General features: G+C 42.6%; 1 protein-coding gene and 1 long non-coding RNA gene across 2 annotated transcripts; both read right to left on the minus strand.

Moving 5' to 3' along the window:
• Positions 1-119,797: 119,797 nt before the first annotated feature.
• LOC138442201 (uncharacterized) lies at positions 119,798-218,272 on the minus strand. Its single transcript, XR_011257567.1, has 4 exons — positions 218,143-218,272; positions 202,820-202,976; positions 124,994-125,399; positions 119,798-122,942 (listed from the first exon to the last, which is right to left on the minus strand). It is a non-coding gene; the product is annotated as an uncharacterized lncRNA (long non-coding RNA).
• A 17,663-nt stretch (positions 218,273-235,935) lies between these two features.
• HS3ST1 (heparan sulfate-glucosamine 3-sulfotransferase 1) lies at positions 235,936-272,494 on the minus strand. The gene is made up of 2 exons (XM_069593265.1): positions 271,471-272,494; positions 235,936-237,722 (listed from the first exon to the last, which is right to left on the minus strand). Exon 2 carries the CDS (start codon positions 237,609-237,611, stop codon positions 236,673-236,675), a length of 939 nt encoding a protein of 312 aa, XP_069449366.1. The 5' UTR covers positions 237,612-237,722; positions 271,471-272,494; the 3' UTR covers positions 235,936-236,672.
• Positions 272,495-288,358: the final 15,864 nt, after the last annotated feature.

Genomic DNA, 288,358 nt, shown 5'->3' on the forward strand with positions numbered 1-288,358 from the left:
CTATGCAGAGTACATCATGAGAAATGCTGGACTGGAAGAAACACAAGCTGGAATCAAGATTGCCAGGTGAAATCTCAATAACCTCACATATGCAGATGACAACACCCTTATGGCAGAAAGTGAAGAGGAACTAAAAAGCCTCTTGATGAAAGTGAAAGAGAAGAGTGAAAAAGTTGGCTTAAAGCTCAACATTCCGAAAAGGAAGATCATGGCATCCAGTCCCATCACTTCATGGGAAATAGATGGGAAAACAGTGGAAACAGTGTCAAATTTATTTTTGGGGGCTCCAAAATCACTGCAGATGGTGACTGCAGCCATGAAATTAAAAGACTCTTACTCCTTGGAAGAAAAGTTATGAACAACCTAGATAGCATATTCAAAAGCAGAGACGTTACTTTGCTGACTAAAGTCCGTCTAGTCAAGGCTATGGTTTTTCCAGTAGTCATGTATGGATGTGAGAGTTGGACTGTGAAGAAGGCTGAGCACTGAAGAAATGATGCTTTTGAACTGTGGTATTGGAGAAGACTCTTGAGAGTCCCTTGGACTGCAAGGAGATCCAACCAGTCCATCCTGAAGGAGATCAGCCCTGGGTTTTTTGGAAGGACTGATGTTGAAGCTGAAACTCCAGTACTTTGGCCACCTCATGGGAAGAGTTGACTCATTGGAAAAGACTTTGAGGCTGGGAGGGATTGGGGGCAGGAGGAGAAGGGGATGACAGAGGATGAGATGGCTGGATGGCATCACTGACTCGATAGACGTGAATCTGAGTGAACTCTGGGAGTGGGTGATGGACAGGGAGGCCTGGCATACTGCGATTCTTGGGGTTGCAAAGAATCAGACACGACTGAGTAACTGAACTGAACTGAAGGTATGAAGCAAGGCAAAGACTAATAGAGTTTTCCCAAGAGGACACAATAGTAATGGCAAATACCCTCTTCCGACAATACAAGAGAAGACTCTACATATGGACATCACCAGATGGTCAACACTGAAATCAGATTGATTATATTCTTTCCAGTCAAAGATGGAGAAGTTCTATACAGCCAACAAAAACAAGATTGGGAGCTGACTGTGGCTCAGATCATGAACTCCTTATTGCCAAATTCAGACTTAAATTGAAAAAAGTAGGGAAAACTACTAGACCATTCAGGTATGACCGAAATCAATTTCCTCATGATTATACAGTGGAAGTGAGAAATAGATTTAAGGGACTAGATCTGATAGACAGAGTGCCTGTGAACTATGGACGGAGGTTCATGATAGTGTACAGGAGACAGGGATCAAGACCATTCCCATGGAAAAGAAATACAAAAAAGCAAAATGGCTGTCTTGGGAGGCTGTACAAATAGCTGTGAAAAGAGAAACGAAAAGCAAAGGAGAAAAGGAAAGATATATAACATCTGAATGCAAAGTTCCAGAGAATAGCAAGAAGAGATAAGAAAGCCTTCTTCAGCGATCAATGCAAATAAATACAGGAAAACAACAGAATGGGAAAGACTAGAGATCACTTCAGGAAAATTAGAGATACCAAGGGAACGTTTCATGCAAGGATGGGCTCAATAAAGGACGGAAATTGTATTGACTTAACAAAAGCACAAGATATTAAGAAGAGGTGGCAAGAATACACAGAAGAACTCTACAAAAAAGATTTTCACGACCAAGATAATCGTGATGGTGTGATCACTCACCTAGAGCCAGACATCTTGGAATGTGAAGTCAAGTGGGCCTTAGAAGCATCACTACGAACAAAGCTAGTAGATGTGATGGAATTCCAGTTAATCTGTTTCAAATCCTGAAAGATGACCCTGTGAAACTGCTGCACTCAATATGCCGGCAAATATGGGAAACTCAGCAGTGGCCACAGGACTGGAAAAGATCAATTTTCATTCCAATGCCAAAGAAACGCAATGCCAAAGAATGCTCAAACTACCGCACAATTGCACAATTGAACCAGGGTCTCCTGCCTTGCAGGTGGAAAGGGCAGTCAACAAATACTAATTTATTACTCACCACTATAGCTGGTCACATTAACATTATTTTTTTGAGGAGAGTCTTAGACTGGAGGGATTTAAGATGCTTGTTTTTCTGTTGTTTAGTTGTTCTGATTCTTTGCAACCCCATAAGCTGTAGCCCACCAGCCTTCTCTGTCTGTGGGATTTCTCAGTCAAAAATACCACAGTTGGCTGCCATTTCCTTCTCCAGGGAAACTTACTGACCCAGGGATCAAACCCACACCTCCTGCACTGGCAGGTTGACTCTGCTACTGGAGAGTTACCTTGGAAGAACTTACCGTGGAAGTTCTTTATGATCACACTGTTGTTAAAAAGCTGAACTGAGATTCAAGCAGAATAGACATAAATCTGGTGTACTTTTGAAAGGCAACTACCTACTCTCTGCAAGTATTGGGAGGCCAAAGGAAAGTGAAGTTGCTCAGTCGTGTCCCACTCTTTGTGACCCCATGGACTGTAGCCTACCAGGCTCCTCTGTCCATGGGATTTTCCAGGCAAGAGTACTGGAGTGGATTGCCATTTCCTTCTCCAGCGGATCTTCCTGACCCCAGATGGAACCCAGGTCTCTCACATTGTAGACAGACGCTTTACCGTCTGAGCCACCAGGGAAGTCCTTGGGAGTCCAAAGCATGTGGAAAAATCGATATGGAAGCCTCTTCGCAAATGTGTAATTGACTATATAAATATAAAACATGACAATTGTTTCAATATTGCTTACTATTTTCAAAAGAATTTCATTCTACCTAGTCAAATTGATGATCCGGCCAATTGTGCCAGGCCACCCTAAGTGGTAGGGATTTATCTCTAAATGTAAACCTGCAGACAGCATGGTTGGGATGGGGTTTGGGCGCGGCCATGGCACTTGCTGCTTCAGCAATTTCCACCTGAAGCATCACTCTGTCCTGGAAAGACAGCTCTGCTTTTAGACAGTGGTACAACCTTATGAAAATTACAGATATTCCATAAGAGTCAATTCCCTCATTCTTAAACCAAGAGCAATGGCATGCCTTTCAGAGGGTCATGGTGTGATTAGTAAGGAAGATAAGTGCTAAGCTGGGAGTCTGATTGCTTGAGGGTGCAGCTCAGTTCTCCCACTCATGAATAACAGTATTAAATAATTGTGCCAATAAAAATAGTATTAGAATGTCTATTCTGTACATTTGTGTCTCCATTCCTTCCCTGCAAATAGGTTCACCAATATAATTTTTCTAGATAGTCGGGGAGGGGAGAGGGGAACTACTGGAGAAAGCAACATAAATATATGTACACTGTTGGGTGTAAGATGGATAGCCGGTGAGAAGTTGATGTGTAACACAAGGAGCTCAGTCTGGTGCTCTGTGATGGCACAGAGGGATGGGACGTGGGGAGTGGAGCGAGCCTAAGGAGAGAGGGGATGTCTGTGTCATTATGGCTGATCTGCATTGTTGTATGACAGAAACCAATGCAACATAGTAAAAGCAAATAATAACATTTAAATAAAAAATAGGAAAAAAGAGGACATACAGAACATCAAGAACTTGTCAGCACAGCACAAATCTTGCTGTAACTGCTCAAGAACTGCCTGCTGTGGATGTTTCAAACTTTTCTCCTGTGTCAGTGACACCTAGCACAGCGATTGGCACTGCCTAGAGCAGTGGTGGTGTGCCAAGTTGGCATTTTGCAGCTCACAGGATGCTGTCATGAGCTTCCATTGATTTCACTTTTACAGCCATCCTATCAGATTGGAGCTGGGCATCTTATTCTACTGGGGCTGGTCCTGCTGCTGCTGCCAGATGTCAAGGGACCCCCAGGTCACACAGATGCCTGTTGCCACACTGAGGCTCCTGAGGGAGCATGACAAGGACAGCTCAGCAGCACGCTTGAGCTGAACCTGAGCCTTGCTTTGTCTGTGAGGCCTGCAGCTTTCTCATCCTGGGGTGCAGTGCAGACTCTGCAAGGATCCCTTTGTACCTTCTGCTTAAGGTTTTATATTCATTCAAAAATCATTCCCCTGGACACTGAGCTGCAGAGAGACTCACTAATTTCTTTGTTGTTGTTACTATGTTGCTACTGTTGCTTTCAATCTGGTCAAGTGAGATTTATAAATACTGCAAATCATAATGATCTTTAAGCTTCTAAAAAATCTTGCAGAAATCTTGCAGTATTTCCCAAACTTATTTAACTCATAATTTTCAGTTCTTATCTTGAAACACACCATAGACCTTAAAAGTGCGCAAAGTAATGTAAGGTTGTATATAATGTAGGTACATACAGAGATATCTATACGTGACTGGAAAATAAAAAATTGAGATAGTTGACCCTACCTTAAGATCTTTGATTATCTTGGTGGAGGAATTAATAGGAGTACGACAGGATAAAGATTAGTTTCAACTGCATATATATTCTTTTTTTTTAATGGTTGTTTTATGACATTGGATTGTGCCATCTCAAGCATGTCCTGTGTAAGAGTTTTCTCCAGTTTTCAAAATCATCCCTCAATTTTAACAAGTGCTCTGTCAAAATCCTCTTTTTGCTATGTCTGGTATGTCTGTGGGTGCTGATTTGAAGGGCTCGCAGGTTTGCACAGGGATCCCTCAATGAGAAAAATTGCCTTCATTTTACCATTACATTATCTCTTTGCAGGTTCTTCTGAGAAAGGTCCAGTAGAATCCATTCTTTTCAGGTGAAAGCCAAGGCCACATCCTCCCATGAATGATCCATTCAACAGCTTTCAGTAGTCCAATCACCATCCCCTCCTTCTATGTGATCCCTGCCAGGAGACAGGTAGGATGCTGAAAAAACAGGACCAGAGCTTCCATAACATGGAACAGCTTCAGGGCAGAAGATTCAGGATAAAGGGCTTGGATTTACTGTCTTCCAGACTCTTCTTTATTGGAAAGTCTTAGAGAATACTGGATTATTCTCCCTTATTCCATAGAACCCTCTTTCAGAAATGCTGCCATGGCAACAAAAGACAGGCTTCTGCTTCCAGCTAATGAAAAGCCAACTCAGCCTGGAGGAAAAGTGGAAAGTGTTGGTTTCTCAGTAGTGTCCGACTCTTTGCAACCCTGTGGATTGTAGCCCTCCCAGCTCCTCTGTCCAGAGGATTTTCCAGGCAAGAATACTGGAGTGGGTTGCCATTTCCTTCTCTAGAGGATCTTCCCAACCCAGGGATTGAACCCGGATCTCCTGCATTGCAGGCAGATTGTCTACCATCTGAGTCACCAAGGAAGCCTGGAGACACTCTGATATTAGGGAACTAAGGACCAAGCATAAATAGCAAAATAAAATTGATCTCTTTACTCCTTCCACCAGTATTACATCCCCACTATAGAAACCCATTTCAGTGTTTGGGGGCTTTCTGATTACTATTTGATGTATGCCAGTTAATGTATGTTAGTAATCTTAATCAATTTCTAAAAAAAAAAAAAAAATAAGCAAGAGGCAGATTAGGACTTAGGACTCAATGCAAAAAGATCAAAGTTCCAAATCTCCCAAACTGTGTCCTCAAACTTAAGGATGAGTGTGGAGACAGTGAAAAGAAGTGAGAGACAGTGACCCACATTACATGAGTATCCACTTGCTATCAAGATCTATATTAGATAGAGAGTTTGATTTTCCTCCTGAAGGGCTCCCCTGTAAGATGCTACAGATAAGACTTCTTCCAAAAAAGGCAGACTTTGGATTGTCTTCATCTGTTCATTAATTTATTTGTCAAAAACTATACTATGGTGTCATATTGATGAATGCTTTCTGAGATTAATCATTTGAAAACAGAGAAAGGAGTAGGATGGGGAGGTCTGCAGAGGTGAATCGAGATCAAGTTCCCAAACAAAAGACTGAAAATAAATCTGAAAGATGATACAACAATATAAATTACTCATAAATTAAAAGCAGGTACTATGAATGAAATATTTGCATCTCCTCGTCTCTTACATAGTAAAGCCTTAATCTTTAATGTAATGGCATTTGGAAGTCGGGACTTTGGGAGGTAATTAGGTCATGGAGGTAGAGCCCTCATGAAGGATTGTGTGTGTGTGTGTGTGAGTGTGTGTGAGAGAGTGTGTGTGTGTGTGTGTGCTCAGTCACTTACTTGTGTCTGACTCTTTGAGACCCCATGGACTATAGCCTGCCAGACTTATCTGTTCTATCCATGGAATTCTCCAGGCAAGAATACTGGAGCAAGTTGCCATTTTCTCCTCCAGGGGATCTTCTCAACCCAGGGATTGAACCCGTGTCTCCTGTGACTCCTGCTTTGGCAGGTGGATTCTTTACCACTGAGCCCCCTGAGAACTGCCATGAGGGATTAGAGCTCTAACAAGAAGAGATATGAGAGAGGTGATACTTCTCTCTGACATCTGAGGCTACAGAAAGAAAGTAGCTCCCTGGGAAATGGGAATAGTGTCAACAGACACTAGATTGGCCAGCACCTTGACCTTGAACTTCCCAGATTTAAGAACTGTGAGAATAAGTCTATTGTTTAAACCACCAGTCTGTGGCACTTTGCTTTTAAAATGGCCAAACTGATGAAGAGCAAGAATCACATATACATGTTTGTTGAATTCCTAGCCCTGTAAATGCAGGTTATGGGGTTAGGAAAAGTTTAACAAAAATGAATTTAATTCAAAACGAATTCATCATCAGAATATTTCCCAAGTTTAATTGTATTGATATCCTACAATCATTTTGCATTACTTCATCCAAACTAATTGTGTATCTCTTGCTCCATTTGTGGTTATCAAAAACACTGGGGCCTAAGCTGATACTATTAGTAGCTTTGAATCCATGAGGAAGGGGGTGAAATACTGCCTAAGGTCCTGCCATCCAAGTGGCATGGTCAGAATGAAGTCAAACACTCATCTTCTTTTCTTTACACCATGTTCTTCTTTAATCTAAGTAGGTTATGTGGAATCAAGCCTCAGTCACCAGCAGAACAGTGTACTCATATTAGGTGTGTGAAAATAAACACATAAATCGATTAAGTTGCTTAATTGAGACAGCATTTTGTCTCTTTGAAATGCTACCTTTCCTCCTCTATGGAGACATATCAATGGCAACCTGCTAACTTTCTCATCAGAGCATGACTCCGCTGTTTATTTTCATCCCAAAGTGGTACAAGAGTGATTTTTCTACATCTTTTTATATTTTTTTCCATGGTGGGAAAATCCTCCTGTGAAATGCCCTGGAAAATAGGATTTGGAACTTTGATTAGCAGCAGGTTGATTTTATTTTGTGGTGGTGTAAATTAATCTCTCTGTGTTCAGAAAGTCTTGTCCCCATAGGATCTTATCTTTTGTGTACTTCAAAGAGCAGCTCCTATGTCTGGGAAGCTGTGAAGATTCAGTCTTAACACTGAAAAAGTAATAGATTTGGTTACACGCAACCAAAGGCAGGTTTGGAGGTCAAATTGGCTTTTTTCATTGTTTCATTTAGAATCAAAGAGAGTCAAAGTACTAAGCACTTATTAGCATTTCACACGGTGCCCTGGGTATGTATCTTCAGTCATACCTATATCTCTTACGTCCCTGCTCTGATCCTCTTTTCATTTGGCTTACTTGTATTCATTCATTAAGTCATTGATTAATTTTCACTTCCTCAGGAAAAATATCTTTATTCTTCCATTTCCTTCTCACCACTCAACACTTAACCAGAATCAGATGCCAAACCCTCCCCTCACCTGCTGATGTTTTGAAGCTTCTATATATACATCCTTTGAGCAGCTATCATGACAACTGTTAGTTGTGCACTTCATGCTCTCCCAATAAATTATGCACTCTTACTCCTTGAGAATAAAAATGAAAGCATTGCAACCTGTATCATTGCCAACAGTTGACAAAACATTTGATATTTTGTAAACCCTCAATACACAGTTACTAAATAGATAGTGAATGAATGACGGAATAAGTGAAGGAATGATTGCCCTTAATATCCAGAAAATTCCAGTTCAGTTCAGTTCAGTCACTCAGTCATGTTTGACTCTGCAACCCCACGGACTGCAGCACACCAATCTTCCTTGTCCATCACCAATTTCTGGAGCCTGCTCAAACTCATGTCCATCTAATCAGTGATGCCATCTAACCATCTCATCCTCTGTCATCCTCTTCTCCTCCTGCCTTCAATCATGCCCAGCATCAAGGTCTTTCCCAATGAGTCAGTTCTTCACATTAGGTGGCTAGAGTATTGGAGTTGCAGCTTCAGCATCAGTCTTTCCAATGAATATTCAGGATTGGTTTCCTTTAGGATTGACTGGTTTGATCTCCTTGCAGTCCAATGGACTCTCAAGAGTCTTCTCCAGCACCACAGTTCAAAAGCATCAATTCTTCGGTACTTAGCTTTCTTTATCATCCAACTCTCACATCCACACAGGACTCCTGGAAAACCATAGCTTTAACTAGACGAACCTTTGTCAGCAAAGTAATGTCTCTGCTGTTTCTTTAATTTTATTTATATATTTTTTAAAATTTTTATTTATTTATTTATTTATTGCTTTACAATGTGTATTGGTTTTGCCATACATCGACATGAATCTGCCACAGGTGTATACGTGTTCCCCATCTTGAACCCCCCTCCCACTTCCCTCCCCATACCATCCCTCTGGGTCATCCCAGTGCACCAGCCCTGAGCATCCTGTATCATGTATCGAACCTGGACTGGCGATTCATTTCTCATATGATATTATCCATGTTTCAATACCATTCTCCCAAATCATCCAACCCTCGCCCTCTCCCACAGAGTCCAAAAGACTATTCTGCGTCTCTTTTGCTGTCTCGCATACAGGGTTATCATTACCATCTTTCTAGATTCCATATATATGCGTTAGTATACTGTATTGGTGTTTTTCTTGCTGGCTTACTTCACTCTGTATAATAATAATGCTGTCTAGGTTGGTCACAACTTTTCTTCCAAGGTCCAAGCATCTTTTAATTTCATGGTTTCAGAAAGCTCAACTCATAACAATGGCTATACACACAATAGCCAAAGGATAAAAGGAAAGACATGCCCATTTGAATGCAGAAGTCCAAAGAATACCAAAGAGAGATAAGAAAGCCTTCCTCAGTGATCAGTGCAAAGAAATAGAGGGAAAAAATAGAATGGGAACACCTAAAGATTTCTTCAAGAAAATAAGAGATAGCAAGGGAAATTTTCATGCAAAGATGGGCACAATAAAAAAGAGAAATCATATGGACCTAACAGAAGCATAAGATATTAAGAAGAGGTGATAAGAATACAGAGAATAATTATAAAAAAAGATCTTCAGGACCCCAATAATCACGATGTTGTGATCACCAACCTAGAGCCAGACATCCTGGAACATGACGTCAAGTGGGCCTTAGGAACCATCACTACAAACAAAGCTAGTGGAGGACACAGAATTCCAGTTGAGCTATTTCAAATCCTAAAAGATAATGCTGTGAAAGTGCTGCACTCAATAAGCCAGCAAATTTGGAAAACTCAGCAGTGACCACTGGAAAAGGTCAGTTTTCATTCCAATCCCAAAGAAAGGCAATGCCAAAGACTGTTCAAACTACTACGCAATTGCTCTCATCTCACACGCTAGCAAAGTAATGCTCAAAATTCTCCAAGCCAGGTTTCAGCAATACGTGAACCATGAACTTCCAGATGTTCAAGCTGGATTTAGAAAAGGGAGAGGAAACAGAGATCAAATTGTCAACATCCACTGGATCATCGAAAAGCAAGAGAGTTCCAGGGAAACATCTACTTCTGCTTTATTGACTATGTCAAAGCCTTTGACTGTGTGGATCACAACAAACTGTGGAAAATTCTTAAAGAGATGGAAATATCAGACCACCTGACCTGCCTCCTGAGAAATCTGTATGCAGGTCAGGAAGGAACAGTTAGAATAGGACATGAAGTAATAGACTGGTTCCAAATAGGGAAAGGGTTATATTGAGGCTGCATATTGTCACACTGCTTATTTAACTTATATTCAGAATACACCATGAGAAATGCTGGGCTGGATGAAGCATAAGCTGGAATCTAGATTGCCAGGAGAAATATCAATAACCTCAGACATGCAGATGACACCACCCTTATGGCAGAAATAGAAGAACTAAAGATCCTCTTGATGAAAGTGAAAGAGGAGAGTGAAAAAGTTGGCTTAAAGCTCTACATTCAGAAAACGAAGATTATGGCATCCGGTCCCATCATTACATGGCAAATAGATGAGGAAACAGTGTAAACAGTGACAGACTTAATTTTTCTGACTTTATTTTCCCAAATAACTGCAGATGGTGACTGCAGCCATGAAATTAAAAGACACTTGCTCCTTGGAAGAAAAGTTATGACCAACCCAGACAGCATATTAAAAAGCAGAGATATTGCTTTGCCACAAAGGTCTGTCTAGTCAAGGCTATGGTTTTTCCAGTGGTCATGTATGGATGTGAGAGTTGGACTATAAAGAAAGCTGAACACCAAAGAATTGATGCTTTTGAACTGTGGTGTTGGAGACTTTTGAGAGTCCCTTGACAGCAAGGAGATCCAACCAGTCCATCCTAAAGGAGATCAGTCCTGGGTATTCATTGGAAGAACTGATGCTGAAGCTGAAACTCCAATACTTTGGCCCCACCTGATGCAAAGAATTGACTCATTTGAAAAGACCCTGATGCTTGGAAAGATTGAAGGCATGAACAGAAAAGAATGAAACAGGTTGAGATGGTTGGATGGCATCACCAACTCGGAGGACATGAGTTTAGTAAGTTCTGGGAGTTGGTGATGGACATGGAATCTGACATGCTAGACTCCATGAGGTGGCAAAAAGTCAGACATAACTGATTGAACTGAACTGAATTGATACACACAATAAATTGCTAAGCTAAAATTATCAACAAAATCCAAGGTTTTATGACTTCAAATCTGATTCTACCTAAAAGTTGCAGATTAAAGTTGAAAAAATGTAATTTAATTGTTGATTCTTGTGTTATGACTGAAGCCTGCTACTGTAGCTTGGGAGATAACTATGTTTTTTACATAGTACAAGATTTGATAACTAAGGAAACTCTGGAAGAGGTGTCTCAGAAATAGCACTTCTATTGAAATTAAGAAGTGATCTGAAAATTCTAGCTCCCAAGAAGTCAAATAAAACAAAACAGCAAGACTCAAAGAACAGTGACCTAGTGCTAGAAATAACAGAAAAGAATTATGGATGGAAAGGACTTCCCTGGTGGCGCAGGCAGTAAAGAATCTGCCTACAATGCAGGAGACTCAGGTTCAGTCCCTGGATCTGAGAGATCCCCTGGAATTGGAAATGGCAACCCACTCCAGTATTCTTGCCTGGCAAATTCCATGAATAGAGGAGCCTGTTGGTCTACAGTCCATGGGGTTGCAAAGAGTTGGACACAATTGAGTGACTAATATTAATTACTACCTTTTTATGGATGGTAAAGTCCAAGGACTTCTGAAAATGGATCTAGTGATCTCAAAAGAGCATAGGTTTTTGAGAAGTGAGATGTGTTTGATTGGGTGTGCCACTTGACAGGAAGTGTATCTGACCCACAAGACCACAGGCTCCCCTCCAAAGTCCTATGGCCCACGTACCTTCCACATCTTGCCTCCATCTCTGCTGCTTCGCAATATTTTCTCGTTCTACCCCCAAGCAATTGGATGTTTAAATAAGGACAAGCTCTTTTACTACTGTCTTTTAACAGCTTATTACAAAGAATGAAATCATAATTTAAAAAGCAGAAATGAAATTAGCCTGTATGATAATGGCAAAATGTGTTGGTTTTATCACTGTCCTAATGCAGGCTTAAGAACATAAATGGCTGGTTTTTCAGTATTAAAAAAAAAAAAATCACAGTCCTAATTTGTCTTGTTTAGCAGAAACCTGAGTATAGTTGAAAAATATGGAATGGGATGTTTAGAACACTTAATGTTGAATGCCAGTTCTTCAATGAATTTGAGCATGTGCCTTAGTTTCTTTGATTCTTAGCGTATAAAGTATAGGATTCCAGTATCTGTTCCCCAGGGTAATGAACAGAATGGAATGAGGCTATGTGTGATGAAAATTTCCCAAAATGATTCCTCGTAGGAGGACCACGGAGCTGTTGTCAGTCTCTTTATCTCAACATCATAATTACTAGCTGTGTAACTTTGGGTAAGCTATATGATCAATCTGATTCTCATTGATTCTCACCTATGAAACAAACAAACAAAAACATTGGTACTGCTTTATAGCGTTTTGGTGAACAGGAAAGAATATATGCAAAATTCTTAGCATGTCTAACATTAAAAGTGTTCTTTTCTTTTTTAGATGAACTTTATTTTTTTTTCTTTATTTTACTTTACAATACTGTATTGCTTTTGCCATACATTGACAAGAATCCACCACGGGTGTATACAAGCTCCCAATCTTGAATCCCCCTCCCACCTCCCACCCCATATCATCTCTCTAGATCATCCCCATGCACCAGCCCCAAGCATCCTGTATCCTGTATCGAACATAGACTGGCACTTTGTTTCTTACTGTATTATTTCTTTTTCTTCTTTGACTGGTACTTTCTTTAACCATGCAAGGGGGGTTGAAAATGCCTGTTACAAAAGATAATTTTAAGAATTAGAATATTGATTATGCTCTAAAGCTTGACACATTTTCATGACATAGCACCTCGTTATGTCCATCTTATGCTCTCCATCTTATGCTTTTCTTAAAGAAGGAACAAACAGAAACACTCACATCCAATGACCTTACAGCTAATGTTTTATCCAGACTGCTTGACAGAGCATTGCTTGAAAGAGAACTGGGCACCGTGGACTTAAGCAATCTCAGTGAAAAACCATGCCTCTTATTCATGCTCACTGGGGCATTCTGCTACCTGCATTCAGAGGCAGACACATTCTCAGAAATAGACTAGAGAAGCTCTGAAAAGCTGACAACTTCTCCCAGCCTTCTCAGATCCTTCTTAAAAATCCTGACGACTGTACTGTAAATGGAATTGGAGATGAGTAATAAACGCAGGGGCAGAGGCTGCAGGCTCATTGGATCACAGAACAATAGACAGTTTTACTTTATGTCTTCTACTTACATCTAAATGTATTTATTTTTCTGAGGTGCAGCCATTAAGAGTTAGAGGAAAGGATATTAGCCTAGAGCCTGAATACCTGGATTCTAAGTCTGCCTTTACCAACTGTAATCATTTCATGGTGACAACCCACATGATATTCTCTATCCCCACTACTTTCCTTAATATGTAAAATAAGGGAAACGGCTATCCTCAAAGGTGAACGCTGGGCTTCCCAGGTGGTTCAGTGATAAAGAATCCACCTGCCAATGCAGGAGCCACAGGAGATTCAGGTTCGATCCCTGGGTTGGGAAGATCCCCTGGAGGAGGAAACGGCAACCGTTCCAGTATTTTTGCCTGGAGAATCCCACTGAGTAGCCTGGTGGGCTACAATCCATGGGGTCACAAAGGATCAGACATGACTGAGCAATGAAGCACGCACACAAAGGTAAATGCTGTATGTGCTATCATTTTGCAAATTCTACCAAGCCACACATTTTATTATAATTTTAAGACTTACGTGTTGCCTTTATTTCTGTGAGATACTGCAAGAAACATAATCGAATCCATGTTTCCAAGGGACAAATACCTTAAACTGGAGAAAATAAAGTCTATGTGATTTGAGGGATGAAGAGACACAATCTAACTCCATTTAATCCCATCTCAAAAAGCACAACTAGAATTTCTAGTCTCCAAACAAGAGAGGTGACTGTCTTCTTTTGTGTGGTCACATTACCTTGATAGGCAAAGGGTCTTTGATACATGAAACATCCACAAACCTGGTTTTCCAAAATGCTTTGCAGGGCCATCTTCTAGAACACTAAGCTTCAATTTGAAGGAGGAGTTCTTTGGACATGCTTGTGCTTTTACACAAGCCTATGATTGTTCATATGGCTCATTCTCTCAGGTCAGAATGACCTGCCCAGCCACACGCTGATTAGCTCTGACCATCCTACTCCAGCTTTTTCTCTAGAGCTGGAACTCAATTGTCCTGTATTAAATAAAGTAAGGGCTTTATTTAATAAATTTAATAAATGCATTTAATTATTTTTATTTAATTTTAAAAAGCCACCCTTGTGGCTCAGTGATAAAGAATCCACCTGCAATGGAGAAGATGCGGGTTCAGTCCCTGATTTGGGAAGATCCCGTGGGGAAGGAAATGGCAAACAACTCCATTATTCTTGCCTGGAAAATCCCATGGACAGAGGAGGCTGGCAGGCTACAGTCCATGGGGTCTTAGAGGAGTTGGACATGACTGAGCAACTAACCAACAACTAAAGGAAACTTTACACATTGTGATGGGTTTGTTCTCAAATTTTTTCTCTGCTAATAGGAGATCAATCTTATAGATCAGTGATGTATCTTTTAATCTTGATGTTTTACTGTCCTGTGAAGCCTCTGTTTCAGAGAAAGAAAACAAACAGACAGATAAACAATGAAGTAGATCAGTCAAGGAGTGTGGATGGTTCCAGAGGAAGCCAGTCAAAACAGAAAGCAATGCTATACCAATATACCTAAGGAGAAGCTGAGTGTCCTTTGCCTGGATGAGAATGTAAGTCCAACAGGTGGAAGAAGAGGGGATACATTTGTCCAGTCTGGCACAGAGGACAGACCTATGACCGATGAAGAGAAAGTTAACCAGCACGATTGACTCCTCTCGGGGTGGTGAGTTTCTCACTTGGCATCAAGATCAAACACGGGTTGGATGACCACAAGGTGGAGATTTTGCATATGGAGACAATTACTATTTGTGAATAGCAGGGGATAGCTTCTCCTTCAGAGAGATCTTTCGATTCCTAATATCCCATTTTTTCTGCAGTTGTATATTCTGTGAATCTGAGATAACTGATTTCAGAGCGGGGTGGTGCTCAGACAGAGGAAGAGCATACAATGGACAGAGAAAGAGTTTTCAGTATGCACTTCATAAAAAAAAAAAAAAAGGGCCTTATTGTTACCAGAGTTGGGCAGAGGGGGAAGTGGGCGGGAGAGAGATATATGGGAGATTAGGGTTAACATGTAACACTATTACATATAAGCATATAATTAATAAGAATCTACTGTATAACATGGGGAACTCTACTCAATTCTCTGTAATAATCTATATGGGAAAATAACTAAAATGGACCAGAATGAGTGTGTTTAATTCAGATGATCTTTATATCTACTACTGTGGGCAAGAATCCCTTAGAAGAAATTGAGTAACCCTCATAGTCAACAAAAAGAGTCCACAATACACTATTTGGATACAATCTCAAAACTGACAGAATGATCTTAGTTCATCCCCAAGGCAAATCTTCAACATCACAGTAATTCAAGACTATACCCCAACTGCTAACACCAAAGAAGCTGAAGTTGAAGCTGTAGGTCTATGGAGACTTACAAAATCTTTTAGAACTAACATAAAAAAAAAAAGATATCCTTTTCATCATGGGGGATTGGAATGCAAAAGTGGGAAGTCAAGAGATACCTGGAGTAATAGACAAGTTTGGCCTTGGAGTACAGAATGAAGCAGGGCAAAGGTTAGCACAGTTTTGCCCAGAGAACACATTGGTCATAACAAGCACCGTCTTCCAGTAACACAAGAGATGACTCTACACATGGACATCTCCAGATGGTCAATATCGTGATCAGTCATTATATTCTTTGCAGGTGAAGATGGAGACACTCTATACAGTCATAAAAAAAAAAAAAGACCTGGAGCTGACTGTGGCTCAGATCATCAGCTCCTTACTGCAATATTCAGGCTTAAATTGAATACAGTAGGAAAAACCACTAGACCATTCAGGTATGACCTAAATCAAATCCCTTATGATTATGTAGTGGAGGTGATAAATAGATGTAAAATATAGGATCTGGTAGACAGAATGCGTGAAGAACTATGGCCAGAGGTTCATAACATTGTACAGGTGGCGGTGATGAAAACTATCCCTAAGAAAAATAAATGCAAAAAGGCAAAGTGGTTGTCTGTGGAGGCCTTACAAACAGCTGAGAGTGAAGAGTGGATATCCACTTTACTGTACAGCAGGAACTAATGCAACATTGTATATCGATCATACTCCAATAAAAATGAAAAAAGTGAAAGAGCACTTTATGTGGGATGCTGTGATTCTGCTCTGTTTCTTGATTTGTTAATTACATTTATGACAAGGATCTACCATCAGGCTTTGTGTACTACTGAGATTAAAGGGGAGTTGATGGAACTCAAAGTTTTGCTCAGTTCTTTCCTCAAATGTCCCATCTCGAGAGAGTCCTCCCCAAGCATGTGTTCTAAAGTGGCACTTTCTTCACAACTTTCTGATCATTTACCTCATTTGAATTTTCTTCCTATCATACACTCCCAGTCTGAAGCCTTACCATATACCTATTTGTTTGTTTAATACCAGTCTCTCCAGTATAATGTTAGCTCCAGCAAAGCATATATTTTATTCCTTCTGTTCACTTCTAAATTTCCAGTGCCTAAATTTGTATCTTGCACATGAATGGCTTTATTTTCTTGGGCTCCAAAATCACTGTAGATGGTGACTGCAGCCATGAAATTAAAGACGCTTGCTCCTTGGAAGAAAAGTTATGACCCACCTAGACAGCATATTAAAAAGCAGGGATATTACTTTGCTGACAAAGGCCCATCTAGTCAAAGCTATGATTTTTCCAGTAGCCATGTATGGATGTGAGAGATAGACTATAAAGAAATTTGAGCTCCGAAGAATTGATGATTTTGATCTGTGGTGTTGGAAAAGACTATTGAGAGTCCCTTGGACTACAAGGAGATCAAACCAGTCAATCCTAAAAGAAATCAGTCCTGAATATTCATTGGGAGGACTGATGCTGAAGCTGAAACTCTAATATTTTGGCCACCTGGTGTGAACAACTGACTCATTTTAAAAGACCCTGATGCTGGGAAAGATTGAAAGCAGGAGAAGAAGGGGACGACAGAGAATGAGACGGTTGGATGGCATCACTGACTTGAAGGACGTTAGTTTGAGCAAAGTCCAGGAGCTGGATGGACAGGGAAGCCTGGTGTGCCGTAATCCATGGGATCTCAAAGAGTCAGACATGACTGAGTAAAATGAACTGAACTGAACTGAACATGGATGACATTCAGTAAATATTTGTTCAGTTCAGGTCAATTCAGTTGCTCAGTCGTGTCCGACTCTTTGCGACCCCATGAATCACAGCACGCCAGGCCTCCCTGTCTATCACCAACTCCCAGAGTTCACTCAGATTCGTGTCTATTGAGTCAATGATGCCATCCAGCCATCTCATCCTCTGTCGTCCCCTTCTCCTCCTGCCCCCAATCCCTCCCAGCCTCAAAGTCTTTTCCAATGAGTCAACTCTTCGCATAAGGCAGCCAAAGTACTGGAGTTTCAGCTCTAACATCATTCCTTCCAAAGAAATCCCAGGGTTGATCTCCTTCAGAACGGACTTGTTGGATTTCCTTACAGTCAAAGGGACTCTCAAGAGTCTTCTTCAACACCACAGTTCAGAAGCATCAATTCTTCGGTGCTCAGCTTTCTTCACAGTCCAACTCTCACATCCATACATGACTACTGGAAAAACCATAGCCTTGACTAGACAGACCTTAGTCGGCAAAGTAATGTCTCTGCTTTTGAATATGCTATCTAGGTTGGTCATAACTTTTCTTCCAAGGAGTAAGCGTCTTTTAATTTCATGGCTGCAGTCACCATCTGCAGTGATTTGGGAGCCCAAGAAGATAAAGTCTGACACTGTTTCCACTGTTTCCCCATCTATTTCCCATGAAGTGATGGGACCGGATGCCATGATCTTCGTTTTCTGAATATTGAGCTTTAAGCCAACTTTTTCACTCTCCTCTTTCAGGAGGCAATGGCACCCCACTCCAGTACTCTTGCCTGGAAAATCCCATGGATGGAGGAGCCTGGTAGGCTGCAGTCCATGGGTTCACTAAGAATCGGACATGACTGAGCGACTTCCCTTTCCCTTCCCTTTCACTTTCATCAAGAGGCTTTTTAGCTCCTCTTCACTTTCTGCCATAAGGGTAGTGTCATCTGCATATCTGAGGTTATTGAGATTTCTCCCGGCAATCTTGATTCCAGCTTGTGTTTCTTCCAGTCCAGCGTTTCTCATGATGTACTCTGCATAGAAGTTAAATAAGCAGGATGACAATATACAGCCTTGACATACTCCCTTTCCTATTTAGAACCAGTCTGTTGTTCCATGTTCAGTTCTAACTGTTGCTTCCTGACCTGCATACAGATTTCTCAAGAGGCAAGTCAGGTGGTCTGGTATTCCTATCTCTCTCAGAATTTTCCACAGTTTATTGTGATCCACACAGTCAAAGGCCTTGGTATAGTCAATAAAGAACAAGTAGATGTTTTTCTGGAACTCTCTTGCTTTTTCTATGGTCCAGCGGATGTTGGCAATTTGATCTCTGGTTCCTCTGCCTTTTCTAAAACTAGTTTGAACATCTGAAAGTTCACAGTTGATGTACGGTTGAAGCCTGGGTTGGAGAATTTTGAGCATTACTTTATTAGCGTGTGTGAGATGAGATGTTTGCATTCTCCCCAAAAAACATATTTATGTTGACTCTCTAATTTCCTGTATGACTGCATTTGGAGATAGGTCCTTCAAGGAAATAATAAGGTTAAATGCGGTCAAAAGAAACTTTGATCCCTTAGTATGTGTCTTCATAAGATGAGACACTAGGGAGCTCTCTTCTCTTAGACAGCAGGTAGGAGGAAGGCGAGGTAAGGACGAGTGAGAGGACGGCCATTAGCAAGCCAAGAAGAGAACCTTCACCAATGACTGACCCTGGCAGACCAATATCTGGAACTTCTAGTCCCTAAAACTGTGCAATAATACATTTCTGCTGTTTAAGCCACCCAGTGTGTGGCATTTTGTTATGGGACCTCAAACAGAATGATATATTATGAAATCACTGGTCCATCTAACAGTCTGAATCCATCTTCTATTCTTCTGATCCTATCTCTTAAAACACGCTGCTCACTCTGCCAAAGTGAGTGCCCTCTCAATACTCAAAAAGCCCAATACATTCCACCTTTTGCACTTTTGCTCACATATGAAGTAGATCCTACATGTACCTATTTTGCTGAATAAAAGTAAATTGAATCAAGGTGAAAAAAAAGAGTTGGACTATAAAGACAGTTGAGCACCAAAGGATTAATGCTTTTGAACTGTGGTGTTGGCAAAGACTCTTGAGAGTGCAAGGAGATCAAACCAGTCCATCCTAAAGGAAGTCAGTCTTGAATATTCATTGGAAGGACTGATGCTGAAGCTGAAGCTCCAATACTTTGGCCACCTGATGCGAAGAACTGACTCATTGGCAAAGACCCTGATGCTGGGAAAGACTGAAGGCAGGAGAAGGGGACGACAGAGGATGAGATGGTTGGATGGCATCACCGACTTGATGGACATGAGTTTGAGAAAGCTCCGGGAGCTTGGTGTACTGCATTCTATGTGGTCGCAAAGAGTCAGACACACCTAAGCAAATGAACTGAACTGAAATTAATGGAGATGAAACAAGGAGTAATTTTGACTGTATGATTTAGAAAAGATTTGACCAGGACAGTTTAGCAAATGGATTTTATTTGACCAGGACAGTTTAGCAAATGGATTTTAGTGGTCATCAAATGTGCCTATCAAGTTAAAGACATCACACAGGGCTACAATGTTGCATGATTACTAGTATGTTTGAGGGAAGTGTGTGTTGATGGGATGTGGCCTCACATGGTACAATGAAAGCCCATTGTATGGTGCCCAAAACTAAGCTGCATGTGAATCTCCTCTTCCCCTTACCAGATACTGATGATGAACATATCATTGATTCTCCTTATACCCTGGCTTTCTTATTTATTCAGTGAGAATAAAAACTTCTATTTGCTTTAGAGCTTATTTCATTTGATAAGCAAATGAGAAATGAATGAGATTATGAGTGGGACAGGTTTTGTAAACCAGAAACTCATGCATATAAGAGTTAGGTACTCTGCCAACCAGCACCGTGCCTGACACATGCTGGATATTTCATACTTGTCTCTGAATAAATGTTCTTTGAGATGTGTATTCTGTTTTGCTCCAATCCCTCCCACTGAGCCCTTCCTTGGCCAGCACTGTGTAGTGCTGGCAGCAGCAAAAGGACAAGTACTTGCTCAGTTCTGCTTCTGGTTTCATGCACTGAGTATGGAAAAAAGGAGTTTAGCAATTTTCAGGAAAACACTAAATGACGTCATGATTCATTGCTTTATTTTATCGCCTCTAATAGTGCATACTGGCTTCCTTGGTGGCTTAGCTGGTAAAGAATCTGCCTGCAATGCAGGAGACCCGGGTTTGATCCCTGGATTGGGAAGATCCCCTGGAGAAGGGAACCACTACCCACCCTAGTATTCTTGCCTGAAGAATTCCATGGACAGAGGATCCTGGCAAGCTACAGTCTGTCCATGAAAGTGAAAGCTGCTCAATTGTGTCCGACTCTTTGCAACCCCATGGACTATACAGTCTATGGAATTATCCATGCCAGAATACTAGAATGCATAGCCATTCCTTTCTCCAGGGGATCTTCCCAACCCAGGAATCGAACCGGGGTCTCCTGCATTGCAGGTGGATTCTTTACCAGCTGTGCTACCAGACAGTCCATGGGATCGCAAAGAGTTGGACACAACTTGGGGAATAACGCTAATATTGCTAATTATTTAAGATGAAAGTCTTTTTAGGCAATTCAGTCATTAACTGTGGATACCAGTAAGGGTGTTTCTGCTTTTTAAGAGATTTCCACTAGTATGTGCTGTGATGAAGTTCTGAATTTCTCCCACAGAGCATTTAAAAATTGTAATAAAAAAATCTATGCTTTTATTCTGTTCATTATTTGTATTGACTCGATCTTATAAGTCAGGTTTGTACATGTACCTTAATGTAAGCTCTATGAGGGCAAGTTATGAGTCTGACTTGTTCACTCACTATAAAATGATGAAAGGAACTCATTAAGTGTACACTAAATTCAAGTTTTTAGCAGGCTTCTATGCCATAACTGCAATGCGTTAATTACAGTTATATGATTTCTTCAGCAAAATGGGTCCAGTAGGACCAGACCTTGCTTAAACTTCATAAGCAGTCAATTGCTAAATGTTCTTGAAACTAATAACTGTCAGCAAAAGTGACTACATTATGCCACTTTACAGTTTTCCAATTTACTTCAGTTAATTCCCTTAGAAAGTCCAGAGCCATAAGCAGAATGATTATGTATTAGTTTACTCTAGCTACCATAACAAAATGACATAGATTATTCAGCTTAAACAAAAAACGTATTTTTTCACAATTATGGAGGCTGAAAGTCTGAGATCAGGGGACCAGCATGGGTGAGCTCTGGTGAGAACACTTTTCCTGGCTTACAGACAGCTTCCTTCTAGCTGTGTCTTCACATGGCCAATAGGAAGAGAACAAACTCTCTGATGCTATTCTTATAAGAGTGTTAATCCCATCATAAAGACCTCAACTTTCATGATCTCTAAATCTTAATTACTTCTTGAGGTTCAGTTTCCAAATACCATCATACTGGGACTTCAGAGGTTTGGGCTTCAACGTGTGAATTTTGGAAGGACACCAACATCCAGTCCATGACACCTCATTTACCCCGCTGAAGGTACTCAGAATGAGAGTCAGACTGCCTTGTCCACATGGAGTTGATCAAGTGCAGGCATCAGGGCAAAGCTAGAGCCCAGCTAAATTCTTCCAACACTGAATTCTACAATCTCGCCAAGCAGCAAGCTTTCCATAGTCCTTCCTTTGAAGATGCCTTTGTTGTTCTTCTCAGTCACTAAGTCATGTCCAACTCTTTGTAACCCCATGGACTGCAGCACACCAGGCTCCTCTGTCCTTCACTGTCTCCCAGAGTTTGCTCAAATTCGTGCCCATTGAGTCGGTAATGCTATCTAACCATCTCATCCTCTGCTGCCCACTTCCCCCTTTGCCTTCAATCTTTCCCAGCATCAGGGTCTTTTCCAATGAGTTGGCTCTTCACATCAGATGGCCAAACTATCAGAGCTTCAACTTCAGCATCAGAAGATTCTTTTATTTAACATCATTTTTCATCATTTTGTCACTTTTACTCAATGCTATTTTTCACCATTTCCTCCTGGATTTCCTCCAGTTAACTTAGATGAGTCATCCACAACTGAAGGTGAATTTCCTCCATGAGGGATGTTCCGCAATGTCTGGAGAAGTTTCGGTTTTCACAATTCTGGGTAAGTGCTACTGTTGTCTAGTGGGTAATGGTCAAGGCTGCTGCTCAACATCCTACAGTACCCAGGTCAGCCCCAAATGTCATAGTGCCAAGGCTGATAACCCCTGGACCAGATGCAGAAGGGCTCACTGCCCATCTTGGTTTTAGGAGCTGGGCTTTCCTCTCTGGAAGGTTGATGTTACAGGATTTCTGATCACCTCCCATGATCTGGATTCTTAGTTACTGTTCCTTCCTCAGGGAAATCGCAGATCCAAGTTGGGATTTCAAGTGTGTTATTGTACATGAAAAAGAAAAGGAAAGGGGAGCGGGGATAAGAAGAGAGTGAGAAAGAAAGTGGATTTGTGAGTCATGAGATTTAATGTAATTCTTGTTCCACCAGTTACTATGAGCTGTGTCACCACGGGACAATCATTGTATCTTCTTAAATCTCAATTTTCCCATTCATAAAATGAGACTAATTTCATATGCATCATAGGATGGAGCATTCACATAAAATAACATGGATATGAATATGGTGATAAGTTAAAATAATAATGACAGTAGTTATCAACAATAGCATTAATCAATGATAATGCATGAATAATTATATTTACAATATTTATAGTTTATAAGTTGTATATCTAAATTTATATAAATATATAGTTATAATAATATAATGTATTTTTTACTATTATGCATTTGAAAGCATTATTCTATAACTATAAAATAAAACTAACAGTTAATAACAGAAGTAATAGCTAATATTTACTGAGTACTTATTTATAGAAAATGCCCAATACATAGTGGATTTTGTGAATAGTACAGTCAGAAAGTGTCAAGACTCAGAAATAGTCAGGAAGTAAAATATGTGAAGAATCAAGACAGGGAGGTCAAGGGGAGTTGCTGAGGTACACAGGGCACCCAGACTATTATTATGTGGCACTGGCTACCTGGGCAGGGACTCGAGGAAAGTGACCTGCTTGGATAAAGGGAACATGGAGGACCGGAAACTTTCAAAAGGACTTGATTGAATGTCCTAGTGGATTAAACAGCTCCTCCCCAAAAGGCCCACAGCAGTGAGAAAGTACAATGCTCTGTACTGTATAAATGCGACATCAGTCACTCTCCACGAAGCCTTCTGCGTGACCAGCTCTTTACAGAACATCCAAGGTTATCCCCTACAGCTTGCTGTAGTCCCACCACTTCCCTTTCATCTTCAGAGGATGCTCTCTGAGTTGGGCTCTCAGGTCTCTGGTTAATTAACCATCTAAGGGATGACACTCCTAATAGGTAGCACATTTCCTTTTATCCACAAGGCCATTGTTTCCTCCCCACCAGGTACAGCTGACCTAGAAATAGACCATATTGTACTGCTGCTGGGACCATTTATTAAGCAACCTATTTTCTGCTCCAGGTCAGCCAACAATGGATGAGCTGGCACAGAAACAGGGGTGATACCTGTGTTGAGAAGGGAGTTAAGTCAGCAGTGAAGCCATAATGACAGAAAGGGGAGGCAGCTGTGTGAAACTGGTGGAATTCAAGGGCAGAGATGCTCACACGCTGAGCAGAGGATGGGTTGTAACACCGTTGTCCTGTTTTCTGAATCTGGAGGAGGCTGTCTGTCTTGATTCTCCTCCCACAGGCCAGCTTGCTCTCTGCTGCCCAGGTCATAGTTACCACTCAGTATTGATGGCTCTTGTAAAGGTGTAAACCTTGGTGGCACTGAAAGGCAAACTGTAAAGTCTTGGAATCCTCCTAGAACCGCCTCACTAATCCCCAACCTTCTTCTGATCCCTGTCCCACGGTGTTGACTCTGGGCTCCATCTTTCCATGATGACCCTACCCCTAAGGATGACCACCACCACCCCCCACTCCACCACCGACTTTCCATCTCCTCTTATCACTTCTGGCGTGGAAAATCTCTACCCCCATCTCTCACCCACTATTTACCACCCTTATTCTTCCCATATTAGTCTACCCTTGGGGACAGTTCCCTGCTGAGCAATATTTAAGACAGAAAATCAATAGGTAATCAATAAGTATACAGACTATGACTTTAATAATGACAAAGCTCTTAAGTGTTTTTCCTAGTGTGTAGAAGCCAATCACATTTTCTCATATGTGACCAAAAAATCTTAAAAGGTGCTTCTAGTCATTTAATAGATGCAAAATCCTACTATAGGTGCAAACCACTAAGCAATCGCCTGGCCCAAGTCCAAACACTTAAATGGACTAGAGAAGAGGTAGAGGAGGAACTGGTGTTTCATCAAGTACTTCATGCTGCCCTAGGAATGGTTCTTAGACTGTGTGATCTTAAACTATCTTAGATCAGGGGTGAGAGGACAAATGGTAAAGGGGGTACTGTGAAGCCAGTTATCATTATGGAAAACTGGAAATTGGATGTGTTTCAAGGAATCTAGAGCCAGTGTGGAAAAGGCACCTTGGAATTATCCAAACAAGGGTTGAGAAGCGGGAGGATTTTTGCCTGGATGCCTTTGTTCATGGGTTAAAAGCAGCTGCCTGGTGGGCATTCCTTCCTTGGTCCATCTGCTTGTCCTTTGGACAGCAAGATAAGCTCCGTGGTGCAAGAAAGCTCTTTGAAGGAAATGTAGGTCATAGACCCTGGGCTGGTGAGTTGCTGAGATAGTCAAGGTCAGGGAACACAGGCTGGCCACAGGCAGCAGCAGTTACAAATCCTTAATATACATTGTTGGGATGAAAGAATCAACTGTCAACTTTTGTTGAATCCCTGGTATAAAGCAGACCATTGTTAGGTGTTTCATGTACTGGCTCACGCACCTTAGTCTTCACAAAAATTCTTGGAAGGCATTGTCAGTAGCTCCAGTTTCATTTTCAGAGTCTGGGAGCCTTCAATGTTCTATGACACAGTCACACAGTGAGGTCAGGGCCAACCAGGAGTTGATTTGGAGAGACCCCAAAACCCTTGTCCTTTCTACGGCCCCTGGTACATCTGAAAGAATTCAAACACTGGTCTCTTTTCCACCCTTATAGTAATCATTTCTGAGCCCATGGGTTGAAAAGAGCCTGGGGAAATGTGTACCAAAAGGGGAGGTGCATGACCAAGTCTACATCTGGGAGGAGGCTTCAATTTCCAGACAGGATCATCTCTCTGCTAATGGCCCAGAAAGGGGAGACAATGGCCTTTTCATGAAATCTGTGAATGGCACAAAATTGGAAGATGCTGTAGAGACTCGTTGGACTTCCCAGGTGGTGCTGGTGGGAAAGAACCCACCTGCCAATGCAAGAAATGTAAGAGACTGAGGTCTGATTCATGGGTCCAAAGATCCCCTGGAGCAGCACATGGCAACCCACTCCAGTGTTCTTGCCTGGAGAATACCTATGGACGGAAGAGCCTGGTGGCCTACAGTCCATAGGGTCGTAAAGAGTCAGACATGACTAAAGTGACGTAATGTGCATAGAAATTTGTTAGGACTGAGATACCAGCCTGTGTGGACAACTTCGTGACAGAGAAAAACAGAGAAACAGCCCGTTTTAACTCACTAAAGGCTCAACAACAGAAAAAAGAGGTTTGGTTTTGTTTGAAAGGTGAGTTTGTCCAGGACAAGAAGCTGAAATACAACTGTTATTTCAGCTCTAGAGAAAATGAAGCACAGTGCCCAGAGAAGAAGAGGCTGAAAGAGTGAAGCAGAAATTCATCAGACAGGAACTCCAGAGCCACACAGTGTCAAAAAATGCCAGAGCTATTTCCAGCAGCCAGATAATTGTGGTGACATTTGATCAGCAAGGGTGGAAGAGAAAGATCCTTCCTTCCAGGAGACTGGAGATCCTACAGCCCCATGCAGGGACTTTTCCCACTCCTCAGACTCCAATGGACTATGTATGAGAGCTAGCAGAGGGCAAAGATCCTAGGAAGAAAGTGAGTACAGAGAGAGCACATTCAAAGTATGGGAAGAAATGTCATATATTTTTCATGGAACTTCCACATAGATCATGGGCATCCTTGAAAGAATGGCAATGTCAGAACTTCACCCTCTCTCACTTTTGTCGACCCAGGTAGAGAAAGGATAGAGAAAGACACAGGAGACAGGAGAGAGAGACTTCCATAATTCATAAATGTGCCCCAAACCATACAATATAGTGCAAACTCCCTCTCCAGCTTCTCCTAAGCTCTATTGTCTTCTAGGCTGTACTTCTTGTCTTCATAAAGTGAGAGAGTTGGGACAGTTTGTTACCCACCCCCCTCCTTTATTGAGATGTGAAACGCATTATCGACAGTAATAAAGTACTGCACAGAACATTTTCCCCCAGCCTTACTGAGAGTTCCATGGCAAATAAAAATTGTATACATTTAATGTCTACAACTTGATGCTTTGATATATGAATATACTGCAAAATAATTATCACAATTAAGGCTATTAGCATATCTATCACCTCACATAGCACTCTCCATCAACTTTTTGGAGAGAACACTTAACGCCTACCCCCTCAGCGAATGTTAAGTGTTCAATACAATATTATTAACTATATTCATTCTGTTGTACATCATTTGACCCTGTATTCATCTGGTGTAACTGAAATTTGGAACCCTTTGGCCAATATCTTCTGAACCCTCCATTACCACGTCCCTTGTAATCACTGTTCTATTCTCTACTTCTACGGGTTTGACCCTCTCCTGCTGCTGCTAAGTCACTTCAGTCGTGTCCGACTCTGTGCGACCCCATAGACGGCAGCCCACCAGGCTCCCCCGTCCCTGGGGTTCTCCAGGCAAGAACACTGGAGTGGGCTGCCATTTCCTTCTCCAATGCATGAAAGTGAAAAATGAAAGTGAGGTCGTTCAGTCGTGTCCAGCTCTTAGTGACCCCATGGACTGCAGCCTACCAGGCTCCTCCATCCATGGGATTTTCCAGGCAAGAGTACTGGAGTGGGGTGCCATTGCCTTCTCCGTTGACCCTCTACATTCTACATATAAGTGAGATCATGCAGTATTTTTTTTTCTGAGTCTGGCTTATTTCACTAGTATAAAAGGAACTTAAACAACACAATAGCCCCCACCGCAAACTCAAATAACTTGATTTTAAATCTACAAAGAATCTGAATAGACATTTCTTTAAAGAATACATACAAATAGCTAACCAGTATATGGAAAGGTGCTCACCATCACCGGTCATCAAAGACTGCAGATAAAAGCTACAATGAGATATCATCCCACACAATACTTTACTACATTTTTACCAAATGAAATCAAGGCTAATCCAAGTAAAAATGAAAATGGGAGCTAGAAATCCAAACTGCTCTGTCAAATTCTTACCCTGAACGTCAGACCTTCCAAGGAAGTCTTTGTTCTTCAGGAAAGAGCTGGAAACACTGTCTTCTAGTTGATCTCAAAATGTCCCATCAATTCTAAGATATCATAGTTTAGTCTTCCCCGCCATTAAATATTTAAGAGAGATATTTTTTCAATTGAATAACCAGTTATTATGGAAAATAATTTTTTTGAGGAGCTGGGATCCATGACACTCACTACCGGTTACTAATCATTAGTCTCTAGAGGAACTGGACTCTTAGTTCATGCTCATAATCACCCAGGGTTTAAAAATCTCTCTTATCACCCACTGCAGTGTTAACATCTGAATGAATTTTAAGTGCTGGAAAAATAAAAGCTAATTAAGAGGTGGAGTTACTAGATGAAGTCTGGTTTTCTTTCAATTGAATTGGAGAATCAGAACAATTGTTTAAAAAGAACCTGGATGGAAGAAGGAAAAAAGAAAGGATGGAGAAAAGGAAAGAAAGAGGGAAGGAAATGTGGAGGGAATGAGGAAGGGAGGAAAGAAAATTCTTTAAGCAAATCTAGACTCTTTTTCAGTAGAGCAACCTATTTGTTTTGAGCAACATTCAGAGTGTTAACACTGACATTTCTGCATCTGGGAATCCCTTCAATTTGGAGTGAAACATGGTGCTTTACCCTGATTTTAGGATTCAGTTCACTTTGCAAACTCCATACCATCCCCAGTCAGGCTGACACCAGAGTAGGCAAAAACTATTTTCAAGCACCATGCTAAGAAACTCCTGGGAATGTCATAGGGAAATGATTGCAGTTTGGCTTCTAACAGTTTAGAATCTCTCCTCAAGGGGTAGCTGGTGAAAGCACACCAGGCTTCCAGCTGAAGACTTGCCACGGTCACATGGTACAGGCTACAGGTAGGTGATGAGGGCCAAGATGCCTTTTTTCTTCTATTTCATTAGAATGTAAGCTGCTTTTATCTATTAATGACATGAGAGCTAGGCTGCCTACAAGATTTACATTTCAGCTAACACCAATTCATCCATTTATCTATTGCTATTCATCCAATAGCAAATTCTCATTCAATCTTCAGTTCAGTTTAGTTCAGTCACCCAGTCATGTCTGACTCTATGCCACCCCATGGACTGCAGCATGCCAGGCCTCCCTGTCCATCACCGACTCCCAGACTTTTCTCAAGCTCATGTCCATTGAGTCAGTGATGCCATCCAACCATCTCATCCTCTGTCATCCCCTTCTCCTTTAGCCTTCAATCTTTCCCAGCATCAGGGTCTTTTCAAATGAGTCAGTTCTTCGTATCAGGTGGCCAAAGTATTGGAGTTTCAGCTTCAGCATCAGTCCTTCTATGAACATTCAAGACTGATCTTTAGGATGGACTGATTGCATCTCCTTGTCCAAGGGAGTTTCAAGAGTCTTCTCCAACACCACAGTTCAAAAGCATCAATTCTTCAGCGCTCAGTCTTCACTCTTCAGACTTGACTAAAATGTTACTGGTTATTTCTAGGCTCCTCCTAATACATAATAAAAATATTTACTTCATTGAAAAAAAAAAGATGAAATTGGATTTTTATTAATTTAACACATAATCACATATATTGGTAATTTTATTCTTATAATCTTGTAATTTAATTCTTTTAATCTTCAAAAGTAGATTTTGTACACTTAATTGCTGGACATTCTACCAATAACTTTGTGTTTTAATTGAATTTTATATTTTGCCTACTTTTTTAGAGATTGATTTTTAATTGGAAGATCACTGCTTTACAATGGTGTGTTGGTTTCTGCCTTATAATAACATGAACCAGCCATGAGTATGCAGATATCCCCTCCCTCTGAGCGTCCATCCTCCCCTCCTCATCCCATCCTTCCAGGTCATCACAGAGCACCAGGCTGAACTCGCTGTGTATACAGTAGCTTCCTGCTAGCTGTCTGTTTTACACATAGGAGTGTTACATGTATCAGCGCCACTCTCTCAATTCATGCCACCCTCTCCTTCCCCTGCTGTGTCCATAAGTCCATTCTTTACATCCGTGCCTCTATTCCTGCCCTGCAAACGGGCTCATCAGCGCCATTTTTTCCTAGATTCCATATATGTATGTTACGTGATATTTGTTTTTATATTTCTGACTTACTTCACTCTGTATAACAGGCTCTAAGTTCATCTACCTCACTTCAGCTGACTCAAATCCATTCCTTTTTATAGCCAAGTAATATTCTATTGCACACAATGTTTTCATCCCTTCATCTGTCAATGGACATCTAGATTGTGTTCATGTCTGAGCTATCATAAATAGTGATGCAATAAGCATTGGGGTACATGTGTGTTTTTTTGAATTATTGGTATATACCCAGTAGTGGGATTGCTGGGTCACATGGTAGTTTCATTCCTAGTTTGCTAAGGAATCTCCATACTCATGTCCATCATGAGTTGGAGAACTCATGTTCTCCATAGTGGCTGTATTGGTTTACATCCCCACCAACAGTGCAAGAGAGTTTCCTTTTCTCCACACCCTCTCCAAAATTTATTGTTGCAGATTTTGGGATGATGGCCATTCTGATTGGTGTGAGGTGATACTTCATTGTAGTTTTGATCATCATAAATTAATTTTAAAAATTTTACTGAAATTTTAAGTTAATTTAAAAATTATAATTTTCCAAGAATGTTTTCTGGGACAACTCTTCATTGAATAAAATGTACACTATATAAGACAATAAAAATACTACATTTTTAGCAGAAATTACAGAAAAAGTAATAATGATCTGTTATAACAAACAATTGAAAAAATTAAGGAAAATCCTCAAACTGAACTTTACAATGAGAACACTTGAGTGAGGTCAGGGGCCACTGAGACCTGACCTGGCCTTTCCTTGTGGCTGTCTTTGCTGTTGGTGGTCACTGCACGCATCCAGCTACTTTTCTAATGATAAAGGACACCTGGATATCTAAATGGAGTCACCTATCAGGAGGGAAGGACTCATTAAGCAAAGTGCTTCCCGATGTCTCTAGACAATGTCTAAAATTCCATTATTAGAAAGCCACTACTTTGTCTACTTTGAACTACTGTCCTGACTTGTTTAGTACATCATGAGCTGAAACTCCAATACTTTGGCCACCTGATGGGAAGAGCTGATTCATCTGAAAAGACCCTGATGCTGGGAAAGATTGAGGGCAGGAGAAGGGGACGACAGAGAATGAGATGGTTGGATGGCATCACTGACTCGATGGACATGAGTTTGGGTGAACTCTGGGAGTTGGTGATGGGCAGGAAGGCCTGGCATGCTGCAATTCATGGGGTCTCAAAGAGTCGGACATGACTGAGCGACTGAACTGAACTGCACTGTGCTCTAGTATGCTGAGATTTCACTAGATATCAGTCATCTAGTAATTTACTAGGTTACATAATCTTTGTCTGTCCTGAGCTCAAATCAAGTCAAAAATGCACTCATAGGCAGAGAGAAATAAGCATGCTGTGGAATTGCCCCACATTTGGGGTATACCCCACACTTGGGGTACATGCAGAGAAGCAGTGTGTTCTCGTGATCCTCTTATGTTCCCTGTTCTCAGACACAATTTGCCTGAACTCTTGTGGATGTATGATACAATAAGAGGGACATTGACCACCTGGGTCAATGAGCAGTCAAGAGGATATCATGGGAAATGAATAAACTCTGGACAAGTCACTTTCATAATCACACTTTACAGCCAAAATATCAGCTCATCCCTGACACCTCCACTTTTTAAGAATGTTTTCTTTTTTTAATATAGATTTATTTATTTTAACTGGAGGCTAATTACTTTACAATATTGTATTGGTTTTGCCCCTCAACTCCATGTTTCCCAAAATCATATATAAGGTCCCAGTTCTGCTTTGTTCAGAGAGATTGTGCTTTTCAAGAATAAGTCTCTTGCTTAGCAAGCGGGACTATCATATGTTTCTGAATGAGAGGTGGGTGGTCCCCTTCTTTGTATTCCTAGAAAATACTCTAGAACTAATGAAACAGAAGCAATAGTCAATAAATAAATAAATAAACGAGCTGAAGAGCAATGAATCTGCAGCTTAGAAAATATATATAGTACCAGGAAGTAAATACTAGAAAGGGAAATGGCAACCCACTCCAGAATTCTTGCCTGGAAAGATCTGTGGACGAAAATCTTGGTGGGCTACAGTCCATAGGGTTGCAAGAGTCAGACATGACTGAGCTACTAAACCAACAAAAACAAAACAAACAAACATGAGAAAGTAAATATCGAAATATCCAATTCTGGAGAAAGTCTTGAACTTCAAGAGAAAACATCCAGAAAAAGAGGGAAAATAAATGTTACCAAAACAAACCAATGAAAACAAGAAATCCAAACCATTTTATGAAAGTGAAAGTGAAGTCTCTCAGTCGTGTCGGACTCTTTGCAACTCTATGGACTGTAGCCTATCAGGCTCCTCCCTCCATGGGATTCTCCAGGCAAGAGTACTGTTATCCTTCTCTATAAAAGAGATGTGAAAACATTGGGAAAATGTTTGAGTTCAAAGAATAGTGAATATTACCTGACTTTACTTCTTAGATGAAGTTTCATTTTTATGTGTGAAATTTAGAGAACATGGATGTTTAAAATAAATGAGAGCTTAGAAATTATTTCACACTTCTTAGGAAACACTACCTCCTCATGTGTGCATGCTATGTCACTTCAGTGGTGTCTGACTCTTTGCAATCCCATGGACTGTAGCCCGCCAGGTTCCTCTGTGCATGGAATTCTCCAAGCAAGAATACTGGAGTGGGTTACCATTCCCTTCTTCAGGGGATCTTCCTGACCCAGGGGTCAGACCCATGTCTCTTAAGTCTCCTGTATTGGCAGGCATGTTCTTTACCAAGTAGCACCACTAGAAAAGACGCTACTTACTCAGTTTCAGTTCATTCGTTCAGTCGTGTTAGACTCTTTGTGACCCCATGGACTGTAGCACGCCAGGCTTCCGTGTCCATCACCAACTCCCAGGGCTTGTTCAAGCTCATCTCCATCGAGTTGGTGATGCCATCCAACCATCTCATCCTCTGTCATCCCCTTTTCCTCCTACCTTCAGTCTTTCCCAGAATCAGGATCTTTTCAAATGAGTCAGTTTTTTTGCATCAGGTGGCCAAAGTATTAGAGTTTCATCTTCAGCATCAGTCCTTCCAAATTAATATTCAGGACTGATTTCCTTTACCATTGACTGGTTGGGTCTCCTTGCAGTCTAAGGGACTCTCAAGAGTCTTCTCCAACACCACAGTTCAAAAGCGTCAATTCTTTGGGTATCAGCTTTCTTTATAGTCCAACTCTCACATCCATACATGACTAGCAGAAAAACCATACTTTGACTAGATGGACATTTGTCAACAAAGTAATGTCTCTGCTTTTTAATACCCTATCTAGGTTGGCCATGGCTTTTCTTCCCAGGAGAAAGCATCTTTTAATTTCATGGTTGCAGTAATACCTAATAATGTTAGAGAAGAATAAAGACCTTAAGAATGCAAACAAAACTATATACTAGGGTGCAGAATAAATATCATAATCACTTAATTATAACTGCTGCAGCTGCTGCATTCACTGCCCCCAGGGGAACCAGTCACCAAAGTTACAGTGTGTAGCTAAATGGTACCTCAAGAAGTAAAGCAATGTTGTGCTTTTACCTATCATGGTGCTTACACGATCGTTATAGAGACAGTTATAGGCAAAGTGCAAGCACCATTGCTTCTACAAAGATGAAACATGCACAATAATGTGATAATGATCAGTGAAAGGATACGATGGCACAGTGGTAAAGAATCTGCCCGCCAGTGCCAGAGACACAAGCGATGCAGTTTCAATCTCTGGATTGGGAAGATGCCCTGGAGAAAGAAATGGCAACCCACTCCAGTATTCTTGCTTGGGAAATCCCATGGACACAGAAGCCTGGTGGGCTACAGTCCATGAGGTCACAAAGAGTTGGACATGACTGATCCACTGAGAGCACACCCACACAGTCTAAACTCCAAGACAAGATTTCACTCACAAATGCAACAGAAAGAAGGAAGAAAGGTAGGAAAACAAAACTGCCTCATTTTGCAAGTAGGGAATCAGTCATATTTCTTTGGGTAAATGGCTTCTTTTTTTTAATTAAAAATATATAACCATTTGAAAACACTAGAAATTAGAGGGAATTATACAAAATAAGAAATCTGAAAAATAATAAGTTAATCATCCAACAGTGATCAATATTATGATTGGGTCTTAAAATCGTTTAAGGCCTTTCCATTGCACTCTGGGTAAGATCTAAGTGTCTGAAGAGACCCTTGAAGATTCATTAAGATCAGGCATCAATCTGCCCCAACAGCTGCCTTTGTAAGCTCATTTTACACAGACTCTGGTAACCCGAGTAGCTTGAGTTTTCCCGCTGCACGCTACTTCTCTTTTCTGCCCTTCATCTGTGCTTTTCCTTTTCTCTGCTATTCTTTTCTCCCTCCTTCCTCCACCCCTTTCCTTCCTTCTGCCAGCCTTTCAGGTCCATCTCTGAAGTAACCTGCTCAAAGATTTCCTAGGATCCTCAGACTGGTTTGGTTGCCTCTTGTCTTGAAAATATGTCTGTTACTGCACTTAGAACATCTGGTGGTAATGGTCTCTTGATGATTTATTAGGTTCTTGAAGAAAAAAAAATCTGTTTTGTCTTTTCTGGTGACCTTGGTGATTATCACATTTCTGGATGGCAAGTAATTTGCTGCACAAGAAAACAAACTCTCAAGAGAAGCTCCTTGCCTCTGGCCAGCCAGCTAACCTGTCATAGTTAGCATTATTACCACCATTTTTCTAGGAAGCTTCATCTGAAACCTAGTGGAAAAACTGCACCTTTCACCTAATTTCAAATATCTATATGGCACTCAGTTTGGTCAGAGTGCACTTACTTTGTGCCAGAAACTGCCATGAGCAAATGGAATCTAAGTCAGGCTGCTGAGAATTCATTTTGTCCTTGATTCAAGTGGAAGGTAAAGTTTTTTTTCTTTTTTCTTCAAAACAAAAGTACAATTGTAGTGCTTTTAGTTTCTATATATTCCTGTGTCCCGTCTGTTATGAAAGTTTTCAAGTCCTTTATCTATCAATCCTTCAGGATTTTATGAATCTAGAATAAATAAATAGATGAAGTTTTCTCTGGAATTGTCATGTTTAAGATAACTAATCACATTCCCCTGATAGCTCAGTTGGTAAAGGAACCACCTGCAATGCAGGACACCATGGTTCGATTCCTGGGTTAGGAAGATCTGCTGGAGAAGGGATAGGCTATCCACTTCAGTATTCTTGGGCTTCTCTTGTGGCTCAGCTGGTAAGGAATCTGCCTGTAATGCAGGAGACCTGGGTTTGATCCCTGGGTTGGGAAGATTCCCTGGAGAAGGGAAAGCCTACCCACTCCAGTATTCTGGTCTACAGAATTCCATGAACTATACAGGCACATGCAGCCATGAAATAAAAAGATGCTTGCTCCTTGGAAGGAAAGCTATGATCAACCTTCAGTTCAGTTCAGTTCAGTTGCTCAGTCGTGTCCGACTGTTTGCGACCCCATGAACTGCAGCACGCCAAGCCTCCCTGTCCATTACCAAATCCCAGAGCCTACCCAAACTCATATCCATTGAGTCAGTGATGCCATCCAATCATCGCATCCTCTGTCAAACCCTTCTCCTGCCCTCAATCTTCCCCAGCATTAGGGTATTTTCAAATGAGTCAGTTCTTCGCATTAGATGGCCAAAGTATTGGAGTTTCAGCTTCAACATCAGTCATTTCAATGAACACCCAGGACCGATCTCCTTTAGGAGATCAGAGGACTGGCTAGATCTCCTTGAAGTCCAAGGGACTCTCAAGAGTCTTCTCCAACACCACAGTTCAAAAGCATCAATTCTTTGGTGCTCAGCTTTCCTTATGGTCCAACTCTCACATCCATACATGATCACTGGAAAAACCATAGCTTTGAGTAGACACAACTTTTTGGCAAAGTAATGTCTCTGCTTTTTAATATGCTGTCTAGATTGGTCATAACTTTCCTTCCAAGAAGAAAACATCTTTTAATTTCATGGCTGCGATCAACATAGAATATGATAAAGCAAATACACATATGACCACCTTTCAAGTCCTCTTTCCTTCATCCCCGTTTAAATAAACAATGACACTTATTCTTTTTCTTTTTTATCAAATTTTCTAAGAACTGATGAAAATGCATTGTTTTATGACTTATTTCATTGCATTGCAGGTTTCATGGACACTGTTGAGTAGGTCTCTGCTGTATTTGGTTTATCACTGTGCAAAATTCTATCTCGTGAATATAGTGTGTTTATTCATTCAACTGTTTGGGGACAGTTGAGTTGTTTCTGGCTTGTGCTACAGATAAAGAAGTCACTCTGAAGTTCTCATATATGTGCTCTGAGACACAAGTATCCTTGATTCTCTGTGATGTGTAATTGGAAGTGCAGTTGCAAGGTCAGAAATTGGACATAGCTTCAACTCCACTAGATAAGAAAAGCCAAGTGTTTTCTGAAGAGTTTGTCCCAATATATACACTTCTTTCAGTGAATGAAACTTTCTTCATGGTAACTTTTTTTAGTCATTTTAACAGGCATATAAAGATATTTCTTTCTGGTTTCAGTTTGCATTTTCTTCAGTAATAATGAGATTGAAAACTGTTTTACATTTTTTGAGCATTTAAATTTCTTCTTACTTTACTGCCCATTCACATTTTTAATCTATTTCTATTATGTTTTCTTTTATTTATTTTTCTTTAAATATTTATTGAATTTGTTACAATATTCTTTCTTATGTTTTCATTTTACTTTTTCTTTTTTTGGATTCAAGGCCTATAGGATCTTAGCTCCTTGACCAAGGATCGACCCCACATCCCCTGCATTGGAAGACAAAGTCTTAACCACTGGACCACCAGGGAAATCCCTCTCTCTTATTGACTTGTCAGAAATCTTTATTATGGCTTCCAGAATCAAGCTCTTTGGCAGTGTGTATGTTGCAATAATTTTCTCCTTTTTTGTGTCTTACTTCTTTTTTAACTCATTAGTGATATCATTTAATAATATAAATTCTTACTTTTAATGTAGTTTTATTCCAACTATTTTTTATTTTATATAATTTTAAATAAATTATTCTCTGCCCTGAATATATCCTCCAGTATTATCTTCTAAAATCATATTAGAAAAAAAAATGAATGTCTTTCAGCCTTGCAGGACATTTGGTACTGTCCAAAACATCTGTAAGACATATGACCTACACCAAAAAGTTGTTGAAATTATGGACATCCAAAATGTCCATAATCATATTTGTGTGCTAAATTTCTCAGTTGTGTCTGACTTTTTGTGACCCTTTGGATCGTAGCCCTCCTGTCCATGGGATTTTTCAGGCATGAATACCCTAGTGGGATGCCATTTCCTCCTCCAGGGGATCCTCCTGACCCAGGAATCAAACCCGCATCTCCCGTGTCTCCTGCATTACAGGCAGATTCTTTGCCTACTGAGCCCTCAGGCTTCATGGCTATAGTAATAGTGTCTGACTGTTTGCGACCCCATGGACTGTAGCCTGCCAGGCTCCTCCATCCATGGAATTCTCCAGGCAAGAATACTGGAGTGGATGGCCATTCCCTTCTCTAGGGGCTCGTCCCAACCCAGGGATTAAACCCGGGTCTCCTGCATTGCAGGCATACTCTTTACCACTGAGCCATCAAATGGTTTTGGGCAGGATCAGATATCAAGGGACGTTTGACATGGACAAAATGTCTCCACTGACAATTCGGACAGGTCCACGTATGACCAAATACCATGAAGCTTTTGGCATGAACCAAATGCCTTATGGATGCTCTGGAAATTTCAAATGGCTCTGCAAATATCAAAGGTCTTTTGGCATGGACCAAATGTCTTATGGATGTTTTGAACAGAACCAAATATCAAAGATACTTTGGACAGGACCAAATGTCTGTTAACCATCTTTCACATTTAGGTGTTAGGATGAACTGGAATATTGTTCAGAAAAGCTTCACTTCCCCGCCACTTGACCCCTTGGGTGTGTACCCCTGGTACCAACTTACTGTGACCAATAGAATGCAAAAGAGCTTTAGGGGTGGTTACATGGTGCTGCTCAATCTCAACTTTCTCCAGAAGAAGAGCATGCCCAGGACAGCAGCTGATGGAAGGAGAATACCAGACTCAGAGAGCACATCTGAAGCTCATCTGCATCCTAGGAACAAGCCCAGAGGCCTCAGATGGAAGCAGAGTAGACCCTACCAGCCTGCAGAATTGAAAGCAAGAAAAACATTAATGTTCTAAGGCGCTGAATTTTGTGGCTGCTTGTTTTCTACATCACTGTAGCGATATCCAGGTTATGCTGATCCGGGTCCAGCACAGGGTAGGTGCTGGTCTATCAGACGTCACCTGTTTGTAGCCTCTCAAGGTCACCAAAATTGCCAGTGGGATTCTGGTTGCCTTTCCCAAGGTAGCAACATGGTCCAGAACAAAGGAAGCTCACCTGTCTGGGTTCCAGATCTTTGCTTAACCTTGGCTTGATCATGTATTTCTCATTAACTTCCCAGCTCTTTGATGAGATTTACACTCTAATTTCAAGCATTTTTCCTTGTTATCACTGAGGGCATGGCTCCTGTTCCCATCTCTAGCCCATTGCTACAGAATGGACAGGTAAGGTAGACTGACTTATTAGCTTGTCCTGAAAGGTGAACACACCCCTCAAAAATGGTTGCCCATTGATTTGATGAGAGCAGAGTCCTCCCACCCCTCTTCTGAGCATGATGTTCTTTGACAAGGGGTAATGGTGTGAAAGTTCAGCATTGGCGTCTCTCTGTGTTATATTCTCTTCCATCTCTATAGCCTCTAATCAGGTTCAGGACACACCCTATTCTACCTGGGTATTTCTTATCATTTCCTAATGAGTTGTTCTGCCTCCATTGTTCCCTTCCCACACTTTTTACTCTGCTCATGCCAGAAAAATCTGTCTAGCTTGGAAATATGGGTATGACCCCATGCTTTTTACATCCACAACATCTTGGTATGATGTCTTCCAAAAATAGCTGGTAGAACTCACCAGCAAAGGCATCCATGTTTGCTTTTTTTTTTTTTTTTAGTGAGAAGATTTGAAATAAGAATGCAATTCTTTAATATATAACCCACTCCAGTGGTCTTGCCTGGAGAATCCCAGGGAAAGGGGAGCCTGGTGGGCTGCTGTCTATGGGGTCGCACAGAGTCGGACACAACTGAAGCGACTTAGCAGAAGCAGCAATTAATATTTTCTATTTCTTTCTCCACATTTTTGATGAATTGCTTTCCAGTGAATTTGTCCCATTTCTTTAAACATTCAAGTACACTGCCATATGACTTTTTTTATTGTCTTATTTTAATTGTAATATCCATGAATTATGTTTGATGTCTCTTTTTTATTCTTGATATTAGTCGTTTCTATTTTCTCTTTTTTCTTTGATGAGTTCTACTCAAGATTTAACAACTATTTATTCCTTTTCAAAGGCAAATTTGTAAAGAATGGCTTGATTTTATTAAATAAATAATATTTTAAGCTTGAATTTATAAATGGTTAGAGTATCAAATGGGCTTGCAAGTGGCACTAGTGGTAAAGAACCCACTTGCCAATGTAGGAGACGTAAAAGATGTGGGTTCATTCCCTGGATCGGGAAGATTCCCTGAAGAAGGAAATGGCAACCCATTCCAGTATCCTTGCCTGGAGAATCCCATGGATAAAGGAGCTTCACAGGCTACAATACATAGGTTCGCACAGAGTTGGACAAAACTGAAGCAACTTAGCATGCGTGGATGCATAGAGTATCACATGATTTGAAAATACAGAGGCGCTTGAGAAACTTCTAAAATCATTTATATGAATTGGAGTTGAAAGGCAAAGATATTGCTCTTATTCTTAATAAAATTATTTATGTTGCTTTATATTTATAAATTATACATATATATCAATTCAAAAAAAATTAAAATTCAATTAAGGATAGATCATAACAGTATCATCCTTATGGAATGCTGTGAGAATTAAATAAGATAAAACATGTACAGTGCTTAGCATAATATAGACATTTAATAAATGACAGCTATTTTAAATGTGATTTTTTTCTACAGGCATCATTAAAAAAGCATTAATGCAACTCTAAATATAACGAGAAAAATTTTGCTTTCCAAATACATTACACAGTGTTCATTTGTCTTTGCTCTCTTCAATTTTTGTTGCTACACACATTTAATTTTACATAGCAGGAATAATAATGAACACATATGTTTGTATTTTTAAACATCATATTAACTAAACCTTTTGTGTTTCAATAGATATTTTAATCAGTGCTTTACACCTCATTTGGCCAGTTTGATACAATGTACTTATAACTGTTTTATTGTTGGTGCTTATTTTTTATCTGGGTATTATATCTGGCTATTATAAATAATGCTAAAATAAACATATCTAACATAAACACAAACATTTCATAAACATCTCTAACATAAAATAAAGATCTCAACAGTCTTTTTGTTGGTACTTATTTTTTATCTGGGTATTATAAATAATGCTAAAATAAACGTCTCTAAATTTTATGATTCTTTTGGCTTTGGATAATTTTCTTCATTTAAATTCTCAAAACTGAGACTGCTACTTCAAGGCACATGACTGCATATATTTTCCTTAATAATGTACTTCCATATTTCTTTTCAAAACAGCTTGACAATTTGCATCATCGGCAATATCTGACTATACTGATTTCAGCAAAGCTTCGATAGCATTGGCTGTCATCAACACTTTAACTCTGCGCTAAATTTAGAAATTAGACAATAAATAATATGCTATTTTCATCCAGAAAATGGACCGATATTGCTCAATGAACAGTGTCATCGTCATTTCAGATCTGTCTTTCTCTTGGAATTTATTTTCTGAACAATAAACAGTTCAACAAGTCACTCCCCAGTTGAGCAGCATCTTGGATAAAGCTTGAGCTCCTTCTCCAGGTAACCAAGGCTTTTCAACACGTGATCTAACCAATCCCTTCCCTTCCGACTCATCTTCTATTTTTCTTTCCTGCATCTTGCCCCATATACGCATGATACTAATCATTCACAGAACAAAGCATGATATGTCATGCTCCCACCTGACTGTGCTTTTATTACACAATTTCTTTTTCTGAAATGTCATTTCCTATCTTGCTACTTTTGAAAGGCCTCTTCCTATCTCAAGTCTTCCCAGACCAGCATCTTCTAACCAGCACTTGCAGGATTCACTGTTCAGCCACCATGATACTTTTTAAACACCCTTTTTTATAGCCCTTTCTATATTGTGTTTTGATTACTCTGTCCCTGTGTATTTTGCTAGCTAGACTCAGAGCTCCTTGAAGGCAGGAAACCGTGTCTTATTAATCTTGTGATGTTATCTTTGTGACTCACAATAAGCACATATTAATTTATTGATTACAAATAAATAGTATCATTTCATTCATCTTGCTGATCCACTTTAAAAAAATGAACGTAAGTGCCTGTGTGTGTGTCTTTGCATGACCTTTATTTTTACATTGTATAAGAAAAGGAGCTGAAAAAAGAAGTTTCTAGGACAGGTTATTTCAGTTCAGTTCATTTTCATGGAGGATGACAAAAAGTCAATTTCAATCAGCATGTGTCAACGCTCTGTGGATCCAATTTTAGTCCAGAGTTTTACACCTTGCACGCAAATTATTAATTCTAGTTTCCTGACATGCTCTTCCCTTAGTTTATTCTCCCCTGCCTCCATCAGAACTTTCAAAATTGTTTGCTTCAGGTTCATTCATGAATCTGCTGTGTGAGATGCTCAATGTGTTCAGACCACTCTTTTTATCTTGGACTGATTATCCATGATTGAAAAGAGTGAAGTTGATTCCTTACATGGAAACCTCAGCCTGACTTCACTGTTTCTTCTGTTTCCAGTGTCTCAACAACCTCAGTCTATGTTATCCAGGGCATTTCTCTGCTTCTGGAGGTGGACAATGTTTCAGACCGCCTCAAGAGAAGCAACATGGGATAAGAAGAATTTTGACCAGAAGAAAAGAAAACTACTTGCGATATCAAACCCCATGGAATTCTCAGTTTAAATGCAATTAATGTGCTTGGAACCATCAGCCCCTCTTGGGTTCTAGGCAGAGCTCTGCCAAGAATGTACTGTACTGAGGGGGTTTATTGTACATTTTAGAAACGCTCAAGTCCCCCATAAATAAAAGAAGGGTGCTGAATTCAGGCTCCTAGGAGCCTTCCAGGTCTGAAATTCTCCTACTTTAAGATTAGCACCTTGATTAGGATTAATATACACACACTACTATATATAAAATAGGGCTTGCTGATGGCTCAGCAGGTAAAGAACCCACCTGCCAATGCAGGAGACATAAGAGATGTGGGTTCGATCCCTGGGTCAGGAAGATCCCCTGGAGGAGGGCATGGCACCCCACTCCAGTATTCTTACCTGGAGAATCCCATGGAGAGAGGAGCCTGGTGACTTACAGTCCAATGGGTCGCAAAGAGTCACACACAGCTGAGTGACTAAGAATACATGTGTGCATATATGAAACAAATAATTAATAAAGACCTACTGTAGAACACAGTACTACTACTCAGTACTCTGTAATGACCTCTATGGGAAAAGAATCTAAAAAAGATTTAGGTGAAAGTCATCCAGTCATATCTGACTCTTTGCAACCCCAGGGACTATACAGTCCATGGAATTCTCCAGGCCAGAATATTGGAGTAGATAGCGTTTCCCTCCTCCAAGGGATCTTCCCAACCCGAGAATCGAACAGATGTCCCCTGCATTGAAGGCAGATTCTTTACCAACTGAGCTATAGGGGAAGCCCAAAAAATGTATCTATGTTTGTGATATTAGCAATTATATACCTTATCCAGAAATGCTAGAAACTATACAGTCCATGGAATTCTCCAGGCCAGAATACTGGAGTGGTAAATTTTTCCCTTCTTCAGGGAATCCTCCCAACCCAGGGACTGAACCCAAGTCTTCCACATTGCAGACAGGTTCTTTACCAGCTGAGCTACAAGGGAAGCCCCAGAATACTGAAGTAGGTAGCCTATCCCTTCTCCAGGGGATCTTCCTGACCCAGGAATCGAACTGGGATCTCCTGCTTTGCAGGCAGATTCTTTACCAACTGAGCTATCAGAAAGACCCTCCTCCCACCGCCCCCCCCCCAAAAAAAAAGAGTGGATATACGTACATGTATAATTGATTCACTTTGCTGTGCAAAACTAACACACCGTTGTAAATCAACTATACTCCAATAAAAAAAATAAGATTTACATCTTAGATGTGTGATTATATAAAATGTTCACACAGTACGTGACAAAGGCAACTGGGTGGATGCAAGAAAACAGGAGATCCACTACCTCAGGGATCAGGGTTTGGATCATGCTCTGTTAACCTCAAGTTATAGAACCCAGAGGAGGGCACATGAACTTTCATGTAAAAGACAGATAATATTTCTAGTCCTGCCTGTCACATGGGATGTACTTGGGGTTAAAAGGAGGAGGGCTTACTGGGTAAGCCAGGCTGTGTTGCACACGCCTACAGAAATAACCTGGACTCTTGACCTAAAACTGTCAGCTCCTATCAATCTGAGCCTAGAGAGCAGGGCTGCACTTGTTTCTGGCTGTTTGTGCGGCATCTTGTGTGGCATCCAGGGCAGCTGGGCCCTTAATAAATACTTTGGTTGATGCTGCAGTGTCTGTGCTAACAACCCAAATGGGCAATGTACAAGCTTGGAGGCTTCCCTAGTGCTTGGCATCTATTTGGAAAATCCATCCCTCCCATTTCAGGACTTAGGATACTTTTATAGCAGTTCCTGGCAGGATGGTAATATTGAAAAAAAAATGAAATATGCAGCATCTCATTTCTCAAAAAACTACTTTAGCATTGCACCCTGCAATCCATACAATGCGTGGGATGGGCAGTCAGCTGTGACTTGATGTTGCTGTAAATCTGGAACTTACAAATGCTTTCTTTTTTTGTCCCTTTGTCAACCTGCATTAGAGTCAGATTAAGATTAACCCAGGCCAGATCACATTCTTGAATCATACAAATACATTATTTGTAAATAAATGCAAAAGGTCTTGCCTCTTACAGGTGGAATTCTGTCTTATTGAACAGGTCTTATTCTGAGGCCTAAGTTATCATCAGAACCTCTAACTGCATCTCACCCACAGACACCATCCCTGGGAACTTTGTGAAACATGAGGAAAGTGATCCAGGGCCATAAGAAGATAATCTGATACAGTACGTCTGAACCATATTTATTTTATTCAGAATCTGCACAATTGTGGGAAAATATTACACATATTTTAAAATCTGCTTGTGGGTCAAATTCTAATTCTGGTATTTACTTGCTGTATCACCTTAGGAAAGGGATAATATCAGAGAGATGTTTCCTGTAAAACACCCAATGTCTAGGATGCTCCCAATAATTATTGGTTTTCTTTTTTCTTTTGTGAACAGAATTAACCTTGAACATGAGACTGTTGAGTCTGTGAAGTATTACATGAGAATGCAAAATGGAAAATGAAGAATTTCTTAAGAGACTGAAAACAGCATATAAAGGCCCTACTAATAAAATGTGTGTGTGTGTGTGTGTGTGCAAGTATGCACAAATGTGTATATCAAAGACCAGAATGATAGGGAGAGAAAATAAATGAATTTCTAAAAAGATGGATTAATGTAATGAGGGTTGCAGATTAAATAAATGAGGAATAAGCAGAAATAGAAAAGAATAAGCAAAATATACATAAAAATGGTTTGTGAACATAAAGAGGTGATCACTCCACATGGATTCTTGGAGAACCGATTATTTCTAATGAAAATCTTTCCTATTTTTAGCAGAACTATTGATGAGATAGATCAGAAATGTACCTAAAGGGAAAGTACAAAGTTTGAATTCAACAAAGTATTTGGAAAATTTTATATAGTACCTTTTTAAGCAAAAAGGTAGGTACAAGTATGATCCCATTTTTCATTAGGTAAAGTTGAGGCACATAGTGAGTTAGTCACTTGCCCATAACAAGCTGTTGATAAGGGCCACGGGCAGTATTTGAACACAGGCCACTCAACCCCAAGGCCTGTGCAGCTCCCCACTGGAACCACTGTCTCTCAAATAACCTCCCATGGGGCTTCCCTGGTGGCTCAAAGATTAGAGCATCTGTCTCCAATGCAGGAGACCCAGGTTCAATCCCTTGGTCGGGAAGATCCCCTGGAGAAGGAAACGGTAACCCACTCCAGTATTCTTGCCTGGAGAATCCCGTGGACAGAGAAGCCTGGTAGGCTACAGTCCATGGGGTCGCAAAGAGTCGGACATGACTGATCGACTTCACTCACTTACACATTCACATGTCCTGTTTAATAGACCATATTATATCAAGGAAGGTGCTATAGGTTGAGTCGTGTCCCCATCCAAATTCAGATGTTGAAGACCTAACCCCCAGTACCTCAGAATGTGAACTTAGTTGTAGATGGAGTCTTTAAAAAGGCAATCAAGTTAAAATTGAATCATTAGGGTGAGCCCAAATATATATGACTGATCTCTTTATTAAAAACGGACTCGGAGACCAACACACATACAAGGAGAAAGCCATGTGAAGATGAAATGAGAGATCAAAGTTATGCTTTTATGGACCAAGGAATACCATATGTATCTAGAAAAGCACCAGAGAGTAGAAAAGAGACAAGGAACAGATTCTGTCAGAGCCTCAGAGTTGTCAATCCTGCCCAAACCTTGATCTCACACTTCTGGCCTCAAAAACTGCAAAAGAATAAATTTCTGTTATTTTAAGCCATCCAGTTTGCAGTTCTTTGTTTGGATAACCCTAGGAAATTAAGATAGACTAGCCCTTCAATTTCTTTCTTCATTCACCTTCCTGAATATGACTTCAATGAAGACAGGGACACGCCATTCCTCCTTGGAGATGCAATGAAGGTCAGTGAAACTGGTGAAAAAAAATTGTTCAAGCAAAGCCAACAATAGGATGAGACCTGGAAAAAATAATATGTATACATAGCGTCTTTCCAGGCATCTTCCCAGGGGATATGGTGGTAAAGAATCTGCCTGCCAACACAGGAAATGCAAAGAGACACAGTTTCAGTCCCTGGGTGGGGAAGATTTCCTGGAGAATGAAATGGCAATCCCCTCCAGTATTCTTGCCTGGAAAATTCCATGGACAGAGGAGCCTGGCAAGCCTCAGCCCATGGGCTTGTAGAAAGCTGGACATAACTGAACAACTGTACGCATACACATGCATACAATATATAGGCATTTCCCCTGTAAATGAGTGTAATGAGCTTCATTTACATGGATTAATCACAGAAATGATTCAAACACCTGATAGAAATTTAGCAATATATCTATTTTAACGAATTCTTCATAGCTGGCTAGAGGATTAGGTCGTTGGAAGTTTCTAAGAACTAGTTTTGTATTCCTGAAAGAGAATTGCACTAATCTCATAAGATATACAGTCTTCACCTATCAGTATCAGACCTTCAGTGAGAAAGCTTAAAAGTAATGCATTTGATGCCCAGATGTTAGAGCATGACATTGTTCTGTTGCAGATAGCTCAGACTTCTGCTCACTGTTCAGCAGTGTCTCGATGCAACTAGGTATGTAAAGGGGTGAGAGGTTGTTCAAGTTTGCTGTTACTACTACTGCTGCTAAGTCACTTCAGTCGTGTCCAAATCTGTGTGACCCCATGGACTGCAGCCTGCAAGGCTCCTCTGTCCATGGGATTCTCCAGGCAAGAATACTGGAGTGGGTAGCCATTGCTTTCTCCAGGGGATCTTCCCGACCCAGGGATCAAACTCAGGTCTCTTACGTCTACCTGCATTGGCAGGCAGGTTCTTTACCACTAGCACTACCTGGGAAGCCCTGTTCAAGCTTATGATCACAATGTGGCATATGATGGTCATAAAGCTTTTAAATGATTTTATTTGAACTAAAGGAAGCAGTGGGTTGAAATACATTTTTAAGACTTTTTCATGGCATAGGACTATCCCTCTGAAGATTTCTACTACAGAACATTTTTATATAAAGAGCTGAGAGTTGATAGGCATAAACAAGTTACCTTTGAAATAGAAAAAAAAAATGAACTTCCAAATCAATGAGTATCTCTCATGAGAACATATCTACTTTGGTTTTTCATGTCGCTTTTCATGTAATCCTGTAGCTATTGATGTGAATTTATGCCATGATTAGAAGGAGTTTATGCCACTCTTTTCAGGCACCTGGTCACTAGAAACTGGACTTTGAATAAACTCATGAATACATGAACTGGGAATATTTACATCTGGCATGACGCTCATCAGAAGCACCTGCCAACCTCATTCTGCTTATCTATAAATTATACATACATTGTACCTGTGTGGCATTGAATTTTCTGCAGTTTAGCACTCCTAGAAACACGTTTGACACTTGAATAAACTACCTTTGATCACCTCAGAATACACCTCTGGCAAAAAAGGAAAATAGGAAAAAGATGAAGAGATGCGTCTCTGATTATTCTAGGCAAAGGGAAGAAAGAGGTGCTATCTTTCTAATTATTAACAGAACAGGGCAGAAGGACTGATCACAAAGGAAGGGGCAAAGAATGTCATGAATGTGAGCTTTTCAGCCACTTAGGAAGGGAAAAAATTACACTGTGCCTTTGTTGGAAAACCAGGTTGTCTCTCAGTAAAAATGAAAACTAGGAAAGAAGACCAAGAGCATTAACAGGGAGTCAAAAATTGTATTCAGAGCATTGCAAAGCACTGCACAGTAACATGAACCATAGAAAATTGGTGAATTGTGATAAAAGTGGAAAAGGATTCTGTGCCAAAAATATGCGTTTAGATGCAGTGACTTCTGTAATGATAGCACATAGTAGCAGCCAGTTACTGCATTGACTGTTCTGTAGAAGAATGATGAAAACTCTGACATCAGATCCACAGTCTGGGATAGAGTGTATTTTTTAGAAGATGCTAAATGCAAAAACATTGAATTTAGACGTATATTCAAGCTGAAGTTCTGTTGCCAACTAACTGTGGGGCCACTGACACATCTTTTAATCTCTATAATCCTTGTTCCCTCATCTGTAATATGAGGGGAATAATTTCTCCTTTATGTCAGTGCATGAGATAACATGTTTTAACTTCTAGGTATAAAGTAGATGTTCAGTAACTATTCCTTTCTTTCTTTTTTATTAGAAATTCTGAGTTTAGCATCCTAACTATCAATATGGGTTTACCATCCGTTATTTGATTAAATCTATAGGGATGCACATTTTTATCAACAGTAAATGCGACTCAGCCTTTCACTGCATTGGAGCTAAATTCCAACACTTGGGCAAATTATGCTATGTGACTTTATGCAACTAACGTAACCTCTCCATGCCTCCATTTTCTCAACTATAGAATGAGTATAATGAGTTGTTACCTCATGGGAATATTAGGAGGATTAAATGCTTTAATATTTGTAAAGTTCTTCGAGTAGAGACTTGAAAAGAGTAAGCTTTATATAAGTATCTGTTCAATAAGTACATTTTGTGATTTAAATAAGAAGCATCCTTTTCTCATTGACAAAACATTCACCTAACTGCCCCCCTCCACCTCCCAACCAAATGTGACACTAACTCTTTTCCCTTCTGCCACTAAGAACTCACTTGGGTGACCCTTCAGGTCTTTGTCCCGCTAAACTATAATGTGGCTTATAAATCCACCCAGAATCCGTGTTCTAAATGAATGCGGCACACCAGGTTATCCAGTAAGAAAAAGGTCAAGAGGGAGGGGACATATGTACACCTATGGCTGATTCATGCTGATGTTTGACAGAATACAACAAAATTCTGTAAAGCAATTATCCTTCAATTAAAAAATAAATTTTTTAAAAGAGGAAAAGGTCAAATCTGCGTATTATAATTCAATGCACAACAGAACAGCCTTAGCAAGGTTGTGTGAGAAGTACCAAGGATCCTTCCAAGAAGGCGGCATGTATGGAAACGCCTGGGGTGTCCCAGCTCTTCCTCCCAGCAGCTGCTTCTAAACCTGCTCTCAGCTGAGAGCAAGTTTTCCAGGACAAAGCTCCTAGTCTCAGCGAGGGTGCAGATCCCATTAAATCCTTTATGTGGACAATAAACAAGAAGAAATTGCCCATTATTCCATCTCTACGAGGAGAACAAAGAATGCTTTATTAAGTTTACCTTGCTCTCCTCTCATTATGTTTCCCGTCTTAATGCTCACTCAGCTGAATAACGACCAGAGGTTATAGAACAGATAGTAAAGCTTATTAGCCTAATAGCCTGTGAAGAGCCTGCAGAAGAAAAAGGTCTGATGCTAAATGCTCTGCCGGAATTCCTGGGATTTTCATTTCATAATTAAGTCATTGAAGGTGGGAGGGGGATTCTACTCGGTTTTGATTGGTACACTATTTAGCCTTAAGCCAGGAACAGATATGAGAGAGGAAAAACCGACTCCAGTATGCCGCAGGATTTGATAAAAATAAAAAGTCAAGAACATATTCCTAAATATATCATTCCATATGAAATTCAGGCGTGTCTGTTGGAGGCAAAGGAAGGGTGTGGCTACAGACCTACCAGAAGGAAGGCATGAACGTTTCCAAGGAGGCTATTACATGACAGGCATGGGAGACCCTGAGACTGGGGAGGTAAAAATAATCTTTATAATTACGCATAATGTGATAATTGCTCTAACGAGGGAAGGATGTCTAAGGCATGAATTTTTAGTCCAAGGTTTCAAGCTGAAAATTCATCAGGAGCTCCATGCATGAGCTTCAAATGGTGGACATGTCTAAGCAGTTGGTATGAATAGTACTCTACAAACTCAGGTTTGCAAAAATTAGTCCATTCTTTTTTTTTTCCTAAAATCAAGTGAAATCGGATGCTAAGCACCACGCTGTCAGGCTGGCGGAAAATTTAATGGAAATCACTCTGGTCTGTTCCTCTTGGGGCAGCATGAAATGCCCAGCTAACTAAATCCTGGGTATCTCTCTGCCCTGGGTCTTTGGGTCACTATAGATGTGCTCATTGTCCAAAGCCTGAACTTCTCTTTTTTGCATTGGTTACACACTTTATTTTTTCTTAATTTTTATTTGAATATATTAATTTATAATATTGTTTTAGTTTCTTCTGTACAACCAAGTGAATCATTTATGCATACATACATATCTACTCTTTATTAGATTGTTTTCCCTTGTAGGTTGTTACAGAGTACTGAGTACAACTCCCTGCGCTGTATAGTGGGTCCTTATTAGTCATCTATTTTATAGATCCTTGTTTAGTCACTAAGTCATGTCTGATTCTTTTGTGACCCCATAGACTTTCATCTACCAGGCTTCTCTGTCAGTGGGATTTCCCAGGTAAGAATACTGGACTGAGTTGTCCTTTCCTTCTCCAGGGGATCTTCTTGACCCAAGGATCAAATCCCATATCTCCTGAAGCTCCTGCATTGGCAGGCAGAATCTTTACCACTGAGCCAACAGGGAAGCCCTATTTTAAATATAGCAGTGTGTATATGTCAATTCCAATTTCTTAATTTATCCCTCCCTCACTTTCCCCTCTGGTAACCATAAGACTGTTTTCTATATCTGTGACTCTATTTCTGTTTAAGGCTGTCATTCAAATTCACTGGAAGAATCAAAAGCTTTAAAGACAAGCAAAAGCTCAGAGAATCCAGCACCACCAAACCAGATTGACTACAAATGCTAAAGGAACTTCTCTAGGCAGAAAAAAGACCAGGTTAAAACAACTTTGTACACATGTAGACTGCTTTATCAAAACCTCATGGGAAGAGCAAGGCAAAAAACTACAATAGACACACACACACAATAAACTTATTTTCAAAGTTATGTCTTGCTGCTTCCGTGTCAAGCCAAGGACACTGCTCAGTGTCCAGTCTCCTTCATGAGAAAGGTCCCCAGTGCCCTCTGAAGTCCCCATGTCCTCCCAAGGACCTGTCCCTCATAGGACCATAAAATTATGTTCAGTTCCTGGCTTGTAAATCTCCCCAACCTGTGAATCAACTCTTTCTGCCTCCAGCTCTCTACATGAATTTCTCGTGTATGTCACTTGTGCACAGGTTCAAAAACTTCAGATTTTTATCTAAGTAGGCACTTATTGGGTCAATCATAATCACATCTTCAACTTTATTGGATATTACCACAATGCACTCAGAGACATACATAAATTCTCCACCCTTCAAGGAGTATGTTCTTCCCAACTCCCAACATACTTGACAGAAGGGGAAACTCAGAATTTTATAAATTTCTGCCAGTTTGGGTCATGAATATTACCAATATTTTATTTTATTTCAGGCCACACTGCATGGTTGGTGGCTCTTAGTTCCCTGAACAAGGATCCAGCCCTGGGCCCCAGCAGTTAGAGCACTGAGGCCTAAACACTGGACCACCACTGAATTTCCCCTTGGTGCGATTTTGATGTCCATTTCCCCATTAGCAGAAAAGCTAAACATTGTCGTTTTACGTGATGACCATTCATATGTGTTTTCTGTATGTCATCTATTTACATATAGTATACACTTTCCATTCGTTTTTTAAAATTACTTTTTATGGATTTGTAAGAGTGTTTCTTAAATTTAGGAAACGAATCATTTGATAGTTATGTTCAGTCCAGTTCAGTTGCCCAGTCGCGTCCGACTCTTTGCGACCCCATGAGTCGCAGCACGCCAGGCCTCCCTGTTCATCACCATCTTCCCGAGTTTACTCAGACTCACGTCCATCGAGTCCGTGATGCCATCCAGCCATCTCATCCTCTGTCATTCCCTTCTCCTCCTGCCCCCAATCCCTCCCAGCATCAGAGTCTTTTCCAATGAGTCAACTCTTCACATGAGGTGGCCAAAGTACTGGAGTTTCAGCTTTAGCATCACTCCTTCCAAAGAAATCCCAGGGCTGATCTCCTTCAGAATGGACTGGTTGGATCGCCTTGCAGTCCAAGGGACCCTCAGGAGTCTTCTCCAACACCACAGTTCAAAAGCATCAATTCTTCGTCACTCAGCCTTCTTCACAGTCCAACTCTCACATCCATACATGACCACAGGAAAAACCATAGCCTTGACTAGACGGACCTTAGTCAGCAAAGTAATGTCTCTGCTTTTGAATATACTATCTAGGTTGGTCATAACTTTTCTTCCAAGGAGTAAGCGTCTTTTAATTTGATGGCTGCATTGGAGCCCCCCAAAATAAGTCTGACACTGTTTCCACTGATATGGTCAATTTCTTCTCTCAGTCTTTTAATTAAACTGAAAATTTTAACTTTGAAGTAGGCAAATTATTGTTCACATTTTTTGTCATTTTTTTAAATAAATACTTTCTTGTCCCAAAGCCTTAAAGGCTTTCTCCTGTATTTTCTTTTAAACATATTAACAAGTCCCTTGGACTGCAAGGAGATCTAACCAGTCCATCCTAAAGGAAATCAACTCTGAATATTCATTGGAAGGACTGAGGCTGAAGCTGAAGCTGAAGCTCCAGTAATTTGGCCACCTGATGCAAAGAACAGACTCATTAGAAAAGACTCTCATGCTGGGAAACATTGAAGGCAAGAGGAGAAGGGGATGACAGAGGATAAGATGGTTGGATGGCATCACCAACTCAATGGACATGAATTTGAATATGCTCCGGGACTTGGTGATGGATAGGGAAGCCTGGGGTGCTACAGTTCATGGGATCGCAAAGAGTCAGACATGACTGAGCAACTGAATTGAACTGAACTGAAGGAGCTGAACCTTTAAAAATATGTCTGGTTTTGATTTTTATTTATGCTGTGAGATGAGGATTTAATGAACTTCCCTCGACCGGCCAGCACAATCTATTGACTATGCCATCTGCATTGCATATCACATTATCATTGGAGTATAGGACTGTTAAGATTCTCTATTTCTTTCTATTCATCTGTGTCAATTACCGTTTTGCCATAAATATTATAATTTTGCAAGTCATATCTTATAGGTCATTTCTTCTATTTTTTGCTTCAAACTTATTTTAAGTGATTAATTTATTATAAAATTTATATGGAAGAATAAAAGTACATGAGTAGTAAGGTTAATTTTGAAATAGCTGAGCAAAAACAGTGGCTTGTTCTACTAGATACTAATATATACGAAAAAGCAAAATAATTTAAACATATTAAAGTATGAGGCACATGAACAGATAAAGAGACCAATGACACAAACAGCAAAGAAGCAGACACACATACACACAAACAACGCACACACAGAAACCAATAACAGCAACAAATTTTAGATGTTTTGGTCCAATGTTCTCACATATAAATAATAGTAATAGTGTGATAATGCCCATCAAAAACAGTTGAGATTGCATTGAATTAATATTTAACAATTAACTTGAGAGAACTTATCCTGTTTGCAGTATTAAATCTTACACTGATGAGTATTTTGTATCTTTCCACTTAACCACACATTCTTTAATAATTCCTCAGAAATGTTTTGCAATCCTTTCTCCAAAAGTACTGTACATTTTTTGTTACACTTATTGCTAAGGATCTTATAATTTGTTTTTATAGTGAATAGATTCTTTTCATTACGGTCTGTAATTATTATGAAGTATATACATGCCATTGATTTTCATATGCTAATATTATTTACAGCAACTTACATGCAGCATCTTATTAGTTTGAATAGTCTGTAGCTTTGCTTACATTTCTTTGTATGTAATCCTGTCATTTCCACTTTTAATTGTTTATATATTTTCTTTTCTTTTTAGAGTTCCCGTGCTAAGTATAAGTGATAACTTCAAGCATTTTTGTTTCATTAATTTCAATACTTCTAAAGGTCAGGGATTTCCTTGCGGTCCAGTGGTTAAAGAATTGCCTTGCAATGCAGGGGTCTCGTGTTCAGTCCCTGGAAGGGGAAATAAGACCCCATATGCCTCATAGCAAGGCTTCTGCTCCAGAGCCCACGCACTTCATCTGGGCTTTGCAGGTGACTCAGTGTTAAGGAAACTGCCTGCCAATGCAGGAGACACAGCAGACAACGGTTCAAACCCTGAGTCAGAGAGATCCCCTGGGGAAGGAAATGGCAACCCCCTCCAGTTTTCTTGCCTGGAAAATCCAATTGGCATAGGAGTCTGGAGGGCTTCAGTCCTTGGGGTTGCATAGAGTCAGATGCAACTCAGCACACACGGGTCATCACTATGTGTTTTTGTTGATTTGTTGTTTTTCAGTCTGGAAGTCCTGTCCAGCTCTTTGTGACATCATGGACAGCAGCATGCCAGGCTTTCCTGTCCTTCACAATCTCCTGGCTGCTAATGCTAAGTCGCTTCAGTCGTATCCGACTCTGCGTGACCCCATAGACGGCAGCCCACCAGGCTCCTCCGTCCCTGGGATTCTCCAGGCAAGAACACTGAAGTGGGCTGCCATTTCCTTCTCCAATGCATGAAAGTGAAAAGTGAAAGTGAAGTTGCTCAGTCATGTCCGACTCTTAGCGACCCCATGGACCGCAGCCTACCAGGCTCCTCCACCCATGGGATTTTCCAGGCAAGAGTACTGGAGTGGGTTGCCTCAAATTCATGTCCATTGTGTTGGTGATGCTATCTAATCATCTCATCCTCTGCCTCCCTCTTCTCCTCCAGCCTTCAATCTTTCCCAGCATCAAGGTCTTTTCCAATGAGCCAGCTCTTCACAACAGGTGGCCAGAGTACTGGAGCTTCAGCTTCAGCTTCAGCATCAGTCCTTCCAATGAATATTCAGGATCGATTTCCTTTAAAACTGACTGGTTTGATCTCCCTGCCATCCAAAGGACTCACAAGAATCTAACACCACAATTTGAAACCATCAATTCTTTGGTGTTCAGACTTCTTTATGGTCCAACTCTCACATCCATATGTGCTAACTGGAAAAAGCATAGCCTTTGTTAGCAAAGTGATGTCTCTGCTTTTTAATATGTTGTCTAGGTTTTTCATAGTTTTCCTTCCAAGGAGCAAGCATATTTTAATTTCATGGCTGCAGTCACCATCTGCAGTGATGTTGGACCCCAAGAAAACAAAATCTGTCACTCTTTCCATTTCTTCCCCATTTATTTGTCATAAAATGATGGGACCAGATGGCATGATCTTTTTTTTTTAATGTTGAATTTTAAGCCAGATTTTTTCACTCTCCTCTTTTACCTTCCTCAAGAAGCTTTTTAGTTCCTCTTCATTTTCTTCCATTAGAGTGGTATCCTCTGCATATCTGAGGTTGCTGATAATTCTCCCAGCAATCTTGATTCTAATTTGTGAGAGTCTTCCAGTCTGGCATTTCACATAATGTACTCTGCATATAACTTAAATAAGCAGGGTGACAATATACAACCTTGATGTACTCCTCTCCCAGTTTTGAACCAATCAGTTATTCCATGACCAGGTCTGTTGCTTCTTGGCCTGCATACAGGTTTCTTAGGAGACAGGTAAGGTGGTCTGGTATTCCCATCCATTTAAGAATTTTCCGTAGTTTACTGTGATCCACACAGTCAAAAGCTTCTGCTTAGCCAATGAGTCAGAAGTAGATGCCTTTCTGGAATTCTCTTGCTTTCTCTATGATCCAGCGAATGTTGGCAATTTGCTCTTTAGTTCCTCTGCCTTTTCTAAACCCACCTTGTACATCTGGAAGCTCTCAGTTCACCGACTAGCTTGAAAGATTATGAAAATGACCTTGCTAGAATGTGAAATGAGCATGATTGTATGGTAGCTTGAACAATCTTTGGCATTACCCTTCTTTTTTTTTTTCCCTTCTTTTGGATTACAATGAAAACTGACCTGTCCCTGTCCTGTGGCCACTGCTGAGTTTTCCAAATTTGTTGACATATTGAGTTCAGCTTTTTAACAGCATCATCTTTTGGAATTTGAAATAGTTCAGCTGGACTTCCACCACCTCCACTACCTTTTCCAGTAGTCATGTATGTATGTAAGAGTTGATCCATAAAGTAGTCTGAGCACCGAAGAATTGATGTTTTTGAAGTGTGGTGCTTGAGAAGACTCTTGAGAGTCCCTTGGACGAGAGGATATCAAACCAGTCAATCCTAAAGGAAATCAGTCGTGAATATTCATTGGAAAGACTGATGCTGAAGCTGAAGCTCCAGGATGTTGGCCACCTGATATGAATAGTCAACTCATTGGAAAAGACCCTGATGTTGGAAACGATTGAAGGCAGGAGGAGAAGGGGATGACAGAGGATGAGATGGTTGGATGTCATCATCGACTCAATGGACACGAGTTTGAGCAAGCTCCAGGAGATGGTGAGGGACAGGAAAGCCTAGCATGCTCAGTCCAGGGGGTTGAAGTCAGGCACTACTTAGCAACTGAGCAACAACAATCACTAGCTTTGTTCACAGTAATGCTTCCTAAGGCTCACTTGACCCCATACTCCAGGATGTCTGGCTCTAGGTGAGTGAACCACACCATCGTGGCCTTTACTAAATATTTTTAGTAGATGTCAATTGAAATAATTTCCTTATATTCTTAAGATTTAAAAATTTTAGTTTTCATAAATGAGAATTGAAGTTTTTCAGATATTTCTCTGTGCCTATTTATGGTTTATCTCATAATCTATTGATGTGATACATTGCATGAACTGATGTTACAATGCTGAACCATCTTTGAATTTCTGAGACAAACTCTACTTAGTCAGATTATTTGTATTTGCTGGATTTAATGTGCCACAATTTTTCAAGATTTTCACATCTTATTTCATTGAGTAAATGAGCTGATAATTTTCTTTTTCGAAAATGCCCTTGTGTGATTCAGGAATCAAGATTGTCGCAGCCTCGTGGAGTGAGTTGGAAATTTCTTTTAAGGCTTGTCTGTAACACCTTGCTATCTTTTTATTTTTTTTATCTTTTATTTGATGAGGAAAATAGGCAGGGGATAATTTTGACTGTAGATTAAAATTATAAAATATTGAATGTATTACTCAGAGTTTTACTTCTTTAGTCTCTTGCAGGGTTTCTCAGTCTTGGTGCTATTGACATTTTGGGCTGGATTATTTTTTAACACTGAAGGCTGTCCTGTGCTTTGCAGGATGTTTAGCAGCATCCTTGGGGCTCTACCTACTGGATGATAGCGGCGCCACCCTATCCCTACCCCCAGTTATGACAACCAAAAATGTCTCCAAAAATTGAAAAGTCTTCGGGGGGTGGTGGGGGGAGTTGGGAATTGACCCTGATTAAGGACCATGAGAAGCGCTGGGCTGGAAGAAGCACAAGCTGGAATCAAGATTTCCAGGAGAAATATTAATAACCTCAGATATGCAGATGACATCACCCTTATGGCAGAAAGTGAAAAGGAACTAAAAAGCCTCTTGAGGAAAGTGAAAGAGGAGAGTGAAAAAGTTAGCTTAAAGCTCAACATTCAGAAAACGAAGATCATGGCATCTGGCCCCATCAGTTCAGTTCAGTTCAGTTGCTCAGCCACGTCTGACTCCTTGCGACCCCATGAATCGCAGCATGCCAGGCCTCCCTGTCCATCACCATCTCCCGGAGTCCACTCACACTCATGTCCATCAAGTCAGTGATACCATCCAGCCATCTCATCCTGGGTCGTCCCCTTCTCCTTTGGCCCCCGATCCCTCCTAGCATCAGAGTCTTTTCCAATGAGTCAACTCTTTGCATGGAGGCGGCCAAAGTACTGGAGTTTCAGCTCTAGTATCATTCCTTCCAAAGAAATTCCAGGGCTGATCTCCTTCAGAATGGACTGGTTGGATCTCCTTACAGTCCAAGGGACCCTCAAGAGTCTTCTCCAACACCACACTTCAAAAGCATCAATTCTTTGGCGCTCAGCCTTCTTCACAGTCCAACTCTCCCATCCATACATGACCACAGGAAAAACCATAGCCTTGACTAGATGGACCTTAGTCGGCAAAGTAATGTGTCTGCTTTTGAATATGCTATCTAGGTTGGTCATAACTTTTCTTCCAAGGAGTAAGCGTCTTTTAATTTGATGGCTGCAGTCACCATCTGCAGTGATTTTGGAGCCCCCCAAAATAAAGTCTGACACTGTTTCCACTTCATGGGAAATAGATGGGATTTGGGGCAGGAGGAGAAGGGGACGACAGAGGATGAGACAGTTGGATGACATCACTGACTCGATGGACATGAGTCTGAGTGAACTCTGGAAGATGGTGATGGACAGGGAGGCCTGGCGTGCTGAGATTCATGGGGTCGCAAAGAGTTGGACATGACTGAGCGACTGAACTGAGCTGAATTGAACTGAAGGACCTTGGGTATGACCAATGTAATTATAACACTTTCCTGACAGTGCTAATGTGAAAATTCAAAGAATGCTAACTGCTCAGATTATTGTTCTGGTTAAGAGAAAATTGTTGATAAATGTTGGTTCTTCCTATTCATTTTCTAAAATTAAGTCATCAAGCCTTGTCTTTCCAGATGAGAAGAATGTTTGTGTGTGCTCCCCCACCTCCCACTCAGAAGTAACTTCATGGAAAATTTATTAACACTTTTTTTTTTGGTCTGGCAGATGATAAAATGAGAACTCAGTTTGTGTTTTATCTGTCTTTCTTTATATTTTTAGGTATGGAATATATAAAGTTCTCAATTCAAAATGATCAGGGCTATAACCATGTAGCATTCGTGTGAATGCTAAGTCCCTTCAGTCTTGTCTGACTCTTTTTGACCCCATGGACTGTAGCCCACAGGGCTCCTCCTCTTTCCATGGGATTCCTCAGGCAAAAATACTAGAATGGGTTGCCATGCCCTTCTCCAGGGGGTCTTCCTAACCCAGGGATCAAACCCGTGTCTTCCATCTTCTGCATTGGTAGGCAGGGTAATTACCACTAGTATCACCTGGGAAGCCATGCAGAGTATAGTCAATTGACCCTGGAAAGGATTCTTCCAAAGAGAGAGGCTTGCCATGAAAGCTGACTTTTTACAGGTTTAAACTGTGCTGTATGATCCATAGAGCATGCCCTATTTTCTTGGAAGGTCAAAGGCTAAAATTAAATGTCATTTAAATCCTTGGCTGCTAAGGTAATGTCAGCTCCATCTTTGCCCATTTTCTCATTGTGATGAATTTTTGACTTTCATAGATCTCCATGAAAAACAGCCTCTTTCCAACATGAGGTGAGCTTAAAAAAACTGCGCCACGGCCAAGACCTCCTGGACTGAAAAGTTACTGTTCTTGAATGGACGTATAATAGAGGAGAAGCAATGTGGTTTTTCAATGTACTGCTCTGACACTACCCTGGAACTCTGAGCAAGGTTCTATTTTCTATTTTTATTTTTGAAAACTCTGCCTTAGAGGTTAAAGGAAAAGGATAAGGATCTGTTGGCCCAAGAGGTAGAATAAGATAACTGCAATAGTGTTTCCTAGAGCTAGTGTCTTTCACATCATCAAGTGATGACTAAGAGGTTTTGAAGATGAATGGCCTGAATATCATGAATGCCATCTGTTTGCTGCATCTTGACTGTATGATTTGGTCACCTTAACGTCTCTGTGTGTTCACTTCTGCTCTGTCCAGTGGAGTCCCTCTTAGTTACTCTCTTTCAGTGCTCTGTGAAGACCCAATAGCTATGCTGGATCAGTTACAGGGGTCCTTAAAACACTGTCTAACAAACCTCAATGCTCAATAAACTAGCTTCTATCATTATAGCTATTATTGCTCTTATTACTGTGATCAACCATGAGTCCTTTCTGCTTCCACCTCCACAGCCTTGCCAGTGGAGAAGGATATGAATGCCTAACAATTACAAATTGCTTATGCTCTTTGAAAGCATTCCGCACACTAAGGACACATTCTGGTTTCAAATTGGAGCAAATTTCTTTCCCAGGGGGCAATGGCCATTGTATAGCATCATTTGGGGAAAAAAAAAAAAAGACAAAACAAAAACAAAAGAACTAAGCTGACATTGCCAGCTTCAGAGATCCAGGAAAGCAGAAAAGGACTTTAGGGTCCCATTTCCATGAAACTCCATGGGTGAGCCAGGAATGGTTAGGCAGTTCCCATTCTGTCCTCTGTACTCTTCCCTACCAGGATTAGGGACAACTGCAGGAGTGGAGCCAATGGAGCTGTACAGGCTAGCTCCCTGGAAGATTGATGGGTTTCTATTCAGGGTCCCAAAGCTCAGGCTGTCTCCCTCCCAGATGGGCTAAGTAGCCCCTGCCAGCTTCCAGGGGTTAAAAATAATGCCAGTCTGCATATCACTCAGGAGGAACCTTAGAGAGCAGTTAATATGGAAACCAGAGATCTATAACCCCCCAGGAGGAATTCAGACTGGAAGCCTCAGCTAAGCCAAGGGAGAGCCAGCGCCAACTAAGCCCCGCTGGGAGTCCAGGAAAAAGGCTGCTTCATCCTCCTGCTTGTGATGCTGGGGCTGCAGAGCACACAGCTCTAAGTACACAGCATCATCCTAAATAGAACTTGCTGGAATGTCAAAGGCTTTGTCAGATTTCCATAGGTCGTTTTAGGGTAATGGCCTAGCAAAAATACATTCTTAGCTTGCTGAGGTGGTGGATGCTACATAAGTTGGAGAAGGCAATGACAAACCACTCCAGTACTCTTGCCTGGTAAATCCCATGGATGGAGGAGCCTGGTAGGCTGCAGTCCCTCATTTCTAAGTAAAAGTCATCATGAGGTGAAAATGGCTTTGTATGCACATAACAAGGAAACAAAAAGGGTCTTTTTTTTCCTCCTTACCTTCAACGAGAATGATGACTAAATTTATCACAATAGTAATCATTAAATGCAAATTACTTAGATACTTCCTGGATGGCTCAGTGGTAAAGAATCACACAGGAGGTGGTGGTTTGATCCCTGGCTCAGGAAGATTCTCTGGGATGTCAAATGGCAACCCACTCCAGCACTCTTGTCTGGAGAATTCCATGAACAGAGGAGCCTGGAGTGTTACAGACTATGGGGTTGCAAAGAGTCAAACACAACTGAGTAACTGAGCACGCATGCAGGGAAACAATGTGTGTGTGTGTGTGTGTGTGTGTGTGTGTGATGAAACAGTGGTGTAAATATTTGGTGGCAGTAACAGTCCAGGACGAAACATCAGGATGTCTCTCAAAATAGTGGTGCCTCCCATTCTCTACCACTAAGTTTTTCCTTACTCTGGTATCCCTCACTGTATGAATCGGAGAAGATATCCCTATAAGATCTCTTGAGACCCAAACCAGGGAATGGATCTGAGATGCTTAAAAGCACTTGTTAAGTCACCAAGTCATGTATGACTTTTTGTGACCCCATGGACTGCAGCCTGCCAAGCTCATCTCTTCTCTTCTATTTCCCAGAGTTTGCTCAAATTCATGTCCACTGAATCAGTGATACTATCTAACCATCTCATCTTCTGCCACCCTCTTCTCCATTTGCTTTCAATCTTTCCCAGCAACAGGGTCTTTTTGAGTGAGCTGATGCTTTGCACCATGTGGCTTAAGTAGTGAAGCTTCAGTTTCAGCATCAATCCTTCCAGTGAAAATTCAGGGTTGATTTTCTTTGGGATTGACCACTTTGATCTCCTTGTAGTCCAGTCAGTTCAGTTGCTCAGCCATGTCCAACTCTTTGCAAACACATGGACTACAGCACGCCAGACTTCTCTGTCTATCACCAATGCCTGGAGCTTACACTAACTCCTATCCATCTAGTTGGTGATGTCATCCAACCAACTCATCCTCTGTCAACCCCTTCTCCTTCTGCCTTCAATCTTTCCCAGCATCATGGTCTTTTCTAATGAGTCAGTTATTCACATCAACTGGCCAAAGTATTGGAGCTTCAGCTTCAGCATCAGTCCTTCCAATGAATATTCAGGACTTATTTCCTTTCCATTCAGCTCAGTTGCTCAATCATGTCTGACTCTTTGTGTCCCCATGGACTACAGCAAGCCAGGCTTCTGTGTCCATCACCAACTCCTGGAGATTATCAGACACATGTCCATTGAGTCGGTGGTGCTATCCAACCATCTCATTCTCTGTCATCCCTTTCTCCTCCAGAAGAGCATTTAATTTAGGATTTCCTTTAGGATTGACTGGGTTCATCTCCTTGCAGTCCGAGGGATTCTCGAGAGTCTTCTCCAACATCACAGTTCAAAAGTATCCATTCTTTGGCACTCAACTTTGTTTATAGTCCAACTCTCATGTCCATACATGACTACTGGAAAAACTATAGACTAGACGGACCTTTTTGGCAAAGTAGCGTCTCTGCTTTTTAATATGCTGTCTAGGCTGGTTACAGTTTTCCTTCCATGGAGCAAGTGTCTTAATTTCATGGTTGCAGTCACCATCTGCAGTGATTTTTTAAGCCCAAGAAAATAAAGTCTGTCACTGCTTCCATTGTTTCCCCACCTATTTGCCATGAAGTGATGGGACCATATGCCATGATCTTTGTTTTTTGAGTGTGGAGCTTTAAACCATCTTTTTCACTCTCTTCTTTCACCGATATCAAGAGGATCTTCAGTTCCTCTTCGCTTTCTGCCATAAAAATGGTGTCACCTGCATGTGTGAGGTTATTGATATTTCTCCCAGCAATCTTGATTCCAGCCTATTCTTCATCAGCCTAGTATTTCACATGATGTACTCTGCATGGATGTTAAATAAGCAGGGTGACATATACAGCCTTGTTGTACTCTTTCTCAATTTTGAATCAGACTGTTGTTCCATGTCCCATTTTAACTGTTGCTTTTTGACCTGCATACAGATTTCTCAGGAGGCATGTAAGGTGGTCTGTTATTCCAAACCTGTTATGAATTTTCCACAGTTTGTTGTAATCCACACAGTCAAATGCTTTAGTGTAGTCAATAAAGCAAAAGTATATGTTTTTCTGTAATTCTATTGCTTTTTCTATAATCCAAAGAATGTTGGCAATTTGATCTCTGGTTCCTCTGCCTTTTCTAAATTCAGCTTGAACATCTGGAAGTCCTCCATACATGCACTGTTGAAGCCTGGCTTGGAGAATTCTGAGCATTACTTTGCCAGAGTGTGAAATGAGTGCAATTGTGCAGTAGTTTGATATTACCTTTCTTTGGGATTGGAATAAAACTGACCTTTTCCATTCCTGTGGCCACTGCTGAGTTTTCCAAAAGTGCTGGCATATTGAGGGCAGCAATCATCTCACAACATTGTCTTTTAGGATCTGAAGTAGCTCAACTGGAATTCCGTCAGCTCCACTAGCTCTGTTCCTAGTGATGCTTCCTAATGAACTCTTGACTTTGCATTTCACGATTTCTGCATCTGGATGAGTGATCACACTATCATGATTATCTTTGTCATTAAGATCTTTTTTTATATATATAGTTCTTCTGTGTCTTCTTGCCACATCTTTTAGATATCTTCTGCTTCTGTTAGGTCCAGACCATTTCTGTCCTTTATTGAGCCCATCTTTGCATGAAATGTTGCTTGGCATCTCTAATTTTCTTGAAGAGATCTCTAGTCTTCCCCATTGTATTGCTTTCCTCTATTTCTTTGCATTGGTCACTGAGGAAGGTGTTCTTATCTCTCCTTGCTATTCTTTGGACCTCTGCATTCAAATGGGTATATCTTTCCTTTTCTCCTTTGCCTTTCACTTCTCTTCTTTTCATAGCTATTTCTAAGGTCTCCTTAGACAACCATTTTGCTTTTTTGGGTTTCTTTTTCTTGGGGATGGTCCTGATTACTGTCTCCTGTACAATGTCAAGAACCTCTGTCCATAGTTATTCAGACACTCTATCAGATCTAATCCCTTGAATATATTTCTCACTTCCACTGTATAAGGGATTTGATTTAGGTCATACCTACATGGTCTAGTGGTTTTCCCTACTTTCTTCCATTTAAGTCTGAATTTTGCAATAAGGAGTTCATGATCTGATCTAACATCAGTTCCTGGTCTTGTTTTTGCTGAGTGTAGGGCTTCTCCATCTTCAGCTGCAAAGAATATAATCAATCTGATTTCAGTATTGACCATCTGGTGATGTCCATATGTAGACTTGTCTATTATTTTGTTGGAAGAGGGTATTTGCTATGACTAGTGCATTCTCTTGGGAATACTCTGTTAGCCTTTGCTCTGCTTCATTTTGTACTTCAAAGTCAAACTTCCCTTTTACTCCAGGTATCTCTTGACTTCCTACTTTTGCATTCCAGTTCCCTATGATGAAAAGGACAATTTTTTTGTTACTTCTAGGTCTTGTAGGTCATCATAGAATTGTTCAACTTAAGCTTCTTTGGCATTCATGGTTGGGGCCTAGGCTTGCGTTACTGTGGTATTGAATGGTTTGCCTTGACATGAACAGAGATCATTCTGTCATTTTTGGGACTGCACCCAAGTACTTCATTTTAAACTCTTTTGTTGCCTATGAGGGCTACTCCATTTCTTCTAAGGGATTCTTGCCCTCATTAGTAGATATAATGCTTATCTGAATTAAATTCACCCATTCCGATCCATTTTAGTTCACTGATTCCTAATATGTTGATGTTCACTCTTGCCACCTCCTGATTGACCACTTCCAATTTACCCCGTAGTCCAAAGGACTCTCAAAAGTCTTCTCCAGCACCACCATTCGAAATTATGATATTAATTCTTTTAATATCATAAAGAAGGCTGAGTGCCAAAGAATAAATGCTTTTGAATGGTGGTGCTGGAGAAGACTTTTGAGAGTCCATATTAAAAGTATATTAGCCCCTTAAATGTGCCATTTTCTATGATTATCCTGGACAGCAATTTGCTTGATGCTTAATACTTACATTTGAAACCAATGAGGAAACAGATGACCTGCTTCCCAACTGTTTGGCATCCCACCCCATGAGATTTATATTATGGTCTTTAACATCACAAGTGATAGCACTAACACCATGAAATGGGCTTATTTCTTTACCATGCACAATGGATTCAACACATCCATAAGTTAATTTTGTTATTCCTGTAGAATTTTTATGCATTCTCAGAATTTTCAACATTTTATCCCTTGGCAAATTCACCCAGGTCCCCTCCTCTCTTTACACTTTGGCTTGATATCTGCACATTTATTTCTGTTTATTCAGGTGATGGATGCCAACTTTCAAAAGGCTTGGTAAAAAGGTTTTGCCAGAATTAAAATCTTTGCTCATCACAAGGAAATCTGAGGCAATGCCCAACCAAATTCCCCTAAATGCTAATACCTTTCCTAGCGTGATTGTATTAAACTTGAGCCTTCACATTTAGAATTTCACCAAACTCTGAAGTTTGTGCCTTGCCTTCTAACTTGCTCCATAGAGAACAGGTCAACTCTTCTTTCTGTATCCCCTTGGGTTTTGTCACTACTTCTGTTAGTGTGGATCTATTTATCCACTAAATTCCTGCTACTGAGACTATGTGTGCTTGTCACTTAGAATAGATCAGAGAATGGTTACTTAACTGTTTTCACTGAAGGGACAGACACTAGTTTATTTAACTTAATATCATTAGGACAATATCCGGCACACAAAGAAGATCTATGAATATTTGTTGAATGAATTAACGACTGAATACATGATTGCTAGCTCCATTTTTCTGATTATTCCTATGGTCAGTTGAGTCTGTGGAGATGCAGGTTCCAAGATGAAATTACATATACAAGGGATTTCTTGGGGAAATTGTGAATGATAAAGGTGAGACATCCTAGTAGATGGGGAGAGCGTCAGACCACAGTGATACTCATATACCTGTGCAAGGAAAGAGGGGAAAGATTGGGTAGGAAGAACCTCCAGACCCAAGACAGTGGTCCGAGAAAGTCTTCTAAACTGGTGGGTGTTCCTGAGTTGATGGTACCCTTGAGAATGTCCCATATCAGGAAAAAAGGGCCAGAAACATTGTCACTACCAGATTCAGGCACTGGGTGGGATCAGCCTGTGGCAAGGCGGTCTCAGCATTCATGGTGGCTGCAGCTGGTGGCCCAGCAGTCAAGATCACTCCCTGCAGATGATGCTCCTGGACACAGATCCGAGCAGAAGAGTCCCATGGCCACCAAAGGACATCCCTGTGCCACACAGATCCACTACTCCGTAGGGGTTCAGCACCTGTTTTCTCAGACACTTCCAGGTCTATTTGTCCTAGTTCTGGTCCTCTATGAAGCAAGCATCAAGCTCCAGGGGAGTCATTGGTGGAAAGACCTGCAAAGAGTAAAGCTGAGAAGGCAGAAGCGGGCAGGGAGAGCTTTCAGACCTGACATCTACAAAGAGAAAAGGAGACGGGAGGAGATGGTGTAGGCAGAATCTCAGACTGTAGCATCAGTCTAGGAAGCTTCACCCAGGCTAATGGGGACTCTTGCAGTTTTAATGTCCCCAGTGTCCAGTCATTGGCTGTGAGCCACCCTCGGGAAGCACACCCTCAGCACGTTCCTGGGGGTGGATCAGAGAGGCACATGCTGGAGCTGCCAATCAACTATTTCTCCCCTAAAGCAAATGACACGGGCAGCATATTTTCATGGATGCCTCATCTGTTCCTGAGATTGCCATTCTATCTTAAACACTACACTTACTTCTAAAGTGTGGTGGGAAGATTCTCACTCCAGGATTGCATAGGATATAACACAGATATGATCAGATACTAAGCTGTTGTTTTCCTTTTATGACAGCTCTGGTCCTACTGATGCACGTCTGCGTGATTATCGCCCTACACACTCCAGGGCAATGCCTGCCCCCAATAATCCTACCCTTCACAGAGCCTTTAATTATGTAAGCAGACTGCGTTTACTGCCTTCATGCATGGAAAGACGGAGTAATGGGAGAGGAGGAGGGAAAGCAAATACAAAGCTATTACATGTATCATATAGATGCTGAAGCCAAGTTTGACTTGGACTATTGGTACTGAAGTGGTGAGAGTTCATCTCAAGACTTGTTAAATAAGAGAGAATTTTTGTTCTCTTCTTAGTGTTCTTGCCTGGAGAATCCCAGGGACAGGAGAGCCTGGTGGGCCACCGTCTATAGGGTTGCACAAAGTCAGACACAACTGAAGCGACTAAGCAGCAGCAGCTATAGATAGATTATTATAAAATGACTGAGAAGATTCAGGGAAAGAAAAGTAACATGTTAAATACTTGCCACATGCTAGACATGAGTTTGGGTACTTCTGCAAGCATTTTTTTTTAAGATTTTATTTTATTTATTTACTTTTTGTCTGCACTTCATGGCATATGAGATCTCAGTGCCCCCACCAGGGATTGAACTCACTCCCCAGGGTTAGAAGTGTGGAGTCTTAGCCACTAGACTCCCAGGGAAGTCCTCTCTAGAAGTATTTTTATCTTTAAATCTCACAACAACCCTAAGAGGTAAGTGCTAGCATCATTTAAAAAGTAAGGAAATTTAAACTTAGAGATGAAGTGACCTGAATTCCCTTTGCATGCAAATCATAATATACAATGGGATAAACAGCTTAATTTTCCACTGGTGTTTATATATGTATATATGTATGTATATATATATATATATATATGATTTAAGCAATTATAAATATAGTTAGCTATAATCATAAAATGTAAGAGCTTGTAAACTTCAGAGATCACACTATAGATCAGGATTTGGGAAACTTATTCTGCAAAGGAGCAGATTGGAAATATTTTAGGCTTTGCAGAACAAACAGTTTCTGTCACAGCTACTCAGCCATGCAGTTATAGAACAAAACCAGCTATAGACCATATGTAAATGCACCAACATGGCTATGTTCCAATAAAACTGATTACAAAGCTAGGCAGTGTGCTAGATTTGGCCACTGGGCCATAATTTGCTGACCTGGGCTTTAGATAAAAAATATATATATATATATCATAGTTCAGTGAGTTGATGTTACTTGCCCATGGTCACATCAAACTGACAAGCAGAGCTGATACAAAAATAAAGGTCTTTTCTTTCCAGTGTATAACGAATCCACTGCACCAAGCTTCTCTTCTAGGATATTCACTAATTTCAAGATAGGAAACCATGATACCTACTAAAGAGGAGAAAGAAAAAAGTGACAGGCAGGCTATGGAGGGCCTGGGATGCTATAGCCTGCAGGCACTTGGGAGGTCCGTTAAGTTAAAGGAAAGTTGGATCCGGGATACTAGAGAACAGCTCTCAGAGAATACATTTAATGCAGTGGTCCTTACGGTGACCTTGAATAGTGGGAGATTTAAAAAGGGCTGATATGGGGGTGTTCATGCAAAATACAGACAGCACAGCAGAGGGCTTGAAATCTGCTGACTCTTTGGGGGCAGAGACATGGTGTATTTGGGGTGCTGAGAAGGTAGGAGCTCATGGTAGAATCGTGGCTGCATGTCTGCATGACTGATATCAGGATGGCTCTGTAAACAAAACAGGAAACTAAAAGTTACTGAGCTGGAGGAAAGATGCATTGCGTATATTGTACATCTGGTGTATCTTAGGCGATCGCAGAGATCTTCTTCCAAATGTTCAACAAACTGAAATGAATGCAGGGGGGAGTCACAGAAAAAAGTGAATACCCCCAAGTGCAGTGAGATTTGAGAGCATATATGGGATCTTAATAAGAGAAGGGGTAGTAGTCCAATGATTAAGTGAAACCACTCAGTTGTGTCTGACTCTTTGTGACAGCCTGGAATGTAGCCCACCAGGCTCCTCTCTCCATGGAATTCTCTAGACAAGAATACTGGAGTGGACAGCCATTTACTTCTCCAGGGGATTTTCTCGACCCAGGGATCGTACCTGGGTCTCCTGCATTGCAGTCAGATTCTCTACCGTCTGAGCCACAAGAGAAGACAATAGCAGGAGAGGAAATAATTTTTAGGGAAGACACATTGGCCCTCAGGAGAACAGATGAGAGGTGTGCTAGTGTGTGACAAACTCCGTCTGACTGCAGTGAGGCTGAAGCTACGGGAGAGGGTGATGTTAGAGATGCGGCTGGGGAATCAGGGAGGGGATGGGCCAGTGACCCAGAGACACACCGCAGACAAGCTGGGAGAGGGCAGGAGAAGCTAAAGAAGACGTCTAGCTTCCATCCAGAGTTAGGTGGGAATCCAGAGGGAGCGGCATAGAGGAGGCTGGAGGCAGGGCTGCTTGGCGCTCTGGGTGCCCCTGCATGGAGAGCTAGCTCCCACCACACCCCATCCCCCAGAAAATCCCCTTGGTCTTCATGGAAGCATCGCCTCCTCACCAGGAGACCCACCTTCTCCTGCTCCACCTCTTCTGTGCTTAGGAGAGTGGAAGGCACATGTCTCTGCACCTGAAGGTGTTTTAAGACAGGCCACCCCCGAATATGCCTCTTTGTGTGTTGATTATCTTCAACAGACACAGTTTGTAAAACAGCAAATTCAAGGAGAAGCTTTCTCTGAACTTCTCTTCCCTGCTTAAAGACAGATGCTCCAAAAGGAGCTAAATTGTCATAAATTCTCTCCTGGGAGGTTTCATCAGCCAGAGAAGATGGACTCATTCAGGAAATGAGACTAGAATTTGACACCGCAGCCAAACAAACTTGGTCACAGACTATCACACCTCCCATCTATTCTTATAAGGGCCCATACATCTTTCCTAATAATTATTTACTCTCCTTTAAGTGTACTAGAGGGCTTCCCTGGTGGTACTGGTGGTCAAGGACCTGTCTGCCAGTGCAGGAGACACAAGAGACATAGGTTTGATCCCTGGGTCGAGCCCTTGGAGAAGGAAATGGGAACCCACTCCAGTATTCTTGCCTGGGAAATCCCATGGATAGAGAAGCCTGGAGGGCTACAGTCCATGGGGCTGCAGTGTGTCTGACATGACTTAGTGACTAAACAACAAGCAAACTGCAACTCTTTCTCTTCTTAAGATTGTTTATAAGCTCTCAAATCTCACTGCATTTGGGGTATTCAGTTTTTTCCTGTGATGCCCCCACGCATGCATATTAAACATTAATAAACATGAGCGTCTCTTCTGGTAATCTGTCTGTAGTCAGTTTATTGCAGACTCCCAGTGACCAAGCCAAGCAGGGTGAAAGTATTGCCTCTCCTGCACAGCTGTCCAAGTCCTCAGATACCTTATAGCTGCACTCTAGCCTTCTCCTCCAGACCCACACCTGCATGGGAGAGAGGGTTCTGAGACATTCACAGGGATGAGGGTCTGTGATTTTCAACCATATTCCCTGAGGCTTGGGATAGGAACAAACTATCTCCTGTGAGTCTTCAGATGGATATCAGTTCAGACACTGCATTGCAGGACTATAATATAAATGCCTGTTTCTTTGTCAAGTCCAGAGAGAAAAGAAGGTTAACCCAGTGAAATTAGCATCAAGCTTCAAGCCAGGCTTCAACAGTGAACCGTAAACTTCCAGATGTTCAAGCTGGATTTAGAAAATGCAGAGAAAGCAGAGATTGAATTGTAAACATCCGTTGGATCATCGAAAGAACAAGAGAGTTCCAGAAAAACATCTACTTCTTTCTGCTTTATTGACTATGCCAAAGCCTTTGACTGTGTGGATCACAACAAACTGTGGAAAATTCTTAAATAGATGGGAATACCAGACCACATGATATGCCTCCTGAGAAATCTGTATGCAGGTCAAGAAGCAACAGTTAGAACTGGACATGGAACAATAGATGGGTTCCAAATCAGGAAAAGAATATGGCAAGGCTGTATATTGTTACCCTGCTTATTTAGCTTATATGCAGAGTACATCACGAGAAAGGCCACGCTGGATGAAGCACAAGCTGGAACCAAGATTTCTGGGAGAAATGTCAAAAACCTCAGCTATGCAGATGATACCACCCTTATGGCAGAAAGTGAAGAAGAACTAAGGAGCCTCTTGATGAAAGTGAAAGAGGAGAGTGAAAAGTTGGCTAAAAGGTCAACATTCAGAAAACTAAGATCATGGCATCCTGTCCCATCACTTCATGGCAAACAGATGGGGAAATTGTCACAACAGTGACAGATTTTATTTTGCGGGGGGGGGGGGCGTGCTCTAAAATCACAGCTGTGAAAGTGCTTCGCCCAATATGCCAGCAAATTTGGAAAAGTCAGCAGTGGCCACGGGACTGGAAAAGGTCAGTTTTTTATTCCAATCACAAAGAAAGGCAATGCCAAAGAATGCTCAAACTACCACACAATTGCACTCATCTCACACACTAGTAAAGTAATGCTCAAAATTCTCCAAGCCAGGCTTCAGCAATACATGAACCATGAACTTCCAGATGTTTAAGCTAGTTTTAGAAAAGGCAGAGGAACCAGAGATCAAATTGCCGACATCCGCTAGATCATTGAAAAAGGAAGACAGTTCCAGAAAAATATCTATTTCTGCTTTACTGACTATGCCAAAGCCTTTGACTGTGTGGATCACAATAAACTGTGGAAAATTCTGAAAGAGATGGGCATACCAGACAACCTGACCTGCCTGTTGAGAAACATATATGCAGGTCAGGAAGCAATAGTTAGAACTGGACATGGAACAACAGACTGGTTCCAAATAGGAAAAGGAGTATGTCAAGGCTGTATATTATCACCCTGCCTATTTAACTTACATGTAGAGCACATCATGAGAAACGCTGGGCTGTAAGAATCACAAGCTGGAATCAAGATTGCCGGGAGAAATATCAATAACCTCAGATATGCAAATGACACCACCCTTATGGCAGAAAGTGAAGAGGGACTAAAAAGCCTCTTGATGAAAGTGAAAGAGGAGAGTGAAAAGTTGGCTTAAAGCTCAACATTCAGAAAACAAAGATCATGGCATCTGGTCCAATCACTTCATGGGAAATAGATGGGGAAACAATGGAAACAGTGTCAGACTTCCATTTTTTTGGGCTCCAAAATCACTGCAGATGGTGATTGCAGCCATGGAATTAAAAGACGCTTACTCTTTGGAAGGAAAGTTATGACCAACCTAGACAGCATATTCAAAAGCAGAGACATTACTTTGCCAACAAAGGTCCGTCTAGTCAAGGGTATGATTTTTCCAGTGGTCATGTGTGAATATGAGAGTTGAACTGTTAAGAATGCTGTGTGCTGAAGAGCTGATGCTTTTGAACTGTGGTGTTGGAGAAGACTCTTGAGAGTCCCGTGGACTGCAAGGAGGTCCAACCAGTCCATCCTAAAGGAGATCATTCCTGGGTGTTCATTGGAAGGACTGATGCTGAAGCTGAAACACCAGTACTTTGCCCACCTCATGCAAAGAGTTGACTCATTGGAAAAGACTCTGATGCTGGGAGGGACTGGGGGCAGGAGGAGAAGGGGATGACAGAGGATGAGATAGCTGGATGACATCACCGACTCAATGCACATGAGTTTGAGTGAACTCCAGGAGTTGGTGATGGACAGGGAGGCCTGGTGTGCTGCGATTCATGGAGTCGCAAAGACTTGGACATGACTGAGCGACTCAACTGAACATCTAGTTCTCACAGTATCCCTTTGACTAGCATAGTACACATGTCCTGGGATATAAGAAATGGAGAATAAATCATTGTTAAATAAAGGAGCATACAAATGAATAGTAGTTATCAATGGCAAGATGAGTATTCTAACAGAGACATCAATTACAATCAAAGCAGAAAAGAGGCAATAATTCAGGGGAAAGTTAGGAAAGAACTACTGAAATCAGGTAAATTTTGAGCTTAGTCTTGAAGAACAGATATGTGTCAGTGGGATGAGAATCACATTGTAGTGTTTCTTTATAATTTTTTTTAACAGTGTTTACATCCTGGAACTAGAATGTGAGGAAAATAAAAGGTTCAGGAGTGGTGAACATTGATTCAGGATGGGCATTTGCAGGCATGTAATCTCTTTTAACCCTCATAAATTGCCTTGTCAAGAGAGTTTTATATTCATTTCATTTTTCACAATAGGGAAAATTAGGCTGACAGAAAATAAAGCTGCTTTCCAAGACTGTACCATTAACAAAGATCAGAGTTAACATCCAAATCTCGGTGGGTCTGACTCAAGAGGGACGATAGTTAAGTGATCGCACCAAAGGTTAGTGTTGGGACCTAAGCAGAGATGACAGGAGACAGAAGATCATCATCACCCTATAGAAGATCTCAAATGCTCTCTTCCTTGAGCATTTCTTCTGATACACTTGCAAAATGGAAGATTCTGTCCAGAATCATTGCAGTAAACAAGTCCAGCACTTTACAAAAGCTTTTTCAAGACCAGAGTTATTTGCATCAAGTGTCAGCAAGTTGGTTGGTCTTCAAGTCCCAGGAAACTACCAGAATTTCCATAGCAATGGTCAGCAGCTGGTTTGAGCAAAGTGCATGGTGCCTTGGCCACAATTTTCCCTTAACGATCGGTGGCTGGAGGCAGATTAGAGAATGGCATGCTGGTCCTCCAAACACAGCCAGCCCACTGCCTCTCTGATAAGCAGTGACCAGACTGCAAGACCTTAATCTGCTTTTTAAAATGTTTTGGCCTAAATAGGCACGACTGAGGGCATTTGCCTTCAAAAAATGGGAAAGGAATGGTTATGTTTACCTCCCCCTTGCAACCACAGTGACTGGAGAAACTATGATTTTCTTTCTTTTTTTTTTTTTTCTTTTTTTTTCATCTATGTAAATTCTCAAGTTTCATGACTAATGCAGGAAGTGATTGAAAAGCCAGTCTTATCTTGTGGGGAGTCTCTCACAGGTCCCTTTCTGGGGTTCTGAACCTCCATGCTTTGATCTTGGCATCCTGTCTCATCTGCTCACATCCTATACTTTCCCCATTCATTTCCGTTGGTAGGTTGATGCTAACAGGACACCTGTAAGAAGCAAGCATCCCACCACTCTCTTGCCCTGGCTCTCATTCCTGCTGCTGCCCCTGGACGTCCTTTGCACTTGGGAACAGAGTGAAATACCCCCGACTGTTGTACAACACTGGGTAAGGACTTGGGGGCTCAGGGCCCAGGGGTGTTAATGGGCCAAATCTGTCCTAAAATAGCCCCTTGAATCCCATGAAAGTAGTGAATCACATTCCTTTTTTTTTTTGATTGAAGTATAATTGACATAACATGATATTAGTTTCAGATGTTAATGAGTCTATATTTATATATGTTGCAAAATCATCACCACAATAATTCCAGATAATGTCCATCACCATACATAGTTATAAATTATTTTCCCCTTTATTTTTTTTAAATTTATTTTATATTGAACTATAGCTGATTTCCACAGTTTATTGTGATCCACACAGTCAAAGGATTTGGCATAGTCAATAAAGCAGAAATAGATGTTTTACTGGAACTCTCTTGCTTTTTCCATGATCCAATGGATGTTGGCAATTTGATCTCTGGTTCCTCTGCCTTTTCTAAAACCAGCTAGAACATCTGGAAGTTCACCGTTCACATATGGCTTGGAGAATTTTGAACATTACTTTACTAGCATGTGAGATGAGTGCAATTGTGCAGTAGTTTGAGCATTCTTTGGCATTGCTTTTTTTGGGGATTGGAATGAAAACTGACATTTTCCAGTCCTGTGGCCACTGCTGAGTTTTCCAAATTTGCTGGCGTATTGAGTGCAGCACTTTCACAGCACCATCTTTCAGGATTTGAAATAGCTCTACTGGAATTCCATCACCTCCACTAGCTTTGTTCATAGTGATGCTTTCTAAGGCCCACTTGACTTCACATTCCAAGATGTCTGGCTCTAGGTGAGTGATCACACCATCGTGATTATCTTGGTCACGAAGATCTTTTTTGTATAGTTCTTCTGTGTATTCTTGCCACCTCTTCTTAATAACTTCTGCTTCTTTATTGAGCCCATCTTTGCATGAAATTTTCCCTTGGTGTCTCTAATTTTCTTGAAGAGATCTCTAGTCTTTCCCATTCTGTTGTTTTCCTCTATTTCTTTGCATTGATTGCTGAGGAAGGCTTTCTTATCTCCTCTTGCTATTCTTTGGAACTCGGTATTCAGATGCTTGTATCTTTCCTTTACTGTGGAAAATTCTGAAAGAGATGGGAATACCAGACCACCTGACCTGCCTCTTGAGATACCTATATGCGAGTCAGGAAGCAACAGTTAGAACTGGACATGGAACAACAGATTGGCTTCAAATAGAAAAAGGAGTACGTCAAGGCTGTATATTGTCACTCTGCTTATTTAACTTATATGCAGAGTACATCATGACAAACACTGGGCTGGAAGAAGCACAGCTGGAATCAAGATTGCCAGGAGAATTATCAATAACCTCAGATATGCAGATGACACCACCGTTATGGCAGAAAGTGAAGAGGAACAAAAAAGCCTCTTGAAGAAAGTGAAAGAAGAGAGTGAAAAAGTTGGCTTAAAGCTCAACATTCAGAAAACGAAGATCATGGCATCCGGTCCCATCACTTCATGGCAAATAGATGGGGAAACAGTGGAAACGGTGGCTGACTTTAGTTTTGGGGGCTCCAAAATCACTGCAGATGGTGACTGCAGCCATGAAATTAAAAGATGCCTACTCCTTGGAAGAAACGTTATGACCAACCTAGACAGCATATTGAAAAGCAGAGACATTACTTTTCTGACTAAGGTCCGTCTAGTCAAGGCTATGGTTTTTCCTGTGGTCATGTATGGATGTGAGAGCTGGACTGTGAAGAAAGCTGAGCACTGAAGAAGTGATTCTTTTGTACTGTTGGAGAAGACTCTTGAGAGCCCCTTGGACTGCAAGGAGATCCGACCAGTCCATTCTGAAGGAGATCAGCCCTGGGATTTCTTTGGAGGGACTGATGCTAAAGCTGAAACTCCAGTACTTTGGCCACCTCATGTGAAGAGTTGACTCATTGGAAAAGACTCTGATGCTGGGAGGGATTGGGGGCAGGAGGAGAAGGGGACGACAGGGGATGAGATGGCTGGATGGCATCACTGACTTGATGGACACGTGTCTGAGTGAACTCCGGGAGTTGGTGATGAACAGGGAGGCCTGGCGTGCTGCGATTCATGGGGTTGCCAAGAGTCAGACACGACTGAGCAACTGAACTGAACTGAACTGATAGCTGATTAACAATATTGTGTTAGTTTCAAGTGTACAGCAAAGTTATTAAGTTATACATATATCTATTCTTTTCCAATTATTTTCCCATTAGGTTCTCACAGAATATTCAGCAGAGTTCCCTGTGCTATACAGTAGATACTTACTGGTTATCTATTTTAAATATAATAATGTGTACATGTCAATCCCAAATTCCCAATTTTTCTGATGAAGAAAAATTTCAAGATCTACTCTCCAAGCTCTTGTACGTCCATGTATATAGTTCAGTCGCTTAATCTTGTCCAACTCTTCATGACCCCATGGACTGCAACACACCACGCTTCCATGTCCATCACCAACTCCTGGAGTCTGCTTATCCATCGAGTTGGTGATACCATCCAACCATGTCATCCTCTGCTGTCCCCTTCTCCTCCTGCTTTCAGTCTTTTGCAGCATCAGAGTCTTTCATAAGAAGTCAGTTCTTCACATCAGGGAGCCAAAGTATTGCCGTTTCAGCTTCAGCACATATACAAGGCAGGACTATTAACTATAGTGACTCTGCTGTGCGTTCCCTAGGACTTCATTTTATAAGTGAAAATGTGTGCTTCTCCTCCTCGTGACCCTGCAGCCCACTCTGCACCTCATCCTCCTCTGATGCTATCACCAACCTACTCTCTATATCCATGAACTCAGTCTTCCTTCCTTCCTTCCTCTCTGATTCCACGTATAAGTGAGACCACATGGTATTCCACCACATTCCACCTGACTTGTTTCGTTTAGCATACTGTTTACAAGGTCCATCTCTGTTGTCACAAATGGCAGTTTCATTCTTTTTCACGCCTGAGGAACATCATGTATACACATCACATTCTATTCACCCATTGATGGACATTTAGGATGTTAGCTTGTTTTCTTAAATATTCACCTGCTTAATTTCATCTGAAATCTGACCTTGCCCCTCATTTTTTTCCTATCTAATTTCCATCCAGTCTAGCGTTGCACATTCCCAAAGGTGCCTTGCCACATATGATTGGTGTGCCTACAAATGCTAAACTCTTGGTTATGTTTATTGTCTCAACACTAGCGTCCTATGAAAGTCTTTGCTGGGTGGTGTCTCTGCATCTCTAGAGTGTAGCAGTCTCACACTTAGTCGGAATGAATGTCTCCTCCTCTCCCCACTGCACAGGAAAGATTGCCTGAGACTATGAAATAAATGCAGACATAGATGGAAAAATCATGTCTACTCCCAGCAGGGTTAAGAAGTGACCTGTTTTTTCCTTGAATTGATAGTCTTGGCAGCCTTAAACTCAACCTTAAATTGGCTTATCTTGATTTCTAGCAATCACAAAACTTACTACTGCAACACCTAGCCTCTGCATTTCTAAATGTTTTCCATTCTATTACACCAGTAAACACATCCCTAAGTCCTCATATTCATCCAAACTGGGTCAGTCACCTATTCCTTTTTCTACACTTTATAGGCTCATATTTTTCTACCTTGAGGACTCCAGAAATTTTAAGGAGTGAAAAGATGCAGTGAGAAAACGAAACAAAACAGAAAGAACTTTTGGCTATCAGTATCAGGTACACGGGGACTTGAGTCCCAGCTCTGTCATTTCCCAGGTCTGTGACCTTGGAAAAATCACTCCAATACATGGCGATGCTTTTTCTTTGTATGAAAATGATCATGCTAATCTCCATGAAATAATGTATGTGAAGTACTTAAACTCATATTCAGAACATGATGGGTGTTTGATATATTTCTTGGCCTCCATTCTGACTTTTAAAAGACTGGACAGAAATCCACCTATTGAAGGTATATTCATGCTTGCATGCATTCACTCCATATGCATTTCTGAGCGCCTATGATATTATAGGTGCCTTCCTGGTTAGGAACAGGGATATGGTGAAGCATCAATGGAGCCAGCCCCTGCCCTCCTAGAGACCAAAGATAATAATCAATCAAGCATCAACTGAATGGAAACCAAGTGCCCTATGTGTCAGCACAGCGGGAGAGGACAGACCTTCAGACTCCCTTCCCTCTGGAGTCTTTCCTTCCAGAGTCTCTTAATGAGGAGTGATGGATTCCAGGCCAAGTGAGTACCACTCACTGTGAGTCAAAGATGCTTCATCTAAAACCCTGCTGTGTGTTAGGATCAAGGAACTTGCCCAAGAGACTTTCCTGTCCATAGCCAGCCCCAACTCTGCTTCCTCAGAGGAGGGATGGACAAGAGCCAGGTCGTCAGTACCTTGACCATTGACTAATATAAATATTATCCTGTCTCTGCCATGAAATTAAAGGTCTCTACTTAATCAACTTCCTTCAAGATAATCACTCAGACTGAGGCCTGGTGTATGCACAAGTTCAAAGACAGAGATGTATGGTCAGCTTTAGTGAAGAGGCTGGCAAGGAATTTTATCTGCCAGGAAATAAGCTTCATGTGTTTCCAGAACAGTCCTGATTTCTTTGTACACAATCTCTGGGGGAACTCTGAGGTCATCTATTTCAGATGCTCATCCAAGAGACCCTTTTCAGACATCCATTCCATGCAAAGGGGAGCAAATGTGGATGGGACTAAGAAATCCTGTGAAATACACCCACCCACGCATTTGATGTCATTTTCTGAATTACTTTCCTGTCTTCTAATGGAATACCACCCTCCTCCAACCTTTGATTACTTTTCTCGCACATTTGGAGATCCTTAACTACCAGGCAATGTGTTCTGAACGAAACAGTAGTCCCTAGGCCCTGGAAATGGAAGCTGGTTTATAAATGCAAGTGAAGTGATAATTAAGGTTTGCATGCAGACGATGGAGACCTATGTAAGAAGAGAAAGTGAGCTAACAGTTGCCGCATCTCAGTGAAAAGAAGCATATGTTACAAAACAAGCATGGGCTTTGAGGTCAGATATACTGGAGCTGATTTTGCCTTCTGCGGTGTCAACTTGGTCAACTCTTTATATTGTCTAAACCTTGGGTGCTAGTTTAGAAGACAATGATGCAACTCTACCTGCGACTCCACCCACGAGCTTCGAGGAGATCCCACCAAAGTAAAGGAAGCATATAAACAGAGTAGCTGCTTCCAATGCGCTGTCTTTTTTCTCTTCCCACTATGGTTTTTCTTCCCTTTTTATAAAAGTATTTTATTTTAACATAGTTGATTTCCAATGTCGTGTTCATTTCTGCTTTGCAGCAATGTGATTCGTGTACCCATGGACATATACATTCATTGTCACCTCCTTTCCCATTATAGTTCATCACTCATGGACTTAGACAACAGACACATTTTGTTTCCTTGACTCTGAGGATGTGCGTATACAAGTTTTTCCATTCCCTCATAAAACCAGCTCTTTTGAAGAAAAGGGTGCTCCTTTAGGCACAAGCCACTTTATTTTGTGCATAAAAGTCCCCAGGATGCAGCCCCTGCAGAGCAAATCATACCTCTGAGTTTGAGAATGGCTTTATGTGACTAGTGGGGATAATGTGCCTTTTAGAAATCTGCTGGCTGCGAGGTGGGAAATGGCCAGTTTCATCGCTCCGGCTCCCAGGCTGCCGTCAGTGTGTCCCCCTTCCGATTCCTCAGCATCTGCAATTAGCAATGGGCAGCCTTTAAAAGCAGCTTGCCATGCTGAGCTTTTTGCCTGTCTCTCATGGGGGACCTAAAGGCACCTCGATTCTAATAAACCTGAAATTATTCCATTTTATCAAGTTGTAGGCTGACAGCCAGGATGAGAAATCATGAAAACCCAACCACCATGTTATCCGTTATCTTTGGGACCAGCTTGAAGCGTCTGACAGATGCCTCAGCCACAGCTTGCTAACACAAATATCCAGTTGACTTTAGTTTTAGCTTGTGTGTGTGTATATGTGTGTGAATTTCTTGTTTTATGTTACTATTCGGTTTACTCATTGTACCTGTCATTATGAAAATGTCTGTCTTTGATGGGTATGTTACACTCATTTTAGTATTTTATTATGTCCTCCCTAACTTAATTCCAGGTTGCTGGAGTCTAGTACCTGAAATTAAACTGTACATTTTGAATTTAAAGTAGACATTTGGGATATATTTGTATGGTTTCAACACATCCCTAATACTTCAACATCAGCAATGTTATAGTATGTGAACAAACCTTTATCTAGACCCAATATGATTATACATGATTATCCACATGAACAATGATCCATAAATATGTGTGTGTGTGTGTGTGTGTGTGTGTGTGTGTGTGTGTGGTGGTGGTGGTGGTGGTGTTTAGTTGCTAAGTCTAGTCTGACTTTTACCACCCCATGGATTGTGGCCCACCAGGCTTCTCTGCCCATGGGATTTCTCAGGCAAGAATGCTAGAGTAGGTTGTCATTTCCTTCTGCAGGGGATCTTCCTGACCCAGAGATCAAACCTGAGTCTCCTGAATTGGCAGGTGGATTCTTTACCATTGAGCCATCAGGAAAGCACATAGATATGCATATAAACAGGTTAATACTGTTTATTAAGTGTATTAAGGCCTCCGTTTAATAAACTCCATCTCTCTACAAGCTGTCTTCCCATCACTAGCATCTGAATGTCATCAAATGCCAAATTAGGAAGGAGAGCTTCAGAAATTGTTACTGCAATTCTTAAACAGTATCATCATTGGGAATAGCAGCTCTGGTTCTAGACTGCCTGCGTTGACCTTGACTGCCAACCCTAACTGGCCGTGGGACATAATGGGCCAGGTATTGAATCTTGTTTTGCTTCCATTTCATCATGTGTAATATGAAGAAAACTGTATCTACTTCAAAAGGTTGTTGTGAAGATTTAAGATACGTACTTCCAACATAATAGCATCTGGTTCAGAAGAGTCACTCCATACATGTTAACAGTCATGTCTTGTATTGCATACAAGAAAACTGAAACCCAGCAAGGGGATGCTCTTCCTTCATCACCATCAAGTTTCCAGTACAAGTCAGGGGATGAACCCAGTCTAAGAAATTAGGTTCCAAAGAGTCACTTTTTAGCCACGTTTTGCTAAGTCTGTGACACTTCACTCACAGACTGAAACATCCTTTGCCCTTATGAGCTCTATGAAAGAATCCTTTAACCAGAAATTAAATACATCCCTTCCTGAGTTAGAATGAGTAGGTGGTCTCTGACTGAAAAGAACAATTCCAATGGTGGACATAGATAAATTAATAGACTGTTTCTATAAGGTGTGATCAGTGTTATTAGAAAATACAGAAAGGGCTGCAGTGGGCCCTTCGGCTGCACGAGTTAGTGTGAGATGATAGAGTCATGGCAGAGGTAGCCCCTACGTAGTCATGAGACGTGTGTCAGAAAGGGGTCAGGAAAGGGTAGAGTGAGTCTCCTCACCACTCACGCATACATATACACATGCAACACATATTTATGAGCTTTACAATTATCCCTCCAGTCCAAACCACCTCCATCTTTTATCTGGATTATTGCAGTCTCTCTTCATGCAAATCTATGTATATACATAGCTGTGTATTGCAACACAGTCATGTTTGCTTATCGCCTGTAATTACGTTCATACAAGACAGAATAAGTAGTTGTGATGGAGACTGTGGTCATCTCATTGCTTCACACTCTTGCTCAATATACAGTTAGTTGCAGTGACAAAGTTATACCTCAACAGAGTTTTGAGTTCCATATATATAGTACTCTTTTATTCATTCGCCGTGCATATCCATCTTGTCAAAGCAAGAAAAGAAGAGAAAAGTAGACTTCAAATGCTGCACTTCTCATTGCATCGTGGAGTGCAAATTATTTTATTATCATATTAGATGTCAAAATACTGCATTTATTATTTAATGACATGATAGCTGTGCTAAATAATAATATGATCTTCATCATTATCTGGCCAAGCACGCACCATGTTCTTAATTCACAGAAAGACAACCATCAGAAAAAATTAGACCATTTGAAATTGAATATCTCATCGCAACAAAACTTCTTCACAAAATAAATGAAAATGAAGTTTTTAAAAAAGTAAAATTTTGAGTGCATATTTGCTGGCCAATAATAAAAATCTGTGATGTCCTGAATTTGCAGTAGTCCACTGGTTTTAAGTTTCACTATAATTGCTTCAGCTCTTGAACAAGATCTAAATCGATCCTTAACTATTATTATATAACACTGAATGGATTTGGAAATTAAATTTTGCAACAGTCTTGAAAATGTTGGGAAGTGAATTCAACTTGAACTTACTAGGTGGAACAGTGATTTGTAAAACTTAGACTGTGGTCAGTTCATTTCAGTGACAGCTAATGGTTGCATCACAAGTAATAATGGAATCACTTTGCTGTATACCTGAAACTAACATGACTGTAAATTATACTCCAATACAAAATAAAGATTTTTTTTAAAAAAAGATAGGTAATGTTGACCTGCTTTATAATTTCCAGTGCTGTCAGAAATTAAAACAAGATATCTGAAAGTTGCTCAGTCGTGTCTGACTTTTTGTCATCCCATGGATATACAGTCCATGGAATTCTGCAGGGCAGAATACTGGAGTGGGTAGCCTTTCCCTTCTCCAGGGGATCTTCCCAACCCAGGGATCGAACCCAGGTCTCCCACACTGCAGGTAGATTCTTTACCAACTGAGCCACCAGGGAAGCCCAAGAATACTGGAGTGGGTAGCCTATACCTTTCTCCAAGGGATCCCAATCCAGGGATAGAACCCAGGTCTTCCGCACTGCAGGTGGATTCTTTACCAGCTGAGCCACTAGGGAAGCCCAAGAATACTGGAGAAGGTAGACTGTCCCCTCTCCAGCAGATCTTCCTGACCCAGGAATCGAACCATGGCCTCTGTCATTGCAGATAGATTCTTTACCAGCTATTCCCACACAAATTTGCAGCAGAGATTTCCTGAGCTCTAGTTATAATTGTAGAAATATTTCACAGCATTCAGTGCAAATGTGAAGGAAACTTATGCATTTAAAATCCTAATTAAATGTGCAATTGAGAAGCATCTACCTAACCTTCAATTGAAACTGATTAATCTGTAATTTGGTGATACTTTAAAGGACAAGTATAGAAAAGAAGTTAATAAAATCTTATAAGTTAAAATGGTGAATATGCTCAATCATATACTGGTAGATTGATCCCACTATTTGGCAGTATCTAACTGTAAAAAAGAAAGTGCTTAAAATGTGAAATAGTTAAAATCTTATTACTTATTATCATTAACAGATGAATATTTAAAATTTATTAGATGACAGGGAACAGAAAACTCTGAATGCCAAACTAAGTAAAGTGTTACTTTAAGCTCCATTATTCTCATCATTAGACCTTTAATACCAAAAGCATGTACTCAATTATTACTGCATTTTGGAGTTCAACAAGATAAAATTTTGGTAATTTGTTTTTCCTTTTGTTATATGGGAATCTAACAATATTCTCAACTGGAAATTTTTGACACATAAACCATAAATGCCCACAAAGTCTAAAGTCTATTACTACCTAATATTGCTACATTTTTTATTTCTTGGTTGTGATAATAGCATTGACATCTACAAAATTAGCACTTTGTTCTTCTAAACTAAATGTTAAGATATTTGGGAATAAAGTATCACGATGCCTGCAATTTAATTTTGATTGACTCAGTAAAGAAAAACTAAGATGAGTATGGCAAAAATGTAAGTATAACAAAAATGTGAGTATGACTAGTTTGTGAATCCATATGAGTGGTATTCACAGGTTCCAATCTTTCAATCTCTGCAATTTTGAAATTTTCAAAATAAAATCTGGGAAGAAAAAGGCCTTCTCTATGATACCATCTAAAGTAACTCCCAGAGAGTGATTAAATGATTTTCCCAATTTATTTTCATGTTAGTTATTACACTAGCTTTTGAAAATTTCTTTTTTGAAGTACTTAACTTCTGTGCCTTTGAGATCACATACAGTTGACTACACCCAAGCCTTTGACTGTGTGGTTCACAACAAACTGTGGAAAATTCTTAAAAAGATGGGAATACCAGACCACCTGACCTGCCTCTTGAGAAACACGTATGCAGGTCAAGATGCAACAGTTAGAACTGGACATTGAACAATGGACTGATTCCAAATTGGGAAAGGAGTACATCAAGGCTGTATATTGTCACCCTGCTTATTTAACTTATGTCCAGCGTACATCATGTGAAATGCCAGGCTGGATGAATCTAGACTGCAGGGAGAAATATCAATAACCTCAGATATGCAAATGGTATCACCCTTATGGCAGAAAGCGAAGAGGAACTGAAGAACCTCTTAAAACTCAACAATCAAAAAACTAAGATCATGGCATCTGGTCCCATCACTTCAGGGCAAATAGATAGGGAAACAATGGAAACAGTGACAAACTTTATTTTCTTGGGCTCCAAAATGACTGCAGATGACCACAATCATGAAAGTAAAAGATGCTTGCTCCTTGGAAGAAAAGCTATGACCAACCTAGACAGTGTATTAAAAAGCAGAGAATTGACTCATTTGAAAAGACCCTGATGCTGGGAAAGATTGAAGACAGAAAGCGAAGGGAATGACAGAGGATGAGATCATTGGATGGCATCACCAACTCTATGGACATGAGTTGGAGCAAGCTCTGGGCGTCGGTGATAGACAGGGAGGCCTGGCATGCTGCAGTCCATGAGGTCGCAAAGAATCAGACACAACTGAGCAACTGAATTGAACTGAACTGATGGTTGATGAGAGTGAAGACTAGGCTTGTTTTTCCCTTTGTCTCATCCGCAGTAGCTAGAACAGCACTGGTGCACTAAAAAAATTTTTTCCTACTAATTTTTTATTGATGAAATTCAAATACATATAAACACTGAGTACATTATTTTGTAATACAGGTCTAATGATAAGAATTATTTTGAGAGGATAGATAACATTTCACTTAATTGGAGTTTGAAGGCAATTGCTAATGTTCACCTGTTATGCAGATTTGTAATGTGGTTTTACATATTTCATCTGCAAGAATGTCTTCATGCAGAGACATACTACATATACTGTTATCAGTCCGCAAGTGTACAATTTGAATTGAGCACATTCACCATTTGGAAGATGATAAAGAATCTGCCTGCGATGCAAGAGATGTGCATTGGACCTCTGGGTCAGGAAGATTCCCTGGAAAAAGAAATGGCAACCCATTCCAATATTCTTGCCTGGAGAATCCCCTGGACAGAGGAGTCTGGCAGCCTATAGTCCATGGGGTCACGCAGCGTCAAACAGGACTGAGATACTTTCACTTTAAACATGTTAGATGATCAACAGCTTTTGCTGAGTAAGTGAAATAAAAGAAAATGAGAAATGTAGAAAACAAATGAGTAAATGGATAGCAGAGCCTGGCTCTCAGAGCCTCAGAAGCTCTAAGACAGCCCAGTCACCTGTGCTATGCATGCCCCCAGCCACCTCACAGACTAGGCGTTTTGCACAAGGTCCTGAGTGTTGGGCTGTTTTGGCTCTGTTCCCACTCTGTAGTCTTGGTTCTTCTAAAAGGCTCTCATTCCCATTCCTGACCCCAGAATTGATTTATGGGTCTGAGCCACTTTGATATGATGCTTATACTTAAGATTTTTGATGTGTGAAGTTATAATTTATCCTATAATTGGCCTCCTGCCCTTCCTACAATACCTGATAACTTCTCAGTTCCAAGTCCTCAGAATCAGGCCCCTATCAGGGGTCAGTCTCACCCCCGTTCCCATCCCTGGAATGGTAAGAATGTCACCTTTCAGTCCCCTGGATCAGTCACAGGAATAATGATCATGTCTTTCAGTCTCCTTTATTGCTCCCTCAAATCCTTTGAGGTAGGTATTATCTCTATCTGGTACTCGAGAAAACTGAAATGCGTGAAGACAACATACCTCCATGGAAATCAGAGTAAGTTGGACAGAGGAGCCTGGTGGGCTACAGTCCATGGGGGTCGCAGAGTCGGACCCGACTGAGTGATTAACCCCCTAACCTCCACACACACAGTGATAGAGGAGGGCTTCCCAGTGGTAAAACAAACAAACAAACAAACAAACAACAACAACAACAACAACAACAACAACAAAACTCGCCTGACCATGCAGGAGACATGAGACTCAGGTTCGATCCTTGGGTCAGGAAGATTTCCTAGAGAAGGTCATGGCAACCTACACCAGTATTCTTGCCTGGAGAATCCCCGTGGACAGAGGAGGCTGGTGGGTTACAGTTCGTAGGGTCACAAAAAGTCAGACATGCCCGAAGCAACTCAGAACCAGCAGTGATGGAGGCAGGGTTAAAAACCAAGTCCTCTTAAGACAACGTTTCTGAGTCTGCTGTTTCATCTACTGCATTTTCCGTACTTGTTCCGTTTTGGCCTGTAGCGGAAGCAGTGGCAAGATTACCCACTCCTATACCGTGTCAATATTCTTAACAACAGTGCTTGGATCTCACTGGGATCAGTACCAGGTCTTGCTGGGAAGCTGTACTAAGTCACAGTTGATCCCTATCCCCCTCCACTAAGGGCTTGTTGAAGTAGTATGACTCAATAGCCCAAACCTTAAATATTTCACTTCTGTAAAATGCCATTATTGATTTGTGCCAGAGCAGTAATTAGTAAATTAATCTCTCAGCAGCCCAAAGGGCATACAGATGGACGAAGTCCACACAGCCAACCCATAAAGCCTTAAGCCCTACAAAGTAAAGCAACTCTGTAGCTATTCATTTTCCTGGGATCCTGTCTTTTTATTGTAAAAATTGTTTATGATGGCATGGTAATGCAGTGATTATAAGAACAGACTTGGGACCCCCCTACACACACTGTCTCCTCTCGAATCCAGTTCCTTTGTTCACCAGCTGAAAGATCTTGAGCCAATTCTGATTGCTCATCCACGAAGCAGGGCTGTTCGGAGAATGCAATGAGGCTTTCCATGACAATTGCTTAGAATATTGCCCGGCATGTAAATGTTTGCTGCGACTGTTACTTACTTCTCTGTAGGTTTATTATTCAGAGTCCTTCCCAGGATCTGAAGGACCTTGCGTGGTCTGGCTCCTGCTGAACCCCTTAGTGACCAGCAGCCACTCTGTCCTTGCCATCCATGGACCATGCCAGCGCCATCTCTCACAGCCTTTCTCTGCAAAGCATCTCTGTCACTTCACTTAGGTCTTGGCTCCAGTATCACTTCCACCACGCCCATCTTATGTCAGCCCAGCCCATCCACCCTGTGGAATCCAAATCTTCATCCCCACAGTCATTTTTATCTCCCTCCTCTGCTTCATATTTTTCCTCACAGCACTTATTTCCTGTCATTATGGTTTAATGGCTTTTCGTCTCTTCCCCAATCGAAGGCAGCTGAGGAAGGGACTCCACCTCAAGGACTGTGCCCAGCACGTAATAGTTGCTCAATAAAGAGTGGCACTAGCGGTAAAGAACCTGTCTGCCAATGCAGGAGACAGAAAAGATGCAGGTTTCAATTACTGGGTCAGGAAGATTCCCTAGAGGAGGGCATGGCAACCCACTTCAGCATTCTTGTTTGGAAAATCCCATGAACAGAGGCACCTGTGAGCTATAGTTCATAGGAGTTGCAAAGAGTCAGATTTGACCGAACAGACTTGGCACACATGAACACAGAGTAAATGGCTTTATGTTTCATTGATGTTTGATAAATGTATTCCAGTCATTGTGATGCAAGGGTACATCATGTGGGGCAGTGTTTCTGAGACTCTTCTAAGCCAGGCACCAGTTTGGTAAATTGGAACACCTTGGGGACCTCACGAGATTCTGTTTATGTCTGTTCTGAGACAGAATTCATGCAGAGGTACCTTCTGTCCCTCAGTCAACTCTAATGCAACACACACAAAATTTATCTTCAGCTAATCCTGCAGGATGTGCAGATTGGGTCCAGATTTGCTGTCTTCTATTCGTGTTGAATCATTTTCTTAGTTTGCAAACTACCATATCATGCTGTAATCATGAATATGTCTCTTCCTGCTTAGCATGTCCTTCCCTGAAAAGTCTAAAATACCCATTTCCTTCCTGACACATCCACCGCAGTAAGTTTCTACTAAACTTCCCAGGTGGCGCTAGTGGTAAAGCATCCACCTGCCACTGCAAGAGACACAGGTTTGATCCCTGAGTCTGGGAGATCCCCTGGAGGAGGAAATGGCAACCTGCTGCAGTATTCTTGCCTGGAAAATTACATGGATAAGAGGAACCTGGTGAGCTACAGTCCACGGGGTCACAAAGAGTGGGAGCCATGGGGTCGCTAACACACACACACACACACACACACAAAGTCTTAATTTCTCAAGTCTTAATTTTTCAAGCCAGTAATGAGGAGCATGGACCCACTGGCAGGATTATTGTGAGACTTCCCAACACTGTTCATACAGTTCTTGGCACAGAACAAACTTCAACAAATGGCTCCTGGCTGTCTCTTTTGCCAAATGATTAGTGTTGCCCTTGGACCTACATCTGTTACACTAACCTGGTTTGGAAATACAACACGTTTTCTCTTAAGGCAATGTTTTCACAGAAAAGCAAAGGGAGCTGTGACAAAAAGCTCCACTCTCCCATTTCCAAGGTTGCTTAGCCAGGTTTGCAGTCGTTATTGACTCCAGCGGATCTCAGGTCAATGTGTGCATTTTGCCACCTGCTGAGGCTTCATCTCTGCAGACTGTGAAACAAGACACCCTAATTTGCTTGATTTTGCATTGCATCCAGGTACTCCTTCAATATTGAGACTGCTCATAATTGAATGTTTTGCTACCCAGGCTTGAGTTATCAAATAGTAAAAAAGATGCAGGTCCTGGGTGAGATTGCAGCAAGTTATAGGAGGCATCTTCCTGCATTGATTGCTTTTATATTTAAGTGTATGCTAATTATTATTTCTGCAAGACAGTTTACCCAAAGAAATAGCAAAGTAACAGCAGAAAAGAAAGACACCATATGAGTATATGTGTCAGTCTCACGGGGAAATTTAGTAAATTAAAAGATGTAAAAACAAACTGTACATGAATACTTTCAAGGGACATAGTTGTCATGGCTGCCTAGAATTGAAAGCGTGGAAATGCAGAATTTATTTGATTGGAAATAAGTTCCTACCATGGCTTCCCAGCCCAGTGGGTAGAATGAAAGAAGGAAGTTCACACTGTGCTGGTGGGAGTAAGGCTGACGGTTATCTTCTTTGTCACCATTGTTGTCAACCACTTGCTTAAGATGAAGAACTGATCCTAACATTTCTGCTATTAGGATCCATTGATGCAGGCATCAAGCAGGTACTTAGGAAACAGCTCCATGATAACAGACCTGTGCTAGACCGCAGAGACAACCAGAGGAAACTCAGCTGATCTTCCTCCCCAATCCCAATCTGTCTTCCCATACTCTTATCTCAAAAGGAAAAGGCAAGAGAAATTCAAGAGCTTTGATTCCCTCGCTGGCAGGTCTGTCTTGTTTAGTAGGATGAATGTCTTTCTATCTATAAGTCTGTCTACATCATCTCCACCTGCACACCTGGCCACAAGGGTCTGTTCTTCCTTTCCTCCCAGGTACTTTCCCACTTCTGGGTCCTCAGTCCTGCTGATTGCTCTGCCTAGAATTTGTCTACCAACTTCTCTGTTTGCGTTAGCTGTTCAGTTTGGCTTTGCTCGAAAGCATCTGTTTGAAGTAAGGGGCTCCATAAGTCGATCCTGACATGAAGATTTTTTTGGAAGTGATTTATTAAGGAGAATATCCAGGCACAAAACTGTAGGGAGCAGGGGAAGCAGCTGTCTTCAAAGAAAATTGTTCTATATGTAGTTGAAGTTTTAGTGTATCCATAGAAGGAGGTGAGTTCAGGATCTTCCTATTCTGCCATCCTGATTCTTACCCCTTATAAATATTAATGTCAACTTAAAAATGCCTTCACAGATACCTCTAGAATATTTTTGACAGAATATCTGAGCATCAAGGCTTAGGTAAGTGAATACGTAAATTTAACCATCACATAAATTTACGTATATATGTAAAGTAAAGTTTTATCCACTTAGATTGAATTGTTAAACACCTCTAAGGAGTATGGAAACCATCTGACTAAATGTGGACATCTCATCACCACTACCAACCTGGGCACGCTGAGACCTGACCTGTGCCATGCACCCAAAAGGCACGAATTAATTGTGTTTGAGAAAATGCCTGGATAAATGAGATGAACACCTCCAAAAAAGTGACAAGCAGTCAGGTGGGAGAACACTTAGACACAAGAATTCAAACAAGCAGCTCAGCCCAGTGCTAAAACTAAGAACTCTCGGTCAAGATGAATCAGTGTCTAGTACTACCACTTACAAGGGCTTCCCTGATAGCTCAATTGGTAAAGAATCTGCCTGCAATGCAGGAGACCCCAGTTCAATTACTGGATTGGGAAGATCTGCGGGAGAATGGATATACTACCTGCCCCAGTATTCTTGAGCTTCTCTTGTGGTTCAGCTGGTAAAGAATCCACCTGCAATGAGGGAGACCTGGGTTTGATCCCTGGGTTGGGAAAATCCCCTGGAGAAGTGTTGTGGCCTAGAGAATTCCATGGACTGTATAGTCCATGGTGTTACAAAGAGACACAACTGAGTGACTTTTACTTTCCCCACTTACAAGCTGTGTAACCTGGAGTGAATCATCTAATCCTTCTGTACCTCAGTTTCCTCTTATGTAAAATGGGAATAATAAAAGCACCTTCTATATAGGGTTGCTGTGTGTAAACTTTTAGAACATGGTGTATTTTGGGCATTAGTAGACACTGTGTGACTGTTGCTTTCATTTTATTTACACTGTTAAAGAAGTTTAATAATCATCATCAATGTGATTTATAGAAGATATCATCTAATACCTATCTAGAGAAGATATCATCTAATTTGCCCCTTTACAGTGGGCAAATTGTCTGCACAAGTCTTAAGAAGGAGAGCTATGCCCATCAGTAGAAATTAGATATGATCCAGGCATCCCATCCCATCTGTAGAACGGTTTCATCCATATCCCCCCCAGTCTGGACCAAACCTTAAATGTCAAGTCCAGACTGTGCACAACAGGTCTGGGGATGGAGCCAAGAAAGCAGTTATAAAGGGTGCTAATTAAAGAACATCTCCCCAGGGCTGGTTGAATGCTAAGAATGGACTTTGGCACCCCAGTATTTCAGTCCAAATCTATTGAAACATAGCCCTTCCCTCCATTCCCCAACCCTCTTTGCATCCTCAGATCCAGCAAAAAAACAAATCTACACATTGGTCTGACTCAAATAGCATTTGCATATGTGGCCTGATGACGCAAAAGTGAGACATATTTAGTAGAAATCTGTATTTCAAACTTTCAATGTCAGTCTGGTTAATGATCTTCTCTTGTGATATTGGGCAGTGCAGCAGGTTGTCACAGCTCTAAGTTGGCCTTGTGATTGTGAAAGCAAACACTGATAAGCTTACTAACCATTCTGCTTTCCACTTTCAATAGAGTCAATAGATTACCTGAGATATTCAACACTGTGATAGATAGTTTTCCCAACTGTAAGCTAAGTGTTCTGACTTAGGCAGGTTAGGGTAAGCTAAGTAAGATGTGTTAAAAGCATTTTTAAACTTTTGTTGATTTCAACTTATTATGAGTTTATTGGGAGGTAACCTCACTGTGGCTTCCCCAGTGGCTCAGCAGTAAGGAATTCTCCTGCAATGCAGGAGACGCAGGAGATATGAGTTAGATCCCTGGGTCAGGAAGATCCCCTGGCAGATGGAATGACAATCCACTCCAGTATTCTTGCCAGGAAAATTCCATGGACAGAGCCTGGCAAACTACAGTTTGTGGGATTGCAGAGTCAGACCTGACCAAAGTAACTGAATATGCAACACACAAAATCCCACTGTAAGTTAAGGAAGATCTGTGGTCCTACAATTAACTCAGTCCTTCCAAGAACCTGTTGTCTCTGGGCTGTCATCTTCAAAAATGCTTCTCAGATTCCCTCTCCCCATAGGTGAGAAAGGAAAGCTAGAGGGGCCTAGAGCTGGGTGGGTCCCTTCTCCTGGAGATAAAAATCTCAGAATGCCAAGGATGTTGTGACTTGAGCTGATGTGTACTCTGCTGCTGCTGCTACTGCTAAGTCACTTCAGTTGTGTCCAACTCTGTGCGACCCCTTAGATGGCAGCCCACCAGGCTCCTCCGTCCATGGGATTTTCCAGGCAAGAGTACTGGAGGTGGGGTGCCATTGCCTTCAATGTCTAGCAATTACTCACTTAGTCTACCATGTTCTTACCGGGGGTTCCTGGTGACTCAGATGGTAAAGAATGTGCCTGCAACATGGGAGACCTGGGTTTGATCCCTGGGTTGAGAAGATCACCTGGAGGAGGACATGGCAAGTCGCTCCACATTCTTGCCTGGAGAATCCCCATAGATAGAGAAGGGCCACACAGTGGGCTATAGTCCATGGGGTTGCAAAGACTCAGACATGACTGAGTGACAAAGCACATGTTCCTACAAAGGTAAGTAGCAGCTTCTGCTCTGGAAAGCTGAGAGTCTGCATGTGCTTATCTCTCCAGCTTCTGATGTGGCAGCTTGTCCTTTTATCTTGATTATCTGCTGGATTTAAGCAGAGGCGTAAACTTTCACTTGTTGTTCAGGTGCTCAATCATCTCCAATTCTTTGTGACCCCATGAACTGCAGCACGTCAGACTTCTTTGTCCTTCACTACTCCTGAAGTTTGCTCAAACTCATTGAGTCAGTGATGCCATCCAACCATCTCATCCTCTGTCATCCCCTTCTCCTCCTGCCCTCAATCTTTCCCAGCATCAGGGTCTTTTCCAATGAGTCAGCTCTTCGCATCAGGTGGCCGAAGTATTGGAGTTTCAGCTTTAGTAAGTCCTTCCAATGAATATTCATGGTTGATTTCCTTTAAAATTGACTGGTTTGATCTCCTTGCTGTCCAAGGGACTCTCAAGAGTCTAGCTTTATTTATTTATTTTTTGTCATTGTTATAAGGAGAGGATTTAAAACTTACAAGTCATATCAAGCCAAAAGCTAGAAGACTTTCACTTTATTTCCATGATTATTCCCATGGTTATCATTATTGGCCTTCCCTACTGGACTGGAGGCTCCATGAAAGCAGAGACTTGGAGAAAGCTATATCCCCAAGGCTTGTAGAGTGCTTGGCACATCTTAGAAGCTTAATACGTGTTAAACATATGTATACCTGAGTCACTTCGCTGTACACCTGAAACTAACATAACATTGTAAATCAACTCTACTGCAACATGAAATAAGAAATTAAATAAAAAAGAAAATGAATTCTCACTCTTAAAAACTACTACACTTTTGTGTGTGTGTGTGTGTGTGTGTGTGTGTGTGTGTATACACATGTGTGCTAGAGTGGAAGAACAATGAACTTCAGGTCAGCCTGAGCTTGATTTCTAACTCTTTGGCTAGGTAATTTTCTTACATTATTTTTTAAAATAAAAATTGCATCTGGTTAAGATATTACTACTGTCAAGCTAACATATAGTCAAGCTAACTAACATATAACTAACATATATCTCATCTCATAGTTACTATTTGTGTGTAGGTGTGTAGATGGTGAGAGGACCTGAAATCTACGTGGCAAATTTCCAGGCTGGGTAACTTTGAGCTTATTGGTTAACTTCTCCCAGTCCCTCTCCTCATCTATAATTACAATTTTTAGCCTTTGCTTCTCTAAGTGACTGTGGAGATTCAAAGAGAAACCAAGAACATACCTAAAATGACTGACTAATAATAGGTTTCTAATACACGCTAATCCCCTCATGTTTTTCTTTGTTTCAAGCATCTCTAATGGTTCAATGGCAAAGAAACAGCTTGCCAAACAGGACACTGAAGAGACAAGGGTTTGATCCTTGGGTCAGGAAGATCCCTTGGAAGAGAAAATGGCAATTCACGCCAGTACTTTGGCCTGAAAACTCCCATGGACAGATGAGCCTGGAGGGCTACAGTCCATGATGTTGCAAAAAATCAGACATGACTGAGCACAGGGACATGGTTGCCGTATATTATGAATGGCATAGGTCTTCACATAGGCAGACATAGGTGTGAATTCATAGGTGTGAATCATATAGTGATTCACAATCTTTAAAGGTTATAGACCATTACAGCTATAAAATATTGGCTATATTCCCAATGTTATACATTATATCCTTATCGTGTATTTTATGCCTCATTGTTTGTACCTCTAAATCCCCTCCCCCTAGATTGCCACTCCCCTAGGTCCTCTCCTTGGTCTTTTCCCAGTTAATCCTCTTTACTGACAAACTGGCCTTATGTGGGTTTGTTCTGGAGATAATGAGCAGTGATTTACTTATGTCACAGCACATTTTCTCAGTTTGGGGAAGAAAAGGCCATCGTGGGATTTGCAAGGCTAAATAAAGGCATTGGAGGATTAGCAATTATCTTGCATTTCTTATTTCAATGAGGTACTGAGTCCAGGCCAGTTAGGTAAAGCAGTTTATGTTGCTCACTAACCTGGCAACATATGGTCTATGGCCAAGTTAATTTGGGTTGCAGATAATGAGCCTATTTAGCAGAGTTTTTGGTAACTTGAGCTTACCCTGGCCCTTTCATTATTTCACCCTCCTCGTTACTTGGAAAACAGTGGATAATTGGGAAACGGCGTCAACATTCTGTAATTTGCAGCTCATCCACCACGTGGGGCTGCTGAGGGGTGAGTTGACCATTGATGAGGCAGAAGGGGAACAATGGCCAGGCAACCAGGACCCTGATTAAATATCTCCTGAGGGCCCTGGAGAGCCTGTGAAACCATCTCCCAGCCCCAGAAGGAGTTCCTGGCACCAACAGGACCTGAGCTGAAAAATCAAAAGGTGCAGAATCTAATCCAATAACAGATCCAGCTTAGAAATCTCAACAGGTAATGAGACACTCACATCGACAAGGTGAGCAGATGGCCTCCTTCAGGGGACACAGCACAACTGTCATTGAAAACAGGCCCTCAGGCTGTGCGAAAAGGAGCCAGTTTCTCCAATCTCGGTGCCCTGGGAAGACACGATGGGCCACATTTGAGTGGAAGGGAGGGGAAATTTGAGAAGGAGAGACGGTGTAAAGTGGATAGCTGGGGAGATAACTGCCTTTGGTCTAGGATGTCTCAGAAGTGATGCCATTGTGTGTTCATTGCTGAAATAAAAAGCACTGTCACACCTGGCAAAAAATACAGGGATTTAAAGATTTGAAGAAAGAGCATCAAGATAATTTGTTTGTTTTCTTCCTACCATTTGAAGGATCCAAACTCTTTCTGGGTATTGACACATACAGGAGTCTCTGGATATTTTTTCCTATCCAATGACTACAAATGTAATTGACTCTATGTTTTGTCTTAACCTTCTCCGGAGCCGAGTTCTATCCCAACAGAATGCTGTGTGCATAATGTATGACGTTTTCAGGAAACAATCTTGAACAGACAAGTCATCTGACCTTGGATAAAACAGTGATGAAAGGCCCTACAACTCCCATTTGGTAGAATTCCAGCCTCTGGAGTACCCCAGACGTGGCATCTTTATCCCTCTGTAGGGCTCCTCACACTTCTCTCCTCAGTGAGGCAGACTAGCCATGCCTTCCTGATGAGTTAGATGCTCTGCATTAACTCTCCCAACCTCAGGAGGGGTGAACAGGTCTGGCCCACCTTAACCCTGTCATTGCGTTGTGTCCCTGAGCTGTGTCCAGCCCTTTGCGGCTCCATGGACCCTCTGTCCATAGAATTCTCCAGGCAAGAACAGTGGAGTGGGCAGCCATGCCCCCCTCCAGGGGATCTTCCTGACCCAGGGATCAAACCTGGGTCTCCTGCATTGCAGGCAGATTCTTTACCATCTGAGCCACCTGGGAAGCTTCATCCCAACAAATTTGTTGATAACTGCCAGAGTGTGGAAAGTTGGCCCCCACATCAGTATCCCTGTAGAGTGTTTTTCCTCCTAAGTAAATCCTACCATTGCCTCCAGCCTTTCCTTTCCCAGTTCTCCAGGGGGAGAGAGTAAGGGGTAGTGGACTAAAATGCCCAGCTGGTGAATTTGGGAAGAACTGGTGGCTATGTCTGGCCCTGACATCTGCTTTTCTCTTGGGAACCAGCTGCCTGTGGAAGTACTTGATCCATTCTGCTCCTTAAGCTGCAAGTCTTACCTGGCCCCAGGACTCACGCCCCTGTGCTTCAGGGACTGATGATGCTAAAACCGCCACCCTTTCCTGGAACTCAATCACAGGTGAGATTGACTCCTCCTTAGAATTACATACTTTAAGTTGGCTTCGACAGTTAAAAGAGGTGGTCGACTCATCTCCACTTTAAAAGTAGTATTTCTCAAACAGTTCAGAACTCAGACGAAAAAGGGATAGTATTGGAAATCTCTTCCAAAAGGTCCTCCCCAAAAATCAGTAAAGGAAATGAATATCCTCTGAAGGAAAACTCAAAGGAAAGATCTTAAGGTTCAGAGACTTAACTACCTACCTGAGGCTTGGTGCACACAGGTCATCCATATACTTGTCCTTACTGTGTTCCACTGAGGTAGGTTAGGGAAAGCCAGGAATTAACCTGTGCCCTAGAATGACTAGTCTCAATTTGCAAGGGTTAGAGAGACTATGTCTAGAACCAGGGGGCATTGTTGGGGACTCCCCTTCATACTTCTATGTCCAGTAGTAAAAAGCTAGTGGAAAACTGTAGGAATCAAAAAATAATAATAATAAATAAAAAAGAGCAGGATACTGAAGACTGAGACCCTTCAGGATTGAAGGTTTCAGTCACTCTACAAGATCAAAAAATGCTGCTTGGCTAAAGTCAAGGGAAACTCAGAATTTGTAGTGGGAAAAAAAAGTTAGTTATAAATACTAACTATGACTCTGTGACCAGTTACAGAAACAAGGGTTTTAGAAGTTAAGTCTATTTATTCTTTGCTGATGTGTGTACATGACACTGTGTATACAAGTTTAAGTGTGTATATACACACAAATGCATATAGATATTAACCTAATTTTTTCTTCTCTCTCCTCTTTTACCTTATTACTTTATATATATTTTATTGGAGGTTAGTTTTATTATTTTATTTGTTAACCAATTATTAGAGCCTAACACAACTGACTCTCCAGGTAACAAAATATTTAGGTGAGAACATGACTAAATCTGTGACATAAATAACATAGTCCAAAAGGAACAGCTGTGACCACTCCCTAGACATGGGAGGACTTCCTGTTTCCTCATTTAGGGTAGCAAGTGGGAAGGTCTTTGGTTGAAAAAGAATACCATCTGGTCAGCAGAATTGCAATGCTGTTTCTGTTGTCTTATACATTATTTGTTGTTCCTGTTCAGTCACTAACTCATGTCCGACTCTTTTTGACCCCCATAAATTGCAGCACACCAGGCTCCCTGTATGTCACTGTCTCCCAGAGTCTGCTCAAACTCATGTCCATGGAGTTAGTGATGCTATGTAATCATCTCATCCTCTGCGGCTCCCTTCTCCTTTTGCCTCCAATACACATGTGTATATACGTGTCTTTGGATGCTGGATTAACCAAAGGGCCTAATTGGGTCAATGATTAAGCTGATGTCTTTCAACTTCTAACTGGTCCCTCCTGGTATGTGACTTCATGGTCTGGACAGTGGGGCTGGGACTCTGCAGGCCACATTCCCGTTTTACTAATGGGAGGTGATAAACACGGGGAGATGAAAGGAGGGATGAACTCCTCCACGGGGTTTCCTGTTCCGGTCAGTGTCACCCTGGCACAAGTTCTTCACTTTGATAGCATTCGTTTGTTCCAACAGTCTGTTCTCATAGTGGCTTGCTCTTGTTTTCTCGTTTCTAGTTCTCTGACACTAGCAAAAGCCTCTCCCTTGCCTCCTCCCCACACTCCTCCACCTACACACACACAGAAACAAGCCTGGGTATTAGATTTGCAGACCCTCCCCTGAGCTCCAAAGATGCTGGCTGCAGACAGTGCCCCTTCCATGCATGTGTCTGATTCTTTGTGACCTAATGAACCACAGTCTGCCAGGCTCCTCTGTCTATGGGATTTTCCTGGCAAGAATACTGGAGTGGGTTGCCATTTCTTTCTCCAGGGGATCTTCCAGAATCAGGGGTCGAACTTGTGACTCCTGCATTGTAGACAGATTCTTTATCATTGAGCCACTGGAAAAGCTCCACCTCTTCCACAGGAACCAAGGCGCTTTCATTCTACAACAGCCCTCCTGGAAGCATAACATAACTTCAACATATCGCATTACATAATTTCAATCTCTTCGTTCTGTTCCTCCACCTTGATAATTCAGTGTTTTCCTTTTTGCATTTCACTTACTTTATAGCTAGCCAATAACTTTTTACATTAGCATTACTAATGTGAAAAAAGACAGTAAAGTATATCATTGTTTGAGAAGTAATTAAAGTTGCATTTAGAGTTAAATTCATGCCCTATTTCAGTATAAATTGATAAAATAATTTAAAACAATGATAACTGAATTCAGTTAAAGCTATGGTTTTTCCAGTAGTCATGTATGGATGTGAGAGTTGGACCACAAAGAAAGCTGAGCACCTAAGAATTGATGCTTTTGAACTCTTGTGTTGCAGAAAACTCTTAATAGTCCCTTGAACTGCAAGGAGATCAAGCCAGTCAATCCTAAACGAAATCAGTCCTGAATATTCATTGGAAGGACTGATGCTGGAGCTCCAATACTTTGGCCACTTGATGGGAAGAACTGACTCCTTAGAAAAGACCCGATGCCGGGAAGGATCAAAGGCAAGAAGAGAAGGAGACAACAGAGAATAAGAGGGTTGAATGGCATCATCGACTCGATGGGCATGAGTGTGAGTAAGCTCTGGGAGTGCTCTGGGAGTTGGTGATGGACAGGGAAGCCTGGCATGCTGCAGTCCATGGGAAAGCAAAGAGTCGGGCATGACTGAGCAACTGAGCGACCTGAACTGAACTGAATAAATTAATTATATCAATTAATAAATAATTGTAGATAAATCACTCAATGAAACTAAGAAATTTAGGAAAATAAGAAATAGAGTAAAACAACTGAAATATATATTTTGTTTTTATAGTAAATGTATAGAATTTGTATAATGACAATGAAACTCTACCTCTGTGAACCTCTTTCTCAAAATGAATAACACCAGTACAATCATGATAACAATACCAGATCAACTACAACTGGCAGGCATTCCACAAAATACCTGACCAGTGTGTTTCAAAACTGTGAAAGTCAACAAAAATAAGAAAAATCTGAGAAATTGTCACAGAGCAGAGGAGTCTAAGGAGACATGATAGCTAAATGTAATGTCATGTCCTTAAGAGGATCCTGGAACAGAAAAAGACATTAGGTTAAAAAGTAAGGAAACCTGAATAAAAGTTGGTGCATAGTGAATAATAATGACGTATCAGTTCTCTTCTCTTAATTGTATCAAAGGTGCTTTACTAGGTAAGATGTTGATAGCAGGGGACTTACGTGATGTGTAGGGTACATTGGAACACTTGGTGCTCTGTTTACGATTTCTCTGTATATTTCAAACAGTTGTGAAAAATCAAGTTTACTTGAAAATTATGATAAGGACTATCTCAGAACATCATTTTGTAGCTATTTGGTCACTAGCATCTATAAGCGAAGTGATTAAAATTTGAATATACATAAATTTTATTAGGAAAAATACACCAAACAGTGTCATTTAATCTGTTTTATTTTAAATTAGTTAAAATTTATCTCTAAGGGAAGTAATGTGCAATTAACAAATAGTTTAATCTTGCTCACTTTTGTAAGTATTGCATGCATGCTCAGTCATGTCCGACTGTTTTCCAGCCCTGTGGACTGTAGCCTGCCAGGCTCCTCCGACCACGGGGATTCTCCAGGCAAGAATACTGGAGTGGGTTGCCATGTACTCTTCCTGCATCGGCAGGCAAATTCTTTACCACTGAGCACCTCGAAGCCCTTTGTAAGTACATGTATGGCTTAACAGAACAGTTAAGTAATAGTACCTTGATTCTAAAAAAGAATAGCAATAATTTTATGTTAACTTTTGTCTGTTCAGTTCACTAGCGTGGTTTCTGCCTCCCACCTGAACCCTCATGAACACTTTTAAGACTTTATTATCCTAGCTTCATGATGAGGAAATGGAAGTCCACTAGCCCCAAAACACAGTGTCCTTACAAACATCAGGATTTGAACTTAGATCTGCATGACTCCAAATTATGCAGGAGGAGAAGGAGACAGCAAGGGATGAGATTGTTCAGTGGCATCACTGACTCGATGGAAATGAGTTTAAGCAAGCTCCTGGGAGTTGGTGATGGACAGGGAGGCCTGGCGTGCTGCAGTCCATGGGGTCTCAGAGTCAGACACAACTGAACAACTGAACTGAACTGAACTGTGTGACTCTAAGAACCAATCCTTTCATCAGCTTCCCCTTCCAGAACTTACTAATATACATGGCTGCCCTTCTCCACTGGAAGAAAAAATCCTTCAGAGCTCAGCACTGCTTTCCCCATAGTGCCCAGGAGTGTTAGGCATTCAAGGAACATGGGAAGGAAGGAAGGAAGAAGAGAGGGAGGGATAGAGGAAGAAAAGTGATTATAAACAGAAAATTATAATAGAAAATAAAAATTGTAACAGCATTCGAATGCACAGAATGCTGTAGACTTATCAGCTCAGAGAAGAAATGTCAGAGCTTATTCCTAACATGAACCTTCATAAATTCCGAAAAACAATCAACACCCCATCGATTCTTTCCCATTGTCTCTTTCTCATCATTTCTACAATAGTTGAAGCTTCTCCTTATCTTTTCTGAATTTCAAACTTTCTTAGTTTTCTCATAGTTTTGTCTTTACCGCACTCTCAGTAAGTTTTTTTCATACTTATCTGTCGATTCATTAATTTTCCAGCTGTATGAAATCAGCTTTTCAAGCCAAGGGTTGAGTGTTTTCTGTTGTTGTTTTGTCTTTGTTGTGTTTTGTTTTTCCTTAGTGACGGTATTTTTCATTTTGGTTTCTGTTTAGTTATTTTGTTACATGACCCTGGTGTTCTCCTAATTTTAGCCATAATGACCTAATGATATTTGCATTCTAGAGGCTACTCAATTATTCTACTTTTTGAATTTTGGGAAACTGAATTGTGCTGGGGGCTTTGGTGGGTTTTCACTTTGTCTGTTTGCTTCACTTGAATGAGGATTTCTTTGGGAGAAATTTTTTTTTTCTTGCTGTATCCCCAGTGCCTAGATCAATGCCTGGCACACAGCAGATCTTGAGAAATAGATATTGAATGACTAAATATTGGATTGTTTCATTGTGGGTTTTTCATTTTGGTCTGTGAGCTCATATTCAGCTGGGTTTTTTAAATGGATCTCTTGAGTGGTGCAGTTAAGGATGTGTTTTGTGTTTGCCTCATCCAAGCACCCAAGGATGTCACCAGCCCAGGACCACATTTTATTAATAGTTTAATTTACCAGCTTAAGGGGATAGTATGAGTGTAACCCTCAAAGCTGAATGAGAGCTGTAGTAATAACATTTCAGGAGATTTCTTTCTCATGCCCTAGTTTTCTGTCAGACAGACAAGCTTTGAAAATATCCTGTGTTGAGAAGAATAGAAATAGATATAGACATAGACGTGTGTGTGTGTGTGTGTGTGTGTGTGTGTGTGTACGCAGTCATGTTTGACTCTGCGACCCTATGGATTGTAGCCCGCCAGACTCCTCTGACAATGGGATTTTCCAGGCAAGAATACTGGAGTGAGTTGCTCTTTCTTCCTCTGGGGATCCTTGTGGTCCATGGATCAAACCCAAGTCTCCTGTGTCTCCTGCATTACAGGTGGATTCTTTACTGCTGAGTCAACAGGGAAGCCCAGTGATATATAGATACAGATAACATAGATATAGATAATTGTGGATAGAGCCAGTTGAGTGTCTGGGCTTTATGTGTGGGTCTGATCTCGACATCTCCACTTACTGAGACCACTGAGTACCTCTTCACCTCCATCAGGAGCTCTCATCTGCCACCTTGATTTTTAATTCCTCATCTACTTTCAGCCCCTGGTTTGCTTTCTTAAGTATGAAACTACATGTTCAAAGGCTGCTTCTTATAATGTACCCAGTATTTCTGAGTGACATATAATAAGAGAATGTAACTTTATCTAATGTGTTATACCGGCTCCTCTGTCCATGGGATTTTCCAGGCAAGAATACTGGAGTGGATTGCCATTTCCTTCTCCAGCGGATTTTTCCCAACCCGGGGATCAAGCCTGTGTCTCCCATATTGCAGCCAGATTCTTTACCATCTGAGCCACCAGGGAAACTTTATAACTTGTTTAACATAAAGCTAATCTCTTATAGTGCTTTAGACATATCAATTTGCTGAAATCTTTTCATTGAAAATTATTAAAAACTTTATCAGTGTTACATACAGTCGGTTTATAAAGAAAGAAAGAACGCCCCTGCTCTCATAATTCCCTCAACTGCTGCACTGCAAAGGTAATGAGTTCACCCGTTTGAACAGTTTCTTTTGGCATTTCTCTCCACTGTTCTAAGGATACACATTTCTGCTATAATGTTAAATGTGTTACTAAAAAAGCCTAACAGATTTGTGAGAAAATTAGGATTGGTAAACCATTCAGATTCTAAGGATGTCAAAATATAGAGCATCAGCTAAAACAATAGCAATCCTATATAGAAGAGTTGCCCCATTGAATTTCCAGTGGCCTTTGCGCCCAGGGTGGTATTCTTGGATCCCCAAAGTTTCATACCCTGCGGCTCATATTCTTTCCTCCAAAATGTCAATACTCAAGGGTATCTGCATCTAAAAGAGACCAGTTTCTTTAAGATTAAAGATCTTTCCCAAGGCATAGGCTTCATCATCAATCTTTTCCTTTCTTCACAAAGAGATGTCTTTGCAGCCTCTTCATCATAACCCTCTCAGTGTATCCATATACCTTAAGTTGATGGAAATTGTAATGCTTCTTAGAGCCACTAAAATCTCACAGTTTGTTCCAAAAGAAGACATCTCTGTAGGATTTTCTACGTTTATTTTTGCCAGTCTTTATAAGATGCTGATACGATCCTCTGAAAATTTGAGAGAAAACTTGCCTTTGATAGCTTCAAACTAGCTACCTAAGGGAATCACCCATGAACCAAAAAGATCTCCACATACATGGGCTTCCCTGGTGGGTCAGATGGTAAAGAACCTGCCTACAATCAGGAGATCTGAGTTCAATTCCTAGGTCGGGAAGATCCCCTTGAGAAGGGAATGGAAAATCACTCCAATATTCTTGTCTGGATTAAACACTGAACACTGTGTGGAAAAGAAAGATGCCTCTGTTTCTCTTTTGCTACTATTCCACTACTCAGCATTTCCCTTCGAACACAGCACCAAGCAATTCTCTAGCCCTCCAGATGTTATCTGGACTTTACCTGCAATTTAACTCACTTCTGAGGCCATCTACATGGAGTTAGCATCAGGACATCAGATCACACAGGCTGAGGGCTCAGTCCCTCGAGACTGCCTTGCCCCCAACTTCAGGGCCCACTTCAAAGGGTCTTTTATCACCTGTGCTTTTGAATGACTGGCTCAGACCATGAGAGTAAATTCTTTCACACTCACACATTCATCTCTCTTTCCTCCTCTTACAAGCCACCAAGTTCTAGAACACACATCATTCATACTTCTAATATCAATATTTTATTTATTTTACCTTCTATTTTTCTTATCTAATGATTATTAAGTATCTAAAATATGCCAGGTACCACACAGCCATATATGTTTGTGAAAAGTGAAAGTGAGAGTCACTCAGTCATGTCTGACTATTTGCAACCCCCTATACAGTCCATGGAATTCTCCAGGCCAGAACACGTGTGGGTAGCCTTTCCCTTCTCCAGAATTTTCCCCAACCCAGGGATCAAACCCAGGTCTCCTGCACTGCAGATGGATTCTCTACCAGCTGAGCCAAAAGGAAAGCCGAGAATAAGTGGCAGAAGGTAATGAAAGGGAAATTGCTCAGGCGTGTCTGACTCTTTGAGACCCCTACAGTCTCTGGACTGTAGCCTGCCAGGCTCCTCTGTCTATGGAATTCTTTAGGCCTGAATATTGGAGTGGGTATCCTATCCCTTCTCCAGGGGATCTTACTGACCCAGGAATCGAACTGGGGTCTCCTGCATTGCAGAAAGATTCTTTACCAGCTGAGTTCTATCATTTAATTTTAAAAACTATCCTACAAAAAAGAACAACAACAACAACAACAACAACAACAAAAACCTGAGAATTTCTCTAAGGCACATCAGAAAGGGAAAATTCATACAAGGGCTAGTAAGTAGTATTATAAAACCTTGATCTATCTGCTACCCTTTCCCCTTTATATGGAGTACTAAAATGAGACATTTTTTAAGGTTCTATTCACACATCTATAAGCTGAGAAGCAGGGGTTAGAATGAGATTAAAATAAGTCTTGATGTTTGTCTACCAGAAAAAAAAAATAGGTAGCATTTATTGATACTATTATGGTTTTCTACACGTTCCCTCCAACTTTCATAACGATGCTTCATGGAAGATACTGTCTTTCCTCTTTTACAGAAGACAGGGCAGAGTTTATTTCTGAGCTCTCCCTGGAGTTTCAAAGACACCTGAGTTATTACAAGAAGTACGAAATGAATGTTTAGAACACTATAGGATGCATAGACCACTACAGAGCAAAACAAAGGTAAGTCCTACATTTGGCTCAGAAGGGCAGAAGATTGATGCTGGTTGTGAAACCTTTCATAAGGACAGGAGACTAGGGATGGGAAAGAGATGCAAGACTTGTATACACAAGAATGTATGGTATAAGCCATCAAAACACAATTTCTTACCATCTACATATGACTATAATGAAAAGGACATCTGTTTTGGGTGTTAGTTCTAGAAGGTCTTATAGGTCTTCACAGAACCATTCAGCTTCAGCTTCTTCAGCATTACTGGTTGGGGCATAGGCTTGGATCACCATAATATCGAATGGTTTGCCTTGGAAATGAATAGAGATCATTCTGTTATTTTTGAGATTGCATCCAAGTACTGCATTTCAGACTCTTTTGGCTGAAATGGCTACTCCATTTCTTCTAAGGGATTCCTGCCCACCATAATAGATATAATGGTCATCTGAGTTAAATTCATCCATTCCAGTCCATTTTAGTTCACTAATTCCTAGAAAGTCGACTTTCACCCTTGCCATCTCCTGTTTGACCACTTCCAATTTGCCTTGATTCATGGACCTAACATTCCAGGTTCCTATGCAATATTGCTCTTTACAGCATTGGACATTGCTTCTATCACCAGTCACATCCACAACTGGGTATTTCTGCTTTGGCTCCATCCATTCATTCTTTCTGGAGTTATTTCTCCATTGATCTCCTGTAGCATATTGGGTACCTACTGACCTGGGGAGTTCCTCTCTCGGTATCTTATCTGGACATGGAACAACACACTGGTTCAAAATAGGAAAAGGAGTATGTCAAGCTGTATATTGTCACCCTGCTTATTTAACTTATATGCAGAGTACATCATGACAAACACTGGGCTAGATGGAGCGCAAACTGGAATCAAGATTGCTGGGAGAAATACCAATAACCTCAGATATGCAGATGACACCACCCTTATGGCAGAAAGTGAAGAGGAACTAAAAAGCCTCTTGATGAAAGAGAAAGAGGAGAGTGAAAAGTTGGCTTAAAGCTCAACATTCAGAAAACGAAGATCATGGCATCTGATCCCATCACTTCATGGGAAATAAATGGGGAAACAGTGGAAACAGTGTCAGACTTTATTTTGGGGGGCTCCAAAATCACTGCAGATGGTGATTGCAGCCATGAAATTAAAAGACGCTTACTCCTTGGAAGGAAAGTTATGACCAACCTAGATAGCATATTCAAAAGCAGAGATATTACTTTGCCAACAAAGGTCTATCTAGTCAAGGCTATGGTTTTTCCAGTGGTCATGTATGGATGTGAGAGTTGGACTGTGAAGAAAGCTGAGCATCCAAGAATTGATGCTTTTGAACTATGATATTGGAGAAGACTCTTGAGAGTCCCCTGGACTGCAAGGAGATCCAACCAGTCCATCCTAAAGGAAACCAGATTCATTGGAAGGACTGATGCTGAAGCTGAAACTCCAATACTTTGGCCACCTCATGGGAAGAGTTGACTCATTGGAAGAGACTCTGATGCTGGGAGGGCTTGGGGGCAGGAGGAGAAGGGGACGACAGAGGCTGGATGGCATCACCGACTCAATGCACATGACTCTGGGTGAACTCCGGGAGTTGGTGATGGACAGTGAGGCCTGGCGTGCTGCAATTCATGGGGTCCCAAAGAGTCAGACAAGACTGAGTAACTGAACTGAACTAAACATATAACTAATTAATGTATGCTCAGGGGAAAAGATTCTCAAAATTAGCATCATTTTAAAATTAGTTGAGCTGTGTCCTTCCACTACTATCTCTCCACATTTGGATTTCCTTTAAAAGAATCCAGTACATGCAATTTTTAATGTCCATTCTTTCCTAGAAGTCCCCTGCTGGTTCTGTATTCCTTTGTATCTTGTGATCCATTCTGAGATTAGTCTGGTAGTTAATGATACCATCTGAAAGTGCTGGTATGGGACATGAGATTTCTTTTCATAGCACCTCATCAGGAGTTGAGGACAAGTCTACAGGGAAGAAATTAATTATCTCTGCAGCCAATGCCACTAAAAAAAAAAAAAAAGAAAGAAAGAAAAGCCTTCAGGAAGAGTATTTAATTTCTTCTCTTGGTAAATTATGTGAACCCTTCACAGGTAGTGAATCAGCTGAGCTGGATGATAGAAATGAATGATAACTTCTTTTTTCCTTTCTTTTTTTTTAAAATTAATTTATATTGGAGTATAGTTGATTTATAATGCTGTGTTAGTTTCTGCCATACAGCAAAGTGAATCAGTTATACATATACACATATCCACTCTTTCTTGGATTCTATTCCCGTATACGTCATTATGGATTATTGAATGGAGTGCTCTGTGCTGTACAATAGTGCGTGCCTGCTCAGTCAATGAATCGTGTCCTACTCTTTGTGACCCCGTGGACCATAACCTGACAGGCTCCTCTGTCCATGCGATGCCCCGGGAAAATACTGGAGTGGTGTGTCCTTCCTTCCTCCAGGGGATCTTCCCAGCCCAGGGATCAAACTCGAGTCTCTTGCATTGGCAGGCAAATTCTTTAACACTGAGCCACCTGGGAAGCCCTGCTGTACACTAAGTTCTTATTGATCATCTATTTTATATAATAGTGTGTATCGGTGCAGGCACTATGGAAAACAGTGTGGAAGTTCCTTAAAAAACTAAAATTAGAGCTACCATATGATCGACAATCCCACTCCTGGGCATAGGCTAAGTGTGTGTTAGTCATTCAGTCGTATCTGACTCTTTGCGACCCTATGAGCTGTAGCCCACCACGCCCCTCTGTCCCTGTGATTCTCCAGGCAAGAACACTGGAGTGGGTTGCCCTGCCCTCCTCCAGGGGATCTTCCCAACCCAGGGATTGAACCCTCATCTCATGCACCTCCTGCATTGGCAGGTGGGTGCTTTACCACTAGCACCACCTAAGAAGCCCATGAGAGGCCAAGCATTCTGTGTATTATTCATAGTTTCCTATAGCTGCATGGCTGAATACTACAGACTGAGCTGCTTCAACAAGAATGTGTGCCCTCAGTCCTGCAAGCTGGACGTCTGAGAGCTGGTGTGGGCAGGTTGTTTCCTTCTGTGGCCTGTCTCCTCGGTTTATCAGTGGGTGGTTCCTCCCCCGTCCATATATAGTCTTTATTCTGTGTGTGTCTCTGTCCTAATCTACTCTTCTTATAGGCACACTAGTAAAATTGGATTAGGACTCACCCGTAAGACCTTGTTTTAATTTAATCACCTCTTTTCCAAACCTGTTTCCAAATATAGTTACATTTAAAGAAATTGGAGCTTAGGACTTCAGCATATGGACCTGGAGGAAGTCACAGTTCCATCTGGAACATTCTTGTGATACTGTGACCTTGAAGACTCATAGCACACTAGAATATATTAGACATTCTGATCAATCTGGTTGCAAATATATTATTTATCTTTGTCTCTAGCAAACTTATTTGACTATTTTTCATAACATTCATTAAAATTTAATGGGAAAGATGTTGCAAGGAATAAAATGTTTGAGAAATAACTGCCATCCTATTCAGACATGCTAGACTCAGATCACTAGGAGTCATGTTATATTCATTCTGATTTTCGATTGAGGAATTTAGTTTACAACAGTTTTATAGCAAGTAAAATCAAAAGCTAACATCTTTGAAAGGAAAAGTAAATATGTCTATATCATCAAATGAGAGCTTATGTAAGGGACCTAGAGATTATCATATTAAGTGAAGGAAGTCAGACAGAGAAAGATAAATATCATGTGATATCACATATTTGGAATCTAAAAAATGATACAAATGAACTTATTTACAAAACAGAAATAGACTAAGACAGAAAACAACCTTATGGTTACCAAAGGGAATATCAGGAGTGGTAAGGAGAAATAATTTATGAGTTTGGGATTAACATGTATATATTACTGTATATAAAATGGGCTTCCAGGTGGCTCAGTGGTAAAGAATTCACCTGCAATGGAGGAGATGCAGGAGACATGGGTTCAACCTCTGAGTCAGGAAGATCCGCTGGAACACGTAATGGCAATTCACTCCAGTATTCTTGCTTGGAAAGTCCCATGGGCAGAGGAGCCTGGAGGGCTACAATCATGGGGCTTGCAAAGAATTGGACATGATTGAGTGAACAAGCATGTACATATATAAAATAAATATACCCACTGTACAGAACAGGGAATTGTATTCAATATCTTGCAATACCCTATAATGGAAAAGAATCTGAAAAATATATGTGTATGTATACACACACACACACACACACACACACATATATATAACTGAATCACTGTTGTACACTCAAAACTAACACAGCATTGTAAATTAACTCTACTTCAATTAAAAAATATATATAGCTACACATTAAATGTGACTTTTTACCCTGGAATTTTCTTGAGCTTATCTCTTTCTCTTAAAATCACATCCCATCTGCCAGACAATTCTAAACATGGCCACTTTTTGCCACTGTCCTTGCTCTTATCCTGGTCTAAATCTTTCTAATTGGTGTGTCTGCTTCCACCCTTCTATCCCTTCCACTGGTTCTCAACAGAGAACCCAGGGTGTGCCTGCTAAAGGCAGCCAGATTCTATACCCCCACTAGTCACCCATCCAAGGATTTCCTGCTTGCCTGCAATAGGAGCCAAGTCCTTACTATGATCCTGATGGTCCTACATTCTCTGTCCACATTGACCTCTCTGCTCTGTTTCCTATACTGCATTGTGGTGGTTATTGCTCAGTAACTTAGTCTTGTCCAACTCTTCGTGATACCATGGGCTGCAGAATACCAGGCTTCCCTGTCCATCACCAACTCCCAGAGCTTACTCACACTCATGTCCATCGTGTCAGTAATGCCATCCAGTCATCTCATCCTCTGTTGCCCCTTTTTCCTCTTGCCCTCAATCTTTTTCAGCATCAGGGTCTTTTCCAAAGAGTCGGCTCTTCACATCAGATGACCAGTGTATTAAAGGTTTGGCTTCAGCCCTTGCTCCAATACCCCAAGTAGCAGACTTCTGCCTGTGCACTTGGACCTTAGGACTGAGCATGTGCTTCCTCTCTGGCAGGAACAGTGCTCTCCAGACACCTGAATGGCTGGGTTTCTCACTTCCTACAGGTACAGTAAGTCCCCAGCACGGGATCCCTCAAGTTGCGAACTTTCAAAGGTGCGAACCTGCAGCTTGTTTCAGCAAGGAACCAGAGCCTGTGCCTTCCACCTTAGGCGTGAGTGAAATTGACACCTGCCCTCCACCTCCTATTCCTGACGATCATTCAGCTCTATCATCTCCCATCTCCTCACCCTCCTTCTTTCTGGTTCACTCCATCCCATCCGCCATGTGCCAGCTGTTGTACTGTACTTCAGTGCTTTTCAAGGGATTGTACTGTAAGATTCAAAATCTTTCATTTGTTGCGTTTATTTGGTTTTTATGTATTATTGGTGTGAAATGTGTTATCAACAGTATTATATAGTCGATTGTGTTAGTTGGGCACCTAGGCTAACTGTGCTGAACTTATGAACAAATTGGACTTACGAATGTGCTGTCAGAAAGGAACTTGTTGGTACGTTGCTGCTGCTGCTGCTACTGCTGCTAAGTCGTTTCAATCGTGTCCGACTCTGTGCGACCCCATAGACGGCAGCCCACCAGGCTCCGCCATCCCTGGAATTCTCCAGGCAAGAACACTGGAGTGGGTTGCCGTTTCTTTCTCCAATGCATGAAAGTGAAAAGTGAAAGTGAAGTCGCTCAGTCATGTCCGACTCTTAGCGACACTATGGACTGCAGCCTACCAAGCTCTTCCGACCATGAGATTTTCCAGGCAAGAGTACTGGAGTACGGTGCCATCGCCTTACTATATTTAAATATCACCTCAATGATGCCTCTGGTGGCACAGCTGTAAAACTGCAGTTGTATCCCTTTTTCCTGAATTGCTTTTTTTCAGTGTAAGTTCACAAAGCCTTGCTTGTTTTCTCCATGGCTGTCTCCACATGACCTAGAACAGTCATCAGCATGCAGCTAGCACTCAAATATCTCTTGAGTGCACACATTAGTTTGGTTTGCATTACAAAGTTCCTTTCCATTCTGTTTGTTACACTGTTTATCACTCCATTGAGCTTCCCTGGTGGCTCAGAGGGCAAAGCATCTGCCTCCAACGCAGGAGACCTGGGTTCGCTCCCTGGGTCAGGAAGCTCCCCTGGAGAACGAAATGGCAACCCACTCTAGTATTGTTCCGTGGAGAATCCCATAGATGACGGAAGAGCCTGGTAGACTACAGTCCATGGGGTCGCAAAGAGTCAGACACTACTGACTGACTGCACTTTGACTTTCTTTCACTTTATCAGTCTGTTTTACTACCCACTCATTCATTCATTTGCAACAAATGAGCATTTATTATCACATCTATTATCACAAGTGAGTATCAGATACTCCAGTTCTACAGTGCTAAATAAAACAGACAAATCCTAAATGGAGTTTATTGCCAAATAAATGGAAATATATAGAGCATTCTTAGTTTCTCTTTGTAAATTGTTTCCTACACAACTAACACTTACTTTTTGTCTCAAATAAAATACAGCTAATATGGAGAGTGTATAACCTTCTTGCCCTGCAATTTTCTGGGTACATTACCTGCATTCTTCAATTTAATCATCTCAAAAACCTGTGAAAACTGTAATATTGTGATCTCAATTAACAGATGAAAAGTCTGAGGCAAGAAAACATAGAAGTCTCCCCATAGTTTGTCATAACTCATATGTGGTCAGTTCAGTTCAGTAGCTCAGTCATGCCCAACTCCTTGCGACCCCATGGACTGCAGTACACCAGGCTTCCCTGTCCATCACTAACTCCCAGAGCCTGTCCAAAGTCATGTCCAATGAGTGAGTGATGCCATTGCACCATCTCATCCTCTGTCATCCCCTTCTCCTGCCTTCAATCCGAGTGATAAGAAACAATGGTAAAAAGACAGCGGGGACCACGATACAGATCTTTGTAATCATGGACAAGGAGTGTGGGTTTTACTCTAAGTGTCAGTAATGCATTATAGCAGAGAAGTAGCAAAAGCCAGGGAACAATTAGAAAACCATTGGAATTATCCAGTAGAGACATAAATATGTCCTGGTCTAGAATGGAAGCTGTAGAGATGGGGACAAGATATAAGGGATGTGTTTGAAAAGTTAATCTATAGGATTTGCTGAGAGGATGCACGTTGGGGCTTAGGGAATCAGGAGAACTCAAGAGAAGCTCCTTGGCTTGAGGTTTGGGTTTACTGGGTAACTGGTGGTGTCTTTCCTATGATGAGGAAGATTGGAATAGTGAAGGTTTGGTGGGAGGGTAGAGAGAAACCTGGGATTCCCAAGTAGTGATAGTGGTAAAGAACCTGCCTGCCAATGCAGGAGACATAAGAGATATGGGTTTGATCCCTGGGTTGGGCAGATCCCCTGGAGGAGGGCATGATCTTGCCTGGAGAATCCCATGGACAGAGGAGCTTGGTGGGCCATAGTCTATAGAGTCAAAAAGAGTCAGACACGACTGAAGTAACTTAGCACTCACACATATAGAGAGAGACATCTAGAGTTCATTCTGGGGCTTCAGTTCAGTTCAGTCTCTCAGTCATGTCTGACTCTTTGGAACCCCATGGCTTGGCACACCAGTCTTCCCTGTCCATCACCAACTCCTGGAGCTTGCTCAACTTCACGTGCACCGAGTCGGTGATGCCATCCAATCGTCTCATCCTCTGTTGTCCCTTCTCCTCCTGCCTTCAATTTCCCATCATCAAGACATTATCTAAATAGTCAGTTTTTCGCATCAGGTAGCCAAAGCACTGGATCTTCAGCTTCAGCCTCAGTCCTTTCAATGAATATTCAGGACTGATTGTGAAATACCCACTAGCGAGCTGTGTTGAATAGAGCCGTCTGACCCTCCCAATGAGCCTCCTTTATTTCCATCAGACTCTGCCTCCTGACTGACAGTGGCTCAACAGGACACTCTGTCTTGTCCTCTGTCTTCCAGTTGTTTTCATCCAATAGAAAGCTCCAGAATCAGACAGCGGAAGGAGAGTGAAAGCAGGGTATGCATGGCCCAGCTCCTTGCCGACACATCCTGAAGGGGCAGGCTCTGTCCCTCTTCCAAAGGCCTCAGCTCCTGCCAGTGGTCCCATCCCCAACCACTCCCTCCATCACTGCATGGAGCCTCTCAGTTCGCCTCTTAATTTCTCAGGCCTGTATTGTACGTCTGGTCAAGTCCTTTGGTGGTTTTCCTGAACCCTGCCTATACTTTTGTCTTTTATTTTAAAAAATAATAATAAGCTTAAGTAACCCGAACTGTAATTTGCTTGGTAATCATACACCACCTCTTTGCTGCCAGGCACCTAAGTGAAGCGAATGAACTGGAAAGGCCAACAGACACTCAGAGGATGGGGAGTTAGAGCAAGAGGGGTGGCTTGGAATTCAAGGTTGGAGGGTCATGTGTCTATAAAGGTTGCTATAGGGGTTCGCTCAACCTGGAAAATTTGTCCTGAACTCTTACCAGCCCCTTGTAACAGAGCTCAATGCTTTTTATCTGGCCAGGCACACGGGCTTCCTCCCTCTCTTGTCTCTTCCTCAGTTCCTCTTACAAAGGCAGTGCCCAGCTATTAGCAGCATTCCCCTTCCAAACTGCCATTTCACGTCGAGTTTTCTCAAAGTCATTATCTCCATAATTTGCTCCCCAGGATGCTAGCTGACAAACAAGTAGCACTCAGCAAACTGGGATGGAGCCACGCTTTTGTCTGCTTTCTCCTTTAAAATGTATTTTTCTTCTTGAGGGCAATGGTTGTATTGACAAATATTGCGTTTGGGATGGAGAATGTGCATCAGAATCATCAGGGATTCTGTTAGGATTCTGTTACAGCTCCATGGGTGAGGTCAGTTACCCAGCAAAGCACAATGATGGATTTCGTTTCAACAGACCAAGTGTTCAGATTCAAGTGGGAGCTGGCAGGCAGGCAATTAACGTTTTACACAGAGGTATTGGGGGTATTAATAACACACTGAATAATAAAAGGCAACCAGAAATCACTGGTGTTCCTTCCATTGGAAAGAGAGTGGCTGAGAGCTGATTTCCAAAGGGGGAAAGCCGCTTCTGGGGGCTTTGGATTAATTACATGTGATCTATCTCCCTAATTACCACAGGAAGTGGTAGCTGCTATTATTTAATTGGAGCTGTTGTTACTTAATTTATTTTATATTCTGAAAAGCAATTAATGGAGTGAAAAGAGGTAGGCTTGAACTTTTAAAAGCTTTCTCTAGGTTTCCCAGTCCTATATAGTTTTCAAGGCATGATTTATACATTATCTCCTCCAGGATGGATGCCTGGATCCTTGTAGCAGAAGCAAACTGCTTCCTTGTCTCTGAGTTTCTGTAGAACTTTTCCTTAGAACCATGGTCTCATCCAGAATTTTCAAACTTTTGTATGTCCCTCTTCTCAGAATTGCAGGGTTGTTTGGATCCATAGTTTAAAATCAAAATAAAATAAAATCACCAGTGTCGAAATTTGCCTGGTTTCTACAATGTGGTGATGGTGGTAGTGGTGGTTTAGTCATTCAGTCGTGTCCGACTCTTTGCAAACCCATGGACTGTAGCCTGCCAGGCTCTTCCGTCCATGGGATTTCCCAGGTAAGAATACTGGAGTGGGTTGTCATTTCTTTCTCCAGGGGATCTTTCCAACTCAGGGATGGAATCAGCATCTCAAACCCAATTCCCCTGCATTCCAGGCATATTCTTTACACTGGAGAATCTAAATTTTGTATTCCAAAGATTTCTTCTGAATGCATCTTTCTTCTCTGACAGTTGCAGAAAACCCTTAGTGTAGTTGGTAGAATGTCCAGATTAACTCCTCTTTTTTAGTTCAGTCACTGAGTCATGTCCAACTCTCTGTGACCCCATGAACCATAGCACGCCAGGCCTCCCTGTCCATCACCAACTCTGAGACTTCTACCAGCTTCCAACCTTTCAAAAATTCTGGATTTGCTAAGTCGCAAATAAAAAAAAAAGTTGGCATAAAACTCAACATTCAGAAAATGAAGATCATGGCATCCGGTCCCATCACTTCATGGCAAATAGATGGGGAAACAGTGGAAACAGTGGCTGACTTTATTTTAGGGGGCTCCAAAATCACTGCAGATGGTGATTGCAGCCATGAAATTAAAAGAAGCTTACTCCTTGGAAGGAAAGTTATGACCAACCTAGATAGCATATTCAAAAGCAGAGACATTACTTTGTCAACAAAGGTCTGTCTAGTCAAAGCTATGGTTTTTCCAGTGGTCATGTATGGATGTGAGAATTGGACTATAAAGAAAGCTGAGTGCCAAAAAAATTGATACTTTTGAACTGCGGTGTTGGAGAATACAAACTGGTGAGACCCGTGACTCTTCATTTACATCAAGCTCACAGGTGATGCTGACACCACTGGTCTTCTGACCAGTCTTTGAATAACTAAGACTTAGAAAAGGTTCATGTAGGTTTGAACAATGTGACTCCAACATAAGGCAACAATGCCTCAACCCATCTTTTGTGCTTTTCTCCATAATCCCTTCCTCCATCTTCCAACAGAAGCACATAATTGTCATCTGGCCAATCTCTCATTCCTCACCTCACCCCATCAGTCCAGCGTTATGATGTCTATCCAAGTCTTCCCCACATCTCAGCTCTAGGCATGTGTTTGTGGTCCAGGAATGGTCTAGTGATTCAGGAGTAAGCTTCTAGCTCAGGTGTAGGCTTCTGATTCCAGGAGTGGTCTTATGTTCAGTGATGAGCTTGTGTAATTCAGGTATGAGCTTGTGGTCCATATGTGAATTTGTGATCTCAAATGCGGACTTGTGTTTCAAGCTTGGCCAGCGAGTAAGCTCTATCCACCTAGCCCTGGGCCATGTTGATTATATTAACAATGGGCCTATGACAGAAGCCAGGCAAATCAGAGACTTTCCCACGTTTGCTAGTATTTTTGAGAGACAGATAATCTCTTTTTGCTGGACTCACTGAGAAGGCAAACCTGGAGACTCAGAATCCATTATATTTTTTTAAAAAATAGCTGCCTGAAAGGGAAACTGATGTCTAGGAAGATTGATCTAGAGAGAAAGAATAATGTCTGCCTCTGAATGGATGTGCCAGCTGGATGTGAAGCTACGGCAACCACCTGGCCTTTTCTATTTCATGAGCCAATGAAATTCCTAGTTTTGCTTCTGTTATGTGCAACCAGAAAAGTCTTGGTTAGTCCAGTTCCTACTGGGGAGGAAATGGAAGCAGTGACAAATTTTCTTTTCTTGGGTTTCAAAATCACTGTGGACAGTGACTGCAGCCATGAAATCAAAAGATACTTGTCCTTTGGAAGGAAATCTATGACAAACCTAGACAGTGTATTAAAGAGCAGAGATATTCTTGTCTACATAGGTACATGTTGTCAAAGCAATGGTTTTTCCAGTAGTCATGTATAGATATGAGAGTTGGACCTTAAAGAAGGATGGCCACCAAGGAATTGATGTTTTTGAATTGTGGTGCTGGAGAAGACTCTTGAGAGTCCCTTGGATCATAGGGAGATCAAACCAGTTAATCCTAAAGGAAATCAACCCTGAGTATTCACTGGAAGGACTGATACTGAGGCTCCAATTTTTTGGCCACCTGATACAAAGAGCCAACTCATTAAAAAAGACCCTGATGCTGGGAAATACTGAAGACAAAAGGAGAAGGGAGAAGTAGAGGTTGAAATGGTTAAATAGCAACACAGGCTCAACGGACATGAATTTGAGAAAACTCCTGGAAGTAGTGAAGGACAGAGGAGCCTGGCATGCTTATGTTTAACACACACATGCAAACACATGGAAATTTTGGAGGTGATGGATCTATCTATCACCTTAATACACTGGTGATGTTCTCGCTGGTGAATGCATATGTCCAAATTAAATTGTGTTCTTTAAATATGTGTGATTTTTTTTGTATATAAAATGTACCTCAACAAAGTTGTTAAAAAGAATAATGGAATGCTTTCCCAATCAATGTCTGTTTTATTTTCCTTTCTAGTTCATTTTTCACCCAGCTGCCAGAGGACTATTATAAAATGTAAATTATGGAGAAGGAAATGGCAACCCGCTCCAGTATTCTTGCCTGGGAAATCCCATGGACAGAGGAGCCTGTCAGGATACAGCCTGTCAGGACCATGGGGTCACAGAAGAGTTGGAAATGATTTAACAACTGAACAACAGTAGCCATGGGTAAGCTTGGTGCAAATTAATCCACATAGAATACTCTCAAAGTTACAATATGGGAGACATATTACAAACCTTAAACATATATTGTCCTTATCAATAGCATATTTTAAAAATTATTCTCTGTAGTGTGGAGTTCTTATTTTTGCAAGTAAATATTTTGATAATTTATACGTACTCTTTAGGCAATCATTCTTAAGTTTAATAGGTAATTTTATCTTTTACTCAGTACAATTTTTATGGTTTTATTTTGAAGACTCTTTGATCCATGGGTTATAGAAGTATATTTCTGCTATGTTAAATGTGTTTAATTTTTACATAATTTTGTAATTTTTCTGTAAATAAGGGAACACTGAAAAATGACATTTACTAGTTGCTTATTGTGCTGGCCTTTCATGGCAAGTATTCAACATCCCCAATACATTATATTCTGCCTTTATTTCTTAAGGAAAAGCTGTTTATTGGCCTGAAGAGATTTATTCCATTTCCTTGCTAACAAAGAATTGGCATATATTTGTAAGTATACAAAATTCATCATATAGTCTCATGTGAATTATTATTTTCATCTTTGGTCTTTTGTAATTTATCATTCTTTTGCTTGGGGTTTGGACTATGGAATTTGCTTTAATAGAGACCTGTGAAATGGCAATAAAAGCTAGAGTTGGCAATGAATATATATATATGGAAATGGCAACCCACTCCAGTACTCTTGCCTAGAGAATTCCATGGACAGAGGAGCCTGGTGGGCTGCCGTCCATGTGTTGCACAGAGTCGGACATGACTGAAGCGACTTAGCATGCATGCATATATAATATACATATATATATTTATATATAAATTAGACTTTATGTATAAAGTTGTGGCTTCTGGATCTAAAACACTCAAGTGCTTTCCCCTTACACTGTTGTCAGACTCTAACCCTCCCACACCCCAGCCTCAGTGCCTGCCCTCCATTCCATATGCACTGAAGCATCGTTCGCATTACAGACCTTTGTGTTTGCTGTGCGAAGTGTTTTGCCCCTCCCTGGTGGTTCAGATGGTAATGAATCCTCCTGCAGTGCTAGGCACCTGGGTTCGATACCTGGGTTAGGATGATCCCTGCAGCAGAACTTTACCTCTGTTTCTCTCAGTCGGGTCTTCGTGCGGCTATTGTTTTCTTCAATATGTGGTCTGTGACCCCCTCTATATCACTCCACCATCCCCATTCTCTTTCACATCTGTCTCCTGTTCCCCGTGCCTTGCCTCCCCCCCACCCCCGATCATATTGTCGCTCTCAGAAATGACCTGTATATACACTCATTTATTTTAATTCTACCTATTTTCTCCCATGGTGCTTGGCATATAAGAAATACTCAGCAAATAATATCTATGAATGGATATGCTAGTTGTGTGGCCTTGCTAGAATTATTTAATTTCTCTGGATCTCAGCATCTGCCTTTATAAATTGAAAGCATTAGATGAGGAGTCCCCTAGATACATGCAATCTCTTACCTATGGCTTGAGTTTATGATTTGGGATTAGAATAGATGAAAACTAGGTTCAAGCATGTGACAAGGGATTGGTCTCTGAGATACTAAATATTTTATTGATGATATAAAACTAAGAAAAAGGAGTTTTAGATGATAATTCTAAGTCCATATTTACAAGCTGTCAGCGCATTTTGACTGGAGAAAGCAAAGGCCATTCTAAGCAGATGGTTGTCTAGAAGAACTCACAAAGACTGAGTGTTGTCTGGAACAGTAAGCATGAGTTGGGTCATGAAGGGTGAGCCAGACACAGATAAACACGCCCACACTGTTTATTTATTTTAAGACAATCTCATTCATCTCCAGACTCAGGGTGCTAGAGCGTAATGTCATGTGAGATTTTGGCAGCTGGCCAGATGAGATTTAGTGCCAACCTCTGCTTCACAGCAGCTTTGTGACCTGGAGTGATCAGATGGTCTCCTTGAACCTGCGTCCTCCTCGGCAAATTGGGATTAATAGTATCAATTATATAGGATTGGAAGAACTTCATTAAGTTATGTTATACGAGGCCTGTGAGTGTAAAGAAGAGTGACTCACTCCTAATAAGCCTTCAGGAAACATTAAAGAAAAAAACCAAACTAGCAACATATACAACCACACTTTTCAAGTTCATTAGGCTTCTGTAGAATATTAAAGTAAAGACAGTATGGAAGAATATAAGACTGAAAGTTTTAAGTTTACAATCCATCATTGACTCTGGGCTATTCACTTTCTATGAAACTGTATGAGTCATCTCACATTCCTTGACTGCTTCTCAATACCAGCTTAGATGCTGGTCACTGGATGACTCTTAGAAGCTCATAATTATGGGGGAAACTATATACCATCCTTTTATCTCCCCAAAATTAAAAATATAAGGAGAAGCGCAAAAAGAGAAGGATGGCTAATGTTTGAAACTATTGACAAGCTCTAAGACTTTCAGAAATATGCCATGTTTGGTAACAGTGTTATGCAAGTATCACTTTTCTCATAAACTATTGTAAAGATAGCCAAACATTTGTGCCTGTGAATTTCTCTCCAAAAATAGAAGACATTTTGTGGCAGGCTATATTCTAACCAAGAGCCATCCGTCTTTCAAACTTTTTATTCACTTTATTCCCACCACCAGTAATAAAAGAACCGTCTCTTTTCTAGATCATTTTTAGGAAGAAAATACAGTCACTTCATTAAAGTGATAAGCAGGACCGGGAATAGGATTAATCAAATGTATCTAGGATCTGCAAATATAAAGTCTGTATTTGAACGCTTGTCTGTATTTAAAAAAATATATACTACGTTTGTTCAGAATGGATATTTTTGAATTAATTTTTACTTTTAACCTTTCATCAAATATATTAAAATAACACATAAAGATATTCTTTCTCTTATTACTGAGTTGTGGCACTGCTTTCATTTTGTTCTAAAGATGAGTGTCTTACCCTCATCTTGGGGTGACAGGGAATAAAGAGACAAAGCTGGGCTCTTCAGGAATCGGAAGTGGTTAGTTGGACTCACGTGCTGATACAGCAAACGGCCAGCATCACCTGAAGAAACTTTGCACCAGACATATTGGATACGACGCCTCATTTAATCCCGACAGAGAGTCCTCAAGGAAACAATACTTACATCTCCGTTTGAGAGATGAGGCACATAAACAGGCCCTTGAAAATATGTGTTCAATGGATTATAGAAGAATACTAGTGCCTGGCTTTCCTTGTTTGTATCAGGGAATTTACTAAGACAGTTACATCTATGAGTTCATGACAACCTCAAGATCACAGCTGAAGAAATGGATGTATCTGTTTAGGGTCATATTATGAAGGAATGGAGAAACTAGGGTTTGAGCTCAGGTAGAATTGCCAGAAAAAATATAGAATATTCAGTTAAGATGCAAACTGCAAAGAAACAATGATTATTTTTAATATAAGTATACATACTTATTGGAGGAGGGCATGGTAACCCACTCCAATATTCTTGCCTGGAGAATCCCATGGACAGAGGAGCCTGGCAGGCTGCAGTCCATAAGGTCACAAAAAGTTGGATGTGACTGAAGCGACATAGCGTGCTCACATACATACTTATACTAAAACAATTTTTGTTTACGTGGAATTCAAATTTACTGAGCACTCTGCTTTTTTTTTCTTTTTTTTTAATATTCAGGTTTTCATTTTTTGGATCAGTTTTAGACTACCAGGAAAATTGAGGGAAGGCACAGAGCTTTCCTAGGTGGCTCTGTGGCAAAGAATCCTCCTACAATGTAGGATGAGCAGGAGACACGGATTCAGTCTCTCAGTTCAGAAGATCCCCTGAAGGAGGGCTTGGCAACCCACTCCAGTATTCTTGCCTGGAGAATCCCAAGGACAAGGGAGCTGAAGGACTACAGTCTGCGGGTCGCAAACAGTTGGACATGACTGAGCGACTGAGCATTACAGGCCAGAGCTTTCCATACACCACCTGCCACAAGTATGCAGCCCCCTCCCCTCATTATCAACATCCCCCACCGTGGAGGTACATTTGTTACAATTAATGAACCTACCCTGACATATCGCAATCCCCCAAAGTCCATAGTTTACCTTCCAGTTCATTTTTTATTCTACATTTTATGGGTTTGGACAAATGTATCAATATAATGCCATGTATCCACCATCACGGGACCCTCCAGAGTATTTCCAAGGCCCTAAAAGTCCTCTGTGCTCTGCATATTCATCTTTCCCCACGCAACCCCTCGCACCCTCCTATAGTTTTACTGTCTTCACAATTTTGCCTTTCCCAGAATGTCATATATTTGGAATTACACTGTTTGTAGTCTTTTCAGACCAGCTTATTTCACTTAGTAATATGCATTTAAGTTCCCTCTATGTCTTTCACGACTTGAGAGCTCATTTCTTTTTAGGACAAATAATAGTCCGTTGTCCGGATGGACCACAGTTATTTATCCATTCACCTGCTGAAGGACATCTTGGCTGCTTCTAAGTTTTGGCGGTGGTGAATTAAACTGCTATACACGTCCATGTGCAGGTTTTTGCGTGAATAGGTGCTTTCAGAACTTTTAGGTAAATACTAAGGCATGTGATTTACTGGCTCATGTGGTAGGGGCATGTTCAGTTTTGTAAGACATTGCGAAACTATCTTTCAAAGTAGCCGGACCAGACTGCATCCCCATCAGCAGTGAATGAAACATACTGTTGTTTCACATCCTCACCAGCATTAGATGTTGTCTAGTGGCCGGATTCTGGCCATCTAACAGGTGTACAATGGTACCACATTGTTGTTTAAATTTGCATTTTCCTGATGACCTATGATACGGGACATCTTTTCATATGCTTATTTGCCATTTGTATGTCTTCTTTGGAAAGATGTTTGTTCAAGTCTTTCTCCCATTTTTCTTTTTAAATCAGGTTGTTTCTTTTCTTATTGTTGAGTTTAAAATGTCCTTTGTGTATTTTTGAGTGCCTTGTATTTTTCTTTACTAAATCTGGCAACCTGAAACCCAGGATATTTGATGCCAATCATGCACATGCTTCTAAGAATCACGTTCTCCTGAGATTTAGAGTCCAATCCTGCAAGGTCATGTACAGTTTGTGGAAAATGTGTTTTTGGACTCATTTGCCAGGTTGCCTACCTCCTGCTACTAACTATTAAACAGTTGGCTACAGTGTCTGCTTCCTGGCTTCCACTATTTCCTCCATCCATTATGTGAGAGTGACAAAGTTGGCTTAAAATTCAACATTTAGAAAACTCATATCATGGCATTGAGTCCCATCACTTCATGGCATATAGATCGGAAAACAATGGAAACAGTGACAGACTTTATTATTTGGGGCTCCAAAATCACTGCAGATGGTGACCACAGCCATGAAATTAAAAGAAGCTTGCTCCTTGGAAGAAAAGATATGACCAACCTAGACAGCATATTAAAAAGCAGAGAGATCAGTTTGCCTGCAAAGGTCCATCTAATCAAAGCTATAGTTATTCCGATGGTCATGTATGGATGTAAGAGTTGGACTATAAAGAAAGCTGAGCACCAAAGAATTGATGCTTTTGAACTGTGGTGTTGGAGAAGACTCTTGAGAGTCCCTTGGACTGCAAGGAGATCCAACCAGTCCATCCTAAAGGAGATCAGCCCTGAATATTCATAGGACCGACTGATGCTGAAGCTGAAGTTCTAATAGTATGGCCACCTGATACGAAAAACTGACTCATTGGAAAAGACCCTGATGCTGGGAAAGATTGACGGCAGGAGGAGAAGGGGAAGGCAGAGAATGAGATAGTTGGATGGCATCACTGACTCAATGGACATGAGTTTGAGCAAGCTCTGGGAGTTGGTGATGGACAGGGAAGCCTGTCGTGCTGCAATCCATGAGGTTGCAAAGAGTTAGACAGGACTGAGCGACTGAACTGGACTGATTATGTGAGGAGGTAACATCCAAGCCTTCCATCTATGGTGCTGCGGCATCTGGTGTCTTGAGTGGATAGTTGTACCTAACCCCATCCCCTTCTACCTTCTCCAGGAAGCCTTTTCCAAGCTGATTGCACACTCCTCATCTCTGTTTCCCCAGACCTCCCTCTGCAGTTACAACTGCCTTCCTACACTGCTCTGTAATTGTCTCTGCGTTGTTCTAATTTCCCTGAGGGTGATGCTTTTTGCCTGTCTACTATGGTAGTCCAGTACCTGGCAGGTTGCGGTTACCAACAAATGTCTGTCAAATGAATCAACATGCAACCACGTGGATACATAATAAAGAAGGCCTCCAAGAAGAGAAAGAATGCCTGGGAAAGTCGATCAGCACTCAGGACCCCATGGTGTCTCCCCCCATCTGGTCCTCATAGCAAACTGGGGGAGGCAGCTTGCAGGCGCTGTGCCCCCCTGGCCTGTATCACCACCTCCACAGGGCCAGTCTCCCAAGATCCGCAAGGGTTCTGCTATGAAAACTGAAAGAGACACAGCAATAACAGTCACAAACAAAATAACACAATGTCTCCCCTCTGCTGGCCATGCCCTGGGACTCCTTCAGGGTCTGGTGTCTCAGGGAGAGCACAACTATTTCGTCTTGTCTCCCAGTCCCACAAACAGTGTCAGGCAGAAAAATGATGTAACTTCTCCTGGGATAGACCAGCCTCCGGTATGCTGTGTCATTTTATGGTTAAGTCCCATGCTCAGTGATCAAAGAGTCCAATTGACAGAGTCACGTCTAAAATAGTCCAGAAGCTCCTTCCTTTCCTAGTGGCAGTCAATACCTCCTGAATATTTTGATGTGGCAAGTCCGGTTCATTTGCCTTGAGAGAAAGAGATGTGGGGGGTGGGTGTTTAATAACTACATTTTCACTTTCATTACAATCAGGTGAAGCAGATGTGATTATTATAATCCCCATTTTATAGATGAGAAAGCTGAGGCACAGAGAGGTTAAGTAACTTGACTAAGGTCACCCAGGTACTGAGGGACAGAGCAGGGATCTGAATGTAACCGCTTCCCGGCTGGCTCAGACGGCAAAGCGTCTGTCTGCAATGCGGGAGACTCAGGTTTGATCCGTGGGTCAAGGAGATCCCTTGGAGAAGGAAATGGTAACCCACTCCAGTACTCTTGCCTGGAAAATTCCCTAGATGGAGGAGCCTGGTGGGCTATAGACCATGGGGTTGCAAAGAGTCGGACAGGATTGAGCGACTTCACTTCACTTCAGGCTGGTAGCCAGACCAAGCCTGCACTGTACTGGAAGTTTCCAGGACTTCTAGCAGCTGTCTCTAAAGTGATGCTTTCATTTCATATTTCCCACCACACCCTGGTGAGTTACTTATCTGAGCCCACTTTTTATTTGAGATGATAATATTGAGATTCAAGTTGAAAAAATTCTGCAAGGCAATGAAAGTAGTTTGTGGCAGAATCAGAGTTCAAGCCCAGAAATATATAATGGGTGACACCAAAGCCTATGATATTCTGTGTGTGTGTAAGAGTGTGTGTGAGTGTGTATGTGTGTGAGAGAGTGTATATGTGTGTGAGTCTGTGTGAGAGTGTCTGAGTGTGTATGTGTCTGAGTGTGAGAGTGTGTGGGTGTATGAGTGTGTGTGTGAGTGTGTGTGTGAGTGTATTGTGTGTGTATGTGTGTATGAGTGTGTATACCCAACTTTTATAAACAGATTAATCAATTCAATAAGCTTATGTCTCCGTTCTCCTGACTATGAACAGAGGTATTTATACTCAATGATTGTGAATAATTACTTCAAGTGTAATATTCTCTGATTCAATTATAAGCCTCTATTCACTGAACATCAGTTCTGTGAGACTGTGGGAGGAAATGGAAAGGGTTCCTAGGCACCAGAAAAGTAACTCGCAAAAACCTGTGCAAACAGTACTGTCAGGGCCCATGATTCAAGGGAGGTGTCACCTCAGGATTCAGGGACATGCCCAGGAGGGAAAGCAACAGTGGGTCCATTTCCTCCAGGACCTAGGAAGTGTCTGCTAGCTGCTAGGAGGAAGTTGGCAAGCAAAACTGCAGGACTTGCTTTCCCGTGCCTTTCTCCTGCTTCTTACATGGCCTACATTTCAGGGGGCCTGAAACTAACGCTTTCACTTTCTCTTTGCCCCAAAGAAACAGAGGGGCCACAACTTCTCATGGAATAAAACCTCTCTAAATCCCTTCCTGTAATTTCTGCCTCACTCATCAAATTCTAAAACCATCACTTGAAACATAAACAAGCAAATAGAATTCCTTTCCCATAAACAAGTGTCTGAAGACAGAGTCTGGAGGCTAGATCGGCCTCCCCTCTACACTGTGTTTATCCTTCTAGAAAGAGTGAGCTTCTGGTCAGTCAGCTCAACATTCAAATTCTCCATCGGTGAACAACTGTGTCACCTCTGGAAAGTTACATGAATTCCCAGAGTCCTAGATTTTTTTCTTGCATAAAATGAAGATAAAAATAGTTACCATCTAGTGGCAACCCACTCCAGTGTTCTTGCCTGGAGAATCCCAGGGATGGGGGAGCCTGGTGGGCTGCTGTCTATGGGGTCGCACAGAGTCGGACATGACTCAAGCGACTTAGCAGCAGCAGCAGCAGTGTTTTTGTGAGAATATAAATCTCCCTGCACAGTTCCTGGCATAAATAGATGCTCAGTAAATTATTAATTTTGCTTTTACTACTTCGGCTCTCACCTGTATGTTTTTGCATACGGCAGTCTCTCTTGCTGGCATTCCCACCCTTTTAACTGCCACCCCTTGCAAAGTTTCTTCCTTTTCAAGACCTGGATCAAAAGTCACCTACTTAAGCCTTCAAGGGCACCCTTGTTGTAAGGTTAAGCACGATCCTTAAATTGTAATAAGGAAAGAGCACGCACCTCTGTCCTGAGGGTGCTGTCATTGATCCACAGAGGGTCTGATCAGTGGCTTGCTTTGCCAAAGGCACATCATTTTGAAGTGATTTTCTGTGAGAGATCATGCTGTATCGATCTGGTTGGAGGCCAGAGGGCCTGAATGTTAAAAAGTAAGAGTTGGGATGTTGGGGCCAGGAAGGCAGGAGGTTTCCTTTTTTATTGTCCCTTGGAGGCTATAACAGGCTGGGAGGCTCCCGGCAACATCATAAAGTGGTGAAGTTTCAGCTTTGTCTGAAGCTGCAGAGGGGTCCCATGTTGGCTGGGCGAGGTGCCTGCTGGATTGTAGCTGGTGGGTCCTGTAATTTCTGATGTGAGGGCCACATCCACTCCAGATGGTCCAGCAGGGATCCGTGGTCAACCCTCCATGCCCCTGAGAAAACACATGGAATCAAAGGCGAGAACACTCACATCATTAACGTGCTTATTTACTCTGCCATTTAAAAACTAATTTTCTTTGTACAGGTGCTAGTCATAATCATGGTTAGAATGGGAGTGATGCACAAAACAAATATAGCTCCAGGCCAAATGGGGCTAGGAGGGTTGACTGGGAAACAGGAAGCAGTCTAACAAGAAATGTAATTACAGTCAGAATTCTGGCTTTGTGGATGGGAGGGGAGCTTGGGAGAGAATGGATACATGTATATGTATGGCTGAGACCCTTGGCTGTTCACCTGAAATGATCCCAATATTGCTAATCAGCTATACTCTAATACAAAATTAAAAAAAAAAAAAGAATTCAGGCTTTGGCCTAAAATTACCATGGACAATCCTTCCCTTTGTCAGGGATTTTCTGTGATGTTAGTGAGTTGTTGAACCTCTCTGCGCTTCCATTTTTTGAACTCTAAAATGGGGAGAGTTGCAAAAGCCATCCTGGCCATCTTCACAGGATTGAAAATAGCACATGCAAAACACCTGGCAGGTAGAAGGCATCCAATATAAGGCAAGTATTATCATCAATGCCTTTTGCAGGTCTTCTCTTACAAATTTCACATCCCTATTCCTATCAACTATCTCGTGGAAAAGAAACAGAGCGGCATTTGAATCTTCTGTATGTTCCACATACCCTAGTAAGGACTTTACCCAGATACTGTCTTCTAATGCACCTAAGATTTCAATGAGTTAAGTACTATTATTTCAGCTTCACAGATGAGAATGCTGAAGATCAGAGAATGTGTGCTTAATACCTAAGATCACACAGCTAGTAACCAGGATCTCCTGCATTGCAGGCAAATTCTTTATCGACTGAGCTATCAAGGATAGCCCATAAGGATTAATTAGTTAGATAATTAATTAGTTCCTGGATGTATTCCACTCCGAGAAGTAGGCTCGTTCTACTCTCCCATGGGAGACACCACACTTATGGCAGAAAATGAAGAACTGAAGAGCCTCTTGATGAAAGTGAAAGAGGAGAGTAAAAAAGTTGGCTTAAAATTCAACATTCAGAAAACTAAGATCATGGCATCCAGTCCCATCACTTCATGGCAAATAGATGGGGAAACAATGGAAACAGTGAGAGATTTTATTTTTTTTTTGGGGGGGGGGCTCCAAAAATATTGCAGATGGTGATTGCAGCCATGAAATTCAAAGACACTTGCTCCTTGGAAGAAAACAACTTAGACAGCATTTTAAAAAGCAGAGACATTATTTGCTGACAAAGATCCATCTAGTCAAAGCTATGGTTTTTCCAGTAGTTATGCATGGATGTGAGAGTTGGACTATAAAAAAAGCTCAGTGCCAAAGAATTGATGCTTTTGCACTGTGGTGTGAGAGAAATCTCTTGAGAATCCCTTGGACTGCAAGGAGATCCAACCAGTCAATCCTAATGGAAATCAGTCCTAAATATTTATTGAAAAGACTGATGCTGAAGTTGAAACTCCAATACTTTGGCCACCTCATGAGAAGAACTGACTCATTTGAAAAGACCCTGATGCTGGGAAAGATTGAAGGCAAGAGGAGAAGGGGATGACAGAGGATGAGATGGTTGGATGGCATCACTGACTCTATGGACATGAGTTTGAGTAAGCTCCCGGAGTTGGCGATGGACAGGGAAGCCTGGCGTGCTGCAGTTAATGAGGTTGCAAAGAGTCAGACACGACTGAATGACTGAACTGAACTGAACTGAACTGATGGGCTTCCCAGGTGACGAGCCCTGGGTAAAGAGTTCTGGGAAAGAGCTCTATTTTTTCCCAGGTAAAGAGCCTACCTGCCAATGCAGGAAACCATAATAAATGCAGGTTTGATCCCTGGGTTGGGAAGATTCCCAGAGGAGGCCATGGCAACCCACTCCAGTATTCTTGCCTAGAGAATCCCATGGACAGACAGACAGACGTGGTTGGCTACGTTCCATAGAGTTGGAGTTGAGTCAGACTTGACTGAAGCAACTTAGCACACAGGCACACATGCACTCTCTCATATTTGGGTAATATGGTGGTGTATTAGGTCACTAAGTCATGACTGACTCTCGTGACCCTATGGGCTGCAGCCCGCCAGGCTCCTGTGTCCATGGGATTTTCCAGGCAAGAATACTGGAATGGGTAGCTATTTCCTTCTCCAGGGGATCTTCCTGACCCAGAAATCAAACCCAGGTCTCTCACATTGCAGATGGATTATTTACCAACTAAATCATCAGGGAACCCTATATTTGGATAATATGGGAGGGTGTATTTGTATCTTTGAGAAAAAGCAGAAAACTATGGTTAAATGAATGTAAGATCAATCGAGTAATACCTATGTGATTTGGGGTCGGTATCTTAGCCTTCTAGGACAGCTACAACAAAAGCACACAGGCTGGGCAGCTTAAACAACAGAAATTTATGATCTCACACTTCTAGATCCTGGATGTCCAAGATCAAGGTGTGGAAAGCTTTGGCTTCCACGAGACTGTCCTGTCTCTCTAATTACAGTAACATGGTGGCCTAGATGGTAAAGATTCTGCCTGCAATGAAGGAGACTTGGGTTCAATTCCTGGGTTGGGCAGATCCCCTGGAGAAGGGCCTGACTACCCACTTCAGTATTCTTGCCTGGAGAATTCCATGGACAGAGGAGCCTGGCGGGCTACAGTCCATAAGGTGGCAAAGAGTTGGTGTGTCTGACTCAGCAACTAACTCTTCCACTTTTCTAGGGGTGAGGGCTTCAGCACATGAATTTGGGAGGGACAAAATTCAGCCCATAGCACCGAGTTATTGAACCCTCCTTTTCTCAGTTTACTTATCTGTAAAATGAAGAGAATATGTTGTTTATAAAGTACTTTGAATAGTGCCTGATACCTAGTAGATGTGATAGAAATGTTTTCTGAGTGAATAAAGTAGAAAGTGATGATAGTGAAAGTGTGAGGCACTCAGTCCTATCCGACTCTTTGCAACCCCATAGACTATAGCCCATCAGACTCCTCTCTTCATGGAATTCTTCAGGCAAGAATACTGGAGTGGGCTGTCATGCCCTCCTCCGGGGGATCTTCCTGACCCGGGGACCAAACCTGCATCTCCAGCACTGCAGGTGGACTCCTTACCGTCTAAGCTACCAGGAAAGCTAAAATGAGGACTACAGCCCGGAAGACAGCACCTGAGAGAGCTCTGAGAGACTGCTCCCAAGGGGTAGTGGGGGAAAGTCAGCATATAGGATTTTTAGTAAAGGGCAAAAAGGAAGAATGCTTCATTTCAGTCATGTCTGAGTCTTTGCGACCCTGTGGACTGTAGGTTTCCAGCAGGCTCCTCTGTCTATGGGTTTCTCTAGGCAACAATACTGGAGTGGGTTGCCATTTCCTTCTCTAGATCTTCCTGACCCAAGGATCGAATGCACATCTCTTATGTCTCCTGTGTAGGCAGGCGGGTCCTTTACTGCAAGCACCACCTAGGAATTCTGCCCCCATAAAGCAGAAATGTATGGAAATGAATTATCTGACCTGACCTAGCTGTTAACCAACAGAACTGCACTGGATTCCAAGTCTCTCTGAGCTTTGGGTCTTATAAACAGGTGCTCCAATAATATCTGCTGAGCAAATGAATGGATAAAAGGGACTCAGTTAAGAAGCAGGGGTCAGGTCTGGAGGAAAGAGCAGAGCTGGAAGGCAGATCAGAGATCATCTCTCATCTTAAAAGAGGAGACAGTGGATTGTCAGGGGGTTAAGTCACCAAAGTGTCCTAGTGAGGAAGATGCAGAACTGTGGCAGGATGTCAGGAGTCCTTTCTTTCAGGTCACTATTCTGCCTTGGACCAAGCAGCCTCCCAGGAGGCTGAGTTGCTTAAAATAGTTCTGCTTGGGTCCTAAATCACCACAAGTAACAAGAGTGCTCATGCTTGGGTAAGTTACTTCTGACAATAACCTGGGTAAGTTACTTCTCTTTTGAAAATGTTACATTTGTATCTTTAACCTGGGATGCTCTGATTATTTTTTTTAAAAACTTGCTTATACACAATGGAGTATTGCTCAGCCATTAAAAAGAACACATTTGAATCAGTTCTAATGAGGTGGATGAAACTGGAGCCGATTATACAGAGTGAAGTAAGCCAGAAAGAAAAATACCAGTACAGTATACTAACACATATATATGGAATTTAGAAAGATGTTAATGATAACCCTGTATGTGAAACAGCAAAAGGGACACAGATGTATAGAACGGACTTTTCGACTCTAAGGGAGAGGGAGAGGGGTGGATGATTTGGGAGAATGGCATTGAAACATACTATCATGTAAGAAACGAATTGCCAGTCTATGTTCAATACAGGATACAGGATGCTTGGGGCCGGTGCACAGGGATGATCCAGAGAGATGATATGGTGTGGGAGGTGGGAGGGGGGTTTAGGATTGGGAACTTATGTACACCCATGGCAGATTCATGTCAATGTATGGCAAAACCAATACAGTATTGTAAAGTAAAATAAAGTAAAAAAAAAAAAAAAAAAAAAAAACCTTGCTAAAATTCTGGTTCATAGAGACCGTATGTGCATGGCATAATTATAACAGGGTGAATCACAGCAGGTGGAGCATAGCACAAGTTTGTGCAAAAAAAGGATAAACCTAAAAGGGCAAAGAAATAGTGACAAAGTAAATACAGAAACTGTGGCTGAAAATAAGAGGTGTCTGTGAGTGATCGCTAGCTTTGGGACTCATTCTCACACCTGCTTTGTTACTCTTACTACAAATATCCTGGAATTTATTCATCTTGCTTGCATAAATCAGAGGGCTAATTAATCATGCACTGATAATATTATTTAGAGATATTTATTGTACGTTGTTCTTAAAGCAACAGGATCTTATCTCAAAGGAATGTAAAACTGACATGGAATCTTTGTATCTTTTCTGCTCAATTAGAAGTAATAATAGTATAAGTTTCTGTTAAGATATTTGCCAATTATATAAAAGTTTTATAATTCATACAAAGCAAATTATTTCATTCTTTTTCTGTTTATTGTTTAGTCTTTCAGAGAAGGCAATGGCACCCCACTCGAGTACTCTTGCCTGGAAAATCCCATGGATGGAGGAGCCTGGTAGGCTGCAGTCCATGGGGTCACTGAGAGTCGGACACGACTGAGCGACTTCACTTTCACTTTTCACTTTCATGCATTGGAGAAGGAAATGGCAACCTACTCCAGTGTTCTTGCCTGGAGAATCCCAGGGACAGGGGAGCCTGGTAGGCTTCCGTCTATGGGGTCACACAGAGTTGGACATGACTGAAGCGACTTAGCAGCAGCAGCAGCAGCAGCAGCAGTTTAGTCTTCGAACACAATATTTTTATTTGCTACTTAGTACTTCAAAGGAGTAGTATAACATAATTTACCAGATTTCCTTACGGTAAATTTTGAAAGTTTCTAGCTGTTGAAGGGTACATGTTAGGTGGCTTTGTTTCATTTTGAATTTCTTGTTTTTTTCCCTAAAAAACTAAGATTCTGGAAATCCAATATTATAAGTTGAGCAAACTATGATTTCATTGGCAGACATATTGTCCAAGTTCATTGTTAGGCAACTCACTCCAGTATTCTTGCCTGGACAATCCCATGGACAGAAGAGCCTGGCAAGCTACAGTCCACAGGGTCACACAGAGTCAGACAAAATTGAGGCAACTTAGCACATGCAGGTAAACTACCTGAAACAAGCAAAAAATGATTAATACATTTTCAGATGTTAGCATTTGAATCCAGCTATGACTATACCTTTAAATCATGAACAACTCAAATAATAAGTTTAAAAGTTGAGGAAAGAAGGAAGGGACATAAACTTAGGAGTCAGAGCAAGCCGAGCATGATCCAGGCTGGTCAGGCACTGGCTGTGGAAATTTAAACATCTGACTTCACTTTGTGGGTCTTGATTTGTTGAGCTGTTTCAAATCCTGAAAGACGATGCTGTGAAAGTGCTGCACTCAATATGCCAGCAAATTTGGAAAACTCAGCAGTAGCTACAGGACTGGAAAAGGTCAGTTTTCATTCCAATCCCAAAGAAAGGCAATGCCAAAGAATGCTTAAACTACCGCACAATTGCACTCATCTCACATGCTAGTAAAGTAATGCTCAAAATTCTCCAAGCCAGGCTTCAGCAATATGTGAACTGTGAACTCCCTGATGTTCAAGCTGATTTTAGAAAAGGAAGAGGAACCAGAGATCAAATTGCCAACATCCGCTGGATCATGGAAAAAGCAAGAGAGTTCCAGAAAAACATCTATTTCTGCTTTATTGACTATGCCAAAGCCTTTGACTGTGTGGATCACAATAAACTGTGGAAAATTCTGAAAGAGATGGGAATACCAGAACACCTGACCTGCCTCTTGAGAAATCTGTATGCAGGTCAGGAAGCAACAGTTAGAAGTGGACATGGAACAGACTGGTTCCAAATAGGAAAAGGAGTACGTCAAGGCTGTATATTGTCACCCTGCTTATTTAACTTCTATGCAGAGTACATCATGAGAAACGCTGGGCTGGAAGAAACACAAGCTGGAATCAAGATTGCCAGGAGAAATATCAATCACCTCAGATATGCAGATAACACCACCCTTATGGCAGAAAGTGAAGAGGAGCTAAAAAGTCTCTTGATGAAAGTGAAAGAGGAGAGTGAAAAAGTTGGCTTAAAGCTCAACATTCAGAAAACGAAGATCATGGCATCCAGTCACATCACTTCATGGCAAATAGATGGGGAAACAGTGGAAACAGTTTCAGACTTTATTTTGGGGGGCTCCAAAATCACTGCAGATGGTGATTGCAGCCATGAATTTAAAAGACGCTTGCTCCTTGAAAGGAAAGTTATGACCAAACTAGATAGTATATTCAAAAGCAGAGACATCACTTTGCCGACTAAGGTCCATCTAGTCAAGGCTATGGTTTTTCCTGTGGTCATGTATGGATGTGAGAGTTGGACTGTGAAGAAGGCTGAGCACCGAAGAATTGATGCTTTTGAAGTGTGCTGTTGGAGAAGACTCTTGAGAGTCATTTGGACTGCAAGGAGATCCAACCAGTCCATTCTGAAGGAGATCAACCCCGGGATTTCTTTGGAAGGAATGATGCTAAAGCTGAAACTCCAGTACTTTGGCCACCTCATGAGAGGAGTTGACTCATTGGAAAAGACTCTGATGCTGGGAGGGATTGGGGGCAGGAGGAGAAGGGGACGACCGAGGATGAGATGGCTGGATGGCATCACGGACTCAATTCACATGAGTCTGAGTGAACTCCGGGAGTTGGTGATGGACAGGGAGGCCTGGCGTGCTGCGATTCATGGGGTCGCAAAGAGTCGGACACGACTGAGAGACTGAACTGAACTGAACTGAACTGCAACTGAGGATAACATGACCTTCTCAATGTCATGGTCAGAGCAGTTAATTAAAAACAGCCCAGCAGGGACTTTCCTGGTGGTTAAGATTTGGTGCTTCCAATTCAAGGTGCAGAGGTTCAGTCCCTGGTAAGAGAACTAGAAGTCCATGTGCCTCATGGCAGAAAGTAAAGATCAAATTAGATCACTCATACTAAACAGAAAAAAGGAAAAAGTGTACCCATATTAAATTTTAAAAATAGCCCAGCAGCTGACACACAGTTCTTCCTTCCTCTTACTCCATAAATGCAGACTCTAAACCACCTTTCTCCAGGAATGTGCAGATAATTACAGCCCAAACAGGCACTTATTAACCTCCGTTTTCTACATAATTATCTCAAGTCTCCTCTCTAATTCGCATATATGAACACAATGTAAAATAGTTAATTATATTTCTTTCTTTTTTTTTACTAATTGCATTTTTAATTTGCTATCAGAAAAAATCTGTCTGAGCCAAGACAACAGAAGTGCTATTATGGAGCAATTAACACCTCCAGTGTGTTAGGACCCAGAAAGATAAAGTGCTCCATCCATGGGAGCCCAAAGTATCTTTAATGTGCTGGATGTGGCCTTGTCCCTGAGTCCTCAGGGTTCATGCCACTCTCTCAAGTTTGCCTGGTGACAGGGCGGCAGTCTGTCTTTCATCATAGCTCAGCTCACGTTTAAGTGCCTTAGTGTACAGTTTTCTGAATAGAAATTGTCACACTAATAAACTGGTACCTACTCAAAGCTGCTGGTCCTACCATCAAACTCACTCTTCGAATTTGTCCACTTTTTCATCCATAGCCTCCACTCACCTGTGCGCTCCTTGAAAGCAAAGACCAGTGCCCCATGCATTGTTCTTTCACAAGTGCCAGGCACAGTGCCCTGGATCAAGTGGGTATGATGCCTTTCGAATGGAGGCCACCAACAAAGGCTGGGTTTCAATAGAGTGGTGGCCTCAGAACTTTCATGTATATGAGCCTAGGGTGGAAAATCTGGGGGACATTTCTTGAAGCTACATTAAGCTTTGTGATTCTACAAATTGTGTTGTAACAGGTCAGAAACATCACAACACCTTCTAAGGATGCTTTTATTTACTTCCTGCAAGATGAGAAAAAATGGTGCTGTTTACATGAAATGACTGTGGCAACAGCAATGTTTGGAGGCAACTGCTAGGCAGGGGTGATCATGAAGTTAATAAAAGGACTCCATCTACCCACCTATGGCACTGCCACTTGGCATCTTTCAAAACGCAGTGTAACCCCAGACATCAGAGGAAATTCTCTTAACATAGAATCTGAAGCTGGGATGCTGCATGATCCCTAATTTAAAAAAAAATTAAGAAAGAAAGCTGAAGTGACTATCACATTCTAAATTAATTGTTTAATACCACTGTGTTTTATTTAGGGCTGCCATAAAATTCCCAGTAAGATTTATAAAGTCTAAATTAATTACCAAGTCTTCCCCTACAATTTCCTAATTAATTCTATATGAGACCCTGCTTTGATCAATTTACAGACTTCATTGTATTTAGTTAATTAAGAAATTGAAGGCATGGATTTTGTCATTAGTACAGGCAGCTCCAATTGACCCGGGGTGATGTTTGGGTGATGTTTGACGAGCTGCTGTGAACCTAGCAAAATGGGGTCCTGACCACTGCTCCATTAGAAAACCGTGGATGATCTGCGAGATGGAGCTGAACTTGGTTGAGAAAGGCAAGTGTTCAATGTTACTTTAAAGTAAGAGGCAGAAAATGGAAAAGTGTCGTACCTAAGCAAGAGGAGGGAACCACCACCGGTTGAATATTTTTAACTGTGTGTAGTCTGTAATCTATTATGGTGACGAGCAGGAGCTTTGCAATGAAAATGGTTTGTCTTTGATTTCTATTCCACCATTACACTAGTTGTGTGTGTGTGTGTGTGTGTGTGTTTGTGTGTGTGTGCGTGTGTGTGCTCTCACACTCAGTCACTTAGTCATATCCCAGTCTTTGTGATCCCATGCACGGTAACCCACCAGGCTCCTCTGTCCATGGGATTTTCCAGGCAAGAATACTTGCCATTTCCCTTTCTAGGGGATCTTCCTGACCCAAGGATTGAATCCACGTCTCTGTGTCTCCTGCTTTGGCAGGCAATTCTTTACCACTGTGCCACCTGAGAATCTATTACACTAGTCAAGTGACCTCACGTTACCCAAACTCTCCAAAGGAGTTTCTCAAATGGGAAATAAAAGAGGTGGTGGTTAAGACTCCAAGGCCCCAGTGCAGGGGACCCAGGTTTAATCCCTAGTCAGGGAACTAATATCCTGCATGTCACGTACCACAGCCTAAAAAAGGAAAAAAGGTATAATAAGGCTTCTGGGGTATAAATCACTTAACACAGTGCTTCATACACCATTAGGGATAAAAAGTGGCAATTATCATCATCATCACTTGGTACTTCCACTTATATTGAATTTTTAATCCTAAATTAATTCTTAGAAGATAGAGACAAACTTCCTATTGTATAGATAAAGAGTGGGCTTCCCCTAAGGCTCAGCAGGTAGACGTGGGTTCTATTCCTGTGTTGGGAAGACCCCCTGGAGAAATAAATGGTAACTAGTCTGATCTTAGTTTTCTGAATGTTGAGCTTTAAGCCAACTTTTTCACTCTCCTCTTTCACTTTCATCAAGAGGCTCATTAGTTCTTCACTTTCTGCCATAAGGGTGGTGTTATCTGCATATCTGAGGTTATTGATATTTCACCTGGCAATCTTGATTCCAGCTTGTGCTTCTTCCAGCCCAGCATTTCCCATGACGTACTCTTCATAGAAGTTAAATAAGCAGGGTGACAATATACAGGCTTGATGTACTCCTTTTCCTGTTTGGAACCAGTTTGTTGTTCCATGTCCAGTTCTAACTGTTGCTTCCTGACCTGCAAACAGGTTTCTCAAGAGTCAGGTCAGGGGGTCTGGTATTGCCATCTCTTTCAGAATTTTCTACAGTTTATTGTGATCCACATAGTCAAAGGCTTTGGCATAGTCAATAAAACAGAAAGAGATGATTTTCTGGAACTCTCTTGCTTTCTCCATGATCCAGCAGATATTGGCAATTTGATCTCTGGTTCCTCTGCCTTTTGTAAAACCAGCTTGAACATCTGGAAGTTCACAGTTCACACATTGCTGAGGCCTGGCTTGGAGAAGTTTAAGCATTACTTTGCTAGCTTGTGAGAGGAGTGCAACTGTGCGGTAGTTTCAGCATTCTTTGGCATTGCCTTTCTTTGTGATTGGAATGAAAACTGACCTTTTCCAGTCCTGTGGACACTGCTGAGTTTTCCAAATTTGCTGGCATATTGAGTGCAGCACTTTCACAGCATTGTCTTTCAGGATTTGAAATAGCTCCACTGGAATTCCATCACCTCCACTAGCTTTGTTCGAAGTGATGCTTCCTAAGGCCCATTTGACTTCACATTCCGGGATGTCTGGCTCTACGTGAGTGATCACACCTTGGTGATTATTTTAGTCGTGAAGATCTTTTTTGTACAGTTCTTCTGTGTATTCTTGCCACCTCTTCTTAATATCTTCTGCTTCTGTTAGGTCCATACCATTTCTGTCCTCTATTGAGCCCATCTTGGCATGAAATGTTCCCTTGGTATCTCTAATTTTCTTGAAGAGATCTCTAGGCTTTCCAACTCTTTTGTTTTCCTCTATTTCTTTGCATTGATCACCGAGGATGGCTTTCTTATCTCTCCTTGCTATTCTTTGGAACTCTGCATTCAAATGGGTATATCTTTGATTTTCCCCTTTGCTTTTTGCTTCCCTTCTTTTTACAGCTGTTTGTAAGGCCTCATCAGACAGCCATTTTGCTTTTTTGCATTTCTTTTTCTTGGGGATGGTCTTGATCCCTGTCTGCTGTACAGTGTCACAAACCTCCATCCATAGATCATCAGGCATTCTGTCTATCAGATCTAATCCCTTAAATCTATTTCTCACTTCCACTATATAGTCATAGGGGATTTGATTTAGGTCATACTTGAATATTCTAGTGGATTTCTCCACTTTCTTCAATTTTAGTCTGAATTTGGCAATAAGATGAAAGTGAATGGGGAGAGTGAAAAAGTTAGCTGAAAGCTCAACATTCAGAAAACTAAGATCATGGCATCCGGTCCCATCGCTTCATGGCAAACAGATGGGGAAACAGTGGAAAGAGTGGCTGACTTTATTTTTCTGGGCTCCAAAATCACTGCAGATGGTAATTGCAGCCATGAAATTAAAAGACACTTACTCCTTACATAAGGAAAGTTATGAGCAACCTACACAGCATATTAAAAGGCAGAAACATTACTTTGCCAACAAAGGTCCATCTAGTCAAAGCTATTGTTTTTCCAGTGGTCATGTATGGATGTGAGAGTTGTACTATAAAGAAAGCTGAGCACCGAAAAATTGATGCTTTCAACTGTGGTGTTGGAGAAGACTCTTGAGAGTCATTTGGACTGCAAGGAGATCCAAACAGTCCATCCTAAAGGAGATTGGTCCTGGGTGTTCATTGGAGAGACTGATGTTGAAGCTGAAACTCCAATATTTTGGCTACCTGATGCAGAGAGCTGACTCATTGGGAAAGACTCTGATGATGGGAAAGATTGAGGGCAGGGGGAGAAGGTGAGGACTGATGATGAGGTGGTTGGATGGCATCACCGACTCAATGGATATGGGTTTGGGTGGACTCAGGGAGTTGGTGGTGGACAGAGAGGCCTGGCGTGCTGCAGTTCATGGGGTCACAAAGATTCGGACACAACTGAGTGACTGAACTGAACTAACTAGTCTGACGGATTGACACGATCATTTCCCTGCCTGAAAAAAGCTTGACTTTGCTGGAGAAATAGGACCTTATGTTGTACTTGGGCTTCCTTGAGATTTCATTTGCTAAAGAATCGACCTGGAATGCTGGAGACCCTGGCTGGATTCCTGCATGAAGAAGATCCCCTGGAGAAGGGATAGGCTACCCTCTCCAGTATTCATGGGCTTCCTTGGTGGTTCCGCTGGTAAAGAATCTGCCTGCAATGTGGGAGATCTAGGTTGGATCCCTGGATTCGGAAGATCCCCTGGAGGAGGGTGTGACAACCCACTCCAGTATTCTTGCCTAGAGAATCCCATGGACAGAGGAGCTTGATGGGCTACAGTCCATGGGGTCGCAAAGAGACAGACACAACTGAGTAACTAAGCACAGCACATATAAAGAGACTATATCATGGAGCATTAAAAATCCTTCCTAGTATCACACAACTGAATAGAAGTGAACATGGAATTCAAGTCAGGGCTTCTCTCACAGAGCTCTGTTCTCGCAATTAGCTAATTTTCCCTCAAAGTGTATAAAAATGGGATGCTTTCAAACTCTATTTATGAAAGTTGATACCACTATCTTACACTTATAAAGTTTTCTATTTAAATAAATCTAGGAGAAGGCAATGGCACCCCACTCCAATACTCTTGCCTGGGAAATCCCATGGACAGAGGAGCCTCGTAGGTTATAGTCCATGGGGTCACTAAAAGTTGGACATGACTGAGCAACTTCACTTTCACTTTTCACTTTCATGCATTGGAGAAGGAAATGGCAACCCACTCCAGTGTTCTTGCCTGGAGAATCCCAGGTACAGAGGAGCCTGGTGGGCTTTCCATCTATGGGGTCGCGCAGAGTCGGAAACGACTGACACGACTTAGCAGTCATGTAAAAAAAGTAAGTTGATTTCAAAACATATGCGTTAAACAGATCCTTGTATGGGTAATGCATGTATTCATTATCTATTGCTGTGGAACAACTTATCCCCAAATGTAGCAGCTGCAGATAACACACATTTGTTACTGCACAGTTTCCCTGGGTCAGGAGTCTAGGTGTGGCTTAGTTAATGCTTCTGTTCAGAGTTTCTCCCAGGGATGGAATCAAGGTGGCCACTGGGAGGGACCGTCATCCCTTGGAGGCTCCGTGGGCAAGCTCCACTCTACCGCTTTCACATAACTGTTTGCAGACCTCAAGTTTTCACTGCTGACTGCCTGAGACTTTGGTTTCTCATTTGGTTTCTCCATAGCGCAGCTCACAAATGGCAGCCTGGTCTCTTCACTAGAGGTCAGTCATTGTCAGACTCAACCGACAAGGTTGAACTTTGTAGAATTCTGTGTCAATATCAAGTCTCCTCATTCCTTCTTCTTATGCATTTTTTGACCAAATACAAATATTTACAAACACCAAAGACCATTTTGATCTACAGTCTTCCCTTCCCTTTCCCTTTATTCTCAGGTTTTATTAAATTATTTTTGTTAACTCAAGTTTACATTGATTCAGCAATAACAGTCTGTACTATCTTATCATGGGTCCACTTAGGGCTTCCACTGGGTAAGTGTAAAAAGTTGACAAGAGTCCAAATTGCTATCTTTGGGGGCTGCAATGTACTCTAGCTCAAGGCTGAGAATATTCGCCTTAATACTAATAACTTTGGCATCCTGTTGGATTTTCTGCCTCAGCATTTGATGCTCTGATTCTTTTTTTGTTGTTGTTTGTTTTTTCTTCTTTCTTGTCTACACTTCTCCCTAATTCTCAGTCCCCTGGCCTGGAATCGCTTGTATAATTCAGGGTTCTGTCCTTGACACCTTTCTCTTCCCAGTCAAGCCCAAAGGTTTCTTTCTTGAATCTTCATTGAGAACATCATCAAAATAGACAATGCACTTCCTCTGGAGAGCATTTTCTTACAGCCTCCTCCAGAGTAAAGGGTCTGAGGCTTTGTGTTAGCTCTTTATCATTGACTTTCTCCTAGCAAGGCGTTTATCACATTCAGAAGTTATCTGCTGCTCTGCCTGTCTCATCTATTAAAATTTCAGCTATTTCAGGCTAGGTCCTGGTCTTATTTATCTTGGAATCAACAATGCTTAGCCTGGAGCCTAAAATCAAGCAAGCACTCAATAAACACAAGATGAATGGAGCTGAACCAGTCATTAACACAGAAACATCCAGTCCAGGCACTCTACTGTGCCCTTTAAATAGCTACAGCTTTTGTTTTCCCAGCTCATCTCTACCGGCTGAGACAACTTCTCAAGAAGCACTAGTACTTATATCCCAAGTGGACTCTGTTAAAACTATTGTTATTTTTGTCATTTAATCACTACATCATTTCAGACTCTTTTGAGAGCCCCCCTGGACTGTAGCCCACCAGACTTCTCTGTCCAAGAGATTTCCCAGGCCAGAATACTGGAGTGGGTTGGTATATCCTCCTCCAGGGGATCTTCCCAACCCAGGGGTCAAACTCATGTCTCCTGCATTGGCAGGTGGATTCTTTACTGCTGAGCCATTAGAGAAGCTGGAGCAAGCATGTAATTAGGTCTAAAAGCTGAATGGGAAAAAGAAGAATTCTACCTGAGGGATGGTCACTAGGGAAATTACAGCTCACTCCTTTTGGGAAGAGAGAAGAGAGGAAGAGGAATTTATAGCCTCTCAAAGACTCCTAAATGCAGTCCAAGAAACTCCATTAGCATAATTGGTGGAGGAGAACATATTGGTTAGTATGTATTTCCACCAAGAGGAGGAGATAATTAGCCCTGGACAGTGTTCTCCCAAATATACTCTATAGAACCTTAAGGCTAAAAGCAGGGGAGGGACATGTTTCTGTGGACAAATAAGTTTCTTTTCTGGTCTGCAAATCACATTTGCATGTAAAAGCCTTTGAGGAGTCTCACAGCTAAAGAAACCTAGAAAAGTGTGTTTAGGTGATCTTTTTTTTTTTTTAACTCACGGGACTAGAGGCTTTTGTTTTTCTTATATCAACTTTCAGCATCCAACGGAGCTAACTTTTGGTGGAAAAACATGATGGGAAATACTAGCCTCACTCTAGACTACTTAGTCTTGATATACATATCATGTTCAAGGTGGGTACTTCTGAGATGTTTGTGCAACCCACAGCCTCTTTTCTTCAAGCAGACTCAACCAGATGGGTAATTATAATCTCTGTGTTAGTCTTCACAGTCCTGCCTGCCCCTCTGATGAGGCTTGCTTGGAAAAGTGGAAAGACTCATTTCCTTCCTTGATCAAATCAGAACTCACAAGTTTTTGGTCCAGCTCAGATGGGACATTGAGCCAGGGCTCTAGTGATTATTTTCCTCCATACGTGCTCAGAAGCAGAGAAAAGTGATCCACAGAAAGAAGAATTCATCAGATCCTCAGAAAGAAGCAGTGATGACAGAGCTTGAGGCCCCAGAGAGGTGGAGGAACAGACTTTATTCCCCTAGCATTCCAACATTAATAAAGCCCCACTGAAATTCACACCCTAGGATGTTATTAATTAACCCTGCTTATGCCTACTTAATCTCCCTTTTAGTTTAAATTTGTAGAAAAAAATTTTTTTTCTGTCGACCAAAGAGCATTAACTGGTACATGGAGTCAGAAATAGAGACATTTACATTCAAGAGGTGTTTATTGAGCACTTTTTGTGTGAGGTGCTATGGGGATTCAGAAAGTATAATGCAAGTTCTGCCTTAGGAAGCTTCACTAATGAAAGATAAAGTCACATGTGCAGATTTCAGTGGAATCAGGCAATTGCTAGATAAAGGTGTGTTATAGAAATTTATTTTTTTAATACATAATGGGGATAGACAAAAAAAAATAGAAGATTCCAAATATAAGCAATTCTCGGAGGAGGAAATGGCAACCCACTCCATATTCTCACCTGGGAAATCCCATGGACAGAGGATCCCGGCCGGCTACAGTCCACGGGGTCACAAGAGTCAGACACAACTGAACAACTGTGCACACATACGGTAAGCAATTCTTAGAGTAAATCTGGAAGCTTCAGCTTTCCAGGTACAGAAGTACCACAAGGGTATTCCGGATAGAAGAGACTGAGTGTACCTAGGGGTCCATGTGAGAAGTGGTGATGAGTGTGCGAAGAAAAATTAAAGAGTTATGGTTGGAACTTGTAAAATAAGGATACTAGCTGTGGGAGATGAAGCCAGAGAAATAATCAGTGGGAATAAGAGATGGTACAACCATTCTACAGTAGAGCTGTTAGAATGTCATCAGGTCAAAGAAGCAGATTCCCAGGAGGAAAGTAACATGATCAAGTTGGCATGTTACAAAGATATGTTTTAGTGATTGTGCATAAGACAGACTTGATGTAGGCAGATGAGGAGGCAGAGACACTTGTTGGAATAGGATGTTACATAGTGGGAGCAGAAGGAAGGCATGGACATTAATCATAGAATGAACTGTGGTGTGGGAGAAGACTTTTGAGAATCACTTGGACAGCAAGGAGATCAAACAAGTCAATCCTAAAGGAAATCAGTCCTGAATATTCATTGGAAGTACTGATGCTGAAGTTGAAGCTCCAATACTTTGGCCACCTGTTGCAAAGAACTGACTCATTGGAAAACACCCTTTATGCTGGGAAAGATTGAAGGCAGGAGGAGAAGGGGACAAGAGAGGATAAGATGGTTGGATGGCATCACTGATTCGATGGACATGAGTTGGAGCAAGCTCTGGGAGTTGGTGATGGACAGGGAAGCCTGGTGTGCTGCAATCTGTGGGGTTGCAAAGATTTGGACATGACTGAGGGACTGAACTGAATCATCTAAAGTGAATTAATAATAAAATGTTAGTGAAGAAAAAAGACCTTTGAGATTTAATAGATACTCAGACATTCCTCCATACTACTCCAAAATTCTCAATTCTTCATAGTTCATATATTTCACAGCAACCCTACATCCCTAGCCTCCAAATATGGTCTGTGGTGTGGGTCAAATATGAGTCCAAGCATTATTAAAAAACAGTAGAGAGGTATGGGGTCTTCTTGTTGATTGACCCTGCCAGCAACGGTCCACAGAACTGGGAACAGATGATGGGATGTAGCTTGGGTTTCTGAAAGATGAAGATACCTCCTGGATGCATGGCCTCTCTAAGCCTGGCTTCCTACACCTTCAGAAAGAGAGTGCACTGGATTAGACCAGTTATTTCAAACATTGTGTACCTTCTTACCAAAAGAAAGTGTTCATGAAAGTCCTATATTTAAACATTTTGTCTGAGGCAGTGGGTAGAAAGCTTTAAACTCTTTTCTTGGTCCCTGCAGTGGGCTCTGAGATACCTGTACAGAATCTTAGAAGTTGTGGGAAACAGAATTGCAAAACCAGAGCATCACAGATATCCTTTTTAGCCTTTTATACGAACCTTGATGTCTCATTGGTGGCTTTCTCATGTCTGCCTGAGCTGGGCTCTCTTTTCCAGGGTATATAATACAACCCCTGGATCTTACAGCAAGGGCAGGGGGGCATTCACTCATTGAATACACATGTTTCCCCAGTAGGTTGGGAGAGGACATGAATATGTCACAACAGGATCCCTATAAAGGAATTCTATTCAAGGAAAGCCAGTGTCCTTGCCTGGAAATAGTATGTCACTGAAACAATTTGGACTGAACCCTCACCTTCCAGTTATCATTAGCTTGACCTTGGGACAAGTTAGTAACTTCTCAGCCTCAGTCAGTCTTTCTATATGCAGGACTCAATAACTTTCTTATGAAAGTTCAAACAGTGTGGGATTTATAAAAGTGGATTTTATTGTACAAATATCAGCAAATTTTACTTAAAATCCTGTCAGTTCTCATACATTCTATGAGAGAAACAGAGTACCAAAATGAAATTTTTATTAACAAAACAAGCAAAATCTACACCACATATTAAATTAACATCATGGCAAAATGATCAATGACTAGCCATATGGTGAGGCAATACTAACATGCCATAATTGTGTGAAAATTGCTGCAATCCTAGCTCTGGGTTGATAAAACTGATCCAATGGCTGTTTTCTCATTTTGTTGGGCATGCTTGCCTATTCTCACAGTAACACACCATCACATTTTCTCTGTTGCACTTGATAAGGGCAAATTGGCACTGTGAGATGGAGCAGAGCTTTGTTCAGTCCCACAGTTCAGCCTCCAATTGACTGGAAGAGTTGTACAAATTGTTTTCCCTTCGTTTAGAGACACTTATCAAGGCCAAACAATGAAGGTAATTCGGGCCACTTGCCAGGTAGACAAATCTCTCAAAAGAGACAGCACCAAGACCCCCTCAGCTTAATGAAATTGTAAGACTTCACCAGCCCTAGAAAAAGTGGAAAGAAAGAAAGAAGAAAAAGAACTTTCTAAAGCAGATTGCTTAATAAGAGTTGCCCAACAGAGCAATTTAGTGGAGTATCTCAAAGAGCTATTTAGTATGTGGCATTGAAAACTCCCAACATCATGGGAAGAGAGGCTCACTGCACAAATATTTGCTTTGATTTGTAGATGATTTTCATCTCTTTGATACATATACTCAGTGCTTCACAGACAATTCGTTAGAATTATGATTTTGTTAATCGTTAACCTCAAGATTGGCAATAACATTAAAAAAAAAAAAGAAAAGCAAAGTCTAAACCCAACCAGCAATCAGATAATACAAATTCCAACAGTAGGTGGGTTACGTTTTATCATGTCCCCCATTGGCAAAAGAGGCTTTCTACCTCTTGAGGAAAAAGAACTCCATTAATTTCACTACACTGCCGTCTATGGGGTCGCACAGAGTCGGACACGACTGAAGCAACTTAGCAGCAGCAGCAGCCGCAGACTTACACCTAATCTAAGTGTAGTGGACACTTACACCTAGACAGCATGTTAAAAAGCAGAGACGTTATTTTGCCAGCAAAGGTCCATCTAGTCAAAACCATAGGGTTTTTCCAATTGTCATATATGGATGTGAGAGTTGGACTATGAAGAAAGCTGACCACCAAAGAATCGATGCTTGTGAACTGTGGTGTTAGAGAAGACACTTTAGAGTCACTTGGACTGCAAGGAGATCAAACCAGTCCATCCCAAAGGAGATTAGTCCTGAATGTTCACTGGAAGAACTAATGCTGAAGCTGAAGCTCTAATAGTCTGGCCACTTGATGTGAAAAACTGACTCATTGGAAAAGACCCTGATGCTGGGAAAGATTGAAGGCAGGAGGAGAAGGGGATGACGGAGAATGAGATGGTTGGATGGCATCACGGACTCAATGCAGTTGAGTTTGAGCAAGCTCTGGGAGTCGACGATGGACAAGGAAGCCTGGCGTGCTGTGATCCATGGAGTTTCAGAGATTCAGACATGACTGAGGCACTGAACTGAACTGAGGCTTTTCACCCCTACATGCTTTTATCCCCTCTTTGCCTCTTAGAATCACAGACAGTTATAACCAAAAGGGACTTTATGTCCATATAACACAATCCTCATGTTTTGGAGCAGAGATAACTGAGGCACAGAGAACATAAGTCATTTCTTAAGGCCCAATAGCTAGGAAATAGAAGATATGGATGATTAAAAACCACCACAACATCAGCAGTGAGAGAGGGTTTTGATCTATTGTTTTCCTGCACTTTATCTGACCTTATTTCATTTCCCACATAAAATGATAAATTAGAAATTGTGCTGGAGAGAGAGTCAGTAGTATAGGAATAATCCCCACTCTCTCCAAGAAACTTGAGATGCAGCTTAATCTTTCTGCCTGAACTTCTACTGTCTCAAATGGAAAATGAAGGAATATATGTAGATGAATAAATGTCAATACAAACACACACACACACACACACACACACACACACACACACTCCTATAGTGAACCAGATATAGAGGTGTTATTTAGATCTAAGGGGTAAGTTTTTCTGGCTGCACTTTAAAGAAGGAACTGAGGAATAAGGACATTAGGTGATTTGTCTAAGCTTTTCCAGCCAAAAGAAGTAAACCAGAGAAGGGAAACCAAGTCTGGCAGAAGCCAGAGTCTGTTGAATAACTACAGAAGTCAACTGGATACTAGGTTATGTATTTAGGGGAAAGTTTTCTCCACTTGTTCTTTAAAAGTAGTAAAATGAAACCAAACCATGGTAAAACTTTTTCTAAAGAAAGCCTCTGTTAAATGACTCTCAGAGTTAACATAAGTGTTGAGAAACCGTTTTTCCTGGTCAGCCTCAGCTTGTATCCCCTCAGAAGTGGGATGTTACTGCAGACAAAGCTTAGCGGATGATGTCAGGGTTTCACCTGTAGTCCTTCAGATCCTTGTTTGTGTCCACCAGCTTGCGTTTGCTTCTGCTACCAACAGCAGCCATTGGAGGGCTGCCTTCAGACTGCTAGAGCCTTTACTGCCTAGTAAAACGCAAAGCACAAAGACCCAGAAGTATCTGAGAATGTAGATCATCCCCAGGACTTAGCTAATGATGAGTGTAGGAGCTGAAATGCTCCAGATCCCTTGCTGCTGAGTCAGGTACTCTGGCATAATCCCTTCACAGTGTCCAAGTCTCCCCATGGGATTGAGTCAAAGCCACCCTCCAAGGTGGGTGTACCTTACACATGATATAATCTACTTCCTTGGTCTCTCCTTTCTCATCTTACTTCCCATGTCTCTACTCACTTTCTTGTACATCATCATCTCAGAGACCGCTTCCGGAAAATCAACTTGAAACTTAAGAGCAGTCCATCTATTGTTTGACACCATGATTATCTTTCCTTACACTTAGTAAACTGCTTTTCTTTATCTTCAATAAAACTTAGACTACCAGTAATTCCAATCCAAAGATCTATTCTGCGCTGCAATGCGACAGAGCACACATCTAACCCCCTCCCACGTCAATGGCTTTCTGATGGTTGAGAGTGCCTGTGGGTTCCTTTCATCTCTTTTCTGCAGCTCACCAAAGACTTCAATGAAAATTGTTGCGCTGACTTAGCACTCACATTATCAGAAGCTAATAATAAAGATACGGCACTGCCACTCCATATGTTACCCAAGAAAGAGCCGTAAAAAAAAAAAAAAAAAAACACATAAAACAAAGTCCTGTCACCTTAACAAAAGATGTAGAACCTATGTGTGTCCCCCTCCCAAGTTTTAAGTCTTATTTATTGAGCTATTACCATATTCTGGAGCGTTCATAGTCATTTTACATATATTATCTCATTGACTCTTCCCAAAAACACTATTAAAAATTACTTTTGCTCTGATTCTTTTAAAAAATATTTACATATCCATTTAATTATTGGGCTGTGTTGGGTCTTAGTTGCCACACAAAGGATCTTTGCTTTGACATGCGGGATCTTTTGTTGTGGGGCGTGGATTCTCTAGTTGTGGTACACGTGCTCTCCAATTGTGGATCACAGGCTCCAGAGCTGTGGGTTCAGTAGTTTGCGGCACATAGGCTTAGTTGCCCTGTGGCATGAGGAATCCTAGTCCCCGAATCAGGGATCGAATTGATGTCCCCTGAATTGCAAGGAAGATTCTTAACCACTGGACCCCCAGGGAAGTCCTCATGGTTATTATTTTTGCTTTACAGGTGAGTAAACAGAAGGATAGAGACATTTTTCTACTATCCCTATGTTTAATAGGAAGTGACACAGCTGGGATTTGAATCCGAGCAATTTAATAACAGTGTCCGTTGGAAGGACTGATGTTGAAGCTGAAACTCCAATACTTTGGCCACCTGATCCGAAGAGCTGACTCATTTGAAAAGACCCTGATTCTGGGAAAGATTGGAGGCAGGAGAAGAAGGGGACGACAGAAGATGAGATGGTTGGATGGCATCACCGACTCAATGGACATGAGTTTGAGTGAACTCCGGGAGTAGGTGTTGGACAGGGAGGCCTGGCGTGCTGCATTCCGTGGGGCCACAAAGAGTCAGACACAACTGAGTGACTCAACTGAACTGAACTGAATTTAATAACACAGCCCACAATCTGAACCATTACAAATCACTGTGAATGTTCTGTATGGAAAGGGAAAGTCATAAATACATATTGTTGTAATGTATTAAATTATCACAAGTATTTCTTAAACAGAGTGTGAGTACAGACTAGGAGCTCAAGTGAAATTTCACACCAGAACTTTGCTGTAGGTGGCAAAAATAGTCACATTTTCAGCTCTTCCCCTTGAGAGATAAAATGATTTGTCCAACAATAAATTAGCAAACTGTCCCACTCAGGGGGTTAACAGTGCTTATGTATTGGAACGTGCTGTCCCTTGGTGCTCTTTAAAATCCTAAGACTGTCATGTAAAGAAGTCTTTTCCACCTTACTGGATGCTAGGAGATCACAAGGAAAAGAGTTAATCCATCTCAGTTAAGTTCTCCTTAAACTGAACAGCCTACATCATGTAAGTCATGTCAGTTCAGTTCAGCTCAGTCGCTCAGTCATGTCCGACTCTTTGCGAACCCATGAATCGCAGCACGCCAGGCCTCCCCGTCCATCACCAACTCCCGGAGTTCACTCAGATTCACGTCCATCGAGTCTGTGATGCCATCCAGCCATCTCATCCTCTGCCGTCCCCTTCTCCTCCTGCCCCCAATCTCTCGCAGCATCAGAGTCTTTTCCAATGAGTCAACTCTTCGCATGAGGTGGCCAAAGTACGGAGTTTCAGCTTTACCATCATTCCTTCCAAAGAAATCCCAGGGTTGATCTCCTTCAGAATGGACTGGTTGGATCTCCTTGCAGTCCAAGGGACTCTCAAGAGTCTTCTTCAACACCACAGTTCAAACGCATCAATTCTTTCACGCTCAGCCTTCTTCACAGTCCAACTCTCACATCCATACATGACCACAGGAAAAGCCATAGCCTTGACTAGATGGACCTTAGTCGGCAAAGCGATGTCTCTGCTTTTGAATATACTATCTAAGTCAGGTCACCCTAGACTAAAATTTTCTCAACCTGGCTGCTACTAACTGTTATGCTCCGAGCCCGTATCTCCGAACTGACTGAGAGAGAGAGCAAGTCCACCATGGTAATGCAAGGGCAAGAAGGGAGTTTATCTCTAGCGTGCTAGGGCCCAAGTCTCATCCCACACAGGGAATCTGACAAGAGCCCCGAACAAAGGAGTATGGCGGCTTATATACAGGCAGTTCTTTGTCTCAGTTACAGGAGTAGCTGGCGTTACATGATTGGCCAGGCAGGATGAGCGCATATCTTGTCCCTTTCTGGTAAGCATGACTCAGGTCCTAGAGCCCATCGTTTGGTCCCTAACACTAACATTTCAAGCCACATGATCCTTTGTTGTAGGGAATTGCTTTTTGGAGGATATTTAGCAACATCTCTTTCCTTTACTCACTAAATGCCAGTAAAAGCACCCAGTTATGACAACCAAAATTGTGTTTGGTGGTGGTTTAGTCATGGTAATTTACTCGCTGAGTCATGTCCAAATCATGTGACCCCATGGACTGTAGCCTACCAGGCTCCTCTGTCCATGGGATTTTCCAGGCAAGAATATTGGAGTGGATTGCCATTTCCTTCTCCAGGGTATCTTCCTGACCCAGGGATTGAACCTGTGTCTCCTGCATTGCAGACATATTCTTAACCAAATGAACTATGAGGGAAGCCATAAACCACATAAAATTGTGTTTCAGTTCAGTTCAGTAGCTCAGTCGTGTCCGACTCTTTGCAACCCCATAAATCGCGGCACGACAGGCTTCCCTGTCCATCACCAACTCCTGGATTTCACTCAGACTCATGTCCTTTGAGTCAGTGATGCCATCCAGCCATCTCATCCTCTGTCATCCCCTTCTCCTCCTGCCCCCAATCACTCACAGCATCAGAGTCTTTTCCAATGAGTCAACTCTTCACATGAGGTGGCCAAAGTACTGGAGTTTCAGCTTCAGCATCAGTCCCTCCAAAGAAATCCCAGGGCTGATCTCCTTCAGAATGGACTGGTTGGATCTCCTTGCAGTCCAAGGGACTCTCAAGAGTCTTCTCCAACACCACACTTCAAAAGCATCAATTCTTTCATGCTCAGCCTTCTTCACAGTCCAACTCTCACATCCAAACATGACCACTGGAAAAACCAGAGCCTTGACTAGATGGACCTTAGTCAGCAAAGTAATGTCTCTGCTTTTGAATATGTTATATAGGCATTGCCAAATATCCTCCAGTGGAGATGGTAGTTTGTACAAGTCATCTGCAGTTAAGAAACACCAAGTTCCACCTGATGCATCCCTGACCTGAAAGATACCCCCTGACTCACATAACTGGAACACAAACATAATGATCATTTCAAGTCATTAGGTTTTGAGATTGTTACTAATCTAAAGCTAATAGAGTCTCTGTAGCAGAGACAATAGCTATTTGCCACAAGCACTAGTCTCTCTAGATTGCACAGAAGGACTACATTTTCTAGTCCTCTTTGGAATTTAGGTGAAAAATATGTAATTAAGTGCTTTCCTGTAGGGATGTGAGAAGATACTGTGTGTCATTCAATCTCAAACAATTAAAAATAGCATCTTCTCCACAGCTGCTTTCTCCTGATTGCCTAGAAGGAAAGAACCCCAGTACTGCAAAATTATAAGACAGAATTCTGAATACCTGAGTCAGCACTGGAGGACACCTGCTCAGGAGAGCTGCCTAATCTGCACTGGACTGTGATAGAAGCATGGGACAAATCTTTCCTATTTAACCTACTGAGGTTTAGGGTGTACTTGTTTTCACTGCAAAGCCTAGCCTCAGTCTTCATTCCTGACATATATGTTGGAAATAAGCTAACTATATTTATCCTTGCTTTCCTGGTGGCTCAGATAGTAAAGGATATGCTTGCAATACAGGAGACTCGAGTTCCATCCCTGGGTCAGGAAGATTCCCCTAGAGAAGGGAAAGCACCCCACTCCAGTATTCTTGCCTGGAGAATTCCATGGACAGAGGAACGTGGCAGGCAGTCCATAGGGTCACAAAGAGTTGGACCCGACTGAGTGACTAACACTTGGGATGAATGATAAGAAAATTTGAATTAGATTTGTCAGTAAAAGAACAGATTCTCGGTGCATCAGCCCCAAGCATCCTGTATCCTGCATCAAACTTGGACTGGCAATTCATTTCTTATCTGGGCTGACCCAGAGGGATGGTATGGGTAGGGAGGTGGGAGGGGGTTCAGGATTGGGAACATGTGTACACCTGTTGCAGATTCATGTTGATGTATGGCAAAACCAATACAATATTGTAAAGTTAAAAAAAAAAAAGAACAGATTCTCTTCAATATCTTTTTTTTCAGTTTTATTGAGATATAATTGACCTACAGCACCATATGAGTTTATGGTGATCAGCGTAAAGGATTTGGCTTCTCTGCATCATGAAATGATCATCATAACAAGTTTAGTGAAGAGCCTTCACTTCAAATGGACCATAAAGAAAGCTGAGCACTGAAGAATTGATGCTTTTGAACTGTGGTGTTGGAGAAGACTCTTGAGAGTCACTTGGACTGCAAGGAGATCAAACCAGCAATCCTAAAGGAAATCAGTCATGAATATTCATTGGAAGGACTGATGCTAAAGCTGAAAGTACAATAATTTGGCCATTTGATGTAAACAAATGGCTCATTGGAAAAGACCCTGATGCTAGGAAAGATTGAAGGCCGGAGGAGAAGGGATGGCAGAGGATGAGATGGTTGGATGGCATTGCCGACTTGATGGACATGAGTTTGAGAAAGCTCCAGGAGTTGGTGATGGATAGGGAAGCCTGTTGTGCTGCAGTCCATGGGGTTGCAAAGAGTTGGACATGCCCAAAGAAACACAATGCCAAAGAATGCTCAAACTACCACACAATTACACTCATCTCACATGCTAGTAAAGTAATGCTCAAGATTCTCAAAGCCAGGCTTCAGCAATACGTGAACCGTGAACTTCCAGCTGCTCAAGCTGGTTTTAGAAAAGGCAGAGGAACAAGAGATCAAATTGCCAACATCTGCTGGATCATGGAAAAAGCAAGAGAGTTCCAGAGAAACATCTATTTCTGCTTTATTGACTATGCCAAAGCCTTTGACTGTGGATCACAATAAACTGTGGAAAATTCTGAAAGAGATGGGAATACCAGAACACCTGACCTGTCTCTTAAGGAACCTATATGCAGATCAGGAAGCAACAGTTAGAACTGGATATGGAACAACAGACTAGTTCCAAATAGGAAAAGGAGTACTTCAAGGCTGTATATTGTCACCCTGCTTATTTAACTTCTATGCAGAGTACATCATGAGAAACGCTGGGCTGGAAGAAACACAAGCTGGAATCAAGATTGCCGAGAGAAACATCAATAACCTCAGATATGCAGATGACACCACCCTTATGGCAGAAAGTGAAGAGGAACTAAAAAGCCTCTTGATGAAATTGAAAGAGGAGAGTGAAAAAGTTGGCTTAAAGCTCAGCATTCAGAAAATGAAGATCATGGCATCTGGTCCCATCACTTCATGGGAAATAGATGGGGAAACAGTGGAAACAGTGTCAGACTTTATTTTTGGAGGCTCCAAAATCACTGCAGATGGTGACTGCAGCCATGAAACTAAAAGACGCTTACTTCTTGGAAGAAAAGTTATAACGAACCTAGATGGCATATTGAAGAGCAGAGACATTACTTTGCCAACAAAGGTCCATCTAGTCAAGGCTATGGTTTTTCCAGTAGTCATGTATGGATGTGAGAGTTGAACTGTGAAGAAAGCTGAGCCCTGAAGAATTGACGCTTTTGAACTGTGGTGTTGGAGAAGACTCTTGAGAGTCCCTTGGACTGCAAGGAGATCCAACTAGTCCATTCTAAAGGAGATCAGCCCTGGGTGTTCTTTGGAAGGAATGATGGTAAAGCTGAAACTCCAGTACTTTGGCCACCTCATGCGAAGAGTTGACTCATTGGAAAAGACTCTGATGCTGGGAGGGATTGGGGGAGGAGGAAAAGGGGATGACAGAGGGTGAGATGGCTGGATGGCATCACCGGCCTGATGGACATGAGTCTGAGTGAACTCCGGGAGTTGGTGATAGACAGGGAGGCCTGGCATGCTGCGATTCATGGGTTCACCAAGAGTCAGACACGACTGAACAACTGAACTGAACTGAACTGAGCAAGTGAACTGAACTGAATAATTTCAAACAGATACCAAGTTAAATAAACAGAATAAATGTTTTTTCTTGTGATGAGAACTTTAAGGATTTACTTTCTTACAAATTTCATATATTGTAAAGCAGGGGTAGTAATAGCCATGTTGTCCATTACATCCCTAGTGCTTATCTACCTCACAACTGGAAGTTTGCACTTTGGGACTGCTTTCGTCCATTTCCTACTATCTCTGGTAACCACAAATCTGATCTCTTTTTCTATGAGTTTGTTTCGAAGCATAACTGATCTCCAGCACTATGCTAGTTCTTCCTCGGGGGTTTTATCTTTTCCCTTAGGTTTGAATATATTCCTCTTGTTGACTATCAGTTGATCTAAGAAAGAAATGGAAAAAGCCATTCAAGCCACATTTGAGGATTATAACCTGGGTGGTGTTGCTGTTCAGTCTAAGCCACATCTGACTTTTTGCAACCCCACAGCCCGCAGCATGCCAGGCTTCCCTTTCCTTCACTATCTGCCAGATATAACCTACAGCTATCTCAGAAAGCTCTGAGAACTGCCCCACTCATTAGAGGTTATATAAGTTTTTGAGACAAAGGGCTGTACAGCAAAAGTGAATGTAAAAATCACTCAGTCGTGTCCAGCTCTTTGCGACCCTGTGGACTATACAGTCCATGGAATTCTCCAGGCCAGAATACTGGAGTGGGTAGCCTTCCCTTCTCTAGGTTATCTTCCCAACCCAGGGATCCAACCCAGGTTTCCCCCATTGCAGGAAGATTCTTTACCAGCTGAGCCACCAGGGAAGCCCAATGATGTATTATTAACAGTTTACACAACCCAGTGCCATGTGACCATTTACAAGATCAAGAACAAATGTTATCTTTAAGGAGGTGTCTTGCTGACGCTGGGAGAATGTTGCTCTTTATGGCTGAGCAGGTATTTTTGCTGATGGGGGATGGCTGGTCAACGCATCATGCAGATACATGAGGCACAGTGCAGGGAGAAAAGAACAAAAGGACAGAGAAGAAATTTTTGTTTATATTTTTCTTGTCTTGCCATTAAATATGAATTTTGTTTCACACTCTGTTGCCTCATTTTGCCTAACTTGCTGCTTTCATCTGTATATACCTGGTAAGTTGTTTGTTTCTTGACCTTGGAGAAGTGACCTTGTGTAGAAGCTGTCCTGTGTGTCCCAGCCACTCACTTGTCTCTGGTCCCCAGAGCTCTATGCTCCAGGTGTGCCCACTATATGCACTGCATGGGTACTTCTGTTGTTGTGACCTGACTACTATGGGCAGTCTGGTAAGTGTGGCTGACCCCTATCAAGTAGACTGCCTGGTTCTGCCTTATGCCCAGGCTGCTGGCCACTCCTGGGTGGGGCAGATCATGAGACTGCTGATTGAGGGATCTTAGGGTTCCTGGAACTGGTGTCAGCCCACTGATGATTGGGGCTGTGTTGTCACCTGGCCAGTTGCTTAGCCTGAGGCATAGTACCAGTGTTAAAAGGTTGCTGGGCTGGGTCAGTGTTAATAAGCTGGCAGGAGACCAGCACCAGTGTTGAGGTGGTAGAATGAGCTTCCTAAATGGATTCCCCTAGTGTCTGTATCCCCAGCGGGTCCTCCAGTTGCCTCATACCTCTCCTGGATCCTCTCCAAACCAATAGGTGGGTCTGATCGAGGTTCCTTTCAAATTATTGCTTCTTCCCTGTATTCTGGAACATATGACATTTTGTATGTGCCCTATAAGAATGGAGTTTCTATTCTCACAGCCATCTGGGTCTTCTGAAAGTAAGGCCTGTTGGTCCAAAGCTGAATACTCTGGGGGCTCATCTTCATAGTGCCAGAGCCCCTAGCTGTGAGCCTGCTATGGAGTTAAGACCACTCCTTGGAGAAAGCCTCTGCAATTGTGTTTGAGGGTTGCCCAGTATAGGCTTTGGGTCTTGACTATACCATCTTTGTCCATCCTACTGGTCTTGTGGCTCCTTCTTTTTATCATTAGTTGTGTATCTTTTCTGCTCGACTTCATCAACGGTTGCTTTGCCAATTGTTGTAATTTTAGTATGCCTGTGGGAGGAAGTGAGCTCAGAGTCTTCCATCTGCCCTCTTGGTTACTCCTCTCAAATTGCCTTCATCATCTTTAGTCCAATGTACCCACTGCTAGTGTACAAATCCCAGCTCCTGCATTCATTCATTCATTCAATACATGTTTATTAAGTGGCTACTGATTGTCAGCAACCATACCAAGAATAAGGCTCTGTGTAGAAGCACAAGCCATGATTTATGCCTCTGAGGAGGCATAGCCCACTGGAGAAGGCAGCCACATTAAAAGAAAATTCACAGACAAAATCACTGCAACAAAACTTTTAAATCATGTGCCTGGAAAATGTCAAAACATTAGCGAATACTGCCTGGAGAAATCAGACAAGTCTTCACAGAGGAAGTGACAGTATACATGAATCTTTAAAATATGAAATAAGAATTTTTAATGGCAAAAAGTAAAGAATATAAGGAAGTCCCAGTAGAAAAGCATTCCAAGCAACAGGAACAGCAACTAAAAAACAAATGGGAACATGAAGTCTCTTGACTTGGAAAAGAGTTGAGGACATTCCCCTTGACAAAAATTGACTAATCTAGAAGCTTATGTTCTCATTTATCATTCTGTTACAATCTGGCCCCAAACCTAATGGTTTAAAGAATCAATTGCTTTATCTCATGATGTTATGTGTGAGGAATTTAGGCAGGGTTTGGTTGGACAATTCTTCTGTCCACTGTGATGGTGAAAGAGGTCATATAGAGGCATTTGAATGGACTAGTGTGGGGTTCCAAAATGACTTTATTTACCTATATGATGCCTTAAGAGGCATGATTCATTTCAATTAATGGTATTGACCTGAGCACTAATATGTGGCATCTCCAGGATGATGGCATATGGCTGCTTATGGCTCCCAGGGAGAGAGTGCTCCAAAAAACAGACAGTAGAAGACACCACTCTTTTAAGCCTGGACCTAGATACTGATACAAACTCACATTTGCCACACTGTATGGTCAGCTATCACTATGACTGTCCAGAATCAAAATAAGGGGTCATGGACCCTGGTTTTCAATTTTGTCAAAGCATTTTTAGGCAAAGGCAGAGGTCTTAGGGCCTCAGTCAAAGTGAAAAAAGTTTCTTCCCTATGGAAACCTACAAGTAGTGAAACAGGAGGGAAGGGGGCATGGCACACTCTTTAAAAGAATGACATAGCCATGGGACACCACAAAAACTGGTTAGAACCAACTAGGTCCTAGATAACTGAACATTCAATGTCCAGTGGACCTTGAGCTTCATTCTATGCTCATTGTAATAGATTAGCTAAATGGCACACCCACAGGCACCATTATAATTCAGAGGCTAACTGAAGGCCAAAGGTCAAAAATTGGGCAGTAGCACAATTCCTGGTAATCCCCACACCTCTCCTGAAACAGCTGGAATAATCCTCCCATTTATTAGCCTATAAAATTACTCAGCCCATAAAAACTAATCATGTCATATATTGGGGCCTCTCACTTTCAGAGACGCCCAAACTCTGTCTGCAGAGTATGTTTCTCTCTAAATAAATTCACTTCTTAACTATCACTTTGTCTCTCACTGAATTCTTTTAATGATAAGATATCAAAAACCTGAGCTTCATTAAGTACTGAGACCAGGTTATTTCAGTTTCTCAGTCATCTGAAACTCTTTGTGACCCCATGGACTACACCATGCCAGGGAAGCTTGCTCAAACTCATGTCAATGTTGGCATCCAACCATCTCATCCTCTGTCATCCACTTTTCCTCCTGCCTTCAATCTTTCCTAGCATCAGGGTCTTTTCCAATGAGTCTGCAGTGATTTCGGAGCCCAAGAAAATCTCTCACTAATTTCTCCAACTATTTCCCATGAAGTGATGGGACTGGATGCCATGATCTTAGTTTTTTGAATGTTGGGTTTTAAGCTAGCTTTTTCACTCTCCTCTTTCACCTTCATCGAGAGGCTCTTTAGTTCCTCTTCACTTCCTGCCATAAGAATGGTGTAATCTGCATTTCTGAGATTTTTGATATTTCTTCTGGCAATCTTGATTCCAGTTTGTACTTCATCAAGCCTAGCATTTAGCATGATGTACTCTGCTTATAAGTTAAATAAGCAGGGTGGCAAAATATAGCTTTGATGTACTGCTTTCCTAATTTTGAACTTGTCCATTGCTCTATGTATAGTTCTAACTGTTGCTATTTGACCTGCATACAGGTTTTTCAGGAGGCAGGTAAGGTGGTCTTGTATTCTCATCTCTTTAAGAATTTTCCACAGTTTGTTCTGCTGCAAAGACAGAGACTCCCTTCTTCTTCCATGTAGACTGCCACCAGGATGCTAATTTCTCTCATTTTCTGCCAGTGCTCCCAGTTTTGAATGTCAAGCTGATGGGAGCACAGCATGTAGGGATGAAATTGTTTTGGCTCTGACTTCAGGGCCCTTGAGAAGCCAAGTGACTTTCCAGGGGTGAGTTTCTCATCCTGGATCCGTTTTCCAGGGGTGAAGGAGCATCCTTATGACATCTCTAGCCATCTTGCCTTGAAGAACTTTTCCATAAGGACTTCCTGGGCAGTCCAGTGGTTAAGACTCTGCACTTCCACTGCAGGAAGCACCTGTCCAATCCCTGATTGGATAACTAAAATCAAGCATGCCACACAGCAGGGCCAAAGGAAAAAAGAGCTCTTCTGAGATAGCAACAAATGTTGTTGAGTGTGAAGCCAAATCCATGATTCCAGTCTCTGTACCTTGACATTTAATTAAATCTCAGAGACAGAGTTTTGGGTGAAATAGGACAGAATAGCTTTACTGCTTTGCCAAACAAAAGGGGCCAGAGAGAGCTACTGTTCTCAAAATTATGTTTCAACTTGATGGAGACTAGTGAGTTTTATAGTAATTGTTCAAAGAAGGCATGATCAACTCAGGGACATTCATCTGATTGGTTGGTGGTGAAGTAAGTGGGAGTTAGCATCATCAACCTTTTGGCTCCAACCAGTTTGGAGTCTATGTGCTTATGGGCACCATACTATTAATTTCTTCCATTAGGTAAGGATTTCAGAATCTGCAAAACAGCTCAAAGATATTGTTGTGTGCATCCATTTAGGGAGGAACAAGACCCTACCCCAGGGCTGAAATATTGTTTCTTTTGATTGTTCCTCATTGTTTCTGCATCCCCTTCCCTATTTATCTGTTTAAACCTGCTCCTTGGAACTCAGGAAAGGTGCTGAAGGCTGAACGAAGCCTATTTTATATATTCAAGGAGGGGGAGACACAGAAAGGCTTCTCTGCCCGGGAGCCCCACAGGGTCCTGGTTGGTACCAAGTGTGGGAGGAATTTAAATTTATCACACAGCTGTTTGGAGGAATTATGGTTAATTAAATGTTTCAACAGTAAAACGTGGCCCCAAACTCCGTTACTCTCTCAAATAGTTTCCTGTACTTCCTGAAGTCTAACTGGGGGTAGTATTGTTAAAGAAAAGTCTGGGGAAATAAAACTCAACAACAACAACAAAAAAGGCTCAAGAAGTAATACAGTAAAATTACTTTAACAACTTCCTTAGAGGCTTCCTAGGAATCACTGGACTCTGTAGCCAAGGGAGGAATTTACAGAGACAAGAGGGAGGCAGGGCCTATTCTGCCTTCTCTGACAAAGCGGCTCAGTCAATCATTGCTATGGAGGCCGCTTTTGTTTGTTTGCTTTTTGAAATGCTGCACATTGAGATAGTGTGTTCTGGGAGTTTAGAACAGACACACACGCACACAAAGACCTATTAATTTGGCAAAAAGATCACTTTTGGTTTTGCAAGGCTTGGGATTTGTTTACTCTTCCATTTGTTGGTTGACAGTAAGAAGCCCAGTAAGGAGAGTGTTGGCACGCCTTCTGCCTTCCCCAGAAGGACACATGGCAGCCTCCTGAAGGATCTGGCCCAACTCACCCCCTCACCCCCTCCCACCAACACAGCTAGAAGAGCCTAATCCTCTTGTGCTGGGAGCCAGGGTGAGGAACTCCACCCATGGCAAAGGTCATGAGGAAGGAGGCTCGACATTACGCAAAGGCGGAATCGAGCCTCAGGAGACCCCCTGTTTCCGAGCATCTACCCCCAAAACCAGATTCTGCCTACTTTACTGCTTTATGCTCTCACCTACACCTCTGACTTTATGGGGGGCTGTCCCCCATCACCTCTCTTGGAGAAGGAGTTAACTTGCAGCTCCAGTCAATAAAAATTCCTGGGCGTGACAAGAGTGTTTCAACTTACAAACTCCTCTGAAGGTTCTCTAGCCTGTCTGAGCAGGTTCGTCCGGCCGTACATGATTGTTTACAGCCTCCCAACCATGAGAGGCACAAGATGCTTTAAACTTTCTAAATACAGATTCTTTTGAGAAGTTGAAAAGTTATTAGTATAGTATAGTGGGTTGATTAAAAATTATATTGGTGAAGGGTTTTTCATTTGTTGAGCCAATATTTGCTGCTAAATCTCCATATTCCCTGCCCTTATAATGAATATAACTAGCATATGGGAGAAATAAGTATTAACCTTTGATATTAATCATGTTAAACCTTAGGCTAAGTAAATTCCTTTCTTCATTATAACCCCCTGCATCCTCACCCTATAGGAATGCAACTATATCTGGTGCCTTCAGAGGGTGGCGCCTAGTTTAAGAAAAAAATCACCCCTGGAAAAAATAAGTTTTCTGGTTGACTGAGTGTTATCAGAAAGGGCCATAAAATGTTAGCAGGCATCATAGCCAGAAGATGATGTAAAATCCCTAAGATCTTTGTATACATTTATATGAAGCAACTGATTTTGATAAAGGTCAGGTCTGCTGACCCCGCGTAACTCTATATTCATCCCTTTGTATAACAAAAAGTATATAAGCGAGCCTAAAAATAAAGAAAACAGGTCAGTTTCTGGAAAGACTGATTCCCCCCTGTCATTCTTTCTTTCCCCTTCTGGCTGAATTCCCATCTGGAGCATGGATACTCGCCAAGCCTACTAATTTTGCCCTGGCTTCTAAGACCCACACGAGAGGGAGCCCAAGGTGGGGCACCCTCCACTATTCAAGTGGGTGCAGGTGGCCTACATAGTTGGTGCAAACTCCTTGTCTTGGAGTTTTATTGGTATTTCACGTAAACCGAGTTATTCAGCCTCTTTTTCTCCACTAATTTTCCTGCTACACTATTCTTTTCTAATCTCTGTTTATATTTCTAATTAAATAGCTTTTTCCTAGGACGCTGATTCCATCTCCCCTTTGAATTACCTGGGATCCACCGGGGCTGGACCCCAGCATTCTTGCTCATATGAAGATCTCCTCCCCCATCACAGAGGTGCCTGGAGAGAGCCCAGGGTCCCTCCACTGGTAGTGCAAGGTTGACCAAGTGTTGGTATCACAGAACAGGGCCCTGCCTTGTGGTACACCTGCCTTGATGGCCAGTCCAGCTTGTAAGGGTTCCTAGTTCCCTGTCTACACCTTGCTTACTTTGAGTCAGTTGCTTGCTAAGCACTTTACATGCATTATCTCTCCAGTTCCTCACTTTGGTCATGAGACAGAGGAGTTGTTATCCTCAATCTGCACTGGCTGAAGCAAAGGGGTTCAATGATTGTCTCAAGTTCATCCACTTTGTAAGTGGTAGCTTTAGGCTTCCCAGGTGCCGCTAGTGGTAAAGAATCTCCCTGAAGATGCAGGAGATTAAGAGACATGAGTTTGATACCTAGGTCAGGAAGATCCTCTGCAAGAGGGCATAGCAACTCAATCTAGTATTCTTTCTTGGAGAATGGCATGGACAGAGGAGCATGGCGGGCTACAGTTCATGGGGTTGTAAAGAATTGGACATGACTGAAGTGACTTAGTAAAACAGTCAGTTCAGTTCAGTTCAGTCACTCAGTCGTGTCCGACTCCTTGCGACCCCATGAATCGCAGCACACCAGGCCTCCCTGTCCATCACCATCTCCCAGAGTTCACTCAGACTCATGTCCATCGAGTCCGTGATGCCATCCAGCCATCTCATCCTCGGTCGTCCCCTTCTCCTCCTGCCCCCAATCCCTCCCAACAGCAGAATCTTTTCCAGTGAGTCAACTCTCTGCATGAGGTGGCCAAAGTACTGGAGCTTCAGCTTTAGCATTATTCCTTCCAAAGAAATGACAGGGTTGATCTCCTTCAGAATAGGTTGGTTGGATCTCCTTGCAGTCCAAGGGGTCCTCAAGAGTCTTCTCCAACACCACAGTTCAAAAGCATCGATTCTTCGGCTCTCAGCCTTCTTCACAGTCCAACTCTCACATTCATACATGACCATAGGAAAAACCATAGCCTTGACTAGATGGACCTTAGTCGGCAAAGTAATGTCTCTGCTTTTGAATATGCTATCTAGTTTGGTCATAACTTTTCTTTCAAGGAGCAAGCGTCTTTTAATTTCATGGCTGCAATCACCATCTGCAGTGATTTTGGAGCCCCCAAAACTAAAGTCAGCCACCGTTTCCACTGTTTCCCCATCTATTTCCCATGAAGTGATGGGACCAGATGCCTTGATCTTCATTTTCTGAATATTGAGCTTTAAGCCAACTTTTTCACTCTCCTCTTTCACTTTCTTCAAGAGGCTTTTTAGTTCATCTTCACTTTCTGCCATAAGGGTGGTGTCATCTGCATATCTGAGGTTATTGATATTTCTCCCGGCAATCTTGATTCCAGCTTGTGTTTCTTCCAGCCCAGCGTTTCTCATGATGTACTCTGCATAGAAGTTAAATAAGCAGGGTGACAATATACAGCCTTGATGTACTCCTTTTCCTATTTGGAACCAGTCTGTTGTTCCATGTCCGGTTCTAACTGTTGCTTCCTGACCTGCATACAGATTTCTCAAGAGGCAGGTCAGGTGGTCTGGTATTCCCATCTCTTTCAGAATTTTCCACAGTTTATTGTGATCCACACAGTCAAAGGCTTTGGCATAGTCAATAAAGCAGAAATAGATGTTTTTCTGGAACTCTCTTGCTTTTTCCATGACCCAGCGGATGTTGGCAATTTGATCTTTTGTTCCTCTGCCTTTTCTAAAACCAGCTTGAACATCTGGAAGTTCACGGTTCACATATTGCTGAAGTCTGGCTTGGAGAATTTTGAGCATTATTTTACTATCATGTGAGATGAGTGCAATTGTGCGGTAGTTTGAGCATTCTTTTGCATTGCCTTTCTTTGGTGTTGGAATGAAAACTGACCTTTTCCAGTCCTGTGGCCACTGCTGAGTTTTCCAAATTTGCTGGCATACTGAGTGCAACACTTTCACAGCATCATCTTTCAGGATTTGAAACAGCTCAACTGGAATTCCATCACCTCCACTAGCTTTGTTCGTAGTGATGCTTTCTAAAGCCCACTTGACTTCACTTTCCAGGATGTCTGGCTCTAGATTAGTGATCACATCATCATGATTATCTGGGTCACAAAGATCTTTTTTGTACAGTTCTTCCATGTATTCTTACCACCTCTTCTTAATATCTTCTGCTTCTGTTAGGTCCATACCTTTTCTGTCCTTTATTGAGCCCATCTTTGCATGAAATGTTCCCTTGGTATCTCTAATTTTCTTGAAGAGATCTCTAGTCTTTCCCAGTCTGTTATTTTCCTCTATTTCTTTGCATTGATCACTCAAGAAGGCTTTCTTATCTCTTCTTGCTATTCTTTGGAACTCTGCATTCAGATGCTTATATCTTTCCTTTTCTCCTTTGCTTTTCACTTCTCTTCTTTTCACAGCTATTTGTACGGCCTCCCCAGACAGCCATTTTGCTTTTTTGCATTTCTTTTCCATGGGGATGGTCTTGGTCCCTGTCTCCTGTACAATGTCACGAACCTCATTCCATAGTTCATCAGGCACTCTATCTATCAGATCTAGGCCTTTAAATCTATTTCTCACTTCTACTGTATAATCATAAGGGATTTGATTTAGGTCATACCTGAATAATCTAGTGATTTTCCCTATTCTTCAATTGAAGTCTGAACTTGGCAATAAGTAGTTCATGATCTGAGCCACAGTCAGCTCCTGGTCTTGGTTTTGTTGATTGTATAGAGCTTCTCCATCTTTGGCTGCAAAGAATATAATCAATCTGATTTCGGTGTTGACCATCTGGTGATGTCCATGTGTAGAGTCTTCTCTTGTATTGTTGGAAGAGGGTGTTTGCTATGACCAGTGCATTTTCTTGGCAAAACTCTGTTAGTCTTTGCCCTGCTTCATTCCTCATTCCAAGGCCAAATTTTCCTGTTACTCCAGGTGTTTCTTGACTTCCTACTTTTGCATTCCAGTCCCATATAATGAAAAGAACGTCTTTTTGGGGGTGTTCTAAATGATCTTGTTGGTCTTTATAAAACCGTTCAACTTCAGTTTCTTCAGTGTTACTGATTGGGGCATAGACTTAGATAACTGTGATATTGAATGGTTTGCCTTGGAGACAAACAGAGATCATTCTGTCATTTTTGAGACTGCATCCAAGTACTGCATTTCGGACTCTTTTGTTGACCATGATGGCTACTCCATTTCTTCTGAGGGATTCCTGCCCACATTAGTAGATGTAATGGTCATCTGAGTTAAATTCATCCATTCCAGTCCATTTTAGTTCGCTGATTCCTAGAATGTCGACGTTCACCCTTGCCATCTCTTGTTTGACCACTTCCAATTTGTCTTGATTCATGGACCTGACATTCCAGGTTCCTATGCAATATTGCTCTTTATAGCATCAGATCTTGCTTCAATCACCAGTCACATCCACAACTGCGTCTTGTTTTTGCTTTAGCTCCATCCCTTCATTCTTTCTGGAGTTATTTCTCCACTGATCTCCAGTAGCATATTGGGCACCTAATGACCTGGGGAGTTCCTCTTTTGGTATCCTATCATTTTGCCTAATACAACAGTATTAGGATATAAAGAAGAGCAGTTGAACCCAAAGTCACATTTTTAACTGTCAGTCACTCTGTTCTCCTCCTGGGTTCAATAATCTTTAAGCCCTGGTCTTCAAGTTCCAGTGTTTCCTATCTCTAGAAGTGAAATTTGCTCCTTGGACCTCTGGTAAAAAGCCATGTTGGACTTCTCTGATCTAAAATATAGGTACATGTTAAATCCTGTATTTGTTTTTAAGGGTTGGCATAACAAAGTGTCACAAACTTGGGGCTTAAATCATAGAAACTTATTTTCCCACAGTCCTTAACTCAGTGTATCTGTAAAGACATTATTTCTACATTAAGTCCAGATTCTGAGATTCTGGGTAGACATGAATTTTAGAGGGACATTATTCTGCCCATAATACAACTTGTTATGATTTAAAGTATTGTTGTTGTTCAATCACTCAGTCGTGTCTGACTTTTTGAGACCCCATGGACTGAAGCATGCCAGGCTGCTCTGTCCTTGATTATCTCCCAAAGTTCACTCTAACTCATATCCATTGACTCAGTGATGGCATCCAGCCATCTCATCTTCTGTCACCCCGTTCTCCTCTTGACCTCAATCTTTCCCAGCATCATGGTCTTTTCCAATGAGCCAACTCTTCAGTTTAAAGTGTATACCCCTGAAAACTCTGCTCAAGTCTTAACCATTAGTATCCTAGATTGTGATGCTATTTGGAAATAAGGTCGTTGCAGATGTGCCAGAGTCCAGTGGGCCCTTAATCCACTGTGACTAGTGTCCTACAAAGGAGAAATTTGGATACAAACAAGTAGAGAGGGAAGACAATGTGAAGCGACGAGGAGAAGATGGCCATTCACAGTCTAGTGAGAGAGACCCGAAACAGATCCTCCCCTCCGACTCTTTGGAAGGAACCAAGATTTTGGACTTCTAGCCTGTGGGACCGTGAGATAATATACCCTTTTGGTAAAGCCACTCAATCTGTGGTGCTTGGTTATGGCAACCTAGGAAACTAATACAGAAAGAATCAGCCAAAGAGCCAGAAAGGGGTTTGGGGAGAGCCGCCAATGAAACAGAGATGTCCAGGTCTTTCTGTATGCAGGGATACACCTGCCCTAAAAAGCCCAATACAGGGTCTACTATGGCCCTAGGCTCCCCAGTGGTAAAGAATCCACCTGCCAGTGCAGGAGACACAGGAAATGCAGATTTGATCCCTGGGTCAGGAAGATCCTCTGGAGTAGAAAATGGCAACCCATTCCAGACATGATGAGATCAAAGAAGTTCAACACAGTTTATGCAGGAGGTCCTTGGATTGCAGTCTAGTGCTAGAGAAAACTAATGCAGACTCCAAGAACTATAACACAATCATGCTTTTCCCTGAGCTCCTCAGATTCTTAAATTATTGACCAGAACTAATGATGAGTGTGGTTTCCATTCAATCATTCATTCTTTCATTTAGTCAACAAGTATGTGTTTGGTGTCTCACTCTGTGCCAGGCGTAGGGCAATGCCCTTGGGGTTACACAGTGGATTTGGGGGATCTTATTAAGGGTCTAGTGGGAGAAACAGACAAGGAAAGAGAAAAAAACCAGTACAAAGGTGCCAAGTGATGCTCAGTGATGGGACTAAACACAGAGCATAAGGGAAGGACCTAGAACATAGGTAAGCACCTGGCCTGCTATCAGGGTGGTGACATCAAACCCAAACCTAAAAGGATGAATAGGTATTATTTTTCAGGTGCATCAAGGGGATAAAGGGAGATTGCAGCAAGAGAAGAATTCACGCAGACACGAGGGGGAATGGTACATACTTGAAGTGACAGTGAATTCAGTTTGTCCAAACTGTGACAAGAGAAGTGGTGAGAATACAGGAGCCAGATCATGAGTCTCCTCTTCTCAGGAAGATTTCGGCTTTATCCTGACAGTGAAGAGGAATCACTCAGCAGGGGAATGACAGGTCAGATCTGAGCTTCATTATGATGACCCGCTGGCCTCAGTGGGGAGAGTGGCTGAGAGGGGACAGGACTGTGGGTGGAGGACTTCCCATGCCTCACTCCATTGTCCCCAGCTTACTTCCCCATGCCTCTCACCTTGCTGGCCATTCTCCCTGCCCTGGGCTGGAGCCAGGAAGGCTGTGGGAGTTACCACGACTCTAAGGATAAGAGGATGAGGTGGTTGGATGGCATCAGCGACTCAATGGCTATGAGTTTGGGTAAACCCTGGGAGCTTGTGATGGACAGGGAGGCTTGGCGTGCTGCAGTCCAACAAAGAGTTGGACACGACTGAGCGACTGAACTGAACTGAAGGATAAGTAAATCCTCAGCTAAGAGTCAGAAGACTTCCAGGTCAGGGTTTCTTTGGTTCCGGAACTGGGAAAGGCTGATCTCACAGATGCCAGGACTTTAACACCTGGAGCTGCCTAGGGCAGAGGCTGATTCATTGATACATAACAGCTCAATTAACTCTGCAGGTGGAGTATTTTGGATGGAAATCAATCTGTATTGCCTCAGCTCAGTCTCTTCTCCTGTCCTTGGTTTCGCTATCTCTAAAGTGTAAGAGTTAGAGGAGGCTAACTTTAAGGCTACTTCTGAAGTCTTATACAATGTAACAATTATGATGGGAAGGCTAATATTGCTCTTATGCTGTGCCCTAGCTTAATAAACAGAGTAATGCTGCTGGGAACAAACTGGAATTTGCATTTTTTGAGCCCCTACGATGTTTCTTTTCTGACATCTATTACGTTCCTCAGCAAAGCTTTTTCTGGGCTATCATATTAACCTAATTTATCACATATTGCTACCGAGTTCATATAAGCATCTGTTTAAATCTCTTTACTAGGACCTTGGTTGTTTACTGTCATACATCTTGCATAAAGAATAATGCCTAGCACATAATAGCTTCTCAGTAAATGTGTGTTGAATGAATTCTGAGCAAGGCATTATCATTGCTGGATATGGGGACAGGCTCAGAAAGGCAACATTGCTCAAGGCTGCACAGACAGTGAATTTAGAGCAGAGGACCTGGATTCAAGTCCAGGTCTGGATGGCAAACTCTACAATGTATCCCCTCCATTGCAAGGTCGTTTCTTACCCTATTCAAGTAGCCCTTAGTATTCTTTAACACAACCTCTTAATTTTCAAGAAAAGAAAAGGGACAAATCTGGGGTTAGGTGTGCGCATTTGGTTCCATAAATATGTATCATAGCAGAATGAATATGGTAATAAGGAGAAACATTTTTAAAACTCTGAAGCTCATTATCACCTTCCTTTGACAGTCCGGCACAAGCACTTGTCAATTCTCACTTAACACTTCTTTCATTTTCTCCTTTCTACTCAGTGCAGGAGAAAGTGTCTATTATTGCAAGAGGGAATCATTGACTCCATTTCTTTCTCCTTGAAGATGGAATAAAGCACTCAGTTTCGAAGAACTCCCTTAAGCGATTAGTATCATTTTGTGTAGTGCTTCTAGAGTCTTGGATGGCAAACTTCTGAAAGCTGGAGGGACCCCTTGAACTTTCGATTCTCTATTTCAAAAGAAATGAAAGAGACTGCAACTTAATTCTTCACTAATAAAGCATGATCTAGCTCTGGTTCGTAGATTGTGGAGAAAAATACCATTCTCCACTAAATATACTGCAATTTTATGCATAATTCTTCATCCATATCCCCTGAACTCCATTTTTCCTATCTGAGATTGGGTGAAAGAATAGAATCTTGAATGCAGAGTAGTACCCTCATCCAACTTGGTAACTTGATGGCTAGGCATCCTCTGGGATTGGCATGGTCTGAGGACATTGTGATTGGCCCAGGCTAGAAGCCCTGTGAGACAGTCCAAAGCTCAGACATCAGCTGTAGATTTCCTACGTGGAGAGGCCCAATCTCTGTGGTTTTGGCTGAGAAAATGAAATGCTATTTTAATTAATTGGCAGGAGGTATAGTAGATTAGTTGGAATTATATATGATGGAATATTACTCAGCCATAAAAGGAAATGAAATTGGATCATTTGTACAGACGTGGGTGAACTTAAGACTGTTTTACAGAGTGAAGTAAGTCAGAAAGAGAAAAAGCAAATACTGTATTTTGATGTATATATGTGGAGTCTATAAAAATGGTATAGTTGATCTTATTTGCAAAACAGAAATAGAGACACAGACTAGAGAACAAATGTATGGTCACCAAGGGTGTAAAGGGAGGGGGTAGGATGAACTAGGAGACTGTGACTGACACATACACGCTACTGATACTATGTGCCAAACAGATAACTAATGAGAACCTGCTGTGCAGCTCGGGGAACTTTACTCCATGCTCTCTCGACCTAAATGGGAAGGACATCGGAAAACAAGGGATATGTATACTGCTGTTGTTCAGTTGCTCAGTTGTGTCTGACTCTTTGCAACCCCATGGACTGCAGCCCTCTAGGCTTCCCTGTCCTTCACTGTCTCCCAGAGTTTGCTCAGACTCATGTCCACTGAATCAGTGATGCCATCCAACCATCTCATCCTCTGCCATCCCCTTCTCCTCCTGCCTTCAACCTTTTCCAGCTTTAGGGTCTTTTCAAACGAGTTGGCTCTTAGCGTCAGGTGGGCAAAGTATGTGAGCTTCGGCTTCAGCATTAATCCTTCCAATGAATATTCAGGGTTGATTCCCTTTAGGATTGACTGGTTTGATCTCCTTGATCAAAAATATACATATACCTGATTCACTTTGCTGCACAGTAGAAACACATTATAAAGCAGTTATACTCCAATGAAACTGATTTTAAAAGAAAATAAATAAAATTACAGTTGAACTTATTTATTTGTCAGATCGTTCAAAAGATTCTACAGTAGGCAGCTTCTGAATTGACTCCGAGTGGTTCACAACTTTTTGGGGTTTTGCTGCATGTATAATCCCCTCCCCTTGGGTGTAGTCTGGACCTGACACAGTGACTCACTTCTAACTGACACAATATGGCAAGAATGATGGGATACCGCTTAGTTTTGGATGTGGTGATAAAAATTGTGACTTCCAACTTACTGGCTTTCTCCATCCTAATACGTCTGTCTCTCTCTGGCTCTTCTCTTGTGAAGCAAGCTGGCCAAGGAGAGGTCCAGGTTGCAACACAACTGAGGTAGCCACTATTCAAGAGCCAGCGAGTAACTGAGGGCTTCATCTCAATGGCCCACAAAGAACTGAATCCTGACTAAAGCAAAGTGAGTGAGTCTAGAAAAGGTTCATCCTGCTCTCAAGCCTTTAAGATGACTTAGATGGCCTTTCCCAACACCTTGATTGCAGCCTGTGAGTATGACACCTAAAAGAACCAACTAAGCTGTGTGTAGATGCATGACCCTCAGAAAATGTGGGATAATAAATGTTGTTGAGAGTCACTCAGTTTGAGGATAGTCTGTTATGTGGCAAAAGATAGCTAATACAGGCACTTTTTACCTGAAGGAATCACCCAAAGAACTGTTGGAATCACTGAGAGTTCAGTAAACCCAATGAATGGTAAACATATATTTAGTAAAAATTGGAATTTAAGATACTGAAACTCCAGTACTTTGGCCACCTCATGTGAAGAGTTGACTCACTGGAAAAGACTCTGATGCTGCGAGCGATTGGGGGCAGGAGGAGAAGGGGACCACTGAGGATGAGATGGCTGGACGGCATCACTGACTCGATGGACGTGAGTCTGGGTGAACTCTGGGAGTTGGTGATGGACAGGGAAGCCTGGCGTGCTGCGATTCATGGGGTCGCAAAGAGTCGGACACGACTGAGCGACTGAACTGAACAGAACTGAATCAGAAAATATCTGATTAACCATAGCTAAAAGAATAAAATACTTAAATATAATTTCAACAGGCAATATGCAAAGGTTATCTGTAGGAAACAACAGAATACTTTTGGAAATATAAACTAATATGTGAGTCATCAGCACATAAATCATATATCTCTATTAAAAGACTAAAGATCCTAAAGTAGAATTATGTATTAAGTAGCTTTATAGTAGAACATATTTTCTTTCAAAGTCATAACAGATTGTCTATTTAAATAAAAAAGATTAATTCAAATTTACCTTGTAAAAAATAAGTTTGTAAAAATAGCAGAGAAGTTTTTTGAAAACAGAAGTCCATTGTGGAAGAACTAGTCTAATCAGAAATTAAAATTCTATAAAGCTACAGAAATTGAAAGGGTATGATTCTAACCCAGGCCTGAACAACCAAATGAAAGGAACAAAATCTACATATCAGACATGTAATCCCTAAATCAGAACAATTTTGGAGTTATTTGATAAATTTATCGAAATATTCAGAACAAGGGCTTCCCTGACAGGTCAGTTGGTAAAGAATCCACCTGCAATGCAGGAGACCCCAGTTTGATTCCTGGGTTGGGAAGATCCACTGGAGAAGGGATAGGCTACCCACTCCAGTATTCTGACCTGGAGTATTCCATGGACTGTATAGTCCATGGGGTTGCAAAGAGTCAGACACGACTGAGCAACTTTCACTTTCATTAAGGCCAAAGTGCATATAAATTAAAATAATGAACAAGTAAAAGACATCTTTTTTAATGTTGTAAATGTGTTGTTAATAAATCATACTTTTAGGAAACATGGAATAGGATTGTTATCAATAAAAGCAGATAGCCTAAACAAATCAATAGGAGATGCATTTGGACATCTATAGATGAATGAGAAAATAATCTCTCTCCTTTAGCAGAAAGGCATTTGCTTAAAAAGCAATACGAAGATGTTCCAACTTGGCAGTCATCTGAGTCATAAAAAATTGAAATCATCACAATGAAATCTCATTGCTTAAATATCAAATTTGCAAAGATTTTTTTTTGAAATGTCAGAATGTAATGCTTTCAAGCGTACTAAAAAATGGAAAAAATCTCATGCATTGCTAATGTTTGTGTAAACTGATGTAACCCCTTGGGAAAGCAATCCAGTAAGATGAATCATAAATTTTATAAATATACCTAATATTTGATGTGATAGTTCCATTTCTGAATGTATCCTTAAAAAGAGACTATATATAAACATATTCATCTCAGCATTATTTATAATTGCAAAAATTTTGAAAGACTTTAAATGTCAAGAAAGAAGGTTGATTACATATATTCTTTAATTTTTAGCCATAAATTGATATTTGAATGTGAATATTATATCATGAAATTTTTTTCTTCATAAATGGGGCTTAACTAAAGTAGAACATGCAATTGCCCATATGTTAGACATGTGTACATTCAGTTCAGTTCAGTTCAATAGCTCAGTAATGTCCGACTCTTTGTGATCCCATGAATCACAGCATGCCAGGCCTCCCTGTCCATCACCATCTCCCGGAGTTCACCCAAACTCATGTCCATCAAGTCAGTGATGTCATCCAGCCATCTAATCCTCTGTAGTCCCCTTCTCCTCCTGCCCCCAATCCCTGCCAGCATCAGGGTCTTTTCCAATGAATCAACTCTTCCCATGAGGTGGCCAGAGTATTGGAGTTTCAGCTTTAGCATCATTCCTTCCAATGAACACCCAGGGCTGATCTCCTTCAGAAAGGACTGGTTGGATCTCTTTGCAGTCCAAGGGACTCCCAAGAGTCTTCTCCAACACCACACTTCAAAAGCATCAATTCTTTGGTGCTCAGCTTTCTTCACAGTCCAACTCTCACATCCATACATGACTACTGGAAAACCCATAGCCTTGACTAGATGGACATTTGTTGACAAAGTAATGTCTCTGCTTTTGAATATGCTATCTAGGTTGGTCATAACTTTCCTTCCAAGGAGTAAGCGTCTTTTACTTTCATGGCAGAAATCACCATCTGCAGTGATTTTTGGAGCCCCCCAAAATAAAGTCTGACACTGTTTTCACTATTTCCCCATCTATTTCCCATGAAGTGATGGGACCAGATGCCATGATCTTAGTTTTCTGAATGCTGAGCTTTAAGCCAACTTTTTCACTCTCCTCTTGCACTTTCATCAAGAAGCTTTTTAGCTCCTCTTCACTTTCTGCCATAAGGGCGGTGTCATCTGTATATCTGAGGTTATTGATATTTCTCCCGGCAATCTTGATTCCAGCTTGTGTTTCTTCCAGCCCAGCGTTTCTCATGATGTATTCTGCACATAAGTTAAATAAGCAGGGTGACAATATACAGCCTTGATGTACTCCTTTTTATTTGGAACCAGTCTGTTGTTCCATGTCCACTTCTAACTGTTGCTTCCTGACCTCATATAGGTTTCTCAAGAGGCGGGTCAGGTGGTCTGGTATTCCCATCTCTTTCAGAATTTTCCACAGTTTACTGTGATCAACACAGTCAAAAGCTTTGGCATCGTGAATAAAGCAGAAATTGACATTTTTCTTGAACTCTCTTGCTTTTTCCATGATCCAGCAAATGTTGGCAATTTGAGCTCTGGTTCCTCTGCTTTTTCTAAAACCAGCTTGACATCTGGAATTTCATGGTTCACGTATTGCTGAAGTCTGACTTGGAGAATTTTGAGCATTACTTTGCTAGCATGTGAGATGAGTGCAATTGTGCGATAGTTTGAGCATTCTTTGGCATTGCCTTTCTTTGGGATTGGAATGAAAACTGATCTTTTCCAGTCCTGTGGCCACTGCTGAGTTTTCCAAATTTGCTGGCATATTGAGTGCAGCATTTGACAGCATCATCTTTCAGGATTTGAAATAGCTCAACTGGAATTCCGTCACCTCCACTAGAGTATAGCTATTAGTATTTGCTACATTTCTCAAGCATAGATTGTAAAGTATTTATTAAAATAACAAAAACTAGCAGCTTTGCATGCTTTATTCCTGGAATGGGCTAAGGTTTCATAGTTAAATATCCACATGCCTATCACACAGGTGCTGGTAACATGGTAGCATCTGGAGCTCACAGATGAGAAAACCAGCACCAAGATATCAGAACATACATTCAAGGTCAGACATCTGCTGGCAGAAGACTGAGATTTGAAACTTATCTCCCTCAAAGGAAAGCCCACACTCTTAATCTATGTCTTTGAGTCTATGTCTTTAGAAGAAGTTAAAGAAAATATGTACTCAAATAATAATAATGACTATCTTTGAGTGATGTTACCAGATTTGAGGAGAGTCAAAAGGACCTTCCCTTAAGGGTCTCACATCTTGTTAAGGACACAAAGAAGAATCTGAGGTCTTAACCATGACAAAAATAAGTTTATTGCAGAAAGAACTGAAAGAGCACCTCAACGGAGAGTTGGATCATGCTGAGAGAGGCACTGGCACCAGAATGATGAGGTAGGGGATTTTCAAGACAGGGCTTTTACATATTCATCTAGGTGGTCGTGGACTGAGAGTTTTGATTGACAGTTGCAAGTTACATAACAGCAGGCTCTATTGTGTATGTCTTTCCCATAATTCAGTCTGTTCTAATCAAATGTAAGTATATATGGAATATTAATGAACCCTTAATGGGCCTCCCACTGCCTAAGGTCACTTGAGCTGTGCATGAAGGACACCTGAGCCCAGAGTTGGAGCCACCCCTGTAGACAGTTTGTATCCACTGTGCAAATAGCTGGGAGTTAGAAAAGTCTCTGTGGTTATTTTGTAGGATATCTGGGAGCTCCCCTGGGCCAATTAGGGCATGTCTCAGGTTGGATTTAGAGATCAGTTTGAATCCTAAATTCCTACCTAACAGTGATAGGACTATGAATGAGTTTTCTATTATTAATAACAATTACTATCATACAATCATCCTCTTTAATATCTTATCTTCTTGTATTTTCTAAGTTGTATTTAATGAAAGCGTATTCTTTGTTAATTATTTTGTGTTATGGGAAAATAAGAAAAAGTCAGTCATATGTGATTATTTTTGCAATGGATTTCTTTGGTATAGATTTGAAAAGTAACAAGGGTGTGTAACTTACTCTAATAAGTTGATAGAAGTACAGAGGTTTACATGGTAATTTGGGGGGTCAGATGTGGCATGACAATTCTCTCTACACGGATTCCTCTCATGCCTCACTTCTCTTGTCTATTTCCATAAATGGAAAATGAAATGGTTGAAATAGATTATTTCTAGGCTACCTTCCAATTCCATTATCCCAGGATTCAAATATTGTCATTTAAATGCTAATATTTATCTTCCCTAATAGAAGTTCATTTTTGTGCCCCAATAATCACATATCTAGTTTTATACAATAAAAGTATACGGTTTTAAAAAATTCTGGAGTTTCCTAGGCAAAAATGCTTTCCTTTATGTTTTCTATAAAGCAAAAATTCCATCACAGGGAATTCCCTGGCAGTCCAGTGTTTAGGACTTGCGCTTTCACTGCCAAGGGCCAGAATTCAATTCCTGATCAGGGAACCAAGATCCCACAAGCTGCAGGGCCAAAAAAAAAAAAAGGAAAGAAAGACAATTTCATCACATAAAGAGCTGTATCCCAGAGTGTTAACTCATCTTTCCCTCCATTTCAAATGCTAGTCTGGGAGCTACCTGCTGGATTCTCCTTTTCCAGCCTTATTGAGTAGCTGTGCTACCAAGATGGATTTCAGGGACTTCTAGGATGTGGTCGCTCTCTGTCTGGTCAATATACAAGCACATAGCTTCTACCAGGGACCACAACCTGTCCTAGGTGCATGGGCTAGAGAGCTTTTTCAAGTATGGGTTAAACATTTCCGTGAAATTCCTGTCTCTGAAATTTCCTCACTGTTCAGTTTTGTTTTGCTTTCTGTTTTGATCCTGACACACCTCCCTTGGAATTGAATGGATGGTGCTTCTAATCCCAAGTCTGTTATTTTATCAGTTGTTTGCATCCCTAAATGTCACAGAGCAATCTTCATTTATGTAAGATTTTCATGAAAGCTTACTGTTATTGTTTAGTCACTAAGTCGTGTCACTCTTTGTGACTCTATGGACTGTAGCCCACGGTGTCCTCTGTCCATAGAATTTTCCACTCAGGAGTACAGGAGTGGGTTGCTATTCCTCCTACAGGGGATCTTCCCAACCTAGGGATTGAACCCATGTCTTCTGCATTGCAGGCAGATTCTTTACCACTGAGCCACTAGGGAAGCCGATAAAGCTTACAGACTATTTATAAGCAGTTTGGATTTGTGTCTCCTATATTTACTTAACGCTATCAGGCAGCAACTCAGCTTTGAAGAAATAAATCCACGTCAATAACCTTAAATTAACTACCTCTTTGACATTTGATAGGCTCTTTTCCACTACATTATTACTGTGAGTTTAAGGAATTTCCTTTCACCTTTCTAGAATTACTAAAAATGGAGCTTTCAATAAAATAGAAGCCCTAATGCAGTCAGTTATCCTCTGTTATGCCTGTTTCTGGAAAGAGTGTGCATAAAATACCAAGTGGTAGAGTAATGGATCAGAAGCTAGTTCAAAAGGGAAACTTTTAAGTTCTGTTTTGGACATGCTTAGTTCAACATCCTTGTGAGAAAATCCAATGTAAAAGTTGAATGGACAGTCTGGACCTCTAAATATAAATCTGGAGCCATCAGCAGATGGTTTTTGAAATGTGTAGCTGATGAGATTACCTAGAAGATAATATGTGCATGCTCAGTCACTCAGTCATGTCCAACTCTTTGCAGCCCCGTGGACTCCTCTCTACATGGGATTTCCTATGCAAGAATATTGGAGTGCATTGCTATTTTCTCCTCCAGGGGATCTTCCCAACCCAGGGATCAAACCTGCATCTCCTGTGGCTCCAGCTTTGGCAGACAGATTCTTTACCACTGAGCCAATGGGAAGCCCTTGAAGAAAATATACAAAGAGAAAAATACCCAGAAAAAAATTTTTTTTCAGAAACAAACAGTACTCAACTATGGGACGGTGCTGGAAAATACATCAAACACAAGCATAGAAAGGGCAATGAAAAAGTGAGAAATAAGTATGTCACAGTCTCCAAGGAAAGACAATATTTTTAGGGAATTTGGTTAATTGCATTAGCTATAGAGAAATCAAGCAAAATGAAGATTTTAAAATGTTTCTCAGATTTTGCCACATTATTATTAACAAAGTCTGTGGTGGAAAATAATTGTTCTTTCCCTCAAAGAGTTACTGCTCTTCGCTGGAAACCTTTCACTTCTGCTTTTTTGTGAAAAATCTCCTTTCCTTCCTCCTCAGCCTAGATGGTTACTCTGGGCGATGTTCCCTAGTGTAACGTCATCCCATGTCCTGGCCACAGTTGTTTGAATCAAGGAAGAACACCTGATCCAAAACTTGTCAATAAGAATACGTAGCTGGCAATTGGAAACTAAAGGAATATAGGAGCTAAGCTTGAGTGATACTTTGAATTGAGAAGTGAACCAAGGAAAAAGTGTTAACTTGTGGCCATTTTTGCTCTATCCAGACTATAGAAAAGAAAAAAGTGTCTGCAGCAAGAATGCATGATGGTGTATGAGACTGTATGTCCAATTTTTCCAAATTCCTAGCTCCATTCTGGCCTTAGTTTCCACAAACCTGTGCCGTTTTCACCTCAGTTATTTCAAGTATAACTGTGTTATTAATACCAATAATATTTCTAAAAATAGATGAATGCATACTATGGTAGTGAAGAAATATTATGAAACCGTTACATACTACTTTATCTGAAAATCCTCATAATAACCCTATTACTAACTCATCACAACAGGGGAAGTGAGACATGTAGAGGTCAAGCAACTTGTCTAAAGCCGTGGAGCCAGTGGGTGTCAGGGTGAGGACTTAACACGCATGTTCTATATGCACATTTCATACTTTGAACCATCACATCATATGTTCACCACAAGCAGTATTATAAGTAACAGATGCTCAAAACTGGCAGAGAAGTGGGTATTGGAAACAATCACAACATATTTATTCTGGAGTAGGAAGCTTGCCATTCTTGTTGTGCTGTAGTGAACTAACTGGATAATCTATTATCTGTTGACTTTTGATTTTGGATGTGAGCATTAAGACTAAAGCTTAAAAGCACTTTATCTGGTTGTTATACTGTGTGTGTGTGGTTACTGACGATAGTCTATAAGATACCAAAGGAGAAACATTCTCAAATTCAAGCTGTTCTACCTTAAAGCCAAAAAAAAAAAAAAAAAAAAGAGAGAGAGAGAGAGAGTATCAGGACAGGAACACAAATTTGTTAATGTTCCTAGAGATCTGAGAGCCCAGGTAACTGTGTATAATAATGGACATATGAATTAGGGATCTCTGGAAGGTATCAGATGACTTGAGACAATTTGAACCAGCATGCCTCCCCAAAGGACTTCTGCTTATGTCCTTTATCTTGTGGGACTAATGTGTTAAACTCTTTCTAAGGTGGTGAAGTCTTCTTTCCAAAGTACTCAGTTATAATGTGATTCAAAGCAAGGCAATATTCTACAGTAGATGATAAAGATTTCCAATAAAGGTTTATACGCAAGAGAAATCCTCCCAGTGAACAGAATTAGATGTAGCCAAATGGCTGATCACAAATCTCACTCCCTGGTCGAAGAGGTAATTCAGAAAAGTCATCTCCAAGAGCGCCATCCATCCTTTCAATGATTCTTACTATGTTTATCCAACTGAATATGATTTGTGGTCTGGATCAATGATCCACACATGCTTCATCAACTTTCCTCCTTGTTTTTCCTGGTAAAGTTTATTGCCACTATCCTGCTTTTCCTCCAGTGTTGTATACTAATACGTTTGAGAATCCACAGAACACACTAGTTAAAAGTGTTGCTTCTGAAGCAAAAATGTAAGGATCAAAGTCCAGGATCTATCATGGATGAGCTGCACAAACGTGGGTAAATTAGCTAACATTTTGATGTCTTACTTTGCTCACATGACAATACAGATAATGTGGATCAGAACTTGGTAGCTTATGACATTATTTTTAGATACTAAATCTAAAACATTCCTTGGTGTTCATTGAGGATTTCATGTTTATTAAGTTCCTACCATGAACCAGATCCTGAGCTAAACAACAAACTTAACACTGCTTTAATGCAGATGTAAGCTAGTGAGGAAGATAGATATGAATCATATAATTTTACAAAAAATAGGGAGGAGGGGGAAGAAAGCTGCAATTCTGAGAGTTGATATTAAGATCCACAGTGGGAAGATTTTTGGTCATTTAAGGTAGGGAAGTTTTGAAAATATATGTATTGATAGAATATATGATTGTAGCCAAGAGGTAAGGACCAGTGAACAACCATTGCTTCATCTGCTGAGTTCTACAACATTCTGGGCCTTTCTTTTCTGAAATCTGAACCCTCCTTCCCTCAATTCTATCTGCATGATTATCATAAAAGATTCTGTGTAATTACAAAATGTGAGCTCAAACCTTGGACAGGAGAAGTCAGTTCATAAATTGGTGTCTCCCTTAAATGAGGCCAATTGAAAAGATATTCAGGAAGATGAAATCCATCCAAGAAATAACATTTAGATCTGGCTACTCTTTTGAGCTGGAGTAATGCAACACAGAGGATATTGATTGCTGCTGTTTTTCTGTTAGTTTGCTTGTCTTCTGTTTTGCAGACTTAGGAACAGAGACAATCAGTTTGTAACAAGACTGTAGAAGAAAATGTGTGGAGAGGCCCAAGGGTGAGACCCAAAGAGATCAAGATGTGATTCCAGGGATGGTTCTGTGAGATATGCTACACCCTAATTGTAACTTTCCTTTTGACTCAGTTATTGTGTTATTCAATTTGGGTTTCTACTGCTTGGCCACTAAATTATAGAATCCTAACCAATCCTCAATAAGAGCAATTTCAGTGAAGTGTTAGGATTGGGAATCAGACTATAAAGTGAATCAAGAGTAACCTGAAGCCAAAGAAGAATAGCATGAACAGGGAACATTTTCAAGTAACGTACAACTGAGGCTGTGCAAGTGACACCAGGGCAGAGCTAGTGTCTAAGAAATATTAGAGACAGCCCACCAGGCTTCTCTGACCATGGAATTCTTGAGACAAGAAAACAAGTGGATAGCCATTCTCTCCTCCAGGGGATCTTTCTAATTTAGGAATCAAACCCAGATCTCCTACATTGCAGGGGGATTCTTTACCATCTGAGCCACCAGGGAAGTCCAGAGATAGCTAGTGACCCCCAAACAAAGCTGTTCCCCTTCAGTGATGTAGACTTGGTACTGTGCGGCAGCTTCCCTGCAAGGATGAGCTATGGGTCTGTTTCCTTTTGCTTGTATTATCTTGTTGTGTTAAATTAATAGTGAAGACCCAAGAGCATGCTTGAATACTGATGAGAAGTATATTAGTTCTGCTTTCCTGCATAACAAGTCGATCTAAAACTTAAATGACTTAAAACAGTATTTTTGTTTGTTTGTTTTGTTTTACACTCCTGGTTCTGTAGTTTGGCAATCTGGGTTGTGTTCAGATTCGGCTAGTCTGGGCTGGTCTTCCTCACAGATGAGAGGTCAGCAGGCAAATGCTGGTTTTCTTGATCTGGGTATTATAAGGTGGCCACATTTCATGTGTGCAGGTTGGCTTGCCGCCATCTAGGTTGAGAAGACAATTGGACTACATGCCTTTTATCATCTAATAGGCTTGTCCAAGCTTGTCACACTCAGGATTCTAAGGGAGGGAAGAGGGCAAACCCTAATGTGCAAGCACTTTTCAAATCTTGTCTCATATTTGCTATAGTTTTTTTGACCAAAGAAGGCAAATGGCCAAGAGTGGAGACAGAGCTAACATTGAAGGGCATTTCCAGAAGGTGTGCATTGAGGGAGACTTGCAAAATCAGAACCAATATTGATCAATCCACCACAAGAGGAACAGCAAGTGAATATAAAAGAATGAAATGGGATAAGCGTCTGTGAAGACTACATATAGCTTTCAGGCCCATTATAGCTATAAAATTGAAGACAGATTTGCTAGGGGTTCAACAATTTAAAAAGCAGAATTTGGGGGGAATTTTAAATAAAATGCTGGTGGCCAATGCGATATTACATTTTCCTGGACTTCAATCGTGTGTTTCTCATAGAAGGATTATAGAGCTGTAAAAAGAAGACTTTCTTTTCAGAAATTGGGACAGCCCCCTGCCAGCAGTGTGCTCTGTTCCACTTGCTAATTACTGTCATGCTAACAGAGGTTAAATATTTATGAAGAATTGCTTCTGTCTCCCAATCTAATTTTTAAACTCAGATTCTCTAATCTCATTGCGATGTTAATAACCCCTGTTTTCTCCCTCCCCTTTAGGTTTTTTGGCAAGAGTCAAAGATCCCTCAGCTCTCATATGTTTGGTAAAGAATGGCATGTTGGTGGGCATGAATACTGCTTAAAGAGTGTTGCCAAGAATTGGGAGTGGAAGAAATTGACAAGAAACTATTTTTAATTCAAGCGAAAAATTGATGTGTGCAGAATAAGCAATTCTGGAAACGGACCTTGCAGTTACCCGTGGCACTAGTGCTCCGCCTTTCCTCAGCGCTGTGACCTTGGACAAACTAACGCCTCCGAGACTTGGTCTCCTCATCACTAAAATGAAGATGATTTTTTCTCTTTTTAAATATCTGACTCCATGAATATGCTTCCAAGGCATCTGTGACAAATTACCACTAACTTAATGGCTTAAACAACACAATTTTTTTTTTTTAATTTTATGGTTCTGAAGGCCAGAAGTCTAAACTAGATTGGCAGCGGGGGTTCCGTCTGGAGGTTCTAGGAGAGGATCCATTCCCCTCCCTTCTCCAGCTTCTAGAGGCTGTCCACATACCTTGGCTCATCTTCACCATCCCCCTCCAGCCTCTACTTTCATCACCTCGTCTGCTTCTCCATCTCTGACCCTCCTGCCTCTTAAGGACCTTTGAGATTATAGTGGACCCATCTGGGTAATTCAGAAAACATTCCCATTTTAAGATCTTTAACTTAATCACATCAGCCAAGTCTCTCTGGCCACATAGAATAACATTCATAAATTTGTGGGATTAGGACGCAAACATCTTTACAGGGCATTGTTCTGCCTGCTGCTGTTCTTGTAGTTGTTGTAAAGATGGCATAACCTTGTGAAGCACTGAGCAAATGCTGTCAGATGCCAGTGAACAAACGCTGCTGCCTCTGACTTCTCCCCCTTGTCTCGCTGCTGTTGACTGAATCCTCATATACCTCAAGGAAAATGTCCCAGCTCCCTAGCACTGCCTGTAATGTGCCCAGAAACTCATTCTGACCCTAAGTGTTTGAGCTAAAGCTCCAAACACTCAAAATTAACTGTATCCCAACAACCCCCTTTCTGTGCTGCATCAGGCCTCCATGCTTTTGTTCAAATTACCTCTCCCTTCCACCCACAGAATAATCTTTGCACCTTTATTAGGGTGTGTGTGTGTGGGTGTGTGTGTGTGTGTGTGTGTTAGTCACACAGTCATCTCTGATTCTTTGTGACCCCATGAACTATAGCCCACCAGGTTTCTCTACCCATGGGATTTTCCAGGCAAGAATACTGGAATGGGTTGTCATGCCCTCTTCTGGGGGATCTTCCTGACCCAGGGATTGAATCCAGGTCTCCTGCATTGCAGGCGGTTCCATTAAATTACATTCCCTTTAGAGGATATAGGGGATATGATTCCATTAAATTCTATAAAACTCAATTCAGGCATTTACCTTCTTCAGAAAGTCATCCCTGAGCCCTTGCCTGGCCTGATCCTTCTTCCCCAACCTGGCTAGAAGCTTCCTCTGAGCCCTACCTACTCTGGGCTCTTGCCATTCTCTTTATCATGGGGCTTACCACACTGTCTTATGATTATTTCATAGATATCATTTCCTCACCGGACGGCGTCATCGTGATGGTGATGCCATCTCTGCATCCTAAGTGCATTTCAATATTTGGTGCACCATTTTGTCCTCAGATTTGTTATCATAAACACCCTCCAGGCAGTGGATGATCTGCGTTGCTTTCCAAGCTGCTTAGACAAACAGTAACAATGCCAGCTAATGGCAGAGGCCACATTAAGGATCTGTACAGACATGCTGAGCTCTTTAGTACTGAGATGAAAAACCTGAGCCACTAAAGCCAGCGACATATGACATAGGGATTCTGAAGATGTTGGCTTAGAGGCAAACTCACCTTCAGAGTCATCTGGAGGGTAGATGGTTTTAGACAACAGTTTGAGTGAAACTCTATACACTAACAAGAAGTGTTGGGATTTAGCAAACAATAAGCCCTACTTTCCAGATGGACAATCTTCACTCCAATACTTTGGCCACCTGCTGTGAAGAGACGACTTACTGGAAAATACCCTGATGCTGGGAAAGATTGAAGGCAGGAGGAGAAGGGGGCAACAGAGGATGAGATGATTGGGTGGCATCACCCACCCAATGGACATGAGTTTGAGCAAACTCTGGGAGATTGTAAAGGACAGGGAAGCCTGGCGTGCTGCAGTCCATGGGGTCACAAAGAGTCAGATGCCACTGAGCTACTGAAAAACCACAGCAAAGTCCTGCTGTCCAGATGGGCAAGCTTTGCCTTCCAGGTGCCAATAGCTCTACTGAGGAAGATAAAATTGCACACATTAAAATGGCAAGGAAGGCAGCTCAAGTGAACAAATTATACAGAATTGATGGTCAGTGCCTGAAAACAGTCCAGCTACACTCAGCTTTAGAAGCTTCCAGATCAGAGTTTGAATCCTATTTCTACCACTTGCTCAATATAGGACCATAAAGGACTCTCATCACTCTCTGATGGATGATAGAAAACATTGGAGCTGTTCATTTCCTATGTGGCAGGTGTCCTTCTCACTGCCCTACCTGGGGTGACTGACTTAATCCTCAGTTCCACTCTACTGTGGACTTCCCTGGTGGCTCAGACGGTAATGTGTCTGCCTACAATGCAGGAGACTCAGGTTCGATCCTTGGCTGGGAAGATGCCCTGGAGAAGGAAATGACAACCCCCTCCAGTACTCTTGCCTGGAAAATTCCATGGACGGAGGAGCCCGGTAGGCTACAGTTCGTGGGGTCGCAAAGAGTCAGATGTGACTGAGCGACTTCATTCCACTCTACGAGATTCTGTTCCTCTTCATTTACAGGAGAGGGAAACTGAGGCACAAAACGATCCTATTATGTCCCCGAAGCCCTGACGCAAGCATGGGGGGGAGCAGGAACATTACCTTAATGCTCTAGGCTCATGCCATCCCTCTGTGTTGTGCGCATCCGACCACTTCTCAGAGATGTTGCAGAGGCTGAACAAGTCACTGGATGTGGAAGAGGTCTTGAGTTCTGGGACCCACCCCAATGCAGAGACTGATCCCATTTCCCTCCTTCCACCCCTTCCTCTCAATCTTTCTTTAGGTTGATAGCCTTCGGATTTGTTCTGATCTGAAATATACATAATGATGTGCATGATTTGCAAGCCTGGTAATGGTTGTGACAAATCGAGTGAAATCAGAAAGATTGAATGACTCAGTGGTAACAGTTGAACACATTTATTTACATAGTTAGCCACTCATGTTTCCAACAGTATTTCTAGCTGCACTTCTTTTCCCAGATTTCCCCAGACTATTCCAAAGCCTTGTAAATCTGCTAAGTTAGTTCACTCCCTGGCCCGTTCAGTCACCATTCCTTAGGTGCTTATTTCCTACCTTCCACATTCCAGGTGCCAGGGATTTGGTCTCAACAAGACAGACAAGGTTCTGGCTCTCACATAACTGGCTTTCATGTAGGGTGTCTGCAGACAGTATACAAGTTGCAGCTAAATCCTCTGGAGAAGGAAATGGCAACCCACTCCAGGATCCTTACTGGGAAGTCCCATGGACAGAGGAGCCTGGTGGGCTATGGTCCATAGGGGTCACAAAAGAGTCAGACACGACTCAGCCACTGAGCACAAACAGGGTAAGTTCAGATCAGGGCACTGATAGGAAGACAATACAATTTTTAAAAAATCGTACAGAAAATGGCCTGTGTGAGCATCTGTATATTAGAGGCAGAGGTGAGTGAGCCTTTCACAGGAAGTGACTCTGAAGCTGAAATCCACATGGTGAGAAGGATGCCCAAGGTTGGGGTGTTTGAGGCACAGCTGGAAAACCAGGGAGCAAGGGAGAGGGAGGTCACACAGAGGTCAGAGAGGAAGGCAGGACCCAGATTAGTGAGGTCTTGGCAGCCAGGTCAGCAGAGCAGTGTTGTGATCAGAAGAGCAAGTTTAAAATCTCCCTCTGGCTTTTGCATAGATAGTGGATGATGGCAGTGTAATGAGAGGTGGGGGGAGGAGATGCAGGTATCAGCTAGGAGGCTATTCTTACGCCCACATGAGAAATGGAGCCTGGAGTGGGTATGGAAGCAATGTTTTGACACATAGCACCTACCATTTACAAGCGATCTTTTGTTAGAGGGCACAAGCCTCCACTTGGAATGGTAAATCTGTCCAATCGGAAACCACATCAGATGTTTCTTTCTATCCTCATAAAAGCATCAGTCAAGAGTGAAAACTAAAAATTTATCCTCAGATCAATTTTCTACTTCAATCTCAAAAGCTCAGCTTTCTACTTCAGCAGACCTTTAGATGCTAGGCTCTGCAAGATGTGGACATTGTGAGCCAAAGCAGAAGCACAAATGAAAAAATCCAGTGTAAAATGCATTGCCACTGTGTTATTTCTCCGTCCTCACCAGAGCAGAGCATGACACACTGACTTTAGAGATTAACTTTTGGTGATCTGACCAAAGCACATTCGTTTCTACCGTTCTCTCTTTCCCACCCATGGGACTGATTTTTTAAAAATTAATTAATTGATTTGTTATTTGTTGGGTTGCACTGGCTTGTCTTTGCTGCACATGGGCTTTCTTTAGTTGAGACAAGCAGGGGCTACTTTCGTTGCAAGCCTTGGGCTTCTCATTGCTGTGGCTTCTCTTGCGCAGAGCACGGGCTCTAGGCACACCAGCTTCAGCAGTTGCAGCACATGGGCTCAGTAGCTACAGAGCCTGGGTTTAGTTGCTCCATGGCAGGTAGAATCTTCCTGGACCAGGGATCGAACTCCATGTCACCTGCATTAACAGGTGGATTCCCATCCACTGTGCCACTGCCACCAGGGAAGACCAGGATTGACTTGTAATGTTACATTTGAGGAGCATCTCCACCCTCTATTCCTAAAGTACCTACTACCCCTCTATGTGTGTCACTGAGGTCTCAGCTTTGGAGACATTGCTCCTTCTGCGGGTTTCATCTCATCATCACAAAATATGTTGGTCATTCTAACCTTTATTCAAGGGGCAAAAAGGCAAATGTCCTTCTGGGACTATTTGAGTGCGTGTGTGTGTGTGTGTGTGTGTGTGTGTAAGGAGGAGGCGTAATTTTCAACCCATAGGCATAGGGATGGGAGACACAGCGATGACGAGAGCTCTTGAACCTGTGTATACACCATGCTTTGTCTCTACCGCAAATAGAAGGTGCTGCCTTTTATAAGTTCTAACATATTTTTAACGCATAGTAATGATGTTTTGTGGAATAAAATTCAGATGCATTTTGCACTTTTAATAATACATGACAGTCATATTTTTTCAGTTCTCAGATACTAAATTTATAAGTATTTTTCTGTGGAGGTGACAAGAGACTTTTAAGAAGGCCCTTGTGGCTCAGCTGGTAAAGAATCTGCCTGCAATGTGGGAGACCTGGGTTTGATCTCTGGGTTGGGAAGATCCCCTGGAGAAGGGAAAGGTTACCCGTTCCAGTATTCTGGCCTGGAGAGTTCCATGGACTGTATAGTCCTTGGGGTCACAAATGGTCAGACACGACTGAGCGACTTTCACTTTTTACACTTCAAAAGGTGAATATTCTCTGAGATACAGGCTGAAGATTCAGGCATGGGTTATTGGCCTACCGGACAGCTGACTCTGTGAGGCAGGGCTGCCCCGATGCTGTCTTGTGCTTCTGACGTTGCTGAGCACAAGCTCTGGGACCTCATGGGAACTAAAGCAAAATCACATTCCTGAGGAGGGTTCACACACTCTGTGCACTAGACTTGGGATACTGACGCAACTTACTCTCCGAATTACCCCAATGAAGGAGGTGTTTATGTGAAGAGGATTATAGGAATGATGGGAATCTTCACTTTACAAATGAAGGAACAGGTCCAGAGGAACCTGGAGCTCAGCAAGATTAAGCAACCTTTGCAAGTTCACGGTATCTTAGAGGCAGAGCCCAGTTGTTGCTGTCATTGTTGTTCAGTTGCTCAGTGGTATCGGACTCTTTGTGACCCCATGGACAGCAGCAAGCCAGGCTTCCCTGTCCCTCACTATCTCCCAGAGCTTGCTCAAACCCATGTCCATTGAGTCCTTGATGCCATCCAAGCATCTCATCCTCTGTTGTCCTGTTCTCCTCCTGCCTTCAATCTTTCCCAGCATCAGGGTCTTTATTGGCTCGTCACATCAGGAGGCCAGAATATTGGAGCTTCAGCATCAGTCCTTCCAGTGAGTGTTCAGGGTTAATTTCCTTTAAGACTGACTACACTTAAACTCAAAAATGTGAATCAGAAGATCTCAATAACACCTCATGCTGTTTCAAATAGAAGTGTGTCAAAAAAATGAATGAATGACTCATCTTCCAAAGCTGAGTCCCAGACATCTCAGAAATCTCTACGTTTGTAGCTGGGACCTGGACCCATATGTGGGGCTTCATGCTAGCCTGAGAAAAGATGGAGATGCAGGCAGAGGAGGGGAGGAGGAAGTGCGGGGTGCTATTTGATTCTCTAATAGTCCTGTGACACCAATATTTAATTCTCTCACTGAGGACATTTCCCATTGTGTCAGCAGAGCCAAGGAAATTGCTCATTGCAGAGAAGGGCCATATTTATGCTTCTATTAGGGAAAGAGCAGAGTGATGCTGTTCTCTGAGACTGTTGGTGCCCTCTCTCCACAGAGAACCGATAGCAACGCTGTTGCTCACTTATCCATCCCCTCATCCCTCCTCCCCTGCCCTGCCTGGCAGGCAGCTGGTACTCCCTTTGTGCTTAGTCGCTCAGTCACAGCTGACTCTGCAATCCCACGGACTGTAGCCCACCAGGCTCCACTGTCCATGGGATTTTCCCATCAAGAATACTGGAGTGGGTAGCCATTCCCTTCTCTAGGGGATTTTCCTGATCTAGGGATTGGACCTGCATCTCCTGCATCGCAGGCAGAGTTTTTACCACTGAGCCGCCAGAGGATACTCCCCTTGCCCTGCTTCAAATAAAGAGCACAGTCAGCTGTCCACATCTTCCTGGTGTGCCCTGTGTAAGTTACTTTCCATCTCTGAGCTTATTTTTTTTAATCTGTAAAATAAGAAAATCAATCTTATATAATATTGTGGTTTTTTGAGGATTAAATATGATGAGTGGTAAAATGTCAAGTAGTAAGTTCACTGCGCTACGGAAGCACCTCATAGATCTGATTGATTTTGTCATAGGCACTGATCAGTAGCGACATGAAGGTAAAAGCATGGGCTTGGAGACAGCTCCACCCAAGACACAGACTTCAGTTTGTCACTTACCAGATATGTGACAGTGTCACAGCTCTGAAAGTTGTCCTTTGCCCTGAAGGAGCCATATCATGGCCATTTCTTACAGGTAGAACCCTCCACTTTCCTCTGTGAGAAATGCTTGCCCCTTTACTGGTGGGCCCAGGTCCTCACTATGTCAATACTCAGGGTCCAGCATGGGGTCAGGTGGACCCAGGCCTGCTCCAACCTGTGGGTCATCAGATATTGGAGTTGCTATACTTTCTCTTATGACTGAAGCCTTATCAAAGCAGCAGCCCCTCTCCCAGAGGCCGAAGCCTTGTCCTGCTCTTACCATCTGGGGATACTTACTGGTTGGCTAGTGGGTGCCCCCCACAGGGATCATTGAGATGGACAATACATAGCACCTGCCCACAAGAAGATAAGATTTTAGAGGAGAGACAAAGAAAGGACAAATAGCAATCATTTGTGTCAATGTTTACTGCAGGCCAGGGACACTATGGGCTTCTCTGGTGGCTCAGACAGTAAGAATCTGTTTGCAATGCAGGAGACCTGGCTGGGTTCGATCCCTGGGTCAAGAAGATCCCCTGGAGGAGGGCATGGCAACCTACTCCAGTATTCTTGCCTGGAGAATCCCCAAAGACAGAGGAGCCCGGTGACTACAGTCCACAGGGGCAGAGAGTCAAACACGACTGAGCATACACACAGGTATACTATAGCACTTTCCTTATTGCCAGTTTGGAGACAAGACTTATTTTTATAACACAAATGTTTTCCAGCACAATTGATATATCAGGGAACAGTCTGAGCATAATGCAAATTTTATATTTGCTTAGCAAAATTTTGTCTACAATAAACTTTGATAAACAAAGAAAACTTCAGCCATGTGAACAGAGACATATGAAGATACATAAGATGAACACACAACAAACCTCAGACACCTGCAAACTGCCCAGCCCATCATGTGTGCCCCAAGCCACACTCTCCATCCACATCCTGTGCTGTGACTTTCCGTTCAGTATTATACCTCCCCTTCCCCACTTCTCCATTACTCACAGTATACAAGCTTCAGTCTTCTTCAAGGTCAAGGGCAATCCTTGCTGATGTATTTTATTTTTTATCTTCTTTCCCTGTGTCAAACAGTGCCACCCTTTTTATTAATTTCCCACATTTTTTTTTTTTTTTTACGTGTCAGTCAGTGATGAAGTTTTGGAGTTCTGTGCCAATAATTCCATTTTTCCCTTGAGCCCTGTGGCTTTTATTGCAAGAGTGTGCATAGGGCAATGATTTTTAGGGACTTGTAAGTCACATTACAACAAAACTAGCTGTACATAATTTCACTTAATTTAGCCTAATAGTAGCAGGTGGGTCTATGTCAATATTTACTCAGTTCAGTTCAGTCGCTCAGTCTCATTCGACTCTTTGTGACCTCATGGACAGCAGCACGCCAGGCCTCCCTGTCCATCACCAACTCGAGAGCTTGCTCATGGAGTTGCTCATGTCCATCGAGTCAGTGATGCTATCCAACCATCTCATCCTCTCTAGTCCCCTTCTCCTCCCGCCTTCAATCTTTCCTAGCATGTGGGTCTTTTCCAATGAGTTAGTGCTTCACATCAGGTGGCCAAAGTATTGGAGTTTCAGCTTCAACATCAGTCCTTCCAATTAATATTCAAGACTGATTTCCTTTAGGATGGACTGATGGATCTTCTTGCAGTCCAAGGGGCTCTCAAGAGTCTTCTCCAATACCACAATTCAAAAGCATCAGTTCTTCAGTGTGCAGCTTTCTTTATAGTCTAACTCTTACATCCATATGTGACTACTGGAAAAACTGTAGCTCTGACTAGACAGACCTTTGTTGGCAAAGTGATGTCTTGGCTTTTTAATATGCTGTCTAGGTCGGTCATAGCTTTTTTTCCAGGGTGCAAGCGTCTTTTATTTTCATGGCTGTAGTCATAATCTACAGTATTTACTAGGTAGACATTATTTTCATCAATAACAGATAATGATTAATCCAGGTTTCCATCTACTACTTCGTAAAGCTGAAATGAAAACTCAGGTTCATCAGATTCCCAAGCGTGGCTCTTAGCCCTAGTGTTTCCAGAATTGAAGAATTCTACTTCCTTATTACTTAAGAGATACTCAGTACCAGAATCAGCTTTCGCAGAGCATTTGAAGATGTCCAACTAAAATTTTCAGAGCTTGGATGCTATCCAGGGGAATGTAAAGCATGACACAGTCCAGCGCTTCTGTTTAAAAGTTTATCACATCTGAGAGAACAGAAAACAGGTCTCTCACCTGCAAGAACAGAGGTATTCATTAGTTTCCTCCCACAAGGGGGTTCACGGTGATGTGGACACTGCCAGGTTCGCAAATACAGAATGAAGCAGACGTCTTTCCAGCCTCACTCTGCTTAGGGTTCAATGGAGAAGGCAGAGGAGGAGACACGTCCAGGGAGCCAGGTTTCCTGGATGCTGAGAAACAGAGCATTCTAAACTGGAGGGCGTGCTGGGTAAGGTCAAAGACTTCGGGGAACCCCTGTAAAATGGACGTCAAAATGGGAGCTCTGAAGGGCCAGGCTAGGGATAGAAGCCAGGTATAGATCTTTGGATTGAGGAATGAGGGAGATGTGAAAAATAGAGGCAGGCAGTCAAAAGAAACCCTTTGGGAAAGTTTCACTAAAAAGCAAAGAAGTGTTAATAGGTGGGCATGAGACTTCTGGATCTTGTATTAAAATGAGGCGAAATGAGCCTGCATAAATGCCAAAGCAAAGGAGGAGATTGACGTCTACACTGAAGGCAAGTGATGAATGGAAGGGACCAGCCCCCACACCCTAAAGTTGTCTTCCCATCCTTCCCCATCCCCTGGGCAGGGTTGTTCAGACCATTTTTTCCCTGACCACACCCCTGTGCCCTACCCCCAGCAGCCAGCATCCTTTGGAGTTACCAGGCTTGCAGTCCTGTGTCTTGTGTGATTCTGGCAGTCTGGCTGGCTGACCAACCAGGTAGGACAGGTCCACACAAAGCCACTGGCCTCACACTAACTTCTTATCCTAATCTGCTCTATGGGCACCTGAAACTATGAGAGGGTGTTAGGGGAGCTGAGGACCACTCCAGGGAGCCCTGTAAGCTGACCATGAGTGTGACTGCTGAAGGCTGGGCTCCCTAGGTGGGGACCAATTCTCCTTCTTTCTTCCCCTCTTGCTCCTGCCATCCACTTCTGCTGTTGCAGAAGCTGATGTCTGCAAATATCTGGCTGAAGCGAAAGCTGGGATTCCATCTCAATGCTTGTAGCAATATCAGGCAAAATGGGGCAGAGCTTTAGAGTAAAAAATAAAAGGCTTGAATCCTGATTACCCTGCTTTGAGAGTGAAGGTCCTGAAGTACATGTTTCCCAAAGTATAAACTTAATGCCTCTGTGGATATACATGGCAATTTTATGGCACATACATGATGATTTTTCAGTTGAAGCTGAAATTCACATGAATACAGTTAAACATATTAAAGTGAATAATTCAGTAGGGTTTTTTTTTAGTATATTAATAATGTCACACAACCATCAACTCTCTCTAGTTTCAAAGCTTTTCATAATCTTATAAAAACATTCTATACCCAGCATTTAACTTACATGCAGAGTATATCATGTGAAATGCCAGGCTGGATGAAGCACAAGCTGGAAACAAGATTGCCAGGAGAAATATCAATAATCTCAGATACACAGATGACACCACCCCTATGGCAGAAAGTGAAGAATTAAACAGCCTCTTGATGAAAGTGAAAGATGAGAGTGAAACAGTTGGCTTAAAACACAATATTCAAATAACTAAGATGGCAGCTGGTCCCATCACTTCATGGCATATAGATGGGGTAATAATGGAAACAGTGACAAACTTTATTTTGGGGGGCTCCAAAACACTGCAGATGGTGACTGCAGCAATGAAATGAAAAGACGCTTGCTTCTTGGAAGAAAAGCTGTGACCAACCTAGGCAGCATATTAAAAAGCAGAGACATCACTTTGCCAACAAAGATCCATTTAATCAAGGCCATGGTTTTTCCAGTAGTCATGTATGGATGTGAAAGTTGGACTATAAAAAAGGCTGAGCACTGAAAAATTGATGCTTTTGAACTGTGGTGTTGGAGAAGACTCTTGAGAGACCCTTGGAAAGGAAGGAAATCAAACCAGTCAGTTCTAAAATCCTGAATATTCATTGAAAGGACTGATGCTGAAGCTGAAGCTTCAATACTTTGGCCACTTGATTCGAAGAACTGACTCATTGGAAAAGACCCTGATTCTGGGCAAGATCGAAGGCAGGAGGAGAAGGGGACAACAGAGGATGAGATGGTTAGATGGCATCACCGACTCGATCGACAGGAGTTTGAGCAAACTCAGGGAGTTGGTGATAGGGAGGCCTGGTGTGCTGCAGTCTGTGGGGTCTCAAAGAGTCGGACATGACTAATTGACTGAACTGAACTGATAGCCAGCAAATAATCATTCCTGATTTCTGCCATCCCCTGGTAAATGTTTATCGATTTTCTCTCTCTGTGGATTTGCTCATTCTGGATAATTCATATAAAAAGAATCATACAATATGTGGCTTACTGGATCTGCCTTCTTTCACTTAGGGCTTCCCCGGTGACTCAGAGGTAAAGAATCTTCCTGACAGTTCAGGAGACTTGGGTTCAATCTCTGGTTTGGGAAGATCCCCTGAAGAAGGAAGTATTCTTGCCTGGGAAATCCCATGGACAGAGGAGCCTGGCAATCTACAGCCCATGGTGTTGCAAGAGTCAGACCCCACTTAGTGACGAAACAACACAACTGTCTTTCACTTAGCATAACGTTTTGAGGTCCACTCAAGTTGTAACACATATCAGAACTTCTTTTATTTGTCTGGCCTAACAATATTCCTTTTTATACATATACCAAATTATTTATTCATTTATCATTGGTGGACATTTGAGTTGTTTCTATTTGGTGCTATTATGAATAACCCTAAATGTTCATATACAAGTGTCTGTATGGATATGTTTTCATTCTTTTAGCAGGTATATATCTAGGAGTGAAATTGTTGGGTAACAATTTTAATAATTGCATATATATTTATTTTCTGTATATCATATGTATACATGTGTGTATATATCAGTTCAGTTCAGTCGCTCAGTCATGTCTGATTCTTTGTGACCCCATGGACTGCAACATGCTAGTCTTCCCTGTCCATCACCAACTTTCAGAGATTGGTCAAGCTCGTGTCCATTGAGTCAGTGATGCCATCCAACCATCTCATTCTCTGTTGTCCCCTTTTCGTCCTGCCTCCAATCTTTCCCAGCATCAGGGTCTTTTCCAATGAGTCACCTGTTCACATCAAGTAGCCAAAATATTGGAGCTTCAGCTTCAGCATCAGTCCTTCCAATGAATATTCAGGACTGACTTGCTTTAGGATTGACTGATTGGATCTCCTTGGAGTCCAAGGGACCCTCAAAAGTCTTCTCCAATACCACAGTTCAAAAGCATCAAATTCTTCAGTGTATATATATAAATATTTCCCAAATAAGTCCTTTATTACCTGCACAGTCTGAAACAAATGTGCCCACCACTTGTACTTTATTTGTACCTGATATTTTTAAAATTTATTTTGATTATTTATTTTATGTGTATCATATATATATATATGCATACATAAGTATATATTGTCTGAAGTCAAGGGCTTATTTATATTATATATTCACAAATATAAAAATGCATGTAAATATATATTTCATATAAAGTTATATAAATATATATTTTTCATATAAAGTTATATAAAATATATACATTTCATATAAAATTATATAAACTATATACATTTCATATAAAATTATGTGAAAATTATATTTATATATATATGTATGTATATATAAACAGGAAGCCCTTGACTTTAGGGCTTCCTGTTTATCTATGGCAGAGGAACCAGAGATCAAATTGCCACCATCTGCTGAATCATGGAAAAAGCAAGAGAGTTTCAGAAAAACATCTATTTCTGCTTTATTGACTATGCCAAAGCCTTTGACTGTGTGGGTCACAATAAACTGTAGAAAATACTGAAAGAGATGAGAATTACAGACCACCTGACCTGCCTCTTAAGAAACCAATATGCAGGTCAGGAAGCAACAGTTAGAACTGGACATGGAACAACAGACTGGTTCCAAATAAGAAAAGGAGTATGCCAAGGCTGTATATTGTCACCCTGCTTATTTAACTTCTATGCAGAGCACATCATGAGAAACGCTGGACTGGGAGAAGCACAAGCTGGAATCAAGATTGCTGGGAGAAAGATCAACAACCTCAGATATGCAGATGACACCACCCTTATGGCAGAAAGTGAAGAGGAACTAAAAAGCCTCTTGATGAAAGTGAAAGAGGAGAGTGAAAAAGTTGGCTTAAAGCTCAACATTCAGAAAACTAAGATCATGACATCCAGTCCCATCACTTCATGGGAAATAGATGGGGAAACAGTGGAAACAGTGTCAGACTTTATTTTTCGGGGCTCCAAAATCACTGCAGATGGTGATTGCAGCCATGAAATTAAAAGATGCTTACTCCTTGGAAGAAAAGGAGTAACATTATAAACATTATATCAAAAGGAGAGACATTACTTTGCCAACAAAGGTCCGTCTAGTCAAGGCTATGGTTTCTCCTGTGGTCATGTATGGATGTGAGAGTTGGACTGTGAAGAAAGTTGAGCACCGAAGAATTGATGCTTTTGAAGTGTGGTGTTGGAGAAGACTCGTGAGAGTCCCTTGGACTGCAAGGAGATCCAACCAGTCTGTTTTGAAGGAGTTCAGCCCTGGGATTTCTTTGGCAGGAATGATGCTAAAGCTGAAACTCCAGTACTTTGGCCACCTGATGCAAAGAGTTGACTCATTGGAAAAGACTCTGATGCTGGGAGGGATTGGGGGCAGGAGGAGAAGGGGACGACAGAGGATGAGATGGCTGGGTGGCATCACGGACTCAATGGACGTGAGTCTGAGTGAACTCCGGGAGTTGGTGATGGACAGGGAGGCCTGGCGTGCTGCGATTCATGGGGTCGCAAAGAGTTGGACGCGACTGAGTGACTGAGCTGAACTGAACTGAATATAAGTAAGCCCTTGACTTCAGACATGTATATTCATAAATACATATTATATATTATACATATAATACACATAAATAAAGAGATAAACAAATATATATATGATAAATAAATATGTAATTATTGAAATCAGTGTGCAACCTTATATTTATATTTGTATAACAGTTCTTCCCTGGTGACTCAGATGGTAAAGAATCTGCCTGTTATGAAAGATCCCTGGATGAGAACAATCCGCTGGAAAAGAGAATGGATACCCACTCCAGTATTCTTGCCTGGAGAATCCCATGGACAGAAGCATCTGGTGGCTATAGTCTATGGAGTTGCAAAGGGTCCCACACACCTGAGCAACTAACACTTTCACTTTCATGGGTAATATATGTATCAGTTCAGTTCAGTCGCTCAGTCGTGTCCGACTCTTTGCGACATATATATATATATATATATATATATATATATATATATGACAGTAAGTCCTTGACTTTATATATGTGAATTGTTTCTCAAGACAGCTCTAAGCAATTAATATCAATTTTAAAAATATCAGGTACAAATAAAGTATGAGTGATGGGTGCATGTGTTTTAGACTGTGCAGGCAAAATAGGACCTATTTGAGAAGTACTTAGGCTAACAGCTTAAATGAAGAGGCTCATTCTCTTAATTCTTTAAATGGGACATAGTAACAACGTCATGGGTGTTTATAAGGTTGAAATCCAATGAGAAATGTGAAAGCTCCCCAGTCTTCTCAGCTTAGGGGTACAGGTGGATTTCATAAATGTATTGATTTAACTTTGCAGCATAATCATATGACCTCAATTCCCTTTAAAGTGCCCCCTCCATTGCGGTATTCTTTCTGGGAACTTTTGAGCCACTCACATCCAGGATCAAGGCCAGCCCTGCCCGCTCCTCCTGGTGTGTGTTCCACAGCACCTGCTTTGCTGGCCCAAGAAGTTAGCATGCCCAGCTAAGGATGCTTCCTCCAGGGCATCTCAAACCTACAAAACCCTTGGGATTTCAGCGGGTTGGTGCAGATCCTGGATCCCCAGTATGCCTCCAAAGAAGAGTTGCTTTAGTTTCTCCTGTGAATTTTCTCACGTCTAGCTTCAGCCCATAGGCTGTGATTATGCCTATGACTGTGACTCCTCTGACAACTATTCCTCCTCTTTAGATTTCAGCCAAAAAAAAAAAATCCCAACAAGCCCAGTTCAAGCAACTTGATGCTTGCAGCCCACTCCCTCAGCTCTTTTCAGACAGAGCCAGGCAAACCTGAGTTCCCCATCAGTAATAATATGACTGGAGTCATATGGGCACATGGTAGAGGCTTATCAAACAGTCTTCACTTCCCTTATTAGGTTTTGAAGCTCATGTACCCCGACAACTGCCCTAGGCTCTCACTCGCATGTCCTGCTGCAGTGCGGTAACATCTCCCTGGTCTAACACCCATTGGTAGCACTTTGCCAGTCACCTTTCCGTATGTTACAATATCATCAGAAATTCTCACATACCTCCTGGGAGGTGTGCTTCCTCTCACAGATGAGGCAGCTGAGACTGAAGAAAGGTCAAATGACTTGCCTGGCACTAAAGCAAGTCACTGGAAATGCCAGATATTATGAGCTGAATTGCGTCCTTCTTCCTCCAAACCTGTTTGTTGAAGTCTTGATCCCAGCACCTCAGAATGTGACTGTATGAAGGTTGACTCATTGGAAAAGGCTTGGATGCTGGGAGGGATTGGGGGCAGGAGAAGAAGGGGACGACAGAGGATGAGATGGCTGGATGGCATCACTGACTCGGTGGACGTGAGCCTGAGTGAACTCTGGGATTTGGTGATGGACAGGGAGGCCTGGCGTGATTCATGGGGTTGCAAAGAGTCGGACACGACTGAGTGACTGAACTGACTGACTGACTGAACTGACTGACTGACTGAATTGGGTTAAAATGAGGTCTTTGGAGTGGGCTTTAATCCAGTTGCACTGGTGTCCTTAAATGAAGAGGAAATTTGGAGGAAAGCATGCATCCAGGGAAAAAGTGAAAGTGTTAGTCACTCAGTAGCGTCTGACTCTTTTGTGATTCCATGGACTGTATCCTGCCAGGTTCCTCTGTCCGTGGAATTCTCCAGACAAGAATACTGGAGAGGATACACATTCCCTTCTTCTGGGCATCTTCCCAACCATGGGATCATACCCACGTCTCTGCATTGCAGGCAGATTCTTTACCATCTGAGCAACCAGACACGCAGGGAGAATGCCATGTGAACATAAAGGGTGATGCTTCTATAAGCCACAGGATGCAAAAGATTGCTAGCAAAGCCCCAGAAGCTGGGAGTGGGGCATGAAACAGATTCTTTCTCACAGTCTACAGAGAGAAGCAACCCTGCTGATATCTTGATCTTCGGCTCTGGACCCTTGAGTTGTGGGATAACATATCTCTGCTTTTTAAGCCCTTAGTTTGTAGAGTTTTGTTATAAAAGTCTTAGCAAACTGATACAACAAGATTCAATCCCAAATATATCTTGAAGCACAGCACTCATTACCCACCTACAAGCAGACTGAGAAGCAAGGATACACACACACACAGGCACACACACACACACACACACACACACACACACCCTTCAAAACACCAAAAAACTTCAGAAATTGAAGTTCATGTACAACTTTCACTAGACTACTACTCAGGCCAACATGTAACACCCGTTTTATTTTATTCACAATTCTAACTAGTTTGACATATATTGTCCAATCAGGAAAGAGATGAAGCAACATGTAACATGTACTGTGTTTGCTAGTTATAGTTACTATATACCATTCGTAACTTATAGAACTCCTTTGATTTAAGATGTTTGATCCAACATGCATGATCTCTCCACTTACATAAGCTGCCTTCAAGAAGAAATAGGAATTTCAGAAGAATAGTACCCCAGAGTAAACAAATGGAAAATCTTAACGTATATAAACATACCCTCAGGGGAATACTTGCCTTTCAGTGAAGCTTAAAGATACATATTATGATCCCACAAATATTATGAACATGAAAATAGTTTTCCAGAAAAGAGCTTTCCCATCTGAGGACACAGGAAAATGCTCTTCATTGCCATGAAAGAATTCATCAAGAATAGTATCATTCTAAACTTAAAAGTCTAAAGGACTCAAGTTTTAACAATTTCAAAAAAGTTAGTCACTCCTAGAAAAGATAATTTCTTGAGATTCAAGAAGATAAGCATTGCATGAGTTCACAGTACCTTGTTCTCTCCTGCAATATTAGTTACATATAATCACCTGGACAACAGGGCAAAAGATCTTAAGTTACAGTGTTGTAAACCGTGTTCCAGGAAAGTCTCATCTCCAAGGTCTCTAAGGTTAAGCGTCTCCTTCAGTCCACTGTGATATTTGGAAATACAGTGTAATCCTAGTAATCATTTTTGACACATGTTCCCTATTTGATGAATTATCAGGAACCAAGTGGGCTTCCCAGGTGGCACTAGAGGTAGAGAATCTGCCTGCCACCGCAGGAGACGTAGGAGACTGGGGTTCCATCCCTGGGTCGGGGTGATCTGCTGGAGAAGGAAATGGCAACCCACTCCAGTATTCTTGCCTGGGGAATCCCACGGACAGAGGAGTTTGGCGGGCTACAGTCCATAGGGTTGCAACGAGTCAGACGTGACTGAACCAACTTAGCACATATGCGTGCAGGAACCAAGTGCAAAATAAAGCGGCAAGAGTAATACTCCATTGTGTATATGCACCACAGCTTTCTTATCCATTCATCGGCTGAGGACATCTAGGCTGCTTCCATGTCCTGGCTACTATAAACAGTGCTGCGATAAACATTGGGGTACACGTGTCTCTTTCAATTCTGATTTCCTCGGTGTGTATGCCCAGCAGTGGGATTGCTGGGTCATAAGGCAGTTCTATTTGCAATTTTTTAAGGAATCTCCACACTATTCTCCATAGTGGCTGTACTAGTCTGCATTCCCACCAACAGTGTAAGAGGGTTCCCTTTTCCCTTATAAAGCAAAATAAAGTAAAAATAAAAATTTTAAAAATTAAATACATAAAAAATTATGTAACAAATAAATAAATAAGATGGCAAAGACCAAGACCATGTTGATCACTTTTCCTGGAGCTGTCTCTTGATACTGTCAGAATGACTGCAGAATTGAAACAGGAGATAAAGGGGTAGGACACAGCCTTTAAAAGAAGGCCATAGCCATAGATACTTTGTTGGAACATGTTGTTAGCCATAGGTACATGTTGATATGAATAGGTAGAACCAATTAGATCCAAGATGGTGTATGAGACTTCCTCTAGACTTTGAGCCTCGTGATACCTTCACTGTAATGCATCAGGAAGCTAAATGATACAACTGCCAGCACCAGGACTGTTCAAAAACTGACCACATAAGGTCAACAAGTGGGCAGTGGCCCAATTCTGGAAATCCCATCCCTTCCCCCAAATTGCCAATATTCCTCTCACTGAATTCTTTCTGAGATGAGACATCAAGAGCCTGAGTTTCGCTAGGTCTGGAGACCAGATGTTTGATTTCAGTTAAAAGAACGTGGGTTCAAATCCCAGTCTGAGTTACACAATTTCAGAACGACTTTTTTTCTATTCCCCTATTTAGCAGACACATCCTTCTGAAGGGTGACCTAGGCAGGGCCAGTAGTCCTGAAGATTCTGTGCTCTAATCTGTGCTCTTTGCAAATGAAATCCATTCCCTAGGAATTCATTAAAAGTTTCCTCCAAGGCCAGTGCTGTGCTGGGAGTGGCTGACAGTGGAAGATAAGGACAATGGTGGGATAAACCTGAAGTTTGGGAGGAGAAGAGGCTGGATCAAGGCAGGTAAGGGCAGAGTGGGATAAGACACATGAGCCCTGCAGCATTAGTTTTCTAGAGCTTCTGTAACAAAGTACCACAAGTTGAGTGGTTTAAACAAAAGAATTGTTTTGTCCCACAGTTCTGGAGTCTAGAAATCAAGGAGTCAGCAAGATTGGTTCATTCTGAGCACCATGAGCGAAAGATTGATTCCAGACCTTTCTCTTAAGCTTGTACATGACCATCGTCTATCTATGTCTCTTCACTTAGACTTTTCTCCATGCCTGCCTGACTCCAGATTTTCCCTCTTTATAAGGATACCAATCATACTGGATTAGGCTCCTCCAGTGACCTCACTGCCTTCCTTGGTGGCTGCCAAGCTGCCAGCCAATGCTGGAGACACAGGTGAACACAGGTTCGATCCCTGGGTTAGGAAGATCCCCTGGAGAAGGGAATGGCAGCCCATTCCAGTATTCTTGCCTGAAGAATCCCATGGAGAGAGGAGCCTGGTGGGCTACAGTCCCTGCGGTTGCAAAGAGTTGAACATGACAGTGCACAGAATGACTGAGCACACGGTGACCTCACTATAGCTCAGTTTCTTCCATGAAGACCCTGTCTCCAAACAGGGCACCTTCTGGGGTAAAGGGGGTTATATGTGCTTACGTGCCCAGCTGTTTCCAATTTGTCCGACTCTTTGCAACCCTATGAACTGTCTTCCACCAGGCTCTTCTCTCTATGGTATTTTTCAGGCAAAAATACTGGAGTGGGTTGCCGTTTCTTCCTGCACGGGATCTTCCCAACCAGAAGGGACTGAACCTACATCTCCTGTGTCTCCCAGACTGTAAGCAAATTCTTTACCACTGAGCCACTGGAGAAGTCTAAAAGCAGGTTAAGTCTTAAAAACATTAATTTGGAGGGACACAGTTCAACCAGTAGTGAGGCAGGAGACAGATGAGCTGTAGGCTAGGCATTTACAGCTGGCTTCCTGTTTACATTTCTTGGGGCAGGAAAAAAGTGGGCTCCAGGCTAGACACTTAAAACTAGCCTCCTGTTCGCATCTTTTGAGGCTGGGGCTAGGTGGGCTCCAGGTTAGGTATTTATAACCATCTTCCTGTCTGCTCTCCAAAATGGAAGTAACAATTGAAACAGGGTAAAACAGTCAGACTTTGTCTCCTGTGGAAGCTTTAAAATAACCAGTCATGGCAGGAGCAGACAAGGGCTAAACCTCATTAGAGTAAAGGATCAGGAGGTCATTTCCTATCCTTGGGGCAAGAGAGACATTTCATGTGCACAGAAAGGCTCCTGGGGGGTCAAAAAAGAGGGGCCACTACCCCATAATATGTGATGCTAATATGTGATCCCATAAACCTCTGGGCTGCAGTCCATCTCAGGTAAAAAAGCTGTTGAGCAGGGTCCTAGGGTACATTAGGTGTGGAAAAAGAAGCAAGATAATTGGTCAAATGTAAACAAAGGAAATCAGTCCTGAATATTCATTGGAACAACTGATGCTGAAGCTGAAGCTCCAATACTCGGGCCACCTGATGCAAAGAACTGGTTCATTAGAAAAGACCCTGATGCTGGGAAAGATTGAAGGCAGGAGGAGAAGGGGATGACAGAGGATGAGATGGTCAGATGGCATCACTGACTCAATGGACATGAGTTTGAGCAAGCTCTGGGAGTTGATGGACAGGGAGGCCTGGTATGCTACAGTCCATGGGATTGCAAAGAGTCAGACATGAGTGAGCGACTGAACTGAAGCAAAGACTCAGAAGAACTGACCTGTATAAGTGACTAAACTCCTCTTTACTGCACTCCTCGGCACTAGGGGCTGCCCATGTCCTTTCTTTCTCAGTGTGCATACGCCTTGCTTCTATCTTAACTAGAGAAACCATTTCTCTGTGTACTCTCTTCCCACTTGTTGTGGTATGTCTTTAGTAATACACTTTTTACCTGGAAATGTATTTTTCACTGGGGGCAAAGATCCAGGAGAAAATAGCTCTAGCCTGTAGCCCTTGCTGGTTTGCTGACCAGGATTCCTGGTTTTCATCCAGGCTACAGGTTCAAGTCCTGGGCAGAGAATTACGATCTCACTTGGCACCACTGGTAAGTGCTGCTTCTTTGAGATCAGTGACAGAGCTTGGACTGGACTTGGCAGGGAGGAATAAGTTGGAGTGCAGTATAACACACCTGTCACTCAGGTGTGAAGGGTCCACTCCTTCATACCCACAGGAGGATGAACAGGGACACAAGTGAAGAAACTGCTGCCTTGTCTTATGAGAAACGTCCAGAGGATGGAGAAAGGGGCCTTCGTTTTGCAGACTTTCTGAGAACACAATTTCAGAATGTTTTCTCGTAAATTTCAAATCCCTACCAAATTTGTCTGGGATACTTATCACCCTAAAATGATACGTCTTGTTTTCTCCCTCAAAACGTAAGCCATTTATAAAATACTCCAAACCCAATAGAATGACCTGGTGAGAGACTAGGATGAAACAATACAAGACAGAAACAATTTTCTTATAGGATAGGAACCTGGGTGCAAAAGAGGCCACTTTGTTTTTTTAGAAATCAGCGAAAATCTCTAGACCTGTGCAACGGGTGGCTGAAAACTCCAGGCAGGCACTTTGAGAGAAACATCATTGTGTTAGTTTTCTATGGCTGCCTGTCAAAATATCACAAACTCCTTTTATTTTCTCTTAGTTCTGGAGGCTAGAAGTCCAGGAGCAAGGTATCAGCAGGGCTGACTCCTTCTGGTGGTTATAAAAGAGGTAGCTGTCACATGCCTCTCTTTTTGGTTTGTAGATGGATGCTGTTTGGGGGTCCACTGTGTTGCCCCAAATTCAAACATTGAAGCCCTAAACCACTCTCTGCCCCACCCCCCCCCCATATTCCAGAATGTGACTATAATTGGAGATAAGGGATTCAAAGGGGTGATTCGGTTAAGATGAAGTCCTCTGGGTGAGCCTTGATCTAATAATATGACAGAAAGAGGGTAGTGGGACACAGACACACACAGGGATCTCCCGTGAAGCCACAGCCCTCGGCAAGCCAAGGAGAGACGCCTCAGAAGAAATCTCCCCCTGCTGACACTTTGATCTCGGACTTCTAAAACAGAATCGTGACAAAATAGCACATATGTTTTTCAAGTCTCCCGGCCTGTGGCACTTTGTTACGGCAGCCTGAGCAGGCTAATAGGGTCACCTTCTCCCTCTGTCCCCTGACACTGTCTTCCCCCTGCAGGTGTCCGTCTCTGGGTCGAGAATCTTTCTGGCTGGAACACAAGTCCTATCGTATTGAGTTGACCAGAAAGTTCATTCGGGTTTCTCTATACACCCTTTTGACAAACCCGAAGAATATTTTGTCCAACTCAATATTAGGGCCCATGCTGACGGCCTCCCTTTAACCTGATTCCCTCTGTAAAGACTCTGCCTCCACACAAGGTCGTATTTAGGGGTATTGGGCATTAGGACTTCAGCAAGTACATTTGGGAAGTCACACTTCAACCCATAACAGTTGCTATTTCAGCTTTAAACACTGATGGACTGTTTTTTTTTTTTTTTTCCCCAAGCTACACAACTTGGCCAATAAAAGCATAAGAAAGAAGGTTTTAGTTTCCTCATCTATGAGGAAATGAGGGGTGTGAACACAGGACACCCAGCTCTGAATTTCTGTGACCCACAACCACCTTGACTTTCCTTAAATGCTGGCTCTGTTTCTCTTTAAGACAATGAACCTGACTGATTCCAACTAGGTTTAAGGATATGGCCTCTGGGCTTCCCTCAACCTTAAGTTGGAATGATTCCAGTGTGATAAAGCCCCCGTTGATACCAGGGCTTTGCTGAGGGCTACGGACAGGATACTTGCTCACGAGAGGAGGACAGGAAAATTGCCAAGAATAGTTATCACAGGCGGCAGGTTTGGGCAGCAAGTCTGTGAACAGAGGCAAACGCCTGCAGCAGGGCTTCGCTGCAGAGCTTGGCTAACATCCTGCCGTCAGTTAGGGCGGTTACCAGTGTTAACATCTCCACTTGGCAGCTGTGACTGAAGGAGCTCAGCCTGCAGAATCAGACAGCTCTCAGTGACGTCCCGGCTCTGAGACGCTGGTGGCCCGTAATGCTCTCCAAGCCAACTCCAAGGCGAAACGGCTCCCTATCCCCACGAAGCTGCCTATGAAAATTAAATGAGGAATGCTCATTGACTTTTAGTAAATGTCAGAAACACCAAAACCAGCAAAACAAAAAACACTGTGTCCTTTCACAGTCATGCAATTAATTTACATGAGTCTTCACCAAAGACTCAGTACACCTTTAGGAGCATTTCAAAGATACAGAAACACCTTAGCTACACCTTCTCTGCCTCTTTATTTGGCTGCACCAGGTCTGTTGCAGCACGTGATATCTTTAGTTGGGATCTAGTTCACTGACCAGGGATTGAACCCGGGACCCTGCATTTGAAGAGTCTGTGTCTCAGCCTCTGAACCACCAGGGAAGTCCCCTTCCTTGCCTCCTTGTTCACTATTCCTGTATTAAAAGTCTTCAATGAGGAAAGAGCAGTATAATAAGCCATTCAATTATGAATTCATTTTTAAAGAGAGCTGATTAATTTGTTAATGGACCAGTGTGCTCACTGGTTAATGAATTTTATAACTTGGTTAAATCCTGTACCTGTTCAATGAGGTTTTGCTTTATGCATATTCACTTAGCACAGATACTCATTTTGTAAATGGCACTTTATGAATATTTATTTAGCTGAATTTCACTTTTCAGCGTAGCAATGTATTCAGTGTCCCTATATGAATTATGCCATTCTATGGACAGCTGTAAGAACAGGAGCAGTGACACCTGCTCTGTGCCTCCACTCTCAAAAGTGAAGGCTCTGCTCTTCAGAACAATGGTCTGCTTTATAAAAAGAAAAAAACAAAACAAACAAGACACAGTGCAAGTTGACTCTTACAGGAGTGAAAAAACGAACATTAGCAAGTAGACACAAAGGGGATTCTTAAAAGAGCAACCCCAGTATGTTGTGGGCTCAAAGCTTTATATAACTCAATTGTGCATACATGTTGATATAACTTATTGGGTAGCAGTACTACCAGGCAATTTTATAAATCTCTTAACAGGAATTAGCTCATGTCATCTTTATATCATCCCTAATGATGGGTGGCTCATATGGTAAAGAATCTGCCTGCACTGCAGGAGACCCAGGTTCAATCCCTGGCTCGGGAAGATCCCCGGAGAAGGGAATGGCTACCCACTCCAGTATTCTTGCCTGGGAAATCCCACGGACAGAGAGGCCTGTGAGGTGGTGGTGGACTACAGTCCATGGAGTGGCCAAGAGTCGGACACAAATGAGCAACTAACACATACACACAATGATGGTGTGATGCCCCATACAGACGAGAAAATCAAGTTGCAGATGAAACAAATTTCCAAAGTCACCGAGAACTGGTGAGACTTAGCATGACTCTGCAAGATCTGACCAGTCTGTTGGTCACTCTTTGTTTACAAACAGGGAGACAGGCTTAGAGCAAAGTAGATGGATTGTGACTCAATGACTCAGTATCAGGGAACATGTGAAGGGAGAGGGAAAAACAGCAATGATGAGAGGTTACATTTACTGAGGTCCATTACGTATCAGATACTTTTGTACGGAATATCCTGCCCTCAAAAAACACCACTAAAATGGGTATTATATTCTTATTTTATAGAAGAGGAAACTGAGGTACAGAGTTCAGTAGCCCAAGTGCAAAGAGCTAGCAAGTGGTGGTGTCAGGATTCCAGGGTCACTTCCACTCTGCGAGACTCCTCCTGGAGTCCGAGAGTGAGGTTGCCGACACGGTTCAGCCGCAGGGACAAGTCTTGTTCTTTAAGGATGTCCTGGGATCCATTCGGGAGGTGGACTGTCACAAAGTCAAAAGCAGGGCTTATGGATTCTTTTCAGGAGCCTAAAATAAATATTTTATTTACTTTTTAGTTTATTTTTCACTGGATGATGCATGAAGGGAGAATGTCTAAAGTGGCATAGTAAGAAGAAAACTTAACACAGACATACGGCTCAGGAAAGTCACCGATTATCACAAGAGCTCAGAGGCCTTGCACCCCAGCCATGAGCCCATCTCACCGAGATGCAGTCACTTATTCCAGGGCCAAGAATTCCTATAAGCTAATGTTATGAAAGCCTCATGGCACAACACAAGCGTATGCTTTTGCTTGTCAACATCAGAGCTTGCCATGCAGAGAGACGCATTAAGAAGTGAGCTAGAGAACAAAAAGCTTTTTAAGCTTTTTAAAAATCATAGCATATGCAACAAAATCCTTTTTAAGAAGATAACACAATAAGGTGCATTATTCTTCAGAGAATAGTATAATTCTTCCAGAACTTATAGGAACAGGAAACAGCTCCTGCCCTAGGTGTTTCACAATGCAGGTAATGACCCAACGGTTCATCCAGTGGGACTTTCCAGGTGTTCTAGTATGTTCAAAAGGAGCCTTTTCAAGACCAGTAAGCAAGGAAATAAATACAGACAAAGGAGTATTGTGTGGGACCTGGGATTTAACTTCTCAACGAAACCTATATGTTTGATGCCGATAATGAATAGCTCTTCTTATTTAAAATAAACAAAGGAACAAAAACCTATAACAGAGTCCATTAGTTATATTAATCATGAGTGGAACCTCCAAGTTCCAGCAGGCCATCCTAAACTTTCTTGAAACCAAAAACAGTGGAATTTCTTTATTGGAAGTTCTCAAAGATCCTAAAGAGCTTTGAACACTTAATAATTTAGAAAGAGAAGAGATGGTATGGATACAAAATTAAAGAGAATATCACGTACAATGCAAACGACCGTGTATTTAGGTGCACCTCCCTGTCGGCAAGGAGGCGCTTTGTTCATAGTTTCATTTAATCCTCCAAAGAAGTAATCTTAAGAAAGATAATCTTCTACTCCTCCTCCAGTTGCAGGAAATGAACACAGAGAAGTTATGGAAACTGTATAAGGTGACACAGCTCAACATCAGTAGAGCAGAATTCTCACCTCTGTTTCTCTAAAGGCCATTCCAGTTCCAGGATAACAGGCCGCTTCTCATTTCCAACTTTCAAAATGGCTTTTAAAATTGGTTTTGAACTTTTTTTTAAAAAAGATGGGTTCAAGTAAAGAATAATTAACAATAGTTGAAAGTAGAATAATTTCTGTTGAAGATGGAATCCTAGTGAGAAAGAATGACTTTCCTGACTCACTTTTCTTCCTTGGAAAGAACTCACTTCTGCCATAAACTGGCGCAATTACTCAGAAGTTAGTATGAGCTTGACTATCAAGTTCAAAAGAAACTTTGGGAATGAGACAGTCAAGCTGGGAAATCAAAATGTTTTCTCTTGATTCCCAGGAATATAAGGGGAAATGTCAAATCTAGGTACAAAATCTGAGTCAGATGCCATGAGTATATTCATCATAAATTTCAGGAGGGAAGGAGTGTTGCAAATGCCAACATTTTATGCACTTGTAGGCAATAGATTCAAGAGCAATACATTTAAATAAATCAAAAAGTGTCTGTAAATAGGAGTAGACCATATTATTTATAAATGGCTTTGTGGATCAGCTAGTGTCCTAGGTCCTTATATGTTCACTCACTGAGTCCTCCAAGGAACCCATGAGTTAGGAATGGATGTTCTCATTTTTTTTTCCTCATATAATTAAACAAAACCTCAGGGCAGTCAGTGTGTCTGAAGTTTTGCAGCTGGGAAATGCTGGAATCGGTTACATTCACATCTGTCTAAATTGCCTCGGGAGACTGAGAGAGAAGAGACATCTGAATGCAGCTCCATCATGAGAATGAAAGAAAGTACCAGAGGTGTTTTCCTGAAGTGCCGAAGTCTCAAATAGGATACAACAGATGTCTGACTTCAAGTCTGACAAAATAGATAAAGAAAGCAGAAATGTCTTGGTTAAATGAAGATAGAAGGGATTCCAAAAAGATGTCCTTAGGCAAGAGAAGTGAGGCGGTAATTCAAGAGGCAGTGTGGGAAACAGGTAGACCCTTGAGTCCAGCTGCCTGTGGCTGAGCTCCATCCTAGGCCTGTGAACTTAGGCAAACACATGAGAGTCCTGATGGTGTGTGCGTTCGTGTGGGTCCACTCAGAACCAGATGTCAAGATGGGACTGCACGTGTTAGACACTTACTGGGGGTGTGGGTCAGTTGCAGCACAGGCCGCCAGAGCGAAATATTAATACCATGGAGCGGGTGGTTAAAGCCACAGAAAAATATTTTATCAACATTTTGGAGACTGGGAAGTCTAAGATCAAGGTACTGGGAATTGGGTTTCTGATGAGGGCTTGCTTCCTGACTTTCAGATGTTCAGTTTCCTCTTATGGGAGAGAGAAAGAGAGGTTACGAGCAGGAGAAGGGGTTAAAACAGTCTGTAGCATGCAGAGAGCAGGATAAAGCAGGAAAAGCCTTCCCTCCTCTATGTGGTTCTGATATGGGTGGAAGAAGAAAAAGGAGGAAGAAGGTTTGAGAACGAAGGGTCTTTGACTGAAACACACTTTCAAGAAAGTTCTGGCCAGGCTAATGTGTGTTCTTTCCTTTTATTTTAATTCTCTTTTTCAACTTTATTGAGTTATAATTGACACAATCTGTGAGATGTCCAGACTGTACAATGCGATGATTTGAAATAAATGGGCACTGTGGCAGTGCCCCCTGTTAAATTAATTCATACACTCATCACCTCATGTATTTATCTTTGAAAATATTTTTATTTATAGCAGAGTTGATTTACAATATTGTGTTAGTTTCAGGTATATAGCAAAGTGATTCAGTTATACATATACATGTATCTACCCTTTTTCAGATTCTTTTCCCATATAGGTCATTGCAGACTACTGAGTAGAGTTCCTTGTGATATGAAGAAGGTCCTAGTTGGTTATTTTATATAGTGTATTGTGTATATGTTAATCCCAACCTCCTAATTTATCACATCCCCCAACTTTCCCCTTTGGTAACTGTAAGTTTGTTTTCCATGTCTGTGAGTTTCTTTCTGTTTTGTAAATAAGTTCATTTTTATTATTTTTCTAGATTCTACATAGAAGTGATATCATATGATATTTGTATTTCTCTAGCAGACTTACTGCACTTAGTACAATGATCTCTAGGTCCATCCATGTTGCTAAAAATGGTATCATTTCACATTATTTAATCATTTCTCATGGTGACATAATATTCCTACATATATATATATATATATATATATAAAATATATATCCTAAGTCATGTCTGACTTTGCAACTCCATAGACTGTAGTCTGCCAGGTTCCTTTATCCTGGAATTTTCCAGGCAAGAATACTGGAGTAGGTTGCCATTCCCTTCTCCAGGGGGTCTTCCTGATGCAGGGATCAAACCCAGGTCTCTTGCATTGCAGGCAAATTCTTTACCACTGAGCCACGAGGGGAGCCCCATGAACACTGGTACGCATGTACCTTTTTGAATTATTGTTTTCTCCAAACAGATGCCCAGGAATGGGATAACTGGATTATATGGAAGCTCTAGTAGGTGTCCTTGAGACAGTCACTCACTGGAGGAGTCTTACACCTCATTGGAAAGACAGGAGTGCCCTGTCACTGGGCTAGGAGCAGCCAGAGGGAAGTGTGGAACTCATGGTAATGAAGGCAAGGGGGCAGCTGCTAGGACCATCAGCAAAGTGTGCTCCTCCTGCAAGAGATCCGAGGGGTACATTTCCCTGGCTGCTTCTGGGCAAAGATTAGAAGATACTAACAACAGAACATAGTTCAAACAATCCTTGGCAGGATGAAATGAGTTAATATAAAGTATATGGCTTAAGGCTTCCCAGATGCTGCAGTGGTAAAGAATCCACCTGTCAATGCAGGAGATGCAAGAGATAGGGGTTCAATCCTTGGGTCAGGAAAATCCCCTTGAGAAGGAAATGGCAACCCACTCCAGTATTCTTGCCTGGAAAATTTCCTGGACAGAGGAGCCTGGTGAGCTACAGTCCATGGGGATTGCAAAGAGTCAGACATGACTGAGAATGAACACACACACAGCTTAAAGTCTGCTACATGGTGAGCACTTAATATTCATCAGCTCTTATAAAATGTATTTCTCATACACTCTTGTCTTTGGGCGTCAAATGTAAAGAGTGCTCATTACACATTCACCCCAGATCATGTTTGTTGATCGCCAACACCTACACTTCAATTAAACATATCATTGGCTTTATTGCTTTGTAAAAATCTTCCGCAGATAATCAGTGTGGATGCTCAAAAAGGTTACTGCTCTGACAAATGAATCAGTCAGTCAGTCAGTTCAATAAAAGGAATAAGGAGCTCAATTTCCCTGACTTGAGGCTGGTGACCATAATACACAATGACGGAGCACTGGTTATGTTTACATTTCTAGCTCAGTGGAGGTACCTCAGAATTACAAAGTCTCAGAATTTGATGGAAAATGTTAAGCCATCTGGTCCAAACTCCATGCTCTGCTTGGATCTTCCAGTGAAACAATCATTGAGCCTTTCTTCACCAACAGCAATGATGAAACACATACTGTCTTATACAGTTGGCCATTCCTTTTTGAATGTGTTCCAGCTATTTTCCATCTGACTCTAGATCTGCCCCCCACTCTCTTCCACCCTTTGCTTTTCTCCATGAAGGGGGATCTCTGTGAACTGTATTCTTTTTTTTTTTAAGTTTTTAATTTTATTTAATTTTTATTTTGGCCATGTCACAAGCCATGTAGATTCCTAGTTCCCCAACCAGGTATTGAACCCCAAGCCCCAGCAGTGAACGTGCAGTCTTCACCACTGAACTGCCAAGGAAACTTCTCTATGAACTGTATTCTTCTTTCCAGCTAGATTTCACCAATAGATTTAGCCAACATCTGACAAGATATTGGTAGATGGGAGAGAGAAGTCGGCTCCTTCTTTCCGTGGGTCCTATCTGAAGCGTAATGTAGGATAGGCAAGTCCCTGATTGAAGTCACGGCTCCGCTCAAGCTAGTGGGTGCTGATAACCATCTCAACCTGTTTTTACTAGCCCAGGTTGTCAGATTATCCTTTGTGATTCTCCGACAGGCCACCCATGCCTTTGTCGCTAGTTCCACTGGTAAGCCCATCTCAAATAGCTCCATTTGGTATTACCATCTGTTTCTCATTGGTATCTGACTACTACGGATGTTGATAACTGATAGAAAGGTCTTCCTTATAGAGGTGATGGAAACCCTTGTTCCATTCCTTGGAATCAAACAGAAAGGGTCCCATCTACCTTTTCAAATAAAAGTCCTTCAAGTATATACAAGGCAGATCTTAATAGAAACCTAAAAATCTGGACATTTTCAGTTTGGGAATTTTGCGATAAAGAATTTGAAAGCATTTCATGAAAAACAAAATTCAGAAGCTAAGTACTTCCCTTAAATATCCTACTGAACTCAAAAATCCTTTGTACACCTTCCATTCACAAAATGTCCAAGACCTTTAATAGTCTACTTATATAACCAGTCTTCACCACCTTTGAGGAAAATGCCTTCTCTTTTCTAATTCCTTTGTGATGCTAGATGCCCTCTCTGAGTTGAATAAAGTATTATAGCCTTTAATTTGCCCTCAATTGACTATGCAAAAACTTCTCCTGAAGACAAACTATACATCTTTTTTAAAAATTTATTGTTTAATTGGAGGAAAACTGCTTTACAATGTCGTGCTGGTTTCTGCCCTACAACAATGGGAATCAGCCATAATGATATGTATACCCCCTCCCTCTTAAGCCTCCCCCCTCACTCCCATTCCACCCCTCTAGGTTGTCCCAGAGCACCAGGCTCTGCTCTCTGGGTTATGTAGCAACTTCCCACCAGTAATCTACTTTACACACAATAGTATATATATCTCAATACTACTTTCTCCGTCTGTCCCACCCGCTCCTGCCCTCACTGTGTCCACAAATCTGTTCTCTGCATCTATTTTCCTTCCCTGAAAATAGGTTCATCAGTATAATTTTTCTAGATTCCATCAATATGAGTTAATATAGGATATTTGTTTTTCCCTTCCTGACTTACTTCACTCTGTATGACAGGCTCTAGCTTCATCCACCTCATTACCACGGACTCAAATCCATCCCTTTAATGGCTGAGTAATATTCCATTACATTTATGTGCCATATCTTCTTTATCCCAGGTATTGTTATTTTCTTAGAAGACATTTGTTGCCACAGAATTAGTGAGCAGAGGACTCTATTCATTTCAACAATTTTGATATATATTGTTCTGTTGCTTTTCAGAATGTTTTTACCCTTTGAATTTGAGATTTTATGAGCATGCTTTAATCTGTCCATAGATCCTTATCAGTGTTAACCATTTGTTGTTTGGTGTTTAGTCACTAAGTCATGTCCGACTTTTCGATCACGTGGACTACAGCACACCGGGCTCCTCTGTCCTCTACTATCTCCCAAAGTTTACTCAAACTCATATCCATTGACTTAGTGATGCTATCTAGCTATCTCATCCGTTGCCACCCACTTCTCCTTTTGCTTTCAATCTTTCTAGCATCAGGGTCTTTTCCACTGATTTGACCCTTCCCCCTGGGTAGCCAAAATATTGGAGCTTCAGCATCAGTCCTTCCAATGAATATTCAGGGTTGATTTCCTTTAGAATTGACTGATCTGATCTCACTGCAGTCCAAGTGACTCTCAAGAGTCTTCTCCAGCACCACAATTCGAAAGTATCAGATTTTTGTTACTCAGCTCAGTGTTAAATATTATATACAGGTAAACTGTGTATGTATATACATATACTTAATTATTTAATGGGCTTCCCAGGTGGCTCAGTGGTACTTAATAGTTGATTATTCAATTATTTAATGAATAGATAGACTGAACTTTTATTACAAGTAATTTAAAAATATTCCTGGAGTACTGGAGCAATTATCTATATTTTGTTTAGTAACTAGCTTACCTTTAGGCAGTATACATTTTTTCCTCCTGATCCTGGAATTAAAGGTGGATCTTGATGGAGAGTCTCCTTCCTCTATAGATACATTTCTTAAATTAGGCTACACAGTCCTCAGTTTCCTACGTTTCAAACAGTTAGTGCAGGAATCCCAGAAGGAGAATGCCCAGCCTGCAACTAGTCGGTGGTTTATAGATGCATGTCCTGTTAACATTTCAATTCCACCCTCTCTGGTGCCATTGTGGCTCTGGCTAATGCTTATTCATTTACACAAATGGTTACTGACCCAAGGGCTCAGAGTATCAAGATTTGAAGTGTAGCCCACTGTACCATATTTTATATAGAGGGGCCTGATGCTTGCAAAATAATATTCAAAGAAAAACTAACATATGTCAATAAGTGTCAGAAGTGTTTATGAAGACTGGGCATGCACATTTTGGCTTTTTTTTCCTTTTTAGCCAGAAGTTCATTTATTTTTTTTCAAATTGGAGTATAATTGCTTTACAAAGCAAGGCTATAATCTACGGGGTTGCAGAGCTGGGCACGACTGAGTGGCTGAGCACACATACACATGCAATGTGCACTTCAGTACACACACTCAGGGAAGACATCTCTCTCTGCTCTGCCCTTGGGAGGCCCCCAGATTCAAAAGCAAGTCCTTCTCTCAAGTGGAGAAAGAAAATGTTAAATGAAGGCAGCTGGAGGAACACCAATACCTATGAACCATGTGTGAACTATTCAAATATTCTTTTGCAAAACTTTTTGAGCACTGGCTATGCGGCCATTGCTGTGTGAGGTCCAAGGGAGTCAAGGTGAGACAGATACTCATGGTGTTCTTCTTAGCTGGGGACTTGGGCCCAGGAGTGACAATGACACTGGATGGCTAGGCCTGCCCCACTGAGGACATTCTTAGAAAGTGCTTTGAGGGTGTCATGGAGGGGCTAAGTCCCTCTACCCATGAGGACCAGGGGAAGTTAAATCCAAGCAGGGCTCTGAAAGCCACGGAGGCCAACAATGGGGAGCAAAGGGAGGGACTTGCTTTGAGCAAAGCATAGAGGCATGAAAAAATGTGGCCTGTTTGGGACAACTGGCTAGTGTGTCAGGTACTCTTCTGTCTTAAAATGTGGTCAAATAGTTAGAGAAGAGAAAGAGATCAGGAGATAAAGTTGGACCAATCTTGCAAAAGGCTTTGAATGCCACTTTTAAGAATCTCAAAGGAAACTTACCTTCCATCAGTGGGTAGCCATCAAGATATGAAACTGGGGAATAACTAACACCCCCCTAAGGGTCACAGTCAACACTGGTAACTTGAACTCCATGCAAATACCAGCCAGCTACCAAAGCGCAGTCCCCAGCACCATCCACTTGCTTTCTGCATAGAGTTTCCCTTCTTTTTATTTACTGACTTTTATCTAAATTTCAAAAACCCATTTACGTTTATTAATGACTGTCTATAGTGATGTCAAGGCTATATATTGTAACCCTGCTTATTTAACTTATATGCAGAGTACATCAAGAGAAACGCTGGGCTGGAAGAAGCACAAAGTGGAATCAAGATTTCTGGGAGAAATATCAATAACCTCAGATATGCAGATGACACCACCCTTATGGCAGAAAGTGAAGAGAAGCTAAAAAGCCTCTTGATGAAAGTAAAAGAGGAGAGTGAAAAAGTTGGCTTAAAGCTCAACATTCAGAAAACAAAGATCATGGAATCTGGTCCCATCACTTCACCGGAAACAGATGGGGAAACAGTGGAAACAGTGTCAGACTTTATTTTTTTGGGCTCCAGAATCACTGCAGATGGTGACTGCAGCCATGAAATTAAAAGACACTTACTCATTGAAAGGAAAGTTATGAGCAACCTAGAGAGCATATTCAAAAGCAAAGACATTACTTTGCCAACAAAGGTCTGTCTAGTCAAGGCTATGGTTTTTCCAGTGGTCATGTATGGATGTGAGAGTTGGACTGTGAAGAAAGCTGAGCGCTGAAGAATTGATGCTTTTGAAGTGTGGTGTTGGAGAAGACTCTTGAGAGTCCCTTGGACTGCAAGGAGATCCAACCAGTCCATTCTAAAGGAGATCGGTCCTGGATGTTGTTTGGAAGGAATGATGCTAAAGCTGAAACTCCAGTACTTTGGCCACCTCATGTGAAGAGTTGACTCATTGGAAAAGACTCTGATCCTGGGAGGGACTGGGTGCAGGAGGAGAAGGGGATGACAGAAGATGAGATGGCTGGATGGCATTACCGACTTGATGAACATGAATTTGAGTGGACTCTGGGAGTTGGTGATGGACAGGGAGGCCTGGTGTGCTGTGATTCATGGGGTCACAAAGAGTCGGACAGGACTGAGTGACTGAACTGAACTGAACTGAACTGAACTGACTGATAGTGACTTCCCAGGTGGCGCTAGTGATAAAGAACCCACCTGCCAATGTAGGAGACACAGGATATATGGGTTTGATCCCTGAGTCAGGAAGATCCTCTGAAGGAAGGCATAGCAACCCACTCCAGTATTCTTGCCTGGAGAAACCCATGGACAGAGAAGCCTGGTGGGCTATGGTCCGTACAGTTGAAAAGAGTCAGACATGATTGAAGTAACTTAGCATGCATATTGTATCACAAGTGTACCACTTAAAAACTTGAAGTCATTTGAATTATGAGATGAGGTTGTCAAGGAAGCAGCAGATTCCTCTACATTTAAAACCTTCTCAATTCTATCAGCCCTCCACAGTTCTGGAACAAGAGTTTAAGTTTTCAAACTCCAAGCATGTTTCGTAGGAAGAGGAACCAAGCCTGAAGTATTGTAAACATTAGTTGTTGTTTTGTACACTGTGAATATGTCAAGGTCTTCAGTAGGAAGGGTCCACTGTCTCTAGCAGAGTGATAATAAAATACATAGTGTGATATGATTATGCATATATTAAAATGATGCACATGCTGGACAGGGACAAGAGCAGAGCAAAAGAGAAGATATTGTCAGTGTTGTGTGATGGGGAGAGCTGTCTGTAAGGTGAGACAGTCCTGGCTCAGACTCCAGCCTCAAGGTCCTCTCCTCTAAGGAGTCATATTCAAGGTTCAAGACACGAAGTATACCAAAGACATGAATGCTGAATCCAAGCAAGTTCTCATCTACAAGCAGTCCAAAATCATGGTGCTATTGTACCCTCCTGGCTTGATTATAGGATCTTATCTCCTCTAATCAGCATCTTCCAATTCTTTCTTGGATCCCCAAAAGGAGTATAACATGCTCACAGTTATCAACTCATTGTTATAGCTCTGTGGGTTATTTGTCTGGTTAAGCTTTAGGTTGTATCATGCAATGTATGATATAATAGCAACAGTCCTGAATCTCAAAGGCTTGACAACCACCATCTGTATGGCTGGGGAGGAAAGGGCAGGGATGTGGACAGTGGACCCCCTCCTATTCAGAGGCACTTTTTCATTGATCCTAAGGAAACTCTACTCTACCCAGAATTTCACAAAGTCTCCCATGAAATTAGCACCTTCAGCTACCCTCTTCCATGGCCCTTCTCCTGTATGCAAGTCTCAAAAAGCAAACATTAAAACATCACCTCCATTTCTATAGCAATAAGGTATAGTTTGCAGAACATTCAAGGCTCCACCTCTAGACCAAGACAGCCTGACTTAGCCATTCACACCCCACCAGCAACTGATCAACAAGACGTGAAATGAAAATGGGTTTGCACCTCCAAACCCATGCTGAAATCCTGTCTCCATATCCTCTCAGGATGGAGGAGTGAGTGACTCTCCAAAAATGTGTAAATAGAGGTTCTCAGGACACAAGCAACAAAGGAGCCCTTCAGTTCCCTCCTCTAAGAGCAAAACAAAATGGTAGCAGTTTTTAAGAGCTTATTTTTCCTGGCTTCTACCCAAAACAGTTTCAAAAATTTAAGGTGCTAATTTCAGCCAGAGCAGACTGTGACTTAAAATCTTGGCATAAAGAAGGAGAAAAGAAAGAAAAAGGAGTAAGAAAGGGAAAAGAAAGAAGGGAGGGAGTGAAGACAAAACGTTCTTCTTTTTCTTACCTAGGAGAAGTTACAACGTTCTGGAACTTTCCAAGGACTTAAAGATCATCTTGTTCTACAACCCTTTTCAAAGAAGGAAATCTCAGGCTTCAAAGAGATGACAATGTGTGTCTAAAACCACAGAGCCAGTGAATGGATGGACCGAAACTTTGTGCAGCACTTCCCATAGTCCCCTGTTGTCTAGATAAACAACAGATTAGATGAGGGGACGGCATGCTTAGTGATTTTCTGGTCCAGATTTGAACTGCAGAGTCTAGCCGCCCACTTGTATAAATGTACTTCATTTTTATGCGTGTTTGAATTCCTGGCCAGTGGCCAGGGGAGCTGGGCTCTGGACAGGCATCGAGGGACTGCAGTGAATGGGAGGGAGCCACCCAACTGGGAGGAGAATCTTGGCTCTCAGCTGAAGAGTGCGTAAGAATCGGGCCTAAGAAACCAGTGAGAAATCCCTCTAGGATGGTAAACACCATCAAGTGCAGAATTGCAGGCCAGGATGAAATACTGATGTGAGCAAACAGTCCATTAAATGTCCCAACTCGGTTAGTCTCTTCTTTCTCTTCTTCCTTTTCCTTGTCTCCCCGAATCCCTCCTCCTTCGTCTTTTTCTCCTTCTTTTATGAGGTGATTTATACTTTCAGGTTAGACAGCCCTGGCTGTTCACCCCCACGTCTGCTGTACATGGAGTGCGGTGGTGGTACTGAGAGTGTAGAGAAACTGCGTGCGTCACTGAGGTCCTCGCCTGTCCTTCAGTGTTTCTTTCAGTCACCAGTCAGCAAGCTTGTGCTGTTCTGCACAGATACAGTATGTAGAGTATTGAGCTGGGGGGTCAAATAGACTCTGCTTCTGTCCAGCTGTGTGTCCTTGAGGAAGCTACTGGATGTCTCTGGTTCTCACTGTCCATAGCCAAACATAGGGACAAACACAGACCCCAAGGAATCATGAGAGTGAAATAGGAGAAGAATTCAATTTCCCGTTCTCTGTTAAGAGATCCTCAGGTTTCTCTGTCAGAGACTCTTTCCTCCCTGGTGTCAATTTCTATGTGCTGGATGAAAGATCATTTGTTCATTCATTCACTAAATATTAACCGTAGGGCTCAGACGCTTTGCTGGCTCTGAGGGTTCAGGAAGGAACGGAAGATGCAAAATCCCTACTCTCATGGTGTTGGAATTCTAGAAGGGAAGGGCAGTAAGCCAATACCAGAGGAAAGCTTCTTGATGGAAAAAACTTTGCTTTTTATCCACTGTTGCATTCCTTACCCTGTGAACAGTGTCTGGCCCACAAGGTACTCAGTTAATATCCATGGAATGATTGAATAAATTCCATCTGGCACAAAAAGTTAAATAAGAGAGACTAGTAATATATTACTATTATAAATATTATGATATAGTAATATATTATTATTGCAAATATATTTATTCAATTGAACAAATTATACTTCTGTATATATATTTATATAAACAGTCTCTCTTATTTCAATTACATATGTATATAATCTAAAACAAATGTATATCATCTCCAGTAATGATCAGTTCTATGAAGATAAATAAAACAGAGTGGGAAAAAAAAAGTTGCAGAATAGAGGAAGCCCTTATAGGGAGGTGATATCTGAGCAGAGATCTAATTTCAAGTGAAGTAATAATCATGGCTAACATTTATGAATCATGTAGTCCAGGAAACACTGTTCTTAACAGCTTTCTACGTGTTAAATTAGTCAGCTCTCATGTAGCCAAGTGAGGAGGTGTCTAACATTGGCCATATTGATGCCGATGACATGAAGCAACGAGAATCAAGTAACTTGCCCAGGGTAATACAGCTGGAAAGAGAAGAGCTTGAGATTTGAGACCAACAGCTTGACTCTGGGGCTGTGCCTTCAATCATTATGGGGGCGCTGCCTCAATTCTATCAAGTGGGGATACATTCTCAAGCTTTGGAACCACCCCTTCTCCAGATCCAACTGATAGAACAAAGAGTCAATCATGCCCTGTTTCATAATCTGTGATGCCTCAAAACTAACCACCCAGCCAACCAATCAACAAAAACTCAGAATCCAAAGGACCCTACCCACCCCTCGCTGTGAATCAGGATCTGTTGGAAGTGGAGATGGTAGAGTCATGCTTCTCAAAAAGCTACCTTGGTGACTTGTACATCTAGTGATGATTGACAACATTAGTTGGGGTGGGGTGGAATGAAATTCAAGAAAACCTTGTGTATTTATTCAAGAATCCACTGAAGAATGGGGGCTTCAGTCAGTGGTGGATGGAGACAAACTCAGGACCATCCTCAAGACCTGGAGCAAATGTTCTGTGATGCCTTCCCCCATCCCGGTGACTGCCATGTCCCCTCTTACCTCCTCTCTGTCCAATTTTCTATCACAGCTGGCAGGATATGCAGTCACATCCCTTCTCCTGTGCCATAGGCTCCTCCAGGACGGATGCCGTGTTCCCATTTTGCAAACATTAGAGACCTCTTGCAATGCACTGCATGAATTGAAAAGAATGCCCATGGGTACCTACAGTAGGATTTCAGCATGCAGACCCAGAGACACAAACTATGAAAAGAGGCAACAGGACAGGATGGTCTGGGGAGAAAAGAAACTGAGTGAAAACAAGTCTGCCTTTTCTGGTCCCACTTCTCAAACTGCCCAGGGCTGGGAGGCAGAAACAAGTTCCAGGCCAAAACTCAGAGCTGTTAAAATAAAAAATCCCATCCACCACCTCTATTTTGTAAACAGCTACACTCCTTTCTGGGCTTCCCAGGTGGCTCAATGGTAAAGAAATCACCTGCCAATGCAGGAGAGGCAGTTGAGAAGATGCCCTGGAGAAGGAAACAGCAACCCACTCCACTATTCTTGCCTGGGGAATCCCACGGACAAAGGAGCCTGACAGGCTACACTCTATGGGGTCCCAGAGTCAGATACGATTGAGTGGCTGAGCATGTAATTTGTTACAACATCCTTAGGAAGAAAATACAAGCACATTGATGGGTCTTCTGGGTTGACCTTAACCAACATGTTGGTGAACAACCCATTCCTATACAAGGCAGACACTCTAAATATGTATATAATTTGTTTTTGCTTATAAGGAGGTAATCTTTTTTATCATTTATTTCCAACAGTTTGATCAGTTAGTCCCAACTCATGATGAGAAATTATTGTCAAACAGAACTGACAGTGTCATGGGTTAATTTTCACCCTGGATGATGCAGACACCCTAAGGCTGTGATGTTGAATATTTCACAGGAAGGTTGGGAAGAGCACCATTTGGAGAGGAAATAATGCATTTCTCATGGGAGGGATTGGAAAACTGTTCAGTTCAGTCACTCACTCAGTCTCGTCCAACTCTTTGTGACCCCATGGACTGCAGCACGCCAGGCTTCCCTGTCCATCACCAACTCCTGGAGCTTGCTCAAACTCATGTACATCAAGTTGATGATGCCATCCAACCATCTCATCTTCTGTCATCCCCTTCTCCTCCTGCATTCAGTCTTTCCCAGCATCAGGGTCTTTTCCAGTGAGTCAGTTCTTCCCATCAATTGACCAAAGTTTTGGAGCTTCAGCTTCAGCATCAGTCTTTCCAATGAATATTCAGGACTGATTTCCTTTGGAATGGACTGGCTTGATCTCCTTGCAGTCCATGGGACTCTCAAGAGTCTTCTTCTACACCACAGTGTAAAACTGTGTACAGTAGCTTAAATTATAACTGTAAATGAAGTGTTTGGTCTCAAGATAAGTTACCAGTTAGGCACATGAAAAGTGGATCCAATTAGACCTGCTTTACAATAAGTATCATGTTTACTTTCCATCTATAAATTGATATATAATGCAACAATTATAAACTAGAATTGTTATGCAATGATTGGTGATACATGGAGTTAATACTTTTATGAAAGTCCATCTGCATAAATTGCAGATGAATTAAGAACATGGTTGACTTGCTTGCAATTAAGTAAAAAGTTAATATAGAACCTAAGGTTGAATTTATGTCCATATATATATATATAAAGTGATAAGAAATATAACATAAATTTTAACCATTTTTAAGCATACACTTTATGACAAAGTTTTGGAAATAGACAGTGGTGGCCAATGTACTTTCTTTTTTGAAATATCAGTCATCACTATTTCCAAAAAAAAATGTACGTTGGTCACCACTGTCTATTTCCAAAACTTTGTCATCTCAGCATCAACTTTGCTATTGTTGCTGTTTAGTTACTCAGCTGTGTCTCACTCTCTTGCAGCTCCATGGACTGTAGCCCACCAGGTCCTCTATCCATGAGATTTCCCAGGCAAGAATACCGGAGTGGGTTTCCATTTCCTTCTCCAAAGGATCTTCCTGATCCAGGGATAGAACTCCCATCTCTTGTGTTGACAGGAGGATTCTTTACTACTGAGGTACCCAGGAAGCCTTGTAGTGGAAACTTTCTTCTCATTAAATAGTAGCTCTTCATTTCTCCTTCCTCTCCAGCCCCCGATCACCTCTAATTGTCTTTCTGAATTTGATCAATTATTTATTTCCTATAATTGGAATCATACAGTGTTTGTTCTTCTGTGTTTGGCTTAGTTCCATCAGCATAAAGCTTTCAAGGTTCATCCATGCTGTAGCATATATAAGAATTCATTCCTTTCCACAGCTGAATAGCTTTTTATTGTATGGAGAGAACACATTGGTTTACTGGGTCACCTGTGTGCAGACGCTTGAGATGTTTCTACCAGTGAAAGTGAAGATGAAGTAGCTCAGTTGTGTCCGACTCTTTGCGACCCCATGGAATGTAGCCTACCACGCTCCTCCATCCATGGGATTTTTCAGGTAAAAGTATTGGAGTGGGTTGCCATTTCTTTCTCCAGTTTCTACCAGTGGGAGATTATAAATAAAAGATTGGATTTTAATAGATAGATGACAAGCATGGGTAAAATATCCCTTGAAATTTCAAACTCTTTCAAGTTTCCTTTTCAAAGTTCATACATTGGGGGATGGGAGAACTGGATCTGAAATGAATGATTATGGTACAGATCACACACACACACACACACACACACACACGCAGATGAGAGAAATGGCAGCTAATTGAAAAACAGTAATTTTATGTCCTTAGCAAATAGTTAGGAGCCTTCTCTACCAAAACAGTTAAATTTCCAAACTATTTAGTGGAAGAGATTTTCTTTTTAAAATACCTTTAATCTGCATCTGACATGTATAGAAAAGAAAGGAAGGAAGAGGACATTCAGACTTATCTTCTTCAATACTTAAATACTTCAGAAAAACACATAGACCTTTATCATTCAGCTAATTGTCTCAAAAATTGTGTTTGCTTGTCAATGGCCTGGATTTATGCGGATGCTTATATTTAGAGGCACAACAAAATTTCACTGATTTTTTGAAGTGTTGGCCTTGATGTTCAAAATGGGCAGTGATACCAGGGGGCTCTTCTGTTTCCAATAGCCAGTTCTTTATTACAGACCTTTTGAAGGGATCCACAAAGAGTGTGTTAAAGAACAATGAATGCATGTGTGTTGAGTGTCTACCACATGCCTGTCTGTGCTTGTGGCCTTTAATATGCACAAGAATTCCTTAAAGAGTATCTTATTCCTATTTAACATATGAGCAAATTGATCTTCCGAAATAGTTAATCACATTTGTCCAGTATTATCCCCAATTAATGTCAAGTTTAAGACCTTGGTTTTTTTTTTTCTTTTAAACTGGGAAACAGATAAATAGAGGAAAAAATGTAAATCACAGCTGAATTGGATACTTCAAGTGCAAATCAGAACTAGGTAGAGTCTTTAATTGTGTGGAAAATGTAAATCGCTACTAAAGATAGAACTTCCAAATTAAAGAAAGTAGAAATGGAATCTGCCATGCATTCTTTTTAGAATGCTGTACACAGCTTCTAATATGCAGTGTTAAATGTCTCAGTAACTTTCTTTTGTGTTTGACAGATTATCTGAGAGGTCCTGTAGCTCTGCCTACACAGAGGACAAAATTTCCCTGCTGACCCAGTCCACAATTTGTTCTAAGTGTATCTTTTCTCCTCATAAGGTTTGGTTGGGCTATAATAAAAGCACAGTGTAAGTATCATGGAACAAATGATTCATGCAAAATCACTTAATCACCATTACACACAATCAAAAGATTGGACTGAAAATAGGCAAATGCTTTAGGTCAAAATAGTTGAAATTACATAGTTGGCCTGAGGACTTTTAATAATGATACCTTGCATTTGTATAATGGATTCTAAGATTCATGAAAGCTCATACCTATATTAATCTCTCTTTTAAATATGACCAAAAGTCCATTAAGTAGGTGTTCTGTCCATTTTATTGTCAAGGAACAGCCAAGCATGGCAGCTAGTCTCCAAAGAGGTCCCCCCATTGAACCACGCCTTCTAATATTCAGCTCCTTAAATAGTCCTTTCCTACTGAATCTGGGCTGGCCCCACTGTAACAATACCATGTAGCAGTAGTTTCTCTAGGTAACACTTGCAACTTTTGCTTTGCTCTTTTAGAACACTCTTTCTGGGGAAAGTCAGGTACCATAGAAAAGTTTCCACCTTAAGTCTGCTAAGGTAAGGAACCGCAAGTAGGTCACATGGAGGGCAGAGGGAGGGAGACCCAGTCAGCCCCCAGGCAGAGCAGTCATGCAACTGAGGCATCAAGTCAGTCAGTCAGTCAGTTCAGTCGCCCATTCATGTCCCATACTTTGTGACTCCATGGACTACAGCATACCAGGCTTCCCTGTCCATTACCACCTCCCGGAGCTTGCTCAAACTCAAGTCCATTGAGTCAGTGATGCCATCCAACCATCTCATCTTCTGTCGTTCTCTTCTCCTCCCGCCTTCAGTCTTTCCCAGCATCAGGTTCTTTTCCAATGACTCAGTTCTTCCCATCAGGTGGACAAAGTTTTGGAGTTTCAGCGTCAACATCAGTCCTTCCAATGAATATTCAGGACTGATTTCCTTTAGGATAGACTGGTTGGATCTCCTTGCAGTCCAAGGGACTCTCAAGAGTCTTCTCCAGCATCACAGTTCAAAAGCATTAATTCATCAGCGCTCAGCTTTCTTTATAGTCCAACTCTCACATCCATACATGACTACTGGAAAAACCATAGTTTTGGCTAGACAGACCTTTATTAGCAAAGTGATGTCTCTGCTTTTTAATATGCTGTCTAGGTTGGTCATAACTTTTCTTCCAAGGAGCAAGTATCTTTTAATTTCATGCCTGCAGTCACCATCTGCACTGATTTTGGAGCCCCAAAATATAAAGGCATCAAACATGTCATTAACAAAGCTGTCTTGGATCTTCAACGCAGCTCAGCCTTCAGGCAGCTTCAATCCTAGCCACCATCTAAATACAACTGGGTGGACACCCGAGGAAGACCTGGCCAGAATTTCCTAGCCCACCCTCAGTACTACCAGAAATAATAAACGTTGCATGACTCTAAGTTTTAGAGTAATTTGTAACATCGCAATGGGTAATTATAATGCGAGGTTTGTGTGTGTGTGCGCGCGCACGTCAGTCATTCAGTCATATCCTGCTCTTTGTGGCCCCAGAGACTGCAGCTTGCCAGGCTCCTCAGTGCATGGAATTTTCCAGGCAAGAATACTGGATTGGCTTACCATTTCCTACTCCAAGGTATCTTCCCGACCCAGGGATTGAAACTGAATCTGCTACTTCTCCGGCATTGGCAGGTGGATTCCTTTACTGCTGCACCATCAGTTAAGCCCAGAATACCAAGTCTACCTAGCTTTTCTTGTTTTTCCCATTGCACCAAAACAACTACTAGATGAAGACTTCAACTTTACTCAGCCGCTGTCACCTAGTTATTGGCTTCCTGCAAAACTCTGTGAGGCAGTGGCTTCGTAGGAAGCAACAGGACTTCCTCTGGGGACCAAACTCTCTGGAGGAGAGTTACACAAGTGATATGACATCAAACATACAGTGTGGAAGGTATTAAGGGGTAGTTCTGAGTTCTCATCCGTTATAAATTCAGCATTAACAGTGACTTGACTCCTCTAGAACTCACACCTTTCTTCCATAAAACAAGAAGATTAGCTTAAATTATTTCTAAGTTCTCTTTCAAGTTTATCAGTGGATAGGTATCAGCTGATGTTTACCCTTAGGTTGTTGAGTGAGTTATCAAAAATATGTAATTTACTTTTAATACACACAGATATGTGTTGGAAAAATCTGAAGCAAGACAAAATATTGGCAGTGATTATTTATAATCTTACTCAAAGGATTCAGTTTTCATACAAAGAACATGTATTCCTTGGGTAGCAAAAAAATCATGCATTTTGTTTGTTTTCAATAGAGAGTATATAAAAGTGAGTATAAATTGAGAAGAATGGCTAAAAAGTAGATGTAAGACTTTAGAGTGTGTGTGTGTGTGTGTGTTAGTTACACAGTATCTTCTGACTCTTTGAAATCCATGGACTGTAGCCCACCAGGCTCCTCTGCCCATGGAATCCTCCAGGCAAGAATAACGGAGTGAGTAGTCATTCCTTTCCCCAGGGGATCTTCCCCACCCAGGGATCTTATACATTGCAGGCAGATACCTTACCATCTGAGAAACCAGGGAATTTTCTATTATTCAGTTCAGTTCAGTCTCTCAGTCGTGTCCGACTCTTTGCGACCCCACGAATCGCAGCACGCCAGGCCTCCCCGTCCATCACCAACTCCCGGAGTTCACTCAAACTCACGTCCATCGAGTCAGTGATGCCATCCAGCCATCTCATCCTCTGTCGTCCCCTTCTCCTGCCCCAACCCCTCCCAGCATCAGAGTCAATGATGAGTCAGCTCTTGCAATGACTCTTCCAATGAGTCAACTATTCGCATAAGGTGCCCGAAGTACTGGAGTTTCAGCTTTAGCATCATTCCTTCCAAAGAAGACTCAGGACTGGTCTCCTTTAGAATGGACTGGTTGGATCTCCTTGAAGTCCAAGGGACTCTCAAGAGTCTTCTCCAACACCACAGTTCAAAAGCATCAGTTCTTCCGCACTCAGCTTTCTTCACAGTCCAAATCTCACATTCATACATGACTACTGGAAAAACCATAGCCTTGACTAGATAGACCTTTGTTGGCAAAGTAATGACTCTGTTTTTCAATATGCTGTCTAGGTTGGTCATAACTTTTCTTCCAAGGAGTAAGTGTCTTTTAATTTCATAACAGCAATCACCATCTGCAGTGATTTTCAGTTCAGTTCAGTTCAGTTCAGTCGCTCAGTCGTGTCCGACTCTTTGCGACCCCATGAATTGCAGCACGCCAGGCCTCCCTGTCTATCACCAACTCCCGGAGTTCACTCAGACTTGCGTCCATCGAGTCAGTGATGCCATCCAGCCATCTCATCCTCTGTTGTCGCCTTCTTCTCCTGCCCCCAGTCCCTCCCAGCATCAGTCTTTTCCAATGAATCAACTTTTCCCATGAGGTGGCCAAAGTACTGGAGTTTCAGCTTTAGCATCATTCCTTCCAAAGAAATCCCAGGATTGATCTCCTTCAGAATGGACTGGTTGGATCTCCTTGCAGTCCAAGGGACTCTCAAGAGTCTTCTCCAACACCACACTTCAAAAGCATCAATTCTTCGGTGCTCAGCCTTCTTCACAGACCAACTCTCATATCCATACATGATTACTGGAAAAACCATAGCCTTGACTAGATGGACCTTAGTTGGCAAAGTAATGTCTCTGCTTTTGAATATGCTGTCTAGGTTGGTCATAACTTTTCTTCCAAGGAGTAAGTGTCTTTTAGTTTCATGGCTGCAATCACCATCTGAAGTGATTTTTAGAGCCCCAAAAAATAAAGTCTGCCACTGTTTCCAATGTTTCCCCATCTATTTCCCATGAAGTGATGGGACTGGATGTCTGATCTTCGTTTTCTGAATGTTGAGCTTTAAGCCAACTTTTTCACTGTCCTCTTTTACTTTCATCAAGAGGCTTTTTAGCTCCTCTTCACTTTCTGCCATAAGGGTGGTGTCATCTGCATAACTGAGGTTATTGATATTTCTCCCATCAATCTTGATTCCAGCTTGTGTTTCTTCCAGCCCAGTGTTTCTCATGATGTACTCTGCATAGAAGTTAAATAAGCAGGGTGACAATATACAGCCTTGATGTACTCCTTTTCCTATTTGGAACCAGTCTGTTGTTCCATGTCCAGTTCTAACTGTTGCTTCCTGACCTGCATACAGATTTCTCAAGAGGCAGGTCAGGTGGTCTGATACTCCCCTCTCTCTCAGAATTTTCCACAGTTTATTGTGATCCACACAGTCAAAGGCTTTGGCATAGTCAATAAAACAGAAAGAGATGTTTTTCTGGAACTCTCTTGCTTCTTCCATGATCCAGCGGATGTTGGCAATTTGATCTCTGGTTCCTCTGCCTTTTCTAAAACCAGCTTGAACATCAGGAAGTTCATGGTTCACGTATTTCTGAAGCCTGGCTTGGAGAATTTTGAGCATTACTTTACTAGCATGTGCGATGAGTGCAATTGTGTGGTAGTTTGAGCATTCTTTGGCATTGCCTTTCTTTGGGATTGGAATGAAAACTGACCTTTTCCAGTCCTGTGGCCACTGCTGCGTTTTCAAATTTGCTGGCATATTGAGTGCAGCACTTTCACAGCATCATCTTTCAGGATTTGAAATAGCTAAACTGGAAGTCCATCATCTCCACTAGCTTTGTTCGTAGTGATGCTTTCTAAGGCCCACTTGACTTCACATTCCAGGATGTCTGGCTCTAGGTGAGTGATCACACCATCATAATTATTTTGGTTGTGAAGATCTTTTTTGTACAGTATTTCTGTGTATTCTTGCCACCTCTTCTTCATATCTTCTGCTTCTGTTAGGTCCATACCATTTCTGTCCTTTATTGAGCCCATCTTTGCATGAAATGTTCCCTTGGTATTTCTTGAAGAGATCTCTAGTCTTTCCCATTCTGTTGTTTTCCTCTATTTCTTTGCATTTATCACTGTGGATAAATGATCCCATCTTAACACAGATTCTATGAGTCTTGCATGTCTAGCGGCCAATGTACAAATATAAGCGATCATAATTCTACAAAAACTCATCAACATTGAAAAGTACTTTAGCTATCATGACTGGTATCACCCCTTTTAGAGGGTAATGGAATAATACTGAGTATTAATGAAAAGCTGGGTATGTATTATCTCTGCTAATTTTCAGATAAGCCTCTGAGGCAGACATTACTAATAACCTCACTTTATGGATGGGACATCGAAGGCAAGAGACATTAAGTAATTTTCTCAATGAGAACACTCTGGCTGAGACCTTGACTGCCACCCAGTGAAGGCCTGCTTGGACTCCTGTCTCATGGAAACTGAAATAGTAGAAGTATATTGATTTAAGCTGGTATTTCAGTTTCCTTGAGACAGGAGTCCAAGCAGGCCCTCACTGGTGGCAGTCAAATTCTCAGCCAGAGTGTTCTCATCTGGAGCTTGGGGCCCTCTTCCAAGTTGACATCTTGTTGGGAAACTTGAGTTCTTTGCACCTGTAGGACCATGGCTTTTGTTTCCTTGCTGGATGCTGGCTGAGGGACACTTCCAGTATTGCTGACCACTGAAGTCCCTTGCTAAGCCTCTTACATGGCAGGTGACTTCAAAACTAGTAGGAGAATCTTTCTCCCTCCTCAGTATGCTAAGTTGACTTGGAGTCTCAGAAAACCTGATAACGTCACATGCGATTATCCTTACCAGATAATGTAACCCAATCAAGAGGGTAAATATCCCATCTCATTTACAAGTCCAGCTTACATTCAAGAGGAGAAAATTACATAGAGCATGTACACCAGAGAGGAGGAATCTTGAGAGGACATTCCTGAATTCTACCTACTACATCTCCTTGCTGATGTTTATCTTAAGTTCCTAATCGCCATGTTTGCTTTCTTTGTGCTCTAGCTCTTTTCATGAGCAAATATGTTAAAGAAAGGACTCCCGTCTACACTGAAAGGTGGGGTAACCTGAAGATACTAGGCTACTCTACTAGTACTAGCTAGTACTACATCCTTATGCTAGCCAAGAAGACAGTTCAGGGAACAAATCTAGCTCTATTTACTAGTCATGTGACTTTGAGAAATTACTTAATGTCTCTTGCCTTCGATGTCCCATCCATAGAATGAGGTTAATAGTAATGTCTGCCTCAGAGGCTGACCTGAAAATTAACTGAGATAATACATACCCAGCTTTTCATTAATACTCAGTATTATTCCATTACCCTCTAAATGGGGTGACACCAGTCATGAGAGCTAAGCTACTTTTCAATGTTGATGAGTTTTTGTAGAATTATGATCTCTTATATTTGTACATTGGCCACTAGCCAGGCAAGACTCATAGAATCTATGTGAAGAAGGCATCATTTATCTTGCTTTGCAGAGAGGCACCAGAAGTTGAGAGAAGCTACGGAAATTGCCCAAGGTCACATTGCTGTGAAAAGCTAGGTTCAGGACTAGCTCTCTAAGTTCAGGACTTCAGAATCCAAGGTCAGTGTTCTTTTCCAGTGTGCCAACATGAAAACAGTAGAATGAGATTTGTTATTCATAAGACCTGGTGTAGAACTCATATCCACTGGAGGAAGCTAGGGGAATAGAGATGTAGTTAGAGGAAACATGCATTTTAGTGGCCAATATGGAGATGCACTGGCTTGCCTTAGGGAATACTGGATTCTCTACTGGTGCAATATTCGGGAAGAGGTTGTGTCATACGGCATAGTGGAGAAAGCTCGGATGCTGGAATGATTCATTTAGTTAATAAATGTTTGTAACTCTTAGGTCAAATATTGTTCTATTTGCTTGGGATATGATGGTCAGAAAAAAACAATGAGCTTGGATTTCCCCTGGGTTTTGAAAGGATTAAGTAAAACAGTATACTGTGAACTGCTAACAGTGCCTGGCCCAGAGAAGGTGTTCCTAGGACGTCAGCTCACAAAGCTAAGATTTGGTGAAGGGGGTTTTCACATCAGATTGACATCTGGGCTAGAATTACAATTCAATCCACAAACAAGTATTTGCTATCTACCATGTGCCAGGCACAGTGCTGAGTGCCAGGGTGTTGTAACCAAGAGGAAAAGACATTCATTCAGGAGCTCTAAATTAATTACTAACCAAACAATAGAGATATCTTGTAACATAAGTAAGATGGAGTGATGCCCTCATATTGGTGAGAACCAGAAAGCTTTTATGTAGCTGGAGGTTGATGGTAATGCATGGACACTGTTGATACTCTGAGAAGCCAAAAGAAGAGACTACTCCTTGATAATAAGTTTATCATTGTATTTAGCGCTTCTGTGTGTCAGAGAACAAAGTGGTCTCACTCCTTACAGGAAAAATTAGAATAGCCCTGTTGTATTACTGGTTGGTCCTATTACTTGTATGAAATACAGAAAGACTAAGACCTATATGCAAGTTTACTATCTTAGAGTGGATGCTCTAGAAGCGAAGCCCAGGATGGGGATCCCTGTATTCTTGCTGCTGCTGCTGCTGCTAAATCGCTTCAGCTGTGTCCGACCCTCTGCGACCTCCTAGATAGCAGCCCACCAGGCTCCTCCATCCCTGGGATTCTCCAGGCAAGAACACTGGAGTGGGTTGCCATTTCCTTCTCTGCCTGTATTCTTGGGAAAGTCATTTATCAAGAATGGGATTGTGGAAGAAATAGATAACCAGGGATGCAGAATAAAACAGGAGAAAAAACTAGGCAGAAGTGTGGCTTCAGGAGAAGTCTGCGTGCGTGCGTGTGTGCTGTCGTCTCAGTCGTATCTGACTCTGTGCAACCCTATGGACCATAGCCCTACAGGCTCCTCTGTCCATGGGATTCCCCAGGCAAGAATACTGGAGTGGGTTGCCATGCCCTCCTCCAGCAGGATCTTCCGGGCCCAGGGTTTGAACCCATGTCTCTTGCGTCTCCTGCATTGGCAGGCATGTCTTTACCACTACTGCCACCTGGGAAGCCCTCAGGAGAAGTCTAGCCTCCACTTGATCCCACGAATTCTGGAACGTGAGCTGTACCATAGAGGTTGTCCTGCCCAGAGACCAGGAGGCTGGGACGCCTCCCCGCGATCCTATTCCTCATGCCACATCAGTCAATCGTTAGTCACAGGCAACCCCCTGGAGAGTAGAGAAGAAGGGTGGGCATTACTTCCCAGGCACCTCCAGGGAAGGCAGAAACCGACAACTAAGAGAAATGCCCAGAACATAGTACACAGGTTGAGCTTTTAGCCACCAGATGGGGGTGGGGAACAGGCGATGGGGAATCAGAGTATTTTTCTGGTGAATGGAGTCCAGACTGGACACCAACTGCAAAGGCCAGGGTCCTGAAGCTGGGAAATGATGGGAAACCAAGGCCTTGGTGCCTGCTTTTTCAAAACCAGTCTTGATCTACTTCCCAGAGGTCTCGATGCTTTTAACCACTAAACCACATACCCACAAAGTTAACAGTTTTTACTTTATCTCACTGAATTCTCCCCCAAATAGAGTTAAGTAAATGTCAGTCCATTTATATTCAGAAACAAAAAAAATTGAGTTTCTGGGAATTTGAACCTAATAACTAGTGGAATTGGGATTCAGATTGATTCAGGTCTCCTAGCTCTCCTTGCTTTTTCTCTCAGGTCGCCTGACTTGGAAATTTGAGGAAAGTGGAGTGAGGATCTTGATTTCAGGGTGAACGGAAGAGTCAGGGTCATTCCTTCCACCAAAATATTTCAGTTAAACGCCTCAGTCAAGCATCTCAGCATCTTGGTCCTCATCCCTTGCTTTCCATTTGGAGAGCGCCTTTGTGCTGCTCTGGTCTTTAGCTCAAGCTCAGACTTTCTAAATGAACGTCTACCTTTAAGGAACCTGCTTTATCACATCCCTTTTGTATCAGGATCCAGCCACTGTTGGCTTGAAGATACTCCAATAGCACTAGAGAGTGCCTCCCGAGATTCTGGATGCCTCTTATGTTTCTAGGAGCTTCTCTGGTGGCTCAGTAGTAAAGAATCCGCCTGTCAATGCAGGAGACCTGGTTCAATCCCTGGGTCAGGAAGATCCCCTGGGGAAGGAAATGGCCACCCACTCCAGTATTGCCTGGAATAGCCCACGGGCAGAGGAGCCTGAAGCATATGCTTTACTTCTTCCTCTGCTGACTCACAATTGCATAGACTTTTAGTAGCAGGGCGTGGACCCTAGACCCTAAATTCCAGTTACAGCCATCAGTGGCTCTGGCAACGTGGTCAAGCCCTACAGCGTCTGAGTTTCCTCCCTTGTAAAATTAGGGCTATGTCATTTCCTACTTCTCAGAATTACCACATGGGTTAAAAACAACATATTTAAAATACCAAGCACATAGCAGGTATGCAAAAATGGCAGTTATTTTTATATGACAGATATACACCTGCACAGGAGAGAGAGAGACGCATGGATGCCTACTAAGCAAGCTTCCGCCACTTGAGAAGCAGATGTCAAGGCCACAGACTGAGCTCCCAGTGTGCTGAACCCACTCCCATGCCCAGGAGACCTTCTCCTGCTTGCGTCTTTACTTCCTCCATCTCCACACCCCCACTGCCTTGATTCCTTAACCTGCTCTTGTCCAGAACGCCCTGCTCTGGTTACCTCCATTGCCTCCTGCGCTCCGGCTCTATGGCAATTCCTCCAAGAAGCCTTCCTGTGGTAAGGACAGGGTCCCGTGGCCCACAGGATAAGTGATCTGGGTCACAGCTTTGCCACACCACCCTTCCCATCTCTTCCTACTCTGAGGAATGGTGTGGCTAAATGATACCTCTGTCATCCCTCACTTTATATGATCCTCAATGCCAACATTCCCCGTCTCTGGGACCACCATCCCCATAGCTGGAGTAGTATTCCTCTCTTTATTATCATTTAAAAATATGTATATTTATTTATCTGGTTGCTCCAGGTCCCAGTTGTGGCATGTGGGATCCCCAGTCACATCACATGAACCCCCGGCTGAGGAAGGCAAATTCCTGACTGCAGCATGCAACCTCTTAATTATGGTCTGTTGGATCCAGTTACTCGACCAGGGACCAACTTGGGCCACCTGCATTGGGAATGCAGAGACTTAACCGCTGGACCACCAGGGAAGCTCCCTCTATTTTCTTTTAAAAGAGTGGGGGTAGGTCCATATCTTATGCCTCAGTTAGTCCACTCTATCCTGGGGCTAACTGACTTCTCTCAGGGATGTTCTTGAATTTTTCAAGAACATATTGAAAGGCCCTAAGCACACTACACTGGCTAATCTGTACACAGTTTAAGCTGCCTGCTTTCCTTGCCTTTTGTTTTTTTTTTTTTTAAATTTAAACACAGAATAGCCTTCCTAGCACTTCTATGTTTTGTTGTTTATATTTTAGACACAGAACAGTTAATGACATTTTCATTTTCCTGAGAGCTTAGTGCCATGCTAAGCACATAGTAGGGTCTCAAAAGAAAAACACAATTGTAATGAATACTCAAACTCTCAGCAGTGATCTCTGACTCTACCGCTGCAGGTAGCAGGCACTCTGAATGCTGGCCTCTTCTGCCCCACATCTCCTTTCTGCTGTGTACTGTCTCCCAAGATAGAAAGAGCAAGGCACTCTGCTCAGAGGTGCACCAGCAGTTTTGCTAAAACAGCAAATTTCCAGGCTGAGAGCTGATAATCAAAATTGTGTTATCAGGGTTTCAGCACTATCTGATTCCTGGAGGATGGGAGGGGGCTGTCTGATGCCTCAGAAGCATCAAGTGAAGTCAATATTCCAAACGCCCCAAACACAATAGCTGAGGCTCTGCTCAGCTGTTCTCTTTCACCCTGCGAGGAGGTCATCACCCAGGCTGGCCTTGAGCCTAGACCAATCCAGGCAGCAACCTCACTCCCTAGGCTTTTCTCTGTTAATAGACTTCAGTTATGCAGATGACACCACCCTTATGGCAGAAAGTGAAGAGGAACTAAAAAGCCTCTTGATGAAAGTGAAAGAGGAGAGTGAAAAAGTTGGCTTAAAGCTCAACATTCAGAAAACGAAGATCATGGCATCTGGTCCCATCACTCCATGGGAAACAGATGGGGAAACAGTAGAAACAGTGTCAGACTTTGTTTTGGGGGCTCTAAAATCACTGCAGATGGTGACTGCAGTTATGAAATTAAAAGACGCTTACTCCTTGGAAGGAAAGTTATGACCAACCTAGATAGCATATTCAAAAGCAGAGACATTACTGTGCCAACAAGGGTCTTTCTAGTCAAGGCTATGGTTTTTCCAGTAGTCATGTATGGATGTGAGAGTTGGACTGTGAAGAAAGCTGAGGGCTGAAGAATTGATGCTTTTGAACTGTGGTGTAGGAGAAGACTCTTGAGAGTCCCTCGGACTGCAAGGAGATCCAACCAGTCCATCCTAAAGGAGACCAGTCCTGGGTGTTCTTTAGAAGGAATGATGCTAAAGCTTAAACTCCGATACTTTGGCCACCGCATGGGAAGAGTTGACTCATTGGAAAAGACTCTGATGCTGGGAGGGATTGGGGACAGGAGGAAAAGGGGACTACAGAGGATGAGATGGCTGGACGGCACCACTGACTCGATGGACATGAGTTTGGGTGAACTCCGGGAGCTGGTGATGGACATGGAGGCCTGGTGTGCTGCAATTCATGGGGTCGCAGAGTCGGACATGACTGAGTGACTGAACTGAACTGAACTGATGAGGCATTTGGAGACGGATCAGGTGTCCATCTGACTCCTAAGTCGCTGCATTTGGGCTTCTGAGTAGGCCCACCCTGGGCAGGACCCCTCTGAATCTGACCATGCTCAGATGAGAGCTAAGGGCCTTGAACAGGTCTGGAGCAATGGCCTCATACTGCTTATCCCTTCCAAATGGCTAGCTCAGGAGGTACCAAAAACAGATGAATAGAAATAGCTACTAGGGCCCCTGACCGTTGCCTGTGGTAGACCTCCATGACAGCATTTTTAGTCAACAACACCCCCATTGGGCTTCCCAGGTGGCTCAGTGGGGAAGAATCCACCTGCCAGTTCAGGAGATGCCAGAGATATGGGTTCGATCCCTGGGTTGGAAAGATCCCCTGGAGCAGAAAATGGCAACCTGCTCCAGTATTCTTGCCTGGAAAAAATCCCATGCAGAGAGGAGCCTGGCAGGCTGTAGTCCCTGAGGTTGCAAAGAGTCAGATGTAACTGAGCACACAAGCATACCTCCAAACCAACAATTACTGAACTTATACCCATTGATCATCTTAAATTCAGTCATCCCCTAGATCAGCTGTGTCAGCCACAAAAGGTAGACCATGTCTCCAGTGCTTGGTCCTTCCCTCCTTCATCCCTACCCACCACCTTCTTGCCCCAACAGGGCAAGTTTCAAGTACACCATCCCGAGGGTGCTGGCATGCTTAGGTATTTTGCAAAAAGCATCCTCTTTGGAGTCAGAAAACACATACCAGGATTTCTACTTAGTCACCCAATTCCTGGGCAACCTTGATTTCACCTTTGTCTCTTTTTTCAGCCTTCACCTATTACAGTGTCTTCCCTGGTGGCTCAGATGGTAAAGTGTCTGTCTACAATGCGGGAGACCTGGGTTTGATCCCTGGGTTGGGAAGATTCCCTGGAGAAGGAAATGGCAATCCACTCCAGGACTATTGCCTGGAAAATCCCATGGACAAAGGAGCCTGGTAGGCTAAAATCCATGGGGTAACAAAGATTCGGACACGACTGAGCGACTTCACTCACTCATAATAGAAGTAAGATCCAGTGATGCACTACAGGGGGAAACACTCTGCAGATGGCAAAGTTCCATGTCAACAGGAAGCCCAGTCTATTTCTGCCGCACCCTTTGGGGAGCTGTTTTTTTTTTTTTTTTTTTAATGACAACCTTGACTTCCCTGGTGGCTCAGATGGTAAAGTATTTTCCTACAATGCGGGAGACCCAGGTTCAGTCCCTGGGTTGAGAAGATTTCCTGGAGGAGGAAATGGCAACCCACTCCAGTATTTTTGCCTGGAAAATCCCATGGATGGAGGAGCCTGGTAGAGATGGGTTCACAAAGAGTTGGACACGACTAAGCGACTTCAATTTCACTTAATGAAGGTGCAGAGAAGGCATTTTTTGTTGCCTGTGCAGGGCCCAGGGTGGGGTGCAGGCCATGCTAAGGTCAAGCCAGACTGAAGCTGCTGAAGCATAACTAAGGTGACTCACTTCCCTGATAGCACGCCTGAGAAAACCTCAGGCTCCTTCTTGCTCTTCCCTCTGGCTCAGGCTCACCTCTTGGGATGGAAGACATTTGGCACCAAAAAAGGAATATGTCAGGAAGAACTGTCTCTAGGTCTTTCCATTTGCATTTAGGGAAAAAATGGGTATAGAAAAAAAACAAAAATACACACACACACACACACAGACAAAACCTTGGGCTTTGACTGTAAGTGGACTCTGAGCTCTGTTTTATAGTCAATGTGAACTTGGGCGAGTTCCTTATCTTCACTGTGCTTGTTTCTTCCACTTTGAACTTGCCATAATAATTCCTCCTTCCTGGGGTTGCTTGAGGGAAATCTCAATGAGTTCCTCTACAAAATGTCTATTTCACTCCTCTGCCTTAAGTGAGAACTATGTCAGGAGACGCATTTGTGTCCTTGTATTTTTTTGTTTTACTGTAACGAACATATTTGTATTCATAATAAGAAAAAAGTCTGATTTATTTAACTCTGTAGGAGGCTGACTGAACGAAGAATGCATGAGAAAACTGAGGCTCAGAGGGGCTTATCTGATCATTGCTAACAACCCAGTTGTTCAGGGCAGAAGTGAAATTGAAGTTGGGCTCCTTGTCTCTGAGGCAGGTGCAAGGGGTTCCAAACCTATATCCGCCGCTGCTTTGAACGTCTTTCTCTTTTCAATTTCAACCCTTGGGAATTTAAATTTCCTTTTACATTCAGGACTCCAAATTTGGAGCTGATGTTTAAACAGGTACACACCTAGATCTCAAAGCATATGGAATATATGTCTATAAGTGCCTATGATCTTTCAGGAAATAGATTATTAGACTCCCAGCCCAAGCAAACAGTTATCCTTTTGGTCAGCCTTTCACAGATGGGGACATGCATAGATTCTGAAATTCCTCTTTTCTATTCTAAGTGACTTTCTGGAGACCCACTGCCACCTGGGGCAAAGTACACAGCCCCAAGATCATTCTGAAAGCCAGGTTTAATTTCCTTTATTGTTGTTTCATCTATTGCTGCAATCAGAAGGAAATGTAAGCACTCTTTGAAGCAAGTCTCTCGCTGGTTAGCAACTAACTTCTCCAGCTTAATTGCTTTGTCCTCTTGGAGTTTACGTGGAGTTAGAATCCACACTCAGGGACCTGCTAAAGCTGGAAATGGGTGAAACTGTCCCCTCCAAGAATAACGGGCATCTCAATGAAGAGAAATCTCACAATGCAAGTAAAAAATAAATCTGATGACCTCAGGGAGACATTAAAACTTTAAAAAGACAATGAAGAAAGGAGAGAAGGGGAGAGGAAGGTAATAACTATGAAAAACATGTTTTTTAAAGAGTAACAAAGAAATATATGCGATGAATGAATACACACAGCTATTTGGAGTTGGGGGCAAGTTAACTATATTCAAAAAAGACTGCATCTCTAGAATTTCATTTTTTTTTTTTTGCAGTTAAATATTTTAGTTCCTTCATATAGAGACATATTACACATGTTAACAACCATGAAAAACAATACAAAATGCCCTCGATTTAACAAGTAGAAAAATATAACTAGTATATATGGCAATTGTGAATCTAATACTGTACAGAAGTAATTTATGGATCTTACAAATAAATTATACTTAAATGCCCTTTTAAAATTCTTTCCCCCACCCCAGATGTACACCAGAACTTACAATAGGAAAGGTTCCGAGCCTAGCTTATCGCCAAAAAAAAAAATCAGTGCCAGTCAAATGTTCTGCCGACAAGCTCAAAGAATTTCTTATTTGGCTCATGAAAATATTCGTGCAGTTTATTGAGGAGTCTGGGGTCCACTTGGGGGTGCGCCCGGCCTTTGGACTCGTGTAAGCAGCGGTCCCGGCCGCCGTCCCTCAGGCAGTAGAACCCCTTGGTTTTGTTAAAGTAGAAATTGGAGGCGTTGATCTGCGGCGACAGCCTCAGGAACCGCTCCACCTTCTGGATCTCGGGGAAGGGGTCCCTGATGAGGCGGTCGCCGTCCACGATGTGGATGCGGCGCAGCGGGAAGAAACGCAGCCAGTTTTCCATGTGCAGGTGGTACAGGCTGCGGTTGAGAGCCTTGTAGTCCACGTTGAGGCGGCCGTCGCGCACCAGGAACTCCTCGATGGACGGGTAGGGCTTGCGCTTCTGCACGTGGTTGTAGAACACTTGGGTGTAGTCGGATAGCACGCGCTCCGATGGGTCCCGCAGGATAAGCAGCAGCCGGATGGCCGGGTTCATGCCGTGCACGCGCTCAGGCACTTTGGGCGACGTGAAGTACGCGGGGGTCTTTTCCACCGTTAGCTGGTGTGGGGCGGAGAAGGGCATCTGGCTGAGGTACCAGCCCAGGCCTTGGCTGTAGTGCTCCTCCCAGTCGAAGAAATGCACCTCGTTCTCGGCAGCCGCCACGTCTGGATGCAGGCTGAGCATCTCCAACAGCGCGCGGGTACCGCCCTTGCGCACACCGATGATGATGGTCTGCGGCAGCTGCTGGGCGGAGCCATTGGGGGCTGCGCCGTCGGGGATCTCCTCCTGGAGGGTCGCCGCTTTCCGCACCAGCTCCGGCTGGCCTGGCTCGTTCCCTGGCACCACCGCGGGGCGGGAAGGCACTAGCTGGAGCTGGGCCACCAGCATCACCGCGCCCAGGAGCAGCGGGGCCATGCCGGACACCACGGTGGCTTTACTGGGGCGGGCGCCGCTGGGTCATGAAGTGCTGCCCGCGAGGGGACGTCTCTAGATCAGTGACACATGGGTATCCCAGGCTTCTGATTACTAGGAAAAAAAGGGGGGAAAGTATTAACCCCACGTAAATACTTGGCTTAATCAAGCTGACAACTCTGTCATCTTTGGCAAGGCATTCACCTCCTAGGGGTTTTCTCAGTTTCTTTATCAGATGGTAAAAAATCTGCCTGCAATGCTGGAGACCCGGTTTGATCCCTGGATGGGGAAGATCCCTGGAGAAGGAAATGGCAACCCTCTCCAGTATTCTTGCCTGGAGAATCCCATGGGCAGAGGAGCCGTAGCAAAGAGTGTGACATGGCTGAGTGACTTTCACTTTCACTTATCCTATCAAGCAGGGGTGGCAAACAGTTTCTGTACCAGGCAAGAGAGTAAATGGTTAGGCTCTGGGGGACATATAGTCTCCATGGAAACTCCTCCAGCTATGTTGTTTTGTTCTAAAGTGTCCACAGACAAGGCACAGAGGCCTGGGTGTGGTTGTGTTCCAATAAAGCCTTATTTATGGGCACTGGCATTTGAATTTCATATCATTTTCATGGGGCATTAAAAATTATTATTCTTTTACTTTTTTTCCCCAAACATTTATATGTTTAGTGCTCTATTGACACAAAAACCAGGCCAGATTTGGCCTGTGGTCCTATTTTGCCAAACTTTGCTACAAAGGAAAAAGATTGGGAAGGTCTGTTGGACCTCAAGAGACATCAGTGAATAGCAACTAGCTTCGAGCCCCAGGCACAGGGGCAAGTGACAGTGAAGCAGGCATGGTTTCTGCTCCCCTACCCATGAGGGGCTTCTGATTTAATAGGACCAACGAACCTGCTTGAAAAATGGAATGGTTAGCTCCTATTGTTCACTTGTCCCTGGATCCAGTTCTTGCTGTGGCCTCAGTGCAGGGCGGTGTACTTCCCAGTGATTTTAGATTTGGCCAGTGGCACGTGGGCAGACTGACTGGTCTGAGCTCCTTGCAGTCCAAAGGACTCTCAAGAGGCTTCTCCAGCACCAAAATCCAAAAGCATCAATTCCTTGGCGCTCAGCCCAAACCAGTCAATCCTAAAGGAAATCAACTCTGAATATTCATTGGAAGAACTGATGCTGAAACTGAAGCTCCAATACTTTGGCCCCTGGATGCAAAGAGTTCACTCATTGGAAAAGACCCCGATGCTGGGAAAGATTGAGGGCTGAAGGAGAAGGGGGCTGCAGAGGATGAGATGGTTAGATAGCATCACTGGCTCAATGAACATGAGTTTGAGCAAACTCAGGGAGATAGTGGAAGAGAAAGGAGCCTGGCGTGCTACAGTCCATGGCATTGAAAAGAGTTGGACATGGCTTAGTGAATGCCCAACAAGGTGGGCAGAAACGACAGTGTGCCAGTGCCCAACATAGGCCTTAAGAGGACTGTATGTTTTCACATGCCCTCGTCCCTTACACCACTGTGACAAACAAACAAACAAAAAAAATGTGCCCTGGTCCCAGGAGAAAGATGAAACACACTTGGCATACAGCCATCCCATCTGTCCCCTGTGTGCAGCCTAGCTATCTCCCTCATGTGTGAGAATGGGTGCTTGTGGTTTTAAGCTGTTGAGTTTTGGGCTGGTTTGTACTGCAGTACAAATTTGGCAAAAGTTAACTGACACAACCTGACTGCAAGCATCAGTGTGGTATCTGTTATGGTCACAGTTTAGGTACTTTGAGGACCTGTGTTCCTTCCTTTTGCCTGAAACAATTAGGGATTTCTTCCTAGTAGAGCAAGTGTGTGCAGTGGGCCCAGAGGGATGAACAGGTGACGTTAGTGGAAGGAACAAAAAACTTTCACACAAGCAAAGGTTAACTGTTTATAAAGAGCGGGCCTTGCAGTCTGCTCAGTGGAATGTCACCCCAACACGACAGTGGAAGGTAGAAAGGCAGGACAGTTATAGATGAGGGTCTTGCCCAGGGACACAAAAATTTATTCCATTTCAGAATTCACGGTCCAAATTTAAAGCTCTAAACGCAGGGCTCTTCCCATGAACTGCCTCCTTTGTGCCTTCTCCTCTTTTAACTCTCTGAGATTTATCACATTTGGGCATGAAAGTCCCTAAGGAACGCAGGCGCTGCTGAGCTGCAGCGCATGGGCCCCCAAGACACATGAGCTGCGCTTGATGTTTTTACGGGGCTGATAAGCAGCAATCCATGTTTGACCCTCTCCAGGAAAGAGGCGATTGGAAGCTCTGTTTAAAATAATCTCTGTCTAAACATAACTCAGGGAGAGTTGGAGACAGGCCCAGTTTGGGGACTGTAGGACTTACAAAGCCAGAAAACACAATTTCTATTAAGAAGGCCCATCATCTTCATTATGCCAGGTTTAAAATTCACTTTATTAGTTTAAAACTTGTCTGGTGGTAGCAGTTTAGTTGCTAGTTGTGTTCGACTCTTTTGATTCCATGAACTATATAGCCCACCAGGCTCCACTGTCCGTGCGACTTCCCAGGCAAGACTTCTGGAGTGGGTTGCCATTCCCTTCTCCAGGGTATCCTCCTGACCCAGGGACTGAACCCAGACTTCCTGCACAGCAGGCAGATTCGTTACTGGCTGATCCACTAGAGAAGTACTAAAACTTGTCTCGAATGTGTAAATGAAAAACAATATACAGGGCTTCCTTGTTTATGATCAAATTGATTTGATATCCTTCAGATGTCAACTGTATTAACCACTTTGAAAAATGTATATTCAAGATCAAACAATTAAAAAGTTGAAAAATAACAGAATATTGGAAAAGGAAACTCCAAATTCACCACATGCTCATTTAGGGGAAAAAACAAAAAAAAAGTTTTGGAGAGATGGCCAAACCAGATGGGGTTCAAGGTTGGTCTTACTGATTGGATGAGCTCAATTTAATGGGCCATTTGCTTTAGTCAAATGCATGTTTTAGCATGACTCAGTGAAATTCTGTTTCCTTTTCCACTTCGGGTGTGGGTTAGCCAAGCTGTGCTTGCCTTCCACACGTTTGGGGTATGTGAGCAGGTGTACGTGTGTGCTTATGCGTCTGCACGTTTATGTGTACGTGTGTACACGTGTGTGCGTGTGCAGGGTGTGGGGTGGGTAATGTGAGGGAGAGAGCAGCTCTTCCACACTGAGCAGCAACACTCTCCCCATCTCACAGCCTCACATCCCAGAAAACAGCCCGACCCTGGGGCACCAAAGGAACAGAGCCAGAGGCCAGACCTGAGATGCACACCCTTTGACTATCCATGCTCTTTTCACTTTATTATGAGGCATGTGGGTTAGCACAGGGAGCATCTGAGATCACTTTCCTAAAGGGGAGTTACCAGCAGACAGCAAAAAGAAGAAAGTTTTTTTTGTTGTTGTTTTTGTTTTTTTTCTGGTTGAACCAGGAGGCTTGTGGGATCTTAGTTCCCCTACCAGGGATTAAATCTGGGCCCTCAGAAGTGATAGCCTGAAGTCCTAACCACTGAACCACCAGGGAATTCCTGAGAAGAAACTAAATATAGTTTGTCCTTTACAAAAACAAAACAAAAACAGCACCACTCCAAAACAACTCCCTCTCCAAAACAACCAAAAGACTAGTATGTAGTTTATTTTATTTTATTTTTTTAGTATGTAGTTTAAAAACTCCTTGTTGCTGTTCAGTCACTCAATCATGTCCAACTCTTTGCAAGCCCACGAACTGCAGCACTCCAGGCTTCCCTGTCCTTCACTATCTCCCAGCGCTTGTTCACACTCATGGCCATTGGGTCTCTGATGCCATCCAACCATCTCATCCTCTGTCGTCCCCTTTTCCTCCTGCCTTCAATCTTTCCCAGCATCAGGGTCCTTTCTAATGAGTCTGCTCTTTGCATCACGTGGCCAAAATAATTGAGCTTCAGCTTCAGCATCAGTCCTTCCAAGGAATATTCAGGACTAATTTCCTTTAGGATTGACTGGTTGGATCTCCTTGGAGTCCAAGGGACTCTCAAAACTCTTCTCAGTTCAAAAGCATCACAGTTCAAAAGCATCAGTTCTTCGGTGCTCAGCTTTAGCTTTCTGCCATAAGGGCAGTATCATCTGCTTATCTGAGGTTATTGATATTTCTCCTGGCAATCTTGATTCCAGCTTGTGCTTCATTCAGCCCAGCATTTCACATGATGTACTCTGCATATAAACTAAATAAGCAGGGTGACAATATACAGCCTTGATCTATTCCTTTCCCAACCTGCAACCAGTCCCCTGTTCCATGTCTGGTTCTAACTGTTGATTCTTGACCAGCATACAGGTTTCCCAGGAGGCAGGTAAAGTAATCTGATATTCCCTACTTTTACCAATACCTTCTCCCCTCCACTCTTCCAACCACACTGCCTTCCCAAAAGGAGTCATGTAAGTAAAAGTGTAACACACTGTTAAACAAGATATTCAGAAAACCTCAAATCACCACAGGTCATTAAGAGCTGCTCAGGAAGGTAACAGCTGCTACTGCTGCTGCTAAGTCACTTCAGTCCTGTCCGACTCTGTGTGACCCCATAGATGGCAGCCCACCAGGCTCCCTTGACCCTGGGATTCTCCAGGCAAGAACACTGGAGTGGGTTGCCATTTCCTTCTCCAATGAAAGTGAAAAGTGAAACTGAAGTTGCTCAGTCATGTCCGACTCTTAGCGACCCCATGGATTGCAGTCTACTAGGCTCCTCCATCCATGGGATTTTCCAGGCAAGCGTACTAGAGTGGGGTGCCATTGCCTTCTCCAGAAGGTAAGAGCAACCCCTCTGAAAGCTGACAGTAACCACTGTTCATTTGTGCCTCCAAAACTTAGTCACAGCTTGCCCTAAGATGGATTTTTATTATAGATATTAAAATGATCCACATATGCACTTGTACATTTTCCAGGAGCCCTGTTTTAAAAACAATATTTTCTGTAACCCTATCCAAAATGTTATTACTTAAATACAAAATGAAGGAGATATTTTGCAGTTTTTTGTCTCACGTCTTCAAAAGCCAGTGTGTATACATTTGTAGGACATCTCAGGCTGCTTCTTGTCGCTGTTGTTCAGTCACTAAGTCACGTCTGAGTCTTTGCAACCCCTTTGCAAAGCCAGGCTTACTTTTTAATATGCTGTTTAGGTTTGTCATAACTCTACTTCCAAGGAGCAAGCATCCTTTAATTCCGTGGCTGAAATCACCATCTGAGGTGATTCTGGGGCGCAAGGCCACTTGTGGCTTCTGACAACTGGAGTGGATAGCCCAGAGATCCACAACACTGAGCAGTGTTGCAATTCTTACTCTGAAAGCTCCTTAACTGTGGAACGTGCTTTCTTCAAAAGTAAGGTCCTTGACCCCACTCACAAATCAGGAGCGTCTCAAACAGGACAAGATCCAGGAAGGCAAGTTTGAAATTGCAAGCAGTACAAAAATAAACAGATTATTCTCTCTTCAGAAGTAAACTAGGTACTATCAAAGGGAATCTTCTGGAAGCCTGGAGCCTGAGCTGGCATCAGTACAAAGTCTGTTCAACAGCACCTGGAGGCCAGTCCACATTCCTCCAAAAAGCAATGTTGGCAGCAGTCATCCGGAGCACTTGCTACTGAGTAGACACTAGGCTAGCCACTTTGCACACAGGACCCGTGTGATGCACACTGCATTGATGTGGGAACTGATATTGTCACAAGAAAGTGAGGTTCAGAGAAACGGAGTGGTTTCTTCAGTCATGTCCATCTCTTTGCATCCCTAAGGACTGTAGCCCACCAGGCTCCTCTGTCCATGGGATTCTCCAGGCAAGAACAGCAGACTGGGTTGCCATTTCCTACTCGAGGGGATCTTCCCAACCCAGGGGTAGAACCCGCGTCTCTTCTGTTTACCTGCATTGGAAGGCGGGCTCTTTGACCACTAGTACCACCTGAGAAGTCCCATCCTTCCCTGTTGAAAGAGATCTAACTCACTCTCTGTTCACTCCCTTTTACCAGGGAGGCTGCTTGCTTCATCCTGCTGTGATAAACCAAGCCCTGAGTTTCAGGAATTCTGAAGCCAAGAGTCTTTCCCATCAGGAGCACTAGGCTTCCTTGGATTCCACATGAAGATATTGACCACACACCAGGCATGGGGGACACATGGGAAAGGACACAGAATTTTCCAGGGGGAGATTCCCCTGTATTAAGAATTAAATCCAAGGGAAATTCCCCGGCAGTCCAGTGGTTAAAACTCCTAGCTTCCACTGAAGGAGGCATGGGGTCGGGGAACTGGGAAGCTGCATGCTTCGAGGTGAAAAAAGTACAAGTTAAATCCAAATCCTTTTCAGGTCAGGAATGAACCTAGAATAGGATCTGTCTGCCCCTCCCACCTCACTGCCCTTTTAAGCCAAGCTAGGGCCTTCTGGTTCATTTGATGGTACCAGGCTCACACCAGCTCTGTGCCTTGGCGTTCTCTACTCCGCCTTTTTAGGATGCTCCACCCTCCACAGGCTTCCTGAGGATGGCTGTCCCCTGTCACGGATTTTATTTCAAATGCTGGCTTTCCTCAGCAACATGAGCCCACCCTCTCGCCTTTAATCACTTTCTTTCCCATCATCTTGTTTTATATTCCTGATATACTATCCAAAATTATGTTTGCTTGTTTACTGCCTGCCTCTCCACCCAACAAAGTCAATTCGAGCCTCCTTATCAGCATTCTACCTCCCCCCGCTGCATCCTCGGGGGCTGGCGTGATTGCTGGTACCCAGCGAGTGCTAGAGACACTGCTGAATGAACACATCTAATGTAGTGGCAAGTCAGGCAAATGACGGAAGGCACTGACAGAGGCTTTTCATTTAGCGGAAAGAGAAACTTAACCATTTGCCGCTTGTGAAAAAGAGAGTGGCAAAAAGTAGTAAGCTTTCCTCCCTAGAGGATCAAACAGAAACTAGATGTTGAGAAGGGGGCTCAAAATTTCTCATGGAGGACAGACAAAATCAATCGCCTGAGAGCCTATAATGCATTTTCATTAAAAAAAGGATGGGAAGTAGTGAGATAACCCTTCAAAAATATTTTAATTTTCTTCTTAAGTCTTACTACAAAATTCACATTATGACTGGGATTTCAAATGTAACCACTACAGCACATTTGCTCTCAGCCCCATCACTAGAACATATTCATGGATAAAATTAAAGAACTAGAATATTTCACAGGAGGGACATTCAGTACATCAAGCACAGTGATGCTTGTGGTCCTTCTGTCTGCAGGAAAACCTTTTCGCCCCTCAGAAAAAGATGGTGAACCAGTCGGCACAGGCAAGAATCTTCTTGGATAACAGGGATGGTTATCTGGGGGACAAAAGTCATCCAAGGGATTTGATAGAAGGGTTGGAAAGGAAGCAATTACTCTCTCCCTGAGTGGCTACTGTGTGTCAGGCAGGAGGCCCTCATGTAGAAATGATCATTCTGAATATTTGTAACAGTATCAAGGGGGTGGCTATTCTCCTTTTATCTTATATATTTTTAAGCAATAAAAGGGCAGTGAGTGGTAATAGAAAAGCAACTGGACAGACCCAGGCTAGAATTCTTATAGCTAGCTGAGCTCAGATTAGTTTCTCATCTCTTTGGGCCTCAGTGTGCCATTCTGCAAAATGGGCTAAAATCTACTTCATAGGGATGCTATCGTGATTCTGAAAGATTACCCACGCCAAAGAGACAAAGCAATGTCTGGCATTTACAGGGCATACTACGAATGCTAATGGCCTGCCTTTCTCCCTAAGGCAGACAGAGAAACATTCTATTAAGGTTAAAATGAAAGTGAACATGTCAGTTGTGTCCGACTCTTTGGGGCACCATGGACTATACAGTCCATGGAAATCTCTAGGCCGAAATACTGGAGTGGGTAGCCTATCCCTTCTCCAGGGGATCTTTCCAAGCCAGGGATCAAACCCAGGTCTCCAGCACAGCAGGCAGATTCTTTATCCCTGATAGCTCAGTTGGTAAAAATCTGCCTGCAATGCAGGAGATCACGTTTCGATTCCTAGGTCAGGAAGATCCGCTGGAGAAGGATGGAGAAGGGATAGGCTACCCACTCCAATATTCTTGGGCTTCCCTTGTGGCTCAGCTGAGTAAGGTTTAAAGACTTTCTCAAATAAAGAACTGAGTGCCAAAGAATTGATGCTTTCGAACTGTGGTGCTGGATAAGTTTCTTGAGAGTCCCTTGGACTGCAAACACATCAAACCAGTCAATTCTAAAGGAAATCAACCCTGAATATTCATTGGAAGGACTGATGCTGAAGCTGAAACTCCAGTACTTTGGCCACCTGATGCGAAGAGCCGATTCACTGGAAAAGACACTGATGCTGGGAAAGATTGAAAGCAGGAGGAGAAGGGGGTGTCAGAGGATGAGATGGTTGGATGGCATCACCAACTCGATGGACATGAGTTAGGGCGAATTCCGGGAGATGGTGGAGGACAGCGAAACCTGGCATGCTGCATTCCCTGGAGTCACAAAGAGTCAGACAAAACGGGGAACTGAACTAGAACAAAGATGTCACAGGACCAAGAAGTGTGCTGCTTTGCCTCTGAGTGGAGATGCCTTCCTTGGGCTGCGGCAAAACACATTCCAGGCAGAGGGGGAGAGCTTACTCCAAGCCTGATAACACAGCAAGAAGGATGAGAGCTCTTGTGTTGCTCTCCAAGAATTGCCTCTCTCCATGCATGCTGGGGTGTCGAGTGATTTAACTTTCTGGCACGCGCTAATACCCGAGTAAAGATGGTTTGATGAGAACTGTCCTTTCTGTATTCAACCAAACTTCTGAGCAATCAATGGTGTATGATTTTTTGTTTCCCTTTAGGAGACCTTTACCTCTGCGTGGCTAATTTAAGACCATGTGGCAGCAGCATCAACTTTCCATCCTTGGCAGGTCATCGTGGAAACCAAGAAAGAGGAAACAGATTTAGCTCCTGCCTGTCAGTCTACAGAAGGACAGCGAGATCTCAAGACTCCCATAAATATTTATTTTCTTGAAACTGCCTACACATGACACTCGTCAACAGCTGTTGACATTGACTTTTGCTTGGATTTACTCATGGTAATTGCTGTGAGGTAAGTTGGGGGTAGAAGAGAGCTCAGGGTACAAAAGACCCAAGGTCAGTTCACATAATGTTACTACAGAGAGAAGTAAGTCAGAATGAGAAAATCAAGGATGGAATATTAATGCATATATGTAGAATCGGAGAAAAAAATACTGGTACAGACGCTCTTATTTACAAAGCAGAAATAAAGACACAGATGCAGAGAACATGTGGATACCAAGGGGGGACTTGGGAGAATTGGGAGATTGGAATGACATACGAACGTTGATATATATCTGTATTATACGTATTGGTACTATGTATAAAATAGATAATTAAGGAAGACCTACTGCATAGCAAAGGGAATATCACTCAGTGCTCTGTGGTGACCTAAAAGGGAAGGAAATTCAAAACAGAGGGGTTACATGTATACGGATAGCTGATTCATTCTGCTGTACAGCAGAAATAAATACAACATTGTAAAGCAACCATATTCCAATTTAAAGAAAAAAAGTTCCCCTGGGCCACACTGACTGCCTGGGAAAAGGCGGAGTGACCAGCTCTATTTTCCTCTTGAAAAAGATCAGGAGTCTTCCAACACTCCCTCCTCCACTTTCTAGGCTCTGTTACCTCCATGACACGGGAGGTTCCATATATAGAGAAGGGTATCTAGATAATGAATGCAACTCCCCGGAATTGAAGGAAGGAGGTGCCTGGGTCAGCCAGGGAGGGCAGCATGGTGGGGCAAGGATTTGGTGCCAGTGGATTTCAATCACCGTGTTATTTCCAAGCTTCTGAGAATTCCCTGATCCAATGATGGATGATAAATGCCAACTGCCCCATTGGCAGCCTGCAGTCAACCCACAGGACATACATTTCCAAATTAGGTGAGAGTTTAGGTTGAAGGATCTGGACAAGGGGTTGCAAGTCAGAGGCGACTAAAGCTCCCCACATCCCCGCCAGGAGCTCTGGCAGCTCCATCTCCATCGCCAGGTGCTTTCCAGACTTACAAGTGCACATCGCTTCCCTGGGGATGTAGTTCAAAATGCAGATTCTAATCCAAGAGTTCTGGGCAGAGGCCTGGAAGTCTGTGTTTCTAACCAGTTACCTGGAGAAGCCTTTGGAATGGCAAGAACTCAAGAACTCCCTGAGCTTCGAACAACTGCATCCATTCAGATTCGGAGCCTGATGCCCCTGGCCTTGGGCTGGGAAGGCTGCCTTTGGGTTCGGTTTCCAGTGGTTGTTAGGGTAGTTTGTTTTTAAATCCAAGGCTGGAAACAATTGCAGCAGACAAAATAGAGAGGGATCACTCTGGCCACAGAGGTGGTGTTATCTGTGGAGGGGGCTGGAGGGCCGATGCTGGAATTCAGAGGATTTAGAGCCAAAAACCCAGGCGCAAATCTCAGCTCTATAACTTAAAATCCACGAGAGAGCACTGAAAACCCAGAGCCTTCGATCGAATGCCTTGGCCAACGTACACCATTGTGAGGATTAAACAGAACAGCCTAGGAGGGTGCTTACGATGTTGCCATATTGCCTGGCCGATGGCAAGCCCTTCAATCGTGGCAGCTATTTTTGTCTCTTAAAAAAAAAAAAAAAAAGGAGGCTGTGTGATATAAATGGGAATCGAGGATGATAATTAGTCAAATGCATTTGTTCATGATCCAAAGTACTGCAGTGACTCAACCAGACAGAGGCTTACAGGAGAAAGGACTGTGGCACACAGGCTCTCTGTCTGGGTAAGGGCTCGCAGAGGGTCCTCTAGAAAGGCCCCCTGCCTGAGTGATGGGCAGCCAGGTGTGTGCAGGAGGGATGAAGAGGACTCCCCACCCCCTTCATGTTTAATCTGCAGTGCTGTGCACAGGAGGCAGTGGTGACCTAAATAAATCCTTCATTAGAAGCAGAAACACTGGCACAGGCTGAGCTCCGTGACGGGAGGGCAGACGGGGCCTCTCTTATTACTCAGTGCAGCTGAGTGGAAAAGGGGGCTGTGCCAGCAGACGGGAGACAGGATCTCGACTGCCTCGGTGCACTCAGATACGCACGGCTCAGCTCCCGCTCCAGGTGTGAGCCAATCTCCCAACAGGTGCCATCTGACTGTGAGAATGTCCCGGGACGAGGTGGACAGTCCTCATCACCCCATTCATGGCCAGCACCCATGCAATCCATTTCCCCGGAAACGAACAGGAAAGACACACAGAGCATCGGAGGTCAAAGATCCCCCTGTCCTGTCTGCATCCCTGTTGATGAGGACACAGGTCACAGAGGACCAGAGCCCCAAGGTCAAGGGCGCAGAGGCTGAAATGAATCAGAAAGCAAGGTCTGCTGATACCCATGCACCAAACCCCAAACACACCGAAACCTGTGCTTCTTTTATTTGGTGTCATGGAGCCCTAGAATAGTTGTCACTGAAAATAAATATATACAAGTCAAAGTAAATTCTTCCCCTCGGTATGCAAAGGTAGAGGGTGAATTTGTCTCATTTCTTGAGCCAGGCTAGAAAGACTGAATGTTGTTCCCTCTCAAATTTCATAGGTTGAAGCCCTTGTCCCTGGTGTGGTGGATATTTGGAGATGGGGCCTTGGGGAAGTAATTAGAGTTAGATCAAGTCCTGAGGATAAGACCCGTAATGAGATGCGCGTCCCTGGGAAAAGAGGAAGAGAGATCCATGCTCTATCTCTGCCACTGAGAGTGCTCTTGCTTGCTTAGTTGCTCAGTTGTGTCTGACTCTTTGTGAACCTGTGTACTGTAGCTCATCAGGCTCCTCTCTTCATGGGATTTTTTCAGACGAGAATACTGGGAGTGGGTTGCCATTTCCTCCTCCAGGGGATCTTCCTAACCCAGGGATCGAACCTGCATCGCCTGTGTCTCCTGCATTGCAGGCAGATTCTTTACCCACTGAGCCATCAGCGAAGCCCAGTGCTAGATGGTAACCACCTGCAACCTGGAGAGAGCTCTCACCAGGAACTGAATCTGTTCGCATCGTGAACTTGAGCTGGGAAGAACAAACACTTGCCGTTGTTTAAGCTGCCCAGCCTCTGGCATGTTGCCCCAGCTGCCTGAGCATGCTCAGGTGCTGTGCTGTGCTCAGTCTCTCAGTTGTTTCTGACTGTGAGCCCACGGCCCATGGACGGTAGCCCACCAGGCTCCTTGGGCCCTGGGGATTCTCCAGACAAGAATACTGGAGTGGGTTGCCATGCCCTTCCTCCAGCGGATCTTTCCAACCCAGAGATCGAGCCCAGGTCTCCCACATTAAAGGCAGATTCTCTACCATCTGAGCCACCAGGGCTGATACACAGCCCTTAGGAGAAAGAAGAAAGGAAAGAGTGTGCCTGGGACTGTTTCCACTGGGTGAGTCTTCCCAGGGTGGCACACCACCGTCTCCTGGATCCAGGCAGGTGACATGAACCTTGGAAACTGGGTGGCAGGAGCGGGGGGACAGCAGCAAGCAGCCCCGTGTGTACATAGGAGGTGTAATGAGCAAGCTGCTGCCATAACTCTGGCTGATGTTGTTGGGAAGAGGGACCAGTGTCGTCGGATCTTTGGATTTTTTGAGACTCTATTATGGATACTTATATGAAAGTTCTTGATTTTTATGGATGCTCAAAAAGGTGAAGTTTTATGATTATTATTATTTTTTTAAAAGAAAGGATTAGAAGGCAAGTCTGCAAAGACTGATGCCTCAGGTCTATGCTTGCCCACAGGTGATCACTTCACACTTTTACAAGACACCTATGATGCTCCAGTACTCTTGCCTGGAAAATCCCATGGGTGGAGGAGCCTGGTAGGCTGCAGTCCATGGGGTGGCAAAGAGCCCGACACAACTGAGCGACTTCACTTTCATTTTTCACTTTCATGCATTGGAGAAGGAAATGGCAACCCACTCCAGTGTTCTTGCCTGGAGAATCCCAGGGATGGGGGAGCCTGGTGGGCTGCCGTCTATGGGGTCGCACAGAGTCAGACACGACTGAAGTGACTTAGCAGCAGCGGCATGATGCTTCCATCCCCTTCATGGAACACAGCGTTGTCGTGGCAAAGGGGCTTGTGCAGTTCAATGAAGCTATGAATCATGCTGGGCAGGGTCACCCAATATAGACAGGTCACAGTGAAGAGTTTCAACAAAATGTGATCCACTGGAGGAGGGAATTCCTGCCCCGGGAGGAGGGAATTCCTGGGGACACAGAAACGACCCAGTCACTGCCCTCAGAGCACCCTGTAATGTAGAAGTTACCCGTGGAAGGAAACCTATTACGGTGTCCAGGGTAATCAGGGATTAGGCACCACTGTATCAGAGAGCAGGGAGAGAGGCCACACAGGAAGAAGACAGGGAGGGCCTGGCATCACTGCACTAAAAGGAATCAACATCAATGGCCAGAAATAATCCAGGAGGAGGCTTGGGGGTCTGCTTGGCAGGAAGTCCCCAGGGACAATCAGCCCAGAAAGAGTTTGCAGCAGAATCAGGGCTGAACAGGGGCCAGGGACTCAGCCTGTGCTGGGGTTGGCTGTGGGGGTAAGGTCTTTGGGGAAAAGTGGCAGATGATACGAGACTGCAGGAGCCCGTAGGGGCCACAACTTGAGATTCAGAAGCACAGGAAGGGAAAGAGCCCTGGCGATCGAACAAAGGAAAAAGTCCTGAGCCTGAGTCCCAGAAACGCCACTCACAGACTCCAAGTCGGGACATGTTAATGGGAAATCTTGGAAACTACTGCTCTCTCTTGGTCCAAGAGCTTGTTTTTGTCTTTTCTCTTGGATACGCGTGTTCTTGGTTTAACGTGATCATTTAAAAACAGACGTTTGTGTTGAGCTCAGTACTGACCTTGAAAGACACCAGGGTGGGGCAAGGACTGAGATACCCCTGACTGCAAGTTGCTGAGGGGGGAAACAGGCACGGGCAGAATTAAAGCACGGTACCATAGCTGGTTTCGATTTTACATTGTCTGTAATTTTTTTTTTTTTTCTTCCTTTTCCGAATTGAGTTGTTGCTGTTCCTGTAACAGTACTGAATAAAGTAACGGCTGTTTTCTCCCTCCTCCCACACATACACACAGAACTGTGATTTCTGTTCATTCCTTACTTAAAAAAAAATTTTAAATACTATTCAAGTTAAATATTTCTTTATTCTTAAAGCTTCAGGTTTTACAAAATGAGTTAGTGTCTCATTTGCCTCTGAATCGAGTTTGAACTTATCTGTAATAAATTTAAACAGAAAGCATCTGCCTTATTATCTCAGTCATCTTGGAATCTCTTAAATGCTGTTTAATCGGCTCAGAAGAACTACAGCTAGATTTTGCACTTGACACAACCTTCCCTGTGATCTCTTGTTATCGCTTGTGATAATTTCAGTGTCTTCAGATTAACTACAATACTATACAGTAAGCTCAACCATCGTCAGCCTGATCATGTACTCTTTCTGAACGCTGTTGCAAAGTGGTTTATAGTTTAAAAATATTTTCGGTTTATTATTCCTTAACTAATGTATCTGAAACAATCTGGCATCTTAGGGAGACATTCAGGAATCTTCAAGAATGATGAGCTCAGAGGGGCCAGCTGGTGGTTGAGTGTGGGTTTGAACCCCAGCTCCATCCCTTACTCCCACTGTGTGACCAAGGTCATGTGATCACTGTGGGCTCTGTTTTTATACATAACAGGCACGGATGACAGCATTAATACTGTAGGATTGTTGCGAGGCTTAAAGAAGGTATTACCACATACATGAAGTGCTAAGAAGAGAGTCTGGCACGTAGAAAACCCTCACCAAATGTGATCATCAGCCCTGGCAGAACTGTTTTCCATCTTTAATCCAGGTAATCAATTTCTCTAACACCGATCATTTTAGGCACATAAAATGCATCTCCACAAAGTTGTCTTGGCTTGAAAGGACCCATACACAAGAGCGAGCAGGGTGTTGAGCTGGGGTCTAGTCCCAAGTTCTGTCCTGACTTCTGTGTGACCCTGGCCAAGGCCCAGAAATACTCTTAAGCCTCTTTTACAAAAGAAAACAATTGGACCATAAATTCTCAGAACATCTGCCCTCTTATATCCATCTACAATATACAGGCTTTAGAGAATTAAGAAACATTCTTGTCTGTCAAAGCAAGCAAGACACTATTATCCAAGATTCTAAATAAAACAATCACTGTTAAAAATGAATCTTAATAACGTTTTGTCACTTGGCATCAGCCTTCCATTTCATAGGCTAAAGGGAGCAATATATTGAATTTCTACACTTCTGAGGTCCTTTTGCTATTCAGGAAAATCACATAGCTCCTAGCAGGAAGGACTCCCTTTGAGGGTATGTGTGTGCTAAGCCACTTCAGTCAGGTCCTACTCTTTGCGACTCTGTAGCCTGCCAGACTCCTCTGTCCATGGAATTTCCCAGGCAAGAATACTGGACTGGGTTGCCATTTCCTACTCCAGAGGAACTTCCCAACCCAGGGATTGAACCCACGTCTTTTATGTCTCCTGTATTGACAGGTGTAGGGTCTCCCAAGCTACCTGTTGCTCTGGTTCTATTCAGATCATATTCGGCATTCAATCAACAAATACTAATGAAACCCAGGACCTGATTAAGAAAGAGGTGGATATACAGGAGAGGGGAACCCTCTCTGAAGGAGGCTTCATCACCCCCAGGGGAAAAAAATGAAGAAAAGTAGCATTATATAAAAGCTTCCCAATGAAAGGCAAATATAGAAAGTAGACCAAGCCCTTCCAGCTGGGATGGGGGCCGAGGGGTTGTGTGCCGTGGGACAAGCCTTCCCCACACCCAGCTCCAATGGGTGAGCCTCAGCACCTTCTGGGCTGGATGGAGACAGTTGAGTTCAGGACTTTCGCTTGGATACGTTTGGGAGGGAAGTTTGGGAGTGAGCAGAATGCCTTCAGACAACAGAAAAGGACTGAGGGCTGCCAGAAGGGTCCCCCTTCTTGGTCCTGATCACACGTAACATCCAGTCTCTTCCTAAATCAATGAAGATGCAACCTCTAAAGAATAGTAGGAGGTGCAAAACACAAATATCAGCTGGTCCAGCATATCCAGAACCCATCCAAGACCTAAACGGATTTGCTGTGTCTCAGGCCCTGGGGAATTAAAAGACACAGCTTGCATCCTTGTTCCTTCCCTCCAATAACTCAGGTATATGCAGGGGTATAGGGTGTTTTGGGGGGCAGATGAGAGAGAGGAGGCAACGTACGTGATAACTGCACTAAGGTGAGGGCTGAGAAATGGCCATGAATACATGGCTTATTAGCATAAAGATTCACAGACAACAGAATGATGGGTATACATGCATCACACATCAAATTATTTTGGTCATATTAATGTGTCAAGAGACAAGAAGAATTGTAACAAAGTTACATTTAGAAACAATTTGTTCTATTTGTCAAAATCAAAGGTGGGAAAATGGAGTGGGAATGAGTTATCATGTCCCAATAATAGGGACATTAGAATAACAGAATTTCTCCCTCCAAGTCTTAGTGAACAGGAAGGAAAAAGCAAAGGTATTGGGAGGGGAGAGAAGAGATAGGAGTCTGTGTGTGAATTTCTCCATTGCTCCTTCTTTCATGGTGTCAACTCGGTTTGATGGGACTTCAGTAGGGTTCAGGCTTCCTAGGTGGTGTCAGTGGTTAAAAAAAAGAAAAAAAAAATTCACCTGCCAATGCAGGAGATACAAGAGATGTGGGTTCGATCCCTGGGTTGGGAATATCCCCTGGAGTAGGAAATGGCCACCAGCCTCAGAATCCCTGCCTGGAAAAAAAGAGCACACACACACACACAACATGAAGGTCCATCCATGGGAACCCTATGCCAGTTCCTTCTGAAAGGAATTTGTACATAAAATCTGTATGTATGTGTATGCCTGAGTGTTTCTGTGTTAGAGCTCTGATGATAGACCAGGTTTTTAAGACTTTCTATAACTTTTACATCCTCTCAAGACAATCAAGGCACTAAGGAAGCTAACACATGCCTTCAGGTATTGCCTATGAGATGTTTCTATGACAATGCATTTCCAAAGGGACATTTTCAAAGATGTCAAAGAATAAATCACTACAGCCATCTTGGTCACTGAGCCACACAGATTTCCCATGTTGACAATCACCTTCATTTCCCCATCAGCTGGTGTGAACTTGATGCCCTGGCTTTGTGCTTCAGACTAGGATCAAACTCAAACCAGCATTCACTGTTGTTCAGTCACTCGGTCCTGTCCACTCCTTGCGACTCCATGGACTGCATAACCGTCTCCTGGAGCTTGCTTAAACTCATGTCCGTAGAGTCGGTGATGCCATCCAGCCATCTCATCCTCTGTCATCCCCTTCTCCTCCTGCCCTCAATCTTTTCCAGCATCAGGGTCTTTTCCAGCGGATCAGCTCTTCGCATCGGGTGGAACTTCAGCTTTAACATCAGTCCTTCCAATGAATATTCATTTTTGATTTCCTTTAGGATCGACTGGTTTGATCTTGCAGTCCAAGGGACTCTCAAGAGTCTTCTCCAACACCACAGTTCAAAAGCACCAGTTCTTGCAGCATTTGGTGTCCTATATGTCAGGGCAAATGAGGGGCTTGGCCCAAGCTCAACAGTTCCCAATAAATGAGGTATTGACGATTATGCTGACATTTCTGGTTTGGCTGTCCACAAGTGTTTTTCAAGTATTTAGAGTCACGGGAAGAAAGACATTTAATAATGTGGCTCACTAAATTAAGTTTCAAGATTTCTTCTTACACACTCCTTCGTCTCTCAGATACCATCCAGGAGACTACATGGTTTGCTCTGGGCACGGATACCAGGTCTCCAGAGCACAGGTCCCTTCTGGACACTGGTCAGGGATACAAGAAGAAGACAGGTCCCTCCACATCCCCCAGAGGCCCACTGCGGACAGAAGAAGATGGGTGTGGAAATAGACACTTTTAGCCCGATCAGTCGGAGGAGGATCTGGGATAAACACTATTTTAGCAAATTAAAGGAAGCCAGGAAGAGGAAGTTTGGGACATACTTCAAGGAAAAAACACCTAGGGAACACTTAGAAGTCTGGTGAGGACAAAGACCAAGTTCAATATGCTTTTAAATGACATCCAGGCTAAAGCATATAAACAGAGAAATAAATAGAATGGTGTGGGAAGATCAAAGCAAGTGAGTTGATATCTGCTGGGGTTTAAATCCTGGCTTAGTTATTTGATCATGAAAAAGTCACACATCTCTCTGGGTCTTATTTTTTCCATCTAAAGAAAGTGGGGGGCTCCCCCGGTATGGCTCAGTGGTAGAGAATCTGCCTGCCAATGCAGGAGATGCGGGTTCGGTCTCCGGATTGTGAAGATCCTCTGGAGAAGGAACTGGCAACTCACTCTAGTATTCTTGCCTGGAAAATCCCATGGACAGAGGAGCCTGGCGTGTTGCAGTCCATGGGGTTGCAAAGAGTTGGACACAACTAAGTACCCACATATGCAAAAAACGGGGTGGTTCCTACATTGTTGAGTGACTGTAAGATTCAAATGAGATACTGAGGAAAAACACTTTAGCTCACCTGATACAAGGTTAAACCCTCAAGACAAAGGAGTTCAAAAATACTATAGTAACAGTAGCATGATGACATCAGCTTGAAACGAGAAGGAAAAGGACAATAATAGCAATTAAAATTCAGATTTTTATAACATCTAGCCTGCTTAAATAATGGTTCTAAGTAAAGAAAGGAATCGCAACATTCCAAAAACTGACACGTAAGGAAAAGTATTCTTTAGGGAAAGCGGAAAATTTTGAGCATTGAGAGCCATTCACAGAGACAGAGATGACAAAGGAAACAGCAGAATGAAGAGCACAAAGTGGCTGTTAAATCTAATATTTTTAAAGGACAATGTTTATGAGATAATTAGCCTTGGCACCATCTTTGCAGAGGACTGTAAAGAACCCTTCCAGTAAGAAAAGGCGGCAGGTGAATGCAATTCTGAACACGAGATTGTTTCAATCAGCAGGGTCTGGCGGCTTGTGTAACTGGAATCCTCCTAAGTGGCTCCATGCCAACCCTGAGCCCTGCTGCAGCTTCTGTTGGAATCTGTGCCACCAGGAAGCGTGGCTGGGAGCAGAGTAAGGTCAAGGCAAGCTTGACTTTCAAGACTGTGTGTGTGTGCACATGTGCCCAGTTATGTCCAACTCTTTGCCACATTACGGACTGTAGCCCTCCAGGCTCCTCTGTCCATGGGATTTCCCAGGCAAGAAGACTGGAGTGGGTTGCCATTTCCTCCTCCAGGGGATCTTCCTGACCCAGGGATTGAAACCACGTCTCTTGTGTCTCCTGCACTGGCAGATGGATTCTTTACCAGCTGAGCCACGGTGGAAGCCCACATTCAAGACTAAATAATGTAAAGCCGTCCTTGGAACAGGGGCTGCCAGGCTGGGGGAAGGCTGGTGCACACAGGGCTGCCTGCAACCACAGGGCTCAGGAGAGAACAGAGCACCAGCTGGCACTGATGTTACCCAGAGACCATTGACTCAGCTCACTTTCATTCCCTGGAGGACCACCAACGACAGCTGCCCATCTGAGCTCACAAATCTGGACCAAAACCTCAGGCTTCTCTCAAAGACTCCTGTTTCTGTTTATGGTAACGGTACTTTCACTTCCAGCAGCTGCGACGGGAGGCTTTTTTTTCCCCTGCCTTCTCCCTACATAGATCCACTTTCTGTTGCGCAATCCTGCACTGAGATCTGGGACCAGGCAGGAGCGGGTGCAGAGCTGACAGCAGAGGTTTATCCTGCTCTCCCGTGGCAGGCGTTTCCTGCGGGAAGCAGCCAAGCCCATGTCAATTACAGCAATGTCACAGTGCCAGAGGAGCTGGGAACACCGAGAATAGACCCTGCATCTCAGCACCTCCAACCCTCAGCTTCTTGTCCCACTTGGGTTGGTGGCAGGATTCTGCCCACTCGAGGGTCTCAGGGACCTAGAAAGACAGCGCCGGCCATCTGGGGCCAGAGCGGGGAGAACGCGCGTAGAACCTCAGCTGGCCCTTCCAGCTCCAGGAAGCGACACAGAGCTTCCTGTCACTTTCACTGCCCTCAGCAAGTCCCAAGGCCATCTGACCTTCAGATGGGGGACAGTGCACCCCTACTCTGAACCTAAAGACAGACAGTAGGATGCTGCCACAGGCATTATTAACTGTGGATGGGAGGCGGGAGGCGGAGAGCATTCAAGACAGATCTGGAGGAAAGACAAGAGTCTGGAGCTAAGAAGAAAGGGGAGGGGGCTGGCAAAGGGAGCACAGCCTGGGCACAGGGTGGGGATGTCCATGTTCCTGATTCATCTGGGGAAACAGTGGGCAGTCCTGTGGCCAGACCACGAGGTGGGAGTCAGAACAGAGGATGGCAAGGGACAAGGCTTGAAAGAGTAGCATGCGAATGCCAGGCTGAGGGACTTGGAATTGTATCATTACTTGCATTATTAACAGCTAGGTCTGGAGCAACCACTACAGGCGTTAAAGCTTCCCTGGTGGCTCAGTGGTAAAGAATCCACCTGCCAATGCAGGAGATAGGGGAGATGATGCTTTGATCCCTGGGTCAGGAAGATCCCCTGGAGTAGGAAATGGCAGCCCACTCCAGTATGCTTGCCTGGAAATCCCATGGACAGAGGAGCCTGGAGCACTACAGTCCCGTGGGGTTGCAAAAGAATCAGACGTGACTTAGCTACTAAATAACAACATGAACACTAAATGTTCTCTATACACCACTGCCTTTAATCCTGACAAATCAATAAAACAGAATATGTTGGGGTCCTTATTTTTTTGGTCAGTAGCTATTTCTTGGGTGACAACTGTCTACCACACCCTGGTTCAGGATTGATCTAGGGGTTGGGGGGTCCAGACAAAGCCTCCATCCTCCTGTGATTTAATCTACTGGAACAGATTAAACATTAAATAAGTGTATGAAAAAATCATGAAGAGTATGTGAGGTTTGCAGAAATGATAACCTTGCCCAAAGGGATACTGTGATGTAGCAATATAGTTGGGCCCTGGGCCCAGAGCTCATCTGTGTTTAAGTGTCCTGTACTCAAACACCAATACTGTAAACCATGGACTCCATGGGACACTGTGCACCGGGGGACAGTGTCGGGACCAGATTATATTTGTGTTCTGCACAGTGGGTCAGAGCTGGAGAAATTAACATAGAGAAATACTGCAGATTGCAAACAGTTTTAAAAGTTATGGAGCTGAGAGGGGAAAGAAAAGCAAAACCAGAAGAATGTAAGATTTATATTTCGGCTGAAGACAGCAGTCAAAGATGTTTTAGAAAGGAGCAGCATCCATCACCAATTGCAAGATACAAACATAAAGGTAATTGTTGCTCAAAGGCTTGTGCATGCTAAATCATGTCAGTTGTGTCTGACTCTGTGCAACCCCATGGACTGTAGCCTGCCAGGTTCCCCTGTCCATGGGGATTCTCCAGGCAAGATACTGGAGTGGGTTGCCATGCCCTCCTCTAGGGGATCTTCCCGACCTGGGGATCGAACCTGAGTCTCCCTCACGTCTCCTGTAGTTGCTCAAAGGTGAAAGGGATCGATTCTGGACGGCCCAGATTAATTGGCTTATTGTTTGATTAACTGGCTCTTCCAGTTTCAAATGGCTGTGCCTTAGTCTCTGGTTCTGCAGTTCTAGCCTGTGTGCATGTGACCAAAATTTGGATAAGGGGACCTACAGGGAAATCTGGCTTCCCTGGTGGCTCAACTGGTAAAGAGTCTGCCCGCAATGTGGAGACCTGGGTTCAATCCAGTATTCTTGCCTGGAGAATTCCATGGGCAGGGGAGCCTGGTGGCTATAGTCCTTGGGGTCACAAAGAGTCAGACACGACTGAGTGACTAACTTTCAAACTTCTCTGTTTTACAGGGATATCTCCTGCAGGCTTTTGAGAAAGATTTCTTCCCTGATTAGGAGTCCCTCAACCTTGCTCCCTTCCCTACGTGAGAGCAGAGGGTAAGGGCAGCTGCTGGGGTCATCCTGGCCTTCTCCCCACCTGGACAGATCAGTGAAGGACAAGGTGGTCTGGGTGGGGATACACAGCTTGAGCCTTAGTAACATTCTTAATCTGCTTTTCACACGAGATCAGGCTTACCAGCAAGAAAAGCTCATAATCACTACTAAGTGCTGCTTTATACACTCTCAGCACCAGACTTTCCAATGGGTATTTTTACATATATTATCCAATGTTTCTACCAGCAAAAGGTCCAGGATGTTGCTGTTGCTTAGTTGCTCAGTTGTGTCTGACTCTTTGTGACCCCACGGACTGTAGCCCACCAGGCTCCTCTGCCCATGGGATTTCCCAGACAAAAAAACTGGAGTGGGTTGTCATTTCCTTTTTCCGGGGATCTTCCCAACCCAGGAATCAAACCTGCGTTCCCTGCATTGGCAGGTGGATTCTTTACCACCGAGCCACCAGGGAAGCCGAAAAGGTCCATGAGGAAATATAATGCCCTTTAACAGGACAGTCGACGTTGGGAAAAACAAAAGCATTTTCTCCAACGTCAAAAACCCCAAATAATGCGGTGCTGTCAGGAGCAGGGGTGGTTCTGTGATCTCCAATAATGCTCTGGCCCCAAGGATGCTCCTGCCTCACTGAACAACTGAGGACCGACTTATTCCCCAGAAAGGGTCAGTTCCTCTGATGTGTGTGTAGATGGGGCTGAGAGGTCAGGAGGGAAGGAACCATTTCACAGGCAGAAAGCAGGGCAGGAGAGATGCCACCTGAAACTCTCTCTAATAAGAGCCCATGTTTAAGAAAGAGACTCACAGACTTAGAGAAGGAGTTTATGGTTGCTGGGGGCAGGATGAGGGGAAGGGATAGTTAGGGAGTTTAGGACGGATATGTACACACTGCTATGTTTAAAACAGATAACCAACAGGGATCTGCTGTACAGCACATGGAACTCTGCTCAATGTTACGCGGCAGCTGGGATGGGAGGGGAGTTTAAGGGAAAATGGATGCATGTATGTGTATGGCTGAGTCCCTTTGCCATTCACCTGGAACTATCACAACATTGTTAATTGGCTATACCCCAAGAAAAAACAAAGTGAAAAGGAGCTCCTGTGTAATGAATGGAAATAAAACCAAATCCAAAGTAACAGACCCACTCCTGGCATCATGCGGAGAACCATGAGGGGCATGGTGGCTGGTGCCTCCACCAGATGGCACTGGGTTCCCTTGTGTTCAGCCGTCATCTGTGACTTCGTGCTGACTCAGAGCAGGGAGAAAGGCCTCAACTTCTCTAGTTTCATCACGTTCCACATTTTTTCCAGTTCCACCATTAGAGTTTGTACGTCCTTCCCTCAAGGTCATAGGTATTAAGCACAGATCCTGAGAAGCCTTGGGACAGGGAGAGGGAGGGACATTTACTTAAATGACTGTATCTGGATAGGATTTAACCAAGGACTTCCTGCTACAAGAGGCCACTGCATTTCCCTGGGCTAGGAATCCTCTGTCTGCTCATAATCCTTTTCTGTCCTGGCTTCTCCTCCCTTTCTTCCCTCCTTCTTTCCTGGGTTCTTCCTCCTTCCCTTCTCTTTCTGTACTTTGTCTTCCCCTGACGGCTCCTGCTGTACCCTTTCGGCATTGCTGCTTCTAAGCTTTTGGCCCAGAAAATGAAATAATAAGATTTGCTCACACGATATAAATTAAGACTAAAGAAACAAAGGGCAAAAGACCAGACAGTCTCCCAAGAATGTGAGCTATGAGATCCATGCTCTCTGTGATATAACATTGAGTTTGCAATCTAGAAGTCTACACTGCTTTCTTTTGTTATCTTATTAACAGCATCTTTTTTTTTTTTAATGCTGATGAGTCAGGCATTGTGTAAATGTTTGACATTATTTATTTAGTTTAATTTGCACTAAACAATTATCTGCTATAATTTTAATTATGCCTATTTTGAAGATGTGGAGACTGAGGCTTAGAGATGGGAGATGACTCGTTTCCCGTTGCATGGCCAAGAGGTAGCAAAGTGGATGTAACCAGATCTCTCTGGCTGAGTCATTCTACATGCAACCTGCCAATCCACTTTGCTTTCTTTCTGGTCCATATTCCATATAAACACACTGCTAGTAAGCAGCTCAAGTTAAATGAAGAGTTAGTAATTTCAGATGCAACAGAAACATCATTTTGGCATAAGCAGTATTTTACTATAAACTCTGCTTGGGAAAAGTCCACTGGCAACCACAGTACTGCTTATTGAGTTTCTGCCAGGTTATTACCTGAAATGGAAACACATTTCCATGGCCATCCTCAGAACAACATAGTCCAGCAGTCCTGGGGAGATCTCGGACTCAGTTCATAACCTGAGATCATCTGCTTGGGAGGAGCCAGTCTGAAAGGCCCTCTCACTGTTTTATTAGCTTTGGATTCATCCGAGGAGGGAGCAATTGCAAGCATGAGTTTTCAAAGCACAAAGCACTCCTTCACTGTACTCGGTGGAGCCCTTGTGCGCATCTCATGGTTCCAACTCTGGTCCTGCAGTAATGAGTTCAGAGCAATGTTTGTGTTGAATAATGTGCTGCGTTGGTGGACTGGCTGCTCCCCTGGTGGCCTCAAGGGATGAAATGCCTTCTTCCCAAAGGGTGCTGGGAATAATCTGCTGCATAGATGGGAGAGATCTGACTTGTCCACAATTCTTCTGCTTCTTTTCGCAAACAAGTAAGTTTGCCTCGGTTTGATCTGTTGCTAAGCTCATCAGAGAAAACAGCCCTTCCTTCTCTCCTTGGATCATATGGTGGCTAAATTATTTCACCTCCAAGTGACTGTATTTTTCCCTCTCTCACTGCCTACAGCTCAAGAAGTTTCACCAAACACATCCCCTACAACTGTCACTGCAAGAACAGAGATGCTTAATAAAATATAGCACTTCCAGTTAAATTTAAATTCCAGATAAACAATCAATCATGTCTTAATATGAAGTATCCAGGATATACCTATACTAAAAGAATATATGTTCTTTCTTCAAAGTTCAAATTTCACTGATCATCCTGTATTTTTACTTGTGAAATCAGGCAACCCTGCATAAGAAGAACGTGCATTTTCTTGAGCATTAGGCTAGGCATTTGACATGGGCAATCTCCTTTAATCCTCATTAGAATACTGAAAAATCTGAGGCCCAGAAAAACTGTCTATTTCTCCAGGTGATACCATCAGTAAGGAGGAGATCAGAAATTCAAACAGACAGGACTTCAAAAGCCACACTCTTTGAGAATAACTCCTACACCTAATTCCAGAAACTTGTAATTGGTACCTTCTCTGGCCTTCCTATCAGGGACACTGGGAAAAATCTGGCTGAAGATGGAATTTATATCAAGTGAAACTGAGTTTTTCAGAGGTGGTGTTGTGCCAGCCTGCTTTCACTCTGTGCCACTCAAGTGTGTATTTCTCTGAGCACAGCTAGAAGAGCAAGCCTTTCCATTTCAGCTGCATCTGCAATCACCTTTCTCCCACTGTATGTTAACTGCTGATACAGGCCTCTGATTTACTCTCCTTAAAGAGTGAAGATATTTACACAAAAACAACCTTACTGTAGGGTGTACCTAATCTGTAGGAATTCTAGGGGAAATTCATCAAGACACAAAATGCATCTCGGAAAGTGCTGAAGTGGAAGTTCTCAACAAATCAAAGGAGACATGAATGTTTCAAATCTAAATACATTCCTTTGCTTATAGAAAATGTGGGCTACTCAGCCCCCCAGGGATTTAACCTGTCTCCACCTTGAGCAGTCTGCTTACTGCAAGTGGAAAACTGTGGTCCTGGACCGGGGTCTGCTGTCTTCACTCTGAGGATCTAAGAAAAGCCACTTTTCTGAATCTTGGTTTCCTAAACTATAAAATAAAATTGTTAAGAGATCCCTGTCTCCCTTAAAGGACCAGGTACAAGAGAGAAAGGAGACAGTGGGTATGAAAGTTCTAGATGGAAGTTAAGAGTTATCATTTTCACTCTTTTCTGTTATTTTGTTATTTATTTTTTCCATTTTTTTTCATTCTTTTAAAATCATTTTCATGCTTTTCATGCCAGAGTGCTTTTGTGCTGCCAGAATCTACTCAGGGAAGGGCTTGTGTTTAACATGCCAGGTATTTACCTGGACTGACCACACTGAAGATCTCTAAAATGGACAAATGGGATGGCTTGGGGCCATATTTGGATTATCTTGTATCATCACCCTTCATTGGCTTTTCTCTGCAAGCCTCTCCCTTTCCTTAAATATTTATTTCCCCCATGAAGCCTTTCCCAGTTCCCGCAGGCAGAAATGTTGCCTCTTGCTTCCTTTCTGAGCAACTACTTGGAACCAGACACACTGTTCTGCAACCTAGTGGCAGAAACAAACTTGAGGCTCCAGATGCCTGCTCGGACCGGGTGTATATTCTTACAGGGGTGTGATAGGTGGGGAGGACGAGAACCAAGGAAGTAACAGGACGACTCCAGATAAACATTATGGCTGCAAAAGTATGCTGTGGGAAGGAGGAGTGCCATGAAAGAAAGAAACAGAGTGATTGGAAAGAAGTTGTTCTCAAAGGCAGGCCTACCTGATGCCACAAGCAAAGGCCCAAACAGGATGCATTTCTCGGTTCATACACAAAAAGACTGCTCATTTATCTGACTGCCATACTAAACTGTAAGTTCCTCAAGAACAATAACTTTTTTTTTTTTTTTCCGTTTCTGTGCAGCTACTCTGGCAACAACAGTCGCCATCAATGGCAGAGTCGACTGGAGAGGAAGATGTACTGGAGTCTCAAAGGGCCAAAGCACATTTCACACTTAGAAAAGATTTTTTTTAAAGACTCAATTTTCTTGATACAAAATGAAATTTGGTTAAGAATACAAAATGCCATGGCCATGTTTAACAGGGAAAAAAAAAAAGCTTCAAAAAATTTTTATTGATAATGGGGAGGTTGAAAAGCACAGGTCTAAACTGTTCCTGGTACATCTCAGATGGTCCATTAAAAAGATGCTAAATGGGGGGCTTCCCTGGCAGACTAGTGGTTACGACTTTGCCTTCCAATGCTAGGCACCTGGGTTTGATCCCTGGTCAGGGAGTTAAGATCCCATATGCCTCACAGGCAACAGGTCAAACCATAAAATAGAAGCAATATAAACAGTCCATGTTAAAAAGTAAAAAAATCTTAAAAAAAAAAGTCAAAAAGTAATCTCCTCTTTTGTGATCATTTGTTCATGCCTTCCACACTGGCCTACAATTTCCTGGAGGACTGGAAATTTTGTATTAATGGATTCTAGCACCTAATGTAGCACCTACCACCTGCTGGACACTCAATGAATGGGCTCAAGAGGTGATCTCATTAAAACTAACAGAAGAGTCTGCTCTTAGGGGTTTACCCACAATAGCAACTCCCAGAATATAATACTAGGTCCAAACTCCCAAATCCTCAAATCCTTTATGTCAGACCTGACTTTGGTTATGTTGGATCAGAGACTGAACCTGGAGATTCCTGGCCCCCTGCCAAAGGTGTTACCCCGGTACCCTGACATTTCCCCTAATTCATCTTTATTCTTAGCACCTAAGAGTCTGACCTAAGATGGACTGTCCTTCCCCATCTTGCTTTTACCTGTCTCTTCCACTGAAGACAAGCAGAAGAGCAAAGCTTTCCATCTGTTTTATCCCCTATTGTGTCACCAGTGAGAAGAACAGTGCTTGGTACATGACTGGAACTCAATAAACATGTGTTAAGGGCATAAATGTGATCGGTGTAGCTGCTTTGCTTACAGGACAAGGAAAAAGTAACACCGCAAACAGAAATTCTGCAAACGCAAAATTTAACTCACAGGAACACTGTTAAAACTCCACTCCTGATGCACTCTTGCTTCAAGCTTACGAATAACTGATTATACTGAGCCTCTGTAGTCCCACCAATTTCCTTTCTATGCCTGGAACCAAGAGGCCATAAACTGGAGGCCTGTGGGATGCAGGTACAGATGAGGAAGGAGGTGTACCTATAGACGTGCTTTGTTTGGACCACATCGTATTATTTTAAAAATACAGAATTAGCTGCTGATAGGAGACTGGAGTTTGATCCCTGGGTCAGGAAGATCCCCTGGAGTAGGAAATTTCAATCCACACCAGCATTTTGTCCATGGAAAATTCCATGGACAGAGGATCCTGGCAGGCCACAGTCCATGGGGTCACAAAGAATCCAATATGACTGATCACACACACAGACACAATTAAAAGTCAAGGGTTTCCCTGGTGGCTCAGCAATAAAGAATCCACCTGCCAGTGCAGGAGATGTCGGTTCCATCCCTGGGTCGGAATGATCCCCTGGAGAAGGAAATGGCAACCTGCTCCAGTTTTCTTTGCCTGAAAAACCCCATGGATAAAGGAGCCTACAGGTGGGCTGCAGTCCATGGGCTCACAAAGTGTTGGACACACTGAACAACTAACACAACAACTTACCTCAGTTAATTCTACATAAAATTGTAAACTCACAGCCTATCTTGGAAAATAAAATCATACTCATCAAGACAGAGCCTGAGGTCCCAGCTTGTGTGCTTAGTCAGAGCCAAGACATCCCCCTAACCCAGCCTGTCCCCGGGCCTGTTTCATTCAGGCTATTTACTTGCCGGGTTGCTGAAGGCATTTGAGTGAGCGACCCCTGCTGGAAAGTTACCAAAAAACACACAGCATTAAAAAAAAAGAAAAGAAAAGAAAAAATGCCCACTGGGACCTATTTCCGTTATGTTCAGGCTATTTCTCGGAAGAATAATGTATTCATTTTTCTAGAACTCTGGTAGTATCACATAACTGTTGACATACTATGGCCCAGTAAATATTCCTCTAAGGGCCTGAAAAAGCTATGAAACTTAATTCCCTGTGGGTAGAGGAAGCTAAGAAAGCTTCATGCCGGAGGCAGGCCTAAAGATGCATTGTGAGAGGCTGACATCAGCTGGTTACAAGACTGAATCCGAGAGAGAAGGAATTTACTTGAAGACTATGAGTTACCTCGAGAAAATCATGAGAAGCTGGAAAGCCGGTCTTGGAAATGAGAAGGAATGAAGAGACCCTGGAGGCATCAGGATTATGCCCCTGGAATAGCATCCCTGGGACATCCTAAAACACTGAGGCTACAGCTGACGCCCCTTGATTCATGACTCATACTGGTAAATAAACGCTGGATTGTCCTTTTGTCCTTTAGTCAGTCCTTTGAGATTCCATGCCTCAGGTGGGATCACCAGGCTGAGCCCCAGTTCAGAGCTCAGAGATATGGATACAGAAAAAGAGCCCACTGCCCCGCCCCGCCCTGTGTTAAAGTCCCTCCACAAGGGGAGGTTGCTGTTGCTGCTGTGTAGTGGCTAAGTCTGGAGAAGGCAATGACAACCCACTCCAGTACTCTTGCTTGGAAAATCCCATGGACGGAGGAGCCTGGTGGGCTGCAGGCCATGGCGTTGTGAAAAGTCAGACACGACTGAACGACTTCACTTTCACTTTTCACTTTCATGCATTGGAGAAGGAAATGGCAACCCACTCCAGTGTTCTTGCCTGGAGAATCCCAGGGTCAGGGAAGCCTGGTGGGCTGCTGTCTATGGGGTCGCACAGAGTCGGACATGACTGAAGCGACTTAGCAGCAGCAGCAGCAGCAGTGGCTAAGTCATGTTCAACTCTCTGCGACCCCATGAACTGTAGCCTACCAGGCTCCTCCATCCATGGGATTTTCCGAAGAACACTGGAGTGGGTTGTTTTCTTCTCTAGGAGATCTTCCTCAACTAGGAACGGAACCCATGTCACCTGGCAGGTGGATTCTTTACTGCGAAACCAACCTGAGGGAAGGTTGGTACCTCCCTGAAGAAGAAGGGTGTTTGATTGCTGGAAACCTTACAAAATGCAAAAGTCCACCGTGGATTAGGAGAATTTTAAGTGGTGATGGGAGAGAGGGCAACAAAGGCTGAAGAGCGGAATGGAATGAGAACAGGCAGACCTCAACTCCAATCTGGAATCCATTGTACCTTTAGAAAATTAATTAACTTTTCTAATCGGCAGATTCCAAATCTTTAAAATAGAAATGTTGCCATCTGCCCATGAGCTTTCTGTGAAGATTCAGTTCAAGCATTAATTCACTTATTTTGAAATTACTATTTTAGCATCGACTAAGCCACTTAAGTAGCACCTGGGGACTTTAAACACCAAAAATGCAACAGAGAGACAGTGCTTTATGCTAGATGACAGACGGAGACAATGGACACCCAGGTAATCTTCTAAAACTGATCAAGTATCCCTTTTCCCCAACTGCTAACACCAATCTGCAACATTCTTCCTTTTTCGGTTAATCAATACCAAGGCCCTTCCTGAAACATACATTTCCTTCTGATATACAAAATGCATTAAGCTAAAAAAAAAAAAAAAAAAAAAAAGGCACCAAAAAACTTTAACTCTGATTCTACAAATAAGAAACTAATGGTTCTTAGAAGTAGTGAGGCCTGATGCTGGTGAATTTCAGGTGGAATAATCAGGAGATATTGGCCCATTACATGAAATCCTCTCTCTTATTGAATACTTAGAGTATGTAATTCACACAGACATTCACAAACTAAATGAAAATCAGCATTAAAATAGATCAAATGAAATTTGCAGGAAAAGGAAATTAAGTAACCCAGCACATTTTTCACCAGTGTTTTAGACCTGCCCAAATGTTCTCCACATGTATCTTCCCACTTTCTCATAATAATCTTTCGAGCTCTATTTTTTAGAAGATGAATCTGAGGCTTAGAGAGGAAAAAGCATTTGCTTAGGGTCCTGAGGCAAGAAGCTGGTTCCAAATCCAGCTAGCACTCTTGCCATTCCCCAATGGAAAAGGTTGGCCTGATTGGGGGTTGAAGGAAGATACTTACATCAAAGTGATGGGGAAAAACGCAGATCTTTTCCAACACCAGCTGGAAAGTTACAGCTTTCAACAACAGCCAGAAAGTCACTTCATTTCCCACAGAGCAGCGAGAAGGCTGCTGCTACTCACCAAAGTTGCTACTTGCCTTTACTCCTCCAAGACTATCTCTTACACAAGAACCCTGGCATAGAAGCAGGCCCTGGAGCCTCCTGAATTCTCAGCCCTGATCCTGAATACAGACTCAGTTCCACCAGGATATCAGTACCTTTTACTATGCCTTTCTCTAAACTGCCTTCTATAGCCAGAACGTGGCTCAGGACTCACTGTGGGTTTGGACCACCCTGGGCAGAAGCTCTGTTCTGGAAAAGCCACTGTGTACCAATCAAGCATATTACATCAGCCAGTCCCTCTCCCTAGCCTCTTTCTGCTGCTGCTGCTGCTGCTGCTGCTAAGTCGCTTCAGTCGTGTCCGGCTCTGTGCGACTCCATAGACGGCAGCCCACCAGGCTCCTCCGTCCATGGGATTTTCCAGGCAAGAGTACTGGAGTGGGTTGCCATTGCCTTCTCCGAGCCTCTTTCTAGCCATCATCAAATTTTAATTCAAGATAAGGAAAGCTTCCACATTGCATTTCCCTTCAAGGAGCTCTCTGGACATTTCCAGTAAGAGAACGGTCTTCTTTTCAGAACAAAAGCACATCCCCAATTACATGGGAAAATACAAGTAAAGGACTCCTGAACAACAACGTGGAAGACTTGAAATTTCACACCACCAACACAGCTAGAACCATGGGCTTTTCCTGTTCTCCCCTGTAGAGTTCAAGGTATCACTTTCTCACCAGTTTCCCAAGCAAAGAATCTCCCATCTTAAAGCTACAGTGCACTGTACAGCAGGCAGCTTTGGCCTGAATCAGAAGCCCCCAAAGCAAGGTTCAGGATGCCTCAGAAAGGGATCCTCAGTGTATGCTGCCATGCTAATGAACTGTTTCAACTTAAGAGTGCTTAGTCACGAAGTTGCTGATCCCAGGCAAACTCAGCTGAGTTAGAGGGACCCGCCGAAGCCCTGAAATGCTCCATGAGAAGTTGATTTTGCTCTGCCGAGCGCTGGAGAAAATCTTATGTAACGCAATGGGCCATTTCAATATGTTATTTCTGCAATCCTATGGGAGAAAAGGGGGAAAAAATCTAAGCGCTAGAAATACAAAGAGTAACGCGGGGATCTGCAGCTGAAGCGTTCATCTCCTGGAATTCCACTCGGTCAGGCTTATTCGAGTCGCACCCAATCAGTACCGAGGAAGCAGAAAGGAAGAATAATTCAGAACGCCAAAGGATGGGGTTTAGAAATGCAAGGAGGCAGAAGCTGGGTTATCTTTTCTTTTTCTTTTTTTCTTATTTTTAACATAACATTCCTGAAATTAACCCTTGAACGATAGTGGGCAATTGCATTTCAACAAAATAGGGTAAGATGTGGTTGCAGAGCAATAACGCCCAAGTAGGGCCCAAAGGATCCTGAGTGTAAACGGGTTGCGGCCACAAAAGCCAGCTAAGCACCGGCCCCCGGGCGCTATGGGACCCTCGAGGATCCGCGCCCGCACCTAGCGGCAGGCGGAGAAGCGGGGCAGGTGAAACCGGGGTTTCCAGAGCTCCGTCTTCATCCCTCGGCCGCTCCTTGCGGCTGCTCCCTGCTAGGAGGGGACCGCTTCTGGGAGCGGAGCGAGAAGACACCAGATTTGGAGTCGCCTCCCCAGAATCCCCTCCGAAAGCATCTCTGTACAAGTAGTGGATAAAAATAGCCAGCGGAGCGCGCCGGGGGGGAGGGAGGAGCGAGACTCACGCAAGGCCAAGCAAGGATCCGACTGGTCCTGCAAAGTGGAGGGCGGAGGAAGAGGGGTGCGTTCCCCTCCCGAGAGAGGGGCCTGGGTGCGCGAAGAGCGTGGACGCTCTCCTCGCCGAGGGGAGGAGATGGAAGACTCGCGGAGCTCGCAAACCGCCGCGGAGCAGAGCACACCTCACACTCCCCGCACCCGCCCCGCGCCCTGCATCCCAGCTCTCGCTCCCTCTAGCCTCTCCATCTCTCTCTCTTTTTTTTTTTTTTTTTTGCCGGCGTCCGGGACAGGTTGGGGTCAGGAGCGGGAGCCGCGCGCGGTCGGCCGCCTGGCCCAGAGGTCGCACCTGGAGACTTCAGGCTCCGCGAGTGTGCCCGGTTCTGAGTCCGGGTCTACGCGCTTCCACCGCGAGTTGGTGCCCCTCCTCCCCTCACCTTCATCTGCCGTCACCACCCAAGGTGCTCGAAATAGAAACAGACGCAGGATTTAAAAAAAAAAAAAAAAAAGTAAAAAGTAACACGAAAAACCAGAACCGTGCATGTTTGGCATTGGCGGGGGCGGCGGGGGCTAGGCTACTTACTGTCTGTCCGCCGCTTCCATCTCTCTCCTCCCGAGCTTTCCCCGCCCCTCGGGAGATGTCCCATCTCTGCTTGGTTCCCAAAGCTAACCGCACTGAGGTTTCCCCACCCTGGATGCTCCCTGAAGACGGACTTTTTGCTGTTATCACCGCCCCAATTGCCAGCCAGAGTGGTACCCAGGCTCCGCGGCGCTTCGCGCTCCTATTGCCCCTCACGGTCGGTCCTAGAGAGACGCGTCGGGCAGAAGCAAACCTCCTGACTCTTCTAGGGGGTAAGGGAAAAAAAGAGAAAAAATCCACTAAGTCAGAAACCTGCTGGAAAAAAACCAGTTCCTGAAGACTTGCCTAGCTGAGGGACGAAGTCAGGAGGCTAGTAGGATGGGGAAAGCTCTGGGCTCTCCTTCCTTCCTCCACCTACGTGCACCCCACTTGCTCCAGCCTCCACTCACCTTGGGCTCTGCTCTCGCACTGAAGTCCAGGATGGCAGGTCGGGGCACCTCGATGGCCCCGGGTCCTGCCGCTCCCCACACTGGCGACCCCCGCCGCCGCAAGCGCGCGCCGCACTCACCTGAGCCGCGCCTCGGCGGTCCAGCCGGTCCGGCTCCCGAAGTCGGCTCCTGGGCTTGGCCATGGGCAGCGCCGTGGAGCCCCGGCGGCCAGCGGAGCGAGTTTTTTTCAGGACGATCCGGGCCGGCGGGCGATACGCCGGCGCAGGCGCCCGCGGAGACCCGGCGGTGGCGGCGGTTCGCGGCTGCCCTCGCGCCGGGGACTTTGCAGGCGGGGAGGCGAGGTTATCACCGCCGCCGAGGGGAGGAGCAGAGGGAGGAGCGGGAGCGGGAGGAGGGGACAGAGGAGGCCGGGCCCGCAGGGAGAGCGTGTCGGGCCGAGGAGGATCGCGAGCGCCCACTGCTGCCCGGTCCGCTCCGGTGCTGCCCCGGGGTCGGGTCGGGTCGGGTCGGCTCAGAGTCCGGCTCGCCACGCGGCTCCCGGGGTGGCCGGGCAGGGCTCGGGAAATCCCGCCGACAGGTACGGCTAGAGTCAGTCCCGCCCCTCGCCTGGCGCGCAGTTCCCGGGGTTTCAGCCCTGGGAAGCTGGGGGTGGGGATGGAACTTGGGGAGGGGACCAGCTCTCCCTCCCGGGAGGGTGGGGCCGGTTGTGGGTTGGGTGATGGCCGTCCCTGCGAACCTGGGACATCCTGTCTCCACCGTCTCTCTTGTTTGGGAAGCCGAGGTCCTTCCTAACCCTGAGCCCACGTCTTCCTCCACTCCCCGGCCTCGCCGGGTCCTCCCACGTGCGTCAGCACGGCCGATCTCCCTCAGGGCAGGTGCCCACCTTAGGCATCGGTTGCTCCCTGCGCCGCCCAGGAAGCGAGGGGAGCCATCCACTCGCACCGCAGCCGGACCCGGACCCAGGCGGCCGGGCAGCTGGAGCGAGGATCCGCGCGAGGACCCGGCTCCCCAGCGCTCGGTGTCGCCATTCAACACTCACTCCCTCCCTCTTCGATTTCGCGTCCCCGGAGCGGATGCGGATTCACCCGGAGAACGCAAAGCTTTTTCAGCTCTGCCTTCGCTGGTGCATCGGGATTGCAAACGCCAGGTCTGAAATTAAGCCGGTCCCCCTGCCCAGTTCCCCCGCGTTCCTGTACCTGGGAAGTTTTGTGTCAGAACTAGACCAGGCTTCACTCTCATTTCAGATGTAAGGTTTCCAGGGACCCAGGGTAGGAATCCCCTTGGAGAAGCTAGGCTGTCTCTCTATCCGAGCCCAAACTAGTGGCCCTAAAAGGCAGATCAGCCAATACATTAAGAAATTAAATAAAATAAAAAGAAAATGTGCCAGATGAGTGTCAAAGTAATTTATTTTAGATGACACTTCAGTCGCTCTTCCATATCTTAAATACTGGAAAATAAATGTTTGGAAGAAATCAAATTTGCCCTTCAAGTGTAAAAAACCTCTCATTAACTTTGCTCAGATTAAAAATACACACCCACCTAAGTAATACATCCTGTAGGAAACTGACCTCTTTCTCGTGTAGTGTTACCCACTGTCCTTTTAGAAAGCAAAACGATGATCAGCATTTTCTGGCTGTCTAATAAAACCAGTAGCATCTGGGAAGCTAAGGCCAAGTCTTATTTTGGAAAATAAGATTATAGAAGTTTTAATGATCCTGATCGCTTCTTTGAGCCAGACTAATATTGACATAATATTTTAGAACTTTTAAAATACATTTGGAGTACCTTTGTGTTAAGTTGCTTCTATCATGATCCGCTCTTTGTGACCCATGGACTGTAACTCGCCAGGCTCCTCTGTCCATGGGGATTCTCCAGGCAAGAATACTGCAGTGGGTTGCCATTTCCTCCTGGAGGGAATCTTCCTGGCCCAGAGATCTAACAGTCCTCTCTTACATCTCCTGCCTTGGTAGGTGGGTTCTTTACCACCAGTGCCACCTGGGAAGCCCAAGAAAATGGCAACCCACTCCAATAGTCTTGCCTGGGAAATTCTATGGACAGAAGAGCCTGGTGGCTCTAGTCCAAGGGATTGCAGAGAGTCAAGCACAACTGAGCCACTGAACACACACACATGTATGTATTTTAAAAAGCCACTTTAATCAAACTTGTGGTTGGGGGCGGGGTGTGGAGGAAGGTAGTCAAAAAGTACAAGTCCAGTTAAAAGATAGATAAATATCAGAGATATAATGCACAGCATTACTGACTATAGCTGACACTGTTGTATGGTATGTAGGAAAGTTGCTAATAGAGTAAATCCCAAGAGTTCTCATCACAAAGAGCCTTTTTTCTGTTCTTCTTTTCCCTTTTATTGGGTTTCTGTGCGAATGAGTCTGTTGGCTGAACTCATTGTCATAATCATATCACAATAGACATAAATCAAACCAGAAGGCTGTATGCCTTAAAATGATGTATGCCGATTATATCTCAGTAAACCTGGGAAAAAAACAAAGTCAGTTTAAAGCCTCTCTTTGAAAAGCCTTAACATTCAAATTTGCATTAGCTTCTAAAAAAAGTACTTTTCCTGCCTCATTCGATGAAGCCCTGTAAAATCATGTATGATGAGGTTGTGCAGGTCAAATGGTAGTTTCAAATATACCCTTGCCAAGTACTGGAGTCCTTAAGCTCCTACCAGCAGCTAAGCCCAGCGCAGATCACAAGTTCTTCAAAATAGGGAGCCACTTTGATGTCCTAAGTTGGTATGATTGCTTTTCCTTAGGAGTTCAAAGTGCCTTTGGGCCCACAGTCTGGATTTCACAACTCATTTGTGAGATGCAAAGTGAGACTGGCAGTGATTCCATTTGCACCCTGGGAGCCAAAGTCCCGTTAACTGATCTACTTAGTTCCCCACTACAAGCCCTAAAAGGGAACTAGAACCTCAGGCCGCAGCCCTGAGACTCTGTCACAAGCTTCTCTTGCCCCAAATGACTCCAGACAGATCTGGCCACTGGCAAGGATTGGTGTTGTAGCTTCTCTCTCTTTTTTGATTTTGGCCAGCATTCATCGATCAGTGATCAATATTCTTATGCTTAGGTAAATAAGAAAGTATTCACTGGTTATTTTGTTCTTATTTAGCAACTTTGTTGCTGTTATTGTTGTTCATTGACTAAGTCCTGTCTGACTCTTTGCAACCCCATGGACTGCAGCATTCCAGGCTTCCCTGTCCTTCACATCTCCCAGAGTTTGCTCAAACTCATGTCCACTGAGTTGGTGACATCATCCAACTATCTCATCCTCTGTCACCCTCTTCTCCTCTTGCCCTTAGTCCAAGCATTAGTCTTTTCCAATCAGTTGGCTCTTTACATCAAGTGACCAAAGATTGGAGTTTCTGCTTTAACATCAGTCCATCCAGTGAATATTCAGGGTTGATTTCCTGGCTTCCCTGATGGATCAGATGGTAAGGAATCTGCCTGCAATATGGGAGATCCAGGTTTGATCCCTAGATCAAGATGATCCCCTGGAGAAGGGAATGTCTACCCACTTCAGTATCCTTGCCTACAGAATTCCATGGACAGAGGAACCTGGTGGGCTACAGTCCATGGGCTCACAAAGAATTGGACATGACTCAGCAACTAACACTTCCTTTTGGATTGACTAGCTTGATCTCCTTGCAGTCTAAGGCACTCTCAAGAGTCTTCTCCACCACCATAGTTCCAAAGCATCGTTTCTTTGGTGCTCAGCTTTCTTTGTGGTCCAACTCTCACATCCGTACATGACTACTTGAAAAATCATGGATCTTTGTCAGCAAAGTGATATCTCTGTTTTTTTAATACGTTATCTAGGATTGTCATAGCTTTTTTTCCAAGGAGCAAGCATCTTTTAATTTCATGGCGGCAGTCACCATCCACAGTGATTTTGGAGCCCAAGAAAATTAAATCTGCCAGTTTCCATTTTTTCCCATCTATTTGCCATGAAAAAGATTCCTAGCCCAGTGCTTTCTGTATTTGAATAGTTTATGTTTGCTTTTGTTATCTCCGGTTTTCTACTTTTCCTCAAATGTATGATGGAAGAGAGGTCAAGAGAAGGAGAATTAGAGGGAGAGAGAGAGAAAGAGAGGGCTTGCTTCCTCAGAAGACGTCGAGGACTCAGAGTCACCCTACCTTCCTGAGCTCAACCTGATTTTATCTGTAAGGCTCCCCTGTACAGCCTCAGCCTTTCCTCCCTTAATGGCCATTTGAAACTTTCAGGTTAATAGCATGAATATTAAGGAGTCCAATGGGATTCTTTATAAGCAGAGGAAATTGGGATCAGGTTAAAAATCCAATTTTAATAAACTTTCCAAGTCTTGATTTAGATGATGCACTAATGGCTTTCAGTGCTGAATCACCTTAACAATCAATGTATTTTTAAAAGGTCCTTGTTGTAGAGAAAGCTGGATGGGTATCGTTTAATTGTAGACTGTGCATCCCTGTCTTCATAGAAAAGATCAAGTGTATAATGGATGAGAGCAGATATGAAATGCTGCTGTGCACAGAGATGGTTGGGAGAGGAGAGGGCGTTCAGTTTGAAAGATAGTTTTCACTCATTTGACCAAAACAAAGGGAGTGTGATTGCACTGTGTGAAAATGGTATCCTCAAATAACTCCTCTAATTTGATTGTGCTGAGGTCTAGAATTGTTTCCATTTCTTTTGACTTGCTAATTAGCTGGAGCAGAAGGCTTGTGAGAATAGAAAAATGATGGTCATATCCAGAAAATACGTAGGATTGTGATTCCTCCCAGCCATCGCACCTGTCACCTGCCTACCCCACCAGCCTGTCCAACTCCCAACCTTATCTGTGCGTCCTTGAAAATGACTCATGCCTCTGTGATTAATAGACTATGGGATGTTTTTTCTGAAAACAGGACTTTCATCCCCTTAGTAACACTGGACATACTCACGGCACATGTGGTGACAAGTTTCAGTTCTAACTTTTGCCTTTACAGGACCTAGCCTTGTCCCATATTGCTTATGTAATTAATTAAACATTAAAGTTATATGGCATGTCTACATCGCCATAAAGAAGCATGTGTGTGTGTGTTCAGTGAAACAGTTGTGATCTGGCTCCCCATGACCCCATGGACTGTGTAGCCCACCAAGCTCCCTTGTCCATGGAATCCTCCAGGCAAGAGCACTAGAAGGGGTTGTCATTTCCTTCTCCAGATATATTGATATTATTTTTACTTATTTAAATATTTTCTGAGGCCCCCCAAATCAGTATTTCTTGGGAGTTTAAAAGAAATTACAATATTTTTGAAAGGCCCTGAAAGTACCTTGGGCTCTCAAGATTTCTAATGGAGTGGTTACCCCTGTGTTGGTGGTGATGTTGCTTAACTGATTCTGGTAAAGAGGTGCAGTGGTAAAGAATCTGCCTGCCAATACAGGAGACAGAGACATGGGTTCAATCCCTGAGTCAGGAAGAATCCCTGGAAATGGCAACCCACTCCAGTACTCCTGCCTGCAAAATCCCATGAACAGAGGAACCTGGAGGGCTACAGTCCATGGGGTCGCCGAGAGTCGGACATGACTGAGAGACTGATCACACAGAGTATTATGTATGAAACCGCAATTCCAGACTCATACTTCAAGGTCCATTTGTTATGTTGGATAAACAACCATAGAAAACATGCTGCTTTTATTTTGGGCCCTGTGTCAAGCTTTGCCCCAAATTACACACATCAGTGCTGCAAAAATTGCAATATTGCAGCCCTGAAGTGGTCCTTTTGTTCAAATTGTTGGACCCTGCTGAGTGCCAGAAAACCTTCCGGGCCATAGGAAATTGTGGCATTCTTTTTGATTTCAGGTTTGCAGGGACCAAAAGTGATGATGCTTTGACAAGCGAGTCTTGCTGATTCTCTCCTTTAGGCCTCATTCAAGGATCCTGAGAGGTCCAAACTCTTCAGGAAAAAGAAAAAAGAAAAAAATGGCTCTTTACTTCTCTCTCTAGCCCTGTCAGTTCAGTGAAAACATTTACTGGGTACGTCCTAGACAGCAGCGGTGGTAAGTACCTGGGTGGAGATGTACAGAGAAGAATAAAGTGTAAGCCCTAACCCAAAGGGGCTCACAGATGTGCAGAACAGAAAAATTACAATTCAGCCTGATGATTCTCACATGCTCAGGTTCCCGGTGTACTAGGAAGGTCAATGGAACATTTGGAATGTGATTCTCACGCCCTTACATTCTACCCTGAACTTGCAGCTTCAAGCGGCACTTGCTATTTCTAGCAGCTCTCTCCTCTCGGAGTCCCTGCTGAAGTCCTCCAGAGTGTGGCCTTATTGTCCCTGAGAACCGGCAGGGCTGCCTTCTCACTTCTGAGCCTTGTTTTGATTCCAGATTTAAAATAGAATCAAAACGATGAGAAAAGTCTTGAAAGGTGCTCGTGAGTTCTCTTTCTGACTTTTATAATACTTTTCTTATAAAAGAGTTTGTTATGACACTCCAAAAGAGCTCGCTATATATATATATATATATATATTTTCTCCTTTATGGTAGTAATGTGTATTTTATAGAACACTTTGAAGCTCAGACAACTTAGCTCTAAAAGAAAAAAAGCATTTGATATTTAAAATGATCAAGTTGACATATCTCAATATATTGGTAACAAAATTTATTATGAAAAGCTAAAATGGCTAGCTTGCAAATATGATACCTCAGTTCCTTTTTGTGTCTATCCTGTGGCCATGAGAGACCTCAGTGTGAAAACAAGGTCTGACCTCTGGGACACAGAAGATGTCAAAACAAATGGATCAAAGACTGATTAGGACGGAGACTCAATGAAAGCCAGTAAAGGATTCGCCTGCAACGTGGGAGACTTGAGTTCAATCCCTGGGTTGGGAGGATACCCTGAATAAGGGAAATGCTACCCACTCCAGTATTCTGGCTTGGAGAATTATATAGTCCATGGGGTCATAAAGAGTTGGACATGACTGAGCGACTTTGAGCAGATGAAACCATGCTTGAATTCCATGTTAAAAAATGGCTAACTTGTACAAAGTTGGGAAAATATATTAGACAGCATGGGAAATAAGGTGGAGGTATGAAGAGGTAAATGAAAATCATGGCGTTTATTGATAAACTTTGTGCTAGGAGATCTGAATATCTTATCTTTGTTTTGTACACAGACATAGAGCAGTTAAGGAAGTTCCTAAAGGACATACAACCAGCAATGCTGGATTTAGGACCAGGTGAGCATCAAGTCCTTCTATGTTTTTTTTTCCCCCCTGTCTCATGATATAATTTCTCTTTTCTTGCTTAATTTCATATATTCACTTCATAAGAAAGAAGAGTCCAGTGGAGTTTATGGTCTATCTCTTCCAAATGAAGAAGAGATTAGGGGTTCTCTTCAGGCCTTGAAAAGATACTTACATTCTAGGAATTATCCATAAGGTATTTAAATCCCATATTCATGATACTGTTATAATTGCATTTAGTAAACTAACTCCAGGCTTAAAAGCTCAGTTCTCAGTGTAATTGTTTTTCTCGCCCTGCATACATTTATGATGAAGATGTATCGCTGGCAAGCTTTATCTCACACTGTGGCCCTTGATTTCAGGCAGGGCTTGAGATCTCAGCTCTGGTGTCTGTGGTCAGTCATTTATTCCAGCATCATGTAGTTTTTAGTTCTTAGTCTGTGTCAGGTACAAGGTGGGCCCTGGAGATACAGGAGTGGACTGGAGACAGCGCTCCCTGTTGTCTTAGAGCTGAAAATCAGGAAGGTGTCCAAACATCCTTTGGAGGATTGAATGCCCTTCCCAGCTCTTGTTCAGGAGTCAGCCTGCCTTTCTGGATTCACTCTACCTGGAAGCTGTTCTGATTGGTAGAGACACTCTGCCTGCACAGGGAAGTGGATGAACTTGTGTGTCAGTGTGCGCGTGTGTGCTCAGTTGATCAGTCGTGTCTGACTTTTTGCAATGCCATGGACTGTAGCCCACCAAGCTTCTCTGTCCATGGGATTTTCCAGACAAGAATACTGGAGCAGGTTGCCATTTCCTCCTCCAAGGAATCTTCCCAACCCAGGAACTGAACCCACATCTCCTGCATTGGCAGGCAGATTCTTTACCTGGGAAGCTCAATGAATGGACGTACTTGTGAATGAACTGAGAAGTGTATCTTCAGATTATCCGTTAGCTCGGCCTTTCTTCCTCTTGGGAGCAAGATGCCTGTAGGAAGTGTCCAACCCGCTTGACTCCTTTGCTGCCTCTTTGGGATCCACCTCTATGGGAGAGAGGTCTGTTCTAGCCTGGGGCTGTCTCTTCCCCCCTAGGTAAGTGCCCAGTTCTGGGGTTCAGCTATGCAGCCCTCTTAGTTCTCACATGGTAAGTTTCTGCAATCTCTTTTCCCTCAGTAAAAAAAGGCTTACTTAGCTGATGTCCATCTTGGTCATTATGGCATGGCATGGAATAAGGGTGCCACGTACAGAAGTTGATTTAAAATCTCCAAACTGGCGAACTCTTTCCCCTTTGTCTTAATTCACTTACTGTTCATGGTGTTCTCACAAGGCAAGGATACTGAAGCGGTTTGCCATTCCCTTCTCCAGTGGACCACATTTTGTTAGAACTCTCCATCAGGACCCGTCCATCCTGGGTGGCTCTACACAGCATGGCTCATAGTTCATTGAGCTGAACTGCCCGTAATTAGCACTCATTAGGTACCATCCTGTGCTCTAATTGTTAACCATGGCCAAGGTCAATTCCTGGGGTTACTGTAGGTCTGTTGGGTTCATAGTTTATACCTTTTAGGCCCTACTCATTCTTGGAAAGAGAATGTGAAGTGAATTCTTCCAAAATAAACATTCAGGACAGATGAGACACCTCAAGGGGGCAGATTCCAGATCCAGGTTGCCAGGGTTCAGATCCTTGATCTGCAGAATGAGCTCTGTGATGTCACCTGAGTTACTTAGCCTCAGCTTCTTCTTCTGTAAAATCGTGAAAATGGCCCCCTTCTCTTCTTATTACATGGAAAGCACCTGGTATATAGTACACACTAAATACAGCTACAGGCAAGTCCATCCACAAGCAGGCAGCAACATCAGCCTCATGACAACTTCTTGGCTGACCACAATGGTGACATGCTATCAATTTTGGTGTAATCTCAGTTTCTTAAATATTAAGATGTAAAAATCTTGAAGTCAGTTAAATGCAATGTTATTTCTTAGAATCTTTGAAATGGCATCCCTATATGATGTATCATAAATTTTTTCTTGTAATTTTCACATTACCTTTGCAGTTACATGTTATAATAGAGAATAAGGAAAGCCAAAACCATGGAATCAAATGTTGAGGTACTTAATTAGTAAATCATTTAATCAGTCAAAAAGAGATGGATACCACTAAGTTCTATGCATATGACAGCTGCTTCATGCATGATCAGTCATGTCCAACTTCTTGCAACCCCACGGACTATAGCCCACCAGGCTCCTCTGTCTGTGGGATTTCCCAGGCAAGAATACTGAAGTGAACTGCCTTTTCCTCCTCCACAGAATCTTACTGACCCAGGGATGGAACCCGAGACTGGAACCCCTGCACTGGTAGGTGGGTTCTTCACCACTGCACTGCTCGGGAAGCCCCTATGCATATGAAAATGTGTCAGCCCCTCAGTCGTGTCTGACTTTTTGCTGCCCCATAGACCGTAGCCAGCCAAACTCCTCTGTGCATAGGATTTTCCAGGCCAGAATACTGGAGTGGGTTGCCATTCCTTTCTCCAGGGAATCTTCCCCACCTAGGGATCAAACCATGTGTCCTGCATTACAGGCAGATTCTTTACCAACTGAACCACCAGGAAAGCCCTACCCTCAAAGTGTTTGATGGATTCAGAGGAAAAGATCAGCTGATCAGGGATCAGAATCCTTCACAAAGAGGTGGGATCTGGGCCACATCCATGTAATATAATGCTTGGTTTCAGTAGAAGTGTCAAATAGCAAAATTCTCTACTGAATTTACTGAACAGGTCAGAGGAGAAAAAAGCATACAGGCCACCAATGACACACAAGTGAGGACTAAATACTGTTTTTAAACTTCCACATCCCAGTATTAAGGGTTAAGCTAGATTTTAAAGTTTACTTTGGCATTTGTTTTGTTATAAAGTAAAACTTGTTCATTATAGCTAATTTGGAAAAAAAAAATCACAGAAAATTAGACAGAGAAAAAAAGAAAACAATAATACCACTACCTGAAGGCAATTCCTGGATTAAGACTGGGTAGATAATAACTGAAATGAAAAACAAAATTGAAATCACCAGTTTGTTGTACTAGAGTATTTCTAAGTCTATAGCATTTAAAGTTGTTTATGTTTAACTTTATTAAACATAACGTTATTGTATATTTGGATTTCTGATTTCTTAGGAAAGGATGCAAACCGGGGCCTGGTTTCTGATTTTTAAAAAATCAGTTTTAGTAATACTTCAATATTTACTTTATATAGAAAATGAACAAATACATTCTTGTCTGATGACGCATGGAAGTCTGAAGAAGGACAATTCGTCAAGCAATTCACTCACACCCAGTTCTTGAGACAGGAATGAAGAAGTGGGTTTAGATGGAGGAGTAGGTCTTTACCTCCAGAAGACTTTCCAGCCTCTTCCTCATCAAACATCCTCCCTCTCTTCCTTCCCCAAAGTCACCCCTTCTCCTGAATTTTAAAGTTAGAGATTAAATTTGCAAACTGGAATGTGATTTAAATACCAGCATGCATCTCTATTCTGAGTCCCAGACCTTGTGTTCTACATTGCTTATACAATTCATCCATGCCATTGCTTGGAGATGGAATTCTTTGTTACTGCTGCATATTGTGTGAATGTTGGAAGAATCTTAGTCTTACTGTTGATGACGTTCAGGTTGTTTCCAGTTTAGGACTTTCCCAAATCTTGCGTCTGTGAACATTCCAGTGTGTGTCCTTTCGGTGCAAAAATGTAAACATTTATGTTTTTTGTAAACTTAGGAATAGGGTTTCTGCATAGTGAATCAGTATTTTTGCAGTTATACTCAATTATAGGCTATGAGATGATGATTGCTATAATTTCCTGCGTTGTGCAACATAACCTTGTTGCTTGTCTATTTTATGTGTAGTAGGAGCAGGCAATGGCACCCCACTCCAGTACTCCTGCCTGGTGGGCTGTAGTCCATGGGGTCGCTGAGGGTTGGACATGTCTGAGCGACTTTACTTTCATTTTTTTCACTTTCATGCATTGGAGAAGGAAATGGCAACCCACTCCAGTGTTCTTGCCTGGAGAATCCCAGGGACGGGGGAGACTGCTGGGCTGCCGTCTATGGGGTCGCACAGAGTCGGACACGACTGAAGTGACTTAGCAGCAGCAGCAGGTTGTATCTGTTAATCCCATACCCCTAATTTGTCCGTCTTTTATAAAATACATATTCATGACTTTTGCCCATTTTTCTATTGTCTTGTGTTTATTGATTTATACAAAATCTTTATATGTTTGGGGCAAGTTACTGTGCTTCTGTTTTCCTGCCTACAAATGTGAATAATAATAATGCCTACTTTACATCTTGTTGTTGCTAGGACTACATGAGTTAATGCATGTAAACAGTTAGAACCATATGTGGCACATAGTAAGTGCTCCGTAAGTGTTTCCTTTTGTTACTGGTCAGATTCCCATGGCTAGCACATTGTGGGCACAGAACTCCAAAGAGGCTTCAAACTCCCATTTACCAACATTGCCTTGCAAACAGCTACTTTACAGAGCCAGAAAGATTGGAACTAACCTTGCTGCTGGTGCTGCTAAGTCACTTCAGTCATGTCCGACTCTGTGAGACCCCATAGAAGGCAGCCCACCAGGCTCCCCCGTCCCTGGGATTCTCCACGCAAGAACACTGGGGTGGGTTGCCATTTCCTTCTCCAATGCATGAAAGTGAAAGTGAAAGTGAAGTCACTCAGTCATGTCTGACTCTTAGCAACCCCATGGACTGCAGCCCACCAGGCTCCTCCGCCCATGGGATTCTTCAGGCAAGAGTACTGGAGTGGAATCCCTTAGACAGAGGAACCACACAGGCTACAGTCCATGGGACTGAAAGGGTCAGACTTGACTGAGTGACATACATAAGGCCCTAGTCATAGCTTTAGAGGAAAATGCTGGTTGTGATTTTATTATAATCACCACACTGCTTTTAAAATATTAAAACTGTGATTTTCCTCTGAAGAGAACAAAGGGTTTTTGACTGAAAATCACTGAACTAGCGGTTAACTCGCTGCCATTGCATGGTGCATTTGGCATGTTGATTCCAAGATTCCAAAAGTTTCTATAGCATGACTTTGCACTAGGAGGTAATACACACACACACACACACACACACACACACACACACACACACAAACAAAAAAACCTCCCCAAACACAGGAATTAAATGTATTTGAAGTTATGCAATGTGAGCAATGAAGTGTTTTAGGCTCAGTGCCCATCTCTGCCTCAAACAAATTCTCCTGGTTCACCAACCACACTTAGGAAAAAAGGACATTTCTTTTCTCCCCATTTGGGAATTACTTTGCCTCTAGTAGCCAAGGCAGTAGAATTTCTTATAAACAAACAAATCAACAGACTGTAGTCAGCCTGCCTTGGCTCCTTCCATTTGTGAGATTTTTACAGATAAATTAAATTCATTCTTTTTTGAGGAGGGAAGCACGTAGAAGACCATAATTTAGGCCTTTACAACCAAAAATGACAATCTTTCATTTATTATTCCTCGCAGAGAACAGCTACTAATATCTTCCTTCTTGGTCCCTTAATTAAATTCAGCTTCTTATATTTTTTTTCCTGATTCACTCTGTTTCATTCCTGGATTAACCTAGTTCTTCATAGTTGTAATTTCTCAACTGTTAAATTTCATTTACCTCATTTAAATTTCTGGAGATTTCTTTCCTGAGTGGAAAGTTTGTTTATTTTTTCATCTCTCTCCCCAGGCAAGAAAACCATCTCCTTTAGACCAGGGTTAACTAAATTATAAACATCCACACCGTATCATTCTATATAAGTATATGTGTGAATATAGAATGATTTTGAAAAGGAACAGTGATTGGCCTAAGACTGTCAAGAAAACAGTCTTCTTCATCCTTGAAGTCCCTTCAAAGAGTTACATAGTCCACAAAATCTTGTTCTCTCAACTTCTACAGACTGAATTCAAGGATAAAGTGTGTTTTTGTTCCTGATATTGTTCCCACCTTGGAAGAAAAGTTATGACCAACCTAGACAGCATGTTAAACAGCAGAGACATTACTTTGCGAACAAAGGTCCATCTGGTCAAAGCTATGGTTTTTCCAGTAGTCATGTATGGATGTGAGAGTTGGACTATAAAGAAAGCTGAGCCCCAAAGGATTGATGCTTTTGAACTTTGATGTTGGAGAAGACTCTGGAGAATCCCTTGGACTGCAAGGAGATCCAACCAGTCCATCCTAAAGGAGATCAGTCCTGAATGTTCACTGAAAGGACTGATGCTGGAGTTGAAACTCCAATACTTTGGCCACCTGATGCGAAGAACTGACTCATTTGAAAAGATCTGATGCTGGGAAAGATTGAAGGCAGGAGGAGAAGGGGACAACAGAGGATGAGATGGCTCAGTGGGATCACAGACTCAACGGACATGAGTTTGAGTAAACCCAGGGAGTTGGCAATGGACAGGGAAGCCTGGCGTGCTGTAGTCCATGGGGCTGCAAAAAGTGGGACACGACTGAGCGACTGAACTGAACTGATTGCTCCCACCTTCCTGTATAGAGTTATACATACCTGACTGTTGCTGTGTCATTATAGCGCCCCTTGTGGCAAGATGGTACTTTTTGGTACAGTCCATGGACATTGGCATTGGCCATGTAACATGCTTTAACCAATGAGATGTGAGTAGATAAGCCTCATCTAAAGGAAAGCTTTCAATGACATCACTCTTGTTCTTTTCTTGTCCTAAGTTCCTTCACTCTGGTTCCAGAATGAGCATGCACGTGGCGTGCCAGGAACCAAGCTATGGTCTCCTACATGGGCCATCAGCAAGAACTGACTATCTAAGGCTTCGAGGGTGTTGAATACTTCTTGTCACTGAAACTGTTTATTAGTTTGTTTTATTCAAGGCACCTTCCTTGAAGACAGGGAATGCATTTGCTTTGTTGGTTTTGTGCACAGTTTGGTGCTTGGCTGTCGGCAGAAACTAATAAACATTTGTTGAGTAAGTGAATGACTTGATGAAGCTCTCCAGTGACAAACATCTAACCTCTTCTATGGCAGCTGTGGCTTTTGAAAAATGTTTCTCATTCTGAGCAGAACTCTGATCCTCCACGATTTCTACTAAGGGTGTCAGTGTTCTTCTTTGGACTCACATAAAACCATATCATACCTGTCCATAAGACAGCCCTCTAGGATTTGAAAACAGTGCTGTCCACTATTCAGGAGTTTGTTCCCTTTGGTTTATTATCTTTCATGCCTTCACCTCCTCAACCTCCTGAGGGGTTCTACTCTTTTGGTGCAGAGATGCACTCCTGGGCTTCCCAGGTGGCTCAGTGGTAAAGAATCTGCGTGCCAATGCAGGATATGCAGGTTTGGCCCCTGGGTTGGGAAGATCCCCTGGGGAAGGAAATGGCAACCCACTCCAGTATTCTTGCTGGGATAATCTCATGAACAGAGGAGCCTGGCAGGCTACAGTCGATGGGGTCGCCAAGAGTTGGATACAACTGAGCGACTAAGCACGATGTAACCATGTCCCCTCCAGAATGTGAGATTTGGCATCAGCACCAGTCTTAGTGTGTGGTCAGAGCATCCCAGAGTGAGAAAGGGTCGTTTCCTCTGGAGTAACCGCCCATCTGGACTAATTATATTGCGTCTAACACAGCCTTTGCTGTTCTTGGCAGCTTCATCACACTGCTGACTCAGACTGAGTCAGTCAAATCCCTTAAGCTTTATTCACGAGTCTTTATGACCACATCATGCCCCGACTTGTGAGGTAGGTTTAAGGGACCCAGATGTCAACCCTAATACTTTTCCTTGTTAAATTCTTCATCTCTTTTCATCTGGTTCGTGGTTTCTCTCTACTTGGGAAAAGGAAAGGTTAGATTTCTGGGAATGGAAACTCAGCTATTAGCCAAGAGAAAGGAAAAACAACCTTGTGTCGTCAACTAAGGAATGATTAGAGAGCTCCATTGTCTGGTCCAGCAGCCTGCACTTAACTGTGTGATGTCGTTCATTGCCAAGCACGTGGTGTCGTCTCTGAATCCGTCAAAGAGAATGGAAGAATACTGAGATCCAGCAACAAACAACACCTCCATTTACGGGTGACAGACTCGAAGGGGCTTCCATGATCCCCGCCTTCTAATAGTGCCTCTGCATAGTTCCCTCTGCTTGAGTGCCTGTGTGTCTTCTAACTTGCTTCAGATCACTAGAATATGGGAATGGTGATAGAACATATGTGTGTGCACATGGTAACATTACATGTGACTGTAACACTGTCTTTCTAGAAGGTTCTCCTAACTGGCTCTGAAGAAGCCAGGCATGTCATGAGCTGCCCTGTGGAGGAAGCCACATGAAGAGGAACTGAGAAGAGCTTCTAACTGTGCAAGAAACTGAAGTCTGTCTCACAGCCTCAGTTGTGATGCTGCTAACAGTCACGTAACCCTGGAAGAGGATTTTTTTCCCCAGCCGAAACTCCAAGTGAGACTGCAGCCCAGGCCAACACCTTGGTTGAAGCTTTCAAATGAAACTCTGAAGTGGAGAGCCCAGCAAAGTAAGGCCTGGACTGTTGGTCCACAGAATAATAGTGTGTGTGCTCAATCGTGTCCCACTTTTTGCGACCCCACCTGGCTTCTCTGTCCATGAAATTTTCCAGGCAAGAATACTGGAGCGAAACTGTGATACAATAAAGATATGCTGTTTTAAGCTGCTAAGTTTCTTGCTAATTGTTACTCAAGGATATGTAGCAGGATATGTGCTAATATATCATGAAACCAAATTTAGTTGGAAGCCAAAGCCATCATGAAACTCAGAAAACATACATCCTTTGTCTTTTTTTGGTGGGTTGGATTGACTCGTAGGACCTTTGGTGGACCCAGTGTACCATATACCAAGGACATTAGAAGATCACCTTAATATCCAACCTCAGACAATATAGATTTTTTTTTTCTGGTATTTGTCCAAATGATCTTCTGCTAATTCATTTTATTCAATGATCCTCTCTTCTGTTTTCCTGCCTTTGAATTCCTTGCTTCTGTACCCAAGTCTGATTTTTCTTTCTGCACTCTGATCTCTTAACTTTGTTTCTTCACTGGATCAGGGTTCCTGGTTTTGCTGCCTCCTAGACTTTTATTGAGAGGTGTCTCCATCTTGATTCTATTATATCTATGTCTTCCAGGTCTGGTTCTCCCAGGTCTCCTGCCAAAGAGAAGCATCGAATATTCTAGATCCTTTCTGGTAAAAAGCTGTCAGGCAATAGTGTGAATTTCCACACAATCTTAGATATTGCTGATAGCAGTGGGGCCACCTCAAACATTTTATTATTTTCACTTGAGTTCTTTTACTCTTTGAACATGAATCTTGTCATTATCATCATCATAGTAAAACTCTGTGTACATCTTCACATATGAAAAGGAAACCGTGACTACCAGTGTTTAGCTCAGAATTGTTTGTATGTATATCCTGATGGCCCACTGGCATGTCCCAGCCATACCAGTTTGTTTGTTCCTGCAAAAGTGATTGTTATCATGAATCTAGCTTGAATCCTGCTTAAATCAGAGACTGGATACTGGGGCCTGAGGAGGAAGCTGATGATTGGGCTTTTGTGTTTGTATCAGCCATGCTGTTTTTACATGCAGTTGAGCTTTGCAGAGAGAGGAAGGGCTCTGGATTTCTTTAGACCTAATGCACTTTGTTTTCTTTTTTTTGGCTGCACTGGGTCTTAGCACATGGGATCTCTAATTACAGCATTTCAGGGTCTGGTTTTGGACATGCATTGAGAGCACAGTCTTTACCACTGGACCATTAGGGAAGTCCCC

This window comes from Ovis canadensis, chromosome 6 (genome assembly GCF_042477335.2).
Source record: "Ovis canadensis isolate MfBH-ARS-UI-01 breed Bighorn chromosome 6, ARS-UI_OviCan_v2, whole genome shotgun sequence".
In the NCBI taxonomy this organism is placed as follows: Eukaryota; Metazoa; Chordata; class Mammalia; order Artiodactyla; family Bovidae; genus Ovis; species Ovis canadensis.

Coding starts and splice junctions, on each gene's coding strand:
- HS3ST1 (XM_069593265.1), bottom strand. CDS start 237,611: ATGGCCCCGCTGCTCCTGGGCGCGGTGATGCTGGTGGCCCAGCTCCAG.